The sequence below is a fragment of the Bufo bufo genome, chromosome 6 (assembly GCF_905171765.1).
Source record: "Bufo bufo chromosome 6, aBufBuf1.1, whole genome shotgun sequence".
Classification (NCBI taxonomy): domain Eukaryota; kingdom Metazoa; phylum Chordata; class Amphibia; order Anura; family Bufonidae; genus Bufo; species Bufo bufo.
In genome coordinates, this window is record NC_053394.1 from 264,891,632 (window position 1) to 265,141,162 (window position 249,531).

The 249,531-nt window shown below is 44.2% G+C and overlaps 1 protein-coding gene across 5 annotated transcripts; it reads left to right on the forward strand.

The window, feature by feature from the left end:
* Positions 1-29,118: 29,118 nt before the first annotated feature.
* GBF1 (golgi brefeldin A resistant guanine nucleotide exchange factor 1) lies at positions 29,119-220,829 on the forward strand. 5 transcript variants are annotated; one of them, XM_040438681.1, is made up of 41 exons: positions 29,119-29,366; positions 40,662-40,767; positions 43,520-43,586; positions 133,128-133,259; positions 134,003-134,121; positions 134,629-134,737; positions 136,097-136,157; positions 140,199-140,253; positions 142,349-142,423; positions 153,496-153,634; positions 153,759-153,997; positions 154,206-154,374; positions 156,104-156,315; positions 157,125-157,223; positions 157,673-157,867; positions 160,403-160,592; positions 160,783-160,920; positions 169,502-169,590; positions 169,671-169,873; positions 172,000-172,123; positions 173,250-173,375; positions 173,850-173,932; positions 185,211-185,447; positions 185,734-185,827; positions 186,936-187,112; positions 187,867-187,931; positions 188,354-188,477; positions 188,681-188,752; positions 197,205-197,299; positions 198,739-198,892; positions 199,758-199,980; positions 201,884-202,044; positions 202,424-202,670; positions 203,652-203,845; positions 205,653-205,803; positions 207,558-207,688; positions 208,900-209,001; positions 212,809-212,922; positions 216,667-216,844; positions 218,477-218,614; positions 219,562-220,829. In XM_040438681.1, exons 2-41 carry the CDS (start codon positions 40,672-40,674, stop codon positions 219,831-219,833), a joined length of 5,649 nt encoding a protein of 1,882 aa, XP_040294615.1. In that variant the 5' UTR covers positions 29,119-29,366; positions 40,662-40,671; the 3' UTR covers positions 219,834-220,829. The 5 variants fall into 5 exon arrangements, with proteins under 5 accessions (XP_040294615.1, XP_040294611.1, XP_040294613.1 ...); XM_040438677.1 differs by lacking the exon at positions 142,349-142,423 and having other exon boundaries at positions 202,424-202,676; positions 203,652-203,857; XM_040438679.1 differs by lacking the exon at positions 142,349-142,423 and having other exon boundaries at positions 202,424-202,676.
* Positions 220,830-249,531: the final 28,702 nt, after the last annotated feature.

Sequence of the window (249,531 nt, forward strand, 5' to 3'; positions counted from 1 at the left end):
CAAGCAGAACACTTACCTGGTGCCCTCCATTGGTATCCCAAAACCCTTCCTACTTGTCCAGCCCTGCTGTTGGATTGGCCGGCACTGTTCACATGAGCAGTGAACAGCAGCAGGATGTGTCTTGGGCTACCAAATACATAGTTTACATTAGGCGGTCTGAGAAGCAGCGCAGCCATCTTGGATGGCAGAAAAAGAGTCGGGAAATTGATGGATCTGCAGCTAAAAAGATGAAAAGGAGAGTACCAGGTATAAGTGTTCTGTTTGTTCCCTAGTTATTCTTAGTGCCATACAAAAATACAACTCATGCTGTAAAAAAATTAAAGCCTTCATAATTCTATGTTGACAGAAAAATAAAAAAGTTATAACTCTTGGAAGGCAAAAAATGAAAACATTACAGCTAAAATTGACTTGGTCCTGAGAAGCCTAAAGAGGTCCAAAGGATAGGGGATTAGTGTCTGATCATCAGGGGTCTGATTTCTGGGACGCCAACGGATCATGAGAATGGGGGTCCGTATTCCCTTGTTTGTATGGAGCAGCAGACATGAGTGTGTCCACTGCTTCATTCGAAAGGGGGAACATGAGCCCCCATTCTACTGATCTGTGAAAGCCACAGCAGTCGGACCCCAACTGATCAGATACTTATCCCATATTCTGTGGATAGGGGATAAATTGTTTTTGGACAACCCCTTTAAGGGCCAAGCCATTCTTGGCCTTAAGGATCAAGAGATGAATGCGGTACTCGGCCGAATACCTGTTCGGCTTGAGCATCGCTATGCTCGGCACATTGCGGTACTTGGCTGAGTACCGCATGTGCTCGAGCGCCATGCTCGAGTCTCCTCCTAAGCAGCCAATAAACGTGCAGGTAAGTACTGCCATCACTGTAATTCCAGTAGCCATGTTGGCTGCTGGCATTACAGTGATTGGCTGGCCGGAACGCATCATCGGGTGCTATATAGCACCCGATGACGCGGGTTCGGCTCATTGTGAGTCAGGGAGAGCTGCGCTTAGGAAGTGACAGATAGTTTCGGGAGTGTGATCGCAATATATTCGATAGAAAAACATTTCAAAGACCCAAAAGTCCTTTTAAGGACTATTGTGTGTGGTGGCAGGCTGGCAGCAATATAATTTAGGCAGCACATTTTTTTCCCAATACTTTACAATCCTTTTTCGATAGAGGGTGTCTGCAGGGAATTGTCACATCTGTGCTGCAATACCTTCTGTGTGTCAGGGTCAGATATTGGGAAAAATATTAGCGAAAACAATTATATTTTTTCTATAATTTATCCACACTTTGCCTATAAAGGGTGTCTGCAGTGAATTGTCACATCTACGCTGCAATACCGTGTGTTTGTCAGGGCCAGATATTGGGGAAAATATTAGCTAAAACAATTATATTTTTTCCATAATTTATCCACATTTTTCCTATAAACGGTGTCTGCAGTGAATTGTCACATCTGCGCTGCAATAGCGTGTGTCGGGGCCAGATATTGGGCAAAATATTAGCGAAAACAATTCTATTTTTTCCATAATTTATCCACACTTTGCCTATAAACGGTGTCTGCAGTGAATTGTCACATCTGCGCTGCAATAGCATGTGTGTGTGTTAGGGCCAGATATTGTGAAAAATATTTGCAAAAACAATATTATTTTTCCATTAATTATTCAAATTTTTCCTATAAACGGTGTCTTCAGTGAATTGTCACATCTGCGCTGCAATAGCGTGTGTCACGGCCAGATATTGGGAAAAATATTAGTGAAAACAATTATATATTTTTCCATTAATTATTCACATTTTTCCTATAAACGGTGTCTGCAGTAAATTGTCACATCTGCGCTGCAATAGCGTGTGTGTGTCAGGGACAGATATTGGGAAAAATATTAGCGAAAACAAGTATATTTTTTCCATAATTTATACCCACTTTGCCTATAAACGGTGTCTGCAGTGAATTGTCACAGCTGCACTGCAATAGCGTGTGTCAGGGCCAGATATTGGGAAAAATATTAGCGAAAACAATTCTATTTTTTCCATAATTAACCGCACTTTGCCTATAAATGGTGTCTGCAGTGAATTGTCACATCTGCGCTGCAATAGCGTGTGTAAGGGCCAGATATTGTGAAAAATATTAGCGAAAACAATTATATTTTTTCCATCATTTACCTTCACTTTGCCTATAAACGGTGTCTGCAGTGAATTATCACATCTGCGCTGCAATAGCGTGTGTCAGGGTCAGATATTGGGAAAAATATTAGCGAAAACAATTATATTTTTTCTATAATTTATCCACACTTTGCCTATAAACGGTGTCTGCAGTGAATTGTCACATCTGCGCTGCAATAGCGTGTGTCAGGGTCAGATATTGGGAAAAATATTAGCGAAAACAATTGAATTTTTTCCATAATTTATCCACACTTTGCCTATAAACTGTGTCTGCAGTGAATTGTCACATCTGTGCTGCAATAGCGTGTGTAAGGGCCAGATATTGGGAAAAATATTTGCAAAAACAATATTATTTTTCGCATTAATTATTCAAATTTTTCCTATAAATGGTGTCTGCAGTGAATTGTCACATCTGCGCTGCAATAGCGTGTGTCAGGGCCAGATATTGAGAAAAATATTAGCGAAAACAATTCTATTTTTTCCATAATTAACCGCACTTTGCCTATAAATGGTGTCTGCAGTGAATTGTCACATCTGCGCTGCAATAGCGGGTGTAAGGGCCAGATATTGAGAAAGATATTAGCGAAAACAATTATATTTTTTCCTTAATTTATCCACACTTTGCCTATAAACGGTGTCTGCAGTGAATTGTCACATCTGCGCTGCAATAGCGTGTGTGTGTCAGGGTCAGATATTGGGAAAAATATTAGCAAAAACAATTATATTTTTTCCATAATTTATCCACACTTTGCCTATAAACGGTGTCTGCCGTGAATTGTCACATCTGCGTTGCAATAGCATGTGTGTGTGTCAGGGCCAGATATTGGGAAAAATATTAGCGAAAACAATTATATTTTTTCCATCATTTACCTTCACTTTGCCTATAAACGGTGTCTGCAGTGAATTGTCACATCTGCGCTGCAATATCGTGTGTCAAGGCCAGATATTGGAAAAAATATTAGCAAAAACAATTATATTTTTTCCATAATTTATCCACACTTTGCCTATAAACGGTGTCTGCAGTGAATTGTCACATCTGTGCTGCAATAGCATGTGTGTGTGTTAGGGCCAGATATTGGGAAAAATATTTGCGAAAACAATATTTTTTTTCCCATTAATTATTCAAATTTTTCCTATAAACGGTGTCTGCAGTGAATTGTCACATCTGCGCTGCAATAGCGTGTGTCAGGGCCAGATATTGGGAAAAATATTAGCGAAAACAATTATATTTTTTCCATAATTTATCCGCACTTTGCCTATAAACGGTGTCTGCAGTGAATTGTCACATCTGCGCTGCAATAGCGTGTGTCAGGGCCAGATATTGGGAAATATATTAGCAAAAACAATTGTCAGCTCACCGGCTGTTGTGCGACGTGAGCACGCGCTGGAACTCCACATTCCACATGTTGGCCAGGCTTTGTGAGCAGCAGAGGGCAGTTGTGGAATACCAGCTGCAACATGGTCGTCGCCTTTCCAGTCAGCTTCCTCTATTCACAAGCGAGGAGTGGGCATGGATGTCTGACCTCTGTGAGGTTTTAAGAAACTTTGAGGCATCAACACAGATGGTGAGCGGCGATAACGCTATTATCAGCGTCACCATCCCACTTCTGTGTCTTCTCAAACTCTCGCTGCTCACAATTAAGGACGACGCTGTGCATGTGGAAGAGGAGGAAATGGGGGAAGACATTACACAGGTTGAAGATATCCAGACCACCCTCAGTTCGTCTTCTCAGCGCGAATTGGAGGCTGAAGAGGAGGAGCAGGAGACGGTTACCTCAGCTACAGAGGGTAGTACCCATGGAAGTTTAATTCCATCTGTTCTGTGTGGGTGGGCAGAAGAGGAGGAAGAGGATGAGGAGATTGGGAGTGATCCTCCTGATGACGACAGCGAAGTCTCGCCTGTTAGTACTCTGGCACACATGGCTGACTTTATCTTAGGCTGCCTTTCCCACGACCTGCGCGTTATACACATTTTAAACAACACAGGTTACTGGTTGTTCACCCTTCTCGACCCCTGCTACAAAGAGAACCTCTCATCTCTCATTCCTCTGGTGGATAGGACAAGCAAAATGGTGCAATACCAGAAGATCCTGGTGGCAGAGTCCGTACTTCCTTGGGCAATCGATGAGGGGAGACAAGGGGAACACACAGCAGTTCCAACAGAGGCAGGGCAACACTCTCCAAGGCCTGGGACAGTTTCATGACACCCTGCCAGAACCCTCACCCTGATGCACGGCCTAGTGCCACAAGGAGAGAAAATTTTTGAAAGATGGTGAATGTCACCGCCACTTCTGTGAGAAGGTCTGACAGATGTCCTTTTCTACCTCTTGCATGATGTGCTTTGTTTTGGTTTCACTTTGTCATCTCATTTCCTTCTCCCAGGTGTCACCTATTTAGACTAATCCTCTTTCCTTTATATTCCCTCCCATTCTGCCTCACTTCCTGGATTGTGTTCACTGCTAGATGCTGCTGCCGCTGATTCCTCAAGATAAGGCCTCATGCACACGACCGTGGTGTGCATCCGCGGCCGTTGTTCTGTTTTCCGTTTTTTTTCGCGGACCCATTGACTTTCAATGGGTCCGTGGAAAAATCTGAAAATGCACCGTTTTGCAGCCACATCCGTGATCCGTGTTTCCTGTCCGTCAAATAAATATGACCTGTCCTATTTTTTTGACGGACAACGGTTCACGGACCCATTCAAGTCAATGGGGTCGTGAAAAAACACGGATGCACACAAGATTGCCATCCGCGTCCGTCATCCTTGTCCATAGGCTACTTTCACACAGACGGATCCGCTGATCCGTCTGCATAAAAGCTTTTTAGATCTGATTTTTCACTTCGTGAAAACTCAGATCCGACAGTATATTCTAACACAGAGCCGTTCCCATGGTGATGGGGACGCTTCAGGTTAGAATATACTAAAATAACTGTGTACATGACTGCCCCCTGCTGCCTGGCAGGTGCTGCCAGGCAGCAGGGGGCAGACCCCCCCCTCCTTCCCCCCCCTGTATTTAACTCATTGGTGGCCAGTGCGGCCCCCCCTCCCTCCCCTGTATTTAACTAATTGGTGGCCAGTGCGGCCGGTCCCCCCTCCATCCCTCCCTTGTATTTAACACATTGGTGGCCAGTGCGGCCGGCCCCCCCTCCCTCCCTTGTATTTAACACATTGGTGGCCAGTGCGGCCGGCCCCCCCTCCCTCCGTCCCTTGTATTTAACACATTGGTGGCCAGTGCGGCCGGTCCCCCCCTCCCTCCCCCCCCTAATTAAAATGACCGACCCTCCATCATTGGTGGCAGCGGAGAGTTCCGATCGGAGTCACAGTTTACTCGCTGGGACTCCGATCGGTAACCATGGCAACCAGGACGCTACTGCAGTCCTGGCTGCCATGGTTACTTAGCAATTTTAGAAGCATTATACTTACCTGCGATGTCTGTGACCGGCCGGGCGCTCCTCCTACTGGTAAGTCAAAGGTCTGTGCGGCGCATTGCTTATAGCACAGACCTTTCACTTACCAGTAGGAGGAGCGCCCGGCCGCACTGGCCACCAATGTGTTAAATACAAGTGAGGGAGGGGGGGCCGGCCGCACTGGCCACCAATGTGTTAAATACAAGGGAGGGAGGGGGGGCGGCCGCACTGGCCACCAATGTGTTAAATACAAGGGAGGGAGGGGGGGCCGGCCGCACTGGCCACCAATGAGTTAAATACAGGGGGGGAGGGGTGGGTCTGCCCCCTGCTGCCTGGCAGCACCTGCCAGGCAGCAGGGGGAAGTCATGTACACAGTTCTTTTAGTATATTCAGTACGCCTCTGTGTTAGAATATACTGTCGGATCTGAGTTTCATGATCTAACTCAAATCCGATGGTATAGTCTAACATAGAGGCGTTCCCATGGTGATGGGGACGCTTCAAGTTAAAATATACCATCGGATTGGAGAAAACTCAGATCTGATGGTATATTAATAGGGACTCCTGACTATACATTGAAAGTCAATGGGGGACGGATCCGTTTGCAATTGCACCATATTGTGTCAACGTCAAACGGATCCGTCCCCATTGATTTGCATTGAAAGTCAGGACGGATCCGTTTGGCTCCGCACGGCCAGGCGGACACCAAAACGACTTTTTTTCATGTCCGTGGATCCTCCAAAAATCAAGTAAGACCCACGGAAGAAAAAACGGTCACGGATCACGGAACAACGGAAATCCGTTTTGCGGACCGCAAAAAAAAACGGTCGTGTGCATGAGGCCTAAGTCTTTTTCCTTTATTTGTGTTTCCTTGCTGGCTTGATTCTAGGTGACCCTGACTCCGTCCGTATTAAGTGCAGGGAGCCGGTGGTCGTGTCCCCTCACTATTATAGGGTTTTCAGGTGTCACATAGTATAAGGTACGTGAGCATGCAATCGTCTACCATAAAGATCTTTGCATGGGCATAGCAGTCAGGGAGAGCTCTAGGGGTTTTATAGGGCTCACCCATATGCTCCTTAGTTTGGGATCAAGCCAGTCGGATGTTTATTTATAAGTTCCAGCTTTCTGCAACACCATCCGTGACATTATAAACCGTCTTAAGCATGGATCCGGTTTCAGCCTTGATTGACCGCATGCAAGGTCTTTCCCTGGAGATAGCAGATCTCCGTAAAACTGTGTCTCAGTTTCAGGTGACAGGTTCTGCTGGCTTTCTTGGAGTTTGTTCCGAGCCTAAGATCTCGCTTCCGGATACGTTCTCCGGGGGTAGTGAGAATTTTGTTCGCTTTAGAGAGGCTTGCAAACTCTATTTTCGCCTACTTCCCCATTCCTCTGGTGATGAGGCGCAGAGGGTGGGGATCATCACGCTCAGTCTTGGGCCTTTTTGTTGCCGGTGGGGGCACGGCCCCTCCGATCGGTGGATGAATTTTTTGTAGCCCTGGGGCAGATATATGATGACCCGGATCATATTGCTCTGGCTGAATCTAAACTGCGTCTTTTATGCCAGGGTAAACAGTCCGCAGAGATATATTGTTCTGAATTTCAGAGATGGGCAGCTGATACTGGTTGGAACGATGCTGCACTCCGAAGTCAATTTTGCCATGGTCTTTCGGAGGGATTGAAAGATGCATTTGCTTTTCATGAGAGACCTGCCTCGTTGGAGTCTGCCATGTCTCTGTCACGGATGGTGTACAGGAAACAAGACAATACCATATAAACAATGTCTCTCTGGATCCACAACTAAGGAACAAAGGGGGACCCCTGCAATAGACCTGCCGCTCTCCCTCACTGCTCAGCCTATGCGAACACCCCAAAGGTGGATGGCCGCATATCCACGTTCCTCGGCTATCTATTACCTGAAGACCCTACAATAGTGAAGGGACACGACCACCGGCTCCCTACACTGACACGGAGGGAGTCAGGGTCACCTGGATCCAGAAAAGACAAAATCATAAATACATAAACAGCACTTATCTTGCAGACGAATGACGACTGACGACTGGGAACAGGGAACTGGGAACAGCATGCACACACACTCCAGGAAGTTGTATCAGCCGCACACTACTGCATTATGGGGAGGAACTTAAAGGGTAGCGATCAGTCTAACTGCATGACAGCTGAGATAGACTAACGAGATGAGAAACTAAACCAAAACAAAGAAATTCAAGGAGGAGGATCTGAGAAGCTCCTGTGAGCGCTTCTCAGCTGTCTGGCTGTGACAGTACCCCTCCCTCTAGGAGTGGACTCCGGACACTCAGGGCCCACCTTCTCAGGATGGGACCTATGGAAAGCCCTGATGAGACGAGAGGCCTTAATGTCCGTCACTGAGACCCATATCCTCTCCTCAGGACCATAACCCTCCCAATGAACGAGGTACTGGAGGGAACCGCGGACAAGACGAGAATCCACAATCCTAGAGACCTGAAATTCAAGATTTCCATCAACCATAATCGGAGGAGGAGGCAAAGGCGAGGGTACAATAGGTTGAACATAAGGTTTCAATAAGGACTTATGAAAAACATTATGGATCTTCCAAGTCTGAGGAAGATCAAGACGGTAGGCAACAGGATTGATGACAGACAGGATCTTGTAAGGCCCAATAAACCTAGGACCCAACTTCCAGGAGGGAACCTTCAATTTGATATTCTTGGTAGACAACCACACCAGATCACCAACATTCAGGTCCGGACCAGGCACACGTCTCTTATCCGCCACACGCTTATATCTCTCACTCATGCTCTTTAGATTATCCTGAATCTTTTGCCAAATAGATGACAAAGACGAGGAGAATCTGTCCTCATCAGGCAAACCAGAAGAGCCCTCTCCCGAGAAAGTCCCAAACTGCAGATGGAACCCATATGCACCAAAAAATGGTGACTTATCAGAGGACTCCTGACGACGGTTATTTAAAGCAAACTCAGCAAGGGACAAAAAAGAACACCAATCCTCCTGATTCTCCGCCACAAAACAGCGCAGATATGTCTCCAGATTCTGATTGACGCGCTCCGTCTGGCCATTCGACTGCGGATGGAAAGCAGAAGAGAATGACAACCGAACCCCCAAGCGAGAACAGAAAGCCTTCCAGAATCTGGAAACAAACTGCGTGCCCCTATCAGAGACTATGTCTGAAGGAATCCCATGCAATTTGACAATGTGGTCAATAAATGCCTGCGCCAGCGTCTTAGCATTGGGCAAACCAGGAAAAGGGATAAAATGCACCATTTTGCTAAAACGGTTCACCACCACCAGAATCACAGACTTCCCCGAGGAACGAGGCAAGTCCGTTATGAAGTCCATGGACAGATGTGTCCAAGGACGGGAAGGAATGGGCAAAGGAAGGAGAGGACCTGATGGCCGTGAATGAGGGACCTTGGCACGAGCGCAAGTCTCGCAAGCTGCCACAAAACCCTCAACCGACTTACGAAGCGCAGGCCACCAGAATCTCCGAGCGATGAGATCCAGTGTGGCACTTGCCCCCAGGTGCCCAGCAAGGACCGTGTCGTGGTGTTCTTTAAAAATCTTGTGTCTCAAAGCGAGAGGCACAAACAACCTCCCAGGAGGACAAAGACCAGGAGCTTCTGACTGGGCTGCCTGCACCTCTGCCTCCAATTCAGGAAAAAGAGCAGAGACCACCACACCTTCAGCCAAAATGGGACCCGGGTCTTCAAAATTCCCACCTCCCGGAAAACAACGTGACAGGGCATCTGCCTTCACATTCTTAACCCCAGGGCGGAACGTAACAACAAAATTAAACCTTGAAAAGAACAAAGACCATCTGGCCTGTCTCGGGTTCAGACGCTTGGCTGACTCCAAGTAGGCCAGATTTTTATGGTCAGTAAACACGGTAATAGGGTGTCTGGCTCCCTCTAGCCAATGGCGCCATTCCTCAAAAGCCAACTTGATGGCCAACAATTCCCTATCTCCCACATCATAATTTCTCTCTGCGGAGGAGAGTTTCTTTGAGAAAAAGGCACACGGTTGCCATTTGGCAGGAGAGGAACCCTGAGACAAGACCGCACCCACCCCTACCTCAGAAGCATCAACCTCAACTATGAAGGGTAACGAAATATCAGGTTGTACTAGGATGGGAGCGGAAGCAAAACTCTCCTTGATATTAGAAAAGGCCTTACGCGCCTCTACCGACCAGGAAGAAAAATCTACCCCCTTTCTGGTCATATCAGTGAGTGGTTTAACAACAGAGAAATAATTCAAAATAAATTTCCTGTAATAATTGGCAAAGCCCAAAAAACGCATCAGCGCCTTCTGATTCTCAGGAAGCTCCCACTCAAGCACAGCGCGGACCTTCTCGGGGTCCATGCGAAAACCAGAAGCGGAGACAAGAAACCCCAGAAATTGGATTTCTGGAACCGCAAACACACATTTTTCCAGTTTCGCGTATAATTTATTCTCCCGCAGGATGAGCAAGACCTGACGTAAGTGTTCCTTATGAGTCTTGAAATCAGGAGAAAAAATCAAAATGTCATCCAAATACACTAATACAAATTTTCCCATTAAATGATAAAAAATGCTGTTGACGAAATGCTGAAAAACGGCTGGGGCATTCATCAAACCAAAAGGCATAACCAAATTCTCAAAATGGCCCTCAGGGGTATTGAAAGCCGTCTTCCATTCGTCTCCTTCTCTGACCCTAACCAGGTTGTATGCCCCTCTTAGGTCTAATTTGGAAAAGACTTTAGCCCCAACAACCTGGTTAAACAGGTCCGGGATCAGAGGAAGCGGATAAGGATCACGAATAGTGATACTGTTCAGCTCCCTGAAATCCAGACAAGGTCTTAAAGAACCATCTTTTTTCTTAACAAAGAAAAAACCAGCGGCAACAGGTGACTTCGAGGGTCGTATGTGTCCTTTTCTCAGACTCTCAGAGATATAAGCCCGCATAGCGACCCTCTCAGGTTGGGAGAGATTGTATAAACGAGATTTAGGCAGCTTGGCGCCTGGGATGAGATTAATAGGGCAATCGTACTCTCTGTGCGGGGGCAAATCCTGAACTCCACTCTCAGAGAAGACATCCGAAAATTCAGAGAGGAAAGGTGGTACAGTCTTAGTAGAAACCTCAGAAACAGATGTTATGAGGCAATTCTCTCTGCAAAAGTTACTCCAACCATTTATTTGCCTCGCTTGCCAATCAATGGTGGGGTTATGTTTAGTGAGCCAGGGTAGCCCCAACACTAGAGGAGTAGGCAAACCGCTAAGGACGAAACATGACACATCCTCAACATGAGCATCACTCACAATTAAACGGATATTGTGAACTATGACCTTTAATGATTTCTGAGAAAGTGGAGCTGAATCAATAGCAAAAACAGGAATATCCTTTCCCAAAGTGCATACCTGGAAACCATGAGTTATTGCAAATTGATTATCAATGAGGTTGACAGCTGCTCCACTATCCACAAAAATCTCACAAAAAATGCTCTTGCTCTCTAGCGCCACCCTAGCAGGCAGGACAAAACGGGAACTACAAGCAAACGGAAAACCTTCAATTTCCGCCTCAACCCTGCCAATAGTAACAGACGGAACATTTTTAAAAGATTTTTTCCTTTTTGTCTCTTTATTACTCCCAGAAAACTGCCTGAATCTCCTAGAGGGACAAACATTTGCCAGATGATTTATACCTCCACAACAAAAACAAACCCTCCCCTGCGGGCTGAATCTTCTATTGTCAGAGGCAATCAACCCCATCTGCATGGACTCCTGCTCAGAAGGGGCTGACAGCGACTGAGACCCCTGTGCACAGAATGAGACCGCTGCACTGTCCCGGGACTGAGTATGACAGGAAGGAGAGATCTCTCCTCTCTCTCTAAGACGCCTGTCAATACGAACAGCCTGAGACATAGCAGAATCCAAGGAGGTAGGTCTTTCATGAAAGGCAAATGCATCTTTCAATCCCTCTGAAAGACCATAGCAAAATTGACTTAGGAGTGCAGCATCATTCCAACCCGTATCTGCTGCCCATCTCCGAAATTCTGAACAGTATATCTCTGCGGATTGTTTACCCTGGCATAACAGACGTAGTCTAGACTCAGCCAGAGCAATACGATCCGGATCATCATATATCTGACCCAGGGCTAAAAAGAATTCATCCACTGAACGAAGGGGCCGTGCCCCCTCCGGCAGCGAAAAGGCCCAGGACTGAGCGTTACCCCTGAGCAGCGATATAATGATCCCCACCCTCCGTTCTTCATCACCAGAAGAATGGGGAAGAAGGCGAAAATGGAGTTTGCAAGCCTCTCCAAAACGCACAAAATTCTCACTACCCCCGGAGAACGTATCCGGGAGCGAGATCTTAGGCTCAGCACAAACTCCATTAACGCAAGCTGAACCGGTCACTTGAAACTGAGAAAAAGTCTTACGGAGATCAGCTACCTCCAAAGAAAGACCCTGAAAGCGTTCAGCCAAAAGTGAAACCGGATCCATGCTTGAGACGGTTTTGGCGGCTGATAATGTCACGGATGGTGTACAGGAAACAAGACAATACCATATAAACAATGTCTCTCTGGATCCACAACTAAGGAACAAAGGGGGACCCCTGCAATAGACCTGCCGCTCTCCCTCACTGCTCAGCCTATGCGAACACCCCAAAGGTGGATGGCCGCATATCCACGTTCCTCGGCTATCTATTACCTGAAGACCCTACAATAGTGAAGGGACACGACCACCGGCTCCCTACACTGACACGGAGGGAGTCAGGGTCACCTGGATCCAGAAAAGACAAAATCATAAATACATAAACAGCACTTATCTTGCAGACGACTGGGAACTGGGAACTGGGAACTGGGAACTGGATGCACACACACTCCAGGAAGTTGTATCAGCCACACACTACTGCATTATGGGGAGGAACTTAAAGGGTAGCGATCAGTCTAACTGCATGACAGCTGAGATAGACTAACGAGATGAGAAACGAAACCAAAACAAAGAAATTCAAAGAGGAGGATCTGAGAAGCTCCTGTGAGCGCTTCTCAGCTGTCTGGCTGTGACAGTCTCTAGCTGTTCGTATTGACAGGCGTCTTAGAGAGAGAGGAGAGACCACTCCTTCCTGTCATATTCAGTCCAAGGACAGTGGGGCGGTCTCATTCAGTGCGCAGGGGCCTCAGTCTCTCTTAATCCCCTCTGAGCAGGAGGCCATGCAGCTGGGTTTGCTTGCCTCTGATAGTAGAGGATTCAGCTCTCAGAGGAGGGCTTGTTTCTGTTGTGGGGGTATAAATCATTTGGCTAATGTTTGCCCCTCTAGGAGATTCAGGGAGTTTTCTGAGGGTAATAAAGAAACAAAAAGAAAAAAAAAACTCAAAAAACTTTCCATTTGCTACTACTGGCAAGGTGGATGCTGAAATTGAAGGTTTGCCGTTTGCTTGCAGTTCCCGTTTTCTCCTACCTGCCAGGGTGGAGCTAGATAGCAAGAACATTGTTTGTGAGATTTTTGTAGATAGTGAAGCAGCTGTCAATCTCATTGATAATTTGCTAGAATGCATGGTTTCCAGGTATTCACTTTGGAAAAGTATATACCTGTTTTTGCTTTCGAATCCGCTCCACTTTTTCAAAAATCGTTAAAGGGCATAGTTCACAATATCCGTTTGACTGTGGGTGATGCTCATGTTGAGGATATGTCATGTTTCGTCATAAGCGGATTACCTACTCCTCTAGTGTTGGGGCTACCCTGTCTCACTAAACATAACCCCACCATTGATTGGCAAGCAATCAAAATGGTTGGAGTGACTTTTGCAGAGAGAATTGCCTCACGGCGTCTCTTTCAGAGGTTTCTACCAAGACTGTACCATCTTTTCTCTCTGAATTTTCGGATGTGTTTTCCGAGAGTGGTGTCCAGGAGCTGCCCCCTCACCGGGAGTACGATTGCCCTATTAATCTCATCCCAGGCGCCAAGCTGCCAAAATCACGTTTTACAGTCTCTCCCAACCTGAAAGAGTCGCTATGCGTACTTATATCTCTGAGAGCCTGAGAAAGGGACACATCCGACCCTCGAAGTCACCTGTTGCCGCTGTTTTTTTTTTTTGTTAAGAAAAAAGATGGTTCTTTAAGACCTTGTCTGGATTTCAGGGAGCTGAACTGTATCACAATTCGTGACCCATATCCGCTTCCAGGGGCGTAACTAGAAGTGACCGGGCCCCACAGCAAATATTTGTAAGGGCCCCTCCCAGCGCGCTTCGCACCTGCCTCCTCCTGTGTAAACCCCACTCCTTTGGCACAGTGTAGCGGTATACTGTATATTGTGGGGCACAGTGGATGCAATATGTGTATAACATAAACATATTTCACATGAAAACTTACAGTTACTTGACCCTTGGGGATCTCGGACACCACTTCCTCACTTTGGCCGGGGGCTCGGCGGAGCTGATGTTGTGCTTTATCCTAATGAGAAAGATTTCATAATAAGGATTTGGAGAAGGGGCAGTGGGGTCGCAGGGCAGGGAGAGGCTGGTGCTGCTACTAGGGGGTCATACCATGGGGGAGTAATAAAGCCCACCATAATGCCCCCCCAGTAGTAATAATTCTCCTTATAATGTGACATTGCAAAAATACCCCCTTGTAATGCCCCCAGTTGAGCTAATGTCCCCATAGTGCCCCCATAATGTCCCAGTATAAAATACCCCTATATAGAGCCCCCAGTAAATGCCTCCATAGTGCTCCTCTCCCCCCTTCCTGCTAGTGCCCCCCATAATGTACCAGTATAAAATGCCCCATATATAGTGCCCCAGTAGATTCCCCTCAGTGTCCGGCCTCTGATAGGCTGCCGGCCTAGTGTCCCCCATAATGCCCCCCCATCATGTGCCAGTATCAAGTGCCTCTCCCCCCCCCCCACATGCACCAGTTCCATAGTGCCATCTCCCCCCCCCACAAAAAAAGTGCCAGTATCAAGTGCCTCTCTCTCCCCCCGCCATGTGCCAGTATCAGGTGCCAACCCCCCCTCCCCCTCTCCAGGTGCCAGTATCAGGTGCCAACCCCTCTCCCCCCCCATGTGCCAGTATCAGGTGCCAACCCCCCCTCCCCCCAGGTGCTAGTATCAGGTGCCTCCTCCCATGTGCCAGTATCAGGTGCCTCCCCCCCCCATGTGCCAGTATCAGGTGCCAACCCCCCCAGGTGCCAGTATCAGGTGCCAACCCCTCTCCCCCCCATGTGCCAGTATCAGGTGCCTCTCTCTCCCCCCCCAGGTGCCAGTATCAGGTGCCTCCCCCCATGTGCCAGTATCAGGTGCCTCTCTCCCCCCCAGGTGCCAGTATCAGATGCCAACCCCCCCCAGGTGCCAGTATCAGGTGCCAACCCCTCTCCCCCCCAGGTGCCAGTATCAGGTGCCTCTCTCCCCCCCCCATGTGCCAGTATCAGGTGCCAACCCCCCCTCCCCCCAGGTACCAGTATCAGGTGCCAACCCCTCTCCCCCCCCCATGTGCCAGTATCAGGTGCCTCTCTCCCCCCCATGTGCCAGTATCAGGTGCCAACCCCCCCTCCCCCCCAGGTGCCAGTATCAGGTGCCAACCCCTCTCCCCCCCCCATGTGCCAGTATCAGGTGCCTCCCCCCATGTGCCAGTATCTGGTGCCTCTCTCCCCCCCCATGTGCCAGTATCAGGTGCCAACCCCCCTCCCCCCCAGGTGCCAGTATAAGGTGCCAACCCCTCCCCCCCATGTGCCAGTATCAGGTGCCTCTTTCCCCCCCCCCCTTACCCATGTGCCAGTATCAAGTGCCCCCCGCTTCCCCCATGGCAGTAACAGTCGGGTATTAAAAAAAATAAAATAAACACTTCTACTTACCTCCATGTCAGCCTCTTCCTGTGTCTCGCACTGTATTGTGTCCCGCCCTGTATGTCCATATATGGAGTCAGTGCTTGTATTTCAGAAAAGGTTTCTGCTGGGATTCGAACCCACAACCTTCTGTATTAGAGGCAAAGCATCTAACCACAAGACCATAAGAGAAGCCTTGTTGCTGATTGAAAAAATCTGAGACTTCTACTGTTATAGCTGGCTAAGTGTACATCTATACACATGACAGCTGCTCATATATAGAGATATAGCAGAGCTGAGTGTGCTGGGACAGCTGTCATATAGAGATATAGCAGTGCTGGGTGTGTTGGGGCAGCTGCCATGTGTATAGATGTACACTTAGCCAGCTATAACAGTAGAAGTCTCTTTTTTTTTCAATCAGTTGTAATGCAGCCTTTATGGTTGTCAGGGTAAATGCTTTGCCACTGATACTTTGGAGGTTGTGGGTTCGAATCCCAGACACATCAGAAGACTTTAGGAGACAGTAAGATTAGATCACATTAGCGAGGGGGCCTGGTCAGCTGCTGTGAAGGGGCCCTGAACAGTAAGCCATCGATATTTAACGAACTTGAAAATAAACTGTCACACACGCTGCCGGGACGCCGGGCCCCCTTGGCAGCCCGGGCTCCGAAGCAGCTGCTTCCCCTGCTTCCCTGGTAGTTACGCCACTGTCCGCTTCCTCTGATCCCGGACCTGTTTAACCAGATTGTTGGGGCTAAAGTTTTTTCTAAGTTGGATTTAAGAGGGGCATACAACCTAGTCAGGGTCAGGGAAGGGGACGAATGGAAGACGGCCTTCAATACCCCTGAGGGTCATTTCGAGAATTTGGTTATGCCCTTTGGTTTGATGAATGCTCCGGCTGTCTTCCAACATTTTGTGGACAGCATTTTTTATCATTTAATGGGGAAATTTGTACTGGTGTATATAGATGACATTAAGATTTTTTTCTCCCGATTTCAAAACTCATAGGGACCACCTACGTCAGGTCTTTCTCATTCTGCGGGAGAATAAATTGTACGCAAAACCGGAAAAATGTGTGTTTGCGATTCCGGAGATTCAATTTCTTGGTTTTCTTCTCTCCGCTTCTGGTTTTCGCATGGACCCTGAGAAGGTCCACGCTGTGCTTGATTGGGAGCTTCCTGAGAATCAGAAGGCGCTGATGCGGTTTTTGGGTTTTGCCAATTATTACAGAAAGCTAATTTTGAATTATTCCTCTGTTGTTAAGCCACTCACTGATATGACTAAAAAGGGGGTAGATTTTTCCTCCTGGTCGGTAGATGCGCTTAAGGCCTTTTCTAGTATCAAAGAGAGTTTTGCTTCCGCTCCCATTTTGGTACAACCTGATGTCTCTCTACCTTTTATTGTTGAGGTGGACACTTCTGAGGTGGGTGTGGGTGCGGTCTTTTCTCAGGGTTCCTCTCCTGCCAAATGGCGACTGTGTGCCTTTTTCTCAAGGAAACTCTCCTCCGCAGAGAAAAATTACGATGTGGGAGATAGTGAGTTGTTGGCCATCAAATTTGCTTTTGAGGAATGGCGCTATTGGCTAGAGGGAGCCAGACACCCTATTACCGTGTTTACCGACCATAAGAATCTGGCCTACTTGGAATCAGCCAAGCGTCTGAACCCGAGACAGGCCAGATGGTCTTTATTCTTTTCTAGGTTTAATTTTGTTGTCACATTCCGCCCTGGGGTTAAAAATGTGAAGGTGGATGCCCTGTCACGTTGTTTTCCGGGAGGGGGGAAATTTGAAGACCCGGGTCCCATTTTGGCTGAAGGGGTGGTCCTCTCTGCTCTTTATCCTGATTTGGAGGCAGAGGTTCAGGCAGCCCAGGCAGAGGCTCCTGATCTTTGTCCTCCTGGGAGGTTGTTTGTGCCTCTCGCTTTACGACACAAGGTTTTTAAAGAGCACCACGATACTGTCCTTGCTGGGCACCTGGGGAGTAGAGCCACAGTAGATCTCATTGCTCTGAGATTCTGGTGGCCGGCTCTTCGTAAGACGGTTGAGGGTTTTGTGGCAGCCTGCGAGACCTGCGCTCGTGCCAAGATCCCTCATTCACGGTTATCGGGTTCTTTCCTCCCGTTACCCATTCCTTCCCGTCCTTGGACGCATCTGTCCATGGACTTCATTACGGACCTACCTCGTTCCTCGGGGAAGACTGTGATTCTGGTGGTAGTCGACCGTTTTAGCAAAATGGCGCATTTCATTCCCTTTCCTGGGTTACCCAATGCTAAGACGTTGACGCAAGTGTTTGTTGATCACATTGTTAAATTGCATGGCATTCCTTCAGACATTGTTTCTGATAGGGGCACACAATTTGTTTCCAGATTCTGTAAGGCCTTATGTTCTCGCTTGGGGATTCAGTTGTCATTTTCTTCTGCTTTTCACCCGCAGTCGAATGGTCAGACCGAACGCGTCAATCAGAATCTGGAGACATATCTGCGCTGTTTTGTGGCTGAGAATCAGGAGGATTGGTATTCTTTTTTGTCCCTTGCTGAGTTTGCTTTAAATAACCGTCGCCAGGAGTCCTCTGATAAGTCACCATTTTTTGGTGCATATGGGTTTCATCCACAGTTTGGGACATTCTCTGGAGAGGGGTCTTCTGGTTTACCTGATGAGGAGAGATTTTCCTCGTCTTTGTCATTTATTTGGCAAAAGATTCAGGGTAATCTGAAGAGGATGAGTGAGAGATATAAGCGTGTGGTGGATAAGAGACGTGTGCCTGGTCCGGACCTGAATGTGGGTGATCTGGTGTGGTTGTCTACAAAGAATATCAAACTGAAGGTTCCCTCCTGGAAGTTGGGTCCTAAGTTTATTGGGCCTTACAAGATCTTGTCCGTCATCAATCCCGTTGCCTTCCGTCTTGATAGGTCCCTATTAAAACCTTATGTCCAACCCACTGTACCCTCCTCTTTGCCTCCTCCTCCGATTTTTGTTGATGGTAATCTTGAATTCCAGGTCTCTAGGATTGTGGATTCTCGCATTATCCGCGGTTCTCTCCAATACCTTGTTCATTGGGAGGGTTTTAGTCCTGAGGAGAGGATGTGGGTCCCAGTGGCGGACATTAAGGCCACTCGTCTCATCAAGGCTTTCCATAGGTCTCATCCTGAGAAGGTGGGTTCTTAGTGTCCGGAGTCCACCCGTAGAGGGAGGGGTACTGTCACCGCCACTTCTGTGAGAAGGTCTGACAGACGTCCTTTTCTACCTCTTGCATGATGTGCTTTGTTTTGGTTTCACTTTGTCATCTCATTTCCTTCTCCCAGGTGTCACCTATTTAGACTAATCCTCTTTCCTTAATATTCCCTCCCATACTGCCTCACTTTGCGGTTTATACTAATTCCTGGATTGTGTTCACTGCTAGAGGCTGCTGCCGCTGACTCCTCAAGATAAGTCTTTTTCCTTTATTTGTGTTTCCTTGCTGGCTTGATTCTAGGTGACCCTGACTTTGTCCGTATTAAGTGCAAGGAGCCGGTGGTCGTGTCCGCTCACTATTATAGGGTTTTCAGGTGTCACATAGTATAAGGTACGTGGGCATGCAATCGTCTACCATAAAGATCTTTGCATGGGCATAGCAGTCTGGGAGAGCTCTAGGGGTTTTATAGGGCTCACCCATATTCTCCTTAGTTTGGGATCAAGCCAGTCGGATGTTTATTTATAAGTTCCAGCTTTCTGCAACACCATCCGTGACAGTGAAGGAGTACATAGTGGACCGTGTCAGCGTCCTCAATGATCTCTCAGTGCCTTACAACTACTGGGTGTCCAAGATAGACACGTGGCACGAACTGGCGCTCTACGCCTTGGAGGTGCTGGCCTGCCCTGCCGCCAGCGTTTTGTCTGAGCGTGTATTTAGTGCTGCTGGTGGCATTATAACAGATAAGGGTATCCGCCTGTCAACTGAAAATGCTGACAGGTTAACTCATATAAAAATGAACAAGGCCTGGATTGACCATGACTTCTCGACTCCACCAGAGGAATGCTGATGAACATAAAGGCAGTTTACATGTGTTGTTTTTAATGTAGTTAATAGACTGTATTCCCATGCACCCCTTCCACCACAAACAAGAGTATATGGTTGAATCTTCCTTTTCTCATCCTCCTCCTCCTCTTCCATCTTATCAACATGCATTGCTTATTCATCACATATAATGCCCTCGCATATATGGCCTTCGAATATAATTTTTTACAGGGTCAGCTCACCAGCAGGCCCTCATATATAATTTTTTAGCGGGTCCGCTCACCAGCAGGCCCTCACATCAAATTTTTTATAGGGTCCGCTCACCAGCAGGCCCTCACATCTAATTTTTTACAGGGTCCGCTCACCAGCAGGCCCTCACATCAAATTTTTTACAGGGTCCGCTCACCAGCAGGCCCTCACATCTAATTTTTTACAGGGTCCGCTCACAGGCAGACCCTCACATCTAATTTTTTACAGGGTCCACTCACCAGCAGGCCCTCACATCAAATTTTTTACTGGGTCCGCTCACCAGCAGGCCCGTAACTCAAATATTTTACAGGGTCAGCTCACCTGCAGGCCTGCAACTCAAATATTTTACAGGGTCAGCTCACCTGCAGGCCCGCAACTCAAATCTTTTACAGGGTCAGCTCAGCTGCAGGCCCGCAACTCTAATTTTTTACAGGGTCAGGTCACCTGCAGGCCCGCAACTCAAATCTTTTACAGGGTCAGCTCACCTGCAGGCTCATACAGGTTGTATCGGAATGCCTCTTCCTTGTAATTTTTGGCAGCACTTGCACTTTATATACAAGTAAATATACAGGAAAGAACGTTTTCAATCAATTTTTTCCTATAAAATCGATTTTTTACTTTGGTTTTGTGTGTAAAACCTTAATTACATTGTGGGCCTGGTGATCATTTTAAGGCCTTTTAAGCAGCATCAGCAGCAGCATGGTGATAAAAAAGAGTGGCAAGGTGACATCGTGGGGAGATGGCAGCATGAGGAGGCCACAAAGTGGCACAATGAGTCTGGATAAAAGACTAAGGCCACAGATTGTTTAGAAAGATGCAGATGGAAAGAATCTGTGGAGCTGTATCACGGTCACCTACAGATTAATGCAGACCAGGGGCGTAGCTATAGGGGAACCAGTGGAAGCTGCAGCTTTGGGGCCCTGACCTAGAAGGGGCCCATTCAGGAGGTGGAGGACTAAAGGATTTGGTCAGGGCCCCCTCAACAGTATTACACAATGAAATTATATACAGTGACAGTATAGACAGTGTATCAAACGGATGGAACAGCTGACGGCACTGGTCTGAGAGAGCTTTACTAGCCACAGGACTGGGGGTGGCATGAAAGGAAGGGGTCGCTAATAAATAACTGTGGGATGGAGCTCCATTCAAAAATTTGTTGTGAGGCCCAGTTATTTCTAGCTACACCACTAATGCAGCCCACAAAAGCAAGTTGGGTTTATCAATTCCAAAACCTTAATTAAATTGTGGGCCTGGTGATCACTTTAAGGCCTTTTAAGCAGCATCAGCAAAAGCATGGTGATAAAAATGAGTGGCAAGGTGAAATGGTGTGGAGATGGCAGCATTAGGAGGCCACATAGTGGCACAATGACAGAGTCTGGATAAAAGACTGAGGCCACAGATTGTTGAGAAAGATGCAGGTGGAAACAAATCTGTAGAGCTGTATGACGGTCACCTGCAGATTAATGCAGCCATCAAAATCAAGTTGGGTTTGTCGGTTCCACCTTAGCTCACCAGCAGGCCCGCACCTAAAATCTTTTACTGGGTCAGCTCACCTGCAGGCCCGCAACTCAAATCTTTTACAGGGTCAGCTCACATGCAGGCCCTCGCATAGAATTTTTTAGAGGGTCAGCTCAGCTGCAGGCCCTCGCATATAATGTTTTACAGGGTCAGCTCACCCGCAGGCACTCGCATATAATGTTTTACAGGGTCAGCTCACCAGCCAGCCCGCACCTATAATCTTTTACAGGGTCAGCTCACCTGCAGGCCCGCAACTCATCCTGCCTTCCTTTAAGGTAGTAGCCGTTTATCAGGCTCCCTCTCCAAAATCGAACAATAATTCCCTGTTACCGGTGGTCACCATGTTAGGCGCATAAAAGAACAGCAAAGCGGCAGCAGGGCCTCTCCTGTATAACGTTTCCTCATCCAAAATACCGCAGTGACATTCCCTGTAATTTTTTATTACTCATACCAATAACAGGGCATCTTAAGAGTCCTGTATTGTCATTTATCGTCACTACCTCCACGAGTCAGGAGGGTGTAATTTGCGTGACACCCGCTTGCCTTCCTTGGATGTGTTAGCTGTTTCTCAGGTTCCCTCTCCGGAATCAAACACTGATTCCCCTATACTCGTAGTTTACAATGGTTTTGAGCTGACAATTACATTGAAAGTTGATAGGCCAGACATCTGAATGGATCGTCGCCGTCACGGGGACGTGCCATCGGCCCCAGGCTAACTAGAGTCACCAAAGCGGCAGCAGGCCACCGCCCATAATGTTTTAGATGGTCAGATCAGCAGGCCCTTGCTTCTAATGTTTTTGAGGGTCACCAGCAGGCCATCAATCATAATTTTTAAAGGGTGTGTATGATGCCCTCCTTTATGTGTAACTAAGGGTGTATCTTCCTTGTAATTTCTGGCAGCACTTGCACGTTATATACAATTAAATATTCAGGAAAGAATGTTTTCTATCAATTTTTCCTCTAAAATCTTTTTTTCCCTTGGTTTTGGCGTATTATTAGCATTATGTAAAAGTGGCGTACTATTTGGACAACATAGTTCTCCATTTTGTTACAGAACCATTTTGGTTGTGTTACCAACAATTTCTGACATTTTCTTATGAACCAGGCACCCTACCCTCTTCAGAGCAGGGGGTACCTGGTTTAATACTCGGGCTCTCCCATTGACTTCCATGATACTCAGGTGCTCGGTCGAGCACCCGAATATCACGATGTATTCGGCCCGAGCCCCTGAGCACTACAGTGCTCGATTAACACTACAAGTTACCTTGCTGGCAGTTCTGCCTCCAGTAGTCCACAGCAGGCTTGTTTCCCCAGCATGCGGCTCTCAGTCCTCTAGCACAGCACCAAGCCTCAGATCCCAAAACAGAGACATCTCTGCTGAGCCCAGCTGCCTATTTAAGGACAGCCAGGTTCTGCCAATACCGGAATGGTGTTTGACCTCACCTGGCTGTAAACCAGCCCAGCTGCACATGCTGGGAGGAAAATACCTGCCTTGCCAGACACAACCCCTCACTGTGTCACACTTCCTATATACTTTTACATAGCAATATTAGGCATTAATATACTAACCACAAGTGCAGGTTTGGGACTGCTGGCCAGTATTAACAGTTGTCAGCAGGCACACTGAGCCAATGAGGAGCAAGCTCAACATGTGTGCCTGCTGATGTCTTTTGATGCTGTCCAGCTGTCCCGTCCGTGCAATTAGTATGAAGAAGTCTGTAAAACACTGCTGTGAGCCCCCACAGTGTATATTCCACTCCCCTTATTCCTCCCTTCCCGCCAGTGCCCCCCACTGCATACACAGGGTGGTCCAAAAGTATGGAGACACCTAAATAAAAGGAAACAGTGGTTGGAAACTCTATCCTGTGTGTGGCATGTTGGTAAGGGGAAAGGTACAAATCTATGAGGGGCGGTGTCCAACACGGTGACCATTTTAAAAGCCGCCATCTTGGAACCAAGTGGGTATTTTCAAATGGGAAGGGGTGCATGTGGCATATGTATCAGATAGAGAATTTGATGAGTACTTCATGTCCGTGCTTAAGTGTCAATTTTCTCTTTGTTACAGACACAGATGTGGCTGCAAGGAGAGGACAGTGATTGTTCCGATCTCTGGGGAGTGCAGTACCAGAGTCATTGCAGTGGATTTCAACACTTGGCACCCTAACAGACCACTCATCCGCCATGACAGTTGGCAAACTGCTTGCCAAATTTCACCAATGAGGTTCTGTGCTGGACCTGCCAAAAAGTGGACATAACAAAACTGTGACATAGGAAGCAACAACAAGGGCTGTACTGACGTCCTTCAGCAAGAGCCCACATCGTAGCACCCGGCGTCTGTCACAGGAGAGCTGGGTGAGTCGAATCACCATCCGGCGGATACTGGCTATGCACAAATGGCACCCGATGCTTCATCTTCTCAATGAGGAGGCTCCCAATCGCTGTGTTGAAATTGCAGAATGGGTGTCACAGCAATTGCTGTCCAATACAGCAACTGGCGAAAATTGGCAAGCAATTTGCCTACTGTGCCATGGTGAATTGGTGGTCAATTAGGGTGCAGAGCGTTAAAATCTGCTGCAATGAATTTTTCTTATTCGTTTAGGAACTTTGAGACAAGGGTATGATAACCTTTGTGAACCTTATGACAACACTGGTTCTATGACCATTTGTATTTAGATTTATTTATCTGGTGGAGGAAGGTGTTTAATAGAGCATTATAGGAGGTTTCAGTGTTTTCTAGGGCTTGAGGAAATAATTTACCATACTTTTGAAGATCTCAAGCGCATGTAAATTTTGGATTGGCTTTTGCACTAATTGGTTTTGAATACTGGACCGTAGAGGAAATTACTCGTTTTTTACTGATTTGAATAAAAGTTATGTTTTAAACAAGTTTGATGGTCAGTGATAGTTTGCATTTTAATGCAAATGTTATTTTTGTTTATTCTGTGATATGGCGCACATTGCCGGCGGTGCACAGGGAAAAAAACGGTGCCAGGGTGCATCAGGCTGTATAGGACAGATTGCAGTAATCCTGCCTTAGCACTGGCAGGCTACTGAAAAAAATAATACAACTTCATAAATGGAGTCTAATCCATATTACATTGCATAGACATTGTAGAAAAAGTAATTTGGTGGAAAACAATATAAAATCTAAGTATAATATTTATATATTGTAAAAAGGTACTAGGAATCATCGTGGATGATAGGTACGTGTCACCGAGGTTCCTGGCCTCAGTGGAGTAAGAGCCATTTTTTATGTGTCAGCAGCAGTTGCTGTTTGACACCTTGGTACTTAGCATGGCTGTAATAGCTGACGGCTCTTACTGGGAGTAGTCAAAGTGCTGGGTGGGTGACTACTCCCCACGTTCCAGGACGGGTTTTGCCAGGCATAAAAAACAGCCAGCACTGCCAGGTGGAGAGGATTACCTCTGTCAGTGGACAGTGGAGCTCAGGAGGTCTGTGTGCTGGGCTGGAGAGCGGAGATCCGTGTGTCAGGGGAGCAGAACTGCAACCAAGGTGACTTTTGTTTTATTAACTTGCCATTGTGTGTGAAGTAACACCAACAATGCAAAAATGATGTTTTGTTTTTGGCATCATGTGTGAATAAACACTGAAGTTTGAATTACGAACTTGTATTTTGCCTCTGTCCTGCGCCCGCTTATCCTAACTACCAGAGCGAATCCCCACAATTGGTGGAGGATGCGTGCATAAGCATTGAGGCTGGTATGAATGCAGAAATGTTTTTTGGTTTGCATTTTTGGGCACAGTGGTATGTCATGCATCAAACCAGCGGTATTACAACCCGTGTCCCAAAATGGAGACTGTTGTGATGGCTCTCATGGAGGCTAATTTGCAGGAGCAAGAGACAAACCTGCAACAACGGGAGGCTAACAAGCAGCAGCAAGAGACCAACCAGTTGCTGCTACAACACGTGATGGCTTTGCAGACAGCAGGAGCAACACCGAGCGTCCACGATGCCCAGAAGGCAGTCCTTGCAGCGATTCCTAAAATGACTCACGCAGACGACATGGAAACCTACCTGGCGATGTACGAGAAAGTGGGCACAAGGGAGAAGATACCCCGAGACCAGTGGGTTGTCACTCCGTTCCTGGCATCCGATTCCCAGTGGGTGTATTTCGACTTGCCGTACGATCAAGCGGCCAACTACCAAAAAGTGAAGGGTGAGATTTTGGCAAGATTGGGGGTGAATGTGTTGGTCTGGGCCCAGCGGGTACATCAGTGGGGGTTAAGGCCGGCTGAGCCCTCGAGACCCCAGTATTATGACTTACTCCACCTTTTGCAAAAGTGGCTATAGCCTGAGGTGCTGAGTCCCATGGCTATGCTGGATAGACTATTGGCTGATATGTTCTGGAGGGCTTTGCCACCTCCTATCCAGCAATGGATCGGCCAGGTCTCTCCAGGTAATGCCCTTGAGATGGTTGACCTGGTGGAATGCTATGAGGCTACCCGGAATCTACAGGGAGGTTATTTTGGGAGGGGGGCAGTTAAATCCCGTAAATCTCCACCCCTGCCTTCATCAAACCTGAAGGGATGTATCAGTACAAGGTGCTACCCTTCGGTCTGCATGGTGCCCCCGCCACTTTTCAACGGCTTATGGACATTGTGCTGCGTCCACATTGTCGGTACGCTTCAGCTTACCTGGACAATATTGTCATCCACAGTACTGACTGGGAAAGTCACCTACCCAAAGTGCAGGCTGTAGTGGACTCCCTTCAGAAGGCGGGACTAACCGCTAACCCCCAAAAATGTGCGATAGGGTTAGAGGAGACTAAGTACCTGGGGTATGTCATTGGGCACGAAGTCAACAAAACCCAAGTGAACAAAATAGAGGCAATACGAAATTGGCCCAAACCTGTCACCACTAGGCAAGTAAAGTCATTTCTACGGTGGCCGCGCCATTGACAGGGCTCTTGAAGGGACACAAGTCAGTGATGGTTCGCTGGGATGATCGAGCGGAAGAGGCTTTCTCCGCTTTGAAGTCAGCCCTGTGAGGGTCCCCAGTTTTGGTGATGCCTGACTTCAAAAGGGAGTTCATAGTACAGACCGATGCCTCCGAAGTAGGCCTCGGTGCTGTACTATCTCAGGAAGTCAACGGGGAGGAGCATTCCGTTGTCTTCCTCAGCCGTAAGCTCACACCAGCCGAGACTTGGTATAGTATAGCCGAGAGAGAGTGCCTGGCTATCAAGTGGGCACTTGAGTCTCTCCACTATTATTTGTTGGGGAGAACATTCCGCCTGGTGTCCGACCACTCCCCTCTCAAGTGGATGAGCCAGGCCAAAAAGAGAAATACCCGAGTCACCAGGTGGTTTTTGTCCTTACAAAACTTTAAGTTCTCCGTAGAACACAGGGCAGGCCGGTTGCAGGGAAACGCGGATGCCCTGTCCCGAGTATACTGTATGGCATGTGTTCACCCCCTCAAGGTTGAACAAAGAGGGGAGGTATGTAAGAATCATCGTGGATGATAGGTACGTGTCACCAAGGTTCCTGGCCTTGATGGAGTAAGAGCTGTTTTATGTGTCAGCAGCAGTTGCTGTTTGACACCTTGGTACTTAGCATGGCTGTAATAGCTAATCCGGGACGGCTCTTACTGGGAGTAGTCAAAGTGCTGGGTGGGTGACTACTCCCCACGTTCCAGGCCGGGTTTTGCCAGGCATAAAAACCAGCCAGCACTGCCAGGTGGAGAGGATTACCTCCGTCTGACAGTGGAGCTCATGACGTCTGTGTGCTGAGATCTGGGGCCTGTGCTGGGCTGGAAAGCGGAGACCCGTGTGTCAGGGGAACAGGCCGCCTAAAGCCTGTATTTGAACTTTCTGAGGCAGAACTGCCACCAAGGTGACTTTTGTTTTATTAACTTGGGTGTGAAGTAACACCAACAATGCAAAAGTGATGTTTTGTTTATGGCATCATGTGTGAATAAACACTGAAGTTTGAATTACGAACTTGTATTTTGCCTCTGTACTTCGCCTGCTTATCCTAACTACCAGAGCGAATCCCCACAATATATATATAAAGTATATATATATATATTGTATTAAATTTGTATTGGTAATTATTATGCAAGAGCCATTTATCAAGGAGTCGAAGCTAAGGGTGGAGATTGAGTGTGGAAATATAAAGGAGTTGGAATTAGAAGTTTGTAACAGCTCTGAGGTTATGATGTTGTGAATTAGTTCATGTTAAGATGTTCTGCAACAGCAGAGGCGTGTATTATCAGGTTCTTTAGCAGCTGAGGTGTGTATTATCAGGTTCTGCAGCAGCTGAGGTATGTATTATCAGGTTCTGCAGCAGCTGATGTGTGTATGATGGGGTTCTGCAGCAGCTGAGTATACTTACCAACCTCTAGGTTGGTAAAATCGGGGCATCCGAAACCCTGCCCACATGAATGCCCCAACTCGGCCCAGAAACAACCGATTATTAATCACCTTACCGTTTTTTGGCCCGGGACAGCCTGAATTTGCCAGGACCCTCTCTGAAAATCAGGGACAATGCGCCAATGCCCCAATGCAAAATCTGTAATAGGCTCCAGCTACCCTGTGCCATTTATAATACTGGTGACTTTTCATGGGCACAGGGGTCTTTGGGCCCCCTCAGGTTCCAGATCCAGGAGTGACTCCCTACAGATATGCCACTGGCTGAAGATGTCTGTGCAGCAAGGAGTAAAATGGTACAGCTCACCACAGACGGTAAAGTACAGAATAAGTGTTCAAATGTTTAGGAATGCACAAAGGCCTTTTGACACGTAGTTTATTTCTTTGAGCACAGAATATGATTACATAACATAAAGGGATTCTGTCAGCTAGGTTTAGCCTATAGAGCTTAGGATATGCGCTGCTAGATCGCCACTAGCACGTCCACAATATACATTTCCCATAGCTCTGAGTGCTTTTATTCAATAAAAAATTATTTTATATATATGCAAATGAGGCAAGTAAGGAGCCCAAGGGGCCATTACCAACGTTTCAGGAGCCCAGCACCGCCCGCATCTCCTCCTTGCTCCCCTGATGTCACATAGTTGAAGTGCCGTAATCTCGTGCATTGCAGCTAGCGCATGCGCAGTTCATTCCCTGAAGCTGATGTCAGCACAGGGAAGGAACACCATGCTAGCACTCACATACAGGCATACTCGCTCATGCGCGAGATTACAGCGCTTAGGCTCTGTTCACACCACGTTCTGCTCTCTGCTGGACTTTCCATAGGGGTATAGGTTTAACTATCAGAGAATGGTACCGCTTCTAGAGATGAGCGAATTTCACATTTTGAAATTCATTTGCTCTTCGTTTGGTGGTAAAAGCAGAATTGCATTATGGAATCTGTTACCACAGACCATAAGGCAATTCCACGACGACATTCCGTTATTCATTCTGCCATAATAGAAGTCTATGGGCCGCAAAACGGATCTGTCCTGTTTGCGTTATGCCGGAGAGGACTCCCCTATCCATAACGCAATCCTGCTTTTACCACCAAATGAAGCGCAAAACGAATTTTATAACATGAAATTCGCTCCTCCCTAACCTCTTCCAAAGGATTCATTTTTTTCTCCATTTCTCTTGCTTTCCATTGTTTTTTTGCTCCTGTAGTCACACATAATAATAGTGAACCCCATTATCTGGTGTAATAGATTACTATGACATGTGGCTGTGTAGCCCTGGAACTATTGTCAGGTTTCATGTTCTTCTCCTCACAGGGCAGTTAGACGTCGCCTCATTACAAGTGCAGGCCAACCAACCTTCAGTACCTGCTCAGTCAGCGTCCTAACCTTTGACATCGCTATCTATCCATTCACTCAACCACTGGTTGGAAGTTCTTAGCGAAAGCCACGCCCCCGATACACCCTCCCTCCCAACACTGCCAGCGTCGCTCCTGCATCCACTTGTTCCGCCTTTCCGTCAGCTGATTGGGCATAGCGTCCGCCTGTCATCTGTTAGCCGTCAGTGATTGGTGGAGCGCTGTGGTTTCCAGGTGTCGCGGTAGGCTGCGTTACCACGTCAGTGAAGTTTACAGGGAAGACTGGAGCCGGCTTCTAGCCGGGCCTGTGCTGTGGACGTGCCCCTTGTCACTGGCTTGTAGGTGCTTGTGCCCAAGATTTGGTGGCAACTCACTATCCTGGAGCCCATGGTGATTTGTTCATGTATGCTGCCAACCATAGCTGAATGTGAAGCCAACGTCAGCGCCGCTGCCTAGGCCGCCATTTTGGATCCAGGGTCAATCCCACTGACAGGTAATACTGAGGCAGCTGACTGCAGTGATCATTGGGCTGGGAGGTGAAGCATGCTGTGTATTCTCTGTAGTAGGCACAGAGCAGATGGAGGGTACCAGCATCTGTGTATCCCTATAACATTCTGCCCTAAGTGCCATTGTATGTAATGCCCAGTTCCTTAAAGCGGTTGTCTCACTTCAGCAAATAGCATTTATCATGTGGAGAAAGTTAATACAAGGCACTTACTAATGTATTGTGTTTGTCCATATTGTCTCCCTTGCTGGCTGGATTCCTTTTTCCATTGCATTATATGCCGCTCGTTTCCATGGTTACGACAACCCTATAATCCAGCAGCGGTGGCCGTACTCGCACACTATAGGAATAAGCGCAGGCCTCTCTGGTGACCAGGAGTGCGCATAAGCCAGCTCTTTTTCCTATAGTGTGCAAGCACGTCCACTGCTGCTGGATTGCAGGGCGGTCGTAACCATGGAAACGTGCAGTGTATAATGTGATGGAAAAATGAATCCAGCCATCAAAGGAAGCAATATGGATAGTGTTGAGCGAACTTGTGTTTTAAGTTCGGCGTCTAAAGTTTGAGTTATCGAACAATCGCGTTATGGATTCCGCTACCACGGACCATAACGGAATTTAGAATCCATAACGCGATTCTTCGATAACCCGAACTTTAGACGCCGAACTTAAAACACAAATTCGCGTAACATTAAATACGGACAATCACAATAAATTAGTAAGTGCCTTGTATTAACTTTCTCTACATGATAAACGCCATTTAGTGAAGCGCGTCAACCCCTTATAAGGTAAAATCTGTATTGCCCCCTCCAAGAATGAAGTGGGAGTGCGCCGTATTGGCTGAAGGTTTTCAGATAACTGCTTCATCATAGGAACAGAAAAATGGAACGTAAGCAAAAACCGGACCCCACTGACTGTAATGGGGTTCATCAGGTTGACAGTGGTGCCTGTCATTTTACTGGATAAGATCATGTTCAGCTTTTTTGGTGGAATTTGTGACTGAGGCCCAAAGGGTGTATTCCCACATCAGATTTTCAGCACAGGTTCCGGCACGGATTCCGCGCCGAAAACTATGCAGCATCTGCGCTAAAACCTTCCATTCTTTTCATGCAGCTGAGGTCTCTTCGCGCGCGGTTTTCCAGACTGCGCCGAGAATGGATGTGCCTATTCTTAGCATGATACCTCAGAAAGCCGCGGCTCGAGTCTGCTCGCGGCTTAGCCCCATTCAGTAGAGCTACACTGATAGTGGGACATTCAAAATGAAGAACCACGGCACCAACCGCAGCTGTTTCTGCCATGAGGTACGTGGCAGGTGTTGACACGCTGAAAATTCGATGTGTGAACATACCCTTAGGCTATCTGCATACGGCTGCAGGTTTACAAAAAGAATTTCCGCACATATTGCCATGCAGGTTTCTCTCACTTTCCGCATTAAATCCACACCAAATTCCGCATGTGATACTTGTGGATTTTTGGAGTGGTTTTGCCCCGATCTCCCCCCTTTGCATTGCTCTAAACCTCCGCAGAAACAAGTGACCTGCTGCAGGTTTGGAAATCCCCATGGGCCGGACAATTTCCACATAGAAAAAAAATATGCAAAGTGTAAATGAGAATTGTCATATCGTTTACTTTTCCGGTACTGCAATACGCACGGCAGAACCACGTGTAATCCACAACATGTGCAGGTAGTCATAGGCTAACTTCACACATCTGACAGCCTGCTGGTGTTCTCCAGATCCAGCATAGCCGGATTGTGCCCCCATTGACTATAATGGGATCTGGAAGGGATCCTACGCTCCCCGGCATAAACACCAGGATTCGGCAAACCAAAAATTACTGCGCGGTACTGTTTTTTTTTACTGGCCGAATCCCAGCATTTATGCCGGGAAGTGGCTGGATCCCATTATAGTCAATGAGATCCGTTGTACAAGTGTCACTATCCGGCTATGCAAGCTGTTCTCTGCTGGGATAGCTTTGCAGCAAGTGGGTAATTAGCCTTAGGGTCCATTCACGCATCCGTGTGTGTTATGCGGATCCGCAAAACACGAACACCGGCAATGTGCGTTCCACATTTTGCGGACCGCACATTGCCGGCACTAATAGAATATGCCTATTTTTGTCCGCAATTGCGGACAAGAATAGGGCATGTTCTATTTTTTTCGGGAACGGAAATGCGGACCCGGAAGTGCGGGTCCGCATTTCCAGATCGGGGCCGCACATCGTGCTGCCCCATAGAAATGAATGGGTCCGCAATTCCGTTCCACAAAATGCGGAACGGAATTGCAGATGTGTGAATGGAGCCTAAGGCAGGTTTCTGTGCTGATTACATCCACTAATGAACTGGTTGGAGACATTTTACTTTAGAAAAACCGCAACACCTCATTATTTAGGCTACTTTCACACTTGTGGCAGAGTGATCCGGCAAGCAGTTCCGGCGACGGATCCGGCAATCTGCATGCAAACGGACAGCATTTGTAGACTGTTTTGGATCCGTCTTACAAATTCATTGCAAGAATAGATCCGTCTCTCTGGATGTCATCCGGAGAAACGGATCCATTATATACATTTCAATGTAAATTAATGTCTGGTCCGGCATTCCGACAACTGTTCCAGAATTTTGGACGTAGATAATACCTCAGCATGCTGCAGTATTTCCTCCGTCCAAAACGCAGTTCAGTGACTGAACTAAAGAACCTGATGCATCCTGAATGGATTTCTCTCCATTCAGAATGCATTAGGATAAAACTGAATAGTTCTTTTGCGGTATAGAGCCCCTAGGACGGAACTCAATACCGGAAAAGAATAAAAAGCTAGTGTGAAAGTACCCTCACGCAGCAGAATGTTATTCCGCAGCAGAACGCAGGGCAGGGGTTGACACTTTTCATCCCTATAGGATAACATCAGGGAAGTCTTAACATTGCCTATTTTCTGGCAGATTTTTCTGCCACATGTGAAGGAACCCTCAGGGAATGTTCACACAACGGCTTTTACAGCGGAATTGTGACGCGGACAGCGGCGCCGAAAAAACACACGGAATCTACATTTTTTTTGCAGGCATCCTAAGGGGATGGTCACACAATGGCTTTTACAGCAGAATTTTTGTGTGGACAGCCACGCCGAAATTTTGTCGAAAGCCTGCCAGCGGCCGATTCCCATTGTGACCATCCCCTCAGGATGCCTGCAAAACGTCACATTTCCGCTATAAAAGCTGTTGTATGAACGTTCCCTAAGGGAACCTTCACACGTGGCAGAAAAATCAGCCAGAAAATATGACCTCCTTAGGATGCCTGCACACAATGTAGATTACGTGCGTGTTTTTTTTTTCTGCTCCGATTTTCATGCGGAAAAACGACAGCATAAATCGGTATCGGCAAAGTGTAGATTAGACAAATCTCATGCACACTTAGTTTTTTTTCTTAGGTGCAGAAATTGACCTGATGTGAGGATTTTGAAATCTGCAACATGTCACTTGTTGGGGGATTTCATACTTTTCAATGGACGGCTGAGATGTGCCGAAAATCTGCATCAAATCCACACCAAAAACTGCATAAAAGCGTACCACAAATGCAATAGTGCGGATTTAAGTGCGTTTTTTTTTGTCCAGTTTTGGTGCAGGTTTTCTGCACATGAATGTGCACCATGTACAGCTCACATTGCAGGTTTTACCGCAGAATTTTGGCACAAACAGGCTCGCCGAAATCCCGCCGACAGCCACATGGTTTCTGCTTCTTATTCATTTCAATGGGAGGCAGCGCTGAGGGTCGTGGGGCGCTTGCCTATATCTGTGGCCGTGCTAAGAACGGACTTGTCGGCGCCAAAGTTCCACTGCAAAAGATCCCATGAGAGCATTCCCTTATGGACCCTCCAGCACTTATCAGATGTTTGGAGATGTTGCGGGTTCCAAGCCCATTCACTTGAACTGATGTGACCAATGAATGTGACGTCAGTGGCCAACGTAGAGGCCTCAGCGCTTACCTGAGTGCCACGACCTCTTCAAACAGTTGGTCAACAGGGGTGCAAGGAGTTGGACCTCCTCCTCTGTTTTCCTGAATGAGACGAGGCTGCCACCTATTTGTTCCTATGGAGCCCCTGCCTGTGGCAGCGCTCCATAGGAACATAGAAAAATCCTCATAGACTACAATGCTAATGCATTGGAGTCCATGAAAGAAGCAATCTGATGATTTGTAGGAACTATAAAAAAGTATAAGAAAAAAAAAAGTTTTAAAAAATTCAAATCACCCCTCTCTCCCCAAAATCAAAATATATAACAATAAAAAATACACATTATGGGCATCATCTCATGTGAAAACGTCCATACTATTAAAATATTTATTTTATATGGCGAAACTGAAAAAAGTCAGTATGAGGCTGGTTTCACACGGGCGTTGCGGGAACATGTGCAATTTTTCCCCCGCGAGTGCAAAGCGTTTTAATGCGTTTTGCACGTGCGTGAGAAAAATCAACATGTTTGGTACCCAGACCCGAACCCGGACTTCTTCACAGAAGTTCAGTGTTCTGTAAATCTTATTATTTTCCATTATAACATGGTTTTAAGGGAAAATAATAGCATTCTTAATACAGAATGCTTAGTAAAAGGTCAATTGAGGGTTAAAAAAATTAATAAAATTAAATTAAATTCGCCTCCTCCAATTGTCAGTCTCCTGTTCTTTCTTCAGGACCTGTCAAAGGACCTGTGGTGACGGCACTGTGCTCATCACGTGGTCCATCACCATGGTGATGGATCATTTGATGAGCACAGTGATGTCAGCACAGGTCCTGAAGAAAGAGCAGGAGACTGGCAGCTACGCAATCAATTGGAGAAGGTAAGTTTAATTTTTATTTTTTAACCCTCAATTGACCTTCTACTAAGCATTCTGTATTAAAGAATGCTATTATTTTCCCTTATAACCATGTTATAAGGGAAAATAACACAGTGAATAGACTTTCATCCTAGCAACCATGCGTGAAAATCGCACCGCATCCGCACTTGCTTGCGGATGCTTGCGATTTTCACGCATCCTAATTCACTTCTATGGGGCCTGCGTTGCGTGAAAAATGCACAATATAGAGCTTTCTGCGATTTTCAGGCAACGCACAAGTGATGCGTGAAAATCACCTAAATCATAGACATGAATGGGTCTGGATTTAGTGCGGGTGCAATGCGTTCACCTCAGGCATTGCACCCGCGCGGAAAACTTGCCTGTGTGAAAGGGGCCTAACAGATTCACAGATTTTTTTGGTCCGTTCACCTCCTACAGAAAAACTAAAAAGTGATCGAAAAGTCATACACCCCCCCCCCCCCCTGCATGGTATCAATGAAAAGTACAGATCACCCTGCAAAAAACTATCCCTCAAACAGCTCTGTACACAACTACAAAAAGGTTTTGGCGGTATCGCCATAAGGGCTCTCTCACACGAGCGGATGCTGTGTGGGTAATCCGCTACGTGAAAGAGTGCTCTGGACAGCAGAGACACGGAGCATTAGGGTCCATTCACATGTCCGTAGAAAGGGTCCGGATCCGTTCTGCAACGTTGCGGAACAAATCCGGACCCATTCATTCTCTATGGGGTCGTAAGAGATGCGGACAGCACACAGTGTGCTGTCCGCATCTGCATTTCTGGATCGCGGCCCCGATCTTCCGGTCCGCGGCTCCCCAAAAAAATAGAACATGTTCTATTCTTGTCCGCAATTGCGGACAAGAATAGGCAGTTCTTTCGGTGCTGGCCGGGTGTATTGCGGATCCGCAATACACTACGGATGTGTGAATGGACCCTAAACATGATTGATAATGCTCCGTGCCTCTCTGTGACCTTTTTACTACAAAATCACAGTGAGATAAAGTTGTCACCGTGATTTTGTAGTAAAAAGGTCACAGAGAAGCACGGAGCATTATCAATCATGTTAATGCTCCGTGTCTCTGCTGTCCGGAGCGGGGCTTGGCTCTCTTTCATCAGATTTTACCGCACAGGATCCGCTCGTGTGAAACAGCCCTAATTGTACTGACCTGGAGAATGAAAGTAACAGATTAGTTTTACCACATAGTGAACGCCGTAAAAACAAAATCAATAAAACTGTTGCAGAATTAATTTTTTTTTCCAATTTCACCCCATTTACAATTTTTTTCAACTCCTGAAACATCGTATGCAATATTAAATGGTGGAATTAGAAAAGTGCAACTTGTTCTGCCAAAAACAAGCCCTCATACTGCTATGTGAATAGAAAAATAAAAAAGTTATGACCCCCATAAAGGCAGGGAGTGAAAAAGGGGAAAAAAAAACAAAAAAAAAACACCGCTGGGGCTGATTGCACCTTTCATTTTCCAAAGGAGCTGTGAAAAATGAAAGGTGGAATCTAATTGGTTGCTATATGGGCATCTAAGCCAGTTCTACTTTACAGCAGTTTGATAAACCTCACCCAATGTTCTTTTCTTTGCATGCTTCATTTTTGAACATAGAGCTGATATGACTTGCCAGAACGCTCCAGTTTTGTCTCCTCTTGCGGCTTGTCAGTATGCATTTTGACAAATAACAGTCTTGCTTTTTTATGATTTGCTTTCAACAGTGGTTTCCTTCTTGGTCGTCTTCCATTAAGTCCACTTTAGCTAAGACAGTGACGGATGGTGCAATCTAACCCTGATGTACCTTGACCTTGGAGTTCACCTCTAATCTCTTTGGAAGTTGTTCTGAGCTCTTTGGTTACCATTTGTAGTATCCATCTCTTCAATTTGTCATCAATTTTCCTCTCGCGGCTACGTTCCGGGAGGTTGGCTATAGTCCCGTAAACCTTAAACTTCAGAATAATATGTGCAACATCAGTAACAGGAACATCAAGCTGTTTGGAGAAGGTCTTATAGACGTTACCTTTAACATGTTTGTCTATAATGTTCTTTCTAATCTCCTGAGACCACTCTCTCCTTAGCTTTCTTTGGTCCATGTTCAGTGTTGTACCCACCATGATACCTAATGGCACTGTGACTACTTTTCACCCTGTAAATAGTTAGTGGACACCTTTGATGGTAATTACAGGACCCAACCTTAGGCTACTTTCACACTTGCGGCAGAGTGATCCGGCAAGCAGATCCAGCAAAACGTATGCCAGTTGATGGCATTTGTTAGACTGATCAGTCTTAAAACTGCCTTATCAGTCAGAAAAATGCATTGAAATGCCGGATCCATCTTCCGGTATTATCCGTCATTTATTTTTTTTTCACCTTTTTTTCGGTCTGCGCATGCACAGACCGTAAGGACGGATCCAGCATTCTGGTATTTTGAATGCCAGATCCGGCACTAATACATTTCCTATACAAAAAAAATGCCGGATCCGGCATTCAGGCAAGTCTTCCGTTTTTTTTTTGGGCCGGAGATAAAACAGTAGCATGCTGCGGTTTTATCTTTGTCCTGATCAGTCAAAAAGACTGAACTGAAGACATCCTGATGCATCCTGAACAGATCGCTCTCCATTCAGAATGCATGGGGACAGGCTCGGACTGGCCCACAGGGGTACAGGGGAATCCCCCGGTGGGCCCCTGAGCGAGATGGGCCCCTAGTTTTCCACCCCCTGCACAAGTGGCACATAACACATTAGATTTACTGCACTATATACACATATTCAATGTACAGCACCTCAGCCAGCCTATGTTCATATAAAAAACTTGTTAGATTATTTATTATACTTGAATGTATACGTATGGTGGGCCCCCAAAATTAATTTTACTGGTGGGCCCTAAGTACTCCAGTCCGACACTGCATGGGGATATACCTGATCAGTTCCTTTCTGGTATAGAGTCCCTGTGACGGAACTCAGTGCTGGAAAAGAAAAACGCGTGAAAGTACCGCAAGTTTAACATGTCCATGTGGTCAAATTATTTTCATTCTTTCTAGGGTCCTATCATTTATATCCAGGCTAGTTTCATTAGATCAATGTGTGATTTTCATTAGCTGATTTTCAGTAAATTATATTTATTTATTACATTTGTCAGTTTCAAGTTATTTCAGTGACCAATGTTTTCCACCAATTTTGTCCACGTGTGAACATGCAATAAACTATAATGTGATAAAGTAGCAGCCAGGGCAGATGTATGCAGTTCTGCCAGTTTACTGTTTTCTAATGTCATGGTGACCAAACCCATCCCAGTGACTGTACACTGGAAGCCGGAGTCCCCTAATGTCCCTTTAAGTAGGGACTTGGGAGAACAGGACAAACTCGTACCTTTTGTGGAACTTTTATTATCAGGAGTAGTGGGAGTTTTATTCTGACAGGTTCTGCTGCTTAAAGGATAACTGTCATATTTTTACTCAAAATTCAATTTTCATATATGTTGTTGTTGCTGTGGTGATAATCCATAATCACTAATTATTGTGTTCACATACCACTTGTTTAATAAGATTCCGTCCATAGCAACCGCTCCTCACAAGACTTCTTTCTGACTATCTTCTCAAGATGACCGTCGATGTGCTTACCCTGAGGCTAAGACTGCCCTCTCTAACTACCCAGAATTCATTCAGCTCATCTCGGGAACTCGCAGCCTCACCCCAACCAACCTTCTTCCTCTTGAGTAGCGTTGATCGCGATTTTTTTATTGCGAATATCGGCACTATCCCGGCCCGATAGGAGTGTGCATGCAGCGTTCGAGACTGCCCACTACTACGTCCTCCGTCTTCTGTATATAGGAGATGGAGGACACCTAGCAATGCTGTTTTAGCCGCACCACTGAAATGCCTGGGGGAGGAAAGAACATGATGCAATTACCAGGTAATTCAATACCTATACAAAAGTATTAACTAGGGAACTAAGGTAAACTTAGTCAGACCAATCCAATTACATAAAAAAAAGACAGTTACCCTTTAAGGTGTCCAGGAGTGGAGCTTTACTGTTACAGGGGGTTAGCTGGGATTTTGTATTGATGTCCTATTCTCAGGACCCTGACGATCAGCTGTTTGAGGAAACCCCTGTGCTCACTGGAGCTACAGCGCTGTACATTGTATAGTGGCTGTGCTTGGTATTGCTGCTTGGCCCCATTCACTTTACTGGAACTGAGCTCACGGGCGGTGGTTCTGGGAGTCTGACCACTGCCGATCTGATATTGAGGACCAATCCTGAGGATAGCTCATCAGTTTAAAATTCCCAGATAACCCCTTTAAAGGGAACCTGTCACGTGGATTTTGTGTATAGAGCTGAGGACATGGGCTGCTAGATGGCCGCTAGCACATCCACAATACCCAGTCCCCATAGCTCTGTGCTTTTATTGTGTAAAAAAAACAATATTTTTAGATATGTAAATGAACCTTAGATGAGTCCTGTCTCATCCATGCTTCAGAGAGTCCACTGTGAAGGAGCCCAGCACCGCCCCGCATCCTCCGAATTTCCTCCTTGCTCCCCGACGTCACAAAGCTAGGTGTCACTACCAGAGCTTTGAGACGTTCTCACAGCTCTGTTTCTCCACCCCTGTGATGATGTCACTACTAGAGCTTGGAGGAGTTCTCTCTGCTATGTTTCTCCACCCCTGTGTTGAGGTCTTTACTTTCTGTTTCCTTCCTCCCAGCTGTCCCTCCTGTGTTTGATTTCTCTGCCTTTAAATCACCCCTCCTCCTTTGTAGGGTGCGGATTATACTTTTCATTTGAGCTGTATCTCTCGCTTGAGTATCTTCACTTGTGTGATATCTTTCTATGGACCTGAGTTCTGCTGAAGCAAGTACTTCGGATATTGTCTGCTGACTTTGGATCTGTTTTCACTGCTGCTGCAGCTCCTTCAGTTAAGTGTGCAGACATTGTGTGTTTCTGTTTGTTTGCTGACTGGATCCGAGGCGACCCCGGTTCCGTCCATATTCTGAGCAGGGCACCGGTGGCCGTGCCCCTTCCACTATTGTAGGGGTTACAGTGGTCATCAGCCTTAGGTACGCGGGCATGTCTCGATCCACCATCTGGATCTGGACATGTGCTTAGCAGCATAGGGAGAGCTTTTAGGGTCTGACAGGGGTCACCCTTTATCCTCCTTAGTTTGGGTCCGGTCAGTAGCTATATTCACTGTGTATGCTCTTGTTGCTCACATACAGCCGTGACACTAGGGCACTGTAATCTCGCGTTGCCAGCACAGGGAAGGAACACTATGCCGACAATGCGCATGCGCTAGCTCGTGCATCGCAAGATTACGACGCTCTAGCTTTGTGACGTTGGGGAGCAAGGAGGAGATTCGGAGGATGCGGGGCGCTGCTGGGCTCCTTCACAGTGGGTGTGGCTGGGATCTGGAAACGTTAGTAGCCTCATTTACAATATATATATATATATATATATATATATATATATATATATATATCACACAGAGCTATGGGGTATTGCGGATGTGCTAGCCCCCATCTAGCAGCCACATATCCTCAGCTCTATGCACAAAATCCCGGTGACAGGTTCCCTTTAAGTGCTCTCTGCATTGAGCTGCTTCACAGCCGCTGCTTTCTGAGTGTTAGGCTCCATTCACACGTCCGCAATTTCGTTCCGCAATTTGCGGAACGGAATTGCGGACCCATTCATTTCTATGGGGCCGCATGATGTGCGGCCCGGCTCCGCACTTCCGGGTCCCCATTTCCGTTCCTGAAAAAAATAGAACATGTCCTATTCTTGTCCGAAATTGCAAGCAACTCAATGCAGAGAGCACTTAACATAGTGAAGCTCCTCCTCCAGTGCACTTGCATGAGTAGAACCTGGCAGACAAGTAAAACTTTTTATATTACACTACCCATGATGATAAAAGCTCCACAAAAGGTATGTTTGTGTTGCCCTTGCTAGCACTTGCCTAATGCTGGTCTAACACGTTCTGCAGTTTTCTCCCCACATAGGGGTGACAGGACCGAGCTGTCCCCGTGCGCGTACGTATCTCATCTAGTGAATGGTAACTCGGTGTCCAGAGTTTGACCCTATAGTTATAAATGTGTTCACTGTTTTCTTCCCTCTCGGTTCTGACAGATTTGTTCTAGTTTTCTTCCCTTAGCGAATTCTGTGATTTCTCGTGTTTGTCCTGCTATGAAAGTAGGTATGGGCAGATGGTTTTCTCATGTGGATGCCACCTGCGCTGTATAACTGAAATCCATGTCTTATTGTTTATTCCTTTTTTGCCACAATTTTAATGGTTTTCTGTGTTTTCTCATGGCTAGACAAATATTGGCATGGAATTATTGAGCATCAGGTGTAGCCCAATGCTGGCACTGGGTGTGATTACTCTAGCATCTGCTTGTGTGTGAATGGAAGATCTCAGGTTATTGATGTTTCTTCCCATTATCCCGTTTTTATTGTAGGACTGTTAAAATGGTGGACAAGAATATCTATATCGTCCAAGGGGAAATCGGCATCATTGTTGGAGCTATAAAACGCAACGCACGATGGAGCATCCACACTCCTTTGGTAAGGATCCGGCTACTGATAATTTTTTCCCCCTGTAACATAGTTATGCAAGAATAAGGGTACATTCACACTAGGGATCGACCGATATAGATTTTTTAGGACCGATACCGATAATTTGTGAACTTTCAGGCCGATAGCCGATAATTTATACCGATATTCTAGGAATTTTCATTTTTGAAAAAAATAATAAAATTCCTACACAAATCTGCTGAAAATTAATATGTTTATTGTTAGCGTTTAGTTTTTTTTTTTTTTTTTGTAAATCTTTCTTTTTCATTTATACTTAATATTTTGGTGTTGTTGTTGTTGTGGTGTTTTTTTTTTTTTTACTAACTTTTAGCCCCCTTAGGGACTAGAACCTTTGTCCTATTGGTGAATAGGAGCTCACGCTGTCCCTGCTTCTCTGTGCTTTGTGCACTCAGCAGCATGGAGCTTATCATGGCAGCCAGAGCTTCAATAGCGTCCTGGCTGCCATGGTAACCGATCGGAGCCCCAGGATTACACTGCTGGGGCTCCGATCGGAGGAGCAGGGGAGAGGGGACCCTGTGGCCACTGCCACCAATGATTAATACTGGGGGGGGCGCACTGTGCCACCAATGATTAATACTGGGGGGCTTGGAGGGGCGCACTGCACCACCAATGAAGAGAAATCTCTCATTTATTCATATACAGGAGGCGGGAGCTGGCTGCAGAATCGCATAGCCAGCTCCCGACCTCTATGAGCGGTAGCTGCGATCCGCGGCACCTGAGGGGTTAACTACCGCAGATCGCAGCTATTGTTCATAGAGGTCGGAGCCGGCTATGTGATTCTGCAGCCAGCTCCCGCCTCCTGTATATGAATTAATGAGAGATTTCTCTTCATTGGTGGCGCAGCGGCCATAGCCCCTCCCCTTCTCTTGTCCTCCTTCCTCTCATTGGTGGCAGCGGCACAGGGGGGAGGGAGACACGGCTTCCTTCTCCCCTGTGCTGCTGAGGGAACACAGAGAGCGTTGTCAGCAGCGCGATCCTTGTTCCCCATACGTTATCGGTATATCGGCAAAATAGATGCCGATACCGATAACGGTCAAAATACTGTATATCGGCCGATATCTGTAAAACCGATAATCGGTCGATCCCTAATTCACATGATTTTTGTGTAACACACATGGCCAGCCCTATGATAGTAATTGCGGACAAGAATAGGACATGTTCTAACCTTTTGTGGGGCCGCAGAATGGAAGTACGGATGTGGACAGCACGTGGCGTGCTGTCCGCATCTTTTACTGCCCCATTGAAATGAATAGATCTGCAAAATTGCGGAATAGATTCAGACCTGTAAATATGGTCGTGTGAATGTACCCTAAGGCCTCTTACACACGAACGTATTTTCTTTCCGTATCCGTTCAGTTGTTTTTTTTTTCGGACTGTATGTGGAACCATTCACTTCAATGGGTCCGCAAAAAAACAAAAAAAATGGAAGTTACTCCGTCTGCATTCCGTTTCCGTATGTCCGTTCCGCAAAAAAAGAGAACATGTCCTATTATTGTCCGCATTACGGACAAGGATAGTACTGTTCTTTGAAGGGCCAGCTGTTCCGTTCCGCAAAATACGGAATGCACACGGATGTCATCTGTAATTTTTGCGGACCGCAAAATGCATACGGTGGTGTGCAAGAGGCCTAAGCCTTATTGTCCATGGTATATGTCTATCAAGTGGTTCTGGGACGGCCATTCAAAGTGGAAAATATTGTTACTTGAGTTCATAACGTTATGTAAAACTAGTAAGGTTTTGTCACACATGTTGACTTTTGTCAGAGATTAGCAGCGAAATCCATGTGAAATCTGCATCCCCTGAATAAGGCCCAACTAGAACACAATGACGCATGTGTGGGATTTCAGAGACCCCTGCCATGAGCTATGGGGTGGAAGCTTTTGGCTGTTTCTCAAGTGTTTTTCATTCCCTTCTCTATGAGAGGAAAAATTGCCCGAACAAAAAAAAACCGCCATCCACACATCTGCTTCCCAGAATACGCCACCAAAAAAAAAAAAAAGCCATAAAAACCACATGCCATATGAAAAAAAACACAAGAACAAATACATGTGTATAGGGGTCCTAAGAGTTCTTACACACGTAAAGTTTCCTTTTGTTTTTTTTTTACCTGTTCAAAACATACTAGAATATGCTCATGTTTATGTAGGGCACCTGCGTTTAATTTTTTTTGTTTCCTAAATGTTTCTGCATGTTGAATTTTATTTCTGGCATTCTCCCTTTTTGAAAAGAAAACAGAGAGACAAAATAACCCCCACCTAATTAACAAAAACGCCAGCACCTTCAGCTAACCTCTGGAGCTGGCTTTTTTACTGCTAAAAGTGCCGAAAAATAACACCAAAATGTGTGAAAGCACCCTAATGGTGTCGTATGTATTACTTTGACTTGTACATGACTGCTTTGTCCCGTGACAGCAACTTATCCCTTCTCCACAGGACTGCCGGAGATAGCTGAGCGCTTGTACTTGGCTGCCTTCTGCACTCCCATAGAGTTGACTGGAGCATTGGACATGCTGTCTGCCTGCAGCTCCATTCCAATGGATGAACAGGGGCCCCTGTTATAGTGATTGGCAGGACCCCGACGATCAGTCACTTGTGGATAGGGGATAAGTTGGTGTCATGGGACAACCCTTGAACCTCTTCAGACTTCTGTATGGTGTTGAAGCTGTTTTGTAGGGTAATGCTTGTTTAAATTTGACTTTATTCTTTTCAATCTTTCACTTCAGGATGAAGAGCAGGACCCCTTGCTGCACAGTTTTAGTCAGCTTAAGGACATACTGAATAATATAAAACGTGAGTATTCCAGGCAGCTATCGGTTATCTCATTTTAGGGTCCATTCACATGTCCGTAGGTGTTTTGCAGTCTGCAAAACACGGACACCAGCAATGTGCGTTCCGCATTTTACAGACCGCACATCGCCGGCACTATAAGGCCTCTTTCAGACAGGCGTTGCGGGAAAATGCGCGGGTGCGGTACGGGAACACCCGCGATTTTTCCGAGCGAGTGCAAAACATTGTAATGCATTTTGCACTCGCGTAAGAAAAATCACGCATGTTTGGTACCCAAAACTTCTTCACAGAAGCGCGGGCTTGGGATCGGTGTTATGTAGATTGTATTATTTCCCCTTATAACATGGCTATTTTACTATGCATTCTGTATTCAGAATGCTATTATTTTCCCTTTATAACCATGTTATAAGGGAAAATAATAATGATCGGGTCTCCATCCCGATCGTCTCCTAGCAACCGTGCGTGAAAATCGCATCCGCACTTGCTTGCGGATGCTTGCGATTTTCACGCAACCCCATTCACTTCTATGGGGCCTGCGTTACGTGAAAAACACAGAATATAGAGCATGCTGCGATTTTCACGCAACGCACAAGTGATGCATGAAAATCACCGCTCATGTGAACAGCCCCATAGAAATGAATGGGTCGGTATTCAGTGCGGGTGCCATGCGTTCAACTCATGCATGGCATCCGCGCGGAATACTCGCCCGTGTGAAAGGGGCCAAATTGAAAATGCCTTTTCTTGTCTGCAGTTGCGGACAAATTTTTTTTTTAACCCCTCCAGCGCTATTTTACTATGCATTCTGTATTCAGAATGCTATTATTTTCCCTTTATAACCATGTTATAAGGGAAAATAATAATGATCGGGTCTCCATCCCGATCGTCTCCTAGCAACCGTGCGTGAAAATCGCACTGCATCCGCACTTGCTTGCGGATGCTTGCGATTTTCACGCAACCCCATTCACTTCTATGGGGCCTGCGTTACGTGAAAAACACAGAATATAGAGCATGCTGCGATTTTCACGCAACGCACAAGTGATGCGTGAAAATCACCGCTCATGTGAACAGCCCCATAGAAATGAATGGGTCGGTATTCAGTGCGGGTGCCATGCGTTCAACTCATGCATGGCATCCGCGCGGAATACTCGCCCGTGTGAAAGGGGCCAAATAGAAAATGCCTTTTCTTGTCTGCAGTTGCGGACAAAAATGGGACATGTTCTATGTTTTTTTCGGGAACGGAAGTGCGGATCCGGAAATGCGGATGCGGACAGCACAGGGTGTGCTGTCCGCATCTTTTCCGGCCCCATTGAAAATGAATGGGTCCGTATCCATTCTGCATTCATACAGACGTGTGAATGGACCCTAACAGTTTATTTAGTAAAATGAGTAATCTTATTGCTACAGGATATGCCATAAATGTCTTATAGATGCAGGTCTCCCCTCAGGGAAAGAAGGTCCCCGACTCCATCCAAATGGCCAGTGGTCACTGTATCCAGCCTATGATTGAATACAGTGGTGGCCAGGATTATGGGAACAGCTGAGCTGTCTGTGCCATGCTATACTCCCAGAGAATTGAAGTTTGAAGGGTACACCCAATAGGGAGTCTGAAGGACTCCATGATGAATAAATATAATAGACAGACGTGGTGGTGTTTCTGGGAAAGATTTTTCTGATCCTAGACCATACTTTCATATTAGGGCATGCCTTATGTGGTGATGGTCTCAGCAATGGTTGTTCCTGTTTCTTTTAAATGTACTAAGGACAATGCAGATTTCTGGTAGCAGATGGGCTTAGAAAGGTCAGATATTCCTTATGGCATTTGCACCTGCCTTACTGCATTGCGCACGCAAGACCTGGACTTTAACAATGTTGCTGCGTAAATTTAGTATTTTTTGCCCCATGCAGTGTCAGGGTTAGGGATCGACCAATTATCTGTTTTACCGATATTATCGGACGTTATTCAGGATTTTCAAAGTTATCGGTATCTGCATCTGACCTTGCCGATATGCTGATAACGAATCTCGAACATGGATCGCGCTGCTGTCAGCGCGATCCATGTTCCCTCAGCAGCACAAGGGAGAAGGAAGCAGTGTCTCCCTCCCCACCCGGGCCGCTGCTGCCACCAATGAGAGGAGAAGAGGAGGCACCTGAGGGGTTAACTGCCGCGGATCGCAGCTACCTCTCATAGAGGTCGGGTGACGGCTATATGATTCTGCAGCCAGCACCCGCCTCCTGTATTTGAATTAATGGGCGAGTTATCTTCATTGGTGGCGCAGTGAGCCCCCCAGTATAAGTCATTGGTGGCAGTGGCCACAGGGTCCCCTCTCCCCTCCTCATTGGTGGTGCAGTGGCAGCTTCTGATCGGAGCCCCAGCAGTGTAATCCTGGGGCTCCGATCGGTTACCATGGAAGCCAGGATATGCTACTGAAGCCCTGGCTGCCATGGTAAGCTCCCTGCTGCTGTGTGCACTATACACAGGGCAGCAGGGAGAGTGTGAGATTCTATTCACCCTAATAGAGCTCTATTAGGGTGAATAGGACAAGGGTTCTAGCTCCTAAGGGGGCTAATAGTTAGTAAAAAAAAAGTAAAAAAACCCCACAAAAAACGAAATATTAAGTATAAATGTAAAAAAAGAAAAATTTGCAAAATGAAAATGCACAGAATATCGGTATAAATTATCGGCCTGAAAGTTCACAGATTATCGGTATCGGCTCTAAAAAAAAAATAAAATCAATATCGAACGATCCCTAGTCAGGATGTATAAACAGGTTACTTTTTTTTTCCGCTGCTCTATATACAAAGCTACTCTGAACAGGATTTTTTACACTGGCCAGTGGTATTCCTTTTATTGCTCTCTAGATCTGATATGTATTTGAAAGGGCTCATGCACACGACCGTATGTATTTTGCGGTCCACAAAAAACCCACTGAAGTCCGTGTGCATTCTGTATTTTTGCATAGCCGCTTAACGGAACAGTTTGCCCCTAATAGAACAGTACTATCCTTGTTCGTAATGTGGACAATAATAGGACATGTTCTATTTTTTGGTGTAACGGCCATACGGAAACGGAATGTACACGGATTAACTTCCGTTAATTTTTTTTTTTGTTTTTTTTTGCGGCCTCATTAAAATTAACTCTTCTGTATACGGTCCGCAAAAAAAACGGAACGGACACGGAAAGAAAATACATTAGTGTGCATGAGCCCTTGGTAGCATGTTTTACACTGAGACTCTGTGCTGTAGGTACCAGTACTTTAAGGGTATCTGCACAAGGGATGGATTTGGAGGCGTATTTTGCGTTGACGTTCTGCCATTTTTAAATCCACACTGCATGCCAGTTTATGCATGGACAATTTCTGCAGTGTGTGGATGAGATTTGGTTGTCCTCTACTTTGCTGGCACTGAAATATGCCCTGGATTTTACATCCATAAACCTGTGTGGAAAATCTGCACATAATGCACTACAGACAGCCGTAAAGGGGTATTCCATGGTTTTAATATTAATGCCCTGTCCTCTGGTTGTGGGGGTATAGGCTGTTCACTACTACACAGTGGACGGAGCTGTGTACTTCCAGCCATTGGAGCTGCTGTGAAACATCTGATCGGTGTGGGTGGAGGGTGTCCAACTCCTGCCGATCAGATATTGAAGGCTTTTCTTAAGGATAGTCCATTTATATTGAAATACCCCTTTAACAATAACTTCTTAGAGTTTGAGTTTTTTAAATCTAGCTTTTTAGGTTGCTCAGCCATTCATGCTTAGATCCTGCAGACTGTGGGTTGTCTAGTTAAGGGTGGGTTCACACTAGCCTTAGGGATTCCATAAGACTGAAGGACGGATCCATTCTTCTGCCCATAGACTTGTATTATGACGGAATGCAAAACTGAATCCTTTAAAAGGCTTTCCGTTTGCTCTCCGTCCTAATAGAAGTCTATGGGAATCAAAATGGATCCGTCTAATTCCCGTTATGCAAGACTGAAAACAAAGTCCTGTTGACAGGACTTTGGGTCCCGTTATGCAAGACGGAAAACAGACGGATCCGTTATGCTTTCCCATAGACTTCTATTAGGACGGAGAGCAAACGGAAAGCCTTTTAAAGGCTTCAGTTTTGCATTCTGTCTGGGCTTTCCGTTCTTTTCCGTTATAACCATGTTACAACGGAAAGCCATAACGGAATCCCTAACGCTAGTGTGAACCCACCCTAATCAGTCTGTCTGCTGACTGCTCTGCAGGGCAACTGTAGAGAATTGCAAATACTCAGTATAGTAGTCTTAGAAGAGGCCATGTGTGCGTGGAGCAATTCCAGTCATGGAAGGGAATTGCTATTTACAGTATATATTGTGGAGCAGAATTTCCTTGAGCTGAACATGTCTCACTGCAATGTGTGGTTTTTAAGGGTAAGTAAACTTTTATAAAATTTGGACATCATAGTGAATGTGATGTTCAGATCAGTGGTGGTCCAAGTGCTGAGAACCCAACCGATCACGAAAATGAAAGGGCAGAAGCACTGTTGAGTTCTGTGCCCCTTCGGTTTTCATCAGCTTTCTGGTGAAAGCACAACCTGTGGTATTTAAATCCATAGAAAGTAGAAGCTTGTACAACGCACACTCCGATTTCAGAGGAGAGATCAGCAGATCCAGTGAAAGCCAGAGGGACACAGAGCCTCAGATGAGCTTGTCTGCTTCTAGTGTCTTGGACCCCCTGATCAGAACTTTGACGTGTAAGGAGTCATTCACATCTGTGTTAGGCCGAATGCACACGGCCGTGTTCCGCAGCCAAGAGCGTTCAGTGGTATGCCGGGCTGGATTCCTGTTCAGAGCAGGAGCGCACGGTGTCATTGGTTGCTATGACGCCGTGCGCTTCATGACGCAGCTGCACTACAGTAATACACTATACGAGTGTATTACTGTAGTGCGGCGGCATGAAGCGCACGGCGTCATAGCAACCAATGACGCAGTGCGCTCCTGCTCTGAACAGGAATCCAGTCCGGCATACCACGGACCGCTCTCGGCCGCGGAACACGGCCGTGTGCATTCGGCCTTAAAGGCTCTTTTGAGGACCTCATTCAAAAGTTTTATCAAAAGGTCGCAGCAGCATCTCTATTTTGTTCAGTAAACTGACAGACACCATGGCAGAAACCCGATGGACCCCATTAGAGGCATTATGAGCTCTGTTGGTGTCTGCCATGTGACAGATTGCATTTTGCTTGACCAGTACCTGGACGTTTATAGTCTATGGGTGGTCGGGATATATCTCTGATTGGACATTTTAAGACATCTGTTCAGAGTTGGCAGCTGCACGATTAGCATCAGTGACAGCAGGGCTCACCAAAAAGTGGTAGAGAAGACTAGGATGGTTTTTCGCCGTCCCTGCCTTTCCTATGACTGAATACAATAACGTTCAACCAAGCGCTGTGGTATACAGATCAGCAAGCGCAATGCCGCTTCCTGGATCCATTCCCAGCGGTCATGTGACCACCAGGGGCCGGTAGTCTGCATGAGCTCAGGGGTCTTAGCAAACCCAGATCAGCTCTGCAGTGAGGCTGTACAGTGCTAAGTCCTCTTCACTTCATCAAGCCATTTCTTACTGTAAAAAATATAAAAAGACATATTGGTATAGCCACGTCCCTAACAACCAGCTCTATAAAAATATTAATGATCTACGTCAGTTGAACTCCATAAAATGGGGGGGTTATAAATGGCCGAATCTGTAATTTTTCTTTTCTTTTGATGAAACAGAAGAAGGGAATGCCCCACAGTGATGTGTATGAAGCCTAGCTACAATATCAGGACTGAATACCAGTTACCCTTCTAAGGCCTCTTTCACACAGTGATATGGATTGTATCAGGATCTGTTTAGAGAAAAAACTGTGGTTTAGCATGCAAGTTCAATCAGTATTTTCTGCAATTATGTTCCGTGTGTGCGTTTTTTTTCCGTCCAGGTTGCACGCGGGTAAGTTCACACATGACAATCTCAGAATCCTGCTGAGGCCGAAAACTGCCGTTGTTGCCTTTTTGCCATTTCTAAACCACATGTAAAATTAGTTTTCCATAGTAGCAGCCACGTGTCTGATACGCAGCCATTCATGACTGCATTTTCCCACCAGATTTTTCTCTGGGATTACTATGACAACTGGTTATTACAGTTATAAAAAGATTTCATCAATTAGAATAGCGGCTTGCCGCGTTTTCTTCCTTCTAGTGGTCTGCTCCCTAAAGATACCATTATATTCTGTATGGATGCGATTCGCGGTCCCTCTCCCACCCCTCGCATGGTGCATATTTGATCAGGTGTAGCAGTCAAACTGTGCCCTTTAGGTTTGTCAATATTATCCTTCTTTCTGCTTTCTCTCCTCAGGGCTTCTCGGGTTGTTTTATAATTTTGGGATTCTCTTCAGCGTCTGTAATACATTTTGTTCATTATTTAACCAAAAGCCTGCATAATGAGTACGGAGCAGCAATGTAAATGTTAGGTGTTGTTCCAGTGGATTACTTCCCTGTTCCATTAGCGCTCCCTATTGTGTTAACTCTTCGTGTGCTCCCGGTTTTGCCAATAGAATTTTTTTCACGCCGCAAAGCTCTGATTGGTTGTTTTTATCCTCTGTTTAAGCATATGTAGAATTCAGTACAGTTAAAGGGAATGTGTCGCCTATGCTTTTCTTTCTGCCTGGTAAAACCAGATAGCGACACGTGTCCTTTAGTCTAGTCTAATGTTTTTATTTTTCTGATTGTAGATTTGTTTTGCATTCTATTTCCTATTCCTATTTCCTCTAAATGCTGTTAACAGCATTTAGGCCTCTTTCACACGACAGTATGTCTTTTTCAGTGTTTTGCGGTCCGTTTTAAACGGATCCGTTGTTCCGTTTTTTGTTTCCGTTGTGTTTCTGTTTCCGTTCCGTTTTTCCGTTCCGTTTTTCCGTATGGCATATACAGTGTACAGTAATTTCATAGAAAAAATTGGGCTGGGCATAACATTTTCAATAGATGGTTCCGCAAAAAACGGAACGGATACGGAAGACATACGGATGCATTTCCGTATGCATTCCGTTTTTTTGCGGACCCATAGACTTTAATGGAGCAACGGAACGTGATTTGCGGCCAAATATAGGACATGTTCTATCTTTAAACGGAACGGAAAAACGGAAATACGGAAACGGAATGCATACGGAACACATTCCGTTTTTTTTGCGGAACCATTGAAATGAATAGCTCCGTATACGGACCGCAAAAAACGGACCGCAAAACGGAAAAAAAAAAACGGCCGTGTGAAAGAGGCCTTAGAGAGATGCTTTACAGCAGCCACCTTGGGCCATGAACACAATGGACAGGAGGGGCTCTCATTGACTTCTGTGGGAGAGTTTTCTAGACCTGCTCTGTGACCTGTGCAGAGGTCAGAAGGGAGTAGATGAGCTGTGTTATCGCCTATTGTGAATGGTGGATCCTGTGTTATCTGTCTGGCTATCGGTCTATTATCATTCTGTCTAATCCTGCCTGTGATAAGGAGATAACTGCACATAAGTGATCTGTAGAGACCAAGAAGTGGCATCTATTCGGTCTTATTGGCCAGTGTGAAAACTGTAGGATTTTAGAAATAAAAAAAATAAAAAAAATATAGATGACATGAAACATTGAATAGAACATCAATTATTTTAAAATTTGTTTCACATAACATGTTTGGTTAAAATAATACCGGCAGTTAATTTTCTGACGACACAAGCAGACGTTGGCTCCAGTGGCCCTTACAGCAAGTTTCATGTTGGTCTTTGGTTATAAAATAGCTGCCAAGCGAATATCATTTCCCCTGCAGTTAGCACCTGTGACACCCTCTTATAATGCGGTTAATTAGTATGGATCGGAGAGGGGGATTGGTGCCAACCACTTCTAGTGCTGCTTCTCTAGCTGAAAAACTCTGACATAGCAGATCCCAAATCAGCCTGGTATTTGTCATACACATTAAAGGGAGTCTGTCACCACATTTGAGCATATTAGACTGATCAAATAGCGTTATATGTGCCACCCAGAACTTAAAAACGGTACCTTTGTTGTATGTAACAGAGTTTTCTTTTAGCCGAAAATAAACTTTTACGATTATGTAAATGAGCCCTTTCAAGTGCCCAGGGCGGCGTCTCAATCCTCCGAGCCCCAGGCAGCACCTCCTCAACGGCTCATAACCCCGCCCTCCGTGTGCCTCTGCCCGCCTGTTTACTCTCCTCCTCTCTCCTTTTCCACTGCGCTACGAATTTGACCGCGCAGCCGCAGTGGAAAAGGAGGAGAGTAAACGGGCGGGCAGAGGCACACGGAGGGCGGGGTTATGAGCCGTTGAGGAGGTGCAGCCTGGGGCTCGGAGGATTGAGACGCCGCCCTGGGCACTTGAGAGGGCTCATTTACATAATCTTAAAAGTTCATTTTCGGCTAAAAGAAAACTCCATTAGATACAACAGGTACCGTTTTTAAGTTCTGGGTGGCACATATAACGCTATTTGATCAGTCTAATATGCTCAAATGTGGTGACAGACTCCCTTTAAAGGGTATATCCAACCGCAAATACATTTTAGATAAGTATTTAACATGGAAAAAAAAAAGCACTCGTCCATTCAACATTGTTCCAGTACCAAGGCTCCCATCTCTTGCCACAACACACTCAATAGTGCCGTCTGCTTCTGGCTCCGTCCACGGTTTTCTTGGGGTGCTGGGTGTTGGACCCCCATCAGTTTGATATGGATGACCTTTCCTGAGGCCATCAAATATGTACAGGCTGCAGAAGCCCTTTAAACCATTAAAAATCAGTTAATTACAGGGTTTTTAAAGACTTTTTAATTTGATGGCCTGTCCTAAATATTGGAAGAGCCATTGATATATCTATTGGTTCCACTTTTGGCACCCCCAGTAATCAACTATTTGAAGGAGTGAAGGTGTTCAGGTGAGCCCTGCGGCCTCTTTATTATTTGCAGGGGGTGCTAGTAGGTCCTCTGGTGGTGCATCTTCTTAACTTTCACTTGAATGGGACAGAGCTGAAATACCCTGCATGGCTCTTACTAGCAGTATGATGATGTGAGTATGAACAGTGTCCGACTCTGTGGTGCTTGCTTCAGACAAAGTCTAGCCCCCCTTAATCCTTGGGATAGCTCATCAATTTTATAATAACATTTATGTTCTAGAGCAGGAGAAGCTGTACTTGTACCTACTTGTATCTACAGTATAACTTGTAACTCTCTGATCTAATCCTGAGCTTAGGAGTCCAGTGGGCGGTCCTACTCACTGGCAGTTATTTCCTTCTGTACGTTCATAAAAGGAAAGCTCAGCCATGGACTAGGACTCCCACTGGACTCGGCTCAGAATCCGCTCAGGTTTAGGCGAGTACGTTACAAGTTATAATGTGTGGTTGGCTTTAAGAATCTGTCTTGGACCTCGGGTGAAATGTGCATGTAAATCAGTTGGATATGTCTCTGCACCCAGTGTTCTCCAGCCATTCATGTGAAAGGCGAAGTCTCGGCATTTAGAATTCCTGTATCTTGGCAAACAGTGTTATGGTAAACGGCATAGTTGCCTTTCAACACTGGAAATGACAGCTGTTTTCTGACTGTAGCTGGTCATATCAGCAACAGTCATTTGAGAGGGATGACATGAACGGGTATGAATAGCAGGTAAGTGTATTTCTGGTTCATGGAGTCAAGGAATCCTTCTTTACATATGACAGCGTAGACTTGTGTATTTCACAAATGGTCAAATCTCCTTAACAAGAGGATCACTGCCATTACAGAACTCCCTAAGTATATCTTAGAAATGTCAGGTTTTTAATGTATGTTATTTGCCCCCTTTCAGTTGTCCCCTGATGAATATTGGTCACATTAAGGGTCCATTGACACGTCCGTATGTGTTTTGCGGATTCGCAAAACACGGACACCATCAATGTGCGTTTCGCATTTTGTGGACCGCTCATTGCTGACACTCTCATAGAAAATGCCTTTTCTTGTCCACAGTTGCGGACAAGAATAGGACATGTTCTATTTTTTTGCGGGAACGGAACTGCGGATCCGCAAATGCGGATGCAGACAGCACATTCCGGCCCCAAAATTGCGAAACGGATGGGGCCCATTTTGCAGACGTGTGAATGGACCCTAAATGGTTTCTTATCTTTAGAGAAGATGTAATATTACCCAAAGTGACACATAACAGTAAGAGGCCAGTCTGCACATGCTTAGAGCTTCCTCTCCTTGACTTTATAGAGGATTGTTACTGAAACCATCAAGAGTCAGTATAGTCCAATGACTAGTGTGTGTGTGTGTAGCTGTAGATGAAGGTATATACTGTATGTTCTGCCAAAAAATGCAGTGTAATCTGACTGCAAATGTTATAGAGCAGGAGAAGCCGAGCAGATTGGTGTATGTTTTTGTTGAATAAGATTTAGCAAAACCTGTAATTAATGCGTTTATGGCTTTCCTTTCTCACTTCCTATGAACAGCTATTGGTACAGGGGAAGAGGTTATCAGTGTGCATGCAGAGGTAGCTGTCAGTCACTGATAACTCCTCCCACCTGTACCAATAGCTGTTCACAGGGCTGCGGATGTAAATGTACCGTAAAAATGAAAAGTTTTGCAGAATGTATATAAATGTGTATAAATGTGCTCAGCTCTTACTTTATAAAATGTTGCCTGCAGATTTTTTTTTATTTTTTTATTTATTTTTTTTTGTTTTAAGGAAGTACTGGCAGTTTGATAAAATAATGAAAAACTCAACTTCTCTTTCTGTGCCTACTTCGATCCAGGGCAACCATTCTGTCATCTATCCTGGGCTGCAGCTAGTGACATATTGTTTGGCTGCAGCCACGATGTTCCATATACCACTGCAGCCAGTCACTGGCCTCGGAGGTGTATGGAGTGAGACCACTGAGGCTAGTGATTGGCTGCACCACGGAACATCACTGCTTGACTGAGGACTGGGAAAGAAGACCAAGTGGTGGCCTGGATTGAAGTGGACAAGGGAAAGGAAGAGAAGGTATTTTTTTATTTTTTTTTTATAACAGACTCCTGGGAATTTAATACAATATAAACACAGACATCACCTTGAATCTGGCCATACAAATTAGATTATAGTTGGTCAAAATGGCCAATTTCGTCCATCTGGGCTGACCACCATTTGAAAAGCTAGTGCAAGCGATCATTCATGTAATTGGCCGGGTTGGAAAATGTCCTAATTGGCCTTTGTTGAGTGAAACTAAGTGTATGGAATGGTTGGCTGAATTTGGCTGATCATTTGCCATTGTGTTCAAGGGCCAGGGAGTCGGTTTTTAGTATGTTACCGGTGGGATTGTTCATACAAGCCATCCTATAGACAACTGATAAGCTGCAATGTGGCCGATCATTGCCCCTTGCGTGTTGCTGGATTTATTCTCAGAATAGCTGAAAAGTGGAAGATAATGGATAAGATGGCATAAATCACTAACACACTATGATCTGCCTTGTGCATGACGCAGGGATTCATAATACACCAAAAAGAGAATCCCTCTGTCATGCAATGCACTAGACATAACGTGGTGTTTGTTTTGCCAAAGTAACCTCATGTACCCGCTGGCTGAAGAGGCCATGGAGTTCCTGTAAGTACAGTGTCCCCTTCATTGTTTAGTAGGCACGACACTGTAGATTTGATAGCCCCTATGTATGCTACCGCAGCTCAGTCCAATTCCCCTGATTAGGAATGAAACTGCACAGAGCCACAGTACCAGACCCAGGCCCTACAAGATGCACCATGCTGCGCCTAGTAAACACCAAAGGGCTTGGGGTGCTTGCCAGGGCGCAGCAGTCCCTTGCCTTCAGCTAGTAGATTGGTTTAGGTGTCAGGAGTCCAACACCCACCGATCTAATATTGCTGGCCTATGCTAAAATAGACCAACAAAGTTCCAGAAAACCCCTTTAAGGGACCATTCACTCTTCTGTTTTGGACAGTCAAAACTGAGTGGAGTCTGGAAGTGTACAAATCATTCATACCTGATTTGGGCTTGCAAGGATGCAAAATGCATATCAAATTTGCAAGTGTGAATGAAGACTATGGTGTAGGAGAAATACTGGCCATGCTTCATTATGAAGAAGACCATGCAGTATATCTCAGGCTAGGGCTTGATGGCAGTCTCTTGATGTAGGATCTCAGTGTCATGCTACTATATCACATCTGTTGTAGTGGATGTGGTTGCTTCGCAAGGCACAGGTTCCCATGCCAGTGCCTACTAAACCTGTTCTATTTCTGTGCAATTACATTCTCTATCATTAGGTAGGACTTGCAGCGCCATATTTTAGGTCATGTTGCTTTCAGCAGAAGTCCAAACCTGTTGGATTTCTGTGTGACCACAATTGCTATCATTCAGTATTACTGGCAATGTGATATTTGGGGTCTGAATGTCGTGTAGCCCCAGCCTTACAGACAGACTGCCACATGTGTTACTTACTGTGCACTTTAAACAGCCATTACTTTTACACATCACTTAAGCACTCCATGACTTCCTCTTACATTCTGGGTGTGGGAACTCGGAAGAAATATTATAATGTAAACTATGGTCAACGTAATAGATTGCAGTTTTGACAATGCCCAGTGCCAGATGTTGACCTCACCATGTTTCACTATCCTATTTTCCCTTCACCGCCATTATGCTGTAGCAGTTTACCAGAACCTCATTAGACCTTTATTTTATGCTGTTTTACACTATGTAGATTGTTACTTTTATAATATCTATGCCAACTTAGCTGAATAAAGCTGCTTATAGAAATGACCATAGAAATAGGCCATCTGTTTCCTGCTTTCAGTAATGCACGACATATCACAAAATGCAGGCCGTCCTTATTCAGTACCTTTCTGCCTGTTACCAAGTGCCAAGCACTAAAATCCAATCTAGTTGTATAATGTTTGTAATCTTCTGCACATTTAGAAGGTAAAGATGACTTGGGATCTTCTTGCTTTCAGATTAATTTTTTTTGTACTGATGAGTTATGACCTATCCTCTGGATAGACCTTCAATATCTGACTGGTAAGGCTCCGTCAATGAGACCCTCAATGATCAGCGGTTTAAGGAGGCCGCGGTGCTCACAGCTTACCCCAGGCCGGTGACGTCACATTCATCGGTCACGTGGCATAAGCGCAGCTTAGTACCATTCAAGTGAATGGGGCTGAGCGGTGATACCAAGCACAGCCACTTTACAATGTACGGCGCTGTTCTTGGTAAGCTGTGAGTAGGCCGCAGAGCGTGTGGCCTTCTCAAACAGCGGATCGGTGAGGGAGCCGCTTTTCAGAGCCCCCCGATCAGATACTACTGATAGGTCATCAGTATAAAAAAAAAACTGGGAAAACCTTTAATGACCATAAACATAAATTTCATATACAGAAAGGTAAAGAAGTTTTCAAACTTCTAGAAAAATATATATAATTTTAAAAGGCTGCAAATGCAAAGGCTCTTTTATATAGACCGATATATCAGTCCATTATCTGGAGCGAACTTAAATGTTCCCAGTAATTGCCTGATTGTTAGCGGAGATAAGAGCTGCATTTCTGCATTTACCTGCAGTAATCACCTCCACTTTATGGGGACAAGCAATCGGTACAGAGATCACCTGTGCCCATAGAGAATCATTGTTCCTGGGCAGAGGTTTTTTAGACGGCGCAATCTGCTGCACATAAAAAGATGATTTTTGGTGCTAGCAGAACGACAGAATAACCTGATCAGGTTACCTCTGGCATCTTTTACACAGGCCAGTTATCACAAGCGAGCATTTCTACAAGTACTCATGTTTGTGTAAAAGACCATAAAAAAAAAGCTTCTTTCATCAGTTCAGTCCTGGCGGCCTATCTGGTCTTTGTGCTGTACCTTACCCCTAGCATCATGGCGGGGCACTGAGCGGAGAAGCCAGTAAAGTTCATGGACAATGTAACAGATTTTTTGTTTTTCTAATCTCATACCACCCATTTTTTAAGGGACCTGCCAGACTGCATGTTAAGATGTTGGACGTACGCTTCAGATCCTCGGGTCTTTTTATCTCTCTAGTTTAGTTAAGGCCTCTTGCACACGACTGTATGGCTTTTTCAATATTTTGCTGTCCTTTTTTTAACGGATCCATTGTTCCGTTTTTTGTTTCCGTCCCGTAGATCCGCAAAAAATCTCCATATGGTTTGAAACATAACATTTTTTTATCGTTAATTTAATGGGTTTTAACAGTATACACATGGGCAAAGTGGCCATGAATCCGCAAAAAACGGATGACATACGAATGTGTTCCGTATGCATTCCATATGTTTTGCGGACTCATTGACTTGAATGGAGCCACTGATCGTTATTTGCGGGCAATAATAGGACAAGTTCTATCTTTCAGCGGAACGGATATACGGAAATACAGAAACGGAATGCATACAGAGTACATTCCGTTTTATTTGCGGAACAATTGAAATGAACGGTTCTGCCTACAGACCGCAAACTGAATCCGCAAAAACATAACGGAAACGAAAGACTAACCCTTTCACTGCCAAGGGCATATGTAGTACACCATGACTTGTTTGACATCCATAAACAGCATGAAAAGTTTTACTTTCTTGTCCTGTGTGTGGAAAGGAGGGGGAAGAAGCGGCGTGTGACATCAGGAATTGAGATTACGGTCTAGTGCTGTCACCTCTCCCCTTGTACAGCCTCCAGTGCTTGTGCGAGGTCATTACAGAAATAATTAGAATGATATGGTGGCTAATTATTGCTCTTGGGTGTGAATTTGTCTAGGTTATTATACGTGTGAAATTTCTGTGCTCTCCCCGTGTCCACATGGCTTTCTTTTTCTTTTGGGCTCTCCGGTTTCCTCCCACAAGTCACTTTGGTATGTTGATTGGCTTCCAGTTGAATTTTCCATACTACGTATGTTTGCTTGTGCAGAGAAATTAGGTTGTAATATGTACGGGACGCGGATTAATAAACATTCTCGGTAAGGGCGTTAGACTAATAGTAATGCTTCTGTCCTAATTACTTCCCTCTTTATTACAGATGTATCCGAGTGCAAATGTGGCTGTATAAGCTATGAGACCCCGGTTCTCTCTATCTGGGAGAAATGATGACCCTTATGGCAACGATCAAAATTATATATAGAATAAAGGGGCATTTATACCCCCATATGTATTTTGCAGTCTGCAAAACGAGGATCCACAAAATACAGATGATGTCTGTGTTGCATCAGTTTTTTTGGGTGGGACCCTTTGACATCAAGTTAGGCCGTGGTCCACATTTTGGGGCAAGAGTATGAATGTAGCCTTAGGTTGAATTCCCACCACTAGTAATTAATTTGTTCTGCTCTGTTATAGGAACAGAACAATGAAAATAATGGAGGTGCCATAACTTACACGAACAGAGCTGAACAGGCCCATTGGAGTCTGACTGGCCTCTACCAGACTTTGTCATATCCTGTGGAGACATGTGAATGACCCTTTTCCATGATTTTTTTATATTGATGGCCTATCCTTAGGATATAACAGTACTGGAAAAGCCCTTTAAGTCAGAATCCTTCGTACATGCTCTTGTGAAACAATTCTAAGCACACATAAACTGAATTGGCGTTTTTCGCTGCCTTAACTCCTTAGTGACCACCCATGTGCCTTTTTACTGCGGTCACAAAGGGGCCTTAGACCGGGCCGCCGCTTTTTCACAACAGCCCAGTCTAAGCACTGCACGGGCGGTCCCGCAAAAATCATGCCCTCACAAAACTCCATAGACAGAAAAATAAAAAAAGTTATGGGTCTTGGGAAGCAGCGATGTAAAAAGACTTTCTTCCTTTATTTTTTTTAAAAATTGGGTTTTATTGCACAAAAGTAGTAAAACAAAACTATTTGTATTTGGTATCGCAGTAATCGTCCTGACCCAGAGAATAAAGATATTATGTTATTTATACCAAACAAGGAACGCTGTAAAATATATAACTTCTAAACTCAGTGGCGGTATTGCTGTTCCATCTCCCTCCCAGAAAGAGTTAATGAAAGTTATGTGTATCCCAAAAAGGTGCCATTAAAAACTACAACTTGTCCCCCAAATAGACAAAAAAAAATTTAAGTTATAGCTCTTGGAAGCCGACAATGAAAAAAGGAAGAAAAACGCTTGTTCCGTAAAGCCCAAAACAGGCGGGTCACTAAGGGGTTAATAGTTGCTATATATTTTGTGTCACAGAAATCATTTAATTGCAGAGATGTGTTCTCTCTGAGCTGCACTTTGTTGGAATTCTTGCCTCTCTAAGATGATTGACAGGGACATGTGCGGAGTAGCCTTTGCAGCTGGAGATCTGTCAGGGCAGGGATGTGATGTGTAAATATAGCAGGAGCCGGTAGATAGAGGAGGAGATGGATTGTCCTGGGAAAGGAAGCATTGGCTTTTATTTGAGGAATATTTTGTTGCACTTCTGGGGTTGCCCCTCTGCTACCCCATCCCCCATAGGTAGCACAGTACTCCTTTACATTTGTATATGTCTATCCCTGATTTATGACTGTTCTGCAGGATTTTTCTAGTCATTAGTGTGGAAGAAAAGGCCATGAAAGTCATATTGGTGCTACATTATGGTCAGTTTAACCCTATAATGTATTACCGTTTGTTTTTTTATTTTTAGTATCTTTTATTTCAAACTTTTGCTCATTTCTGAATAATATCCGAATGTGCTGATTTTCTAGGACCAGCTAAGACCCACACCTATCTGCTTTTTATGGCATATCCTAGTAATATGCTATCAAAGACTGAGCTGACGCCTTTAACATTAGCTAACCTGAGAAAGGCCTTTAGTTGCTTAGAGGTTACATGTGGTTCCTTTGTGACCTTGTGAACTATTACATGCCTTGCTCTTGCCATGATCTTTTGGTCGACCATTAATGGGGAATGGTCTTGAATTTCCTCTAATTGTTCAAACTCTTTAGCAATGGTTTTGGAACCCTTTCCAGCCTGATGAGCATCAACAACTCTTCTTCTGAGGTCCTAATAAATTTTGTTGTTTGTCCCATGATACACTTCAACAAACCTTTTGCGAAGTTCAGACTTTGATAGATTTCCGTTCTTTAAATAAAATCGGTTGCACGCTCATGCCAGATTGTCATCCCATTGTTTTGAAAACGCCTAATTTTAAATTCACCTTCAAATTATCTGCTGATCCATAAGGTTCACATAATTTTGCCACTCACTGACATGATATCAAATCATTTTCCTCAATAAATAAATGAACAGGTCTAATATTTTTTGGACTCACTTGTGTGATTTGGTTATCTTTATTTACTTTTAGGAAAATTTAATGCAGTTGTAGGTTAAATGTATTCAGAAACCGGAAATTCTGAAGGGTTCACTAAGTTTTAAGCACCACTGTGTCCAATATCTAAGGCCTTTATTTCAGACCACAACTTTTTGCAAGCACTTTCACTGCGCTTGGGGTTACAGTCCTGGAGATGAGTGCCCACATTTTCCATTAAGACTGGTCAGGCATTCATTATGTGGTAGCTATGGTGTGCAGCTAGTGTGATCTCCTTCCATTTTTATTTTCAGTGACTGTCTCCAATGTTCAATCTGAAGAACTTGACTCTCTGATTTTAAAAAAGATGCCTGTTGAGATGGCCCCACTGGATTTGAGGAATAGTAATCCTTCCTAGATAACAGCTTTGTTTTGGGAAATTTATATACCACAGGACTGTACTGGACGTATGGTGGTCCCGGCGTAATACCAGTTGCAGACGTCTTTGGGAATTCAGATTTTTCTTACTGTCACGTTTTCCCTCTCTTTATTAAGTGCAGTTTACTCTTAGCACGCTTGCATACATGCATGTGTGTGTGTAGAAGAGCAAAAGAATCTTCTAAATCCCTTCATTTACATTCACTGCTATAAAGATAACCCTTGGGAATCGGGAGGGGGGGGCGAGGGAAGTCTAGCGGGAACTGAGACATAGACTTTTTATCTTAACGTGGGAAATGCTGACTGATTTTAAATTTTGTTCCAAGGTCTTATATGTATATATTTTTACATAGTTTTCATGTGTGTAATGGATGCCTATAACTAGAGTTTACACACACATACTTGACTGATGAAGAGATAGGAGGTAGAGAATTCCAGGACATCGCTTCATTTCTGTGTCACCATTTAATTTTGTAATTATTTAGTAATGTTTTTAAAGGGATTGTCCAGGACTCAAATATTGATGACCTATCCTTTGGGATAGGCCATCAATATCTGATTTTGGGGGACGAACAGTTCCTCCGCCAATCAGCTGTAGTGGTACTTGTTTGAGCACTGCAGCCTGTGGTGTCCATTGGTCACATGGCCTTTCTTCAGCTCAGTTCCATTCAAGTGAATAGGATCGAGTTGCCATACCAAGCACCACTGCTATGCGATGGGCAGCACTGGTGACAAGGCCACAACACTTAGATCAGCCCTTCAAACAGCACATAGGCGGAGTTGCCTGGAGTGGGACCTCTACCGATCTGATGTGGGTGACCTATCCTGAGAATAGGTCATCAATATTTGAGGACAACTTCTTAGTGTTTTTGCGGTCTAAAAATTGCGGATCTGAAAAACACTGATACCGGCTGAGTGTGCATTTTGTTCTATTTTTTGCGGGGCCGTGGAACAGACATGCAGATGTGGACAGAACACGGCCTCATTAAAGTCAATGGGTCTGTTTCCAATCTGCAAAAAATGCAGATCAGACGCATAAAAAATACGTTCATGTGCATGAGCCCTAAAGCATATATCGCGCACACAGTTATCAATGTCTCGTGTACTTCATTCCTACCCGTCATTAGATTTCTTATTTTATTCCCGTTTATACACACGAAGAAGAATCTCTGATCTGCCTAATTGTGCCAAGAAAGGCCGCACAGGACTGATTTGGCACATTACTGAGCCAAGCGGAACCTAAGGACCCTATAGCCTATAATGGGATGATTTTGGAGCGGAGACAAAAGTAGTGCATGCAGGACTTTTTGTCTCCGCTTCAAAAACCTTCTTCTGAGCGGAAACCTAACGGACCGGACCCCATTATAGTCTATAGGGTCCTTGGGTTCCGTTTGGCTCAGTTATGTGCTGAATAAGTCCTTTCCGTTTTCCTGCTCCTAAACGGAAACGCTGAACGGTGATGTGAACGAAGCCAAAACGCTGTTCCCATTAAACTGACATTGGGGTTAGATTTATCAAAACTGGTGTAAAGGAAAACTGGCCTAGTTGCCCACAGTAACCAATCAAATTCCACCTTTTCATTTGTCAGAGCTCCATTTTAAAATAAAAGGTGCAAGTTGATTGGTTGCTGTTGGCGACTAAGCCAGTTTACCCTTACACCACGTTTGATAAATCTCCCCCTTGATGTGTTTGATATCTGTCGCGTGATGACGCGTAATGATTTCAGACATTTCATCTCCTGCTTACACCGTCCATGCAGCACTAAATGGGCTTTAGGTTTCATTCCTCCCAAGTACTGCGGGATGGTTCATCTTCTAAGAAACCTGGTTATCTCTTAGCAAATTTGATATTCCCAAAGTGGAGCCAGTAAATTATATTTAGGTCTTGCACTGAGAAGTCTTGGTGAAAACACATAATATCACTACGGCGAACACTTGGGCTCAAGCATTACTCAACACCTTCCTCTTGAGCTTGGACTGGAATCAGTTTGGATGGGTGGATTGGGGAGAATCTATATCACACAGTTCTATTTGTAGAGCTGGTCTCAGAAGTTTAAATATACTGGAGCTTAACATCATGCATTTGTTATTATTAATGTCGTTTTTAGCAGTTTTTAGCATTTTATTATTTCAGTCATTTGCAGAGTGGAGTTAGATTTAATAAAAAATGTTAAATTTGGAGAGGATGATAAAAGAAATAAGACCAAGGAGCTCCCGAACATGTGGAAGCTTCATATCTTATTGCATCCTTGTTAAACATGTTTAAAGTATTAGACAGGGTGCTGATTTAGCAGCCCTTCCCCTAAGCCTTTTATTGCTGCTGGTCACTAGGGCAGTGCTGAGGAGGTTAAGTTAGACGGATGTTATGAGAACGTTACACACTTCCCCTAAGACTCTCAAAAAGAGCTGGTATAAGTTTACTTTGTGTATTTGAGGGTATCCTGTTGATTCTTTAGAGTTGGAATTTTAGAGACACCTGATCATAATCCTGTTCTGAATAATTAAACTAGTGACCAAGTTTGGCCATTTTATGTATTTCATTCACTACTAAAAGGTTTTCCAAGTTAAATGTTTAATGGGTCAGGAACGTTGTAAAACAAGGGAAAAAAATATATATTGTTCCCAAACCCTCTGATTCAGTGGTGCTGCTTTTTTGATGTCCTGTATACCACTGCAGCCAGTCGGAGGCCTCATAAGACTGCTGCAGCCATGGGGAGGGGACTGAGTGGCAGCGCTGGATAGGAGGGTGCTAGGAAGGTTTTTGCTATTTATTATTTTGCAGGCTTCTGCTCACCCACAAGTGTGTGACTTTAAAGGGGTTAGGCTACTTTCACACTAGCGTTCGGGGCTCCGCTTGTGAGTTCCGTTTGAAGGCTCTCACAAGCGGCCCCGAACGCATCCGTCCAGCCCTAATGCATTCTGAGTGGATGCGGATCCGCTCAGAATGCATCAGTCTGGCAGCGTTCAGCCTCCGCTCCGCTCAGCAAGCGGACACCTGAACGCTGCTTGCAGCGTTCGAGTGTCCGCCTGGCCGGGCGGAGGCAAGCGGATCCGTCCAGACTTACAATGTAAGTCAATGGGGACGGATCCGTTTGAAGTTGACACAATATGGCTCAATTTTCAAACGGATCCGTCCCCCATTGACTTTCAATGTAAAGTCTGAACGGATCAGTTTGCATTATCATGAACAAAAAAAATAAATTTTTTTGTTCATGGTAATGCAAACGGATCCGTTCTGAACGGATCTAAGCGTTTGCATTATAGGAGCGGATCCGTCTGTGCAGATACCAGACGGATCCGCACCTAACGCAGGTGTGAAAGTAGCCTTATCCAGTCGTTTTTAAGTGGTGACCTATCCTCCTAGCACCGTCAGCAAAAGCACTCTCAGCATTGTAGTGGACAGCGCTCATCAGTGCCTCACAGGAGCTGTGCAGTGTAGTGCCACCGCTAACTTCCATTGATGGAGCTACACAGAACAGCTGATCAGCAGGGTTGCCAATGCTTAAAAATTGCTGGCCAACTTCTTTAACCGCTAGGCTGTTCCTTTTCATTGTTTTAGCAACATTCCTGTTGTTGGGCCCCTTTAAAGTGTCCCTGTACATTTTTTATGTTAAGTGTACCTGTATTTAAAAAACAAACAAACATGGGTATATCATAGCGACGTATTAATAGTTCTGATCGGTGGGGGTGTGGGGAGTGTTGAGACCCCAACTGGTCACCAGAACGAGGAGAAAGAAGCGCCAACACAGTGCACCCTCTACTTGCTGCAGGAGATGAGCTCAGTAGAAAGTCTGAGTCTGCCTCCTCCAGCATGAGGGCTGCTTTTCCACATTCTGGTGATCGTGGGGGGTCTCATCACTTGGATCCCTAATCGTCAAAACATTTTATATCTCGCTATAAAATACCTAAAGTGTTCTTTTTATTTATTTATTTTTCATATTTTTTTTTTGTACAGTTACACTTTTTAGGTCTTATTCATATAGTCAGTTTTTTCCATCCAATGGTTATGAGGCAAAATCAGGTGCGGGTCAAAAACGCAGAACAGGTGCAAATCTTCCCATTACACCTAATCTCTGTGTAGGATCCAATCCTGGTTTTGGCTCACAATACCTGTCTTTATGAATAAGAGCTTAAAGCGAACCTTTCACCTGCATTTCACTTAATAAACTATCAAAAGTACCTTATAGATCATCCTCATTGTGTTAGCACACGGTCTTGTGCCGCTTTTCTGCCATGTATAAGCATGAAAAAAATCGCCTTATAAAGTACTCTTCTCCAGCTCAACAAGTCACGATAGAAGTCAAGGGGGTAGCCCTTCCCTCACTCCAGGCTGTAACTCCCCTGCCCTAACCCCGCCTCTATGCAGTCTAATTGACACCCGGCTCAGTCGCCGGGACCGCGCTTGTACAGGCGGCGCATGCGCCGTCGGACTCGAGCGCGATCCTGTAACTGAATCGCACATGCGCCGTCCCCGCGCGCGTGAGGAAGAGAAGACTGGCAGGCATCGGGGACGGCGCATGCGCGATTCAATTACAGGATCGCGCTTGAGTCAGACGGCGCATGCGCCGCCTGCACAAGCGCGGTCCCGGCGACTGAGCCGGGTGTCAATTAGACTGCATAGAGGCGGTGTTAGGGCAGGGGAGTTACAGCCTGGAGTGAGGGAAGGGCTACCCCCTTGACTTCTATCGCGACTTGTGGAGCTGGAGAAGAGTACTTTATAAGGCGATTTTTTTTCATGCATATACATGACAGAAAAGCGGGACAAGACTGTATGGAAACACAATGAGGATGATCTATAAGGTACTTTTGATAGTTTATTAAGTGAAATGCAGGTGAAAGGTTCGCTTTAAAAAATTAACTTGGAAATCACTTTTAACCCCTTAAGGACCTAGGACGTACCGGTACGCCCTATTTCCCGAGTCCTTAAGGACCTAGGACGTACCGGTACGCCCTATTTCCCGAGTCCTTAAGGACCGAGGACGTACCGGTACGTCCTGACTTAAAATCGGAACTCCGGCGCCGCAGGGGTTAATCGGAACGGGATTTCGGCTGAAATCATTCAGCCGGCATCCCGTAACAATGCAGGGGGGGGTCATTTGACCCCCCCGTATCGGCGATCGCAGAAAACCGCAGGTCAATTCAGACCTGCGGTTTTCTGCGTTTCCGGTCCATTCGGGTGTCCTGTGACCCGATGAACCGGAAAAAGACTGCGATCGGTGGCGTAATTATACACCACCTATCGCAGTCCGAGGATTTGGAGAGGCGGTGCTGGCCCTGGTGCTGAATGCCGCTGTCCAGGGTGCTGATTGGTGCAGGGGAGAGAGGCGCGAGATTCAAACTTCCTGCGCTCCTCTCTCCCCTCCTCTTCCTGTCCAGCACCCTGACCGTGCAGCACCGTCCAGAACGAGCTCCTGTGTCCCCCTAATCGGCATCCATCACCCTCCTGCACCCATCGCCACCCAGGTAGGTTAGGGTCAGTGAGGGAGAGGCACCGTTAGGCAGGGAAAGAAGGGAAAAGTAAGTTAGAAAAAAAAAAAAAAAAGTACTTTTATTCCAAACTTCCAAACTTCCATCTAACCCTAACCCAGACCCCTCCTGCCACTTGCCCCCCCACCCACCCCCCACCAGCCACTTCCCCCCCCCCCACCTGCCTCCCCCCCCCACCCACCCCCCACCAGCACCCCCCACCCCCCACTCACCACCACTTTTTTTTTTCTGCGTGCGCTGACTGGCCGGCACTTTTTAGCGTCCGTCCACTGTTAGCGCATCGCCCGCCCCACCACCCCACCGACCGCTGATCAGCGTTGTACCGCTGATCAGCAAGTTTTAACTTTTTTTTTTTCTAACACTTGCCCATTTTTTTGCCTGGACTTTTTAGTACGCGAACACCCGTTGCCCCCACACACACGCACATATAATAAAGTTTGCCACACACGCACACCTACACGCACACACACCCATGGCCCACCGGATGTTCTCGGCCGAGGAGGCATACGCCCAGATTGCCTCCGACTCTGAGAGCCCCAGTGAGGATGAGGATGACCCCACATTCCTTTTGTCATCCGCATCCTCCTCATCATCATCTGATGACGATGAGCCACCAAGGCGGCGGAGACGCCGCCAGGCGGAGCCAGGGGCCCCACATGCTAGGGATCCTGTGGCCCACCCTAGTACGAGCCGCCCTGGGGTTCGTACTGGTTTCCCGGCCCACCAAATAAGTCCACCGGAGCCCCCTGCCGATGAACTTAGCTGGTGTCCCCCAGTGGACTTTGAGCCTGAGATTCCGGATTTTGCTGGCAATCCTGGAATCCAGATTCCCACAGTGGGGTTTACTGAAATAGACTATTTTAGTTTTTTTTTCAGTAACTCACTGGTGAATTTGATGGTGGAGCAGACGAATCTGTACGCCCAACAGTTCGTCGCTCAAAACCCAGGCTCAGTTTTGGCTAGACCCGGTGGCTGGACGCCGGTCAGTGCAGCCGAAATGAGGACATTTTGGGGCCTCGTGCTGCATATGGGTCTAGTCCAAAAACCCAGTGTCAGGCAATACTGGAGTGGGGACATACTCTACCAGACCCCACTGTACAGTATGGTCATGATACGTCACCGGTTTGAGGCCATCCGGAAATGTCTGCATTATTCCGATAATGCAGCATGTCCCCCCCGAAGTGATCCTGCCTATGACCGGCTGTATAAGATACGGCCGGTCATCGATCACTTTGGGGCCACATTTCAGCAGGCCTACGTACCTGGAAGGGAGGTCGCGGTTGATGAGTCTCTCGTTGCGTTCAAGGGGAGACTCAGTTTCCGCCAATACATTCCCACAAAGCGGGCGAGGTATGGCGTGAAGCTATACAAAATTTGTGAGAGTGCCTCAGGGTACACTTACAAATTTCGTGTGTACGAGGGGCGAGATTCCCGTATTGAACCCCCAGAATGTCCCCCCACTCTGGGTGTTAGCGGGAAACTCGTGTGGGACCTTATGTACCCACTGCTGGATAATGGTTACCACTTGTACGTGGATAACTTTTATACCAGCATTCCCTTGTTCAGGTCCCTTGCCGCCAGATCCACGTTCGCTTGTGGGACCGTGCGGAAAAATCAACGCGGCCTCCCTGCCTACCCCCTCCAGGTACCTATCCCCAGGGGTGAGACCCGTGCCCTTACCAGTGGAAACCTGTTGCTGGTCAGGTATAAGGACAAGAGGGATGTCCTTATGCTGTCCACAATCCACGGTAACGGCACCACCCCTGTCCCTGTGCGAGGTACCGCGGCAACGGTCCTCAAGCCCGATTGTATCGTCGACTACAATCGGTATATGGGAGGAGTTGATCTCTCTGATCAAGTCCTCACGCCATATAACGCCATGCGCAAAACCCGGGCATGGTACAAAAAAGTTGCGGTCTACTTGGTACAGGTTGCCATGTACAACTCTTTTGTACTATCCCGAAGCGCTGGCAGCACAGGGACATTCCTCCAGTTCTATGAGGCAGTCCTCAAAGACCTGATCTTTTCGGACCGGGAAAGAGCAGGCCGGAGTACCTCGGGAATTGGAGGCGCCCGGATCGTCCCTGGCCAACACTTTCCAGGTGTGGTCCCCCATACTGGAAAGAAGGGACGAACCCAAAAAAAGTGCAGAGTGTGTCACAAGAGGGGGATACGGAAGGACACCACTACTCAATGTGACACTTGCCCCGATCATCCGGGCCTCTGCATTATCAATTGCTTCAGGGAGTATCACACTTCCATGGAGTACTAAATTTTTATAATCCTCAACAGTCCACTAGAGAACATAAAACACTATGGCTCTCAGACTTTGGAGACACGGAAACAATTTTTCTTTCCCCAAAAAATATTAGTTTTAGAGCAGGCATCCTCAAACTGCGGCCCTCCAGATGTTGTAAAACTATAACTCCCAGCATGCCCAGACAACCTACAGCCATCAGCAGGGCATGGTGGGAATTGTAGTTTTACAATATCTGGAGGGCCGCAGTTTTAGGATGCCTGCTTAGTGTCTCCAAAGTCTGAGAGCCATACATATTGGGCATCGTCGCGTGCGTAAAAGTCGTCGCTATAAAAATAACTTTTGACCAAACGCCTCGGATGAACGGTGTTAAAAATATAAAATAAAAACTGTGCCAAAACACCAATTTTTGGGCAAAATTTCAATTTGAATCCATTTTGCCGGTAATAAAGCAAGGGTTAACAGCCAAACAAAACTAAATATTTATTGCCCCGATTCTGTAGTTTGCAGAAACACCCCATATGTGGTCGTAAATGGCTATATAGCCGCACGGCAGGGCATAGAACGAAGGGAACTCCATATGGTTTCTGGAAGGCAGATTTTGATGGACAGTTTTTTTTTTGACACCATGTCCCATTAGAAGCCCCCCCTGATGTAGCCTAGACTAGAAACTCCAAAAAAGTGACCCCATCTAAGAAACTACACCCCTCAAGGTATTCAAAAGTTACTTTACAAACTATGTTAACCCTTTAGGTGTTCCACAAAACCAAATAGTGAATGTAGAAACAATTTTAGAATTACATTTTTTTGTTACATTGCCTCAAAAAAGACTAATATAGAGCAACCAAAAATCAAATTTACCCCAAAAATAGTCCCAAAACAACAACCACCTTATCCCGTAGTTTCCTAGATGGGGTCACTTTTATGGAGTTTCTACTCTAGGGGTGCATCAGGGGGCTTGAAAGGGTACATGGTGTCAATAAACCAGTCCAGCAAAATCTGCCTTCCAAAAATGACGTTCCCCTTCTTCTATGTCCTGCCGTTTAGCCAAATAGTAGTTTACGACCACATATGGGGTGTTTTTGCAAACTACAGAATCAGGGCAACCCATTTTGAGTGTTGTTTGGCAGTTAACCCTTGTTTTACTCCTGGAAAAAATTGATTATATTGGAAAATTTTCCAAAAAATAGAAATTTCAAAATTGTTTCTCCATCTGCCATTAACTCTTGTGGAACACCTAAAGGGTTAACAAAGTTTGTAAACCCAGTTTTGAATACCTTGAGGGGTGTACTTTCTTAGATGGAGTCACTTTTTTGAAATTTCTATTCTAGGGGTGCAACAGGGGGCTTCAAATGGGACATGGTATAAACAAAACCAGTCCTACCAAATCTGCCTTCCAAAACCCATATGGTGTTCCCCTCCTTCTATGTGCTACCGTTCGGCCAAACAGTAGTTTACGACCACATATGGGGTGTTTTTGCAAACTACAGAATCAGGGCAACCCATTTTGAGTGTTGTTTGGCAGTTAACCCTTGTTTTACTCCTGGAAAAAATTGATTATATTGGAAAATTTTCCAAAAAATAGAAATTTCAAAATTGTTTCTCCATCTGCCATTAACTCTTGTGGAACACCTAAAGGGTTAACAAAGTTTGTAAACCCAGTTTTGAATACCTTGAGGGGTGTACTTTCTTAGATGGAGTCACTTTTTTGAAATTTCTATTCTAGGGGTGCAACAGGGGGCTTCAAATGGGACATGGTATAAACAAAACCAGTCCTGCCAAATCTGCCTTCCAAAACCCATATGGTGTTCCCCTCCTTCTATGTGCTACCGTTCGGCCAAACAGTAGTTTACGACCACATATGGGGTGTTTTTGCAAACTACAGAATCAGGGCAACCCATTTTGAGTGTTGTTTGGCAGTTAACCCTTGTTTTACTCCTGGAAAAAATTGATTATATTGGAAAATTTTCCAAAAAATAGAAATTTCAAAATTGTTTCTCCATCTGCCATTAACTCTTGTGGAACACCTAAAGGGTTAACAAAGTTTGTAAACCCAGTTTTGAATACCTTGAGGGGTGTACTTTCTTAGATGGAGTCACTTTTTTGAAATTTCTATTCTAGGGGTGCAACAGGGGGCTTCAAATGGGACATGGTATAAACAAAACCAGTCCTGCCAAATCTGCCTTCCAAAACCCATATGGTGTTCCCCTCCTTCTATGTGCTACCGTTCGGCCAAACAGTAGTTTACGACCACATATGGGGTGTTTTTGCAAACTACAGAATCAGGGCAACCCATTTTGAGTGTTGTTTGGCAGTTAACCCTTGTTTTACTCCTGGAAAAAATTGATTATATTGGAAAATTTTCCAAAAAATAGAAATTTCAAAATTGTTTCTCCATCTGCCATTAACTCTTGTGGAACACCTAAAGGGTTAACAAAGTTTGTAAACCCAGTTTTGAATACCTTGAGGGGTGTACTTTCTTAGATGGAGTCACTTTTTTGAAATTTCTATTCTAGGGGTGCAACAGGGGGCTTCAAATGGGACATGGTATAAACAAAACCAGTCCTGCCAAATCTGCCTTCCAAAACCCATATGGTGTTCCCCTCCTTCTATGTGCTACCGTTCGGCCAAACAGTAGTTTACGACCACATATGGGGTGTTTTTGCAAACTACAGAATCAGGGCAACCCATTTTGAGTGTTGTTTGGCAGTTAACCCTTGTTTTACTCCTGGAAAAAATTGATTATATTGGAAAATTTTCCAAAAAATAGAAATTTCAAAATTGTTTCTCCATCTGCCATTAACTCTTGTGGAACACCTAAAGGGTTAACAAAGTTTGTAAACCCAGTTTTGAATACCTTGAGGGGTGTACTTTCTTAGATGGAGTCACTTTTTTGAAATTTCTATTCTAGGGGTGCAACAGGGGGCTTCAAATGGGACATGGTATAAACAAAACCAGTCCTGCCAAATCTGCCTTCCAAAACCCATATGGTGTTCCCCTCCTTCTATGTGCTACCGTTCGGCCAAACAGTAGTTTACGACCACATATGGGGTGTTTTTGCAAACTACAGAATCAGGGCAACCCATTTTGAGTGTTGTTTGGCAGTTAACCCTTGTTTTACTCCTGGAAAAAATTGATTATATTGGAAAATTTTCCAAAAAATATAAATTTCAAAATTGTTTCTCCATCTGCCATTAACTCTTGTGGAACACCTAAAGGGTTAACAAAGTTTGAAAAAACAGTTTTGAATACCTTGAGGGGTGTAGTTTCTAGAATGGGGTCATTTTTGGGAGGTTTCTATTATCTAAGCCTCACAATATGACTTCAAACCTGAACTGGTCCATAAAAAGTGGGATTTTGAAGATTTCTGAAAATTTCAAAATTTGCTTCTAAACTTCTAAGCCTTGTAACATCCCCAAAAAATAAAATATCATTCCCAAAACAATTCAAGCATGAAGTAGACATATGGGGAATGTAAAGTCATCACAATTTTTGGGGGTATTACTATGTATTACAGAGGTAGAGAAACTGAAAATTTGAAATTTGCTAATTTTTCAAAATTTACGGTAAAAATTGTATTTTTTTATGCAAAAAAATTAACTTTTTTGACCCAATTTTAGCAGTGTCATGAAGTACAATATGTGACGAAAAAACAATCTCAGAACGGCCTGGGTAAGTCAAAGCGTTTTAAAGTTATGAGCACTTAAAGTGACACTGGTCAGATTTGCAAAAAATGGCCTGGTCCTTAAGGTGAAAATGAGCCTGGTCCTTAAGGTGAAAATGAGCCCGGTCCTTAAGGGGTTAAAGGGATCTCTGGGAATAAGGAGGTTTTAGCAAGTGCCAGCAGCCTTCCTCACTAAGCTGAGCAGCATGGTCACTAACTGGCTTCAACAGTGTTGTGCCAGTAAGTCTCCATACAGGGCTGATGTCTTTAAAGAGGGCCAGTAAGATTTTTCTTCGAAGAAAAAACATAAGAAAAATACAAATGACAGATATATAGAAGCAGACATGCACACCACAAATACATAGGAAATAAAAAAAAATTTTTTTTAGGCCTCATACAAACGACCGTAGTTTTGGTCCACGTCCAATCCACGTTTTTTGCGGATTGCACACTGACCCATTCATTTCTGTGGGTCCACATCTGTGTGGCCGTTGCGCAAATTGTAGAACTCTTTCTATTCTTGTACATTTTTCAGACAAGATGGTAGTGAGAAAACGGCTGGTATCTGTATTTTGCGGATATGCAGTTTGCAGACCACAATGGATACAGTCATGGATATGAGGCCTTGAAGGGGTTTTCTTTTTACAGAAATGTATCCCCTATCCAAGCAAATAAGAACGCCATGAGACTGAACTCCAGTCGTATCGCCATGACCAGCAGCTTTGGGATACTAACAAAAAGTTGTGTTAACTAAAATCCCATCCCACTGTATGCTTGTTTGAAAAAAGAAAATAAAGCCGTACCGTAACTTTTTTTAATTTTTATTTTTTTTATATACAAGCCACTCCCCCCACCCCCCTAAAAAACAAAACAAAAAAAACACCAAGTAAGACAGTGTGAAGCCACCCTTACAGAATGACACTTATATAATGTTTCCTTTATTTTTTAACCTATGTGCCCCCTTAACCCCTTAAGGACCTAGGACGTACCGGTACGCCCTATTTCCCGAGTCCTTAAGGACCCAGGACGTACCGGTACGTCCTGACTTAAAATCTGTATTCCGGCGCCCCAGGGGTTAATTGGAACGGGATTTCGGCTGAAATCCTTCAGCCGGCATCCTGTGACAACGCCAGGGGGGGTCATTTGACCCCCCCGTATCGGCGATCGCAGCAAACCGCAGGTCAATTCAGACCTGCGGTTTGCTGCGCTTTTTGCAGTTTCTGATCGCCGCGGTCCCTGACCGCGGCGATCAGAAACTTTAGCGTGGCTAAAATAAATATTTTTCACCCCCCCCTGCACCCCTGCACGATTTTATGCCGGAGGGTGGTGCGGGGGGGGTGTCGCATGCGGTGGGGGCGGTGCGGGAGGCGGGCGGTGCGGCAGGCGGGATCGCGATCCCCCGCCCGCCTCCCCATGAACGATCGTTGGCTTCTAGTGGTTGTACCAGGGTGCCAGCACATTGCTGGCACCCTGGTATAAACGGCTGACATCTGTGAAGATGTCAGCCGTTTAACCCTTTCCATACCGCGGTCCGTACGGACCGCTGTATGGAAAAAGTTATCTGTCATCGGTCAGGGAGCTCCCTCCCTCTCCATCGGGGGGCTGCTGTGCCTTTGCAGCCCCCCGATGGAGAGGGAGGGAGCCCCCAGAGAGCCCCCCTCAGCCCCGTGCTTACCCTTCCCCGTCTGCGAAGTTCTGAGCAGACGGGGAGGGTTCCCATGGCAACAGGACGCCTGCTCAGGCGTCCTGCTGTCCATGGTGCTGAACAGATCTGTGCTGAAAGCATAGATCTGTTCAGTGTAAGTAAAATACAGTACAGAACAATATATATTGTTCTGTACTGTATTATACAGACACCAGACCCACTGGATCTTCAAGAACCAAGTGGGTCTGGGTCACAAAAATGTAAAAAAAAGTGAAAAAAGTTAAGATAAAAAAAAAACCATTTATCACTGAATAAAAATTAAAAAAATAAAATAAACTACACATATTAGGTATCGCCGCGTCCGTAACGACCTGATCTATAAAATGGTCATGTTACTTTCCCAGCACGGTGAACGCCATAAAAATAAAAAAATAAAAACTATGAGAAAATTGAAATTTTGCCCACCTTACTTCCCAAAAAAGGTAATAAAAGTGATCAAAAAAGTCGCATGTACGCCAAAATAGTACCAATCAAACCGTCATCTCATCCCGCAAAAAATGAGACCCTACTCAAGATAATCGCCCAAAAGCTGAAAAAACTATGGCTCTTAGACTATGGAGACACTAAAACATGATTTTTTTTTTTTTTAAAATGAAATCATTCTGTAAAACTTACATAAATAAAAAAAAAGTATACATATTAGGTATCGCCGCGTCCGTATCGACCGGCTCTATAAAAATATCACATGACCTAACCCCTCAGATGACCACCGTAAAAAAATAAAAATAAAAACAGTGTAAAAAAAGCCATTTTTTGCCATCTTACGTCACAAAAAGTGTAATAGCAAGCGATCAAAAAGTCATATGCACCCCAAAATAGTGCTAATCAAACCGTCATCTCATCCCGCAAAAAATGAGACCCTACTCAAGATAATCGCCCAAAAACTGAAAAAACTATGGCTCTTAGACTATGGAGACACTAAAACATTTTTTTGGTTTTAAAAATGAAGTTATTGTATAAAACTTACATAAATAAAAAAAAATGTATACATATTAGGTATCGCCGCGTCCGTGACAACCTGCTCTATAAAATTACCCCATGATCTAACCTGTCAGATGAATGTTGTAAATAACAAAAAAAAAAAACGTGCCAAAAAAGCTATTTCTTGTTACCTTGCTGCACAAAAAGTGTAATATAGAGCAACCAAAAATCATATGTACCCTAAACTAGTACCAACAAAACTGCCACCCTATCCCGTAGTTTCTAAAATGGAGTCACTTTTTTGGAGTTTCTACTCTAGGGGTGCATCAGGGGGGCTTCAAATGGGACATGGTGTCAAAAAAAACAGTCCAGCAAAACCTGCCTTCCAAAAACCATATGGTGTTCCTTTCCTTCTGCGCCCTGCCGTGTGCCCGTACAGCGGTTTACGACCACATATGGGGTGTTTCTGTAAACTACAGAATAAGGGCCATAAATATTGAGTTTTGTTTGGCTGTTAACTCTTGCTTTGTAACTGGAAAAAAAATATTAAAATGGAAAATCTGCCAAAAATGAGAAATTTTGAAATTGTGTCTCTATTTTCCATTAAATCTTGTGCAACACCTAAAGGGTTAACAAAGTTTGTAAAATCAGTTTTGAATAGCTTGAGGGGTGTAGTTTCTTAGATGGCGTCACTTTTATGGAGTTTCTACTCTAGGGGTGCATCAGGGGGGCTTCAAATGGGACATGGTGTCAAAAAACCAGTCCAGCAAAATCTGGCTTCCAAAAACCAAACCGCGCACCTTTCACTCTACGCCCCGCTGTGTGGCCGTACAGTAGTTTACAGCCACATATGGGGTGTTTCTGTAAACGGCAGAGTCAGGGCAATAAAGATACAATCTTGTTTGGCTGTTAACCCTTGCTTTGTAACTGGAAAAAAAATATTAAAATGGAAAATCTGCCAAAAATGTGAAATTTTGAAATTGTGTCTCTATTTTCCATTAAATCTTGTGCAACACCTAAAGGGTTAACAAAGTTTGTAAAATCAGTTTTGAATAGCTTGAGGGGTGTAGTTTCTTAGATGGGGTCACTTTTATGGAATTTCTAATCTAGGGGTGCATCAGGGGGGCTTCAAATGGGACATGGTGTCAAAAAACCAGTCCAGCAAAATCTGGCTTCCAAAAACCAAACCGCGCACCTTTCACTCTACGCCCTACTGTGTGCCCGTACAGTAGTTTACGGCCACATATGGGGTGTTTCTGTAAACGGCAGAGTCAGGGCAATAAAGATACAATCTTGTTTGGCTGTTAACCCTTGCTTTGTTAGTGGAAAAAATGGGTTAAAATTGAAAATTAGGCAAAAAAATGAAATTCTCAAATTTCATCCCCATTTGCCAATAACTCTTGTGCAACACCTAAAGGGTTAACGACGTATGTAAAATCAGTTTTGAATACCTTGAGGGGTGTAGTTTCTTAGATGGGGTCACTTTTAGGGAGTTTCTCCCCTAGGGGTGCATCAGGGGGCTTCAAATGGGACATGGTGTCAAAAAACCAGTCCATAAAAATCAGCCTTCCAAAAACCAAACGGCGCACCTTTCACTCTACGCCCCGCTGTGTGGCCGTACAGTAGTTTATGGCCACATATTGGGTGTTTCTGTAAACGGCAGAGTCAGGGCAATAAAGATACAATCTTGTTTGGCTGTTAACCCTTGGTTTGTTAGTGGAAAAAATGGGTTAAAATGAAAAATTTGACAAAAATATGAAATTCTCAAATTTCCTCCCCATTTGCCAATAACTCTTGTGCAACACCTAAAGGGTTAACAATGTATGCAAAATCAGTTTTGAATACCTTGAGGGGTGTAGTTTCTTAGATGGGGTCATTTTTGGTTGGTTTCTATTATGTAAGCCTCGCAAAGTGACTTCAGACCTGAACTGGTCGCTAAAAATTGAGTTTTTGTAAAATTATGAAAAATTTCAAGATTTGCTTCTAAACTTCTAAGCCTTATAACATCCCCAAAAAATAAAATATCATTCCCAAAACAATTCAAACATGAAGTAGACATATGGGGAATGTAAAGTCATCACAATTTTTTGGGGTATTACTATGTATTACAGAAGTAGAGAAACTGAAACTTTGAAATTTGCTAATTTTTTTCAAATTTTTGGTAAATTAGGTATTTTTTTGTGCAAAAAAAATAATTTTTTTTACTTCATTTTACCAGTGTCATGAAGTACAATATGTGACGAAAAAACAATCTCAGAATGGCCTGGATAAGTCAAAGCGTTTTAAAGTTATGAGCACTTAAAGTGACACTGGTCAGATTTGCAAAAAATGGCCTGGTCCTTAAGGTGAAAATGAGCCCGGTCCTTAAGGGGTTAAGATATTATCCCGCTGGACATACCTTGTAAAAATTCTGTTTGACTGCAGTATACAGACTGTTAAAGGCAGAAAGCATGTGCGAGTGGTAGAGCGGGCCTATATACATTTTATGTGTGCGCATTATTTGGATGCTTGAAGTTTTTATCTAGACTGCCATGTGCGCTCGCTCTGTGCAGATATAAACCTATCCATGTGCTTCTTCATTCGGATACGGCACAGTCACCGGCGACTCCTATCTTGGTAAGTCTTGATCATTTTGTTTTTGGGTTTTTTCAAGACTCTGTCAAACTGCAAACCAGAGTGTAGATAAGAAAAACCCACTGTTTGATGCTTGGTGGTCAGAGGTTGTAAATCTGGTAATTTAATGGCACTTAAAAAAGGAACTGACAGTTCGGGCTTAGGCCTGGTTTGAAGAGGAGAGGGTGCAACTGTTGTTCTGCTTCAGTAGGTTTCAATGTGCTGAGTGGCTGGAGGGTCCCAGACGAGTGTCATTAATCAGCTCGGGGGCCTGTGAAGTGCTGACAGAAACATTGTGTAAGACATCTACAAAATAAATACAGCCACCACATCAGTACAATAAAGCAACCCCTGCAGGAAAGAATCACAGGTCATACCATGAACAAGTCACTTTCTTCCTAGTGGAGTAATTGGTAGCCATACATATGTGCCTGAGGGGCCGCAGCTAAGTGCCTAAATCTACAGGGGGTCCCGTATTACTATTGAGCTCTACACTCACCTGTATTTTACTTATGGTCACTTCATGATCAGATGATGAGCTGACAGACCGCCTTTCTGTCACACTCTACCAAAACTTAGTTTATGTACCTTCTTCTTAGTGACGATCGGTGGGGTTCCAACACCCGGGACCCCTGCCAATCAGCTATTCGGGAAGGCAGCGGCTTTCTTGCTGCTTCCTGCAGGCCAGTGACATCACGACTATATCACGTGGCCTGGGCGCAGCTCAGCCACGTTCACTTCAATGGGGCTTAGCTGCCCCCACACCACTTGACATAGTCGTGATGTCACTGGCCTACGGCTTAGCTGCGCCCAGACCGCGTGACATAGTCGTGACGTCACTGGTCTTTTTGCAGCTAGTTACATAGGGTAGTGGCTGTCACCACCGCTCCTGTTGCTGCTTTGACATGACATCACAGGAAATAAGAGAGCGACATGGGCATGAGGTCACAGCCCAAAACAGAAGATGGGAGCAATAACGGTAAAAGAAATACATAACAAGTGACTGCTATCCTCATAAATGATTGTTAGAGGATGTAAACTGGAAAACCCAGTGCGCAGAATACAGTTTATTCTGTAGAACTGACTAAGGTACCGCCGATCACCAGGTTGCCGACCCCTGTTCTAACCCAGGGTCGATTTTTGGACATAATTTAGAGAGCACTGAAAGACGTGCTCTCATAAAGGAATTTCCATTAGCAATCAGCTTTTTGTAATATAAATATAGTGAAGTCTTAAATTCCATTAACAAACTCTCTCCTTTGAATTTTTTTTTTTTTTTATCCAATCCGGTTACGAGATACGATGCAAATGTTTAGCACGTCCTCCTGATTTTATTACAATCTGTGGCTTTTAGGGTGCTTAACATCCGGATAACGCCAGGGTAAGTGTCCCGCTTGATGTAAGTGATCCATCTCGCATGTGCCTCCTCTGGCATAGTGTACATAATCCACACTTTAATATAATATTTCTTGGCCTTAGCCCGAGACCTGAGAACTGTTATCATTTCCTTCACAAAGAAATATTGCACTCCGACACATTACATTAGTGCTAAAAAGTCCCGGGCCGCTGTTGAAATGAGCCGAATGCTTATATTTGTGCCTAAATATAGAAGGCAGTATGCAGTGTGTTTTTATTACTTGCAATTTCCTCAAGATAAAGTAGTTTGATTGGAGCAAGCGCCGTCCCTCTGCACTCTGCAGTTATGTCTGAGGTCGCCGCTCTCATCAGCTTCGCCCGGGCCTGTTCTGCCTTTGTTTAGCTTTCTCACAACTGTTGCTGCAGACTGAAGGTCTCTTTACCGGAGCAATGTTATAGATGGTGCACTCAACACTTGTGGACGGCCAACAGCCGGGTTTCCTTTGGCTGACCCTGATATGTCACTCTCAAGTTCAGGGTCTTAAATCCCTTTCTAGACTTGAGGTCAGCGTCGCGTCACATTTCTACACCTTGTCACCGGACCATTTGACAGACCATGTGCTGGGAGAGGAGGGCAGCAGGTAAGTGGTGACATTTTGATTGGGTCAGCGGGATTTCAGAGGTGGACAACAATGCCTGCAATGCTTTCCTGCTCCAGGCCAAGAATTTACTTGGACAAATGGAATCGGCCACTAAATTTAGCTGACTGTAAACCGAGAATGACCTGAAAAGTGATTTAGAGGTTCCCGTCGCGGTCCACATATGCTTTAATCCTCAGAAGCTTGCCGAAATCCAAATGAGAAAGAAAACAATTAAGATTGCTCATTGCTCCAAGCTTTGCATTACACTTTGCAGTGCCAGGGTATGGAAGGCTGAATAGTCTACTTTACAATGCTGCAGGTAGTAGTACACAGATAGTATTCGGAAGGCTGTCAGAGGTGGCATGATTAAAGGGACACTTTTGTTTTAAGCAACCCTTAAAGGGAACCTGCAGTGCAATCTGTAAGCAGCATGTTATAGACCAGGAGGAGCTGAGCAGATTAATATATAGTAAATCGGGTCATTTGCTCATTGAAATCTCTGCTCTTTCTGGGCGGTCCTATCAGTGATTGACAGCTGTATGCCCAGTCTGTGTCCACTGATTGGCTGAGCGGTCACTTCCTGTGTGGTGAGATCAGAAAGGAGTGATCGTGGGGGGGAAATAGGTGGACAGACGCACCTGGGAAGTGGTGAAATGGGAGCAGCGGGATTTCCTTGGCAGGTTTAACCCTTTGCAATGTATGGGCTGAAATTCAAAGCAAATCCTCAGCAAAATCCATGTGAGATCTTCACGTAACATCTGCTGAAAATCTGCCCCGTGCGGACGTACTTGCTTAGATTCTCATTTTTAGACGTGCCATTTTTATCCTTGGCATTGTACAGTAATATGAGGAGTACATTTGAGTTTTTAAGGGCTCGTTTCACACAACCGTATGGCCGTGATTCCCGTATTGCGGACTGCAAACAGCGGCCCCGCGATACACGGGCTGAAGCCGTGTGAGCTCCCATGCTGCGGATGCCGACCCATTGTCTTGAATGGGTTCGCCATCTGCACGATACAACCAAAAATAGGACATGTCCTATCTTTTGCTGATTGAAGGCACGGATCAGAAGTCCATGGAAACACTCGGAAGCCCTTCCTTGGACTTTCGGGTCTGTGCCACCACACCTCAAAAGATAGGACATGTCTTATCATTTGCTGTATTTTGCAGATTGCGGACCCATTCAAGCCAATGGGTCTGCATCGCAGCACGGAGTTCACATGGCCAGTGCCCGTGCATTTCGGACCCCTATTTGTCACTTTTCTTTACCCATGTACTGGTGTACACCAAGTTCCCCCCATTGTAACTTATAATCAAACCGTTTTTGACTGTGCGCCTGCACATTCTTTACTACAGTGTCTTATCCTTTATCTGTCATTCTAAATGTAGCTTTGTTTCTACATCTTCATCCAAGATATTAATAACTGATGAACCTACCTTGGAGGAAAGATATATTGTCGAGTGGAGTTGGCATTTACTTTTATATCGGAATAGATTGGTCAGCCCTAGCAGTCCAGATAGTTGGCGGCACACGCAGCTGTGGTATCCCTCATGATTCCTCTTTTTCCCTATTGCTGTGCGGCATTTCTGAGATATTTCATTGTAACATCATAGATCGCAGTAACTAGATCAAAAGTTGGTGTGGAGACAGATATGTTCCACTGCAGAAAGCTAGCGGGGGTATGGGAACTTAATCTAAATGGAAAGGTTATCTATTTGCGGGAGACCTCTGTTTGCATGCTGGAATGCTGCTCTGTCTGCTTGTACTCGCTACCTTTTAGTTTGGTTGAATGAGTCATTTCTGTTGTGGTTGCTCATGAATTAGTATCTAAGAAACAATTTTCTCATAGTTTAAAATGAAACTAAATCCAAAATGTATTGTTAAACTGGCAAATATTTTCTTAATTCTCTTGTAGCATTGCATGAGCAACCTAGCTATGGATACTTAAAGGGGGTGTCTTACTTCATCAAAAGGCATTCATCACGTAGAGAAAGTTAATACAAGGCACTTACTAATGTATTGTGATTGTCCATGTTGCTTCCTTTGCTGGCTGGATTCAGTTTTCCATCACATTATACGCTGCTCGTTTCCATGGCTACGACCACCTTGCATTCCTTCAGTGGTGGTCGTGCTTGCAAACTATTGGAAAAAACATCGGCCTCTCTGGTGGCCGGGACCATGGGAGCGCACACAGGCTAGTGCTTTTTCCTGTAGTGTGCAAACTCGGACACCGCTGCTGGATTGTAGGGTGGTCGTAACCATGGAAACGAGCAGCGTACAATGTGATGGAAAAATTATTTAAGTCAGCAAAGGAGGCAGTATGGACAATCACAAGACATTAGTAAGTGTCTTGTATTAACTTTCTCTATATGATAAATGCTATTTGTTGAAGTGAGACAACCCCTTTAAGGTAGACAATATACAGTTAGACTCGCTGTTTGTCAGTTTGAAGCGCTTTCTTTTACATGATCCTGATGCAAACATTCTTGTAGAAATCTTGAAGAGAACAGACTTTGGCTGGAAACCAACTGAAGAGGTGGTGCCTACAATTTTTTCAGTCCTTCCCAAGATGGAGCACAGCAGGGAGGCTCCTGCTCCAGCCAGCTTGTCCAAGATGGTGAGGAGGAGGAGGAGGGGTGACATGGATGATCTCCTGGGACCTCTCAGACAAAATAGGAAGGAAGTTCTGGGATATTTTTGTGCATTTTTCTGTGTTTAGGGTTCCTTTAAGGTTGTTAGTTTGGATTGAGCGGCCAGGACACATTACTAGTCCTATGCCGTCAGCCATCAAGGAAGGTTATCCAGTGTTAATAAGCCATTTCATTATAAAATGCCTTCTTCAGAAAATACCTTCTTCAGAACTTTAAACATGTAGCCTTTTATTGATGGAAACTCTTCACTTTAATAAGCTAAGTATTGACTTCACTTTCAGTGACTGTCTACAGATGATGTTTAAAGTACTTTAAATTTGGAAAAATTCCATTTCTGAAGTTGAGAAAGGAATTCTTTAGTTTTATATGTTTCATAAAGCAATTAGAGATGAGCAACTCTCTAAGTTTACATTTTCTTGCGGAGATGGACGTGTCCAAATCAACTGGAGAGAAAGCTCTTTGTCCAGATGTTTTATATAAACAGTGCTGCTCATGGATTGTATGACTGGTCCTCTCCCTCTTTCATGGTGTCACAGGTCCTGTCCTCTGTTAAGTCATGAGCAGCCATAAATTCATGTTGGTCACCTACCTTTTGGGAGGAGAGAAGAATGTATTGTGTTCCCTTTGCTGCAGCATTTTACACAAAAGGGTTTTCCGTGATTTGAATATTGACCTATCCACAGGATAGATCATCAATATCTTATCAATGGGAAATCTGACTCTAAATGCTCACCAGTCAGCTGTTTGAAGAGGCTGTGGCACTAGGGTGAAGATCCTACACACCACACTATCACTCAACAGTTTGAAGAGGGTCCTTGTAGCATACCAAGCACAGCGCCACACATGGTATAGAAGCTGGGCTTGCTATTGCAGCCCATTCACTTGAATGGGACTGAGTTCCACATAGGCTATGTGACCACTAAATGTGACCTCACTGGCCGAGGAAGAGGCCGTGGCATTCACCTGAGGCCTCTCTTAAACATCAGATTGGGGAGTGCAGGGAGTCGGACCCCCATGGATCAAAAATTGATGACTTGTTCTAAAGATAGGTAATCAATATTGTACTCTTGGAAACCCCTTTTAACTAGGGATGAGCGAACTTGTGTTTTACAAGTTCGAGTTTGGGTTTTATTACAGTTCCGATACCATGGGCCATAACGAAATTCTATGGCGGAACGCCTTTAAGAGACTATGGGCCACATAACAGATCTGTCTGGTTTACATTATGCAGGAGAGGACTCCTGTCCTGCATAACGGAAACCAGACTGATCCGTTATGCGGCCATAGAGTTCTATTATGACGGAATGCCTCTTAAAGCCATTCCATTATGCATTCCTTCATAGAATTTCATTATGGCCCATGGTATCGGAATTGTAATAAAACCTGAACTTGTAAAACACAAGTTCTCTCATCCCTACTTTTAACCCCTTCCCGACCAGCACTGGTCAAATCTAAAGATGGCTCTCGCTGCAGAGTGAGAGCGATAGCTGCCAGGTTTCTGCTGTTTCACACAGCAGAGACCTAGGGCTAATGTCTGTAATCGGCAATAACGCCGATCACAGACATATACCCCTCAGATGCGGTGGTCAAGTGCAGTGGTGGAGCAGTGTTATTACAGTGGCTCCATCCCTTTCAAATGAACAGGACGGATTAGCTATAGTAACACTGCATGTCCACTGCAATGAACTGTGAAGAGCACACAACGCTTGTATGAGCACTGCTGTCTCTTCAAATAGCTGATCGTGAGGGTGCCAGGAGTCAGACCCCCGCCAATCTGATAGTGATAACCTATCCTGAGGATAGGTCATCCATACTGGAAACCGGACAACCCCTGTAAGTTAGATGGATTTAGTGATTGTTCGTTTATAAACCTATGTTCTCTGTGTGGCAGTATATCGAATAGCATCTGTCGGTATTATTTGTTTTGCCAGGTATTGTAGTGATCAGAAAATATGACCCAGCATAGGTAAGAAGATGCAATGTTTGATAGTTGGTCTGCGCTTATGTTTTCCACATATTCCCTGCTATGGGCCCACAGTGTAGCATACGTTCAGGGTTATGTGTGGCGTTTACTACTGTAAACCATCTTTAATCAGCTAAATATAGAGCTCCTGTTGTTTAACCGGCACCAATAACTTTTTTTATGCTTCTTATAGATTAATGAGAACTAACGTGCCATTTCTTTATAAATAGTCTCTAGGATAGTTTTATGAAAACTCATGATGGCTCCACGGTTCCTACTCCCTGTATTACTATTGCTCCCTGCATCCTCCCCAGGTAAAATACCAATACTAAGCAGTACTGCTCCCTCCTGGGTAGTTCAGTGCAAATAATTGGGTGGCATCAACCCAAGGTCCTGGTCCCACAGACAATACATCTCATGGAAAAATCCATCTAAGTAACAGTTCTTTATTAACGTGAATGTGATACAACGTTTGAACCCTACGGGGTCTTTCTCAAGGTTTTAGAAAGACTCAGTAGGGTGGAAACCTTGCTGTATATTTTCATGTGAATAAGACCAATCTTCCCTGGGTAATCCCATTTTTCTTCAAAAGGTCCCTTTTCAATTCCTAGAGCAGGTTTTAGATTTGGTAAGTAGTCAAATCAATACTTGGTTGAACTTGATGGACATGTCTCTTTTTTTTTCCCAACTGTACTATCTGTTCAAGAGTTGTTACTTGGGCCATGTTCACACTCTGAACTGTCTATATGGCCTGAAACCAGCGGCAAAATCTGCTTGTGCTAGGCAGAACCAGTTAGGATTTTGGCAGAGTTTGTGTTCATATTCAGCTTTGGCGCTACTTTCACATTGGCGTTTTGGCTTTCCGTTTGGGAGATCCAATCAGGGCTCTCACAAGCGGTCCAAAACGGATCAGTTTTGCCCTAATGCATTCTATATGGAAAAGGATCCGCTTAGAATACATCAGTTTGCCTCCGATCAGTCACCATTCCGCTCTGGAGGCGGACACCAAAACGCTGCCTGCAGCGTTTTTCTGTCCACGATGTGGTGCAGAGCAAGACGGATCCGTCCTGACACACAATGTAAGTCAATTGGGACGGATCCGTTTTCTCTGACACAATAGAAAACGGATCTGTCCCCCATTGACTTTCAATGGTCGGACGTTCATGGCTATAGAAGACCTAATGCAACCGGATGCAGGCGGTTGTATTATTGTAACGGAAGCGTTTTTACAGATCCATGACTGATCCGCAAAAAACGCTAATGTGAAAGTAGCCTTAGAAGGTGTATGTGCCATACCAACTATGTATTTTATATCTGCTCCAATTCCTCTGTTTTGCAACTTTACAAATAATTTTTATTAAAAAGACCCAATGTTTTGCGCCTTCAGCTCTTCTGCAGAGAGATGCATCCATGGCTACCTCAAGCCTATCCTTCAACCCTGACCCCTTCTGTCTGTCCTCTACTTGCCTTTTTTCTAGCATGGCAAATTCATTTCATCAGGAAGCAGAGGAAAGATGGGTGTGATATATGGTTATCGGCAAGTGTCTAAACCAGTAGTCCAGATATCTGCGAATTGGACTATTGTTTTTTGCCCCCTCCAGGTCTCAGTCTGATCATTTCCTGAGTTGTTTGCCATTATTTGTAGTTCTTTTTTATGTCATTGCTTGCAGAATTCCACACTATTTCCATTGCACCATTGGAGATGTCTATGTCCTAGTATTTACATAGCAACGTCATGTCCCTCAGAGCTGTGCACAGAGTGCGCTGACATCCATCTCTGTCCCATGTGGGACTGAGTAGAACTTCCCTTTCTAGCTGTGATACAGTGAAGTAAAATTCACGTAGGCATGTAATATATAGGAGCTTTATTATTTTTAATATTCCGTTGGAGCTCGGACCGTGGCTATCAGGGGTAACTGGCCAGCCCTGGGATTGCCGTTCTGTTTGATTGGAGGTGACATGGGCAGTGGTGCAGCTGTAAAGAGGCCATGTTGCTATTGCTAAATATACATCCCTGACAGCCTGATAATAGGTTCCAGGAAGTTCAGTGGAAAATTAAAACAAAGCAACATTTATAGCTGATTGAACTTGAAAAGCGGTTTTCGTATTGAATGGCAAATATGTGTAGTTCAGCATTCCCTGACACTGATGCAGTCAGATTGGATGGGCTTGACCTTGTGTGTGCAGAATGGAGTGTGGACACAGCAGCATGCTGAATGTTTTCATCCACAGAATACTTCACCCGGGGAGAGATTTTCTGCCATCGTCTGCAAAAGTGTACCGTATGACTATATTTATGCGAACCGGTCCGGGGCTGGGACATTTCTGCGGCATGCCTGCGCTGTACGTTGAGTAAGAATGCCGTCCACAAAGGCAGCGTTAAAAATAAATCCACTTAGCCGTAGCCTAAACCTTCCAGCTGCCTCTGCTGTTTTGTATATACATGATTTCAGCAGGGTCCCATGTCTGATTAATGCGGATGTAATGCACATAAAGGAATCCGCCGCTCATTCAAGGGATTAAAACTGTTGTTTCAACAGAGAGGGGTGACAGCTATTAGTGCTGTCCACGAGAGGCCAAATACTGCTCATCACTATGTTAAAGTGTTTCCCTTACACATAAAGAAAAACTATGTCTGTCTATGAGGTCATATGGGTCAACTTTTCAGAAACGTGCAAAAAAAAAAAAAAAAGCCCCAAACTCACTGTAGTAGGGGGTGGTTGAGAAAATCTGAGTAACATTTCTAGACAAAAGTGTTGGGTCGAAAGATGAGCCAGATTTAAAAACCACGTGCGCCCTTTGGTTCTGCATTGGTGTACTTTGTGGCAAATTTATCAAAGAACACTGACTTCAAATATGACCCTCGTGATAAATTTACCCCCACAGAGTTTAAAATAGTTATACCCATCCTGTTAGTGGGGGACCTTCAAATACATTTTAATAGTTAAAAATTCTGTTCTGGTGTCTTAGCAGTAAGGCAGTGCTACAAGTCAGAAATTCACTATCTCACCCATTTGCTTGCAGTTTACTATTTTAAGGCCCTATACACATGACCGTATTTTTGGTCTACATCCGATTAGTTAGTTAGTTTATTTTTTGTGCGGATCGGATGTGGACCCATTCATTTCAAAGGCGCCGCAAAAAATTCGGACCACACACCATGTGCTGTCTGCATCCATATATCCATTCGGCAAGAAAAAAAAATAAATGTTGAAATTGGACCTACTCGTGTCCATTTTTCGGACAAAGAATAGGCATTTTTTAACATAGGTTGGAATAGGAAATTGCACAACGCGCATGGCCATTTTCCATGTTTTGCGGATCCACGCTTTGTGGACTGCAAAACGGATACTGTTCTGTGCATGAGGCCTTAGTTTTGTGTTAAAGGCACACCTTTTGCAGTGATTTTATATAAAAAAAAAAAAAATTTTTATAGTTCACATGCTTCCTAAATGCAAAATTAAAGGGGGTTGTCTCAATTAAGCAAGTGACATTTATCATGTAGAGAAAGTTAATACAAGCCACTTACTAATGTATTGTGATTGTCCATATTGCCTCCTTTGCTGGCTTGATTAATTTTTTCATCATATTATGCACTGCTCGTTTCCATGGTTACGACCACCCTGCAATCCATCAGTGGTGATCGTGCTTGCACACTATAGGAAAAAAGTGTTAGCCTCTCTGGTGGCCGGGACTGCGGGAACGCGCCATAGGCTAGTGCTTTTTCCTACAGTGTGCAAGCACGGCCACCGCTGCTGGAATACAGGGTGGTCATAACCATGGAAACGAGCAGTGTATAATGTGATGAAAAAATGAATCCAGCCAGCAAAGGAGGCAATATGGACAATCACAGTACATTAGTAAGTGCCTTGTATTAACTTCCTCTACATGATAAATGCTATTTGCTGAAGTGAGACAACCCCTTTAAGCAGCTTCTCTGAGTAGTCTTCATTAAACATTTTATACAATTTCTGTTGCTGCAGAGAGCATGTAAGTCTTCCTCCTAGCTGCTGGTGGTGCTGTTTCTGATGTTAATCCTTCAGAGCTCTGTTCATGATTTTGGCTGTTCTCTCTGCTCTTCCTCATTTCTCTAATTGCTAGACATAGCAGCAAGAGATTCTCCATGACTGATATGTGTAAAAAGAGGGGAGAGCATCCAAGGATTACAACTCAGACAGACTGTAGATAGGGAGGAAATGACACACAAAACAGTTTGTAGGGGAAGAAGGCAGCATCCTGGACACACAGATCAGGCATGTATTACTGATAGGGACACCCCCCACAAGGGAAAAGTCTGAAACTCGGAGCAGGTTGTAAGGCCTCGTTCACATCACTGTTTCTCCTTTCCGTTCTCCGGCTCCGTTGAGGAGCAGGAGAATGTAAAGGACGGATTCTGCAGATAACTGAGACCTAACTGAGCGTAACTGAGCCTAAAGACCCCATAGACTATAATGGGGTCCGTTCGGTGTCCGCTCAGAACATGATTTTTGAGCGGAGACGAAAGTCCTGCATGAAAATGAAGGAATGAAAACTCCAAACTGATACTTTGTGCAACATTTGTTTTAAACTGAAAGTATCCACTAAGGGTCCATTCACACGTCAGTATTTTTACCTTTCCAGATAAACGTTCCTTTTTTTTGCGGATTCGTTTTTTAGTACAACCTTCAGTTTTTTTTTTTTTTACTAAAGTGCTTCCGAATCCGTTCTGTGTTTCCGTTATTCCGTTTTTTTTTTCATCCATTTTCCTGTCAACGGATCCGCAAAATCGGATGACATTCAGATGGTTTTGTGCATGTCATCCGCATTTATGCGGATCCATTGACTTGAATGGACAACGGACCCGAAAAACGGACAGAAAGTAGGACAAGCTTAATTTTTTTTCAGGATCCGCATACTCGAAAATAGAAAAACGGAACGGATTCCGTGATTCGGACAGCGCTATGATTGGTGTCCGCATTTTTGCAGAGGCAATTGAAATTAATGGATCCGAAAAAACGTTCCAATTTAAATCGGAACGGAAACGGAGTGTTATAACGGACGTGTGAATGGACCCTTACACATCTAAAAATATATTTTGCTCCATGTCCATAGTCTTTTAAAGAAGTAAGGGTACTTTCACACTTGCGGCAGGATGGATCCGACATGCTGTTCACCATGTCGGATTCGTCCTTCTGCTATTTCGCCGTGCCACCGGACCGCCGATCCGTCCCCATTGACTATAATGGGGACGGGGGCGGAGCTCCGGCGCAGCACGGCGGTGTACGGCGAAAGCCGCCGGACTAAAAAGTCGGACATGCAGGACTTTTTAGTCCGGCGGCTTTCGCCGTGCACCGCTGTGCTGCGCTGGAACTCCGCCCCCGTCCGCATTATAGTCAATGGGGACGGAGCGGCGGCACGGTGAAATAGCGGAAGGACGGATCCGACATGGTGAACAGCATGTCGGATCCGTCCTGCCGCAAGTGTGAAAGTACTCTAAGAGTTGTATTTAAAATGATTTTGCAGGTCCTGCTATACAATCCTTAATGAAAGCTGTGGCAGTTACAGTACTAACATAGTACTAATTGCTAGAATAACCTAGTAGATAAGTACTAAAAAGGTTAAAGGGATTCTGTCACCAGGATTTCACTTACTGAGCTGTTAACATGACCACATCAGTCTCCATGATTTATATTACAATATACTAGTATTACTGCCCTGTGTCTTGTAATTTGTCTATAAAATCACTTTTATTAATATGCAAATTACCTAAATAAGGAGCTCAAGGGGCTGTTCCTCTGTTCGTTGGAGTCCAGCCGCAACCCTTCTCCTTGAGTAATCTCGTGCATGCGCTGTGGATAGACCTGTCAGCGCCCGCGCAGTGTCCTGGCATCGGCCTCACAGAACACATTGCGCATGCGCTGACCAGGCATATGAGGTTGGCGATGAGGAGTGAATAAATTAGCAGTGGGGCGGTGCTGGGCTCAAGGAGAAGGGTTGCGGCTGGACTCCAACGGACAGAGGGACAGCCCCTTGGGCTTCTTATTTAGGTAATTTGCATATTAATAAAAGCGATTTTATAGACAAATTACAAGACACATGGCAGTAATACTAGTATACTGTAATATAAATCATGGAGACTGATGTGGTCATGTTAACAGCTCAGTAAGTGAAATCCTGGTGACAGAATCCCTTTAATAACTGTAAAAGACATGCAAGTTTGCCCTGGGCTCCTATCACTTCTTATGTACTACTTCTCACTCTGCTGCTGCTTCTCTAGTTAAAGCGGCGACTGGCCTTTCATAAAAACGGCCAAGATTAATATTAATCCCCTTAATGCTGCTGCTCATGATATAGTCATTAGGTGACTTGAAACTAATCCTGCCCACCTAACTGGTGTGATTTATTAAATACACATGGAGGATTTAGTCTGAATGCAGCTTGGTACAGCGGGCATCAAATAAATACCGCTCTGTGTCTGTGCTAATGCTGACAGATTGGGACACAATGGCTGACAAATAGGATGTGGAAGTTTTCACCAAGACCACAATGAAACCATTACAAAACAAAGTTTCTAAAATGTTCGACAAATGAAATTGCCCGCTGGCTCATCTTGCATATTACATTCCAAATGTCTCTTTGGTCCTTGTTGCTGTCAGGCAGTATGAGTCACTGATCCATAATTATCTGCTGCTGCAAACTATAATTGAATTCCATAACTTCACTCCAGGATCCCTTTGCCTCTCACATATCCATTTCCAAGCCCCCCTACTCTTTTATCCCTTGTGATGAAGTAAAGCTAATGAGACTGTGATCAGTCTTGTCTTACGTGTTGCTTTTGATCTTTTAGCAGCCAGTGATGGTTATTATTTTAATGCAGGGGGTTTGTTCTGATGAGGTTGTCTTTGTATGTAACAAGTGACCATGCACACAATACCTTAATGGAGTATTTAACTTTGCCATACAAAAGACGTGTATTTACCCCATGGTTTTTATGACCGCTAAGGCCAAGTCTTATATCTGCCTACTACCTAAATAAAAAAAGGTACCTTTTTTTATGGAAGACTGTGCTGTTTTTGGATCCTGTTACTGAAACCTAGGGATCCATGATGCTGAGGTCTCCTCGCCTGTTTTTTTCCGTAGTAGGATCATCGCATCATCTAAGGCTAGATGAAAAACCATGTTAAACATTGAAGTTTGAGACTTTCCTGCTGAATTTATAATCAGACATATGCATCTTACATTTAGGTCCCATAGACTTACTAGTAATAAAAGGAACCTGTCATCTGGTTTGGGGCCACTAAACCAATAACATGCTGTTACATAGCTAGGGTTTAGGTTCCTAAACATGCCCATGTCAATCCTATCTAGGCCTACAAGGTTCAGTAAATGAAGAAGTACCGGGTGATGAGTCCGGGACTCCTCTCCAGAGGCATTGGGTGCATGTGCATTGCGCCGATGAAGCCAAGTATATCTGGCTTCCCTGTGTATTCCCTACAAATCGGGGCACAGACAGAGGCGCAAGATGTACCATCCTCCGTTTCATCAAATCACTGCTGCTGGAGATGAGTTCAGGACTTTCTTTACGACCCTTTGCAAGGACGGATGGTTTTGCTGTGGGCAGGTTTGGAACTCTAAACCCGAGCTGCATAATGACATACTTTAAAATAGCACCATTGTACGTCACTGGTTTAGGCCCGATTGCTTGTCATGTGCCCAGCCCCTGAGGGGTAGACTGGTGTTTTTCACTGCTTCTGTTTTCTATTTTCTTGCATACACAACACTCGGTGCAAAAGCCATAGGTCATCATCATCAAAATAATAAAAGTAAAAAAAAAAAAAAACACGTAGAAAATACTACTCCCTTGGAATCATTGTCGTTATGCTAGCCCATCCAAGATAACTTATAATAGTCATAAAATTTATAGTAAGTGTTGGCAAACTCAAATACATAGGTTTTAAGGTTACACTATGATTAACAGAAAAATGTACTATAATGTAAAAAAAATATATATTCTTTTCAAACTATAAGCCTAAAAATTCTAAAGAAAAGGAAAAATTATTAAAATGTGTTACAGAAAAAGCTGCAAAATTCACATTGACAGCGCATCATAGTAACAAAATAATAAATTACATAGCTACTTTGTCCCAAAATACCCTGAGCTGGTTAAAGTCTGTGGTTATTTGGGTAGGCTAAGCTTCACTAACTCAATTAAATGGGCAATTTTCAGGGTTTATTTAAATATTAAAGGGGGTCTCCCGGGCTTTACCTCAATTCTCTCTTTCTGTGGGAGGAAGAGATTTTCAACAGTGCTTACTCTTCCGTCACGCTGCCGGTTCCGCGATCACAGTTGGGATCATGTGACTGGTTGCAGTCTCTTCCACTGATGTCCTGACTGGATGTGCTCCTGTTCAGCTCAATCTGCATTATGCTGCTGAACAGGAACAAACAGGAGCACAACCGGTCAGAACTTCAGTGGATGAGTCCAGAGCTGAGATTGCAGAGTTGGTGGCACGAGGGAAGGATAAGTAGGGCTGAAACTTTCTACCAGAGCTTCTCTGGAAGAGAATTTAGGTATAAAGCCCTGGAGAATCCCTTTAACGCCTTACATGCACAAGTGAGCTTTTAATATTTCAGTTTTCATAGTTCTATTCCCAGTATTCTTCTAAAAGAAGACTTTATGTACAAATAGAATCTGAAATGACAGCAGCAATATTTGACTGTATAGTATAGGCGTACATGTGTAATCACTGTACATAATCACATTATCACTCTTTAAGAAATGACAACTGCCTGGCACAGCCCAACGTGGAATTAATCTCCTATCCCTTTGTCTGTGTAATTTGCTTTGCCTACTGCCCGATATAGGAGTAGTTGGAGTGACAAAGCGAGAATTTGTTAAGTAAGCCCACACTGAACAGAAGTGTCTTGTCAACAGTGTGCCTTCCAACCAGTTACTTGAGCGCTGCTAAGACCATAAGGACACAAGCTAGTGGACCAAAGCACAGAGGATACATGAGAATTTAGCTGGCAGTCCAGGAGTGCAAATCCTCCTGGCTTCTAGTCATTGTGCTGTAAGATGTGGTTGATCTCCTAAGGAGACAACTTCCCGAACTCAGAGGCAGCCAAGACCCTCTAAGCGAGCTGCTCAAGATGCCTAGAATAAGCATTTTCAACATGGTGTTCCCAAAATGGTTTGTTTCAAGATAAGTTTAGCATTTTTCCCGACACTTATGGCTGTCCTCCACTATTATTATGCTATGGATGGTAATCTAACAAAAGGAATAAAAAAAAAATGTTTGATGCTTTAGGCCCCTTTCACACGAGCGAGTATTCCGCGCGGATGCGATGCGGGAGGTGAACGCATTGCACCCGCACTGAATACCGACCCATTCATTTCTATGGGGCTGTGCACACGAGCGGTGATTTTCACGCATCACTTTTGCGTTGCATGAAAATCGCAGCATGCTCCTCTTTGTGCGTTTTTCACGTAACGCAGGCCCCATAGAAATGAATGGGGTTGCGTGAAAATCGCAAGCAAGTGCGGATGCGGTGTGATTTTCACGCACGGTTGCTAGGAGACGATCGGGATGGAGACCCGATCATTATTATTTTCCCTTATAACATGGTTATAAGGGAAAATAATAGCATTCTGAATACAGAATGCATAGTAAAACAGCGCTGGAGGGGTTAAAAAATAAATAAAAAATCATTTAACTCACCTTAATCCATTTGCTCGCGTAGCCGGCATCTCCGTTTGTCTCTTTTACTGTATAGGACCTGTGGTGAGCATTAACTATAGTTCAAGGACCTGGGATGACGTCACTCCGGTCATCACATGGTACGTCAGATGATCTTTTACCATGGTGACCATGGTAAAAGATCATGTGACGTACCATGTGATGACCAGAGTGACGTCATCCCAGGTCCTTGAACTATAGTTAATGCTCACCACAGGTCCTATACAGTAAAAGAGACAAATGGAGATGCCGGCTACGCGAGCAAATGGATTAAGGTGAGTTAAATGATTATTTATTTATTTTTTTAACCCCTCCAGCGCTGTTTTACTATGCATTCTGTATTCAGAATGCTATTATTTTCCCTTATAACCATGTTATAAGGGAAAATAATACTATTTACAGAACACCGATCCCAAGCCCGAACTTCTGTGAAGAAGTTCGGGTTTGGGTACCAAACACGCACAATTTTTCTCACGCGAGTGCAAAACGCATTACAATGTTTTGCACTCGCGCGGAAAAATCGCGGGTGTTCCCGCAACGCACCCGCACATTTTTCCGCAACGCCCGTGTGAAAGAGGCCTTAGTGTCTAATGTTGTCAGCTTGACTAAAATCTGGAATGTCTTTGAATCATGAATTTAAGAAACTTCCAACCATTTTCTGGTCGCATACACCTCCATCTGTGGCCTATGATAGACTGGATCAGACTTTGGTTGGAAGATATGGCTGTAAAGGTGAAAATGGCGCATGACTTCTGATAAAGACTTATTAGAGAGCCTATTAAATTCACGTTTTCTAAAACATTTCTTAAGATTTCCTTTAGCACCCAACCCTTTTACCCTGTCCAAGGCAAGGGGCCTCAGTAGAATTATTTTTATTTGTGTCTCAAAATCAGGACAAATGGATTAGTAGGGCAGTGAGCATGTAGTCGCAGGCAGCGCTTAAATTGCGGCAGAACGCAGCATTTTTGCAATAGCCATATAACGAAAAGGTAAAAAAAACTAAAAATCTTACAGCACACTTCTCATTTTATTTACTGCATCTGTATTCATGGAATCGCACATTAAAGGGTAGTGCCACCTTTAGGTGTTATTTTAATACAGTGTAGCATGAAAAACTAGTTTTTGTTTTGTTTACTTTGTTGCAAAGATGCTCCAGTTGTGAGATGTTATAGTAATCTGTATGGTAATGTGCATTTACACCTAACTGAGGTGGGTCCCACATGCTCGGTTCATCCTTCAACTGTCACCAGCCATATCTAATCAGACGTCCGTAGGTGTTTTGTGGATCCGCAAAACACAGACACCGGCAATGTGTGTTCTGCATTTTGTGGACCGCACATCACCGGCACCATAATAGAAAATGCCTTTTCTTGTCCGCAGTTAGGACATGTTCTATTTTTTTGTCTGCATCAGTTCCGGCCCCATTGAAAATGAATGGGTCCAGACCCAAGTTGCGGACGTGTGAATCGACCCTAAAGCTGTGACAGATAATGGAAGCTACAGCAAAAAGGTCATGCTCTCTGAGGTGAAACGCCCCCCGATCTGCCAACCATATCTACTGTTTGAAGCTGTTACCGTTACAGAAAAAGAGCTGCAGCAGAAAGTTCATGCCCCCAGAGAAAATATATATATAAATTTTTGCAGATTCAAGTGCTTTTTACCCCATTTTAGAGGATGAGTTTTCTGCTGATCGCCTGTTCTGCTTGGGAGCCTTATATATATTTTCTTTTCCCCTTCTCCTCTCCCTTTATCCTCCTTCCTTCCTTCTCTGGATTTTCTTTTTACTTTTAAGTTCCTTCTTTATTTTATAATTTTGAACATCTCCCCCTTATTAAGGCCAACTATCAACCAACTCCCAGCAGTCTTTTTTTTATAATGAGGGAGAAAACTGAAAAAAAAAACCTCAAAAGTTCATCCACAACAGTCAACATAAAGCCAATGTTAAATTCAAGAAGGCAGGGGGAGCTGCGTATTATTTAGGCTACTTGCACACCTGCGTTCGGTGCGGATCCGTCTTGTATCTGCACAGACTGACCCGCACCGATAATGCAAACGCTTGTATCCGTTCAGAACAGATCCGTTTGCATTAGTCTTTAAAAAAAAAAAGTCTAAGTGAAAACGGGTCCGTCCCCATTGACTTACATTGTAAGCCAGGACGGATCCATTTGGCTCCGCATCGTCAGGTGGGCACCAAAACACTGCAAGCAGCGTTTTGGTGTCCGCCTTCAGAGCAGAATAGAGGCTGAATGGAGCCTAACTGATGCATTGTGAACTGATCCTTATCCATTCAGATGCATTGGGGCTGAACTGATCCGTTTTAGGCCGCTTTTGAGAGCCTTGAAACGGATCTCACAAGCGGACCCAGAAACGGCAGTGTGAAAGTAGCCTAAGGCGACAGTATTGATCTCAGACAGTCAGGGGAATGAATAGGCAAAGCGGGGAGATCGAGGAGATGATTACACTGAGTAAAGGGAAGGAGGGGTCAAACATGGAGGCAGAGGAGGACACGACGCAACATACACCTGATACTTCAAACCTGCAACCAGGTTCCAGCCGAAACCGAAGATCCAAGGAGGGGGCAGCAGAAAGCAGCTGAGACCGGAACATCGGGAGGAGGGCGACCACCCAGTCCGCCAGCGAGGCAGCAGGCAAACGCCACCAGACAAGGTGGACAAGCGCAAAAGATCCACCGAGAGACCGGCCCAGCAGAACGCAGAGGGGCCCTCAGGTGAGCACTTCCTGCGGTTCAAATAGAGAGGCTTGTGTCTTGTATAGTGCGGTGGGGTAGAACTGTCGGAGGGAGGAGCGATGTAGCAAACCTACGTCATCACGTCTTCCTACTTCAAGAGGTTCTAGCTTTGTTAGAAAGAGACTGGCATATACTATACAATAAATTTTTTTTACATTATTCATGGCATAACCCCATTTACGTTTTTGTTGTTTGAGCCAAGTACTAGAGAAGGGAGAAGTATCAATCTTCCCTTTGTATTCTTTCTTCTTTTGGATACTTCCTTGCAGGGAATATATACTGTGGATAGAGAATGAGCAGCATTTTACAGTAGAAGCAAAGTGGGTGAGATGTAAATGGGTCTCATCCATGCGCTGTACATCTGCGGCATGTCAGTTTATGCAGCACGCTTCCACTGCCAATTTTATTATTTTCAATGCATTGGATATAATCTGTGGCAACTTGGCAGCAAAATATGCATGTAATTCATGGGGTTTTGCCCAGATTCATAATGGAGATTTTTCTCTGCTCTTTAAGTATTAATGTGTTTGGCTCGGTAAACTGCTCCAAAATCTACATGTGTGATTTCAGCCTTTGGCCTTTTTCTTGATTTCTGTGTATTTCATGCATTTTTAGTGTTATTTAGACTTTTGCATGTTATTGAAGTCCTATAGAAAAATGTGGTGTGTGGGGGGGGGGACACCATACCATTAACATGCTGCATTTTGGGACAAAGAAAAAACACCAATGACCCCAAGAACGCTAATTCCAGAACACTGTTTATATAGACTCTACAATATGCGGCACAATGATTTTTGGAGAAAAAAAGGTTAAAAATGTGTTGTGCGAGTGCAGCTGTAAATGGTTTGTCTCACCGTTAAAGTTTTTTTTTTGCTACAGAAAGTTTTCACCTCGCCAATCCCCAGCTGCTGCTGGTCTGATGGTGCCGAGGTCCCTGCTGTGGGCACTTCCTGCCCCTGTTTTGACATGGCAGGAAATGGCTGGGAATGCTGCTCAGCCAATAACTGGCTGTGGTGATCACCTTCCTCAGACGGTGATTGGCTGAGCGATATTCCCAGCCATTTCCTGCCGTTGAGACAGGAGCAGGAGGGCCCCACAGCAGGGACTGGGCACTATCAGAACAGTGAGTATAATCTGGTTTATTTTGACAATTTTATGACCATGGAAGGAATTTATTATTATTATTTTTTAGTATCAGGCTAACACTTAGAATATCATCTACTTTATGTAGCTGATAAAAAATGAAAGATAATACTGTTAAGAGTTATGACATTTACTTGTATAGTATGGCGCCACCTGGTGTTCATACTGGTCTCTGTACAGTGATCCACTGTTCACTGCAGAACAGCCAATAGAAATGACTTATTGCTCTCATCAGGGAAGGGGCTGAGCTTGTGCAGTAGCATGGCAGTAGATTTACATAAATACATAGTTAATAAGAATACTTCCACAGGGGTAGTAAGAAAGGTTATGTTGTCAGATGCCAGAGGGGGGAAGGAGACTGATTCTGTCAAGAGCTCACCTCCAGGAGCACCAGAGAGGACACATGTGGGGGAACTTTGCATATTGAAAACAATTATATATATTTTTTTAATGCTGGAACAGTGCAAATAGCTTTGAAATGGCTATTAACAGTCTTTCATGACTTTTGGTCTGAACATGATTTATTGGATAACCCATTTTAAGAGGTTTGTCAGAGTTTAGCGGCACCACTCGTGTCTAAAGGATATCTCTGATATTACTGCTGCAATTATTTTTTTTCTAATCTCAAATGGGCTGAGATTAGAGGTCTGAGAGATCAGTTGTACATGGCAGGAAAAAGACTGTAGGGCGTATGTTGCTGATGTGTTTTCACAGTTTATTATACAGTGTGTGTGTATGTATATGTATGTGTGTGTGTATATACATATATATATATGTGTGTATACACACACACACACACACACACACACTAGTCATATGTCCATGTGCTCGCAGACTTGTATAAGTGGTGCAGTGACTTCAGATTTCTGAGCCTTGCTTTCCCACCAAATCATACAAAGCCCATTGTGTGCCATTGTTGTGTTCACTGGTATCAGCAGGCCTTTTATTTTAGCATGTGCAATAGATATTCCTATTCCCTAGGGCTTGTCGCTCGCTGTCTGAAGGAATACAGCAGGTGAGAAAACAAGCGGAGGGAATGATCGTTTTATTTCTGTATTGCGTATCCTTGGTCCACGCTGCCGAAGAACAGTGGTGTGAAATTTTAGTCAGAGCTAAAGCATGTGTTGTAATTTTCCAGGACTACTTTCTTCCAGCTGTGAATTAACCTGTCCCTTCCCAGGCTCACACAGTTGAATATTCAAGACGGGCTTGAAAATGATATATTTTCGGTGAATACATTCATAGGCTGTTCCCATACCTTACTTCCAGTGGCATTTGCAAACCCTATCAACACTCCTATTTCTTGATAACTTGATGACTGCATGGCAGTGTCATGTTGCCCTGTGTTGATATTTCATTTTATGCAGCTGATGCCAGTACATGCCTCTGTACGGCATCTTCTTCTAAAGTTTAGTCATGGGTTTTGGGGATATTGTAGATGCTGTCTTCTATATTCATGTTATTTATTCTGTCTTGATCATGATCTTGTATATAGATCTGCAAAGTAGGCCTATGTTATCGTGGAGGCACACATGAGCGCTTCTTTATTGTTTGCCCATTATAATTACTTTCAATAAACTTTGATATCAAATAAGAAACTTTGTAATATAGCTCATCAGAGAAATATAGCTCATCAGAGAAAAATCTTCTCCCCTTTTCAACCACCCCTTCTTGTCCTCCCTGCCTCCTAAAGTGATCATGCAGCCTCAATTCACATCTACACTTCTCAGTACTGTTATATAATGTCCTTTTATGCTGCTACTTCTCAGGGTGTGGTGCAAAGAGATAAGGGGACAGGATCTCCTCTTCTGTGGGCGCTGTGTATGGGAGACATCATAGCAGCTAGCCTCTGCCCACTAGCCCAGAGAAAATGTCTGCATGCGGCAAGTGGAGGCACAGCATCTGTGACCAGCTTTCCTTCATGTTTTGCCCTGCACATTAGGTGCTCCTAGCCCGCCCAGCTGTGAATGGAACTGCAACATAGCCCAGTTCAAGTGAATGAGACTCTGATAGGTTATGTCTGCACAGATCAGATACATTTTCTCCCCAGAACTGCGCGTGGAAAAGCTGTAACATTTGCATTAATTGTGAAGGCCCACATTGCAGAAAAAAATGCAGGCTCTATTTGGGAGTTTATCCGTGGTGTGTATGTTTTATCCACATGTAAAACACGTATTTTCAGTTCCAAATTCCAGTATATTCTGTATGTCCGTCCCCTTACAGTTCCCTGCACATTTCTTTGCTGGGAAACAAAAATTGAGTAGTGAAGCGAAGTATACTTTCCTTAGCTTTATCTGGGCAATGCACATGTTGCTGAGGTCCTGGACTCATCTATGGCAATTTCTGATGCTGCAATGGCCAGTTTTGACAAGAGCATGTTTCGAAAGCTAAACCTCCAGCTACACAACAACGTGCTGGTGGGTTAGTAGCACCAAACCAAGTGACAGGGGTATTCCGGTTGTGTAGCAAGTTATTCCCTATCCATAAGATAACTATTGGATCGGTATTTAGATCTGCCAAGTAGGCCTATATGTTATCAGGTAGGCACACATGAACGCTCTGTTATTGTCTGGCCATTATATTATAATTACTTTCAATATACTTTGCCTATATCAAATAAGACATTTTGTAATATATCTCATCAGAGAAAACTCATCTCTGGCAATTTATAATGCTGCAGTGGCCAGTTTTGACAAAAGCATGTTTAGAAAGCTAAACTCCAACTAGACAACAACATGCTGGTGGGTTAGTTGCCCCAAACCAAGTTATCCCCTATACACAAGATAACGATTGGATCCTACCACTGGGAGCATACACACTGCCACTCCATTCATCATTGAAAGTTCCAGAGAGATTTGATCGCTGTACTCGGCTAACCCCAGAACTCCCATAGAGATGAATGTAGCGGGAGTGAGCATGCTTCCCGTAAATCGGGACTCCACCGATCTAATAGTTATCCCCTCTCCTATGAATAGGAGATAACTTTCTTCAACCAGAAATACCCCATTTAGTTTCTTAGAATTGACAACCCAGCTCCTGTGGAGGTCACCTCCTTATTATATACCCTTGAATGACTTATCTGAGATTAAAGGGGTTCTGCAGTTTGTTTAAACTGATGATCTATTCTCTGGATAGATCATCAGCATCTTATCGGCGGGGGTCCGACACCCCGTGACCCCGCCGATAAGCTGTTTGAGAAGGCAGCGCCGCGACCTTCTCACTGTTTACCGCTGGCCCAGTGACGTCGCGACTAGTATCAACTGGCCTCTGCAGGGCTAAGCGGACCCCCGCCAATCAGATGCTGATTATCTATCCAGAGGATAGATCATCAGTTTAAACAAACTGCGAAACCCCTTTTAAGCTCAAGAATATTTAAAGGGTTTGTCCGGCTTGCTTGAAAATCTTCAGAAAGCCCCTAAATGTGTAATAATGAAAAAAAGGTCCTATTGTCATCACTCATCTCAACGCTTTACTGTAGGCTGTAAACATAGATTGGAGGTGTGGATTTGAGCGGCAGTGCTTGAAACGGCGGGGAATTAAGTGAGGGTACTTTCACACTAGCGTTTTTATTTTCCGGCGCGGAGTTCCGTCCTAGGGGCTCAAATACGGAAAAGAACTGATCAGTTTTATCCCCATGCATTCCGAATGGAGAGCCATCCGTTCAGGATGCATCCAGTTCAGTCTTTTTTACTGATCGGGCTTTTCAGAAAACCGTAGCATGTTGTATTTTTACCTCCGGCCAAAAATCCTGAACACTGATTGAACGCCGGATCCAGCATTATTCCCATTGACTTGCATTAATGCCGTATCCGGCGCCGTGTGTTCCGTCAAACCGGATCCGGCTTTTGCATATTAAACCCGAAAAATGTGAAAAAAAGTTAGTCCATAAATGGCGGATGCGTTTTTTCCAATGCATTTTTTCATTGTGATCAGAATCCTGATCAGGATTCAAATGTAATCCGTTTTCACACGTTTTTACGGATCCGGCTGGCAGTTTCGGCGACTGAATTGCCCGCCGTATTCAAACAACGCTAGTGTGAAAGTACCCTTAAACGTATGTTTTATTTCTTTTTTTTTTTTTTTTTTTTAAACGCATTTAGGGAGATATTCAAAAAAAGTCAGACAACCTGACTTGTTGAAAAACCCAAAACTCTATTTCTATTTACTGGTGGAAATGATCTTTCACTTTCCATAGTACAACATGTGACAACTTGAACAGGATGGAGCCAATGTATTTTATTGTTTAGGGACAAAAGTGATCCATTATTTGGCATCTGCCTTTTCTTGAAAACATCTCACAATGCACTTTAGACTGGTATGCCGCAGCACAAGAATAATGCAGCTTCTGTGTAAAGGATCTTAAAAAACAAATTGCCTGTTCAAGGAAAACAGGTGCTGAACTGGCAAATACATCCATGGCCATGAGACGTAGCAAAAGCTGGAAGCTTAGAAACGTTGTTTTCTTAGGAAATGGCAATAAATTGAGTGCATTTTTTAAAAGGGCTTTTTACCCAAAGCTTAGGCCTTGTTCACATCCGCTTCATTGACTCCGTGTGGGGCCTCCGTCAGATTCTATCAAAAACAGTAGAGAGAAAAGTCCTGCATGCAGGACTTTTTTCCCCACTAAATAAAGAGGACTCCCCGACAGAAACCAAATGGATCCCATTATAGTCAGTGGGATCTGTTTGGCTCAGTTCATGCCAGTTATGTGCTGAATCCGGCACTTTCATTCTTTTCATTGTTCTGCTCCTATAAAGGAACAGAACAATGGAAATCAACAACGTTGATGTGAAAAGAGGCCTTAGAGAAGTAGCCAAAGTTTGGTAATTGTGTCCTCTCTACTTACAGACCTATTATCTTTTGTGTTTCATTGTGGCAGCCATTTTTGCATCATCATTATACCAGTTTTGCCCAAGCTCTGCTCGGGATTTGAGAAAAGTACCTAACAGTTCAGCTCGAGTGGAACTGGGGTTTTGGGGATGCTGCTTTAACCTTTCATATCTTGGGCTTTGTAACAGGTCTGTTTGAAAGTTGACAATCAAGGCCAGGATCACAGCGTTATCTTCTGTACATCAGGAGATATAGCTTTTAGAAATCAGATTGGGAGTAATAGCAGCTGAATGTGAAAGCAGGTTTCTGAAGGCTATATTCTCCCACCTTTAGCAGCTTATGCCTCAACCTTGGTCTTGTTTTAAATCTTAGATTATCAGCTATCAAACATATTTTTTTATAGCACACAGTAAAAGCTTTAAAAAAAAATCTGCACAATAGTGTTAACATTTTTATCCCCCACTCCAAAAAAAATTAAAGAAAGTTCTTTTAATACACTATATGTACCCCTTAATAGTTCGAAAAAAATTCAAGATCTCATATAGCTAAATTGAAATAAAAATAAAGTCTATGACCACTGAAACACACAGGAGGAAAAATGTTACAGATTGTTAAAGCTAAAATTTATGTCACTAAGGGGTTAAAATCAGATAAAAATTCAAAAACTACAATAGAGATTTTTGGGAGGATTTTTCCAATTTTTTAATGTGAATGTTGTGAGAATAAAATGAACCTGTCATATGAATTTGCCACGCAAAATCGCCACCACGTTATGCTTCTCTTTTTTTAATCGTTACATACCGGTAAATTGTTTTATGTAAAATTTCTAAAAAGGCAAAGTATAAAGAAATAAATGTATATGCTAATTACCAGCAGCTAGTAATTTGTGTGGGCCATTCCTGCCCATTATGGCCTCACCAGAATAGTTCCTTTTAGGGATGTACTTGCCTTGGCCTTATCTGTGCACTGCGCATGCGCCGGAAGAGCTTTGCTGTAGCTGTCTGCATCCTTTTCTATTCTTTCTTTGAACGATTTTAAATCACGGATGTCGAACTTGTGGCTCTCCAGCTGCTGCAAAACTAAATCTCCCAGCATGCTCTGATAGCTGGAGGATGTCCAGGTATGATAGGAGTTGTAGTTTTGCAACAGCTGGAGGGCCACAAGTTTGACATCCCGTTATTTAACAGCCTTTATGTCCAGCTAACCTGGGTCACGTAATACACGGGTGACACCTCACTGCTGTGGCCACGTTACCCCCTTCAAACTGGATGTTGATGCAGGAGACACGAGACCTCTGGCGCCACTCGGAGTCCAATGGAGCCAGGACCTAGAGAGTGGGGATCAGGTATGCAAGATTCCCACCGCAGCTCTGGCCATGCACAGAAGGTCCCCAGAGGTGAATAACCCCTTTAAAAAGAAAGCCAGAAAATGGAGCAACTTTTAGCACAAATCTACGTCTGCTCATAGCCAGCGTAGATTTCATTTTATGACTTTTAAGTTTTTCTGAGTGTGCCAAATTTATTAATAGGCAATGCACCTTTTTATAAATTTGCTACAGATCATTTCAACTTTCTTTTTTCAAAGTCTGATGGTATACATGTTGTCCTTGGTAAATGTGGGCCATAATTATGGATATATAATAAATGCAGCTTACACATTTACATTGCTTGCGCGAGGAGGGTCATTTCAGAATAAAAATACGTGGAAATATACCTTGCAGATGACATAGACCTCTATAATAACATTCTCGTGCTTTTACTGAAATCTACTGACCTGAAAGGTCACACTGCAGAAAGCATATTAACAGAGGTCACAGGTTAGACATAGGAGGAGGATTGTGTACGTTTGGCAGTGTTTTGGGTGTTTTCCTACGTTTCATACAGCGTCCAGCATCCATGCGTCCTCGGGGACAGGCAGGCTGATTGAACAAGTCCACGTAAGAGCATGTGTATTGAGGAAAGTCCTTGGCAAACAGGTCTTGTTTATCTGGGTGAATTAAAGTCTGTGTGCTCCTGTCATTTTGAGGTCATTTTGATTGCGTTTCGTCCACTCCGTAAAAGCAGTAATAAACCGACTGGGGCACGCTTCCAGAAGGTACTTTCAGTAATATGGCCGAGTCAAATGTAGATGCAGATTTGCAATGCTGCCATGAACAGGGTACTTGGTGGAGCGAAAAAAATATCTTGATCTGATTCCTTGAGATGCCCATTAAGAAGGATCCAACTTTTTCCCCCAAATTTTTATTAGATGCATCAATTTCTTGTCTGTAGTGCAAAAATCCCAACAGTAATGTCTGATTTCATTGGATATATTTATGGTCTGTCCTTAATGTGATATGCACCTAGATATTGGCGCTATATAAGCCATAGGAAATAAATATATTGTGGCCTCGTGGACCCGAAATGCAGATTTAATGTTTTTTTCTTCTCCTCGATGGATGGTTCTAAAGCAGCAGCTGTCGTGCAGTATAAAAGAGCAGGAGGCAGATCACTTTGTATCTACTGTCCCCATATCTGAACAGCTGTACCCTTTGTGTTTCGCCTGAACTTGAAATGGAAGCAGCTGAAATTTGACACAGATCTCCTGTCCCCATTTTTAATGGAAGTTTCTTTCCCCCCCCTCACATTGATACTCCTCTTGTGTGCCTTTTTTTATGTGTTGCAGTTGGTAAAATAGCAAGGGATCACGGAGTGTAACAAAACGCGCCCGCCAACATTTGGTCTCTAACATAAATTAGTTTCCTATTTTAGGAAATAAGAGTCGCTATTGAAATTGCTTTATTGTAGTTGCACAGTTTGGTACAATGTTAGCCAGTTGGTATAGGCACATCAAGGTGGAATTATGAAAAGCTCTACTTCATGGTGGATGTGGTCACTGGGGGCAGTTTAGAGATGTGAGTAAGGTGAACTCCTGCAAAAAAAATGTATTCTCTGACCTGCTAGAAAGGTACATGATGTAATATGTAGTGAATGTAATCTTTTTACCAGTATCTGTGGACAGGAAGTCAGTTTCTCTATGTATTCCTATGGGAGCCTCACTCTCAGTCTTATAGAAATGAATAGAGAAGTAACTGACTTCCTGTCCTGTGTCAGTTGGGGATCAGAGAGTTGGTCACATGACACAGCTGAGAATCAGAAGAGAGGAGATAACTCACAAATACAGTCACTAATGAGAAGATTACATTCACTACATATTAAATCATGTACCTTTGTAGCAGGTCAAAGAATTAAAATGGTTTATTTCAGGAAAGCACCCAATGTATAATGAAATATAATGTATCCATAGGACTCCATTCATCAGAAAATGATCTGTTTAAATCAAGTTTTTCTTGGCTGCCCTTTTTAAGGAGCCACTTCTTGGTCTGTACAGATCACTTTACTGCAGTTATCTGCTTATTACAGGCAAGATTGCAATGACAGATATCACCTCTGTATAGATAACACAGGATCCACCATCCACAATAGGAGATATCACAGCTTATCAGTTCCCTCCTGACCTCTGAACAGAGCACGCTTAGAAAAAACTCTCATAGAAGTCAAAGAAGCCCCCCTATATCTGGTGTGTCTATGACTCCTGGTGGCTGCTGTAAAGCTTATTTTAAATGCTGTTAAGAACAGGCAAGATGGTCGCCCCATAATCATGTTCAGAAATTTAAAAAAAATCTGTAATCAAAAAAATAAAAACATTAGAAAAAAAAAATATTTGTCCCTATCTGGTTTTTACTGGCAGCAAAAAATATAGGTGGCACATAAAGTTGAGGTATAGAATAACAGGCACAATGTTTTAGAGCCTGTGTTTTTGGGGCATGATAAAAAAAAATATATGTACAGTACAGACCAAAAGTTTGGACACACCTTCTCATTCAAAGAGTTTTCTTTATTTTCATGACTATGAAAATTGTAGATTCACACTGAAGGCATCAAAACTATGAATTAACACATGTGGAATTATACACATAACAAACAAGTGTGAAACAACTGAAAATATGTCATATTCTAGGTTCTTCAAAGTAGCCACCTTTTGCTTTGATTACTGCTTTGCACACTCTTGGCATTCTCTTGATGAGCTTCAAGAGGTAGTCACCTGAAATGGTTTTCACTTCACAGGTGTGCCCTGTCAGGTTTAATAAGTGGGATTTCTTGCATTATAAATGGGGTTGGGACCATCAGTTGTGTTGAGGAGAAGTCAGGTGGATACACAGCTGATAGTCCTACTGAATAGACTGTTAGAATTTGTATTATGGCAAGAAAAAAGCAGCTAAGTAAAGAAAAACGAGTGGCCATCATTACTTTAAGAAATGAAGGTCAGTCAGTCAGCCGAAAAATTGGGAAAACTTTGAAAGTAAGGGCTATTTGACCATGAAGAAGAGTGATGGGGTGCTGCGCCAGATGACCTGGCCTCTACAGTCACGGGACCTGAACCCAATCGAGACGGTTTGGGGTGAGCTGGACCGCAGAGTGAAGGCAAAAGGGCCAACAAGTGCAAATCATCTCTTGGAACTCCTTCAAGACTGTTGGAAGACCATTTCAGGGGACTACCTCTTGAAGCTCATCAAGACAATGCCAAGAGTGTGCAAAGCAGTAATCAAAGTAAAAGGTGGCTACTTTGAAGAACCTAGAATATTTCAGTTGTTTCACACTTGTTTGTTATGTATAGAATTCCAAACCTGTTAATTAATAGTTTTGATGCCTTCATAGTCATGAAAATAAAGAAAACTCTTTGAATGAAAAGGTGTGTCCAAACTTTTGGTCTGTACTGTATATGATTTTGTAAAATATCTTTTCATAACTTTTCCATAACCATGGAGAGTGTACATAAATATATTTCTGCAGATACCGTATTTTTCTTCCTGCTGGTTGACTCTTTTTCTCACCATCTACATGAAGCGTTGATCTAATGATGCTCCGTGTCTAGTGACCGAGAGAGAAGCACATGACATGGCAGGTTGACAAATGAAACTATTTGTTCTATTGTCCTTAAATTAGGCAAATAGAAAGGACATGACAGCGTTGGTTGCCCCCTGTCAAAATGTGTTTGCGTACAGTTGAATACTGCCCACTTTCAGATCAGTAAGACTGGTCAGGAGTGGCCTGGCCTCTGGAATAAAATTCTGCCCTACCTAACAATTGAGAGGTCTATGACTATTGACTACTCAACAGTTCAGGTACTGGTAAAACCGGGTCTCCATACATGAGTGGGTCTGTTAGAAATGATATAATTTAATACATTTTTAGCAGACGTCCATGTTTCTTCATAACTTGTGAACTGTAGAAGGACCATGAAGACACAAGTTGGGCACACTAGCTGCTCTTGAAGATATAAGGGATGCTTAAAGGTGAATTCCCATCTCAGACATTGAGGTATATCGCTAGTATATGCCCCCATTGTCTGATAGGTACGGGTCCCACCTCTGAGAGCTGCACCTGTCTCTAAAACGAAGCCGGCAAATTGTTCCTATTGCCCCCACCCCCAAAAATAGACAAGTTGCGCACGCGTCTATTTTCAGAATCCCCATAGAAATAAATGGGAACAAACCTCGTTTGCGCGGCCACAGCTTCCAACTTCTATGGGGCAGACGGAAATAGTTAAGCCAGCAGTCGGCTATTTTTGGCAGCCCCATAGAAATGAATAGAGGGCAGCTGTGCATCCGCGGTGCGCCCTCCTTCACTTTGCCGACTAGGTTTCCGAGATAGGTGCAGATCCCAGCGGTGGGAACCGCACCTCTCAGACAATGGGGGCATATCCTAGCAATATACCCCATTGTCTGAGATTGGAATACCCCTTTAAAGAGGACCTTTCATCAGAAAATAGTGTGTTCAATTATTATACGACCTTTTGGGGCTGCTGCCACTGATGTCCGGACACTCGCGAGAACTTGAGCTCCTTCACCCTGGCTAAGAGCGGGGCGCTGCGATTGGATGCGCTCGCTGCCAAGGAGAGGATAACCGCGCCCACCAGAACTAAAAGAACAACGCCTACTATTACTTCGTCGCCTCATTTGCATATGAGGCGACAAAACTAACGGGGAGCGTAGCGGCCGAACGGGGGGTCCATTTGAAAAAATAAATGTCCAGACATCAGTGGCAGCAGCCCCATAAGGTCGTATAATAATTTAACACACTATTTTCAGATGAAAGGTCCTCTTTAAATACAGTGATGCTTTATGGCCGCTTGTTCTGTGAAGATTTAGCGTATTAGACTATATTGTGGTGCAGCACTGCATGGCATGTACTAGCGTCGCTCCATTCTTATATCCTTCCATTCTGTCAGACAGTTGTGAATACTGTTTCTATCCTCTCTGCCTTCTATAGTTAGGTACATAGATTTGTCATTTTAATATACAGCCATTGCAGTACATTGCATAGTTAGGACCCAGTGATGACTTTTATTCGTTTTCTTGGAAACGTGGGGTGTTCATCTGTTTATATGTGCAATCCTGACAAAGCTGCTGTCCACGCAGTCTGTATCGCTACAGATCCTCAGCAAAACCATTAAAGTCAATGGTATCTGTCAGTGACCTTTTGGATCCATGTTTCATTAGAATGTCTTTATTGATTTTCTTTTTGTACTGCTATACTGTGATGTTTGCATTTGCCAGTATAACATCATTACTTTTGTTGGTAGAGGTCATATTTAAAGAGGACACAGCAGGTTGTATAGGGTCGGGGGAGCTGAGCAGACCGATACCTGGGAAAAGATTCAGTATAACCTGTAATTTACTCCTTGGCTTTCCTGCTCATTCTGTCCTACCTAGTGACTGGCAGCCCATTGATACTTGTTAGTATAGGACCACCCACTGGACTCTTAAAGGGGTTGGCCGCTTTCTGGTTACTGTTCACCAGTATGTTTGTGAGATGATTATATGGCACTTACTAATATATGCTTTTGTTAAAATTCTGCACCATTTTCTATATTTTATAAACCATGATCCCTTATTTACCAAGTCTTTTCTACTGTCCACTTAGAGGTCCTGTCCATAAGATGGTCGCTGATTGAGGGTCATTTGACTAGGCAAATCATCTTGGTGCGATGTAGGGGTGGGCGATATAGGCGATATGCGATATAAATTTGTGCCACGATATGGATTTTGAGCATATCGCCTATATCGCCGGACCGCTCTCTGCGCGCACCATCTTCTCCTGAGCCGGCACAGTGGAGAAGGAGAGAGTCCCTCCCTCCCCACTGTGCGCGGCTGCCGCTGACCACCAATGACAAGAGGAGGAGGGGAGGGACTGACAGTAAATCATTGAGTTTTCACGATCTCAGTGAGCGCGTGAAAACTCAAATCCGATGGTATATTCTAACCCCCAGGCGTTCCCATGGTGACAGGGACGCTTGCCTGTGGGTTAGTTAGAATATACAGGGCCACGCCGCTGACAGTAGAACATTTAAAAACTAATCAGTAACTTTAACTTTATTCATTGGTGATCTCTTTACTGTATACCTTACTAGGTCTTAGCTCCGATAACAGCAGGCAGTGCTGGCGGGCGGCGCTCACTCACTGACGTCACGCGCCTGCTCCTCCCACTAGGCGGCGCAGGCACGTGACGTCAGTGAGTGAGCGCCGCCCCCCGCACTGCCTGCTGTTATCGGAGCTAAGACCTAGTAAGGTATACAGTAAAGAGATCACCAATGAATAAAGTTACTGATTAGTTTTTAAATGTATTCCTGTGAGCGTCGGGGTAGGGGGGGCGGGGGAATCTGTGGATGGCACCGTTTGGGGGGGGTGGGAAATCTGTGGATGGCACCGTTTGGGGGGGGGGGATCTGTGTGGATGGCACCGTTTAGGGGGGGGGGGGAATCTGTGGATGGCACCGTTTAGGGGGGGGGGGGAATCTGTGGATGGCACCGTTTAGGGGGGGATCTGTGGATGGCACCGTTTAGGGGGGGGGGGGATCTGTGGATGGCACCGTTTAGGGGGGGGGGGGATCTGTGGATGGCACCGTTTAGGGGAGGGGGGGATCTGTGGATGGCACCGTTTAGGGGAGGGGGGGGGATCTGTGGATGGCACCGTTTAGGGGAGGGGGGGGGATCTGTGGATGGCACCGTTTAGGGGAGGGGGGGGGGGGATCTGTGGATGGCACCGTTTAGGGGAGGGGGGGATCTGTGGATGGCACCGTTTAGGGGAGGGGGGGATCTGTGGATGGCACCGTTTAGGGGGGGGATCTGTGGATGGCACCGTTTGGGGGGGGATCTGTGGATGGCACCGTTAAGGGGGGGGGATCTGTGGATGGCACCGTTTAGGGGAGGGGGGGGGGGGGATCTGTGGATGGCACCGTTTAGGGGAGGGGGGGGGGATCTGTGGATGGCACCGTTTAGGGGAGGGGGGGGGAGATCTGTGGATGGCACCGTTTAGGGGAGGGGGGGAATCTGTGGATGGCACCGTTTAGGGGAGGGGGATCAGCTCCCTGCTGTTGTGTGCACAAAGCACAGGGCAGCAGGGAGAGTGTAAAGTCCTATTCACCCTAATAGAGCTCTATTAGGGTCGAATATGACAAGGGTTCTACGTTCTAGCCCTTAAGGAGACTAATAGTTATTAAATAAAAAGTAAAAAAAAGTTTAAACACGCCCCCCCCAAATATAGAAAACAATATATCGCAATATATATCGCACATGCTTAAAATTATATCGCAATATAGATTTTAGGCCATATCGCCCACCCCTAGTGCGATGTCTCCTCCATTAAAACACACTGCACCTGCACTAAACTCCCAACAGAACAAGTGCAGTGGCCATCTTATGGACAGAACCCCTGTGTGGACAGCACAAAAGACTTTCTAAACAAGGGGGCAAATATGGAAAATGGTGCACAGTTTCAACAAAGGTTGTATTAGTAATTGCCATATACAGTCAGGTCCATAAATATTGGGACATCGACACAATTCTAACATTTTTGGCTCTATACACCACTAGAATGGATTTGAAATGAAACGAACAAGATGTGCTTTAACTGCAGACTGTCAGCTTTAATTTGAGGATATTTACATCCAAATCAGGTGAACGGTGTAGGAATTACAACAGTTTGCATATGTGTCTCCTACTTGTTAAGGGACCAAAAGTAATGGGACAATTGGCTTCTCAGCTGTTCCATGGCCAGGTGTGTGTTATTCCCTCATTATCCCAATTACAATGAGCAGATAAAAGGTCCAGAGTTCATTTCAAGTGTGCTATTTGCATTTGGAATCTGTTGCTGTCAACTCTCAAGAGGAGATCCAAAGAGCTGTCACTATCAGTGAAGCAAGCCATCATTCGGCTGAAAAAACAAAACAAACCCATCAGAAAGATAGCAAAAACATTAGGCGTGGCCAAAACAACTATTTGGAACATTCTTAAAAAGAAGGAACGCATCGGTGAGCTCAACAACACCAAAAGACCCGGAAGACCACGGAAAACAACTATGGTGGATGACTGAATAATTCTTTCCCTGGTGAAGAAAACACCCTTCACAACAGTTGGCCAGATCAAGAACACTCTCCAGGAGGTAGGTGTATGTGTGTCAAAGTCAACAATCAAGAGAAGACTTCACCAGAGTGAATACAGAGGGTTCACCACAAGATGTAAACCATTGGTGAGCCTCAAAAACAGGAAGGCCCGATTAGAGTTTGCCAAACAACATCTAAAAAAACCTTCACAGTTCTGGAACAACATCCTATGGCCAGATGAGACCAAGATCAACTTGTACCAGAGTGATGGGAAGAGAAGAGTATGGAGAAGGAAAGGAACTGCTCATGATCCTAAGCATACCACCTCATCAGTGAAGCATGGTGGTGGTAGTGTCATGGCGTGGGCATGTAAGGCTGCCAATGGAACTGGTTCTCTTGTATTTATTGATGATGTGACTGCTGACAAAAGCAGCAGGATGAATTCTGAAGTGTTTCGGGCAATATTATCTGCTCATATTCAGCCAAATGCTTCAGAACTCATTGGACGGCGCTTCACAGTGCAGATGGACAATGACCCAAAGCATACTGCAAAAGCAACCAAAGAGTTTTTTAAGGGAAAGAAGTGGAATGTTATGCAATGGCCAAGTCAATCACCTGACCTGAATCCGATTGAGCATGCATTTCACTTGCTGAAGACAGAACTGAAGGGAAAATGCCCCAAGAACAAGCAGGAACTGAAGACAGTTGCAGTAGAGGCCTGGCAGAGCCTCACCAGGGATGAAAACCAGCGTCTGGTGATGTCTATGCGTTCCAGACTTCAGGCTGTCATTGACTGAAAAGGATTTGCAACCAAGTATTAAAAAGTGAAAGTTTGATTTATGATTATTATTCTGTCCCATTACTTTTGGTCCCTTAACAAGTAGGAGACACATATGCAAACTATTGTAATTCCTACACCGTTCACCTGATTTGGATGTAAATACCCTCAAATTAAAGCTGACAGTCTGCAGTTAAAGCACATCGTGTTCGTTTCATTTCAAATCCATTGTGGTGGTGTATAGAGCCAAAAATGTTAGAATTGTGTCAGTGTCCCAATATTCATGGACCTGACTGTGTAATCATCTCACAAGCACATTGATCAACAATAACCAGAAAGTAACCAACCCCTTTAAGTATCGGAAGAGCAAAGAGTAAAATGAAACATTACAGCTTGTACTCAATCTTTACCCACAAAACTATACGGTATATCAGTCTGTTCAGCTCCTCCTGCGCTATAACAAGCTGCCTGCAGATTGGATCAGTAAACACTGGCGGTATATATGTCCTCCCCTATTGTAGGGAAGCAAGTCTGCCCAGCTGTAATAGGCATGCCTAGGCAGTGGTGTATTTCAGTCCATGGTACTCTTGGGTAGAGATACTGTTATGTAATGCTATTACCGGCTAATATTGAACAATAAAGGGATTCTGGGTGCTAGTGCTAGGACTTAGTCCTGTTGTGGTCATGTGGTCTCTATATATTGTCAAAAATTGTTCCTATTGGTCGCTGAAATATACATTTTTGTTTGCTGGAAACATGGGTTTTGTAAAGGTGAGCTCAGAGAAAAGACTCTTCTAAATGAAGAATAATGCCTCATGCCCACGACCGTATCCATTTTGCAGTCTGCACACCGCACATCTGCAAAATACGGATACATCTGTCTGCCTTCTGCATTTTTTTTTTTTGTTGCAGACCCATTGACTTCAGTGGGTACATTTTGCAGACCAGAATAGGACATGTTCTATAATTTGTAGAATTGACATTCTGATGCAGACCGCACACTTGTATAATAAAATTGCTGAGCGCTTTCATTCGATTATAGCTCATTAGTAAGAAATTACTAATTAAAAATAATTTAGTAAGAAAAATAGGTTTTTCCATACAGAATCTCTTGATAAAAAGATGACTGCATTATTTACATGGCGGTCACGAGAGCTGCAGAAGCCAGAGACAAGTTATGTCTTTGAAGCTGGTGTTGGTTCTGGAATGACAGGCACGGGGCAAATGGTCGGTTGCAGCTTTGATTGCTATCCCAAGTTAAGTGTGTGAGCGCTCCAGCAGTGGTTGTCAACCAGATTGACATAGGTTCTAATATCTTAAAGTGGCACTGAACTTTGGGAAAACGTTTGATATGTCCTAGTGATAAATCAGAAGTTTTAATCAGTGGGTGTCCAAACGCTGAGACCCCTGCCGATCGCTAGAACAAAGAGAGGAGCTCTCACATAGCACACATGAAAACACAGCTGAGTCGCGTGTCTGGCCTGACTTGCATTAAAGCCTATAGAGTAAAAGTCGCGTCTGGATTTTTTTTTTAGGACTGTCGGGTCGCATTTGCAGTATGTCGCATGACGACACCATTGACTATCACTACATGAATTGTCACACGACTTACGTCACTGTGTAGACGTACCCTTACTATATTGTGACTGCTTGTGTGTTGATGCACTGAGGGTGCTGCCACAAGTTCAGTTTTTTTTATTCAGTTTTTGAAGCCAGAACCATAGTTGAAGTGAAAGTGGGGAAGAAGTATCTGTCCTTTTAGGCCCCTTTCACACGGCCGAGTTTTCCGAGCGGGTGCAATGCGTGAGGTGAACGCATTGCACCCGCACTGAATCCGGACCCATTAGTTTCTATGGGGCTGTGCACATGAGCGGTGATTTTCACACATCACTTGTGCATTGCGTGAAAATCGCAGCATGCTCTATTTTGTGCGTTTTTCACGCAACGCAGGCCCCATAGAAGTGAATGGGACTGCGTGAAAATCGCAAGCATCCGCAAGCAAGTGCGGATGCGGTGCGATTTTCAAGCACGGTTGCTAGGAGACGATCGGGATGGAGACCCGATCATTATTATTTTCCCTTATAACATGGTTATAAGGGAAAATAATAGCATTCTGAATACAGAATGCATAGTACAATAGGGCTGGAGGGGTTAAAAAAATAATTTAACTCGCCTTAATCCACTTGTTCGCGCAGCCCGGCTTCTCTTCTGTCTTCTTTCTTCAGGACCTGGGTAAAGGACCTGTGGTGACGTCACTGCGCTCATCACATGTTATAAGGGAAAATAATACAATTTACAGAACACCTAACCCAAACCCGAACTTCTGTGAGGAAGTTCGGGTTTGGGTACCAAACATGCCGATTTTTATCACGTGCGTGCAAAACGCATTACAATGTTTTTCACTCGCGCGGAAAAATCGTGCATTTTCCTGCAACGCACCCGCTTCTTATCCGGGCAAAAAACCTGACGCCCGTGTGAAAGAGGCCTTAGGCCGTTTTCACACGAGCGTGTCCGGATAAGGTCCGGATGCGTTAAGGCAAACCCGCCCGAGTAGGTACGCAATTGCAGTCAGTTTTGACTGCGATTGCGTTCCGCCGTTCAGTTTTTATCGCGCAGGTGCAATGCGTTTTGCACGCGTGTGATAAAAAACTGAATGTGGTACCCAGACCGAACTTCATTACAGAAGTTTAGGTTTGAGTTCAAGGTTGTGTCGATTGTATTATTTCCCCTTATAACATGGTTATAAGGGGAAATAATAGCATTCTGAATACAGAATGCATAGTACAATAAGGCTGGAGGGGTTAAAAAAAAATAAAAAATTATTTAACTCACCTTAATCCACTTGTTCGCTCAGCCGGCATCTCTTCTGTCTTCATCTGTGAGGAATAGGACCTTTGATGACGTCACTGCGTTCATCACATGGTCCATCACCATGGTGATGGATCATGTGACGGACCATGTGATGAACGTAGTGACGTCATCAAAGGTCCTATTCCTCACAGAACAAGACAGAAGAGATGCCGGCTGCGCGAACAAGTGGATTAAGGAGAGTTAAATTATTTTTTATTTTTTTTAACCCCTCCAGCCCTATTGTACTATGCATTCTGTATTCAGAATGTTATTATTTTCCCTTATAACCATGTTATAAGGGGAAATAATACAATCTACACAACCTTGAACCCAAACCTGAACTTCTGTAATGAAGTTCGGGTCTGGGTACCACATTCAGTTTTTTTATCACGCGCGTGCAAAACGCATTTCACCCGCGCAATAAAAACTGAACTGAACGCAATCGCAGTCAAAACTGACTGCAATTGGGTACCTACTCGTGCAAGTTTGCCGCAATGCATCCGGACCTTATCCGGACACGCTCGTGTGAAAGAGGCCTTATACTTTCTATCTTTTTATGATCCACACCTGATTTTAGGCTGCATCAAAAATCCTGAATATGTGGCAGCACCCTCCCTGCATCACAGCAGTATCCACACTACGCCATGTGGTAGCACCTTTGGGGTGCTTCCACACATTCGGTTTTTGTATGCAGTTTTGAAGTCAAGATCAGGAGTTGATTCAAAAATCTGACGTAGTATTTGTCCTTTATAGTTTCTCTCTTTTTATGATCCACATCTGATTTTGGCATAAAAACCCTGATCTCGTGTCAGCTCCTAATGTAAGCATGAGCTTTTGTGAATCAGTTTCACCAGCTTTAGTGCAAATGAAGTGACCACATGTACACTGGAGATGCAACAGCAAGACAACCCCCAAAAAGGGAATGGTTTTGCAAGTGGTGACTACAGACAATATCTCCTTATCCTTCCAGTGTGCCATCACAAGAAGTCTATCTGTGTCTCCGAGCTCAGTCTCAAGAGCATGGAGAGGACATGCCAGGACATGAGGAGAGCTGGACAGGACTATAGAAGGACCTCAGCTGAGAATCAGGACCAACATCTGCTCCTTTGTGCGAGGAGAAACAGCACGAGTACTGCCAGAGCCCTACAGAATAACCTACAGCGGGCTACTGGTCTGCATGTTTCTGACCGAATTTTCACTCTGTGAAGGTGGCATGAGGGCCTGACGTCTTATAGTGGGACTTGTGCTCAATATGCAGTTCGGTTGGCATTTGATAAAAAACACCAGAATTGGTAGGTCAACCACTGATGCCCTGTTGTCTTCACAGACAAAAACAGGTTCACAGTAAGCAGATGTGACAGACATGAGAGTCTGGAGACGCCATGGCGAGCGTTATGCTGCTTGCAACATCATCCAACATGGCCAGTTTGTTAGTGGGTCAGTGATACTTGGAGGTCGCACAAGCCTGCACATGATAGACTTCTGCACCAACTGCTGCTAAGTGTCAGGATGAAATCCTCAGAGCTGTTGTCAGATTTTCGGCTTGTGCAGAGTTTCCTGGTCCAGTTCTGTAGGAGATCCTCCAGGACACCATCTACCCGTCTCTTCAGGAGCATTCCCACACCTTGTTGAGAATGCATATACAGGCACATGAGGCCATACCCACTACTGAGTCACATTATGAGTTACTGTGATTTAAATTCATGCAAATTGGATCTGCCTAAGATTTAAATTTTTTTACTTTGATTCCCGGTGTGATTTGGAATCCAGCCCTCAATTGCTTGATGATTTGACCGTTTCTGTTCAACTTGAGTGGTTTGTGCATCAAGATCCAATTGTGTTCTTTTAACCCCTTCCCGACCAGCGCCATAATAGTACGACAGTGATAATTTTTGTAAATATATTTGATTAACCAATTCCCACCGTTTAGGAGAAAATTCATTCCCACTTACCTCATTGTTGTCATTCGGTCTCCCCTGGTTACGGCCACCGCTCTTATCCGGAATCCCGGTGGCCGTGCTTGCGCAATGGACTCCTTCTTTTCTCCCAGCCGGGCCGCTCGCTGTCCTGAACGCACACGCCGCCACGCATGCGCGATGGTGACTTCTTCCTGGCCAGAATAGTACAGAGCCGCGAACGCGCACGCCAGCTCTGTACTATACTGGCCAGGAATAAGTCATTCAGTCCAGCGTGCGGCCCAGCCGGGAGAAGACTTCAATCAAGATGAAGCTCGCCCCCAGCCAGAATCCAGGAAGTGAACGGCGCGCTGGCAGCAGGTAAGTATGAAAATGCAAAGTGGGATAACCCCTTTAAAGATGGCCCCCGCTCCTGAGAGCTGCGGGTACCAAAGCCGCAGGTGGCCGTCTGGTTCTTATGGCAAACACCCGCTGCTCATATCTGCAACCGGCAGTAATGCCAATCACGGACATTTAACCCCTCACGTGCCGTGGTCAATCCGGACCACGACATCTGAACGCGCTGAAAACCGAAAGTGCGCGCTTCTGGTGGTGCTCCGGCTTCCCCGTGCAGCGATTGGAGGAGCCGGAGCTTGTGTGCAGCTAGTGCATTGGAGTCTATGAGAATAGAACTCTAATGATTGCATGTTCTAGTTCCCTATGTGAACTATAAAAAAAAAAGTGTAAAAAAAAAAAAAATTTAAATAAAATAAACATACTGTATTTTTCGCCATATAAGACGCACTGGCCCATAAGAGGAAAATAAGAAAAACTATATTTTTAACCAAATGGTGTGCTTTTGGTGGGTTTTGAACTAATGGTGGTCTGTGCATGACACTATTATGGGGGATCTGTGGATGACGCACTGTTATGGAGGGGATCTGTGGATGGCAATGTTATGGGGGAATCTGTGGATGGCACTGTTATGGAGGGGGATCTGTGGATGGCACTGTTATGGAGGGGGATCTGTGGATGGCACTGTTATGGAGGGGGATCTGTGGATGGCACTGTTATGGGGGGTGGATCTGTGGATGGCACTGCTATATATGTGTCACCCACAGATCCCCCCACCCCATAACAGTGCCATCCACATATCCCCCACCCCATAATAGTGGCATCCACAGATGCCCTAATATACCATAGCTAAACCTGTGGGAGGGAGGAGGGGCCGGTGTCATGCAAATGGGGTGGTGCGGTCAATGTACTTCGGCCCCGCCGCTCACTCACTGCTTTATTGCTTAAACATTTTATAATAATAGCTTTAATTGACGTTCCGATCCCCAGCCCCAACTGTACTACCGTACTTACTAAATGTCCTGTAGCAGGCAGAGCAGGGCGGCCGGCCGGAACTCACTGACGTCACGTGCCTGCGCCGCCTAATTCATTCATAAAGTAGGCGGCGCAGGCCAGTCACGTGACATCAGCCGGCCGCCCACCCTGCTCTGCCTGCTACAGTACGGTAGTACAGATGGGGCTGGGGATCGGAACGTCAATTAAAGCTATTATTATAAAATGTTTAAGCAATAAAGCAGTGAGTGAGCGGCGGGGCCGGAGTACAGTGACCGCACCGCCCCGCCACATTTGCGTGACACTGGCCCCTCCTCCCTCCCCCTCCAGCTGATACATCGCAGTCTGTGATGCTAAATGGCAGCATTCGCCCAATAAGACGCAGGGGCATTTTCCCCCCACTTTTGGGGGGGGGGAAAGTGCGTCTTATGGGGGCGAAAAATACGGTAACTCAAATCACCCCCCTTTTCCCAAAATAAAAATGAAAGAACTAAAAAAATAAAAAGAAACACATCATGGGTGTCGTGATGTGCGAAAATGCCTATAGTATAAAAATATAAAAATATATTCCCCATACGGCAAACAGCAAAAGGGAAAAAAGCGTCCAAATTGCCGATTCGCCGTTTTTGGTCGCTTAATTTCTACAAAAAATTCAATAAAAAGTGATCAAAAGTCATACACACCCCAGAATGGTATCAATGAAAAGTTCATATCGCCCCGCAAAAAATGAGCCCCCATACAGCTCTGTACAATTACAAAAAAAGTTATAGGGGTAAAAATATGGCGACAAAAAAATAAAACTGATTTTCCATTTCAAAGAAATTTCTTTGCAGTTTGTACTGGAGGTGTGGCTGACACCTCAGTCGTGCACTCCTGACCAGCTCCATAGGCTGATTTTAATTAGTGTGAGTATATAGCTTAGCCTGCTCTCCCTCATTCACTGGAAGCCATTTGGCACCAGGAGAGATATAGTTATGGACTCTCATTGCATTTGTTGGTGGCCATTTGGCACCAGGAGAAGGTGTGGAGTGGGCTCGACATGCATGTTGGTACCTGCATTCCCTGGATATAATGGAGGCCATTTTGGCACCAAAGATGATAAAAATTAACCACCTCAGCCCCCAGTGCTTAAACACCCTGAAAGACCAGGCCACTTTTTACACTTCTGACCTACACTACTTTCACCGTTTATTGCTCGGTCATGCAACTTACCACCCAAATGAATTTTACCTCCTTTTCTTCTCACTAATAGAGCTTTCATTTGGTGGTATTTCATTGCTGCTGACATTTTTACTTTTTTTGTTATTAATCGAAATTTAACGATTTTTTTTGCAAAAAAATGAAATTTTTCACTTTCAGTTGTAAAATTTTGCAAAAAAAACGACATCCATATATAAATTTTGCTCTAAATTTATTGTTCTACATGTCTTTGATAAAAAAAAAATGTTTGGGTAAAAAAAAAAATGGTTTGGGTAAAAGTTATAGCGTTTACAAACTATGGTACAAAAATGTGAATTTCCGCTTTTTGCAGCAGCTCTTACTTTCTGAGCACCTGTCATGTTTCCTGAGGTTCTACAATGCCCAGACAGTACAAACACCCCACAAATGACCCCATTTCTGAAAGTAGACACCCTAAGGTATTCGCTGATGGGCATAGTGAGTTCATAGAACTTTTTATTTTTTGTCACAAGTTAGCGGAAAATGATGATGATTTTTTTTTTCTTACAAAGTCTCATATTCCACTAACTTGTGACAAAAAATAAAAACTTCCATGAACTCACTATGCCCATCAGCGAATACCTTGGGGTGTCTTCTTTCCAAAATGGGGTCACTTGTGGGGTAGTTATACTGCCCTGGCATTCTAGGGGCCCAAATGTGTGGTAAGGAGTTTGAAATCAAATTCTGTAAAAAATGACCAGTGAAATCCGAAAGGTGCTCTTTGGAATATGGGCCCCTTTGCCCACCTAGGCTGCAAAAAAGTGTCACACATCTGGTATCTCCGTATTCAGGAGAAGTTGGGGAATGTGTTTTGGGGTGTCATTTTACATATACCCATGCTGGGTGAGATAAATATCTTGGTCAAATGCCAACTTTGTATAAAAAAATTGGAAAAGTTGTCTTTTGCCAAGATATTTCTCTCACCCAGCATGGGTATATGTAAAATGACACCCCAAAACACATTCCCCAACTTCTCCTGAATACGGAGATACCAGATGTGTGACACTTTTTTTTGCAGCCTAGGTGGGCAAAGGGGCCCATATTCCAAAGAGCACCTTTCAGATTTCACTGGTCATTTTTTACAGAATTTGATTTCAAACTCCTTACCACACATTTGGGCCCCTAGAATGCCAGGGCAGTATAACTACCCCACAAGTGACCCCATTTTGGAAAGAAGACACCCCAAGGTATTCGCTGATGGGCATAGTGAGTTCATGGAAGTTGTTTTTATTTTTTGTCACAAGTTAGTGGAATATGAGACTTTGTAAGAAAAAAAAATAAATAAAATCATAATTTTCCACTAACTTGTGACAAAAAATAAAAAATTCTAGGAACTCGCCATGCCCCTCATGGAATACCTTGGGGTGTCTTCTTTCCAAAATGGGGTCACTTGTGGGGTAGTTATACTGCCCTGGCATTCTAGGGGCCCAAATGTGTGGTAAGGAGTTTGAAATCAAATTCTGTAAAAAATGACCAGTGAAATCCGAAAGGTGCTCTTTGGAATATGGGCCCCTTTGCCCACCTAGGCTGCAAAAAAGTGCCACACATGTGGTATCTCCGTATTCAGGAGAAGTTGGGGAATGTGTTTTGGGGTGTCATTTTACATATACCCATGCTGGGTGAGAGAAATATCTTGGCAAAAGACAACTTTTCCCATTTTTTTATACAAAGTTGGCATTTGACCAAGATATTTATCTCACCCAGCATGGGTATATGTAAAATGACACCCCAAAACACATTCCCCAACTTATCCTAAATACGGAGATACCACATGTGTGACACTTTTTTGCAGCCTAGGTGGGCAAAGGGGCCCATATTCCAAAGAGCACCTTTCGGATTTCACTGGTCATTTTTTACAGAATTTGATTTCAAACTCCTTACCACACATTTGGGCCCCTAGAATGCCAGGGCAGTATAACTACCCCACAAGTGACCCCATTTTGGAAAGAAGACACCCCAAGGTATTCGCTGATGGGCATAGTGAGTTCATGGAAGTTTTTATTTTTTGTCACAAGTTAGTGGAATATGAGACTTTGTAAGAAAAAAAAAAAAAAAAATAAAAAAAAATCATCATTTTCCACTAACTTGTGACAAAAAATAAAAAATTCTAGGAACTTGCCATGCCCCTCACGGAGTACCTTGGGGTGTCTTCTTTCCAAAATGGGGTCACTTGTGGGGTAGTTATACTGCCCTGGCATTTTCCAGGGGCCCTAATGTGTTGTAAGTAGGTAAATGACCTGTGAAATCCGAAAGGTGCTCTTTGGAATGTGGGCCCCTTTGCCCACCTAGGCTGCAAAAAAATGCCACACATGTGGTATCTCCGTACTCGGGAGAAGTTGGGGAATGTGTTTTGGGGTGTCATTTTACATATACCCATGCTGGGTGAGATAAATATCTTGGTCAAATGCCAACTTTGTATAAAAAAATGGGAAAAGTTGTCTTTTGCCAAGATATTTCTCTCACCCAGCATGGGTATATGTAAAATGACACCCCAAAACACATTCCCCAACTTCTCCTGAGTACGGAGATACCAGATGTGTGACACTTTTTTGCAGCCTAGATGCGCAAAGGGGCCCACATTCCTTTTATGAGGGCATTTTTAGACATTTGGATCCCAGACTTCTTCTCACGCTTTAGGGCCCCTAGAATGCCAGGGCAGTATAAATACCCCACATGTGACCCCATTTTGGAAAGAAGACACCCCAAGGTATTCAATGAGGGGCATGGCGAGTTCATAGAAATTTTTTTTTTTTGGCACAAGTTAGCGGAAATTGATTTTATTTATTTTTTTCTCACAAAGTCTCCCTTTCCGCTAACTTGGGACAAACATTTCAATCTTTCATGGACTCCATATGCCCCTCACGGAATACCTTGGGGTGTCTTCTTTCCGAAATGGGGTCACATGTGGGGTATTTATACTGCCCTGGCATTCTAGGGGCCCTAAAGCGTGAGAAGAAGTCTGGAATATAAATGTCTAAAAATTTTTACGCATTTGGATTCCGTGAGGGGTATGGTGAGTTCATGTGAGATTTTATTTTTTGACACAAGTTAGTGGAATATGAGACTTTGTAAGAAAAAAAAAAAAAAATCCGCTTACTTGGGCCAAAAAATGTCTGAATGAAGCCTTACAGGGGGGTGATCAATGACAGGGGGGTGATCAATGACAGAGGGGTGATCAGGGAGTCTATATGGGGTGATCACCCCCCTGTCATTGATCACCCCCCTATAAGGCTCCATTCAGATGTCCGTATGTGTTTTGCGGATCCGATCCATGTATCCGTGGATCCGTAAAAATCATACGGACATCTGAATGCAGCCTGACAGGGGGGGTGATCAATGACAGGGGGGGTAATCAATGACAGGGGGGGTAATCAGGGAGTCTATATGGGGTGATCACCACAGTCATTGATCACGCCCCTGTAAGGCTTTATTCAGACGTCCGTATGCGGTTTGCGGATCCGATCCATCTATCAGTGGATCCGTAAAAATCATGCGGACATCTGAATGGAGCTTTACAGGGGGGTGATCAATGACAGGGGGGTGATCAGGGAGTCTATATGGGGTGATCAGGGGTGATCAAGGGTGAATAAGGGGTTAATAAGTGACAGGGGGGGGGGGTGTAGTGTAGTGGTGCTTGGTGCAACATATTACTGAGCTGCCTGTGTCCTCTGGTGGTCGATCCAAACAAAAGGGACCACCAGAGGACCAGGTAGCAGGTATATTAGACGCTGTTATCAAAACAGCGTCTAATATACCTGTTAGGGGTTAAAAAAAATCACATCTCCAGCCTGCCAGCGAACGATCGCCGCTGGCAGGCTGGAGATCAACTCTTACCTTCCGTTCCTGTGAGCGCGCGCGCCTGTGTGCGCGCGTTCACAGGAAATCCCGGCTCACGCGAGATGACGCGTATATGCGTCGCTGAGCGCAGGGCTGCCACCTCCGGAACGCGAATCTGCGTTAGGCGGTCCGGAGGTGGTTAAAGTGGGCCCAGCATGCATGTGGAACCTACACTCCCTGAATTGTATGGTAGCCGTCATGGCACATAACAGGTAGAATTTAGTGTTAGGTTCCCGTCTTACAGATATCACCTTGACGTGCGGCAGACGGGCTCAAATATTTTGTACAAAATGATTTGCCAAGCATCTCTAATTTATAAACATAGCATAAGCAATATAATTCATTTTTGTACTTTATTTGGTTTGCAGAGAGCTGTTGCATTGTATGTTTTGATTTTCCATTTTATCCACCATGACTGCTACACATGAGATTGACTCTTTTAACCTCTATAGGGGCAGCAACACAGAGTTTAAAAGCCACCACCCACACTCATCCGTCAGCGTTTCCTGTCCCTATGGGGCATCACACAGAAAGACCTCCCTGGGGGAGGTGAAGAGTTTTTATTATTTTTCTTCCAAAGTCACCTTAAGGAACGGGGGTAATTCGTGCTTCCTTTTTTCCTCCTCTGCCTCCTGCGGCAGCTGCTAAAACTGGCAGAGTGAGTCCATACTGTCACGGATGATGTTGCAGATAGCTGGAAGTTATGAATAAACATCCGACTGGCTTGATCCCAAACTAAGGAGCATAAAGGTGACCCCTATAAAACCCTAAGAGCTCACCCTGACTGCTAAGCACATACAAGGGTCTCAGAGGTAGACGATTGCATGCCCTCGTACCTAGACTGTGTGACACCTGAAAACCCTATAATAGTGAGGGGACACGACCACCGACTCCCTGCACTTAATACGGAGGGAGTCAGGGTCACCTAGAATCAAGCCAGCAAGGAAACACAATACATGAAAGAACTTATGTGAACAAGCAGCAGCAGAAGACTCCAGCAGTGAAAACTTCAATCCAGGAAGTAGTATAAACCGCAAAGTGAGGCAGTATGGGAGGGAATATAAAGGGAGGCAATTATTGTAAATAGGTGACAGCTGGGAGAAGGAAAGGAGTGGACAAAGTGAAACCAAAACAAAGAACATCATGCAAGAGGTACAGAAGAACGTCTGCCAGACCTTCTCAGAGAGCTGGCGGTGACACATACAGGCTGAGTCTCGTCCCTGATAGCGGGGGCCTGTTTTCATGCTGGAAACGGGGGGGGGGGGGGGGTCGTCCTTCCCTACATTGGGAAGCCGACCGGAGAGCGCAGAGACGCTGCACGCCGCTCTGGGTGCTAGCAGCAGTCAGCTCTTAGTTCCAGGCATTGCCGGAGGGGGCGGAGCCAGGTCACGTGGGGAGGCGCAGGAGCGCCCTAATGACGTTAGATGCCGCTTTTTCGAATATAGAGCAGGATATTCGATTCATCCTGGTCTCCACTGATTCCTGCTCCAGCCAGCTACAGAATGTCAGCTCCTGAAGCCCCTGGAAGCCATATGGGAGGCGCAGACCCACCTTCGGTTGCTCCGGTCGTGAATTCCCCTGGGGGCGAAATATTTTTTCAGCATTTTATTTTCATGCTATTTCACTGATACCTGGTTGCTCTTCTTTTTAGGGAATAAAGGAGGCTAGAGTTAAACATAAGATTGCAAGATGTGCAACTTGTTCTATAAAGCTTCCTGAAAATTATAAAAAAAAGGCTTTGCAAGTCTTGCATTAGTGAACTTTTAAAGGAGGAGCAACCATCTATCCTTAATGAAATGAGATCTATGATCCAAAATAAAATTAGTACTCCCTGGTCTCCCTTGTGCCAGTCCCCCATACACCTCCGGCCAAAAAGGCCAAAATATTGATTCCATCCTCCTCTGAAGCAGAGGACATGGACGAGGGGGCCTCCACCTCTAGACTTAAAGTATAACTGTCATATATTTTTTTTTTCCTCCCATATTTTGATAAAGGTGATTAGTATCACATTAATGGCCATCTTCAAATTTTATATTAATTCTTCCTAAACCCTTAAAATCATTCAATTTGTCCCTCATAGCGCCTATTCTCACCTTACCCTAAAACTGCGTTGCTAGGAGAGGTCCGTCTATCTGTTGGCTGCGCTGGAGGACGGGAGACGCACGAGCAGGCTGCCCTGCTACGTGGGTTTATTGTGCGACGGCAGCTCCCTGTCAGAGGTCGGGTGCCTTCTACAATGTTTACATTGGTGGGCAGTGGGCCCCCCCTCCTCCCCAGTAAAGGGACACTGACAGGCCGTTAGAGCATATAAAGTGACATATATTCTTCTATTGGTCTTAATATGCTTAATTAAACTATACCATTATCACCCCTCGCTGCCTTTCCTTTACTTATAAAAAGTGTTTTTATCAATATGCACATTACCTTACTTTGTGCCCAAGACGCTGTCTCCTAGTGCCGCCCAGCTCATTAGTATTCACTGCACTGTGCGGCTTTTTTTTTCTCCCGACGCAGTGAAATCCCGCGCATGCCCAGTACTATCTTCTACTGGAGCTGGAAGGTGCCGGGAACCTTATCCGGCGCAGGCACGGAGCGACGAAATGAGGCTGATGCCAGGAAGATAATACTGGGCATGCACAGGATTTCACTGCGTCGGGAGAAAAAAAAAGCCGGACGTTCTTTTCTTGGGCAGAAAAGAATGTCCTCTCAATTACAGCAGTCCATCTGAAGGGTTTAGAAAATGTAGAAGCAGATTATCTGAGCAGAACAACACTGGACCCAGGGGAATGGTCCTTAAACCAAGAAATCTTCCAACAGATCTGCAAAAAATGGGGCTCACCGCAAATAGACTTGTCCGCCTCTCAGACAAATGCAAAAATAGGATGCTTTTGCTCCCTAAATCCCAGGGAAAAACGTGGGTGGTAGACACCTTTTCGATAAAATGGTAATTGGACCTGGCTTATGCTTTCCCACTATGCAAAAAATTCGAAAGGATCCGGTAACCATGATATTAATAGTTCCCTACTGGCCAAAGAGAGGCAGGTTCGCCATCCTGAAGAAACTAGCCCTAGAGGAACCGTTGGAAATACCGATGCTGGGGAACGTTCTGTCTAAGGGCCCAATTGTTCCCAGTTTTTTCAAGCTGTCAGCCTGGATCCTGAGAGCGAGATCTTGAGAGGCAAAGGCCTCTCGGACAAGGTTATTAGTACACTAAAAGCTAGTAGGAAAAATGTTACCTCAGCTATCTACCTTTAAAATCTGGAGAAGATACTGTAGTTGGTTAGAGGATACTTCCCCGGATATGTCATCCCCATGTATCCAGAATATCTTTGATTTCCTTCAGAGGGGATTAGATCTGGGCCTTAAACCAAGTACTCTCAAAGTCCAGGTCTCCGCCCTGGATGCATTCTTGGATTTTAATCTGGCTAATCATAGATGGATAAGAAGATTTATAAGAGCCGCTTCCAGATTGAGACCATCCTTAAGGGGTTTCTACCACCAGAAATACTATTATGTAGCTGACTGACATTAGCGATGTGATAATGTCAGCACTACATAACAGTATGTTTCTAACATTAGTCCCTGCAGCCGTTTTTGTAAAAAATGCACTTTTATTATATGCTAATGAGCCTCTAGGTGCTATGTGGGCGTAAAATCAGCACCTAGGGGCTCCGTCCACTCACCCATTATCCCGCCCAGGTCCCCTGTTCTGCCCCCCCCCCCCCCCCGCTCCCCTTGGTTGATGCCACGGTCCACCGCATCATTGACGAAATCCCGCGCCTGCGCCGTTCACTTCTGTCTTCGGCACAGGCGCAGTGAGTGAAGGCCGCTCTCCTGATGCCGGCTTCCTCACTGTGACGTAGTCGGCGCAGGCGCAGTGAGGAATCCGGCACCAGGAGCGCATCATTCACTCACTGCGCCGAAGACAGAAGTGAACGGCGCAGGCGCGGGATTTCGTCAATGATGCGGTGGACTGTGGCATCAATCAAGAGGAGCGGGGCGGGCAGAACAGGGGACCTGGGCAGGATAATGGGTGAGTGGACGGAGCCTCTAGGTGCTGATTTTACGCCCACATAGCACCTAGAGGCTCATTAGCATATAATAAAAGTGCTTTTTTTACAAAAACGGCTGCAGGGACTAATGTTAGAAACATACTGTTATGTAGTGCTGACATTAGCGCATCGCTAATGTCAGTCAGCTACATAACAGTATTTCTGGTGGTAGAAACCCTTTAACTCCTAGGACCCCTCTCTGGGACCTAAACTTGGTTCTGATAGTCATTCAGATAAACAGATTTCCAGCACAAAGGAGATAAAATCTTGCATGTTTTTTTATTGAATATTCCAAACGCACACACGGTGCAGTGAAAGAGGTCCCTCCATGTCCCTAGTCAGACCGACATGTTTTGAGCCAGCCGGCTCTTAGTCATGACTAAGAGCCGGCTGACTCGAAACATGTCGGTTTGACCAGGGACATGGAGGGACCTCTTTCACTGCACCGTGTGTGCGTTTGGAATATTCAATAAATAACATGGAAGATTTTATCTCCTTCGTGCTGGAAATCTGTTTATCTGAATGAAGTTTACGCTAAGCTGACCTGGCTTTTCCGTCGCACGACTGAACTGGTGAGCTGGATTTTCATTTATTTATACATTGGTTCTGAGGGGTCTGAAGAAGTCTCCTTTTACCCCTACATCTGATATTTCCATGAAACACCTTTCATTTAAAGCAGCCTTCCTTATAGCTATAACAACAGCTAGACGCCTGGGGGGAATTCAGGCCCTCCTGTAGGGAACCCTCTCTTACAATATGTCCTGATAGGATTGTGCTTAGATTAGATCCTGGCTTTCTTCCAAAAGTAGTCTCTGACTTCCATAGAGACCAGGAGATAATCTTACCTTTTTGCCCGTATTCTCAAAACCCAACAGAAGAACCTTTTCATCTCCTACATGTCAGGGAAACAGTTATGACCTCCTAATTCAGTTTTCAGGTCAAAACAAGGGGAAGGTGGTTTCCAAAGCCTCTATAGGATGTTGGATAAAGAACACAATATCTAGTTGTTACTCCCTAATGGGCCTTACGGGGCCTTCTAACATTAGAGCCCATTCCACCAGGGCAATGGCCTCTTCCTGGGCTGAAAAAGCTGATGTATCGCTTGACAAAATTTGTAATGCCGCTACTTGGTCAAGTATAAATACGTTCATTAAACATTATCGTTTAAATATCTCTGCTTCTACAGACCTGACCTTTGGCCAGACTGTTCTGCAAGCAGTAGCCCACCCTACCGTTTTATCTGGTAGTTCTCATGTGTAGCCGTCATGGTGGATGAAATGGAAAACTGGAGTTAGACTTACCGGTAATTCTGTTTCCTTGAATCCACCATGACGGCTCGTATATTCCCTCCCTAAAATGGAGTATGAAGTAATACTTAAAAAATTACAAAAATTAAAAATAAAAATTATTCTCACACCCACTTGCGTAATTTGTAAACACTGACGGGTGAGTGTGGGTGGTGGATTTTAAACTCTGTGTGTTCCTGCCCCTATAGAGGTCAAGGGGTCAATCTCATGTGTAGCTGTCATGGTGGATTCAAGGAAACAGAATTACTGGTAATTCTAATGCCGGTTTTTCCCCCCAATTTTTTTATCACTATCAAAACGCAAGAAAAACTATACATATAAGGTATCGCCAGATTTGTATTGACCTGTAGAATAAAAGTAACTGGTCAGTTTTATCGTACATCGAATGTCGTAAATAAAAAACCCGTAAAATTGTGGTGGAATTGCTTTTTTTTTTGCAATTTCACCCCATTTGGAATTTTTTCCCCGCTTCCCACTACATCATATGCAATATTAAATGGTGGCGTTGGAAAGTACAACTTGTCCCGCATAAATCAAGCCCTCATATGGCTATGTGAACAGACAAATAAAAAAGTTATGGCTCAGGGAAGGCAGGGATCGCAAAACGAAAACGCAAATAAAAAAAAAAAACTCCGGGGGTGAAAGCGTTAATGTTTTTTTGAGCAGTGTGTTTTATTTTTTTATTTTTATTTTTGTTTTTTTACTGGTAATAATTTAAAACCCATTCTGGTTTTCCCTCCAGTTCCAAATGTTGTGCTTGCTCTGGAGTAGCCATGGTGACATCTTATCAGGTGACTGTCACACTAATGAATGTCCATTCAGAGATGATGCTTTCATGGCAACCCCAGAACAAGCGGCAGTATAATTACTTCCAATTGTCCTAAATTCTTTAGAAGTACAGTAATGTATCAGCAAGCAAAAGGTTCGTCATGGTAATAGCCTTAAAAAAACGTAAGGGATTAGTCTGCCTTTACTCTGCTTTCTTCAAGCCTATGTATCACATGTGTTAGGTTAGCGTAGATATCAGTGTGATGACTTTCTTTTTTTACACTGGGGCAAAACCTAGAGGTAACAGTATTCAGGTTGTGCTCAGGGGGGAAATAAGAATGCATCCCAAAAATTGCAAGAAAAGGCCTCCTGTCATTATTTCTGTTGTATTTAAAACGTAATTTCTCTTTACTCCAGCAAAGTTTTTTTTTCTTTTTGTTATATATTAGTTATTTCTATAGTTTCTGGTGGAAAATGCTATTAGTTGGGTTCACTTAAGGCTGGATTCACACATCCACATTTTGCACCACAATTTTAACTGATCTGAACTCAGAGCATCTTGGGGATCTATGATGCCGTGAGTTCAGGTAAGTTAAAGGGCATCTGTCCACAGATTTGTACCTATAAACCTGGCTGACCTGTTGCGAGTGCGCTTGGCAGCTTCTTAGCAATGCGGGCACGTATGAACATGGGACCAACACAGATGCCTTCAGCTGCCATGCGCACATGTAACAGGTCAGCCAGGTACAAATGTGCTGACAGATTCCCTTTAAACCCTTGGTCGGCCCCTAACAGATCAGATTAATACAGATGTTTAATACATCAGGAAGACAGATGTGTGGATCCCAGTTACACAGGCAAACACGCTTTAAGAGGCTCTTTCCTCATCATTGCTGTGTGTAAGCACGTTCCCGTGATCGGCTGACAAATAAGCAGACGCTCCCTTGTCTTTGATAGCATCTTTTATGCAAGCAGAAAAATCCTTGGTTGTCAGCAACACATTTCGCCTTGTAAACAGAGATGTGCTGCCGGCAGTAAAACTGTATGTGCCCGTATGATGGGTAGTGCGATTGCTCCATGTAAATGTCGATAGTGACTGGGTCTTCAGTCTCTATCCCATCAGCATTCAGAATCCTGGTAACACACATCAAGTGCATAGATCTGTATGTTATGTGTACATTTATGAATACCCGTTTGTGCTTTTTGGTCTAAGTATTGTCATTTTGCTTTATAGGTCAGGTCATTTATTATTCGTCATTTTACTGTTGTCACTGATTGGTGCAATGGTCATGGGTCTCGGGCTGTTTTTTTTACACCTCTTTAATGTGTATCACTTTAGTTATATGGATAATAAGATAAAAAGGTCTAATACAGGCCAAGTTTTAGACAGCTGATTGGGATTGTGTTACAGAAATGAGACATGGCAGTGCTGCAAACATGCCTAGTAATGAAAACATTAGCGAAAGGTCATGTTTCATCCGTGTTTCACGGACCATTTATAGGAGAGGCTTTGAAAATTAACTTTCAGCTGTGCAGTGTCCGTTGAACATGGATGACGCACGGAGAGCAAAAAACGGACACGCGGACCAGACACACATTCTTCATGGCTGAACCCCTGACCATCTTATCATGGACTTCATCACGGACGTGTGAATAAGGCCTTCGTTGTATGTGTCTACAAAATCTGCACGTCTGCTACCCCAGCTTGGCCACGCTGTGCCCGGTCCCTTTTTCATTTGCATGTTTTGAACCTTAAAGGGGTTCTCCAGGAATTAAGAAAATGAAAATACTTAAATATTACTTTATTATAAATATTTTCCCAAATACCTTTCATTAGTTATAATGGCTAATTTTGTCTGGGGAGCAGTCATTAGGAGATATTAAATGGCTGCCGTCCTATTAGTACACACAAAACCTGTCCTAATCACAGAGCAGGACAAGTTACTTCACAACACTGAGGTAAAGAGCTGCCTCATCCTCCTCTCCTTGTTGGGGATTATGATCCTGAATACAGCTGATAAGATCTTCAACTGAATCTCTGTAGGAATGGAGATTATGAGGAGACATGACTGTGGTAATGTGGGTCTGTGGTATGGGAGACTGCATACAAGTGCTGCTGCTCATCAGCCATATCCCCACCCTCCTCTCTGTACTTCGTCTCCTCATGAACGCCATTCCCACAGAGATTCATTTTATCATCTGTATTCAGGATCATAATCCATGACAAAAAGAGCAGAGAGAAGGATGAGGCAGCTCTTTAGCTCAGTGTTGTGAAATAACGTGTCCTGTGTGATTAGGACAGGTTTTGTGTGTAATAATAGGACGGCGGACATTTTATTTCTCCTAATCATTGGTCCCTAGACAAAACGAGCCGTTATAACTAATGAATGGTATTTGAGAATATACCGGTATTTATAATAAAGTAATATGTAAGTATTTTCTTTTTTTTTAATTTCTGCAGAACCCCTTTTACCTGAAAAAGTCTTCCCATTTGAAGTAGTGCTTCACAGGGGTTAAAATGTCTACATCTGTTAGGGTGTCCTAAGGTAGTCTGATGCCCATCGTACAAACAGCATACCAAACTGGGCTCTCCAGGGAGTCGGCACCTTGCCCACTTACGTCTGTACAATCCTGATTTTCATTGTAGTTCAATGCCCTTGCCTGGGTGAGTTGTGAACCTTGTGATATCTTGTATCACAACCTAAATACCTGTTCTCTTTTTGTTACAGATCTATCGGAAATTGAGCCCAATGTATTTCTTCGTCCTTTCTTAGAGGTAATTCGTTCGGAGGACACCACTGGCCCCATTACAGGGCTTGCTCTGACCTCTGTGAACAAGTTTCTTTCCTATGCATTAATAGGTACGTATCTACACTATGAGGTTCAGGCTTTGTGGAAATTCATTGCTCATCATGTTCTTTCATCTAAAGACAGTTTGTTAATTTCAGTTTTACTTTTGATTTGCAGTACGTAAAGAGGAGATTCTAGTAAGCTGTCCATGTCATACACGTACTGCCCTCTGGTGGAATGCTTTATTAGGGCAGCATGCTAAGAATTCTGCCACAAGACTTTAACTTAGAGATGACAAATCATATGCAGAGTGACGACCAATCTTCTGATGTAATAATCATCTTTATATGGCGCCACCATATTCTGCAGCGCTTTACAATTCAGAGGGTTCATGTACAAAACAAAGGGCATCACAACGTAACTGGCTAATATATAGCTGAAACACTGGGAGTTAAGGACCTGCTCGCAAGAGCTTACAATCTATGTACCAGGTTGACATTTCTGAAAATGGTGTAGATAGGATAAGTTACTGTGATATATGGTCTTAAGTCACCATTATCGGCCACACTGCTGACTGAGAGTGATTGTTTCCTTACAGCTAGGCATTACCTATGGTTTAATGGGCTCCGCAACCTCCGGCACTACAAGCTGAAACTACAACGCCCAGCATGCGCACTTGTTTGGCTGTGAATGGAGCATGCTGGGAGTGGTAGTTTCCCAATAGCTGGAGGTTGCTGACCACAGGTGTAGAATGTGTTCGTCTTTAGATTAAATGGAAGACTTGTAGGTAACACTGATGTTTTCTGTTCTGTAGATCCAGTCCACGATGGTACAGCTGAAGGAATTGAGAACATGGCAGATGCAGTTACACACGCCCGCTTTGTTGGCACCGACCCAGCCAGCGATGAGGTTGTGCTGATGAAAATCCTACAGGTAACTCGAGAGAGGGGACTGCATCCCCCCTGTCCTTATTCACGGGGCAATTAGATGAATTACTTAAGCTCTTTGTATCCTGTTACACGGAGACACAGGCCATGTTTTGACTCTGGAAGAGATTTGCGCCTAATGTTATTTTTAAACAGGGGTCTCATGTACCTGAGGTAAAAGCTTTTTCAAATAAAAGATAATTAAACGCTTCAATTAATTGATTTCAAGCATTTGTCAAGCTGCAGCAGAAAAAGTCCTGGGAGGGAGGGCAGAGAATGCTGAAAATCATCAGTGTAATTGAAAAAGGAGTAAGCGCAGGTTATCTGCTTACTATAGGATGCACACTCACTTGTCTGGTCACGAAATAACCACCACGCTTTAGGCCCACTGGATTAGGACTCTGGCTTTTTACGCTTTTGGTAAATGACAACTTTTCAAAGTTTATAGGAAAATGAATGTAACCAATGGTAGATATTTATGCACCAACCTATATTATTCTTGAACTATTTTCAGGTTTTGCGCACCTTGCTACTCACCCCAGTAGGAGCTCATCTGACCAATGAGTCTGTGTGCGAGATTATGCAGTCCTGCTTCCGTATATGCTTTGAAATGAGACTGAGCGGTAAGTACTTTCTGAAAGGTAGGACACTGAAATGATGGCATGTATGACTGGGTTCTCTTTTAGAACGCAAACATTTAAAAGCATAGTTTCATCTAGACAATGGAAACCCCTGACATTGGGAGCGATCCTGTTACACCCTTTAAATTGAATGGGTGACCGTTTTCAGTGGGAATTCATTCAATAATGACCATGTACCCTAGAGGAATTGTCCTAATGGAGAGTAGCTTTAATAAAATTTAAAATAAATGCCGATAAGCAGAAGATTGTTGGGAAGGAAGCGTTACTTCCTGACAGTTGGCAGGTGAACGCATTTACATGCAACAATCACTTCCACAGTATGACGAGGGATCACTATTGTGATCGCTCGTCCTCATACAGCTGCATTGTTTGTTGGCAGCAGATCGCTGTTTAGACAGCACGATCTGCTGCCCAGAAATTATAATTTAGGTCCCTGCACGAACAACAGTTTTACCCGATGAACAGACAGATTGTCGGAAACTAACGTTCCTGTGAATATCTGAGCATCTAAAACCACCTTATGAGAGCCAAGCACGTTTGTTTCAATTCAGTCAGCGTCTGGATGCCATGTCTGTCTGGGGGATCTTTGTGTTGGGGTCTCAGAAGTGGATAAATATCTGAAATGGAAATACTCTTTTAAGGGATCCTTCTCACACATATATGCTCTAGTGGTTTTTGATCACAAAAAATACGCCATACAGTTTCTTCATTGTGTTATTTTATATCCTTTTGGGTTTTTTAAGCAATGTGTGGGGAGAATGAAAAAACACCAGAAAAAAATGTTGCTTCAATATGCTGCATTTTTTTTTTTTTACAAAAAACAACAAAATACCCATAGACTTGTAGCAAACATCTGGCGGAGCAAAAATTCAGGTGCAAAATGACACTAAAAGCGCAAAATTGCAGAAAAACACCTCAATGTGTGAATCCACCCTTACGTCACTTTCACACGCTCAATATTTGTACTTAATGGCTCTACAGTATTACTAAACTGGCAGAGCAAAGCACAGAAGGTCTGATTATAAGGGCACGGGAGGAAGCAAGCTTCAAGCATGGGATAAGTAGGAAGATACATTTCAGTAAACGGGCCTAAAGGTTTATGCACCCAACCAGTGTCTGTCTTCCAGCCCTTAGTGTCCGTGTTGCTACATCAGCTCCACAGCACCATCTGGTGTTCCACATGTGGCACTCGGCAAGTCAAGGGGTGAACGCTGGCCTGGTTTTAATAAATTTGCCGTAATCCTCTGTAAACAAAGACTGGAGGGGAGAGCGCTTGCAGAAGCCTCTTGATAATATCACACAACGTAATGACACCTGTGTTATTTGTTTTTGTCTTCGCAGAGTTATTGAGAAAATCTGCAGAGCACACTCTTGTCGACATGGTGCAGCTGCTCTTCTCAAGGTAAACCCTCTTGTGTTTGCCTGTGCCTTGCTGACACGGCCCCCTGAGGACTGGCATATTCTACACTTATATGGGGTCCACAGGCCAGGATGTGCTGATAGTCATCTATCTTGGAGTGTGGACAAAAGAAAATAAGAGTAGGACCTTGAGCTCATGCTGCTAAAACCCAAGTTCAAGGTTGGCTTGATGACCTGCAGATGAAAAAGTCATTTGCAGTGATCAGGTCTTGGTTTTATGGGCCGGCCTTCTAATCTTTGATGTGCATTTTCAAAATGGATCATTTTCTTCAAACATGTATGAATTTCCTCTGATGTTTTTGGCTGCCTTGGCTTTGTTTCCATTGTAAAATTTGAACTTATGATGAAAACTGAGCATGAAGAGTGGGTTTGGTGACTGTAATCAGATTTTTTTTTTTTTTTAGAATCGTGTAGCCTACACTGCTGTTCTTACCATCAAAAAATACAAGAACCCTGATCTTTCAGATCCATTGGGATTTGTTTAAATTGGATGGGTCATAGCTGTCATGACTCTTTTGAGAGCTGGAGCCATGATGCTAATTTTGAGCGGAGCCTTTTTCTTCAAACCTGGACTATCAAAGGGAACCTGTCAGCAGGATTTACACCTGTCAACTGCTCCCACCACCACCATTTGTGATCTGAAGATACCTTTCTAAAGTTGTATCCATTATAAGATTGCAATTCTGCATACTTTGTAGAAGGTACTCACATCCCCTTACAAAAGCAGACACTCTCTAAGCATGTACCAGTTTTCCACTGTACCACACAAGCACCATATATCATGCAGCCTGTGAGAGATGTCCTCCATGTCTGTCAGCAGACCTTGGGCTGACTTAGCGAAGATTGACTGGGACATTTAGTCCAAATCCACCAAGTGAAGCCTTCAGTTGTCATGGGAGATTTTCAAAGTATTTTTTGTATTGTATTATATTGTATTTTTATGCAGGGCCGCAGTTGACTTGTGGATACAACTTTTAGAAAGATCTTTTGAGGCCACAAATAATGGTGGGAACAGTTTATAGGGGTAAATTCTGCTGACAGATTTACTTTAAATAACGGAAGATAAAACAGCCGCAGAAGAATTTTATCTGTTCCATTGTTGGTTTTTTATGTTGTATGTTTTACCCCAAAATAAACTTCAGTACTAAAAACATCGTCAATAACTATTACTTACTTTGTGCTTTTATGCACAGATCCAATTTTGGGGTCACATAATGTACTGTATATAGGCCCCTTACAGAAATGCAGATAGTTTGTGCATCCCTCTTTACAAAATGGTAAAATTTCTTTCCTCTATTTGATTATTTTATCATGAAGAGATGCACATGTAACTTTAGAGGAGGAAACGAGGCGCATAGGTTCACCAGGCTGATATCCGTGATATACATAGAAAATTTGCGTGGCTGTCAACCGGTCACTAGAAATTTGTTAAGCAAAGTTTAAGTGGCATCTTGCGTGACCCTGCAAACTAAACAGTCACCAGCTGTGTCACCTTGGCCTTTTGTACTGTAGAGGTGAAAAGTCATATTTAGTCTGGATGTGATGAGACTGAGAAGGACGATACCACTCATGCTTCCATACATATAGTCATAGAGACCTACATTGCTAGCATTTAAGGGAACTAGCAACTTCTGCAGTAGACAAAACATTTAGAAGGGTCATCTTGGGGTAACCTGCTTAAAACGACTTATATAAAACAAAAGGCCTGATTGTACAATGATCGCTCGTACAAATGAGCTCAGCCATTGCCATGTGTAGTCATGGCAACAAATGATAACTGATTCATATGTTGATCACATAATATATGCTGACCTAAAAATCATCATTGCTTGGCAGCCCATCCCTCATGTAAATGAGCATCAATGTGGTTGGCAAGATATATTTATGGTATCTTCTTGGTTGAGCTGGTACCCAAACTGCAAAAACCCTGTACTGCCGTGCATGAATGGTGGATTTTCTGGAATCGGGCAAGGGAAATCTGGGGGTGGAAAGTGGGCATAAAAAAAAACATCAATAGGTCACAGAGAAGACCACTAAATGAGAAACCACCTATTGAATCAAGACAGGTATACAGAAACATCAGATAAGGAAGAGGTGAGAGACGGGATCTGGGAAAGCACACTAGGCAAATGTATCGGCGTCCTGTCTCTAATCTCTACCTAAAGGGGACAACTGCCCCAATAAGGGCGATCCCAGAACCTAGCCCTAATGTTTCGTGTTTCACCCTATGTAGATAAAGAGAAATACACCTTTTTATAAACGACAGGAAGAAACATTGTAGAGATACGAGAGACCATAATGACTGAAACATATAACAATAATAGATGTTCATCCAAAATGATAAGTCTCCACCTCTGACTCGTCTCCCTGTGGAGAGATGCCACCATTCATCAGGGAGCGACGGCACATGTGAAAAAATACCCAAATATAGAGTAACAGGTACAGAACCAGAGTAAAAAAAAAACATAAGTAGAATATAAACCTAAACATGCATGGTATAAATGCATATAGCATACTTGCATGTCTCAGAGATGGAGATGATTAGTTGAGCACAGAGTTTGATGCAGGAGATTATAATTTAACAGTACACCCCCTTACCCTGCTATAAATCCCTTTTTAGGGTACTTTCACACTAGCGGTTTTCTTTTCCAGCATAGAGTTCCGTCCTAGGGGCTCTATACCGGAAAAGAACTGATCAGGCATATCCCCATGCATTCTGAATGGAGAGCGATCTGTTCAGGATGCATCAGGATGTCTTCAGTTCAGTCTTTTTGACTGATCAGGACAGAGATAAAACCGCAGCATGCTGTTTTATTTCCGGCCAAAAATCCGGAAAACTTGCCGGAATGCCGGATCCGTCATTTTTTTCTATAGGAATGTATTAGTGCCGGATCCGGCATTCAAAATATGGCAATGCCAGATCAAAAAATGTGAAAAAAATTAATGCTGGATCCGTTTTTCCGGATGACGCCGGAAAGACGGGTCCGGCATTTCAATGCATTTGTAAGACGGATCAGAATCCTAATCAGTCTTACAAATGCCCTCAGTTGGCATACGTTTTGAAACTGCCTGCATTAATCCTCTGCTGTAAGTGTAAAAGTACCCTAAGGCCACATCTTTTTTTTAAAATTGTTTATTTTATTGATTTTTTTATCAATGAAAAAATAGTACAGGTACATTGTCTCATTGCTAAGGCCACATCTTGAATATGAGATTGGGTTTTGGGCCCCACATCAGGAACTGGATCAAAGGCGGGCGACCAGATTATCAAATAGGAAGAACTCTTATAACAAGAAGCTTGGAATTTTGGCTTGCTCATCTTGGGGAAAAAACACCGTAGAAGTGATCTCATTTACACATACCAGTACAAAGCACTGGCACATGATTTACTTGTTCCAAGGTCTTTACATGCAAGATGTGGTGATGGCAGACACTATGTCTACATGCCAAATGGCACTGAGGGTTATAATTAATGTATGATTGATTGGGGAAGATTAAACTTGATGGACGTGTGTGTTGTTTTTTTTGTTTGTTTTTTACTTGCTTTACTTGTATGGTTTTTACCCTTAAATTAGCTGTTTTCCACACTGTTCAAAACTAATTCTTTTATTTTGCCCAAAGGACAAAAATAAGTCTGACCTGGAATTTGCAATAGCAGGTTTTCCATTAATGATATGCCATTACAAATCAGGCAGGTGAAAAACTCGAAACTGCAACTGCAAAACACTGACCTTCAAAACTCAATTATCTCTGTGTGTCACGACCACAAGCTCCGGCTCATAATATAAGTGACGTTCTCACTGGTGCAAAATGCCAGCCTGATAGGGATAGAAGCTGATATTTCACTTTGTTTTCTTCCCTTTAATGGGTTTTTAATTAGCATTGAAGGACATCTCCAAACCCTATAGATGAAATTTCTGACTAATGTGTATTAACTATGCATTACTAGTATTTGAGGATTTTGCTTTATTTATGATGTATATGTATGTCAGATATATTCTAACATGCTAGTTTTCTCTTTCAGGTTACCTCAGTTTAAGGAAGAATCGAAAAGTTACATGGGAACGAATATGAAAAAGGTATTTAAACTTTGTTTTTCCTAGGTTTTTGGCCTGGTCGTCTACCATGGTGTAGCTCGTGGTACTGGGATTTGTATTTGTGTGACTGTTATTGCTGTATTTTCCTTTTTTTTTTTTTTTTTTTTTCTTCATTTTATATATTGTAGTTTTTAATTTTTCTTTATTTCTGTGATGCCCCCTGCGGATGACTGACTGCACAGTATAGGAAGAGAGCTGCCAATTGGCGGCAGACAGAGCCAGGAACGCTGCTTGCGCTGGATCTTCTCAATATTCATTAGATTCCCTTTAGAATTAAACTGTGTACCACCCTGAGAAGGAAATGATGCTTAATGGTTGTCCATTCCTTTACTATTGATGGCCAATCTTCAGGATAAGCCAATAATATCTGATCAGCCATCCTAATCAACTGTTTCAGATTGGCTGCGGCGCCGGTACTACACAGCTCCATCCATTGTGTAGTGGGCAGAGCTGCTTACTGCAGCACTGCCCCCAACAAAGTGACTCCAGCAGGCTCCCTCTGATCACATGTTGGTGGCCTATCCTGAGGATAGGCCATCAGTAGTAAATGAGTGGACTACCCCTTTAAAACTTGTCAGGATCCTCCGCTCAACATTACTAGTAAAGGTGAACTGAGCTGACCATTTATGTTCCAGGTAGAATTGTCCTTTTGAAGGGGTTGAAAAAAAAGACACCGCCCATGGACAAATGTGACTTGTTTCTATAATAAAAAGAGTCTCTAAGGCCCCTTTCACACGAGTGACGTGAACGCATAGCACCCGCACTAAATCCTGACCCATTCATTTCAATGGGTCTGTGTACACGAGCGTTTTTTTTTTCACACATCAGTTCTGCGTTGTGTGAAAAACGCAGCATGTTCTATATTCTGCATGTTCTTATATCCTGGCCCCATAGAAGTGAATGGGGCTTCAGTGAAAAACGCATTGCATCCGCAAGCAAGTCTGGGTGCAATGCGTTTTTCATTGATGGTTGCTAGGAGATCTTGTTTGTAAACCTTCAGTTTTTTATCACGTGTAAAAAAAAAACGCATCAAAACACATTGCACCCGCACAGAAAAAACTGAACACAATCGCAGACAAAACTGACTGAACTTGCTTGCAAAATGGTGCAAGTTTCACTGAACGCATCCGGAGCCAATCCGCCACGCTCGTGTGAAAGAGGCCTAACTCTTCTTAAGGGGTCGTTCACACGAATGCGTGATGCCTGTTGCCGCCACGAACAATAGCAATTGTTACGCCACGAATACTCTGCCACTGCCATTCTAAAGCTGCGCCATTTCCCACTGCCATCCACTCTTTGATTCCAGGCTCGACACACAGAAAATGAGTTGGACTACTCCCAGTGCAAGCCTTTTCCTGTGTGTTGAACCCAGGGCCAGTAAGTGGAGAGCAGTGGGGGATCAGTGGGGCAGAGGAATCATTATATATATTTTTTTTATCTTTAATTCCTCCTGAGCCTTTTTTTTCATTATTATTATTTTTTTTTAAAGGGGTATTCCCTGGAAAACCCCTTTACACACCCACATACTCTTCCTATCTTTAGGATCCATTCCTTCTTTTAGTGAGGAAAAAGGGGGAGGTTTATCAAACTGGTGTAAAGTAGAACTGGCATAGCAACCAATCAGAGTGCACCTTTCATTTTACAAAGGATCTGTGAAAAATGAAAGGTGGAATCTGATTGGTTGCTATGGGCAACTAAGCCAGTTCTACTTTGCACCAGTTTGATAAATCTCCCCCAATGAGTGTATAAAACACATGAAAACGATGGAATTATGCTTTATACTGTAATTCTACTGTGGTCCTCAAAATGTCATTAGTTTTTACTTCACTTTTGACAGGCAATTCCTTCTTTACATTTTTCTTGGCTTTCAGGTTATGTTAATCTCCTGGGATCATATATGCCTTGATCTGACACTGGCAGGACTACTGTGCATAATATGTTGTAGCGCTTTTATTACTCCGCCGTGTTTCTTGCGTTCTATCATGTGTGGGCCCTGTCCTTCTTAGACCTTTCTGTGTTTTCCTTTCTGTGTTTTTGATGTTTTGTTTTCATTCATACATTTACCTGTTTTCTGCAGATCTCTTCGTGTCTTCTCTGCAAACTGGACACTAATAGTGGTGAACAATCCAAAAACGTGAACCAGTTAGAGAGGGTACTACTTTTTAAGAGTTTAAAGGTCTCCCTTCCGTCCCCCCTTATCTGTACGGTGTGCAACAAAGACGCAGGAAGCAATTTCTTTCTTGTCGCCTGTTTGCTTTCCTTACATCCTCATTGTAACCCGTTAGCATGGCTTTTCTGGTGGATGCATGAGGCAAAAGGGCTTTGCTGTGTTTGGACTTACACACTTGAGATCTAGGTGGTCACTTTGTAGCTGTTACTATTGGATTGTAGTTGCTAATCTGGAATTGATGAATCCGTCCTGCTTCCATATGTATTGGATACTAGCTATTACAAAGGGGGCACCAGTGCCAGTCCTGTACAATGGGATCTTTCCTTGGCCAGATTTTGCAGAAAGAATGTTCTGGTTTGCAGGCACAAAAAGATTGAAAAAAGACCATGAAGAAAGTAGCTCCCCAATATAATGTCATTAATAAGAATAGGCAGAGAGGAGGGAGTTTAATGTTGATGAAATTGCCATCTTTTAGAGTGATCTGTAGATGATGGCAGTGTATAGTCTACAAATGGGACATGGGCTTCTTCAGTTTATCCTCCAGAAGAAGTAAACTATCTAGATTTTGTTTTCTATGTCAGCGTAAAGGGAATCTGGCAGTGTAAAGTGTTGGAAGAAACCCTGATTTGTCGATTTCCTAAAGTCAGTGTTTATCTGCTGAGTCCTCGTATTCCTGCCTCCACTGATTGACGGTTCTCTCGCTATATTGATAGCAGCGGGTGGGTTGGGGAGCCGGCAGCTCATTCCCAGCATCATAAGGACTCCAGCTTCTACTCTCGCTGCAGCAGATAAAAAATGACCCAGTGAATCGGGGTCTCTGTCACTAGTTTATGCTCCCCTCCAATAGGGCAGCATAAGCCTGGTGACATTCCCTTTAAGAAAAACTTTGATGTACCACATTGTGTCCTCTTCACCCTGTAAAGAAGAGTTGCTTGAATTTTTCTGCAGCCATATTTTAATATGCATAATATAATGAAGAAAAACTAAAAAAAAGTGAGTGGGTGTTTTTCACGGCAAATAGTTTTAAAGGGGTCTTTGCTAAACAGCCCCCTTTCAGATAATTGAATCAGCAATATCGGCTGATTGCCAGAGGTCTCTGCAGATGCGGCCTGTGAGTTCACCGTTTCAACATTTCATGGTGCCTTATCATTTTTCTGCATCAAGTCCCTCCGGGTGGGAGTCATTCTTTATAGCAGCTCTGGATAGTAGGGGTTGCTCCCCATCAGGGGAAATTATTCCCTTCTCTGATATCTATGCGCCCTAATTTAGGAATTTAGATAGGGATTGTCCTAACGGGAAATCCCCTTTAAAAGTGCTACATGCCTAGAAGCCCTCTCATTCTGCTATTGAAATGGGTTATCCCATGATTCATGTAAAAAAATGAAAATCATGCTTAATCTAGTACATGACAACCTCTTTCTAACAAAGCTGTCGGATTCCCCCTAAAAATAAAAATTTTTTTTTTTTTTTTTTTTAATAATAAAACCAGGCCGAGACATCTACTGTTATCATTGGTCAGTATTTAATTGAAATAGTACACTTAAGGCTACTTTCACATCTGCGTTTTTGCTGAATCCGTTATGGATCAGCAACCAACGCTTCCATCACGATAATACAACCGTCTGCATCCGTTATGAACGGATCCGGTTGTATTCTCTCTAATTCTGAGAAAACAGATCCGTCACTTACATTCTGAGTCATGACGGATCCGTCTTGCTCCACATCCCAGGACGCACTAAAAAACGCTGCTTGCAGCACTTTTGTGTGCGTCATGGCAACGCAACGGAACGGAATGCATTTTGGTGCATTCCGTTCCCTTCAGTTCAGTTTTGTCCCCATTGACTCTGAATGGGGACAAAACGGAAGCGTTTTCCACCACTATTGAGATTCTGTGACGGAACTCAATAGCGGAAAGGGAAAGCGTGAAAGTAGCCTAATTGTATTGGAAATCTCTCCCATGTTCTGTAAGCCCTTAGGCTGGGTATCCATGAGGCTGCTGAAAGTACCGTAATATCTCCGTAAACCAGCGATTTTGTGCTACTATTGGCCGTTGTGGGCGGGCGAGGTTACGCCCATCTTGTGGAAGCCTTTTTTTTTTTTCCTCGTTGGATAGAAACAACTGAACCTGCTGAAGCATATTTAAAGATTCCTCAGCCCACAATGCATATAAAAATATGTGCCATTTTGGGGACATCTGTTCATCCCCACAAAGCTCAGCGTCGGTGAGGATAGTAAATGGGAATGAGTGAAAGCTCTGGTATATGTGCATTAGGCAGGCTTAATGTATTGTGTTCTACACTACCATAAACTATTCCTTTTTGGTTTTTTTGTGGGAGGGTGGGGGGGGGGAGAGAGTTGAGATATAAAAATGTCCTATAGATAGATATCCTATGTAGCAGGGGGACCTGTTTGCCTGCAGAATGTAGAAGAACATTACAAGGAAGGCAGCATTGATTTTTGATTTTTTTTATTCCATGAAAAATTTGGGGCAGATCTTAAATTGTATCTTAATTTCTGAGTTTTCCTAGCGATTGAAATGAATACAATTATCACGCTATTAAATACATTTGGAACCATGGAGTACCCTTCGAAAGTGTGCATGTTGTTGTGCCCTAACCTTCACGTCTTGGTGTGTCCATTAGTCCCCTGTCTGCGATCCGAATGTTTAGCTATAGGCTCTTTACATGAATTACTAATCATGGCTCGTGCCATTTTTTCTTGAGGCTTACAATATCTTTTGGAAAAACAAACGAGTACAGGTAAGGAGGCTTATAAATTACTGTCTCCCCTCCCCATAACAGTATATTTCTGCACCTTCTGAGTTTCTGTGCATTTTTAAACACCTATATTACTGTATATAAAGTGCATTTAATGTTACCTTATCTTGGCCTCTGTATATTAAAATGCATATAAATAGAGGGATAGCAAAGGGGCCCATTTAACTGTGTAGGTCCTCAAACATAATGGACATCACATGGATGCTATCATTGTGCTGTCCACATCTTCATGTCTGTTCTGAAAATTATAGTACATGGGGACAGACTGGGAATGTAAAGTGGCACTGGAAAAAAACTAAAAATGGTCCCATATTGTAGGTGGGTCCAAATTGACAGAAGGTGGGGCAACACAAGTAGGCAGGACCAACAATACCATGGTGTAGAACCAAATACCACAGTGCAGGACAATATACTTCCCCAGCAGAACCAAATACCACAGTGCAGCACAAAATACTGCCCCAGCAGAACCAAATACCACAGTGCAGCACAAAATACTGCCCCAGCAGAACCAAATACCACAGTGCAGCACAAAATACTGCCCCAGCAGAACCAATTACCACAGTGCAGAACAAAATACTGCCCCAGCAGAACCAAATAACAGTGCAGAACAAAATACTGCCCCAGCAGAACCAAATACCACGGTGCAGAACAAAATACTGCCCCAGCAGAACCAAATACCACGGTGCAGAACAAAATACTGCCCCAGCAGAACCAAATACCACGGTGCAGCACAAAATACTGCCCCAGCAGAACCAAATACCACGGTGCAGCACAAAATACTGCCCCAGCAGAACCAAATACCACAGTGCAGCACAAAATACTGCCCCAGCAGAACCAAATAACAGTGCAGAACAAAATTCTCCCCCAGCAGAACCAAACACCACACCACAGTGCAGCACAAAATACTCCGCCAGCTGAACCAGTCCGAGGGAGACTGACAGTTGTCTTTATCCTCTTCCATTTTCTAACAATTGCTCCAACAGTTGATCTATTTTCACCAAGCTGCTTGGCAATTGCCCCGTAGCCCTTTCCAGCCTTGTGGAGGTCCACAATTTTGTCTTTGGTGTCTTTTGACAGCTCTTTGGTCTTGCCCATGGTAGTAGTTGGCGTCTGACTGTGGGGTGGACAGGTGTCTTTAAAGAGCTCAGACAGGTGCTACAAAGTTAGATTAATGTGTGGAATAGAGGTGGACTTTTTAAAGGCACAGTAATAGGTCTTTGAGAGCCAGAATCCTTACTGTTTCTCAGGTTTTCAAATACTTATGTTCAGCAGTGCAAGACAAATAAATTCTTAAAAAATCATACAATGTGATTTCCTGAACTAAACAAAAAAAAATTCTGTCTTTAACCCCTTAAGGACGCATGACGTACCGGTACGTCATGTGTTGTTCCGATCACTGCCGCCCGGCCGGCTGTGATCGGAACATGGTGCCTGCTCAAATCATTGAGCAGGCACCTAGGCTAAATGCGCGGGGGGGGTCCCGTGACCCCCCCATGTCGGCGATCGCAACAAACCGCAGGTCAATTCAGACCTGCGGTTTGTTGCGATTTCTGCAGTTTCTGATCCCCGCGGTCCCTGACCGCGAGGATCAGAAACTTTATAGTGCCCAAAATCTATCTGTATCCCCCCCCCTGCACCCCCGAGTGATTTTAGCCCGGTGGGAGGTGCAGGGGGAGGGTTGCGGGCGGTGCGGGAGGCGGGCGGTGCGGCAGGCGGGATCGCGATCCCCCGCCCGCCTCCCCTTGAAAATTCATTGGTGTTCAGTGGGTATACCAGGGTGCCAGCACATTGCTGGCACCCTGGTATAAACGGCTGACATCGACGATGCGATGTCAGCCGTTTAACCCTTTCCATACAGCGGTCCGTACGGACCGCTCTATGGAAAAGGTTAACAGCTCAGGGAGCTCCCTCCCTCTCCGATCGGGGGGCTGCTGTGCCTTTGCAGCCCCCCGATGGAGAGGGAGAGAGCTCCCAGACAGCCCCCCGACAGATCCCCTCCTTACCCTTCCCCGTCTGCGAAGTTCTGAGCAGACGGGGAAGGTTCCCATGGCAACAGGACGCCTCTCGGGCGTCCTGCTGTCCATGGTGCTGAACAGATCTGTGCTGAAGGCATAGATCTGTTCAGTGTAAGTAAAATACAGTGCAGTACAATATATATTGTTCTGTACTGTATTATACAGACATCAGACCCACTGGATCTTCAAGAACCAAGTGGGTCTGGGTCAAAAAAAAAGTAAAAAAAAGTGAAAAAAAAGTAAAAATCAAAAAACACATTTATCACTGATTAAAAATGAAAAAAATTAAATTCCCTACACATGTTTGGTATCGCCGCGTCCGTAACGACCTGATCTATAAAACGGTCATGTTACTTTACCCGAACGGTGAACGCCATAAAAATAAAAAATAAAAAACTATGATGAAATTGAAATTTTGCCCACCTTACTTCCCAAAAAAAGGTAATAAAAGTGATCAAAAAAGTCGCATGTACGCCAAAATTGTAACAATCAAACCGTCATCTCATCCCACAAAAAATGAGACCCTACTTAAGATAATCGCCCAAAAACTGAAAAAACTATGGCTCTTAGACTATGGAAACACTAAAACATCATTTTTTTTGTTTCAGAAATGAAATCATTGTGTAGAACTTACATAAATTAAAAAAATGTATACATATTAGGTATCGCCGCGTCCGTATCGACCGACTCTATAAAAATATCACATGACCTAACCCCTCAGGTGACCACCGTAAAAAAATAAAAATAAAAACGGTGTAAAAAAAGCAATTTTTTGTCATCTTACGTCACAAAAAGTGTAATAGCAAGCGATCAAAATGTCATGTGCACCTCAAAATAGTGCAAATCAAACCATCATCTCATCCCGCAAAAAATGAGACCCTACTTGAGATAATCGCCCAAAAACTGAAAAAACTATGGCTCTTAGACTATGGAGACACTAAAACTTTTTTTTTGTTTTAAAAATGAAATCATTGGGTAAAACTTACATAAATTAAAATAATTGTATACATATTAGGTATCGCCGTGTCCGTGACAACCTGCTCTATGAAATTACCACATGATCTAACCTGTCAGATGAATGTTGTAAATAACAAAAAAAAAAAAACTGCCAAAAAGCTATTTCTTGTTACCTTGCCTCACAAAAAGTGTAATATAGAGCAACCAAAAATCATATGTACCCTAAACTAGTACCAACAAAACTGCCACCCTATCCCGTAGTTTCTAAAATGGGGTCACTTTTTTGGAGTTTCTACTCTAGGGGTGCATCAGGGGGGCTTCAAATGGGACATGGTGTCAAAAAACCAGTCCAGCAAAATCTGCCTTCCAAAAACCGTATGGCATTCCTTTCCTTCTGCGCCCTGCCGTGTGCCCGTACAGCGGTTTACGACCACATATGGGGTGTTTCTGTAAACTACAGAATCAGGGCCATAAATTTAGAGTTTTGTTTGGCTGTTAACCCTTGCTTTGTAACTGGAAAAAAAATCTTAAAATGGAAAATCTGCCAAAAAAGTTAAATTTTTAAATTGTATCTCTATTTTCCATTAAATGTTGTGCAACACCTAAAGGGTTAACAAAGTTTGTAAAATCGGTTTTGAATACCTTGAGGGGTGTAGTTTCTTAGATGGGGTCACTTTTATGGAGTTTCTACTCTGGGGGTGCATCAGGGGGGCTTCAAATGGGACATGGTGTCAAAAAAACAGTCCAGCAAAATCTGCCTTCCAAAAACCGTATGGCATTCCTTTCCTTCTGCGCCCTGCCGTGTGCCCGTACAGCGGTTTACGACCACATATGGGGTGTTTCTGTAAACTACAGAATCAGGGCCATAAATTTAGAGTTTTGTTTGGCTGTTAACCCTTGCTTTGTAACTGGAAAAAAAATCTTAAAATGGAAAATCTGCCAAAAAAGTTAAATTTTGAAATTGTATCTCTATTTTCCATTAAATGTTGTGCAACACCTAAAGGGTTAACAAAGTTTGTAAAATCAGTTTTGAATACCTTGAGGGGTGTAGTTTCTTAGATGGGGTCACTTTTATGGAGTTTCCACTCTAGGGGTGCATCAGGGGGGCTTCAAATGGGACATAGTGTCAAAAAAACAGTCCAGCAAAATCTGCCTTCCAAAAACCATACGGCGCACCTTTCCCTCTACGCCCTACTGTGTGCCCGTACAGTAGTTTACGGCCACATATGGGGTGTTTCTGTAAACGGCAGAGTCAGGGCAATAAAGATATAGTCTTGTTTGGCTGTTAACCCTTGCTTTGTTAGTCGAAAAAATGGGGTAAAATGGAAAATTAGGCAAAAAAATGAAATTCTCAAATTTTATCCCCATTTGCCAATAACTCTTGTGCAACACCTAAAGGGTTAACGAAGTTTGTAAAATCAGTTTTGAATACCTTGAGGGGTGTAGTTTATAGAATGGGGTCATTTTTGGGCGGTTTCTATTATGTAAGCCTCGCAAAGTGACTTCAGACCTGTAGTGGTCCCTAAAAATTGGGTTTTTGTAAATTTCTGAAAAATTTCAATATTTGCTTCTAAACTTCTAAGCCTTGTAACATCCCCAAAAAATAAAATATCATTCCCAAAATGCTACAAACATGAAGTAGACATATGGGGAATGTAAAGTCATCACAATTTTTGGGGGTATTACTATGTATTACAGAAGTAGAGAAACTGAAACTTTGAAATTTGCTAATTTTTTAATTTTTTTTTGTAAATATGGTATTTTTTTATGCAAAAAAATTTGCTTTTTTGACCCAATTTTAGTAGTGTCATGAAGTACAATATGTGACGAAAAAACAATCTCAGAACGGCCTGGATAAGTCAAAGCGTTTTAAAGTTATCAGCACTTAAAGTGACACTGGTCAGATTTGCAAAAAATGGCCAAGTCCTTAAGGTGAAATAGGGCCGAGTCCCTAAGGGGTTAAGAGTGGGAATGCACCTACAATGTGAATTTCAGACCCTTCCATGATTTCTAAGTGGGAGAACTTGCAAAATTGCAGGATGTTTAAATACTTCTGTTCCTCACTGTATATATTTTTTTATTGGAATAGTATCTTAAGGCTTGCTAACCTTCTGGTCTCCTCCCAGAAGTTTGTATTGCAGTAAAAGTTGCCTAGCCAGCAAATCACCTGAAGCTTCTCGTGCATAGAAGTTTTGCAGAATTGGTCTTGGGTCTCTGCCAGCTGTGACTACCACCATGAGATTGAAACTTCTGGTTGGAGATAATTTGTGAAACCATTTGAGACTAAATTGGCAGTTAAGGACATTTTTTAGATTTCCCTACTGTTAAAGTGGTTGTCCTGCTTTTACTAAAGGCCCATTTACACTGCCCGATGGAGCAGACAATTGTTGAGAGGGAAGCGTTCCTTCCCGACAATCGCCTGCCCATACTGCGACCTCCTCCACAGTATGGGGAGCAGCAACAGCTAATGCCATCTCTCGTCCGTCTACAGAATCATTGTTTGCCAGCAGTAGAGTACTGTTTAGACAGCACAATCTGCTGCCAGCGCTGCCAAGAGATGATTTAGGTGACCGCACTAAAGATCCTTTAACTCGATGAAAAAGCATTTTGCTCGTTCATCAGGTAATCGGCGGCACCTTTACACCGGCAGATAATCATTGGCAGTGTAAAGATGCCTTAAGTGATGGCTTGTCATCAGGATAGGCGAGATCACTAGCTGACTTCAATGGGAGCAGCGCTGTAGTAGTGAGCTCCTTCCACTACAAGGGTGAAGGAACCCTCTCCGACTTCCAGCGACAGAACTACACCCAACCAGCTGATCAGCAGGGGTGCACAGTGTCAGACATCCCACTGATCAGCTAGTGATGGCCTATCCTGAGGATAGGCCATCACTTAGGCTGGATGGACTGCCCCTAATGCCAACCAGCTGAATAGCACAGTATGAAGGAAGCTGCTTCTATCATTTGACTGTAGTGAAAGTGCATACTTCCCTAGCTTGATCTCCCCAACCTGATGTTCTTTTCCACAGTGGGCTGACCCTGGTGAATAATGTCACTAGTGTTAAGCAAATCGATCCTGACAAAGTGGAATTCGATCACCTTGCCCCATAAAGTGTAATAATGAATGATCAAAAAATCATATGTACCAATAAAAACCTCAACTTTTTCTGCAAAAAAACGAGTCCCTGCACAAGACAATCGGCAGAAAAATCAAAAATATATGACATTCAGAAAATGGACACAAAAACGTAATTTATTTTTAAAAAATGCTTCATTATGTAAAACCGAAACAAAAAACTAACAAAGTAGACATATTTGATATCACTTCGTCAGTAACAACCTGCTCTATAAAAATAGCACATGATCTACCCTGTCAGATGAATCTTGTAAAATATTAAAAATAACAAAACTGTGCCATTTTTTGTTACCTTGCCTCACAAAAAACGTAAAATAGAGCAATTAAAAATCATATGTACCCCAAAATAGTACCAATAAAACTGGCACCTTATCCTGTAGTTTCCAAAATGGTCACTTTTTGGGAGTTTCTACTGTAAGGGTGCATCAGGGGGGCTTTAAATGGGACATGGCATCTAAAAACCAGTCCAGCAAAATCTGCTTTCCAAAAACCATATGGCTCTCCTTGCCTTCTGCGCCCTGCCGTGTGCCCTTACACCAGTTTAGGACCACATGTGGGGTGTTTCTGTAAACCGCAGAATCAGGGTAATAAATATTGAGTTTTGTTTGGCTGTTAACCCTCAATGTGTTAAAGAAAAAAATGTAATAAAATTGAAAATCTGGCAAAAAAGTGAAATTTTTAAATTTCATCTCCATTTTCCTTTAATCCTTGTGGAACACCTAAAGGGTTAACAAAGTTTGTAAAATCAGTTTTGAGTAACTTGAGGGGTGTAGTTTCTACAATGGGGTCATTTATGGGGGGTTTCCACTGTGTAAGCCCCCACAAAGTGACTTCAGACCTGAACTGGTCCTTAAAAAGTGGGTTTTGGAAATTTTCTTAAAAATGTTAAGAATTGCTTCTAAACTTCTAAGCCTTGTAACGTCCTAAAAAAATAAAATGACATTTCCAAAATGATGCCAACATAAAGTAGACATATGGGGAATGTTAAGTAATAAATATTTTATGAGGTATCGCTTTCTGTTTTAGAAGCAGAGAAATAGAAATTTTGAAAATTGTGAATTTTTCAAAATTTTTGATAAATTTGGGATTTTTTCATAAATGAAGGTGAAATATATTGACTCAAATTTATGACTGTCATAAAGTACAATGTGTCACGAGAAAACAATCTCAGAATGGCTTGGATAAATAAGTGTTCCAAAGCTATTACCACATAAAGTGACGCATGTCAGATTAGTAAATTTTGACCTGGACACTGGGGCATCAATGACCTTTGGTCATGAAAGGGTTAACCTGAAATAGTGCAAATAAAAAAAATCATACTTGCCTCCTCCCATTTGCTTGTTATGGTCCAGCCGCCGCCATCTTGCTTAAAGATCTCGGCCAAAATCCAGTGCGTGGTGATGTCATACAGTGACAGGGAACGGCGCGATCGCAGCTCCCTGTCATCGCACCCACTGCTTACAAAGAAATGTGCTTCGTGACGAAGTAATTCGTCACAGCAATTTTTTTTTGTCAAATTCGGCAAAGCCTCCTAATCGAATTTTCCAATACTTCGCACATCTCTAAATGTCACTTTCCCCTGCCTGCTCTGTTCCATAGAATGTTACTGTCTCTTCCTACATAATATGCCCAAAATGAGTTAGGTTCTTATCTTCCAGCGAGAGCCGTTTCTCAGTTCCTTGTAGTATCCACGTATATCACATAAAGACGTATACCATTCTGACGTCTCCTTCCAATTGGTACCTTTATGGCATCTTTTATTGGACCCAAAAGGACAGTGTGCAGCTTTTTATGCATTTATAAACTTTTCATCCTTTTAGAACAAACCTGACTGCTTTCTTCCTGAAACATCACCACGCCTGTCCATGGTTCTCTATTGAAGTGAATGGCGCTGAGCTGAAATATGGACCTTTTTGTAGCACTGTTTTTAGAAGAAAGCGGCAGTGAATTTGTAATCTTCTTCAACCCCTATGTTGCTGCTCAGTTTTTGGTTAACCTGTGCAATACAGTTCTTAAATCTAACAATGTTTTGTCACTTGCTACCCATGTCTTAGCTTGTACTTGCAGGTGGAAGGCGGCTGGAAAGCATGTCTGGAAAGCCTTGCAGTGGTTAATACAAAGCACATTGAAGTGCAGCAATGTTAACATTTATGTGGTGTCATCTTCACAGCTGAAAATGAGAGCTGGTGCTAGTGACGCCTCAAAATGGAAAAAGCAGAAGAGATCTCCGAGACCCCCACGTCACATGACCAAGGGCATCGCTGGCACAGAATCTTCACACCAGCCTTTATCAAATGGCTCTTCCGCAGGTAGTCTTTGCAGTGTAAATTATTGCCATTATTTTTACTTACTGTAGTATTAATATTATCTTCCTTTATGAATAGCATCCCATATATGACATTTCTTTTTAGCATATGTGTTTTCACTTTTTAGGGGGTATTCTTTTCATGGAGCCTCCCTCTCCAGATGCCACATCTCCCATCTCAGGTGGTAGTTCTGAGGTATCGTCCTCTGTAGTCACCCCAACAGCCGACAGTGGAGTCAGCTTGTCCTCACAAGCTACATCAAAAGAAGATCTTTCGGAAGTGGATATTGCAAGTCCTGTTGCTGCTGCTCTGCAGTCCCCTGGAGATCTGTATCCATCAGAACCTCAAAGCCAGGATGAACAGAAGGTAGGCATTTCTGATGGTTTTATATCTTTATTGTATCCCACAAGAACACCATACTTGCATAGCATTAAATGGGATGAGCAACGTTGTAGAATGTAACCCCAAAACCTTGTTCAAGGAAATATGTCACTTGATGAATTTTTTGTTTAGATTTCATAATTTGTGTACTGTTACTAATACATGGATCCATTATTCTGCATGCCATTTGAAGAATGAAGAAATCCTAGGAAGAAAAACACAATCTGCCTCAGTTGAATCCATCCCTGAAGTTTTAGAAGACAACTCTTCAATAGCTGACCACTCAGACTCTGCCTCTGTTCATGATATGGACTATGTCAATCCTCGGGGGGTTCGTTTCACACAATCTTCACAGAAAGAAGGTAAGAGGTAGAATGCTAGGGTCAAATTGCTCTACCTATGAGAATATGGTAGAGAACTGGAAGTACACAAGGAACAGACACGGCACTCCCTAGTTTAATACCTTCAGGTCAACAGTATTACAACCTTCTTCAAGTTGAGAGGTATTCACCTGATGTTGTGTGAGACATAATAACTATATTCACATATATGGCCATATATGCTGCACCCACTGGAATCGCCATTTAGCAGGTTTTCCACAAACGAAATTAAACCAGGTGAGAAGAAAAGGAAAGATTAAAGAGAGTAAAATTGCAATTAAAGACACCCTCTATGGTAAAAAAAAAAAAGATAGGGCATATTTATTAAAAAGATACAATGAATAAAATGCCGTACAGACAACACGTTTCAGGGTTTAATCTCCTTATTATTGTAAAAAAAAATGGTCATATTGCAATTTTTACCCTAGAAGGTATATTTACTTGCAATTTCAAAATCTTTGATCTCCTGGGAGGGCACCATCTCTTACCTTTTTCTTCTTGCCTATCAAAATAGACCATGCATTTCAGCCATCTAGCCACATTCAAGTACTATTTTCTATAGTATTTGAACAGAATCGGTACTCTGCTTCTGTGCTGATGAGGGGGCACAAAAAAAAACCAAATTGCTGTCTTTAGTTGGATCTGTGATTTTATGGTGATGGTTCTTGTCGCTTATATTGTCATGTTATAAGGCCTATTAAAGTGTTTTTTCCAAGACATTACTACTGATGATCTACCTGAAAGATACATAATCAAGATCTAAATATCTCAATATCTGCTGTTTTTCTAGCGGGCATGGCTGCCACACAGTATGTGAAGCTGTGCAGTTTCAGTCCCTGGTTCCAGCGCCACAGCTCCTAAAAACAGCTGATCACTGTGGGTGTTGGCAGTCAAACAGTCTAAGGGTCTATTCACATGTCCACCTAATGGGTCCGCATCCGTTCCGCAATTTTGCGGGACAGGTGCAGACCCATTCATTTTCAATGGGGCCGGAATGTGCTGTCCGCATCTGCATTTGCGGATCCGCACTTCCACATCTGTGCTTCCGTTTCCGCAAAAAAATTGCGGACAAGATTAGGCATTTTCTATTATAGTGCCGGCGATGTGCGGTCCGCAAATTGTGGAATGCACATTGCCAGTGTCCATGTTTTGCAGATCCGCAGAACACTTATGGACGTGTGAATGGACCCTAATATTGATAATCTGTCATAAGGATAAGTCATTAGTAGTAAAGTCCCAAAAACCTGCATGCACGCGACCATGTGCAGTCCAGGAAACATTGCCCGTGTGTTGGCCACATTAACTGGACCGACGGGGGCTTCTGTGACACAAACTCACTGCATTATAGTTCCTATCATATTGTGAGCCTATTGTACTGTATTCACATGATGATGTGAGTACATTACAATATACCCACAATCAGACAGGAGCTCGGTACATCGTACATCACTATGATGCTGAGAGTTTTTGTCAGAGGGGCTGTGTTCTCCGGACTGCACACAGTTGTGTGCATGAGCCCTGAACTGTTGGATATTTACTTATAGTGTAGCTACTCCCAATAGGTGCCACTAGTCAGTATTCCTACTTCCTGGAGGAGCTACTTTGTATACCTGCAGGGTGATTGAAAGGAAACACTTTCTGAAAGCTTAATTCTAAAATGTTGCTATAAATAATTTGAGATAAAAGATCTGACATTGTGATTCTTTTTTAGGTGCTGTCTTAGTTCCTTACGGCCTTCCTTGTATTCGGGAATTGTTCCGCTTTCTCATTTCACTTACCAATCCGCATGACCGCCATAATTCTGAAGTGATGATACACATGGGTTTACAACTTATCACAGTAGGCTTGGAGTGTGCACCCATTGCGAACTACATTTCCCTCCTGGGGCTTGTGAAGGATGAGCTTTGTCGTAACTTGTTTCAGGTAGTGAAGGAAACTTTTTGTATTAATCTGTAATTATTTTTTTATATTTCGATGTGTTTGCTAGGGACCTTAACAGATGGCCAGGGGGTCTCATTTATCAAAAGTGGGCTTAAAGGGGTGTTCCCATCACATACAATGGGGGCATATCGCTAAGATATGCACCTATTGTCTGATAGGTGCGGGTCCCAGAGGTGGAGAACGGTGTGCAAGGAGAACGGGAGAGCTGTGGCTGGAGGAACGCGGGTTTCCTGGGGTCCGTCCACCACCAAGCACTGCTCCCCGCCGCTTCCATACAAGTGAATGGGAGCGCACCACGTGCGTTGCCCCTGCTCCCATTCATTTTTATGGGGCAGACAGAAATAGCCGAGCCAGCACTCGACTATTTTTCGGCGGCCCCGTTGAAATGCATGGAGGACGGCTGCGCATGCGCAGTGCGCCCTCCATTAATTTCCCCGCTCCGTTCTCTTTGTAGGTGCGGGTCCCAGAGGTGGGACCCACACCTGTCAGACAATGGGGGTATATCCTAGCGATATGCCCCCATTGTATGTGATGGCAAAACCCCTTTAATACAAAAACTGGCCATCTCTTCCAGTTATGTTGCCATTTCAGAATGACTTGGAGAAATAAAAACTGCACCATACTTGCTGTGGGGAACAAATGTCCAGAATTTGGTGCTATATCATTTTACCATGAAGGTTTTAACTTTTATGCTCTGTCCTTTCTGGTAGTTCTCTTCCTTCTGTTTGGGAAATAGTTTGTTGTAGTTAATAATTTAGTAATTTTTGCAAATTTCTCCTTTGCATCTTCAGCTGTTAAGCGGAGAACGTTTAAATCTGTATGCAGCCTCTTTGCGGGCATGTTTCCTGCTGTTTGAAAGTATGAGAGAGCATCTGAAATTTCAACTGGAGGTAAGTAGTAGTAGTAGTAGTACACATGTAATACTACTAGTAATTTGTTTGTGTTGTAGCTTGGCATAGTCCATAAAGACAATACTTTTTTAGTGTGGATTCTTGATTTGTGGGTTTTTTCAAATACTTTTTTATGCTGTGATTTTATCATTGGATTTCAAAATCAGTGTTTAAAGGGGTTGTCCGATCAGTTCAGACCCCTTTCTTCTCGCAACTTTCCTCAATGCTGAGATGGTCTCTGGAGCTCTAGCTGTTGAAACCCCCAGCACATCCGCTATGAAGCTACTGGCTCTTGGATATTTTCTTGCGGGATAGTTTTCAGATCTTCGGGGCACAAACCACCTGAAATGGGTGCCAGAAGAACTCTATAAATATATGTGGTTTGAGTATGGACGTCCAAAGTTTAGGAAGATATAAACCATTTTACACTTTCTTCCCTATGTTTGTAGATGTACATAAAGAAGCTAATGGATATCATTACCATAGAAAATCCAAAGATGCTGTATGAGATGAAAGAAATGGCACTGGAAGCCATAGTACAGCTCTGGAGGATACCCAGCTTTGTAACGGAGATCTACATCAACTATGACTGTGATTACTATTGCTCTAACCTCTTTGAAGATCTCACCAAACTTCTCTCCAAGGTCTGTGGGTCAACGAGTCTTCCCCTGTATAAAGTTTTTGCTAGAAAAGAGAATTGAACTGTTTAAAGACTTGTGCATGGGGCTGTAGAAATCGGTGGGCCCTTACTGTATCCAATTTTATGTAGAGGCACTTATTGGTTTTCTTTCCCTTCGCGATCTTAGGATCCATGACTAAACAAAATTGTCATTCTCTGACACATGCCTTATTACACAGGTTCTTAAAGCATTGCTTCTAAAATAGAATAGCAAAATTACCCATAGGCACTATGTGCACCACCGTACAGGTCCATGTGTGTGTGTTATTGCAGATTGTGTGAAATCTAAAAGGACTGGTCAGGCCAATGACCGGTGCTATAAAAAAAGCGGTGTAAAATAATATTAGTCATCCCCCGCCAATCCTTTTCTGGTCCACTACTGATTTATCTACTTCCCAGTCCTTCTTGAGATGGACAGCCTCTTATTGGAACGCCAGTGGTAAGGTGAGTATTACTACTTTTATTATTGTACCTCATTTATTTTTTCATTCAGGTTGCTGGACAATCCCTTTTTATTATGGATCCACACACTTGACTCTCAGGCCCCTTTCACACGGGCGTTGCGGAAAAATGTGCGGGTGCGTTGCGGGAACACCCGCGATTTTTCCTCACGAGTGCAAAACATTGTAATGCGTTTTGCACTCGCGTGAGAAAAATCGTGCGTGTTTGGTACCCAAACCCGAACTTCTTCACAGAAGTTCGGGCTTGGGATCGGTGTTCTGTGGATTGTATTATTTTCCCTTATAACATGGTTATAAGGGAAAATAATAGCATTCTGAATACAGAATGCAAAGTAAAATAGCACTGGAGGGGTTAAAAAAAAAAAATAAATTTATTTAACTCACCTTAATCCACTTGCTCGCGTAACCCGGCATCTCCTTGTGTCTCCTTTGATGAAGGACCTGTGATGACGTCACTCCGGTCATCACAAGGTACATCACATGATCTTTTACCATGGTGAATCACCATGGTAAAAGATCATGTGACGTACCATGTGATGACCGGAGTGACATCATCACAGGTCCTTCATCAAAGGAGACACAAGGAGATGCCGGGCTACGCGAGCAAGTGGATTAAGGTGAGTTAAATAATTTTTTTTTTTTTTTTAACCCCTCCAGTGCTATTTTACTTTGCATTCTGTATTCAGAATGCTATTATTTTCCCTTATAACCATGTTATAAGGGAAAATAATACAATCCACAGAACACCGATCCCAAGCCCGAACTTCTGTGAAGAAGTTCGGGTTTGGGTACCACGCACGGTTGCGCACGTATTTTCACGCACGGTTGCAATCCACAGAACACCGCACGGTTGCAATCCACAGAACACCGATCCCAAGCCCGAACTTCTGTGAAGAAGTTCGGGTTTGGGTACCACGCACGGTTGCGCACGTATTTTCACGCACGGTTGCTAGGAGACGATCGGGATGGAGACCCGATCATTATTATTTTCCCTTATAACATGGTTATAAGGGAAGATAATAGCATTATTAATACAGAATACAAAGTAAAATCTCCATCCCGATCGTCTCCTAGCAACCGTGCGTGAAAATCGCACCGCATCCGCACTTGCATCACGCAACCCCATTCACTTCTATGGGGCCTGCGTTGCGTGAAAAACGCAGAATATAGAACATGCTGCGATTTTCACGCAACGCATAAGTGATGCGTGAAAATCACCGCTCATCTGAACAGCCCCATAGAAATGAATGGGTCCGGATTCAGTGCGGGTGCAATGCGTTCACCTCCCGCATTGCACCCGCGCGGAAAACTCGCCCGTGTGAAAGAGGCCTTAGAGGGCAGCCTAGCAGAGCCGATGAAAGCTGAAGGGTCATACTGCTCATGCTCAGAGGGACCCCCTTTTTTTTTCCTTTTTTTTTTTAAGCGATCGGTCAGGGTCTCACCACCTGAATCTGCACTAATAGAAACTTTGCTGTGTTACCTTTAGGATAACTAAAAACACACACACAAACTTGCACTATTTTGTCAGGTTTTGGTGTGGGTTTTTTTAATGCGGGTTTTGATGCTGATTTGTTGCAGACTTTTCGCTGATTCCACCCTTCCATTGAAGAAAAGCATGAAATCCACACAAGAAAAACGGAACTACAATTGACATACTGCAGTTTTTAAAATCCACACAGCAGGTCAATTTCCACACCTAAGAAAAAAACAAGCGAAGTCTGCATGAGATGTGTAATCTCATACACTTTGCTATAATTGTATCATACACAAAACTATCATGCACGTAATCCGCATCTTGTGCAAGCAGCCTAAAAGTTTCAGATACCACTGGATTGTTATAAACTAAATTATTATAGGTTTGACCAAGAAATCTTGCTTTGATTGTTTGTTGGAGGCCACTTAAAATTATTTATGGTTTAAAATCTGATTCTAAATGATGTGGGCAATGTTTTATCATTGTACATCTGATTTTTAGTAAGTATCACTAAGTATTTGCTTTAGAATTCTTGTCTTATGTTATGTGTTTATTGCCCCTCCAGAATGCGTTTCCAGTGTCAGGACAGCTGTACACCACACACTTGCTTTCCCTTGAAGCTCTGCTGACAGTTATTGACAGCACAGAAGCACACTGTCAGGCTAAGATTTTAAGCAACACATTACAACAGGACAAAAAAGAAGGTGTCAAAAATATTGCTGATGGCGTAGAAGTATCTGAAGATCCTGGGAATAGTAAGTTCTGCAGTTTGTTTTCATCTGCTTCTAAACGTGGCATCCTTGTTTGATGGTGATTTGAGAAGTGTTCCTTTGAAATGAAGTTTGTACAATTCTGAGATTTTCAGTGAATATTTTTTTTACCATCTGTGGTTTGAGTGTTCTTAGTAATGCAAACCTGTTTCAGCTGGAGAACTTTCTTTTTAAGGCCCTGAAAGCCCCATGGAAAATTCATCCCCAGCCATCAGCACAGAATCACTGGGAGCACGGCCTCCAACTAGTGGTCATCTTATGGCTGATAAGATGGCTCTAGGTGTCCAGGAGCCCGATGATGGCAGTGATAGAGGTAAGGAGTTAATATAAACAATGGGGGTCATTTATTAACATTTTTATGTCCGTTTTTGGTGTTAAAAAAAAAAAAAAGTTGCAAGAGAAACATATGTAAATGTTGGCGAAGCACTACTCCAGTCAGGTGCTGGAGTAGTTTTTATACCAAGCACACAGACTGTCGGAGGTGCGCTTAATTAATGACAAGGTGCACACCTCATGGTATGTTAGGCGCATCCTTCTGCAGAGCCTATCTAGTCTGCCCAAAGAGTTAAAGCCGGTCTTTGTAAATTACCTCCAATGTACGGTTTTTGACAGATAGTTTAGTTTGAAGAATTGAATTAGTACGTTGTGCAATGTTTTTCTATTCAGCAAACAACCTTTTCCCTTAGATATAATGCTATAAGCCTAAACTTTACCCATAATTTATTCCTGTATCAGTTTTTTAGAGGACATTTATTTTTCCTTTTTTTTATGCTATTAACGGCTTTATTTTCAGAGTTTGTTGCAGGTATGCATTTGTTTAATACATTTAAGGGGATGTTTCAGGAGGGACCCTACCTTGTAGTAGTTATTTTCTATACATGGCACTAAAGGGATATTTTTCGATTGAAGCCTGAAATTACCACATTTTTCGCTCCATAAGACGCACCAGACCTAGGATATAGAGGAGGAAAATAAAAATTATTACAAGACCTTAGAACAGACCCCCAAGGTTCATCAGACCTTAGATCAAACCCCCAACCTCCATCAATCCTCTATATCACACCCCCATTCCATCTTAGACTACAGATCAGACCCCTATTCCTCCTCAAGACTTCGATCAGATCTCTGTATCAGACCCCCATTCTTTCTCAGACCTCAGATTAGATCCCCATTCTGTCTCAGATCAGACCCCCAAACACCATCAGACAAAAAAAATAAACTTCTCCTACTTCGCTGCCACTCTCCAGATCCGGAGGTCTCTCCTGCACTCGATGTTTTCTGGTCTTCTCCCAGCCTAGCACTGCACTGTGACTTGACTTTGCACAGCGTCAGATCATAGTGTGCGTCTGTGCATTACGTCCTGATGCTGTGCACAGTTAGGACACGTGGTGTGCAGTGCCCGGAAGAAGGTGGTTACAACCAGAGCAGAGCTACACTCACCGCTCCCCGCACCTCCTGCATACCAATGACTGCTTCCATAATGGAAGCAGTAATTGTCATTCACACCATAAGATGCCCTCTCCCTTCCCCCCCTTTAGTACACACACACACACACACACACACACACTTTTGGAAGGAGGAAAAAGTATGGTACTAACCTGTTGTATTCATGTTTATGTGCAAACATAAGCATGTGTGCATTGTTTGTTTATTTGTGAAGAAACCCCAACATTACCGCATTACAAGCCCCCAGCGAAACTCCTGTCTTCCTCATCAGCATGCTTCCTTACACAAGCACTGCCAATAATACTACATTTCTAGCCCAGTTTCCTTGGGGGACACAGAAGACCTTGGGTATAGCTCATCTCCCTAGGAGGCGTGACACTAAGTGAAGACTGTTAAGCCCCTCCTCCACAGCTATACCCTGAGCCTGGAGAGAGAGACTGCCAGTTTTTGCTTAGTGTCCAAGGAGGCAAGACACTCCCTGCTCTGCAGGGCTGTTTTCTCCTTGTTTAAATTTTAGATTTTTACTTTTTTCTTTTCTTTTTGTTCCAGATCATCAGGGACAACAGAGACGCACTAGACCTCTCTGTTTCTCCCAGGGTTGAGCTGCGCCAGTGCCGGTCACCCGCACTGCTGCCTCCCCCACAGAAGGCAAGGTGGATCAGGGCAGCCCAGCTCCCCTACATCCCGCCAGCGCAAGGGTCGCCCGCACGCCAAGTCCCTCTTCCAGCGTCCTGCCACTACGGTGCCAGTAGCTGAAGGGGCGACCCTGCTGGAACGGACCGAGGGTGAAGATGGCTGTGGTAAGAGAGAGGCTTCTCCAGCCCTACGTCCCCGTCCCCCCCGGTCTCCTGCGTGCCTGACCCTATACTGGGCCTATGGACCCTTCTGTCCCTGCTAGACCTAGGCTGGCCCCTGGGCTGCCGCAGGGCGACATTCTGCTCCCTCTCTCCTGGCCTCCATAGGTCATTGGCACCCTTCTTCCTACAAGAAGAATGCCTGGGGAGCTGCAGAGGTCCGCACCTAGCTGCCCCTGACAGAGGCGTTATGCAGGCGTCCCACCCTCACAGGCACCCGGTCTCAGGGCAAGGTGGTTGTGGCTGTCGGCCACATGGTGCGCTGTTATAGCCAGGGCCCGCTCCATGGGTAAAATGGCTGCCGAGCGCAGGGTCCTCGCTTCCGGGCAGCGGGGTGGGCACCCGCGGCCTGCAATATGAGCGCTATGCTTCAACAGCCCCAGGCCGACCGTCGGAACATTCCGGTCGGCCGGGCACCGCAGGCTTTGCGGCCGCGATCCCGGCGCTCTTTTCGGGTCCCCGGCTCTTCCGGCCCGCGGGGTGGGCACCCGCGGCCGGCATGTGCATGCGCCGCTTCGTTCCCCGACCGGTACTTGAATACTGTGCGGCCCCGGTCAGCCGGGCGCCGCTAAAAATTTAGGCCCCGGCTTCACGGCCTACAGTTACTAGGCCGCAAAATTCCGGCCTCTGTTGGAGGGGGCTGGAACTTCTCCAGGCGGGAATTCTTCCCGCCGGGAGGTTCCCCCGCCCCCAGGGGATCGCAGTGCCGCCCTCCAGGCCGGATCCCTGTTAACCCTTTGGGTACAGGCCGGCTTCAGATGGGCCTGTATGGGTGCCCCCAGGGGATCGCAGCGCCGCGGTACAGGCCGGCTTCAGATGGGCCTGTATGGCTGCTCCCAGGGGATCGCAGCGCCGCCCTCCAGGCCGGATCCCTGTTTAACCCTTTGGGTACAGGCCGGCTTCAGATGGGCCTGTATGGCTGCCAACCCCCCCCCCCCCCCCCCCCCCCCCGTGCCCCTGTAGGTGGCTCCCCTTTCTGCCTCAGTGAGGCTGTTATATATATATATATATATATAAGGAAGAAAAAAAATAAAAAATAAAACATATTTTTTTTATATATATATATATATATATATATATATATATAACTTGTGGGCTGCGCAGGACGCTGCAGCCTCATGTCAGTACATGCCCCCCTTCCTTAGGCGGCATGTCGCGCTCCCCGGCTGCGGCGCTGCCAGGGTCATTTTACCCTTCTAGGCGGTTACTTGCCCTCTCTCACGATACGGCGCTGGTCAAGTGCATGCGGCCCTTTCTGTAGGCAGCATTCGTCACCCTCTCCAGTTATGGTGCCTGCCATGTGCAGGACCCCCCTCCTGGGCGGGATACTGTACTCTCCCTGGCTGCGGGTTGGCCTTGTGCATGATCCCCCTTTCATTGGCGGACTACTGAAGTTTCACCGGATACGGTGCTGGCCATGTGCACGACCTCCTTCCATAGGCGGAACGCTACACTCTCACTAGATTTGTTGCGATCTGTGCATGACCCCCTTTCTTAGGCGGAATACTGCACTCTCACCAGATACGGTGCTGGCCATGTGCACGATCCCCTTCCATTGGTGGAACGCTGCACTCTCACTGGATTCGTTGCCGATCATGTGCATGACCCCCTTCCATAGGCGGAACGCTGCACTCTCTGGATTCACTGACGCCCATAGGCATGACTCCCTTCCGTGGACGGCATTCGGCACTCTCACTGGATTCACTGCCAGCCATGTGCATGACCACTTTCCATAGGTGGTACGATGCACTCTCATTGGATTCGCTGCCGGCCTTGGGCATGCCTCCTTCCCTGTGGCGGCATACATACACTCCCTCGGTCGGTGATGTTCTCTCGCCGGTACGTTGTTGGCCATGTGCATGAACCCCATACATGGCGGGGTGCTTGCACTCTCACTGGATCCGCTGCCGGCCATATGCATGACCCCTCTTCCGTGGGCGGTGTACGCACTCTCACTGGATTCGCTGCCGGCCATGGGCATGCCTCCTTCAGGTGAGATACACACATTCTCACCGACTGATCGCACTCTCCCTGGATGCGATGCTGGCCATGTGCATGACCCCCCCCCCCCCCCTTTTCTGGGCGGCATACTACACTCTCACCGGATACGTTGCTGGCCTTGAGCATGGCCCTCTAACATGGGTGGAACGCTTGCGCTCCCATTGGATACCGTGCTGGCCTTGTGCGTGACCACCCCTCATTACATGGGCGGAATTTTGCACGCTCACGAGATTCAAGGCTGTCCTTGTATGTGCCGTATTGGACTTGCACATGTTCCCCTTCATTGGGAGTAGTTACACTCTCACGAAGTTTCGGTGTTGGGTGAATTGTTGCACACTCACTTAATGCTAGGATAGCCCTGTGCATGTCCCCCTTTCACTAGGTGGACCTCCTGCATTCCTGCTGGATACTGTGTGGCTATGTGCATGGCGCCCTTCGGGGCGAAGTATGGTATGCCCTACTTCTCTGATGTAGGTACGGCCTTGGGCATTCCCCCCTTTTTTGGGGCGGGCTTTTGCACCCTTGCCGACTGCAATTTGCCAGGTACATTTCCCCCCTTTCGGGGCGGTCAGTTTTGCGTTCCATCGCATACCATACTAGTCTTGTGCATAACTCCTTTTCAGTTTGCACTTTGCACTTCCGTAGATACTGTGGCACTCTGGCTGGCCTTCTTCGCTGAGTGATATTTTTGCAGTGAGCGGACGTTCTTGTGCGTTGTTTGGGCCGTGTATACCTTCTCGTCCCGTAGGTGGATTGGCCTTCTCACTGCTTACGGGGCTACTCGTACGTATGCCTCCTTTCCTCCTGCGACATATTTTTTTCTCTTGGGAGACGGTGTTTGCAGCAAGCCTTGCACTATTCTCTAAAGAGATCATTCTGTCCACCTGTGTAAGCCTAAGGTGTTGTCCAACAAACAATAAATGAATGCCTTATATATAAGTAGACGGCCTCTACCTGCAATCGCTACTGCTCCGAGCTGGGCGGTGCTCATTCATTTCGTTGGCCCTTCCGCAGGGGAGTGTTCGTGGTTCCTAGATACGTACCCATTCGTCTTCCCGCAGCATTGTTTCCCTGCGCTAGTGGTCACATGGTCGAGAGTGCCGTCTGCAGCGCCCTTCGCTTTCTATGTTGGCTCTGGCGGGACTACGGTCCCCTCGCCTACTACTATTTCCTCCTACCGGGTTCGGGCCGCTCTTCTTGGGAAGGTCACCCAAATTCTCTTGGGTGCTCGCTTACCCAGGTCCGGAGGACCTCCACCTTCAGTTCTTCAGGGTATTCGCCTTCTGCGAGGCGGTGAACCGGGCGTCTCAGTGTAGCGGGGTTCTGCTTTTGAGCTGTCCTATGGCTTCTCTGTTGCCCACTCCTCCTTTCTTTTGGAGGGTGTTATGCCGGCCTCTGTCTCGACTGCCTTTTCTCGCCGGTTCTGTTTGGCTCCCACTCGGTACGGATCTCTCCGATGTGGCTTCTGTTCCGGCCACGCTTCAGAGGATGTTCCTTCTCTGCCCTCCCCTCTGGGAAGAGCATGGTTGTTCATGTGGATAGTTCTGGTGTTCCTTTTGGCCTCGTACTGTCCCCCTTGTCCACACTGACTGTACTAGCTGTGTGCCTATCTAACGGGTCTACCGCGTTCTGTCCTCCCGCTGGGTGCAGATTGCGTTTCTTCCATTCTAGGCAATGTTTCTGCTATGGATTTGCCTTCTCGGTAACTTGGGAGGACTACCATTTAGTCCGTCTTCCTGTGGTGGCTACATCGGCTTGGGCTTTAGCCTGTCTTGTCCTGGCATCGGGCGGTTGCTGGGCGGACCCTTCGGTTCCTGTCCGTCTGCTCCCCCACTCCGGGTGGATACGGGACAACTTTGCTCGGGGCCGACGGGACCAGTTCTACCGACCGTTCTGCCCGTGTTACTGATCATTGGGTTTTCGCCCGCTTGCCCAGGCGACTCTAGTGGGCTCGCTAGTGTTCGCTTCTAGCCGAGTTTTCGTCCAGGATCTGTGGTAGGACTTAGGGCTTTACCTGGGGTTCTGTGGGAAGCTGGGCGTTCCCCCACTCTGCCTTTCTCTCTCCATGGTTCTGTCTTTCTCCAGTCCGGCCTGGACCTGGGGCTGGGACTCTGTTGCTTGAAGTATCAAGTGTCGTTCCTGTCCTTCCTCTTTCAGCGTTCCCCGACCCTCTGGGCCTGTCAGGAACTTCTTCCATGGAGCGGCTCTTGGGTTCCTTTGTACTGCCCTCCGGTACCGTCCTGGGAACTACATACTGGGCTCTTGGCGCTCCAATTTTTCCTTGGAGCCGTTACATAAGTTCTCTCTACTCCTTCTGTCCTGTACGGTTGGGTTTCTGTAGCCATCGTGTCTCTGACGGGTGCCTGAGTGGCGGCCCTTCTTGTTCCGAGCCTTCTGTCTTCCCCCAGGACAGGGCTGTTCTCCATTCCGTCTCTTCCTTCCTTCTGAAGGTGGTGTTTGTCCTTCATTTCATTGAGGCAGTCGTCCTCCCCTTCCCACCCCCGGGAACGGACACTTCACCGATTTGGACGTTGTTTGGGCCTTGCAGTTTTTACTTGGAGATCTCCGACTCTTGTCGACGTTCGGTCTCTTGTGTTTCCAGGAGGTCCGCGCAAAGGGTTGACGGCCTCCAGGGTGGCTTTCCTCCGCTTTCTCAGAGTGGCTCTTGCTGTGGTTGCCGCACCAAGGGCAGGGTTCTGCTTTTGGTGTCACCATTCATTTTGCCAGAGCTGTCGGTTTTTCCTGGGCCGGAGGCATTAGGCTTCGGCCATGCATTTGTGCAAGGCGGTCACTGGTCTTCCTTGCACACCTTACCGAGTTCTACAGGGTGCATACTCGGGCTTCGGTGTATGCTGCCTTGGGCCGCCTGGTCTGCAGGCGGCGGTTTTTTGATGCCTTCGGGTGCTTCGCCTTGGTGCTGTGGTCCCTCCCCTTTTGGACTGCTTTTGAACGTCCCAAGGTCTTCTGTGTCCCCCAAGGAAACCGGGCGAGAAAACGAGATTTTTGTATAACTTACCAGTAAAATCTCTTTCTCGCTCTTTCCTTGGGGGACACAGCACCCACCCATTCTTTGTTCTTCTCTGACTGTTTCCGAGTTTGTTTTACCCTTTGGGTAGTTGGCTTGTCGGTTCCACTTTTTGGACTTTGCCTTTTTCTCACTACTTGGACACGCAACTGGCAGTCTCTCTCTCCAGGCTCAGGGTATAGCTGTGGAGGAGGGGCTTAACAGTCTTCACTTAGTGTCACGCCTCCTAGGGAGATGAGCTATACCCAAGGTCTTCTGTGTCCCCCAAGGAAAGAGCGAGAAAGAGATTTTACTGGTAAGTTATACAAAAATCTCGTTTTACCTATTTCCCTTGCTCTTTGCGTCCCTATCTGTGTATTCAGACAAATTAGTTCACATTGCACTTGCACAACGCTGCTTGGATAACAGTACTGAGGCGGATCTAATCTGAAAGTAATTACTGTTAGCCTGCAAGACTATCTCAGGACAACCATTCATAAGCTTGGCTTTGTAGTGCCGATTTTGGTAGTTTCATAACTGCTGCATATTTAAAAATATGTATAAGAAAACTGTTAATTTGCAAGTCACTCCAAATTAGATATAGTTGTCACTGCTGTTGGAATACCCCTTTTAAGGTCCTAAATACAAAGGAAAAACAGGGCCTCTTTGGAAACACATTCCCTGGGAGAAGCTAGTGTGGCCACATTTCCCTCTCATCGCAGACAGAAGCAGGAAAACAATTGCCCTTGACTAAGTGTATATAATAGGCACCCTATCACTTCTTGAAACCATAAAACCATGTGTTTTAATGTGAATTTGACGATTTGAGAATAAATAGGCTTAACAGGCTAAGTGATAAAATATTTAGTAAGTGTGATTTAAATATAATGTAAAACAGACAAATCACATACAGAATAAATAATACAGAGAGTATAGAAAGTAATATAAAAAGTGACAGAATTGAAGGGAACAGAACCAATCAGCACTTAAAGGGAACCGGTCACCTCCCAAAACCATCCCAAGCCGCCAGCAGTACCTGCGTGTAGCCAGCAATGTGTTTCCGATGATGCCTTTCTTCCTGAAGGCAGATGCAGCAAAAGTACTGAAAACTTTGTTTTATCCCCTGCCCGGTGCGCTTCTCCACACATGCTTGAAGTCAAGGAGGCAGCGATAACCACGCCCTCTTCCCTGCCCCCTCACTGTGACTGACAGAACTTATGCAGAGAGTCCGGCAAAGCCAACCGAACTGCCGGGCAGGGGATAAAACGACGTTTTCAGTACTTTTGCTGCATCTGCCTTCAGGAAGAAAGGCATCATCAGAAACACACTGCTGGCTACACGCAGGTACTGCTGGCAGCTTGGGATGGTTTTGGGAGGTGACCGGTTCCCTTTAATTATGTATGTAAAATAGCCTTACAACAGTACACCATGTATACAAATGAAATGTGGCCGGGAACCTTTTAACAGCTTCCCTACAAACGATAGACCTAGATGCTTTTATTGTGTCCTGGAAATGGGTACTTCTAGCTTCTTTTTGTCTTTTCTCTCCAGTACGTAATGAATATTCTTAGCATCTGCTGTCATTTCAGCTGACCAGAAGACTCAGAAGATACCATCACGCTTTTCATCGTGCCTTCCTACAGTACAAGAGCTGAATGATATAAAGAACAAGAAAAAGGTACTATATCTAGCAGACCTTTCCATGCTGTGGACAATTGTAGCAATCATATAATATATGATTGCTTTGTGTTTCCTTAGCTCCTTATCACTGGAACTGAGCAATTTAATCAGAAATCTAAGAAAGGCATACAGTTTCTTCAAGAGAAGAATCTCCTGGCGACACCAATGGATAACACGGAGGTAGCGCAGTGGCTCAGAGAGAACCCAAGACTGGACAAAAAAATGATTGGGGAATTTATAAGTGATCGCAAAAGTCTTGATCTACTTGAGAGCTTTGTGGGGTGAGTCATAGGAGCTGGATTATCAGCTCTGTTACTATGTCTTTGTAGTTTTAGAGAACATTGCTGGATTATTATGATTGGATTTTAATATCCGATTGTGGGGGTGCGACTGTCAGCACTTCTACTAAGTAGACCGGATACAGGTAGGTAGATATAACCAATGAGGAGGCTGCAGCCCTTGACACGAGCTGCGTTCAAACAGTGCTGTGAGTCGCACTGATTTTGGTGGCCTACCCTAAAAATAGGCTCTTCATTTTTTGAATGCAGAAAACCTCTTTCTGTGATACATAAAACAGAATGCAAGTTAGAATAGCAAATGCATACAGAAGTTGAAACCCCATTCATAGGTAGTCCTGCTCTCAGCTGAGCTTTCTGTACAATGCATCCAGTCTGTGACGTCCTCTATGAGCTGAGTGCATCAGCTCTCCAGTCCTGTTAGTTTGTTACCCTCTATGGCTATGTCCACACTTGACAGCGGCAATTCCAGTGTGTGTTTTTCATAAGCCTGTGTCCGCAATCAGAGATTGAAACTTGGTTGTCGGCTAAAGATGTTCCAGTGGATCCACGCATGGATTAGTTCCATTGTTTTTCAGTGGAAATAGTTATTACTCTGCACTAATTTACCACATTCTCTCCGCACCTAAACCCTCACCAGCAGCAAGAGTTTTCCACTAGATCGTAAACAAAAATGCATTCACTGACTCTTATCAGAGATCTTGCTCTTGAAACACAATATTAAAGGCATTCTCTGGGATTTTCATATTGATGACCTATCCTCAGTATAGGTTGTCAATATCAGATCGGTGGGGGTCTGACTTCCGGGATCCCCGCCGATCAGCAGTTTTAAAGAGACTGCAGTGGTCTGTGAGCGCTTAGGCTTCTTCCTAAGCATTGTGCCTAGCCGGAGCTCATTCAAGTGAATGAGGTTGAGCTGCAATACCAAGCACGACCACTATACAGTAGGCCGTGGTGCTCACTGGACAAAGCAGTCTAGCTCACTGTTCATCTTCTGGATACTTCCAACGTGCACGGAAGGCTTTGGAGGAAAGGATCAAAGACGTAAAGAGAAATCCAGCACTGCATCGAGTAAGGACCTTTCGGTCTGGAACATGTACCCGTCTGTTGGATGCCATATGGATTAAAGAGATTTTATCTGAATCTCTGTGCAGTGTGGGATTTCTCTCTCCATAACTGTTGCTTATACAATAATTATTCTTTATTCATGGTTATTGATGAGCCTTTATTAATCCTCTTATAGACCATATGATCATCTGCAATAAGTCAGAGGTGTGCATTTCAGTGCCTGCCAAACACCCTTTACAACAAACGTATTATTTTATGTAAGGGGAGGTATTGACTGTCGGATACATTTTGTTGCTATCTTAGCACTTGTGTAAATGAACCCTTTTTTTTTTAAGTGCGGTTTACTGTAAATTTGGTTTGTTGCTCAAATAAAAAAAAATTGTATTTTTAATATGTACAGTACAGACCTCTTCCCATATATTTTAGGATTACTTTGCTACCAAGGTAGAATATTCGAGGCATATAAGGAGTCAGGTTCAGTTGAAGCTTACTCTACGTTGAAACTTTCTTTTGTGGTTTATATACCCTTGAAAAAAAAAGTAGACTTTTCTGTTTGTCCTAAAGGAAGTCTGTAATCAGCAATCTCCCGATCCAACGGTTTGTATAGACACATAGCTGTGGTACACCTGATTAAAACATTGTTTTTCTTTTGTTCTTTTGAGGCTCTGTTTCCGAAAGTTCTGTTATGATACATTTTCTTAATATGCGATTTAGGCCTTTGTTGCAACCAAATTCGCTCTTTTCTGTGGCCAGCCCCTCCTTCACTGCTTTGCCACTGCCTGGCCCTGTCAATCAAAGCAGCTAAGTTGTGCTGGCCACAGAAGGGAGTGGACCTGGATGCAACAAGAGCAGGTGTGACGCCCTCATTGCACCAAAGGCCTAATTTGCATATTAAAACGTATTAGAGCCTTCAGATCAACAAAAGAAAAACTGCAATTTATTCAGGTGAACTATAGCTATTTATCTCTGCAAACACTTGGATAAGGAGGTCGCTGGTGAGAGATTACCTTTAAGTATTATTTCATATACTTTATTCCATTCAGAACGTTTCAGTTCCAAGGCTTGAGACTTGATGAAGGATTAAGACTTTACCTTGAGGCCTTCCGTTTACCAGGAGAAGCACCTGTCATTCACCGGTTACTAGAGGCATTCACAGAGCATTGGCTGGTAAGGGAAAGATATTGGGGCAGATTTACCAATAGTGTTGTACTTTAGGCCTCATGCACACGACCGTTGTTGTGGTCCGCATCCGAGCTGCATTTTTTGCGGCTCGGGTGCGGACCCATTCCCTTCAGTGGGGCCGCAAAAGATGTGGACAGCACTCCGTGTGCTGTCCGCATCCGTTGCTCCGCAAAAAAAAAATAGCATGTCCTATTCTTGTCCGTCTTGCAGACAAGAATAGGCATTTCTACAATGGGCCGCCCATTCCGTTCCACAAGTTGCGGAAGGCACACAGGCGGCTTCTGTTTTTTGAGGATCCGTGGTTTGCTGACCGCAAAAAACGGAACAGTCGTGTGCATGAGGCCTTACACTGTCTAAGAATTTGAATCACAGTCTTAACGTTAGACAAATTTACTCTTCTGGTGCATGGACCTTTTGTAAATTTGTTGTATCGTAAATCCTGCACCAGATTTATGCCAGAATTTTGTCCATGCACCAAATAACTGTCTAGTCTAAATTTACACTACCTATAAGTTGGCATAGTTTTACTCCAAAAATGCACCAAACTTTGGCGTATTTTTGACACAGAGACTGCGTTTAAGGTATGCCCCCTTTCTAGTGGTCATGTCCACTTGTTGGCTGAAGCGGAAAAAGCTTAGAAAAGTGTGTCAAATGTTTAGTAAAAGTGACGGCAGTTTTTTTGGTGCAAATTGGTACATCTTAATCAATCTGCCCTACTGGGCACTATTGAGCTCATGTATATCAGTTTTATAACTGAGCTGGATAAAACGGATGTATGTCACTTTAGTGCACAGTCCAGGATATGTATCTTGAAAACGTCAGACAGAAAAACGCTGCAGACTACGTGTTTGTCTGGTACTAGGAGTCATCCGGTTTCAGAACTGATGCATCGGATGCCATGAACCTTCCCATAAAAAAACATCTGATCAGTTTTGGCAGCAGTTTCCCTTCAACATTTCTGTACTGTGGCAGAGGGAAACTGAAATGGATATCCGGTCTTATGGGTTACTTGTTAGAGGAGGGAAAAAATTACACAAGATTAGCATTTAGTGTTGTCTCTTTTATTATACAACAGTTTACAAGTGCCGCATATTCTCTTTCCCCTTCCCAGAGATCGAATGGGACACCTTTTGCAACTAGTGACGCCTGCTTTGCATTGGCATATGCAGTCATTATGCTTAATACTGACCAACACAATCACAATGTCCGCAAGCAGAGTGTGCCAATGACTCTAGAGGTGAGATCACACATTTATTTTTATTTTTTTAATGCTTTATACTAATGTCGACCTTTTATTTATTGCTGATCTGTAGTCAAAATGTTCTGTGGAGGCACAACCTTGTGGGACTGCAACAGAGAGTATATTGGAAATTGTATATAACTTTTCATCATACAATATATAATTATTTACTGAAACCGCAATTTTGGAGACTTTTCTTTTGTGTATGTTATTACCCTTGTCCCATAACTTCACTATATCAGAGATTGCTCAAATACTGGCTGGGCGTCTGGTCCCTTGGATGAAATCATCCTTGTGCCTGTTGTGTCATACCTCCATTTCAGTGGACGAGGTCCTCTCTTCTTTTGTCTCATTGCTTATTTGAATTGTCATTTTATTTGTTTGTGACTTCTATTGCTGAATATGTCGTCACTTTATCGAAAAAGTGATCATCCCTAGTAACTTTTTTAAAAAAAAATCTTTAATCCTCAGGAGTTCAGGAAAAATTTGAAAGGTGTCAATGGTGGGAAAGATTTTGACCAAGATATGCTTGAAGATATGTACCATGCTATCAAGTAAGTTGGCACTCATGTCTACCTGTTTAGTTATTCCTACAATTAATTTTATGGATGTCTTCTGCATAAATATCCATTACTGGACCTGTATGATATATTTTTACAGGTGTATTCTGTCACTGGTCCTAAATCGGCCTTTTTAGCATTAAAGGGGTTGTCTCACTTCAGCAATTTCCATTTATCATGTAGAGAAAGTTAACACAAGGCACTTTTTAATGTTTTGTGATCATCCATATTGCCTCCTTTGCTGGCTTGATTCGTTTTTCTATCGCATTTTACACTTCTCGTATCCAGGGGTTATGGCCACTACTGCAACCCAGATATAAGGTGACCAGGTTGGTATCTGCTGCGCATGTGTGTCTGAGTGCTCCCACGGTCCTGGCCACCAGAGAGGCTGATGCTTTTCCCTATAGTGTGCAAGCATGGCCACTACTGCTGGATTACCGGGTGGACCTAACTCCTGGACACAAGAAGTGTATAATGTGATGGAAAAATGAATGAAGGCAGCAAAGAAGGCAATATGGGCAATCACAATACATTAGTAAGTGCCTTGCATTAACTGTGTCTACATGATAAATTCCATTTGCTGAAGTGACTCAACCCCTTTAATGCTGTTTTCCGGGATTTTGAATTTAATGACCTATCCTCTGGAATCAGTCATCAGTATCTGATCGGTGGAGGTCTGCCACCCGGGACCCCTACCAATCAGCTGTTTGAGAAGGCATCGGTGCTCCTGTGAGCGCTGCTGCTTTTTCTGTGCTTACCCGGCACGGCGCTGTATATTCTATAGCAGCTGTGCTTGGTATCGCGTTCTGCCCCATTGAAGTGTATGGGTCTGAGCGTGATACCAAGCACAGCCGCTATACAATGTACGGCGCTGTGCTTGGTAAGCACAGAGAAGGCAGCAGCACACTCAAACAGCTGATGGGCGGGGGTTCTGGTTGTCGGACTCCCAACAATCAGATACTTATTACCTATCTTGAGGATAGGTCATCAGTATCAAAATTCCAGAAAACCCCTTTAAGGGTCTAATAACAAAACTGATTTTTGTGTGGCCTCTTGGAGCAGAGGATAAAAAACAGAATGATGGAAGTCAAAACACCAAAAGCTTTGTAAAATGGGATTCAGCAGAAAAGCACCTTTCTAGGCAAGATTGGAAAAGCCTGTTCTTTCATGTTACTTTGTTGTTACTAGCAAAGGGATTGTGCTGCGAAAAGCGAGGGAATGTAGGTCCAGGATATTACTTGCATATTGTAATATTTGAGATTGTGTTTATTTCCTTTCTCGTTTGGACTCCGTAGTCCACATAAGCAGTTGATCAGATTTCTGTTAGTTCTGTTCTGTCGTCACTGCACCTTGTCTAGCTGTTAAGAAGCCAGGCTCTTTCAATGCTCACAGCTGTTTATAGGCAGCCAGGGCTTAAGAAGTGCTCCGAAATCCAGTCTGCTCAGTAAATCCAACACCAGAGACTTCAAAGCCCAGGGGATTACCATGCTCAGGAGACAGGATGTGATCTCTGGCACTCCTCTGCTTTCATTTCTCTTTTTCATGCTAGAAGCTTTAAGGAGGTCAGTCTCGGAATGTCTTGGGCCATGCATGCACACACTTTTTTTACTTTAGTACAATGAGTGACCGCCTGTCCGTAGGTAGCGCTGGCTTCCAGAGCTCAGTGTGAAAAATGAATTCTTCTTGAGCAGCTAAAGCGACTGTGTTGCATGTGAAGGTATAATGCTAGTGAAGTAGCCACCTTCAAGTCAATGTCAATACCACAGTACGTACAAAACATACAGAGGATCGAAATTTCATATCTCTCTCAAACCCATGGTATAGCCTATACATAGTAACATAGTACATAAGGCCGAAAAAAGACATTTGTCCATCCAGTTCGGCCTGTCATCCTGCAAGTTGATCCAGAGGAAGGCAAAAAAACCCTGTGAGGTAGAAGCCAGTTTTCCTCACTTTAGGGGAATAAAAAATTCCTTCCTGACTCCAATCAGAATAACTCCCTGGATCAACGACCCCTCTCTAGTATCTATAGCCTGTAATATTACACTCCAGAAATACATCCAGGCCCCTCTTGAATTCCTTTATTGTTCTCACCATCACCACCTCCTCAGGCAGAGAGTTCCATAGTCTCACTGCTCTTACCGTAAAGAATCCTTTTCTATGTTTGTGTACAAACCTTCTTTCCTCCAGACGCAGAAGATGTCCCCTCGTCACAGTCCTGGGGATAAATAGATGATGGGATAGATCTCTGTACTGCCCGCTGATATATTTATACATAGTAATTAGATCTCCCCTCAGTCGTCTTTTTTTCTAACGTGAATAACCCTAATTTTGATAATCTTTCAGGGTACTGTAGTTGCCCCATTCCAGTTATTACTTTAGTTGCCCTCCTCTGGACCCTCTCCAGCTCTGCTATGTCTGCCTTGTTCACTGGAGCCCAGAACTGTACACAGTACTCCATGTGTGGTCTGACTAATGATTTGTAAAGTAGTAGGAATATGTTCTCATCACGGGCATCTATGCCCCTTTTGATGCAACCCATTATGTTATTGGCCTTGGCAGCAGCTGCCTGACACTGGTTTTTGCAGCTTAGTTTGCTGTTTATTAAAATTCCTAGATCCTTTTCCATGTCAGTGTTACCGAGTGTTTTACCATTTAGTATGTACGGGTGACTTGCATTATTCCTACCCATGTGTATAACTTTACATTTGTCAGTGTTAAACCTCATCTGCCACTTCTCTGTCCAAGCCTCCAATCTATCCAGATCCCTCTGTAGTAGTATACTGTCCTCTTCAGTGTAAATTACTTTACACAGTTTAGTGTCATCTGCGAAAATTGATATTTTACTATGCAAGCCTTCTACAAGATCATTAATAAATATATTGAAGAGAATAGGGCCCAATACTGACCCCTGAGGTACCCCACTAGTGACAGTGACCCAATCTGAGTGTGTACCGTTAATAACCACCCTCTGTTTTCTATCATTGAGCCAGTTACTTACCCACTTACAGACGTTTTCTCCCAGTCCGAGCATTCGCATTTTATATACTAACCTTTTATGCGGTACAGTGTCAAATGCTTTGGAGAAGTCCAGATATACGACATCCATTGATTCGCCGCTGTCAAGTCTAGAACTTACCTCCTCATAGAAACTGATTAAATTGTATACAATTTACAAAAACGTATAAATTTATATATACAATTTCTAAATACATTAAAAATGAAAAGAGAATCCGCAGCCTGTACAAGCGCCGCCTTGCCGGTTCTGGATTTGGCTGCTCCTTAGCCCAGAATCCCTTCACCTCTGTTTGGGGGAGAGGTAGGGACTGGGTTGGGAGGCTGAAAGCTTGGATGTCTCCCTGGAAGTTCAGAAATAAACTTCCTTTGTTCCTTGGAGACTACTTGAAATGTAGGGAATATTTTATAGATAGACCATTGATTTATTGTAGCTGAAAACTTAAAGAGGACCTTTCATGTTTTTTTTTTTTTTATTCTAGATAAATACCTTTACTTGCGGGGTACCCCCTGCTAATGCTGCCACCCTACCTGTTTTTTTAAAAAGATCGCTAGTACGCCCCGCTGTGCCCCCCGCTGTGCCCCCTGTAGTTTTCCCACTCAGTATGTGAATACTGAGCATCAGTACAGGGAGGAGGAGACGCCAGGGTTTCTAAATGGGCGTCTTTCTCCCTGGCTGTGCCGCGATCCAATCACAGTGGAGAGTGTCAAGGGAGAAAAAAAAAAGCTCATCTTCTCACCAGCGGGGCGTAGGAGCGATATTTAAAAAAAAACTGGCAGGGTGGCAGCATCGGGGGGGGGGGGGGGGGTTTCATACACAGTGGGTTTTGAAAGCTACATTCACATATAGTGTATTCCACTCTGCTGGGGGCTAAATCTGCTACAAATGGAACCTGAACATGGCCCAAGGCTGATTTCACCTCTTACTGAGGATGGGATGGTGCTCCAAACTATTGATGCACCCTAATCAAGAATAGTATTAAAGGAATTTGTAATGTAGATGGTCACTCATACACTTGGAATCACATAGAGATATTCTTTTTAAAATGTATTACATGCTGAATACAATAGTCAATAAATTGGTAAGAAAAATATAAAAAAAAATTGCAAAAATTAAAATACAAAACAGACATGAACACTAAGAATGGTGATCCAGTATAATCACTTCTGTGGCTATATGCAGCATGGTGCTGGAGGCTGATAACTTAGATGATGTAGTGTAATGATGTCAGTTGGCCACTCAGGTAGTATACGGGATCAGCATGTTATCCCTTATACGTTACACAATGGACCATCAAATAGTGATCAGAAGAATAGGTAAAGCCAAAAGGTGGATGTTAATGTCACTTGTTCCTCATCTCAAACCAAAATGTAGAAACAGATGAAGGTGATATCAATAAGATCTATAGGAAACACCCGCTTTAGAATCCGAATATCTGATGTTGCTGATTAGTATGTAAGTCATTTGATGTCCGCAATATAGTGTGGTTAATATTGGCAGTATGGCAGTTATCATATGCCCATATTCTAATAGCGTTATTATAATTATGTATTCCAGAGAAAGGATGTTGGTATTAATGTATATTCCAGAGAGGACTCTATTATATTTCAACAGTTTTGTTTATTTGCTCATGAGGGCTATTTGTAGTGCCCTATTGTTTTACATATATTATGCTCACTGTTTTCATTCATTTGTGGCATCCCACGTGGTGGTTAGGCTGCCAAGCTTACCTCCATTGATATAGTATAGATGTTAGAAACTAAGGATTTAACAGTTTCTTAAGGTACTGTCACACTTGCGGCAGAGTGATCTGGCAATCTGCATCCAAACAGAAAGCATTTGTAGACGGATGCAGATCTGTCTTACAAATGCATTGCAAGTTTGTCATCTGGAGAAACGGATTCATTATGTATTTGCTTCACATTTTTACCGGTCTGCGCATGCGCAGACTGGAATGACGGATCCGGCTTTGCGGTATTTTGAATGCCAGATCCGGCATTCAGGCAAGTGTTCAGTTTTTTTGGGCCGAAGATAAAACCGCAGCATGCTGCGGTATTATCTCCGTCCTGAACAGTCAAAAAGACTGAACTGAAGACATCCAGATGCATCCTGAACAGATTTCTCCCCAATTTAAAATGCATCAGGATTAAACTGATCAGTTCTTTTCCGCTATAGAGCCCCTAGGATGGAACTCTATGCCGGAAAAGAAAAAACGCTAGTGTGAAAGTACCCTAACGAAGTTAGTTGCAATGTGTACTCGGCGGCTCAACAGTCCCGATCAGTTGTAAGATGATACGGTATGCTGTTTCTGAGCAGTCTATGTTCCGTGCCTCCAGTGTCCTAACAGACAGAGCTATGAGTTCCGGAGTATAGGCAGCGTGTACTCGGCGTCCCACGTGTCCCAAGTCTTTCAGGCGCTAGTGGTGAAGAGCAAATGGTTATCGCCTCTTTCTGAATCCAATAAATATCGCCCGAAGCTGCATGCCTTATCTCATCTGTATTTTCAATGAAGCGCTTCACTGATCTTTAAGTGTAGGGTTATGTATCATATTAATTATCATCATCAATGATGTTCATAACTCCTGTATCGAATTTGCAAGTGTAAAACACGCCAGACACGTTCCGAGTATCTCCTTACTCCATCAATTGCTACACTTGCTACAGAATGGCTGCCGGATTTATACCTTTAGATCTCAGGATAGATGGAAGAATAGGGCCGGATTCAGAAGTACAAAAATCGCATATCAGAGTCCATTGTACAGCCCTCGGTTGGTGGACAGAGTTTGTGCATCTGTTGGCGGGGAAATCCTTCTTTCCGGTGATATTGACGATCATTACAACAGACACCAGCCTTCGCGGTTAGGGGGGAGTTCTCGCCACACGGACGGTCCAGGGTGTTTGGTCTCCATCGGAGTCCAAACTTCCCATCAACATACTGGAACTCTGGGCCATTTATCTCTCCCTTGTCCATTGGACTCCACTTCTGCAGGGTCGTCCGATCAGGGTGCAGTCGGACAATGCCACAGCTGTGGCCTACATCAACCACCAAGTTGGGACTCACAGCCTTCCGGTGAGCAGGAGTCTGCGCAGATTTTGCAGTGGGCGGAGTCCCATGTTCCGAGGATTTCGGCAGTCTTCATCCCGGGAGTGGACAACTGGACGGCAGACTTTCTCAGCCGGACAACAGTGGACCCGGGGGAGTGGTCCCTCCATCCGGAGGTGTTTGAGGCCATCTGTCTCAGGTGGGGACGTCCGGAAGTGGACTTGATGGCGTCCAGGTTCAATCACAAGCTCCCGTGCTTCCTCTCTCGCGCAAGGAATCCAACAGCACACGGCGTGGACGCTCTCGTGTCGCCTTGGGACAGCTTCGCGTTTCTTTACGTGTTACCACTTCTACCTCGGATCCTATGCAGAATCAGGAAGGAAGGCATCAAGACGATCCTGATCGCCCCCAGACTGGCCTCGACGAGCTTGGTACTCAGAACTCATTTTTCTGCTAGGAGATGCTCCGTGGCCTCTGCCAATCAGAACCGATCTACTCTCCCATCAGAGTTTATATACGCTACGTTTAACGGTGTGGCTGTTGAAACGCAGAGGTTTTTCTGATGCGGTCTTTCGAACCATGATTAAGGCCAGGAAACCTTCCTCTTCTAGGATTTACTACCGGACCTTGAAATCCTTTTTGCGTTTCTGCGAGGAATGAGCTCTTCCTCCCAGGCGTTTTTCCCTTCCGACGGTTCTAGCGTTCCTTCAGTCAGGATTGGACCTGGGCATGGCTCTCAGTTCCCTCAAAGGGCAGGTGTCGGCCCTGTCCATTTTTTTCCAACGTACTCTAGCCGTCCTAAGTCTGGTCAAGACTTTCTTGCAAGGAGTAGCTCACACCGTTCCCCCATATCGGCCCCCATTACATTCTTGGGACCTAAACCTGGTTCTCGGTGCACTCCAGACAGCGCCGTTCGAACCTCTGAGTGAAGTTTCCGTCTGTCTACTTTCCTGGAAAGTGGCCTTTTTAGTGGCCATTACCTCTATTCGACGGGTTTCGGAACTGGCAGCTCTCTCCTACAAGGAACCCTTTTTGGTGTTTCACCAAGGTATGGTTGTTCTTCGTCCAGTGCCATCTTTTTTACCAAAGGTTGTTTCTGCCTTTCACGTGAATGAGGACATTGTTTTGCCCTCAGCCTTCTCATCCGCGGGAGGTCTCCCTTCATCGTCTGGATGTAGTACGGGCCTTGAAGATCTATCTGTCGGTGGTGGCCCCCTTTAGACGCACTGACACTCTGTTCGTTATCTCGGAAGGCCCTCGTAAAGGTTTGGCGGCTTCAAAGGTGACTATTGCTCGGTGGATTCGCTCGGCCATTGCCGAGGCCTATCGTTCCAGGGACAAGGTTCCTCTACCCGGGATCACGGATCACTCTACTAGAGCGGTCGGGGCTTCTTGGGCACACCTCCATCACGCTTCTGCGTCTCAGTTGTGTAAAGCAGCGACTTGGTCCTCTCTACACACCTTTACTAAATTTTACCGGGTGCATTCATTGGCCTCGGCAGATGTTTCTCTTGGCCGCAGGGTTCTGCAGGCCGCAGTTCAGTGACTTCCATAGAGAGTTGGTTTGGGAGAATTTTGTTTCCCTCCCCGGGGACTGCTTTAGGACGTCCCACGGTCCTGTGTCCCCCAATGATATGAGCGAGAAAATGAGATTTTTGTGAACTCACCTGTAAAATCTCTTTCTCGCTTGATTCATTGGGGGACACAGCATCCACCCACATACTATTGTGAGGCAAGTGGGGTTCCTGTTTTGCCTGTTGGGACCTTGTGTTTGGTTCGGTCTCATGACAGTGTACAGTTTTCTGTTGATTTTCACTTTATTTTGGTCTCTCCTACTGCTGGAGCACAAACTGAAATGCTCTCTCCAGGCTGGAGGGGGTATAGCCTGCAGGGGAGGAGCTAACAGTTTTCAGCCTAGTGTCTCCTCCTTGTGGCAGCAGCAAGCTATACCCACGGTCCTGTGTCCCCCAATGAATCAAGCGAGAAAGAGATTTTACAGGTGAGTTAACAAAAATCTCATTTTTTGCAACAAATTTAGATATACTTAAAGGGAACCTGTCACCAGTTTTATGGTGTCCCAACATAAATAAGTGACTGATTCTCTTAGCAAAATGCTGGGTCACTTTCTTTAATTGACCCAGTCAATCTGCCAACATCTTGTATTGGAAAGCTCCAGCTGATAATGATGAGTCATGAATATTTATGAGCTCCTGACTCTCCCCGCCTACCGGCTGCAGATTGACAGTTTTTTTCCATATGAATCAGCAGCAGGTGGGCAGGGGAGTGGCTATAGCTCTGAATTAAATATACGCTGGACTCAATGACATCGCGCTGGACTCAAATCAGCTCATTAGCATGCGGCATGTGGCATCTTTGTGTGTATATTATAAGGTAACCATCTGTCACACCAGTAAGTGAATACATCTAATGCACTTTTTAGTAGTTAATGATTGTATATAATTAGTTAGATTATAATCAAATATCCACATGACAGGTTCCCTTTAAGAAGAAACAAGAAAAAGAGACACTTCGTATAATTTTGCCTTATAATGTGCAATTCAAGACCATTAAATGCATCATAAAAAAACATTGGCATTACATTCAAAAAGCCCAAATTAATAGGACCTACAATACCTGACTTACTGCAAATTGTGTACACGAAGGCCCCAAATTTGGGACTAAAGATGGCTCCCTCAATTAAACATCCTAAAAAGAATAACCAATCCATACAGACGTGTTTCTATAGATGTGAAAGCTGTAGAAACTGTTTAATTCGACACATAACTTTCACTTTCGAAATAAAAATTTTTTTAACATGTAATTCCTCCAACGTTATATATATCATTCAATGTCTGTGTTCCAAACAATATATTGGAAGGACCAAAAGATCCCTCAAAGTTAGAATAGCAGAGCATCTAACAAATATCAAGAATGGATATGAGAAACATGCCCTATCCAGACACTTTAAATTAGTTCATAATAAAGGAACCTGCAGGTACGATGTTAGGGAACTTGTGCATGTGAGATCTCCGCAATGCTACTGGTGCCTCCAAGGAACACAAAACCTTCAACGCGTTTCAGAACCTCCGGGTTCCTTTGTCAGGGAACCTAGAGGTTCTGAAACGCGTTGGAGGCTCCCGTAGCATTGCGGCGACGTCACACGCACAAGTTCCCTAACATCGTACCTGCAGGTTCCTTTACTCCAGCGTTCGCCGCCGGCCCGGGGTGTCGCACGCTTTTGAAGTTGAGCCAGAAGCATCGCGGACAGCAGCTTTCCCCCGGGTTGTCACCCTAGGGAGTGCGAGATTGAAATAACGGTAGCGCGGGTGTGAGATTTTGTATATCTAGTTCATAATAAAGATCCTAAGGGACTCACCTTTGCTGCATTAGAACAAATAGAATGGCATTGGAGGGGGGGGGGAGACCATATCGCAAGAATGTCAAGAGCGGAATCCAGACGGATCTTCGATTTTGGCAGTCTTTTTTACCTGATGGACTGAACGCTGAACTCGAAATTTTTGGTTTCCTTTGATCGATTGAGCGGGTGCCCCCTTACCGACGAGGGATCGGAGTCAGGCTGTTTACCAGCACTGTGATCCCTCCTTGGTGGAGGGCCCCCATTTCCTACACTTCTACCGAATATACGGAACGCTGTGAGGAAGAGCCATATCCCGAATACATCCAATTTTTCGGCCATATGTATATAGAACTCCCCTAGAAGAATGGAAATATAATACTATGAATATTTATCCTCTTTTTTTCAAAATTGATAAATTAGCTATATATTTTATATATCTCACTTCAGTTTTGTATATAGAAGGCATAAGTTTGAAATATATTTTTATATTGCCATATGTTTATATTTTTACTGTTGACATAACGTGTATCTTTTGATGGTTTTTTAAGTAAAGCAAAATATATTTTAGTGAATACATCTATCATTCTAATAATCTATTAGAATGATGCTATAGTTGGTCTAGAAACTACCAAAAAACGCATTAGTATCTAAAAAACCGCACAGGAACCGCAATGGACTCTGATATGCGATTTTTGTACTTCTGAATCCGGCCCTATTCTTCCATCTATCCTGAGATCTAAAGGTATAAATTTGGCAGCCATTCTGTAGCAAGTGTAGCCACTGATGGAGTAAGGAGATACTCGAAACGCATCTGGCATGTTTTACACTTGCAAATTCAATACAGGAGTTATGAACATCATTGATGATGATAATTAATATGATACATAACCCTACACTTAAAGATCAGTGAAGTGCTTCATTGAAAATACAGATGAGATAAGGCATTCAGCTTCGGGCGATATTTATTGGATCCAGAAAGAGGCAATAACCATTTGCTCTTCACCAGTAGCGCCTGAAAGACCCGGGACACATAGGACGCCGAGTACACGCTGCCTGTACTCCGGAACTCATAGCTCTGTCTATCAGGACACTGGAGACGCGGAACATAGACTGCTCAGAAACAGCATACCGTATCCTCTTACAACTGGCTTGACCTATACCTCTGATCACTATTTGATGATCCATTGTGTAATGTATGAGAGATAACATGCTGATCCCGTATTATTCCTGAGTGGCCAACTGACATCATCACACTACATCATCTAAGTTATCAGCCTCCAGCACCATGCTGCATATAGCCACAGAAGTGATTATACTGGATCACCATTCTTAGTTTTAAAAGAATATCCCAATGTGATTCCAAGTGTATGAGTGCCCATCTACATTACAAATTCCTTTAATATTTCCATCCGGGTGCCGTCAGTTTTGGATGGACATGACCCAGACTGAACGCTGACCTTTGGTCCCTGCCAGGAAAATCGCTGCATATTCTACCTTTTGTACGACCAGACCCATATGTTCAATTCAATGAAGAAGCGGTTAAGTAGCATATTAAGGCTTGACACAAGAGAATAACTGATACCCTATGTTTACAAGTGGTGTCTTCATATTAAAGGGGTTTTATAAGTGCACAATATTGATCGCTTATCCTCAGATAAACAGGTGGTGGGGGTCCACTCCTAGCACCCCCACTGTTTGATTGGGCCATGGCAGTGTAGTCGGACCCTCGCCAGTCTGATGTTGATGGCCTATCCTAAGGGTAAGCCAATCATATTGTAAAGCCAGAAAACCCTTTTAACCTGAATGCCAAGGTTTAAATGAATCCCTAAGCCTATATGTTGCCTTCTTTCTTCAGGAACGATGAAATAGTAATGCCTGAGGAGCAAACAGGTCTTGTCAAGGAAAATTATATGTGGAATGTGCTACTGCATAGAGGAGCAACACCAGAAGGCGTCTTCCTGCATGTAACACCTGGAAGCTATGACCATGATCTATTCACTATGACCTGGGGACCAACTATTGCTGCCTTGTCATATGTGTTTGACAAGAGCATGGAGGAGACCATCATTCAAAAAGCCATATCTGGATTCAGGTAATAACTTGGCAAAATGGCGGCATGTAACTGGGCTTAACAGCAAAAGTAGCCAAAACGATGCCCCTTCTGTAGCATCACTAAGAGCTTCACCTCTCATACATTTTCCTACTCCCTGCATTCACGCTTTAGCTCTCTCTCACAGAATGGTGCAGTTGGAGAAGGGTTTAGCTTGATTTGCTTACATTAGCCTAACATCTGACATGCGTGAGTTCTGAGGATTGGAAGCTGACTTTTTAAGTTTGCCTATGTTTTGTGCACTAAATTCCTTTCTCTAACCGTTTAGGAAATGTGCCATGATATCTGCACACTATGGGCTGAGTGATGTTTTTGACAATCTGATCATCTCTCTCTGCAAGTTTACAACTCTTAGTAGTGAGGTAAGATCTTAGTCTTTGAGATTTGTGATGAGATCACAAATGCACTTTACATCATCCTCTGTAACAACTGAAAAATAGCCAAAAAACAAAAAGATATTGGCATTTTTCTAATGTAAACATGATGTGTCGCCTTATTGATTGTCACTTCTACAGTATTTAGTCAATGACTGATTTTATTTATTTATTTTATGCACTTATATAGCGCTACTATATTCCGCAGCGCTTTACAGACATTTTCATCCAACTGTCCCCAATGGGGCTCACAATCTAAGGTCCCTATCAGTATGTCTTTGGAGTGTGGGAGGAAACCGGAGCACCCGGAGGAAACCCACGCAAACACGGGGAGAACATACAAACTCCATGCAGATGTTGTCCTTGGTCGGATCCGAACTGATGACTGATGTCATTAAGTTGATGTTAGACATGCTAAGAAAGTAAGATTTGGACGGCAGATGATGCAAAGCCACCACTGATCACAAGAATGGATGTCCTGTGCCCTTCTTTGAATGGAGTGGCAGGTTATGCATGTCCATCTGAGGAATGGAGTCTTCCAGAGATTGCCAGAAGTAGCCAAGTACAGTGCTTGGCTATTTCTAGCAGTATCATAGAGAATGAATAGAGCAGAAGCAGACATGCATGACCTGCTATTCCATTTATATCCAAGAACATAAGACCCCATTCTTGAAATCTGTGATACAACTGGACCCCCACCGGTCAGATACCTACCCCTTATACTTTGGGGAATATTTTAAAATATTTGCTCAAACCCTTTAGAAATTATGCAAAAATGTCAGGAGTAGTGCATTAAAGAAGAATATGGAAGATACTTGAGGTGGTTGTAACCAAGCCCTTGAGTTTTCAGGTCCTGTAAATAAATATTAGACGGTAAAAGGTAAGGCCTGGTTGGTTTGCAGAATGGCTCCCATGAACATTATATACAGGGGGGGGAGAGTATTTGTGTTTCTAAATATGGATCATATTAATAGTACCACAGTATATTGTTTTCTCAGCATTGCAGTACTATAGAACATGGTTGTTTTGTTCTGTACAATAGAACTTTATAATTAACTTTTCATTTATTTGACTCATTAGTCCTTTTTTTTTTCAGGCTGTAGAGAATCTTCCCACTGTTTTTGGTAGCAACCCTAAGGCTCAGATTGCGGCCAAGACTGTTTTTCACCTTGCCTATCGGCATGGAGATATTCTACGTGAGGGCTGGAAAAACATAATGGACTCAATGTTGCAGTTGTTCCGGGCTGAGCTGTTGCCTAAGGCCATGGTGGAGGTGAGCAGTTTGTATTCATGTGCTAGCGCAATTTTCACAGGAGTGTATCTTTACAGGAAATGTGTCGCCAAATTATTTTTCATGCCAGTTAAAACCAGATAGCAACACGTAACCTTTTTTTTTTTTTTTTTTTCATTTTTTTATTTTTTATTATTACATATTTTTTTATTTCATTTCCTTGACATGATTATTGGGGCTGCCATCTTGCTTGACCATTTAGAGATTTGCTTTACAGCAGCTAGATTGGCCACAGACGCAATGGTCAGGATGGGACCTCATTTACTTCTGTGACCTGTGCAGAAGTCAAGAGGGAGTAGATAAGCTGTGATATCTCCTATTGTGCACAGTGAATCCTGTGTTAGCTATACATAGAGGTGATATCTTTCTTTCTAATCCTGCTTGTAATGATAAGCAGGTAACTGCAGTAAAGTGATATGTACAGACCAAGTAAAAGTAAGTTAAAAATAACATCACCAAAAATTATTTAAAATGTTAACATGAAAACATTATTTAAACAATAGGTCATTTTTTGATGACACATTCCCTTTAACTAACTTTGGGATTGACAAAAGCCACTACAGTTCATGTGGAGTTGTGGTTGTGACAAAGGGAGAGGACAGTTTTATACTGTAAAATAATGACATTAATGATGCATAAAGCAATTTAAAAAAAATAAAAATTGAGAAATACACCATTTCTTTATATGATTTTATTACAATACTACTGTGTGCTCAATTTTCAACTTACATTTCAGGCTGAAGACTTTGTTGACCCCAATGGAAAGATTTCCCTTCAGCGGGAGGAAATTCCTGCAAACCGGTATGTGAAATTTCATAAAAACAATTGTGAAGGGCTCTTTGTATCATTTTGTACAAAACAAGATGTGGAATATTCTGTATATCATGTCTTTTTCTATATAGTGCAACTTTCTGTAAATCTTGCACACTTCCTAGTGCTGCTTCTGTAGGAAAACAGTGTACGATCCCTTGTCAAAATCAAGCTGCTAGACTGCTGCCTATACCCCTGCCAGATATTAGAGGGTGATGCTGCAGTCTGCCCCTCAAGTAAATACCTGACCGTGTAGAACATGGCCCGTCAACCAGAGTTACAGAGCAGTAGCTCTGAACTCTGGAAAATGTGTCTCCAGCCCTCTGTTAGGGCATATGTACAATGGTTGCCCAGTTTAGAAGCATAAGGCAGACCTTAATTACCTTTTTATTTTATTTTTTTCCCCCCTTAAGTGGGGAATCTACAGTCTTGAGTTTTGTCAGCTGGCTGACCCTCAGTGGCACAGAGCAGTCCAGTCTAAGAGGGCCTTCTACTGAAAACCAGGAAGCAAAGAAGATGGCTTTAGAGTGTATTAAGGTAAGTAGCGGTAATTGAGGGGGTTCTACCCCTACGTCATAGGTTTGCTTATTCATGCCCTTTTGGCAATACAGCCTTTCAATTTATAAAGAATTGGAAACTGTTGCCTTTTATTCCCCCCCCCCCCCCCCATATAATCTTCTTTTTTTTTTTTTTTATACTGTTGCTTACACAAATTGCTTTTTTTTTTTTTTTCATTGTAGCTGTGTGATCCAGAAAAACTGATCACTGAGAGCAAGTTCCTCCAATTAGAGTCTCTGCAGGAGCTTATGAAGGTAAATAAATTAAGATTCCCTACTTCTCAGCAGTGTTAATGACATGCTAGGTCTAGTTGCACATATTTTTGGGGCTTGTTTTATACCCAATTCTTTGCCGGGGCGTGTTTAACCCATAGGATACCAGATATCTGGGACATAAATCCCAGCGCCGTACAGCTACAGGGGTCCGGCAGTCACTGATATGCGCCGGCATCGGTGAAATGCTTTATTATGTAAAACTGAAACAAACAACCAAAAAAATTCATATTTGGTATTGTCACGTCCGTAACAACCTGCTCTATAAAAATACCACATGATCTAACCTGTCAGATGAACATTGTAAATAATAAAAAATGAAAACTGTGCCAAAACAACTATTTTTTGTTACCTTGCCTCAAAATAAGTGTCATATAGAGCAACCAAAAATCATATGTACCCTAAAATATTACCAACAAAACTGCCACCTTATCCCGTAGTTTCCAAAATGAGGTCATTTTTTTGGGAGTTTCTACTGTAGGGTGCATCAGGGGAGCTTCAAATGTGACATGGTGTCTAAAAACCAATCCAGCAAAATCTGCCTTTCAAGAACCACATGGCGTTCCTTTCCCTCTGCGCCCTGCCGTGTGCCCGTACAGCAGAAACTTCAAAAAAAAAACTTTTTGTAAGCATTTAAAAGTAAAGTGGAAAATCTAAATCTATTTTTCCACTTTACTTTTAAATGCTTACAAAAAGTTTTTTTTTTAGAAGTTTCTGTAAAGTACACATCAACTTATAGATTGCTAATGGAGTGCAATATTGCATTTTCTCGCCCAGTTTCCTTGGGGGACACAGAAGACCTTGGGTATAGCTCATCTCCATAGGAGGCGTGACACTAAGTGAAAGCTGTTAAGCCCCTCCTCCACAGCTATACCCTCAGCCTGGAGAGAGAGACTGCCAGTTTTTGCTTAGTGTCCAAGGAGGCAAGACACTCCCTGCTCTGCAGGGCTGTTTTCTCCTTTGTTTAAATTTAGATTTTTACTTTTTTCTTTTCTTTTTGTTCCAGACCATCAGGGACAACAGAGACGCACTAGACCTCTCTGTTTCTCCCGGGGTTGAGCTGCGCCAGTGCCGGTCACCCGCACTGCTGCCTCCCCCACAGAAGGCAAGGTGGATCAAGGCAGCCCAGCTCCCCTACATCCCGCCAGCGCAAGGGTCGCCCGCACGCCAAGTCCCTCTTCCAGCGTCCTGCCACTACGGTGCCAGTAGCTGAAGGGGCGACCCTGCTGGAACGGACCGAGGGTGAAGACGGCTGTGGTAAGAGAGAGGCTTCTCCAGCCCTACGTCCCCCCACGCCTCCCCCCACCCCGGTCTCCTGCGTGACTGACCCCCATACTGGGCCTCTGGACCCTTCTGTCACTGCTGGACCTAGGCTGGCCTATGGGGTGCTGCAGGGCGACAATCTACTCCCTGCTCCCTCTCCTCCCTTCCTGGCTTTCATAGGACATCGCAGCTCCCACGCTAGCTGCAGAATGCTGCGACATAGGTTCAGCCCCCTCCTGGGAACGCTGCACTCGCATCAGCGGGCACCCGGTCTCTGGGTCCCCCCATCCCCTTACCGATGCGCTGCTCTGGGCTGGGGGCCCGTTCCTGAAGGCAATGGCGTAAATTTTGCAGGCTTCCCGGCCTGCTGGGCGCACCTCCGGCGCTCCTTCCCGGCCTGCTGGGCCGCACCTCCGGCGCTCCTTCCCGGCCCCCGACTGTTTTGGCCTGTGGGGTGGACTCCCGTGGCCGGCATTTGGCGATCCCGGCCGGCCGTCGGCGAATTCCGGTCGGCCGGGCGCCGCAAATTTTGGCCGAGGCTTCGGGCCTACTGGGCCGCATTCCGGCGCTCCACCTGGGCCCCTGACTCTCCGGTCCGCGGGGTGGGCTCCCGCGGCCGGTATGTACAAGCAGTCCACTCCGGTACGCGATTCCTGGCGGCCCCGGTCAGCCGGATGCCGCAAAAAATTTAGGCCCCGGCTTCACGGCCTACTAGGCCGCAAAATTCCGGCCTCTGTTGGAGGGGGCGGGAACTTCTCCAGACGCGAATTCTTCCCGCCGGGGGGTTCCTCCGCCCCCAGGGGATCGCAGCGCCGCCCTCCAGCCGGGATCCCTGTTAACTCTTTAGGTACAGGCCGGCTCCCAATGGGCCTGTATGGTTGCCCCCCCCCCCCCCTTTTTTTCCTGTCAGAGAATCTGTGCTCTATATGGTGGCTCCCCTTTAGCCTCAGAGAGGCTGTGTTTTTAAATAAAATAAAAATTCTTCTGGGCTGCGCAGGACGCTGCAGCCTCATATCAGTAGTGCATGCCCTCTTTCCACAGGCGGCATGGTGTTGCGCTCCCAGCTTGCGTCGCTGCTAGGGCTTTTTCCCCTTTTAGGCGGTTTTCTTGCTGTCTTCCAGGATACGGCGCTGGCCAAGTGCATGCGGCCCTTCCGTAGGCAGCATTCATCACCCTCTCCAGTTAGGTGCCTGCCATGTGCATCCCCCCCCTCCTAGGCGGGATACTGCACTCTCCCTGGCTGCCGGCTGGCCATGTGCATAACCCCCTTCTTAGGCGGAATGCTGCACCTTCACCGGATACGGTGCTGGCCATGTGCACGACCCCCTTCCATAGGCGGAACACTGCACTCTCACTGGATTCGCTGCCGGCCATGTGCGTGACCCCCTTCAATGGGCGGAACGCTGCACCGTCACTGGATTCACTGCCGGCCACGTGCGTGACCCCCTTCAATGGGCGGAACGCAGCACTCTCACTGGATTCGCTGTCTGCCATGTGCGTGACCCCCTTCTCTAGGCAGAACGCTACACTCTCACTGGATCTGTTGCGATCATGTGCATGACCCCCTTTTTAGGCGGAATACTGCACTCTCACCGGATACGGTACTGGCCATGTGCACGACCCCCTTCCTTAGGCGGAATGCTGCACTCTCACGGATGTACTATGATGTACTTATGTACTATGTTATGTACTATGTTACTATGCTACACTCTCACTGGTTTTGCTGCCGGCCATAGGCATGACCCCCTTTCATAGGCGGTATGCTGCACTCTCATTGGATTCACTGCCGGCCTTGGCTATGCCTCCTTCCCTCAGGCGGCATACATACATCCCTCTGTCTGTGGTTGTTTTCTCGCAGGTACGTTGCAGGCCATGTGCATGAACCCCATACATGGCAGGGTGCTTGCACTCTCGCTGGATCCGCTGTCGGCCATATGCATGACCCCTCTTCCGTGGGCGGTGTACGCACTCTCGCTGGATTCGCTGCCAGCCATGGGCATGCCTCCTTTCCTCAGGCGACATACGCACATTCTCACTGACTGTGTTTGTCTCCGCCAGTACGTTGCTGGCCATGTGTATGACTCCCATACATGGCGGGGTGCTCGCACTATCCCTGGATGAGATGCTGGCCATGTGCATTACACCCCCCCCCTTTTTTTTCTGGGCAGCATGCTACACTCTCATCGGATACGTTGGCCCTCTAACATGGGGGGAACGCTTGCACTCCCATTGGATACGATGCTGGCCTTGTGCGTGACCACCCCTCATTCCATGGGCAGAATTTGGCACGCTCATGAGATTCATGGCTGTCCTTATATGTGCTGTACTGGACTTGTACATGTCCCCCTTCATTGGCAGAGTAGTTGCACTCTCGCAAGTTCAGTGTTGGGTGTATTATTGCACATTCACTTAATGCTAAGATAACCCTGTTCATGTCCCCCTTTCTCTAGGTGGACCTCCTGGTTTCCTGCTGGATTATATGGTATGTCCTGCTTCTCTGAAGTAGGTACGGCCTTAGGCATCACTCCCTTTTGGGACGGCCTTTGCACTCTTGCCGACTGCAGTTTGCCAGGTACATTCCCCCCTTTTGGGGCGGACTGCTTGCGTTCTATCGCATGCCATACTAGGCTTGTGCATAACTCCTTTTCAGGTTGCACTTTGCAATTCCATACATGCTGTGGCATTCTGTGGCTGGCCCTTTTCGCTGAGTAACCTTTTTGCAGTGAGCGGACGTTCTTGTGCGTCGTTTGGGCCGTATATGCCTTCTCCTCCTGTAGGTGGGTTGGCCTTTTCACTGCTTACGGGGCTGCTCGTACGTATGCCTCACCTCCTTCCTGCGACATACTTTTTCTTGGGATACGATGCTTGCCACAAGTCTTGCACTCGTCTCTAAGGAGTTCATTCTGTCCACCTGACCCGGACGGGCTCTACTTGCTCTCTGCTGCACGAGCTGGGTGGTACTCATTCATTTAGTTGGCCCTTCATCCCAAGGAATGTTCGTGGTTCCTAGATGTGTGCGTCCTTCCGCGACATTGCTTCCCTGCGCTAGGGGTCACATGATCGAGAGTGCTGTTGTCTGCAGCGCCCCTCGAATTCTTTGTTGGCTCTGGCGGGACTGCGGTTCCCTTGCCTACTGCAATTTCCTCCTCTTCGGATGCAGTGTGGTATGAGTCATTCCCTTGGTGCCTCTACGCTTCAGTCTGATCTGCTACCAGGTTCGGCCGCTCTTCTCGGGAAGGTCACCCAACTTCTCTTGGGTGCTCGATTACCCAGGTCCGGAGGACCTCCACCTTGGGTTCTTCAGGGTATTCGCCTTCTGCGAGGCGGTGAACCGGGCGTCTCTGTGTAGCGGGGTTCTGCTTTTGAGCTGTCCTATGGCTTCCCTGTTGCCCACTCTTCCTTTCGGTTGGAGGGTGTTATGCCGGCCTCTGTCTCGACTACCTTATCTCGCCGGCTCCGTTTGGCTCTCGCTCGGTACAGATCACTCCGATGTGGCTTCTGCCCCGCCAGACTTCAGAGGCTGTTCCTTCACTGTCCTCTCCTCTGGGGAGAGCATGGTTGTTCATGTGGATGGTTCCGGTGTTCCTTTTGGCCTCGTACTGTCTCCCTTGTTCACACTGGCCGTATTAGCTGTGTGCCTATTTACCGAGTCTACCGCATTCTGTCCTCCCGCTGGGTGCAGATTGCGTTTTTCCATTCTAAACAATGGTCCTGCTGTAGACTTTCCTTCTCGGTAACTAAGGGGGGACTACCTTTCGGTTCAGATTGTCCTTTGATCTCCCACACCGGGACTGTAGAACGTGGCTACATCAGCATGGACTTTAGCCTGTCTTGTCCTGGCATCTGGCGGATGCTGGGCGGACCCTTTGGTTCCTTTCAGTCTGTCCTTCTGCTCCCCCACTCGGGTGGATACGGGACAACGTTGCTCGGGTGCCGACGGGACCAGTTTTGTCGACCCTTCTGCCCGTGTTACTGGTCTGCGCCTGATCACATTGGGTTTTCGCCCGCTTGCCAGGCGACTCCAGCGGGCTCGCTACTGTTCGCTCCTGGCTGTGTTTCGTCCAGGATCTGTCGTAGGACTTGGTTTTTTTTGTCTGGGGTTCTGTGGGAAGCTGTGCATTCCCCACTCTGACTTTCTCTCCCCATGGTTCTGTCTTTTTCCAGTCCGGCCTGGGCCTGGGACTGGGACTCCTTTACTTGAGGTGTCAAGTGTCGGCGCTGTTTTTCCTCTTCCAGCGTTCCCCGGCCCTCTGGGCCTGTCAAGACCTTCTTCCTCGGAGTGGCTCTTTGGTTCCTCTGTACTGTCCTCCGGTACCGCCCTGGGAACTACATGCTGAGCTCTCGGCGCTCCAATCTTTTCCTTGGAGCAGTTACAGAAGTTCTCTCTACCCCTTCTGTCCTGTACGGTTGTGTTTCCGTAGCCGTCGTGTCTCTGATGGGTGCCTGAATGGCTGTCCTTCTTGTTCCAAGCCTTCTGTCTTTCCCCGGGACAGGGCTGTTTCTACATCCCGTTTTCTTCCTTCTGAAGGTGGTGTTTGCCTTTCGCTTCAACACTTCACCGTTTTGGACGTTGTTTGGGCCTTGCCGTTTTTACTTGGAGATCTCCGACTCTTGTCGACGTTCGGTCTCTTGGGTTTCCAGGAGGTCCGCGCATACGGTTGACGGACTCCAGGGGGGTTTTCCTCCGCTTTATCAGATTGGCTATTGCTGAGGTTACCGCACCAGGGGCAGGTTTCTGCTTTGGGTCACCGTTTATTTCACCAGAGCGGTCGGTGCCTCCTGGGCCGGAGGCATTGGGCTTCGGCCATGCATCTGGCCAAGGCGGCCACTGGTCTCCTTGCACGCCTTACCGTGTTCTACAGGGTGCATACTCTGGCTTCGGAGGATGCTGCCTCGGCCCGCCTGGGTCTGCAGGCGGCGATTCCTTGATGCCTTCGGGTGCTTCGCCTTGGTGCTGTGGTCCCTCCCCCTTTTGGACTGCTTTTGAACGTCCCAAGGTCTTCTGTGTCCCCCAAGGAAACTGGGCGAGAAAACAAGATTTTTGTATAACTTACCAGTAAAATCTCTTTCTCGCTCTTTCCTTGGGGGACACAGCACCCACCCATTCATTGTTTTTCTCTGTACGGTTTCCGAGTTTTTTGTTACCCATTGGGTAGTTGGCTTGTTGGTTCCTTGTTGGACTTTGCCTTTTCTCACTACTTGGACACGCGACTGGCAGTCTCTCTCTCCAGGCTGAGGGTATAGCTGTGGAGGAGGGGCTTAACAGCTTTCACTTAGTGTCACGCCTCCTATGGAGATGAGCTATACCCAAGGTCTTCTGTGACCCCCAAGGAAAGAGCGAGAAAGAGATTTTACTGGTAAGTTATACAAAAATCTCGTTTTCCCTATATTTATATATTATTTACTTTAATGTCTGTTTGTGTCTTTTTGTTTTTTCTGTTACATGTTGTAATTGAGCTTCTTTATTTCTCCTGAAGAAGAGGGCTTCAGACCCTCGAAACGTGTTGAGCCACATATTATTATCAATAAAGCGATTGACCAGAAGCCACTTGGTGTAGGCTGCGTTCAGTCACTTAGATTTCTACATGCGATCCTGGCCGGGGGGGTTAAATAGTCCCAGGTGTCTTGAGTTTATCCTGGTGACTACCCCCCTGTGAAGTGAGTGTATTTGATTTCATAATCTCCATTTCTAATATCCACCTTGGAGTATTTATGCACTAAGCTCTCATCTTTAAAAAGACCTGGGTGAGGGCCATTAATACTTGAATATAATCTTCATCACGATTAACGATTAAGGGATCTGGCGCCTATTACGTGTTTCTTTTTTCAACGGGTGCAAAAAGATATCTCCCCTTCTTTCCTCCCCCTTCTTCCACCTTTCCCTGCACCGCCTCCTTTTAACTTAAAATTATCCCAGTGAAATTTGCCCTCCAAAAACCATATGGCATTCCTTTCCTTCTGCGCCCTGCCGTGTGCCCGTACAGCAGTTTACGACCACATATGGGCTGTTTCTGTAAACTGCAGAATCGGGGTGTCTGGCTTTTAACCCTTGCTTGCTTCGAAAATTGCGAATTTTTCAAAATTTTTGGTAAATTTGGTATTTTTTTAATAAATAAAAATGAAATATTTTGACTCAAATTTGCCACTGTCATGAAGTACAATGTGTCACGAGAAAACTGTCTCAGAATGGCTTGGATAAGTAATAGCGTTCCAAAGTTATTACAACATAAAGTGACACATGTCAGATTTGCAAATATCGGCCTGGGATTTAAGGTGAAAAGTTGCCCCGGTACTGAAGGGGTTAATGGCTCAGCTACAAAAAGAGTTTCTCATTGTTGAAGATCCTCTGGACCCATTTGGAGACTAAACTTTTGTAATAAAGTAACTAGATATCTCGGATATGAATTGTCTCCGACCCCAGGCATTTGTACAGAACGGCAGCTTTCATTTGCAGCTGCACACCCGCTGGGGATCATGCAGCACAGCGGTAATTACCTCCTGCTTATCAGATATTTGTCCAACTTTACTAAACTGTACTAATACAGATAAATCATAAGCGCCAAAAGAATATTTTCCTGTGAGACAAGGAAAATTCCTACGACATTGACAGTGTTTCTTGTTGAAAAGTAGTTGTAACTGTTCCAGATTTAGTAGCTGGCTTGGAAATCTGTCATATTAACACGGCTTAGTGCTTCACACTAATTTGCCAGTAGAAGGTTGCTAGACAAACCACAATACTTTGATACCAATTCAGCTTCTGTATTAACACTGCTTGGAAATGTTCAGCATATGGTAAGTCTATCCTAGTCCATACCAAGTACTTTTGTTAATCTGGAGCACTCATTACAGCCAACTTCATTGACCACTGGTGTGATTGCTCCACTACTGGACGGAGCCTGTAAGAATAAATGATTGTGGGAATTTAAACTTTTATGATCATGAGATAAATGATAAAATTTCAAAAAGGAGAAGAATCTATGGCACTCACCAGTATAAAATTGTCCTTTTATTTCTTCATTTTTTAAAAGCAGCTACATAGGTAACAGGATGTGGGGCATACAGGCAACAGCCGTTTTGTCCACGTCAGCACTTCCTCTTGGCCCAGATAAATGATCAAATGATTACACTGGTTTCATGTCAGGTTCTTAAACGGAATTTCCTCTGTCTTTAGGCGCTAATATCTGTGACCCCTGATGAAGAGACATATGATGAAGAAGACGCTGCCTTCTGCCTCGAAATGCTGCTCAGAATTGTCCTTGAAAATAGGTGATAATAGCAGTGTATTTAAACAAGTGAATTTACAATTTCATTCTCCCAGACATCCATCAACGATGATTCTCAAGCACCCATACCTTAATACTGTTGCACCATAAAGACAGAAGATGGATCTGAACTGTTAGGAGAAATTCCTCATCTAACTGCAATTGGCTAGTCATAGATTTATATCCATTCTCATTTTACATTATCCAGCTTTGCACGGCTCCATTCACTGTGTTCAGCATGCATAATCGGCCTTTATCCTTCATTCCAGCTGAGAGTAAAACCTCATTCACACGTCCATGTCCGTGCTCTAATCCGTGAGCAGGTGGTCAGTGATGCATCCTTGAAGGATCGTGTTGGGTCAGTTTTTTGCTGTCCGTATTGCATCCGTGTTTCACTGACACTGAACAGCTGAAAAAAAATCTTCAAAGCATCTCTTAATGATCCGTGAGACACGGATGGCATCCGTGTTGCATCCATGGTTTTCCCGGACCCATAGACTATAGTGGACGTGATGGATCCGTGAACACAGACAAAATAAAGCATGCATCCGCGCTAAAAACACGGACCCACGGACCTTGCTAAAACACTGATGTCTGAATACACACATTAAAATGAATAGGGACGTGTGCTGTCCGTGGAGAACACGTACAGCACACGTTCGTAAAACACTGACGTGTGAATGAGGCTTTAGGACTAGAGGCCCTTCATTCTCGATAATGTTCGGAGTGCCAGTTTGTTGAACCCCCCCCCACACACACACACTGTCCCTTCTATAACTTTACTGATTCACAGGTTTGAAAAAGTTATAAAGGGTTTGTTGTAGGATAACCCCTTGGCTTATTTTAATGCATAATGCCCAATGCTCCGGAATATGCACAAATTCCAGATGATATGCCATCTAGATTGTCATCAGTATTGTTTCAGTAGTTCATCTGGATGTACATGCATATTCCTTCCTTCCTGCATTTTCCATGCACACTCATAGATTATAATAGGCATATTTGGAAGCAAATACACACAAGACTTGGACTTGCTGCATATTTAAAATACTGACGGAAATTAAATGCCCACGTGACTAGTCCTATTCATCAACATTGGCATCAGATTCTGGTTCACAAAATATGTGCCATATACGGATTTCAGTTACTTATAAGATGATGGACACATTGCTGGATTCCTCCAAAAAAGTATCCCACTGTGTAATTCGTTTCAGTGGACACAAGGGGTCCTAGATGGGTACCTTACAAGCAGTTATTTAACACAAACAACTAATTTTAATGGTTTCAGGTTTGTTTCATCTGAATGGCTTTTAAATGCATATACATAATATAATGTTGGAAATGTTTTATCTTATAGCTTTTTTCGTTTGAGAGCATTTTTTTTCGATTATTTTTTCATTTACTAAAATGTCATCCCCCCCTTCCCCCCTCTACTCAATGCAGAGACCGTGTTGGCTGTGTCTGGCAAGTAGTACGAGATCATCTCTACCATCTTAGTGCTCATGCTGTGGAATACTGTTTCCTTGTTGAGCGTGCAGTTGTGGGACTGCTGCGACTTGCTATTCGACTGTTGCGTCGTGAGGATATCAGTGCACAGGTATGTTAGTCAGGTCAGGACTTGGCTCTTTCTATTGTGGTGGCGATGCAGTTCGAGTCCTAACGTAATGACCAAGGTGATAACCTTGTCCTTTATGTCTGATGGATGAGGGTCTGACATCCCACCCTCCCACCAATATGCCGTTCCCTGCAGCCTCTGTTACTGGAACTAGCACTTTGAGTGGAATAGGAAGCAGAGCTGCATTCAAAGTGTAGTGGCCGTACTGGGTTATTGCAGCTCATCTCCCACTGAAGGGAATGGCCTCTGATTACTTCCAGCATCAGAGGCTGCAGTGAACAGCTGATTGGTAGGGCGTGGGATGTCAGATATTAATGACCTATTCTGAGGATAGGTCATCAATATCCAGAGCCTGGAAAACCTCTTTAGGACGGACTACCCTGTTATACAACCACCACTTGTTCACATTGCATTTCTGGACCTCAGAAATCGAAACATGATTTCTGGCTATGAAAAAAAAAAAAACGCACAAGGACTGGTCTCCAGGGTATATTTCTGCATTACTTTATTATTTGTGACTCAGCAGCCCACCGCTAATGTGTCACCCCAAATTATTCTTATGGGGAAAGTTACTCTATAGATAAATAGTTGATGTCTTTGTTTTTTGGGACACTATTTTGCAGCACAGTGATATTTAATAAAGTAATTAATAGGAAAAGAAGAAAAGTTTGTACTTTAAACCAATATGGTGAGACCAAGATGTATCAAATATGCAAAAAGAATGTTGCTGAAGAATTTAGATGCCTGTTAAGACTCAATTCATGTTAATACATACATGTTACATGCATCCAAAGTAGCTTTCAGTTGCCTTTTAGAGACCGTCACTATTTTAAAATCCTTTTCACAGGTTCTCCTCTCACTCCGTATTCTTTTAATGATGAAGCCAAGCGTCCTGTCCAGGGTGAGTCGACAAGTCGCTTTTGGCCTTCACGAACTGCTGAAGACCAACGCTGCCAACATCCATTCTAGTAATGACTGGTACACTCTGTTCTGCTTGCTGGAGTGCATTGGAGCAGGAGTGAAGCCGCCACCTGCTCTGCAGGTGACAACCAGAAGCGATAATGATGCAGGTACGTGGAGGATGTGCTTTAATGAAATTCAATGCTCCGAGAGATAAGCAGCTGTTTTATGCCAGCCCTGAATTAAGTGAAGGCTAAATGAAGAAAATAAATATGCTGCAAAGTCCATTAATAAAATTAAAAGGGTTCAGCTGTTCTCCATGTTTACTGCCTGAATTTTTCAGGCTCGCTTTTTAAATCATAGGTAGTGGTAGAGAGGCACTAAGTAGATATAAAGTGAATAATCCGCGCCTGTCTGTGCAGAGGCTCTAAGCCATCTCAGATGAGAGTCCTAATTACTGATGGAAATCTGCACAGTATCATGTATTAGGTCTGCAAAATGTTTTTGTTAATCACTATAATTTCTAGACTTCATAAATATAAGCAAGGAAACATTATGTACCTCAACAAGATGTCACAATTTAATGAATGCATTCTTGAGATCTCTTGACAAAAAAAATATGACATTAATATGAAAACTAGGGAATAACGTCTAGTTTTTTTTTTTTTTTTTGTCCCTACATCTTGCACTGAAAGTACTAATCATTAGATTGATTAGGGCAGGGTCCAACAACAAGGTGCAAGAAATATCAAAGAATTAAAAAAAAAAAAAAAAACATTATAATTGCCTGTTAAATACAGCCTAAGGCCTCATGCACACGACTGTTGTTTGGGTCCGCATCCGAGCTGCCGTTTTGGCGGCTCAGGTGCCGACCCATTCATTTCAATGGGGCCGCAAAAGATGCGGACAGCACTCCGTGTGCTGTCCGCATCCGTGGCTCCGTTCCGCGGCCCCACTAGAAAAATATAACATGTCCTATTCTTGTACGCGCTTTGCGGACTAGAATAGGCATTTATAGTGCCAGCTTCCGTTCCGCAAATTGCGAAAGGCAACACGGGCGCCTTCCGTTTTTTGCGGATCCGCGGTTTGCGGACCGCAAAAAAAGGAACGGTTGTGTGCATGAGGCCTAATGCTGATGCTCCAGCGGTCCCCGGTCTTTCTTTACTTTTGCTGCAGCGATGACGTGCCTCAGTGGTGACGTTAGCATGTATAATACATGACCGCTGAGGCCATTGATGGGCTGCAGAGATCACGAGGAGGTACAGCTCATAATTTTTGCAGGAAAATAAAGACCAGTGGGGGCCATGGGAGTATCAGGGTTAAACAGGATTTTTTTTTTTTATTACATTTCCTGCAGCGAATTAAATTTTTTTTAAGTCTTTGACATCCCCTTTAATTTGGAGAGATGGAGATATCATTAGCAGATAGTCCCCTGTATTTAGATTCCTCTTCAGCTGACAATCATTCTTTAGTACTTGTGAAGAAGGAATACAAGTTGATTCTTCATGATTGAGTACTTGGTGAGAATTTCTTTGCTAGACCCACTGATAAAACTTCTCATACATTACTACTCATATATTTTAAAGTTAATTTACAGCCATTTCTTAAGAAAAATCCATGTTGTTTACTCCGTGTTTTTTGTTATTTTCTAACTGAATGTTCTCGCCCATGTGATCTTTGTTCTGTACGTTACTTGTATATATTGCTGTTGCTGTAGGCAGTTTTAGAGAGTAGACTTCCTGTATCCTATTGGACAAGGACTGGACCCCTAGGAGCAATGTGAGTGTTACCACTTGCTCTTTTTTATGTATATAGACGACCAGGGAATGTAAACTTTAACGTCAAGGCCTTGAACAGACAGGGAATTCACAATTGACTGAAAAGGGAAAAAAAGGGGAAAACTTTATAGCCAGATAAGGTCCCAGGTAGACTGTTTCCGATCAGTCCATCTCCATTCTGTTCTGGTCATCGCTGGTGTTTAGGCCTCTGGCATTGAAGAACTGAAATGAAGCAGTGAGTCTTAGTAAGTTCCTCTGACAACAGTTCTAACCTCAAATGTATGTCCTTCGCTAGGTGCTCAGTCTGACAGTGAAGTCTCCTCTTATCACGCCACTGATGTTAGCTTGGATCGTGGGTACACCTCAGATTCAGAGGTATATGCAGAGCACAGCAAGCAGTCCAAGATGCACCGATCGGTCACTGACGTGGATGTGGTTAACAGTGGCTGGCTTGTGGTAAGCAGACTTATACCATTAGTGCACTTCCAAAATCAAATACTTTACAGGATTTCAGCAGTAAATTTCTTTTACCCCCACAGACAACTGCAACTTTCTGCTTTATCCTAATCCAATATACATCAACATTATATAGCTATTTGCTATAATGTGACCGGGAGTGTACATTTGTGACTTGTGTCCTGCCCTGCATCATATTGGTTGTCAGAACAATACGGTTACAACTGCTTTCGCTCTGGACTGCTCTATACACCCCCCTCCAATTTACTAAATTGTATTAGGATGTTCCTGCTGAAGCTGGGGACTAGAGAGCTCATGAAATGCTAACGTACCTCTTATTGTTTAACTTGAGAATGGTATGCCTTGTATTTCCATGCAGGTTGGAAAAGAAGATGTAGATTCTTCGAAAAGGACAACAGCTTTGAACAAGCCAGGAACGAACCCTCTAGTAAACCAGTACAGTTTAACGATTGGTCTGGACTTTGGCCCACATGATACCAAATCCCTCATGAAAAGTGTGGAATCTTTGTCTTTTATTGTCCGTGACGCTGCACACGTCACACCAGAGAACTTTGAGTTGTGCGTGAAGACAATTCGGGTCTTTGTAGAGGCGAGTCTTAACGGAGGTGTGTGTAAGTGTCGCTCAGACTTCTTCCTACTTTCAGACCAAATAGCTGTGATTTATTGGTGTGTGCTCAGTCCCACATGTAGAATTACAAACTATATGGTGAAGACATTGTTCATGCTGTCATCAAATGCTTGAACTTTTAAGAATTGTGAACTCAACAGTATGGCACCTGAGGACCTAAAAACATGATAACGTTTACATTCATGGCATACATATCATCCTAAAAAGGAGGATAAAATCAATTCAAAGTGGCAATTTTATAACCCATATGAACCCCTAATGCGCTTTGCATGTTGTCCTCACCGTGCTTGATGTATAAATGGGTTGTACTAATGAGCGTTTTATAGGTAGTGGTCTAACCGCTGGGACCTCCACCGATCACATGAAGGGTCATGTTTCCATCATGTAAATGGAGCGGCAGTTGAGCATGCACACTCACTTATTTCAGTCTCTAAAGTCCAGCCCCCAGTGATGAGCTTCAATCTTGGTGCAGCCCCATTGAGCATCTGGCCAGATAAACATTTTAAAGGATAGGAAAAGGAGCTGCGGGGGAAGGAGAGTATTAATTTTTTTACTTTAACTCATTCTGACCTTTTTATAAATGCGTGACCAGCCAGACAACCCCTTTTACATGAAATTAACGCATTAACTAACTTAAAGAGGTTTTCCAGGCTCCTGATTTTGATGACGTATTCTCAGGATAGATCATCAATATGTGATCGGTTATGGTCTGACACCCCACACCCCCACAGATCAGCTGTTCCCTACTGGGACTAGTACTCGGAATGGAACAGCCAGCAGAGCGCTGTTCAAGATCTAGTGGCCGTGCTGTGTTACTGCAGCTCAGCTCCTATTCACTTCAACGTCTATGCCTAGATTGATAGATTATGTATTTTCTATATGAATGTTGTCGCGTCCACTTGTTTCCAGTCATTTAGTTATTGTCTGTGATTGAAAACTGTTCTTACCACTTTCAAAGGGTGTAAATCACAAGAGAAGAGAGCGAAGAGTCACAAGTATGATAGCAAAGCTAATCGCTTCAAGAAGAAAAGTAAAGAGAAGGAAAATCTTGTGCGTCGCACCAGAGTCTCCAATCAACGCCAGTACCGTTCACATAGTGATGACGAGGAGGACGAGACCGTGCCTGCAAGTTACCACACTGTGTCATTACAGGTTAGTCCCGACGTAAGTATGGCAGGCCTTTCCTCCTCCTTCATATCTTCCCGTTTGTTCTGAATTACTAAGAAGAGGGCTACTTGATTTCTTCAGGAAAGGATTTCCATTTTCTTGTGTCAAATCTTGGCATTCAAAACCCAAATATGATAGCTTCATGATTTACATGAATGATCATTATTAGAAACAAGCTTGTAGCACAAATCCATTTTGTCTCCTTCTGTGATCTGAAATAGTGTTTTCAGAGCAACCCGAGTTTTAGCCTTACAACTTTCACTGCCCTAGACCACCAGGGAACGTCTGTATAATAAGGTATCCACCAGAATGTCTGACTGCAGACATGCACTAGGTGAGGACAGCAAATCTCCACCACCCTGTGTGACCTGGTTATCAGCCCATCATCTTATCTCTCCAGACAGGAGAGAGCTTCTCCCTCCTATATGTAACTAGGTCCCAGATACTAATGCTGCTGTGAAAGACCAGCGTTATTCATGCACTGTAATTCAGAAGCTTAGTACACTATTCCCATAAACCAGTTAGATTTGTGCTTTGGTGGGAGGGAGAAGAGTACCGTTATCATGAGTGTTTGGTTAAGGGAGCTTTCCCCATCTCATAACGTCATGGCATATCTCTAGGATATTCCATCACGGTCTGACCCTTGGGACCCCCATCAGCTGTGCTGGGTTAGTGCAGCACAGCCACATTCAAGTGACTTAATCCGACCTCCAGCTAGGGGCTGCTGTGTGGGGGGAAATTGTGAAGGGGCTGCAATATGAAATCCTAGCAATATGTCCTCACTTTATGTAATGCGTCGGAGTAAAATTTAATTGTTCCTTTTACATAAATTTAAAAAAATCTTCTATGTGCTCACTGTATAGGATGATGGCACATTTATCTGGCATTTTAGATCATACCATTGGCGTAAAAGAAGACCCCTCATCTTGGCTCTTTTTGTTAGGCTGCAGGTAGAAGGTAGCACTCGATATAATCTCTGTTTACAGCATGTGATTCTTCTCTTTACCTGCGGGTCCCGGTGATAGATACCTGTTTTCTTGGCTTCTAACCAGTATCCCTGCCATTGCATGGTGTTCCATCATTTCTCTACTTTGGGACGAGTTTTGTACTTAAATGGAAGCGGGCTTTGCTCTTCAGGCGTTTGTTCTGTGATCCTTTTTCTTCCTTCACCCAGAGGAGGACATGGCCTGCATTAGAGAGGAGGGGGTGACTGTTCATATTCTGTCCTGTACACTACAGTAACGTCTTGCAGATAGTAGGGATATTTCTGGAAGCAGTGTCTGTATTGTATGTACTCATTAGCTGTAAAACGTGTCAAAATGCTTGTGTATCTAATAGCCTGAATGAGACAGTGGACATCTTGGCAGCCTCACTTGTAGCCTGAACAAGGCCGTAAGTAAGATTTTACACATGGCAAGTGTATTTTGGACTGCGCACATGTGGAAAAGTACAACTTTATTCTATCATATTAAAAGAATGGCCATAGCAAAGTCTAAAACCATGCTCGCACGTTTCGATCTAGTCTGCGATCAAAATGTGTAAGCTTTAGTGGTTTACAATTTGCTATGGACATTCTTTTGATATTATACAATACATTTTAATTGGTTTAACATTTCTCTTTCTGGACTGCAATCTCTGTGCATCTATTTGTGGACTGCACGACAGTTGCAACGTCCTGTCCAGCTAGTTAGTGGGAGTCTTGAGAACATGCTATACAATATATAACAGTGTATTCATGACTTCCTTTCCATATCCACTCACTGATTGCATCACATTGTTTCATCTGTTTTAGCTTCTCGATCTGATGCACACACTTCACACCAGGGCAGCCACAATTTACAGTTCTTGGGCAGAGGAACAGCGCCACCTAGAGACTGCAGGAGAGAAGATCACAGCAGACTCAAGGACGCTGTGGTCAAACTGCTGGTGTCCATTGCTACAAGGTATCTCCCTCCTGATCACCTCCAGCTTTCCAAAGTAAACTTTAGGGCAATCTTGCCCAGATTGCACAGTGTTGCAGCATCTGTAGCCTCTCTTCATTCACAGTGTTTTAAAAGATAATACCTGGTGCTTACATGAATGGTGATAAAATGAAACTGCTGAAGTATACCTCACACTGTTGAAGGGGTTATCTGCAATTTTAAAAAATTTCTTAATTGTCCCACCTTCATGTGATTAAGCACTTTAACAGTGGTAATGCTGAAAATATTCCTATGAGGCCAGCGCTGCGCTCCCTGATGTAATTAGGTTGCGGCCACTTCCTGGAACACATGGCGTACAATTAGCACACGATCCTAGTCCGGTTACAACCCGCACTGTACCTGGTTTGGTAGCCTCAGGCTGAGTAGTCAGTGCCCAGGGTTGCAGACGCAAACCACGTATTTCGCGGATTGTGACCGGACTGTGATCACGTGCCAATTGTATGGCATGTGTTCCAGGAAGTGGCCGCAACCTAATTACATTACGGAGCGCATCGCTGGCCTCATAGGAATATTATCATCACTGTTAAAGTGCTTGAGTATTTGCTGATAGAAACTGGTTTAACAGTTTTATTTCTTCAGTCCTAGGCCATTATGTTTTCTCAGGAGTTTTTGTGTATGCTTTAGCTAATTAATCTCATAGGGCACTTATGTCACACACAAGGCCTGCGGCCGTAATGTGTGAGTAGTTAGTGTCGCTCACGGCAATAACAGTGACATACTTGTCTTCCACAAGTCTTCTGCCTACCCCATATTACCGCGCTGCTACCTCCTCCTCCTTTTTCCAGCCGGAAAAGACTTCAGCAGTGTGGTAACAACAGGGAGGCGACGGCATCATCTGAGAGCGTGACTAAAGTTGGTATGCTGCTTCTTCTTGTATAGACTGATATGGACCACGCTGGTATAACCTTGCCATCTCCTGTATATTATTATATATGTACAGATGGAATAAGTTATACATCTTCTTGTCGTCCATATGATATATGCAAGAAGATGTATAACTTATACCAGCTGTACATATATAATGATATATTTTAGGCAGTAAGTAAGGAAGAAGGACATGGTTTAAGCATCCTTCCCCCCCTAGTCTACCCTTAGTTTTGTAGCAGTTCTCCATTGAGCTCAAGACCTCCGTAATCTGCTGCCTGACAACACATTTAAAAGACCAGTCACTATGAAGTAAGCGCCTGAAAACATTAGTGTCTGACATGGCTTACCAGCTTAATTCCAAGTCGGATTGGCACTATGTTGGTAGCAGAGAAGTAGAAAAACAGCTAGGAAGACTATGCCACTACCATCTCCACCTTTAGTGTTAAATTAAAAATATGTCCCTTGGCCTTCAAAGGTTAAAATAATAAAATGGCTTATGCTCATCTTGCTGATCCACTGCTTGGGTCACCACCGCACTAGGCTTCCTGCTGAGAATACAGCTCAGACACCGATGACCTGCCTTAGCCAGTGATTGACTGGTAGGAAGTGGAGCACAAAGAGGACCGTGGGCAGTCGGAAGGTATAAGCATTAAAAAAAAAAAAAATTAACATTTGCAGGCCATTTTTTATTGGGCTATACCCCTTTAATCATTTTTAGGGTGGAACCTCTTCAAGTCGGACACAATTTGTGTGTTTTATTAGTGTTTTTTATTCTGTTTCAGATTAAGATTGTGTTTTGTTGTTCAGTCTTTAGTGAAATTCTGTTTTAATTTTACTTTTCTTCATAGGAATTGCATGGCTCTGTTGTGATGCCCGCCGCCAGGTCAGAATGCAAGCTCTCACTTACTTGCAGAGAGCACTTTTAGTCCATGATCTGCAGACTTTAGATGCACTTGAGTGGGAAGCGTGCTTTAACAAGGTGAGAAGAAAGCTGAAATGTGACCCCCTAATTGTCTACAGCAGGGGGTCAACAAACTCAGCCGCTCCAGCTGTTGTGAAACTACAACTGCCAGCAGGCTCCATCCACATCTATGGTAGTACTGAGAACCGACAAGCAAGTGTGCACGCTGCGAACTGTAGTTTCACGACAGCTGCCAGAGGTTGCTGATCCCTGTTCCACAATTTTGGGATTTGTCTGGAATGAAAATTATCACACTTTATTTTGCATTAATCATTGGCTTCATCCCATATGCAGAGTAATGTACTTAATGTAGTAATTACACTGCACTGCCAGGACTTGTGAGATGAGGGCAGTGTAATGAAGAGAAAGTCAATCAATATATCTTATCTGCACAACCCCTTTTAAATGACTATATAGCAAACAATAGGATTTTTTGTTAGGACTATTTGCGAAGTTGATTAGTTTTGAATTGTATACTGTATGTATTGGAACAAAAAAAAAAATTGGCTGAGAAGCTGGACATTGTCTTTATTTTTCCTTTATACTTAAATGTATCCCAGCTTCTTAAAGGGGTTGTCCGAGATCTTGATACTAATGGCTTATCCTCAGGATAGGTCATCGATATCTTATGGGTGGGGGCTAGACATCTGGAATCCCCGACGACCAGCTGTTTGAAGAGGCGCTGGTGCTCCAGTGAGTGCTGTGACTTCTTCTTAGCCCAGTGACATCACCTTCATTGACCTATGTGCAGCTCATTCCCATTCAAGTAAATGGGGCTGAGCTGCAGTATCAAGCACAGCTGCCATATGATGTATATAGCTGCACCGCTCACTGGAGCCCCACAGCCTCTTCAAACGGCTTATTGTGGAGTGTCTGGAGTCGGACCCCCACCAATCTGATATTGATGCCATGTCCTGAGGATAGGCCACCTGTATCAAAATCTCAGAAACCCAACATAATGGCAGTGAGCAGTGTAATACCTTATCTTTGTAAGTTATTACTTAGCAGATTGCATGATTAAATAGGAGCCTTTTACTTCCAATCTATCTGTATAGGTCTCCGAAAAAGACTGGGACTAACAGGCATGTGTTACATGTGGTACCCTACTATCACTTGTTTCACTTCTTGCAAATGCAGAAAGGGGGAAAAAAAAGCTATTGTAATATCTCTGCGCAGCTAATACAAGTTTGTTAATGGTTCTCATCCATTTCTCCCTTTGTCTTAAATAGGTGCTGTTTCCACTGTTAACAAAGCTTTTAGAGAATATTAGCCCCGCAGATGTAGGAGGCATGGAGGAGACAAGAATGAGAGCTTCCACCTTGCTTTCTAAAGTATGTAAGAATGTAAAAGACTATATGCACCCCCAGTCTTCATTAGACTCTCCGGATCAGACCACTGTGCAGTGCCTCGTCCTGCACTCGCCATTCCCTGGTCTTCTCTGGGCCGGCGCTGCATTGTGACCTGACGTCACATAGCATCAGGTCATAGTGCGCGCAATACATACTGACACTGTTCGCAGCCAGGACAGTGCAGCGTGGTCCCAGAGAAGACCATGAAGTGGTGAGTACAGCCAGCGCTTGAACCCCTACACTCAGTGCTCCCCACGACTCCTGCATGCAAGTGAGCACTTCCATAATGGAAGGATTCATTAGTATTCTCTTTACAAGACGCACTGCCATTTCCCCCCCTGTCTTATATAGTGAAAAATATGGTATTTCACAGTTCTACAGTCAAATACACTGCCGGTCCCAAAAGAAAGTCGCCACCTGGATTTAACTAAGCAAATAGTTATGCGCCTCCTATTGGATAATTACTGTATGGGCGATTATCTTTCAGCTGACAATAAGTTATTTTACCCCAACTGGTGCAATGAGTTGCTTCTCATTTCCTAAACAACCATGTTGAAAGACACATCTCGTGGTCGTGGAAAAGATGTTAGTCTGTTTGAGAAGGGTCAAATCATTGGCATGCATCAAGCAGAGAAAACATCTAAGGATATTGCAGAAACTACTAAAATTGGGTTAAGAACTGTCCAACGCATTATTAAAAACTGGAAGAATAGTGGGGACCCATCGTATTCGAGGAAAAAATGTGGCAGGGAAAAAATCGTGAATGATCGTGATCGGCGATCACTTAAACGTTTGGGGAAATCAAATCGAAGAAAAATAACAGTAGAACTCAGGGCTATGTTTAATAGTGAAAGTAAGAGCATTTCCACACGCACAATGCGAAGGGAACTCAAGGGATTGGGACTAAAAAGCTGTGTAGCCGTAAAAAAACCACTAATCAGTGAGGCAAACCAGAAAAAAGGCTTCAATTTGCTAGGGAGCATAAAGATTGGACTCTGGAGCAATGGAAGAAGGTCATGTGGTCTGATGAGTCCAGATTTACCCTGCTACAGACTAATGGGCGCATCAGGGTAAGAAGAGAGGCAGATGAAGTGATGCACCCATCATGCCTAGTGCCTACTGTACAAGCCTGTGGGGGCAGTGCTATGATCTGGGGTTGCTGCAGGTGGTCAGGTCTAGGTTCAGCAGCAGTATGTGCTCCAAGAATGAGGTCAGCTGACTACCTGAACATACTGAAGGACCAGGTTATTCCATCAATGGATTTGTTCTTCCTGATTGCACGGGCATATTCCAAGATGACAATGCCAGGATTCATCGGGCTCAAATTGTGGAAGAGTGGTTCAGGGAGCATGAGCCATCATTTTCACACATGGATTGGCCACCACAGAGTCCAGACCTTAACCCCATTGAAAATCTTTGGGATGTGCTGGAGAAGGCTTTGCGCAGCGGTCAGACTCTACCATCATCAATGCAAGATCTTGGTGAAAAATTAATGCAACACTGGATGGAAATAAATCTTGTGACATTGCAGAAGCTTATCGAAACAATGCCACAGCGAATGTGTGCCGTAATCAAAGCTAAAGGCGGTCCATCAAAATATTTTTGGTGGTGACTTTTTTTTTTGGGGACGGGCAGTGTATTACATTTTTGTCCTTAAAGGTGTACAGATTAATTGCCCGAACAAGCACCAGTCGACTATATAGGGCAGTCATTTGTCGCTCGTATATCCTTCATTTTCACCTTGCAGTTATTAGGAGGATGGGTTTGAAGGAATGGTTGGTCTGGGAATGGTTCATTCAAACCCTGCCTCTCACAGAATTACATTTTCAGCACTTTATCCCCTGTGCGATGCATTGGTGACAAACAATGATTTCAATGGCCGCAAACAAATGCAATCAGTGACACAGGTTCATTTACTTGTTTGTTGGCTGATCACTGGGCATGTTTAAATGGGGCAATGATTGGGAATGAACATTGGTTTGGCCGATCATCTGCCCATGTAAAAGGGCCTTTACTCCATGTGAGCAAATGAAGTGCTCATACTTCGTGATTTAACCTCAATAAAATAATATACTTTGTTAGTGAATACTCAGCATCTATCTTGTGTCTAATCTTGTGGTTCTAAGGACGGCTTCTTACATGGAAATCAATTAAAAGGGGTATTCCTTTTGACAAGGGTCACAGTGTCCCCTGGCTGGGGTCCTATAAATGAGCGGTTATCTGTGGGAAATCTGGCAGCACGACCACAGGAGAAACTATGCCTTAGGCTCCATTCACATGTCCGCAATTTCGTTCCGCATTTTGTGGAACAGAATTGCGGACCCATTCATTTCTATGGGGCAGCACATCGTGTTCGGACGTGTGAATGGAGCCTTACACAATGCCCATTCAAGTCACTGGTTGTAGGACAAGACCTTCAGAGTGAGAGATGCTCTTCGTAACTGCTCTCCATTCTGGCCAATGCATTAGGATACAGTTAACTCCCCCCTCCCCAATTATTTCAGGAGTCTGTGTAGGATATATGGAAATCTTTCTTGGAGCCAAATTTACATTATACCGGCTCCATTTAAATCCCTGTTCCTGCCACTATATAACGCTGTTTAATTTAATATAGAGCCCCTTTAATCCAGCAGGCTAAGTAAGTGTATATGTATTACTGCTATATAATGAGCTTTCTGTCATTGATCTTAAAAGGATTCAAGTAACACCGAGCTACTTGTTTCTTATCTGTGACGTATTTGTGGTTAGAACAGTATGTTCCATTGGTAGGTAATTGCCTGGGAAATGCAGGATATCTGTAATTCCATCCTCCTGTGCATGGTGCCATCCTGCCCTTAGTAAATCATGTACTATAGATTTGTGTCCACTGATTGCTGGGTTTATTTGTATGATAAGAATATTTTACGTTGCTTATCCAAATGCTTTCTTTGTATGTCTGGACCCACCGATTAAGAATAGTCTAATAAATGCGTTCTGCACAATGGTTATTTTCCTTATAGAATTTTCTTCAGTGTATTCTGTTGTGCTATATTCTGTATCCTGCGTTATGTTTGAGATTTTCACCAGGATGACTGCTCAGTAATATTCATTAGGTACTACCCCGTGCGACCCTCTTAGAATACACAATTAGCAGCCCGACCTGTCGTGTGTCCAAAATTTTATTCATGACTTATTTTTCTCTGGACAAGTCTTCAAGTTCCACCTCAACAAATCATTTGTAAAACTCCTTAAAGGGGGTTCAAGTACCAACAGTCTGCCTTCGTAAATAGAAGATTTATACTTACCTGCTCCCCGCCACTCTGATCTTCTGCGCTGCCTCCCACATGTCCATATTCCGGTCTTGCTCCAATCCTCCAATGGTAATGTGGATACAAGCAGCATGTCATCGCTGGAGCAGAGCATGGATGTGACCATGCTGCACCGAATGTAAACACTTCGAGGACAGGAACATGGACATGCAGGAGGCAGCTCAGTTGACTGGAGTAGCAGGGAGCATCTTCTGTTTATGGCGGTAGGCTGGGGGCACTTAAATTTAAAAAAAAATATATAATCCTAATTCGCAGAGAACCCCTTTTAAGCTTCATGCACACTATATTAAATTATCACTGCAGTCCACCTATTGTATAGCGCTTGGGGAATTGGGAGTAGCTGTGCAGTTGGTGCCATATGAATGCCACAATACACTTGTACATGAGTCTTTCGATTTTCTTAGACGTTATGGTTTGTACCCTTATTATTGTGCATTTTTTCCCTCCACATATCAATCTTCATTGTTCTCCTCTTTCCTAGGTCTTCCTGCAGCATTTGTCTCCTTTGCTGTCTCTCTCTACATTTGCAGCACTGTGGTTAACAATATTAGAATTTATGGACAAGTATATGCATGCTGGCTCAAGTGACTTACTGGTATGTGTATAAACCTTGTTTCATATAGTCTATGGTAAAGCTGATGTGCACTTCATAAGGTAGTAACTTTTACAGCCGTGTTCTAGCAAAGAACAGGGGCGTACTGGCCATATGCCCTACAGGGAAATTTCCCGGTGGGCCGATGCCATGGGGGCCGCCCCAAGCCCTCTTCATGGCTGCCAGTCAGATACATAAAGATCTGGCGCTCTCAGCGGTAATTAATGTATCGGTAAAGCATCAGCACTAATGCACCTGGCCAGTGGCTGCAAGTGCCCTCCTGGATTCAACTGTATTGCCATCCTCAGGTCAACGATACAGTTTGATACTGTGACGCGGGTGGCAGTAATTTGTGCTGCACTGTGTTATTTGATTCCGCTGAGACAGCAGTATTTTGTGCTGCACTGTGGTGTTTGGTTCCGCAGGGGCGGTACTTTGTTCTGCACTATGCTATTGCTGGCCCCACCTACTTCTGTTGGCCCTGCCTTCTGTCACTTTGGACCCACCTACAACATCGGGCCACTTTTACAGGGTTTTTTTTTTTGTTGTTTTTTTTTTTTATCCAGGGCCACTATAAGTTCCCAGCCCACTCCTGGCAAAGAAAATAATCTTACTGTACAGCTTAAAGTGGATCATTGAGTAGATAGGAGAGATGCATTGACATGCAGCAGTCATCCCCTCTGTATGGTGACTAGGGATCGACCGATTATCGGTTTTACCGATATTATCGGCCGATATTGAGGATTTTGAACGTTATCGGCATCTATTTTGCCGATATACCGATAACGTATGGGGAACACAGATCGCGCTGCTGTCAGCGCTCTCTGTGTTCCCTCAGCAGCACAGGGGAGAAGGAAGCAGTGTCTCCCTCCCCCTGTGCTGCTGCTGCCGCTGCAGCCAGTGAGAGGAAGAAGTACAAGAGGAGGGGAGGGGCTGTGGCCGCTGCGCCACCAATGAAGATAAGTCTTTCATTAATTCATATACAGGAGGCGGGAGCTGCAGAATCACATAGCCGGCTCACGACCTCTATGAGCTGTAGCTGCGATCTGCGGTAGTTAACCCCTTAGGTGCCGCGGATCGCAGCTACCGCTGATAGAGGTCGGGAGCCGGCTATGTGATTCTGCAGCCAGCTCCCGCCTCCTGTATATGAATGATTTAGAGACTTATCTTCATTGGTGGCGCAGTGGGCCCCCCAGTATTAATCATTGGTGGCGCAGTGCGCCCCCCATCCCAATAGTAAAAACATTGGTGGCGCAGTGCGCCCCCCCCCCCCCAAGCCCCCCAGTATTAATCATTGGTGGCGCAGTGCGCCCCCCATCCCAATAGTAAAAACATTGGTGGCGCAGTGCGCCTTCCCCCCCAGTATTAATCATTGGTGGCAGTGGCCACAGGATCCCCTCTCCCCTCCTCCTCCGATCGGAGCCCCAGCTGTGTAAACCTGGGGCTCTGATCGGTTACCATGGCAGCCAGGATGCTATTGAAGCCCTGGCTGCCATGTTCAGCTCCATGCTGCTGTGTGCACAGAGCACAGGGCAGCAGGGACAGTGTGATGTCCTATTCACCCTGATAGATCTATATTAGGGTGAATAGGACAAGGGTTCTAGTCCCTAAGGGGGCTAAAAGTTAGTAAAAAAAAAAAAAAAACACACAAAAATATTAAGTATAAATGAAAAAGATTTACAAAAAAAAAATAAACATTAATTTTCAGCAGATTTGTGTAGGAAATTTTTTTTTTTATCAAAAATGAAAATTCCCAGAATATCTGTATAAATTATCGGCTATCGGCCTGAAAGTTCACAAATTATCGGTATCGGCCCTAAAAAAATCAATATCGGTCGATCCCTAATGGTGACACTCTATATTGTTTGCCAGCAGTAGATCCTTGTTTATATAGGACAATGTGCTGCCATCATATGATGATTATATGTGGTGCATAAAAAATGGCATTGTTGTATGAATGAACATTGCTTGTTCATTGGGCGATAATTGCCCAGATTCCCATGTTTTTATTCACTGTAAGAATAAAAACTTATGGGATTTTATTATATTATATAAGTTTTAAGTCGTATAGCAGAAGTACACACTGGTGCCACCTTCCACTGCTGTGCCAATGAGGGAATATACGCCAGGTGGTGTGCCAGTCTACCGAAAACATCAGAGATTTGCACATGCCCTCAAGGTTTCATGCTTGGCTGCCACACAACATACATGAATGGTAAAAATGACCTTTGAAAGCCGTTCCAGAGAAAAAAAAGCACTGAGTGACTTTTACAAGGCTGTTTTCCAGCAAATAGCGGAGGAGGCAGACTATGACAACATTGAAATGTGAAATATGCTACCAACTAGAAATTACTATAACATAATGTCAGCCATAGACTCCTAGCATTGCCCACATAGTAATTAACACTATAAATGCCTAAGACAAAGGAAAAAATGTAAAATATGCTTGATGAACAGGCCCAAGTAGCCTCAAAACTTCAATCTTCTAAGCCATAGAAAGAATTTGATGGCTACCACATCATTGCAAGTAACATCATGTGCGCAAGGACAGACTGGGAACTTAAAGGGGTTTTCCAGGATTTTAATATTGGTGACCTATCCTCAGGACCAAATACCACAGCCTGTCCTGTGGCCGCTGGCCAGGTGCATAAGTGCCTGATACTCCTACATGAATTAATGCTCGGAGCATCAGACTGTTATGTACCTGACTGGGGGCTTGGATGGCCATATGGGCATTGGCCCACCAGGAAATTTCTTAGTAGGGTCTATGGCCAATCCGCCCTTGTGTTTGGCCCAGTCCTTACAGTTAGAGAACAGCCCTGAAGAGGCTGGTCTTAAAGCATTCCCAATAGTTTTGTGTTCCAGGACAACGCCAGGAATATGTAGCACTGTCTTAAAGGGAACCTGTCACCGGGATTTTGTGTATGGAGCTGAGGACATGGGTTGCTAGATCGCCGCTAGCACATCCGCAATACCCAGTCCCCATAGCTCTGTGTGCTTTTATTGTGTAAACAAAAACGATTTGATACATATGCAAATTACCCAGAGATGAGTCAGAGCTTGAAAATATGACTCTTCTCTGGTCACACAAGTAACATATGGCTCTCTTATGTTAATTTGCATATCTATCAAATCGTTTTTTTTTCCACAATAAAAGCACACAGAGCTATGGGGACTGGGTATTGCGGATGTGCTAGCGGCCATCTAGCAACCCATGTCCTCAGCTCTATACACAAAATCCCGGTGACAGGTTCCCTTTAAGGTAAGTTCACACACAGATTTTTGGACAAGATTTTGCGGCAGATTTTACTGCAGGTTTTTTCAGCCAAGGCCAGTAGTGGATACCACTTGAAGGTGTTGTATATTTCCTTAATTTATATTTCCGATTCCTTTCAAATTCACTTCCATATTTGACCGAAACCCAGGAAAATCTGCCTTAAAGCCTTCCAAAAAAACTCAGTGTGAATCTACCCTTACTGACTCCTGGACTATTCTTTAGTTATGAGGCTGGACAGCCAGTAGGCTCCTAATTTATATGTATACACACACCAAATGTTAATAGATCAGTTTTATAGGCTGTTGCCAGTAGCAGATTTTCTCCATCTGCAAACAGCAGTGATATGACAATGACGTCATGAAACTGCACAAGAGGGAGGGGGCTCCCATATGTTTTTCCAAAGAATATTTAGGATTATAAAGAACATCCATAATGTATTGGGTGCTAACTGTACTGTACAACATTTTCAGCTGGAGGCCATCCCTGAATCCTTGAAGAATATGCTGCTAGTAATGGACACGGCTGGAATTTTTCACAGCGCGGATTCTCGAACTGGATATTCAGATCTGTGGGAGATCACATGGGAGAGGATAGACTGCTTCCTACCTCGGCTACGAGAAGAGCTTTTCAAACAGACAGTAATACAAGGTATATGGCTTGTCTTTATATGACTGTATAGATATGTCTGTGAATGGTCTTCTTAATGCACATTCCATCAAGGGAAGCAAAACCAAAGATGCAACTACTCATCTTTACTGCATTAGTTGCACTGATGGATCCTCAGCAGGGTGTCGGTTTTTTAGATGCTTTGTGGTGTGTGTAATATGCTATGAGTCATCTCCCATAGCACCATCTCGCTTCCTATGAGTCAAAACCCTACTTTTTAGCAAGCCTTGGGACATAAGGGAATATAGCCAAGCCTAAAATCTATTCAGGGTGCTTGCCTCTCATCAGTATGGAGTAGGATGCTGACTGACTGAGGGTGATGCCTTGGAAGCTGCTTATACAAGGAAAGCATCCCGAAACGGCTGTCTACGTATGGATATTTGGCTTGGCAAAATTCAGTTGTCATATCTGAAGGCTTGTTAAAAAGATGGATTTTGACTCCTAGGGATCCACTTCCACCAGATGCTTCTCTTTCCCATGGAGCACTTCTAGTAAGGCTGGCTGCACACGATGCAGATTTGTGTGCAGAAAATCTGTAAGAAATCTGCACCAAAACAGTACAAAACAATCTACACAGCACATAAATCTACACTGTTTATTGGTGCGTTGGCACGTTTTTGTGAGGTTCTTGGTGCAGTTTTTTTGCTGTTTTGCTGCAAATCTTGCCCATCCATTGGAAAGGGTGAAATCCGCACACACAAAAAAAAAAATGCAATAACAATTGACATGCTGTGGGTTTCAAAATCCGCACGGCAGGTCAATTTCCACACCTAAAAAAAAAAAAGCAAAGTGTACATGAGATTTGTCTTTTCTTTATACACTTTGCTGGTGCTGTATTATGCTGCAGTTTTTCCACTCAAAATCCCCAGGAAAAACCTCCTAATCCGCATTTTGTGCAGGTGGCCTAAGTCTATACTCAGCTGTTTTTTAAGAAGATCCAGCACCCTGAATAAATTATGTGTAGTACAATTGCTGGACTAGAGGAAAGTTGGCAAATCTCCAAAAGGAAGACACCATCTCGCCGCTGGTAACTTTCAGGTGCAGGGACTCCCATACTCTGAGCTTTATTGGTGTTTTGCCTTTTGAGCGGACAGTCGACGTTCATTATAATCCGCAATACTTACATACTGTACCTTGGATTCATTTGATCTCATTTGATCTAGCACAGTTAAATTTACCCAGCATAGACAAGAGTCATCCAAAGTCAGGTAATCCCATGTGTAAAAGGGGTATTCCATTTATTTCAAGTTATCTCCATCCTCATTACCCCACTGATCATGACAACAGGGGTCTCGCCCCCCCCAGAGTCCCTCTGTATGAACAGAGAAGCAGGTTAAGCATACACTTTGCTGCTGTATTCATCCTGTAGGACAGCCAGAGATAGCAGGGCACAGGACTTGGCTAGTTCCAGCAGTAGATGAATGGAAGACAAGTGCGCATGCTCAACCTGCTGCTCCATTCTCATGATCGCTGGGTGTCCCAGGGGTTGGACCTTTCCAAACTAATAGTTATTTCCCTTTGTTTAGACAGATCATAACTCCGGAATGCTCCTTTAATGTGCGTTATTTCTTTATACTGTTACCTTCATATAATTGTTCGTTTTTCCTTCTTTAGATCCACCCCATTTAGCTGCAACTGAACTGCATCCTCAGAAAAATCTAACAGCATCCACTATAGTTCCTGCTGCCTCCGAGTCCAAACCTGTAACCCAGACAGTGCAGCTAGAGAGGCCAACAGAGCAAGCGCATACTGGTAATGTTCCCGAACACATCTGGCCTTAGCTGCCTGCTCCCATATGTATACCAGTGTTAAATGTCTCAGTCCACAAGACCGAAATCCCTCTGCACAGCTGGAAGAAGCCCCCGAGTTTTGTACAGGTGACCTAAGCCATCTTCCACACCAAAAACAGGCGTGGAAAATGATAAATGGGCCAGACTTCTCCTACACCTCCTTTTCTCACCACTTTGGAAAAGTGACATAAAGGGGGAAATGTTGCAAATTTTGCCCCCTGCAACCTTTTTATGCCACAAAAGTGGCATAAATAGGTTAGTACACGTCACCCTGTGTATTATTTGCCAGTATATTGGAGTATCAGATGAAACCATGTATGTAGGTGTATAAATCTATAGTCAAGAGCTACATTACACCTAGTTACAGCAAGTCTTCCATCTCCATACTATATACTTAAGGATGTGGGTGCAGTAATGTAAACTGTGAAAAATAGCATCCATTGACATCGGTCTTGCAGCATGAAGAAATATGGAAATAACATGATTTAATCTTGGAAGGTTTTGCAGACATAGTCTGGCAAGAAGGTATTTCAATCTATCAAGTCATTTTCATACGTAAAGTAAAGCTAGTGTGTGGAACTAGGATATGTGTATGAGTTTTCCCACTAATAACTCTTGTCCCCTAGCCACAGGCTAGGTGATAAGTGATGACCAATGTGGGACCACCCGCTAGGACTGCCAACGTTCACAAATATGGAGGTCCCCTATGAGAAGGGAGTGGTGCTCATTTGTGACCACCCTCTCCATTGTATGGGACCGCCAGAAATAGAGCTGAACTGAGCAGTCTCATAAGTAAAGAAGTCAGCGGTCACACGTGCATCCTTGAACACATTCCCCTGTGTGATACATTTATTCTTACAGTATAAAGCCATCAATATGGTAACAATATTCCTTGTTTTTCTCTCCCAGATTCAGACACTTCAAGCCCAGCACGATCTACAGTACCGGCACCCAGTCCTTCCTGTACTCCAATGAGGATGAGCCCTGTGACAGATGTACCGCCCCCTATAGTTCAGTCTACTCTCATTTTGCACACCTTGACTTCCCCATTGCAGATGGGCGTTCCACAAATGTCGCTGCCAATCATCCTTAATCCTGCTTTAATAGAAGCTACCTCCCCTGTTCCCCTCCTGTCCACTCCTCGGCCCGCTGAAACCTCCCCAGTCTCAGAAGTCAACTGATCCCCGCAGTGATAAACTATGCTTGATTTACACGTGGACTTGCGGTGGCACTGGCATGGAAACCCGCTTCCATTTTTATTTAAGAGACCTAATAATTCTTCTGCAATAGACATTGATAGAACGCAATCACAGAGGATGAAATCTAGAATAAGCAGCCTCTCCCTAGTTCCTCCTGATTGACTGTCCAGCCGTCGAGCAATTCTAATGAGCTCTGTACACTGTAAAGACATGTTATAACGCCAAGAAAAGAATGGCTCGATATCCCATGTAATGCGTTGCCACATTGTAGGGATGTATCTGCCGAGTCCCCCATTATTTCAGATGAATGTGTGAGAGCTGCTGTTTGTGCTTAGACATTCCTTGTATAAAACATGTTCAATTTTCTTAGAATAAAATGTGTCCTCCTATTGTCTAGGGGCATGGCCCTTTGTTGCCAGTGCTCTATCCTTCAGCGGGTTTAGACCAGGACTGGACAGATCTTAGGGCCCCAGGTAGTTTGCTAGTGGTGCCTAACATTTGGGGTGATTTTCGACTTTATAAAACATCTTTAAAAGAAAAGATTAGTTCCTGGCGTTTTGTCAAGCCTTGGCTTAGGACTGTCCTTTTTAGCATGTTTAGCTTTTACAAACATTTCTACACCACCAAAGAATGAAGAATGATCGATCTGCAATGTTATTACCGGATTCAAACGTCAGCTGTTGGGGGTTGTAGTATAGCGACTGTGTTAACCATTATTAGCTGACTGAGAGGACTACAAGTGGTTTACATGCAGTAAACATTGCGAGAGCGATTGATCAAAACTAGCGTGAAGGAAAACATGCTTAGTTGCCCCAAGCAACCAATAAGATTCTAAAAAATGAAAGGTGGACTCTGATTGGTTGCTATGGGCAACTAAGCCAGTTTACCTTTACGTCAGTTTTGATAAATCTCCCCCTGCGCCAGAAAGCTGCAATTAAAAAAAGCTCTTGGCGAACCAGTAAATTATTCACAATGTTTAGACAGACATTTAACTTTTTTTTTAAAGGTTGTCACTGTATTTTAAACTGTTTGTAATAGATGTCCCCCTATTGCATACAATTATCCCCCCATTTGTTTCTTTTTAGCCCATTTTATTGGTAGCGACCTGTGTAATCACTTACCAATTATTATGCATCTACAAATAGAAAAAGTTTACATTGCGTTCGGCTGTGTATTGGTGTGATGTCATTTTAGATTTTGCCATGCCACTGGTTTTGCCATTGTCTTGTCATCTTCCTTGGGGAGAGTTCCTCTTATTTGCGCAATTAAAAAAAAAAAAAAAAAGTTCCATTTCTCCCATTTTTTTTTTTTTTTTTTTTTGCTTTTTCTCCATGTCACCTTGCTAGATTCAAAATGACAAAAGTTGCACGGAATTTCCCCATCCTTCATGTATTTTGTGTTCTGTGGCTGCTCATACTGGTCTAAGGCTGACAAGCATTGTAATCAATGGCTATAGAACGGCCAATAAGTAAATATATACAGGAACCTAAATGATGTATATAACAAATACAGGATGAACTTGTACTTTTTATGATGTAATAAAGTCATGGGATGTTTAATGTCATGTTCTCATATATTGCAAAGATGGTGATACCACTCTTTTCACTTTCTCGTATATAGGGGACAGTTATCAAAACTGGTTTAAAGGAAAACTGCCTTTGTTTACCACAACAGCCAATCAGATTCCACCTTTCATTTTTCAGAGCTCCTTTGGAAAATGAATGGTGGAATCTGATTGGTTTCTATGGGCAACTAAGCCAGCTTTTCTTAAAGGGGGTTATTAGGTTGTCTTTAGGATAGGTCATCATTATGACATCGGTGGGTGTCCAAGTAATGGCACCCCTGCCGATCAGCTGTTTCAGGGAGCTACAGCTCAGCTCATTAACTTGAAAGGGGCTGGGCTGCATCTAGGCCTTGTGACGAATGTACAGTGACGTCTCATGGCCTGGGAATATGCTGCGACGCTCATCAATGTAACGTAAATTCCCGCATAACCCCTCAACACCAGTTTAGATAAATCTCCCCCATACTGTATACAGTGCTCACAATGTATCGCTAAACACAAAATATCTGTTACAAGCCTTTCAGTTGTTCTGTTAAAGGGCGTCTGTCAGCAGACTTTTGCCTATGAAACTGCCTGACCTGTTACATGTGCGCTTGGCAGCTGAAGACATCTATGTTGGTCCAATGTTCATAAGTGCCCACATTGCTGGGAAAAATTATGTTTTAATATATGCAAATGAGCCTATAGGAGCAAGGGGGTGTTGCCGTTGCACCTAGAGGCTCAGCTCTCTCTGCAACTGCCACGCCCTCTGCAGTGTAATTGTAATCATGCCTGGCTCTGTCAATTAAAGTAGAGAGGGACTGCCAATTGTAGAGAGAAGAGATCCTCTAGATGTAACAAACCACGAAAATGCACAACTGTTCAAAAACAGTCCATAAACGATCAACGACAAAAAGCGCATCGTAAATGCATGTGGTAACCTCATACATTCCCTAACCGCAGCATGACTGTACTGTGTGATCATACCCTAATGCTTCATGTTCCCTGTGGTTGGAAACCGTTTTCTACCAAGTTTACCCACAGTCTAGATAAGCAGTAATCGGGGGTTCCATTAGGGGGACATTTTGATCTACTTATTGACAAGGAGCCTTCATAACAAACATGTGGTCCAAAGTGGCAAATATAGCTTATAATGCCACAAAATTGGAGCAAAGGATGTTCCCAGAGGTGGTAACCATGTGTATTGGGTATATATGACACATCAGAGTATATCCTGTAAATGTTTGAGATGGAATACTCCTTTAAGGGAAGAGTGTATGAGGGGACATCTTGAATGAGCAGAAGTAGCTTTTAAGCTGCGTAGATTAAAAGGACCAGTGCTCTATACCCGTCTATTGACATAACTGACGCTGTAACGGTATTCCATACGAATGCACCATACAACAGCAGACCGAGCCATGTGCTTCTGTATGGGTGACTGAGCCGTAGAGGTCAAGGCACGTCACAAAGCCATGCAACCATAAGTAGATTACCGCCATGACATGTATATATGTGTGTATAGATTACACTAATTTTCTAAAAACTGGTCTAGATTTTCTAGATTTATTTGTTTACCAAAACCTCTTTTTAATTGGACAACCCTACGGGGTTACTTTCATCTCAAAGTATTTGTCTGGCCGCCTCTCTGCATATTTGCCGTGCTGAAGCCAGATCTCCGCCTAGTCCCCATTATAGTTATTGGGGCTGGGCGGACTTTCGGTAGCACACGTGTGCACACTTTAGTACGGATCCTGTAGGCTGTTTCCCTGCCGGAAAAGATAAATGCCAGTGTGAAACTGGCCTAAGTTGAGAGATTGCTACAATTGCATCTAGTTTAACCCCTTAAGTACCCCCGCCATACATGTACGGCGCTGTATTTACCTCTGGTATGCCGCGGTCAAAGCTGACCACGGCATGCAGAGGGTTTGTGGAGGGTACAGGTGCCCTCCGCATCTCCATTGGGTCCCCGCGCTGCAGTGGCGGGGACCCGATGGCAGAGAAGGCAAGCCAGATGCCTTCCATAGGCATCGGGGCTTGCCTTCTACGGAAGCCTGTGCGATCCAGCCCTTAGGCTGAGTCTAACACGCAGGCTGTCAGTATACAAGCTGACATGCAATGTATTACAATACAGGTTGTATTGTAATACATTGCAGAGGGGATAAGACCCCAGAAGTTGAAGTCCCAGAGTGGGACAAAAATAAAAAATGTAAAAAATAAAATAAATGTTTTTTGTAATAAATATATATATATATATATATATATATAAAGTCTCAAGTAAAAAAAATAATTTTATTACCCCAAATAAAACACACAAAATTGTAAATAGAAAAAAAAAAAAAAACAGACATATTGGGTATTGCCGCGTCTGTAACGACCGGCTCTATTAAAGATATCACATGATCCACCTTCTCCCCTGAACGATGTAGAAGAAATAAAATAAAAACTGTGCTAAAATAATTTTTTGGTCACCTTATATCATAAAATGTGCAACACCAAATGATCAAAAATAGCGTATGCCCCCCAAAATAGTACCAATCAAACCATCACCTCATCCCGCAAAAAATTAGCCCCCACATAAAGCAATCGGGCAAAAACAAAACAAAAACTATGGCTCTCAGAATATGGAGACAATAAAATATGATTTCTTTGGTTTCAAAATGCTTTTTATTGTGTTAAAAGAGAAAAAAATTAAAAGTATACATATTAGGTATTGCCACGTCCGTAACGACCTGCTGTATAAAAATATCACAACCCCTTAGGTGAACACCGTAAAAAAAAAAAAAGTGTAAAAAAAAAAAAAAACATTCTTGGTCACCTTACATCTCAAAAAGGGTAATACCAAGCGAACAAAAAGTCATACGCACCCCAAAATAGTAACAATCAAACCATCATCTCATACCGAAAAAAATAAGACCCTACCACAATCGCTCAAAATAAAAAATAAACTATGGCTCTCAGAATATGGAGACACTATAATATAATTTTTTTTTGTTTCAAAAATGCTTTATTGTGTAAAACTTGAATGAATACAAAAAGTATATATATTGAGTATTGCCGCGTCCGTAACAACCTGCTCTATAAAAATAGCACATGATCAAACCTGTCAGATGAACACTGTAAAAAACTAAAAAAAAAAACGGTGCCAAAACAGCTATTTTTTGTTACCTTAACTCACAAAAAGTGTAATATAGAGCAACCAAAAATCATATGTACCCTAAAATAGTACCAACAAAACTGCCACCTTATCCCGTAGTTTCCAAAATGGGGTCACTTTTTTGGAGTTTCTACTCTAGGGCTGCATCAGGGGGTCTTCAAATGTGACTTAAAATAGCAACTTAAAATTTATCCCAGTGAAATCTGCCCTCCAAAAACCATATGGATTTTTCCTTCTGCGCCCTGCCGTGTGCTCATACAGCAGTTTACGACCACATATGGGGTTTTTCTGTAAACTACAGAATCAGGGCAATAACTATTGAGTTTTGTTTGGCTGTTAACCCTTGCTTTGTTACTGGAAAAAATTTATTAAAATGGAAAATCTGCCAAAAAAGTGAAATTCTAAAATTTCACCTACATGTTCCTTTAAAGGGAACCTGTCACCGGGATTTTGGGTATAGAGCTGAGGACATGGGTTGCTAGATGGCCGCTAGCACATCCACAATACCCAGTCCCCATAGCTCTGTGTGCTTTTATTGTGTAAAAAAAAACGATTTGATACATATGCAAATTAACATAAGAGTCTTATCTTACTTGTGTGACCAGAGAAGAGTCATATTTTCAAGCTCTGACTCATCTCAGGTTAATTTGCATATGTATCAAATCGGTTTTTATACACAATAAAAGCACACAGAGCTATGGGGACTGGGTATTGCGGATATGCTAGCTGCCATCTAGCAACCCATGTCCTCAGCTCTATACCCAAAATCCCGGTGACAGGTTCCCTTTAAAGGAGTTCTACAGTTTGTTTTAACTGATCATCATCAGCATCTGACCGGCCGGGGTTTACCGCTGGCCCAGTGACGTCACGACTAGTATTAACTGGCCTGGGCGGGGCTAATCTCCATTCAAGTGGTAAACAGTGAGAAGGCTGCAGGACTGCTGGAGCGCCACTGCCTTCTCAAACAGCTGATCAGTGGGGGTCCCGGGTGTCCAGAGGATAGATCATCAGCTAAAACAAACTGCAGAACCCCTTTAATTCTTGTGGAACAGCTAAAGGTTGAACAAAGTTTGTAAAATCAGTTTTGAATACCTTGAGGGGTGTAGTTTCTAAAATGGGGCCATTTATGGGTGGTTTCTATTATGTAAGCCCCACAAAGTGACTCCAACCGAACTGGTCCTTAAAAATTGGGTTTTGGAAATTTTCTTAAAAATTTTGAGATTTGCTTCTAAATTTCTAAGCCTTCTAACGTCCCAAAAAAAGAAAATGTCATTTACAAAAGGATCCAAACATGAAGTAGACATATGGGAAATGTAAAGTAATAACTATTTTAGGAGGTATTACTATCTGTTTTAAAAGCGGAGAAATATACATTTTGAAAATTGCCAATTGCAAATTTTTCCAACTTTTTGGTAAATTTGGCACTTTTTTTATATATATACAAATGAACTATTTTGACTTAAATTTACCACTGTCATGAAGTACAATATGTTACGAGAAAACAATCTCAGAATGGCTTGGATAAGTAAGAGTTTTAAAGTTATCACCACATAAAGTGACACATGTCAGATTTGCAAAAAATGACCTGGTCCTTAAAGGGTTTCTACCACTTCGTTTCACATATTTAGCTGTCAGACACTAGCGATCCGCTAGTGTCTGCTCTAACAAACCATCCTAATATAATTGCTTTTGGGGCAGCCGTTTCGCTAAAAAAAGAACTTATATCGATATGCTAATGAGCCTCTAGGTGCTATGGGGGCATCATTAGCACCTAGAGGCTCGGTCTACCTTCACAAACTGCCGCCGCCCACCGCGTTCCTCCAGCCCGCCCATCTCCTGCTGAATGCGATCCTCCCCGTGCGTGTCTGTATTCGGCGCATGCGCAGTGAATGTCTGACCGCTTCCCTGCTTAGACATCTCCACTGCGCCTGCGCCGATGACGTCATAGTGCTCCGAGGAACAGGCGCAGTGGAGATGTCTGTGCAGGGAAGCGGTCAGACATTCACTGCGCATGCGCCGAATACATACGCTCACAGGGAGGATCGCATTCCGGAGGAGATGGGCGGGCTGGAGGGACGCGCTGGGCGGCAGCAGTTTGTGAAGGTAGACCGAGCCTCTAGGTGCTAATGACGCCCCCATAGCACCTAGAGGCTCATTAGCATATCGATATAAGTTCTTTTTTTTGCGAAACGGCTGCCCCAAAACCTATTATATTAGGATGGTTTGTTAGAGCAGACACTAGCGGATCGCTAGTGTCTGACAGCTAAATATGTGAAACGAAGTGGTAGAAACCCTTTAAAGAGGACCTTTCATTGGTTTGTAGTAAGTGAGATAAATACCTGTACCTGCGGGCTACCCCCCGCTGTGCTGCCACCCTGCCTCTTTCTTTAAAATAGTGCTCCTGCGCCCCGTTTTGGCCCCCGCAAATTTTGCGCTCAGTATGCTAATACGGAGCAATGGGGAGGAGATGCAGTCTTTCTCTGTGGGCTTCTCCTTCTTCCCAAAAAAAACCCCCTGAGACGCCCACAGAGACTGCGTCTACTAAGCGAAATTTGCTGGGGCCATAACGGGGCGCACGAGCGCTATTTTAAAAAAAACAGGCATGGTGGCAGCATCAGCAGAGGGTACCTCGCAGGTACAGATATTTATCCTACTTACTACAAACCAATGAAAGGTTTGGTGAAAAATGGCAGGGTCCTGAATCTTTTGTAACCCAAACAGCGTTGACCTTAAAGGGCATCTGTCAGCAGATTTGTACAGATAAAACTGGCTGACCTGTTACATGTGCGCTTGGCAGCTGAAGACATCTGTGTTGGTCCCATGTTCATATGTGCCCGCATTGCTGGGAAAGATGATGTTTTAATATATGCAAATGGGACTCTAGGAGCAGTGGGGCCATTGCTGTTACTGCTAGAGGCTCTGTTCTCTTTGCAACTGCCGCCCCCTCTGCACTTTGACAGACAGGCAGTGTAAACATCATCACACCTGGTGCTGTCAATCAAAGTGAAGAGGACGCGGCAGTTGGAGAGAGAGCAGAGCCTCTAGTAGTAATGGCAAGGCCCTTGTTGCTCCTAGAGGCTCATTTGCATATATTAAAAACATATTTTTTCTGAGCAATGTCAGCACGTATGAACATGGGACCAACACAGATGTCTTCAGCTGCCAAGCGCACATGTTACAGGTCAGCCAGTTTCATAGATACAAATCTGCTGACAGATGCCCTTTTAAGGGCTGATGCACACAAGCATATTTTTTTTCCGTGTCCGGGTTTTTTTTGCGGCCCATATGTGGAACAATTCACTTCGGTGGCGCCGCAAAAAAAAACTAAATGACTCCATGTGCATTCCGTGTCCTCATATCCGTTCCGCAAACTCATAGAACATGTCTCATTATTGTCCACATTACAGACAAGGATAGGACTGTTCCTTTTGGTGTTGGTCCTTCCGTTCTGCAAAATGTGTAAGGCACCCGGCCAGTATCTGTGTTTTGCGGACCGCAAAACACCTGGCAGTCGTATGCACATATGTATCGTCCCTAAGTCTGAGATTCCATGACAGCCACTTCCACCTGTGGCTCTAATGGATGCATGAATTTTGAAGGTAAAACATCCATTAGGCCCCATTCACCAGACCGTATGTCTGCTCCACTTCTGATCCGCAATTTTCTTAAAGGGAACCTGTCACCGGTTTTATGGTGTCCTAACTAAGGGCAACATAAATAAGTGACTGATTCTCTTAACAAAATGCTGCCTCACTTTCTTTAATTGACCCAGTCAATCTGCCAACATCTTGTATTTAAAAGCTCCAGGTGGGCAGGGGAGTGGCTATAGCTCTGAATTTTTAAAAACGCTGGACTCAATGACATCACGCTGGACTCCAATCAGCTCATTAGCATGCGGCATGTGGCATCTTTGTGTGTGTATATTATGAGATAACCATCTGTCACACCAGTAAGTGAATACATCTAAGGCACTTTTTAGTAGTTAATGATTGTATGTAATTAGTTAGATTATAATCAAATATCCACATGACGGGTTCTCTTTAAGTGCCAACAGCATGCCTCTCTGATCAGAATATTCATTCATACTTTCTCCCTGCTGCACCAGTCCTCTGCGCTGCCTCCAGTGTCTCCATGTTCCTTTCCCCACGGTGTTGTCATCCGGTTCAGCATGATCACATGCTCCTCTGCAGCCACTGACTGGCTTCAGTGGTGACATGGCTGAATCTTCTTGTCAGAGATTTAGGCCTCTTTCACACGGGCGTGTCCGGATGCGTCCCGGTGCATTGCGGCAAACCCGCGCGAGTAGGTACCCAGACCCGAACTTCTTTACAGAAGTTCAGGTTTGGGTTAGTTGTAGTGTAGATTGTATTATTTCCCCTTATAACATGGTTATAAGGGAAAATAATAGCATTCTGAATACAGAATGCATAGTACAATAGGGCTGGAGGGGATAAAAAAAATGTTTAACTCACCTTAATCCACTTGTTCGCGCAGCCGGCATCTCTTCTGTCTTTAACTGTGAGCAATAGGACTTTTGATGACGTCACTACGCTCATCACATGGTCCATCACATGATCCATCACCATGGTGATGGATCATGTGATGAGCATAGTGACGTCATCAAAGGTCCTATTGCTCACAGTTAAAGACTGAAGAGATGCCGGCTGCACGAACAAGTGGATTAAGGTGAGTTAAAAAAAAAAATTATTTTTTTTAACCCCTCCAGCCCTATTTTACATAGCATTCTGTATTCAGAATGCTATTATTTTCCCTTATAACCATGTTATAAGGGGAAATAATAATGATCGGGTCCCCATCCCGATCGTCACCTAGCAACCGTGCGTGAAAATCGCACCGCATCCGCACTTGCTTGCGGATGCTTGCGATTTTCACGCAACCCCATTCATTTCTATGGGGCCTGCGTTGCGTGAAAAACGCACAAAGAGGAGCATGCAGACCTCAAAATACATACAGGTGTGTGTATGAGTCCCAGGTTCCATCAAAAAAGTCTGAAAAAAAGCATTTTTTCCATTTCTTCCAACACGACGGCTACACATGAGATTGACCCCTTGACCTCTGTAGGGGCAGAAGCACACAGAGTTTAAAGGGCCACCACCCACTCTCACCCTCAGTGTTTCCTGTCCCTTCAGGGCACCTCACAGAGAGACCTCCCTATGGGAGGTGAAGATTTTTATGCAATTTTATATTTTTAGGTACCTTTAAGAAACAGGGGTTGGTTTTTAGCCCTCCTTTACTTCTGCCCTCCTGCGGGGGCTACTAAAGCTGGGCAGAGGAAAATATAGGAGTAGATTCTCGTCCCTGAGAGCGGGGGCCTTTTTTCACTCCACGACGCTGGGTCTTCCTTCAATTCTGTGAGGAAGCAGACCAGAGGAAAAGCGCACGCTGCACGCCGTTCAGCTGGTACGAGCCGCAGTCTGTGCTCTGTTCCCGACATTGCCGGAGGTGGCGGGGCTTGGGAGCGCGTGCACATGGGTGATGTCAGACGCTGCGCTGGGCGAAAAGAGCAGGCGATTCAACCTGCTGCTGCCTCCACTGTGTTCCTGCTCTCTGAGTTACAATGTCAGCTCCTGATGCCCCTGCAAGCCAGATGGAAACTGCAGACCGACCTTCGGCTACTCCTACAGTGAGTTCCCCTGTGGGGAAAATATCTGCTCTTTTTGTGTTTTTCATATGCTTCTAAAATACTGATACCTATTTGCTCTTTTTATAGGGAGTGAAAGAGCCCAAAGTTAAATCCAAATACGCAAGATGCGCAACTTGTGCAAAAAGACTACCTGAAAGTCACAAAAAGAAACTTTGCCAAACTTTCATTAATGAAGCTTGTAAAGGACGAGCAACCATCTATCATTATGGAGGTTAAATCAATTATTCAAAATGAGATTAAATCCTCCCTGGCCTCCTTTAAGTCAGTCCCTCCTACGCCTCCTGTCAAAAAATCCAGGTTGTCGGTTCCATCCTCCTCTGATGCAGAGGACATGGACGAGGAGGCTTCCACCTCTAGACAAGTTATTGAAGATGATGTATTGTCAGAGGGGGAAATTGTGGAAGAGTAAAAGAAATATTACTTTTCCTCTGAGGATATGGAGGCGCTACTATGGGCATTGAAGATGTTCAAAAACCCCGGTCAGTACAAGATGAGATGTTTGGGGGACTACGGGCAAAAAAAATCCAAAGTTTTCCCTGTAAACGAAAATGTTTAAAAAAAAAAAGAGATGATTCTGGAGTGGACAGATCCAGAAAGAAGCCTGGGAGTCTCTAAGGAGTTTAATAATAGGCTATTATTTGACCAGGCTGAAGTAAAAATCTTTAATGAGACCCCAAAGATTGATGTTCAGGTCGCAAAAGTTGTCAAAAAAACTTACCTGCCATTTGAGGATTTGTCGCAATTAAAGATCCCAATGGAGAGGAAGGCAGATGCTCTACTGAAGAAATGCTGGGAAGCCTCCATGTTTGGAGTTAGAACAAACATACGGCAACCTCTGTGGCCAGTGCCATGTATTTTTGGCTTAATGAATTAGAGAACCACTTAAAGAACATAACTCCTAGAGAAGAAATCCTAAACTCCATCCCCCTTCTTAGGTCTGCCACAGCTTTTCTGGCCGATGCTTCCTCAGAAACGGTCAGATTTGCTGCTAAGGATGCGGCACTATCAAATTCGGCAAGAAGGGCACTTTGGATGAAGTCTTGGGGATGTGACTACCTCCAAAGCTAAATTGTGCTCTATTGCGTTTTCCTGGAGAATACGTTTTTGGGCCTGTACTAGATTCAATCCTAGAAAAGGCGGCCGACAAAAATAAAGGGTTTCCAGAGGAGAGCAAGAGAAAACACTTTCGTCCCTTTAGCTCGCAATCAAAATACTACAGAGGAAAGTGAAAAACGGGACGATGGAGCTATCAGAAAGGGGGGAAAAGGCAGGGGGTTCCTCCTTAATCCCCAAAACAAACAACCTGAAAAACAATGATGCCAGGGTAGGAGGAAGGTTGAGGAATTTTCTATCTCTGTGGGAAACCGTAACCCAGAATCCCTGGTTCTTAGGCATCGTGAAAAATGGTTACAGGATAGAATTTTCCTCAACCCCTCCAAGAAGATTTTAGATCACATCCCACAGTCAGAACGTGTTAGCAAAAATTTGGCAGGGAGTTCTGGACTTAAAAAAATCAGGAGTGGTATTAGAAGTTCCCGTATCAGAAAGAGGAATGGGCTTTTATTCAAAGTTATTTTTAGTCCAGAAAGACGGCTCTTTTCATACTATTATAAATTTAAAAGGACTAAACAAATCAAAAACCTACAGAAAATTCTAAATGGAGTCACTCTCATCAATAATTCCCCTAATCAAAAAGGGAGCCTATATGACATCCATCGACCTAAAAGATGCCTACTATGATGATCCAATCCATCAAAAGTCACAAAGATACCTCAGATTTGCGCTGAAGAGGGCATAGTCAATAATTTCCAGTTCATCGCTCTACCATTCAGTATATCATCTGCCCCAATAGTCTTCATAAAGCTGCTAGTAGAAATGATTTCCCCTTTCAGACTAGAGGGGCTTCAAATTTTTCCATACTTAGACAATTTCCTCATAGTAGGGAATTCAGAACTAGAAATGATCAGACAGACCAAATACGTGATACAGAAAATCTCGGAATTGGGTTGGTTGATAAATATAAATAGTACCAGCGACAGAAATGAAGTTCTTAGGGGTAATGCTAAATTCAATTACCCAGACATCATCTCTCCCACAGGGAAAGATGGAGTCTTTCAGGGAGAGAATAAGGAACTTCCAATCTCTGAAACAGTGCTCTATCAGAGGGGCCATGAGCATCCTGGGAATGATGACATCATGCATTACAGCAGTAGCATGGTGTCGGGCTCACACCAGAGTAACACAATCCTGGATTGTAGGAAAATGGGACAAAAAACAGTCCTCCCTAGACAAAAAGATAAACGTCCCTTACCACATAAAGTTAGATTTTAACTGGGGGAAGGGAAGGGAGAATCTGTCAAAAGGTGTAGCCTGGCTGACCGTTTCAGAAATTTAAATTATGACAGACATATGGGGGGCAAAAGTGGCCTCCTCAAGCTGGCAGGGCAAGTGGTCAGACGAAGTAAAGAACAGATCATCAAACTACAGAGAACTGCGAGCGGTCTGGGAGACCCTAAAATTATCTCAAGACATGTTACACCAAAAGCATCTAAAGATATTTTCTGACAATACCACGACTGTGGCCTGTTTAAAACCCCAGCAAGGCACAAGATCTCCAAGCTTGAGAGGGCTAGCAGAATTTTTTTTCACTTGGGCAGAAAAAAAATCTCCTTTCGGTTACAGCAATCCATCTCAAAGGTTCAGAAAACATAGAAGTAGATTATCTGAGCAGAAAAACATTAGACCCAGGGGAGTCGTCATTAAGCCAAGAAATCTTTCAGAAGATCTCCGAAAGATGGGGAGTACCACAAATAAACTTGTTCGCTTCAAAAACAAATGCGAAAGTAAGGCATTTCTATTCCTTAAATCGCAGAGAAGAGCCGTGGGCTGTAGACGCCTTCTCAGTCAAGTGGACTTGGGACCTAGCATACGCTTTTCCTTCCTGGACCCTAATCCCTCGGGTCCTGCAGAAGATATTAACGGACCCAGTAACAGTGATACTAATAGTCCCCTACTGGCCGAAGAGACGCTGGTTCTCCATCCTAAAAGAGATGGCTCTGGAAGAACCTTGAAAAATACCATTGCAAAAGGACATTCTGTCACAGGGCCTAATTCTTCATCAGGACCCCAGCCTGTTCAAGCTATCAGTCTGGATCCTGAAAGCAAAGTCTTGTAAAGCAAGGAGCTCTCGGATAAAGTCATTAATACTTTGAAAGCTAGTAGGAAAAAAGTCACCTTGGCTATATATCTCAAAATCTGGAAGAGATACTGTAGTTGGCTGGGGGAAGTCTCCCCGATTATGTCACCCCATGTATCCAGAAAATTTAAGATATTCTACAAAGGTCCAAATTTCCGCCTTAGGGGCCTTCTACGATATGGACTTAGCCAACCATAGATGGATAAAAAGATTTATAAGAGCCGCTTCCAGACTGAGACTATCCCAAACCCCAAAGGTTCCTCAATGGGATTTAAACCTGGTTTTCAGAGGAGTAATGAAGCCTCCATTTACTCCTATATCGGACATTTCAATTAAACACCTTTCATTTAAAACAGCGTTTTTAATAGCTATAACTTCAGCTAGACGCCTGGGGGAAATTCAGGCCCTCTCCTGCTGAGAACCCTACCTTTCAATATTTCCTGACAGAATAGTACTGAGATTAGATCCGGGTTTTCTTCCAAAAGTGGTTTACAATTTCCATAGAAACCAGGAAATACTCTTACATTCTTGTTGTACAGACCCACAAAATTCTAAAGAAGAACAATTCCATCTCCTGGATGTAAGGGAGACAATTATCCAGTACCTGGCAGCCACTAAAGAAGTTAGGAAGGACAACAATCTCCTTATTCTGTTCGAAGGTCAAAATAAAGGGAAAAAGGCTTCCACAGGCCGTTGGATAAAGACCACGATATCCTGCTGTTACTCTATTGTGGGTCCCTTACTAGTCCCACTAACATTACAGCCCCTTCCACCAGGGCAATGGCATCTTCTTGGGCAAAAAAAGCTGGAGTTTCCCTTGACTGGATTTGTAGAGCAGCTACCTGGTCAAGTATAAATACGTTCATAAAGCATTATCGTCTACGTGTCTCTGCTTCTACAGATCTGACCTTTTGGCCAGAAAGTCCTGCAAGCAGTAGCCCCCCTACCACGTAATCTGGTAGTTCTCATGTGTAGCCGTCATGGTGGATGAAATGGAAAACCGTAATTAGACTTACCGGTAATTCTGTTTCCTTGAATCCACCATGACAGCTCATATATTCCCTCCCTTAGTTTATCAAATTTCGAGTATGAAGTAATACTCAAAAAAAAGGTTTTGAACCCACTTTGGTAATTTGTAAACACTGAGGGTGAGAGTGAGTGGTGGCCTTTTAAACTCTGTATGTTCCTGCCCCTACAGAGGTCAAGGAGTCAATCTCATGTGTAGCCGTCATGGTGGATTCAAAGAAACAGAATTACCGATAAGTCTAATTACGTTTTTTTTGTTCAGTGTTACAGTCCATGGTGTACGTCATATCAAGGATTCAGCATTTCTGTTATTTTTGTTCTGCTCCCAGAGTGGAAGCTGATGGAGCATAACAAATGGAATAAAAATCCATTTGGATTTCTGTCCTTTTCCATACCTAACCCTCACCAAAAACCGCATGTGTTACTTGTGGTTTTTGGTGTAAATTTCATGCAGTTTTGCCACAAATCTAACTCTTGCATTGAAAAGGGTGAAATCCGCACAAAAGAACCACACATAGAATTGACATGCTGCAAATTTCAAAATCCTCACAGCAGGTCAATTTCTGCACGGCACTAAAGAGCAAAGTGTACGTGAGATTTGTGAAATCTCATAAACTATGCTGGTTCTGTATTATACTGCAATTTTTCCGTGGGTAATTCACAACATGTGCAGGTAACGTTAGGCTTCGCACCTATTTTGTGTCCTCTCCATCCCTATTCTCAGTATTGGATAACATACTTACAGACTGTCCAGCAGGGGGTGCTCTCCACTTTTGCATTTTATACAAAGTTTTTGAGAAGATATGTTCTGACTGATTTCAAGTGGCTGAAAGGTGGAGCCTTCACAAAGTGATACAAGCTGTCCAAGAAACCTGATAATGTGGTTACATTAATTACTATGCACACCGCAGAAGTGAAGCTTATATTAGACAAGTTCATGTGAACGCTAACGCGTAAGTGGATAAAAAAAAAAAATGAAAAGCTGCATTTGTGCTTAAAGCCTCATGCACACGCATGCTGGCCTTCTGTAAAAATGCTTGTTCTTGTCTGCAAAACGGACAAGAATAGGTCATGTTCTTATTTTATAATTTTTTTGGGGACATTTGGCCACAAGGCCTAATATTTTCTTAATTTTTTTGGATCAACTCCTGATTTTGGCTTAAAAAAATACATTAAAAAAACCTGAACGCGTGGCAGCACCCCAATGGTATGTTTACACACGACGTTTAACAAGCAATTATCAGCAATGACCCAAACGTTGCTAATAATTGCCTGTTATTATTTGGGGAGCTGCATTTACATGCCACAGTCATCTCCTTTGTGTGGAGACAAGTGATTGATACGGATTCATTGGGGGTTCATTGGGATTCATTTACAAAGACTGGTTTTTAACGCCAGTATTTGTTTCCCCCCGCTCTGCTGCAGGGTTTGCTTAATTTATAACGAGGCATACGGCTCATCATAACTTAGGCGCACCTCGGGTAGTCCGTGTGCCTGGAGTAAAATCTACTCCAGTTCATGATTGGATTCGTTCTTACTCCTCTTTTACGTCTTTTCTGGCCGTTTGCACATTTTCAGGTGTCAAATATTGTAAATTTACCAGAGCAGAAGCCCCGGCCCCCTCCACTATTTTCTTTTCCTTTCTTCTGATCCGTCCGAAGAACAAAAAGAAAAAACAGTTATTTTGAGCATCAGTCGTGCCCAGCATCAGTTTGCACTAAAAATAACTGATCCGTCTTTTTTTGAACATCAGATATGATCAGTTTGTATCAGTTCTGTCAGAGATTCATTATTCTAGGCTAGTTGCATACTAGCGTTAAGAAATTCAGCCGGCTGTTCCGTCCAGCAATGCCGGATCCAGAGAGCCTGCTGGATCTCTTAACGCTAGTGTTATATTAACCTTAGCCAGGAGAAAAAGTCCTACAAAAAGTAATTTTTCGCCCGTCAAAAATAACTGATTGGCCATAGACCCTACAGGGAAACTTCCTGGTGGGCCGATGCCCAGGGGGCCAGCCAAGCCCTCCTCTCTGCTGCTGGCCGGGTATATAATGAGCTCTCAATGGTTTTAATACTGTGAGAATCCAGAGACCGCACATGCCCTCCTGAATTCAACTGCTGTGGCCGCATCTCACCTCCTAAGCCCCCTGCTCCATATCTTAATTAGAGACAACTGGAGGAGAAGGACAGAAAATGGCATCTATTAATGACCACCACAAAGACTGCTTTTGAGGCAATATATATTGTGCTGCACTGTGGTGTACGGTTCTAAAGGGAAGGTATTTTGCGTTATGGTATTGCAGACCTCGCATACTTGTATTTCACCACCTTCTGTCAATTTGGACCTGCCTACAACATAGGGCCACTTTTATTATTTTTTTTTAATTTTTTTTCCAGGGCCATTTTACTCTCCCCGTCCGCCCCTGCTGATCTCTGACAGAATTGACAAAAATAGATGCAAAATGAGCAACAAATGCTCAAAATAAAGTATGTTTTTTTTTTTCATTCTTCTGACTGATCAGAAGAACGAAAAACAACTGTGATGTGAACCCAGCCCTTATGAGTGTTTTAATTTTTTGCCATGTTTTTCGGTTCTTTTTTTCACACATGTATTATTTTTTTTTCTAGTGGCTTTTTTGTGAAAATGTAAAATAGTTTCCCTCTAAACATTGAATATGTCTCAGCATTGATTATGATCATTGTATCATTGCTCTGATCATTGACATGCTAACTATATGTGTCGTCAGAGTGCATGTGGAAGATAACCATACACCCAGTCTTCTGACCACAAATAAGCGTTATTTATCGACCATCATAATCCGAGGAACAGATTTGATCCTTCTTACTGGAAGGACATGCAGTATATCAATTAGCTGCAAAGCACTCTTCCAACACAGATATAAAATATTCAGTAACGCTTGAACTAACAAATGTAATTGACTTCAGAATTTCAAGAGGCCTTTTTGGAGAGTACCTATATCATACAGCCTCAGTTCTCATATGGTGGTTTTCACCCCAAAAAAGCTTAGGGTGGAATGTGCTTATAGAATAAGATATGTGTCATGCACATACAGCTATTTTACAGATTTGTCATTTGGGACGATGGGCGAAATCTGTACCTGGTCACTGTTTTCATACAGGGACTTTGTCTAATAGCATAGTTGATAGTATGCAGTATTATAGAAGTAGTATACATCATACAAATGCACCATATAAAGTGTCTGCTGATATACAAAGGTACCTTAACGATTTCACACGTGTAAACAGTAATCGTTCACTGCAGGCACAATTACACACGATTACACCGTGGGTGTGTTTAAGCACGCCACACAACTTATCGCTCTGTGTAAATGCAACTGTCTGGTTTACAAACGGAATATGTGATCGAAATGACGACTTTGGGAATGAGAATCGGTGCGTCTAAAGGGTCATAGTTGAAACGTTCACTACATCAAGAAACAAGTCATTCGTCGCTCAAATGTACCAATCCTCTTCTCATGTAAAGGTACCTTACATGGTACCGCTTTCACACATTCAGTGTTTAATCAACGATTTCCATCAGAAATTGTGAGCCAAAAACACAGAATATCTTTCAATTATACCTTTTGGCCTCATGCACACGACTGTGGTGTGTTTTGCGGTCCGCAAATCGCAGATCCGCAAAACACGGATGGCGTCCGTGCGCGTTCCAGCAATTTGCGGAACGGCACGGACAGCATTTAATATAAACGCAAAGCGCGGACAAGAATAGGACAGGTTATATTTTTTTAGCGGGACCACGGAACGGAGCAACGGATGCGGACAGCACACGGAGTGCTGTCCGCATCTTTTGCGGCCCCATTGAAGTGAATGGGTCCACATCTGATGCGGACCAAAACACCGGCCGTGTGCATGAGGCCTTTCTCTGTGAAGCCTCCACTCCTGGTTTTGCCTCACAATCATTGATGGTAATCACTGGTCAAACACTGAATGTGTGAAAGTGGCCTAATAGTGAACTGTAGGGATTTCATGTGCTAATGTGTAGGCACTAGCCACATGACTGTACATGAGTCCTAAGAACGTAAGTTGTGCTCCTTCTTAAAGGGCATCTGTCAGCAGATTTGTACCTATGAAACTGGCTGACCTGTTACACAAGCACTTGGCAGCTGAAAACATCTGTGTTGGTCCCATGTTCGTATGTACCCACATTGCTGAGAAAAATGATCTTTTAATATATGCAAATGAGCCTCTAAGAGCAACGGTTAAGGGGGGCGTTCCCATCACACCTAGAGGCTTTGCGTACTCGGCAACTGCTGCGGCCTCTGCCGTTTGATTGACAGGGGCAGGCAGTGTAAATATAATGTCTGACCCTGTCAAAGTGGAGAGCGAGCAGCAGTTTTAAAGCGAGCTGAGCCTCTAGGTGTAATGGTAACGCCCCCATTGCTCCTAGAGGCTCATTTACATATATTAAAACATCATTTTTCTCAGCAATGCAGGCACATATGATCATGTGAATGGAGAATAGTTCGAGAGATCCGCTCACCTCTGTTACCCTCAGGGTAGGTGCACCAACCAAAGCTTGAGATCACCCCTCAAAAATTGTTAAAATGTAGAATAGGTATGGATGGGCACTCGTATATGGAGGTATAGGACACAATTTATTGATAAAACTTACAATAAAAACACAATGTGAGATGACAATATAAACATAAATGAAATAAAACACTATGTTAAAATACAATAGGAAACATTTGGTCTTATTTGTATGTCGTTTTAGACCGAGATTGGCGGCCTAAATACCCTCAAATTGATGCTTGGTACAAGTCCTGGTTACAGGAAGAGGATAAATAAAGCAGCCAGCCTCTGTTCAATTCAGCAATACTTTCCTATAATTAGGTGCATAGGATTATCACACATTTGTCTATATATCCTATAATAATATATTTGGTCCTATTAGAACGTACAAATGTCACTGGGTATTCAATATTGATTTGACCTATGTCCAGAAATGGCGTTCCACATATAAATTGTTTCTTCTATGTTTAGCGAACTCTGCAGGATAAGTATGATCTCTTTTGTATCTATAAGATACTTCTACATTTGTATCAAAGTTCGATCGTTGAAGGGAAGTCCTTAGTATAATTTGTTATCTCTCCTTATGATGTCTTGATGTTACAACTTCACAAGTTTTGACCCACTGTGTGGGCTTACCTTTGCCGGTGTTTCTTTGCTTGCTAAATGGGTTCACACTCCGCGATGTGTGCCTCACACTCCGCGATGTGTGCCGGCGTCCCGGCTATGGAGTTAATCGCGTCCCACGTGTCTCTCAGCTGATTGCAAAGTATGACTCAGTAGAAGGATTGCGTACCTCTCAGGCGCGGGTTAGTGACGTCTTAAGGTCTTTTTCTCACAAAGTAGAGGAATTCCTTTTTCTTTACAGTGCACTTGTATCCATAGACGATGGGGTATTTATCCAAGGTATTACGCCAGACGTGTTTCGGGGAGACGCTGTCCCCTTCCTCAGTGGCATACCCCAATTCTTTCAGTAGTTGTAATTTATACTAGTCATCGGTCTATCTCAAGAACCGATCTGGATTTCAATTGTGTCTCAAAAACCGGTCTGGATCTGGTTTTTGTATGTCATTGTATATCCCTACGGTTTATTTGCAATTCTGATGCGGCATTTTTTGCAGAGATGCGTTTTGTTTTGTTTTTTTCTTTCCATGTTGGTAACATGATCCACTTAACGTTATTTCAAATTATTTTCCCACAAATCTCATTATTTTATCTTCTTATGTATGGGATCTTTTTTCTTCCCATTCCATTCCATATATATTATTTTTACCATTTTAAAAGATACTATGTATACAATAAATATATATAAAACATAAACGTTACTGAATAAAAGCATACGATTAAAACATATAAATAAATACAGATTTTCACAACTTCACAAGTTTTGACCCACTGTGTGGGCTTACCTTTGCCAGTGTTTCTTTGCTTGCTAAATGGGTTCACACTCCGCGATGTGTGCCGGCGTCCCGGCTATGGAGTTAATCGCGTCCCACGTGTCTCTCAGCTGATTGCAAAGTATGACTCAGTAGGAGGATTGCGTACCTCTCAGGCGCGGGTTAGTGACGTCTTAAGGTCTTTTTCTCACAAAGTAGAAAAAACAAAACGCATCTCTGCAAAAAATGCCGCATCAAAATCGCAAATAAACCGTTGGGATATACAATGACATACAAAAACCAGATCCAGACCGGTTGTAATTGTAACATCAAGACATCATAAGGAGAGATAACAAATTATACTAAGGACTTCCCTTCAACGATCAAACTTTGATACAAATGTAGCAGTATCTTATAGATACAAAAGAGATCATACTTATCCTGCAGAGATCGCTAAACATAGAAGAAACAATTTATATGTGGAACGCCATTTCTGGACATAGGTCAAATCAATATTGAATACCCAGTGACATTTGTACGTTCTAATAGGACCAAATATATTATTATAGGATATATAGACAAATGTGTGATAATCCTATGCACCTAATTATAGGAAAGTATTGCTGAATTGAACAGAGGCTGGCTGCTTTATTTATCCTCTTCCTGTAACCAGGACTTGTACCAAGCATCAATTTGAGGATATTTAGGCCGCCAATCTCGGTCTAAAACGACATACAAATAAGACCAAATGTTTCCTATTGTATTTTAACATAGTGTTTTATTTCATTTATTATGTTTATATTGTCATCTCACATTGTGTTTTTATTAAGTTTTATCAATAAATTGTGTCCTATACCTCCATATACGAGTGCCCATCCATACCTATTCTACACATATGAACATGTGACCAACACAGATGTCTTCAGCTCCACACATGTAACAGGTCAGCCAGTTTCATAGGTACAAATCTGCTGACAGATGCCCTTTAGGTGGCTGTACGCTCGGCTGAGCATTTATGTGCTCTCAGTGTGGAAAGGGGAGTGAGCCGCTGCCGCACACATTTGGTGACTGCTTATCTCCCATGATAACTAAACTAGACTTAGGCTACTTTCACACTAGCGTTTTTTGCGGATCCGTCATGGATCTGCAAAAACGCTTCCGTTACAATAATACAACCGCCTGCATCCGTCATCAACGGATCCGGTTGTATTAGGTCTTCTATAGCCATGACGAATTCATTGGGATTCATTTACAAAGACTGGCTTTTTACGCCAGTATTTGTTTCCCCCCGCTCTGATGCAGGGTTTGCTTAATTTATAACGAGGCATACGGCTCATCATAACTTAGGCGCACCTCGGGTAGTCCGTGTGCCTGGAGTAAAATCTACTCCAGTTCATGATTGGATTCGTTCTTACTCCTCTTTTACGTCTTTTCAGGCTGTTTGCACATTTTCAGGTGTCAAATATTGTAAATTTACCAGAGCAGAAGCCCCGGCCCCCTCCACTATTTTCTTTTCCTTTCTTCTGATCCGTCTGAAGAACAAAAAGAAAAAACTGTTCCGTTATTCTGAGCATCAGTCGTGCCCAGCATCAGTTTGCTCTAAAAATAACTGATTCGTCTTTTTTTGAACATCAGCTATGATCAGATATGAACACCATTGAAAGTCAATGGGGGACGGATCCGTTTTCTATTGTCAGTGAAAACAGATCCATCCCCATTGACTTACATTGTGTGCCAGGACGGATCTGTTTTCTATTGTCAGTGAAAACAGATCCATCCCCATTGACTTACATTGTGTGCCAGGACGGATCCGTTTTCTATTGTCAGTAAAAACAGATCATCCCCATTTACTTACAGTACATTGTGTGCCAGGACGGATCCGTTTGGCTCCACTTCATCAGGCGAACATCAAAACGCTGCAGGCAGCGTTTTGGTGTTCGCCTGCACAGCGGAATGGTGACTGAACGGAGGCAAACTGATGCATTCTGAATAGAAAAGGATCCGCTCAGAATGCATTAGGGCAAAACTGATCCGTTTTGGACCGCTTGTAAGAGCCCTGAACGGTTCTCACAAACGGAAAGCCAAAACGCCAGTGTGAAAGTAGCCTTACATCTAATGTGCATGGACACCGAAAGGGTATATCAAGACTGATCTGCAAGAATGCCACAGTACAAAAATACATGCTAAATGACGCAAATTTTATTGTGGAACTTATAGTATAGTGTAAATGTTGCAGATTTGCCACAGATTTCACCCCCTCTGTTGTGAAATGTAAAATTAGTATTTTTATAAAACATCATCTACTTTGGGGCTACTGTATTGCACTGTGGAAAATCTGCCCCGTATGAAGTTAAGTGCTCATGCACACAACCGTGTGCCGGCCAGGTCCATATTACGGCCTGCAAACTTGAATGGGTCCGCAATCCAGAAGGTCTGGTGTGGAACGGAGGCACAGTACCCCACAGAAGCACTACAGTTTCCCTCTGTGGGTTTTCTCTCCGTGCCTCCGCACCGTAAAAAAGTAGTGCATGCAAGTTGAATGGATCTGGGTCCGTCTGCGGAATCTGCACGGATGTTGCCTGTGCATTGGGGACTGCGAAGTGCGGTCCCCAATGCACGGAATTGCCGTGTGCAATGAGCCCTAAAGGGGGCTTCTGAGACTTAAGTACTGATAACTTATCCTCTGGATAGGCATGATACCAAGCACAGCCACTATACAATGTAAAGCAGAGACAAGGCTGCGGCTCTTACAGGAGCACCAATGCCTTCTCAAATAGCTGATCAGCGGGAATCCCGAGTGTCAGACCCCCACCAATCAGATACTGATGAACTATCCAGAGGAGCGGTCATCCGTATTTAAAGGGTTTTCCAGGGAATTAAGAAAATGAAAATAGTTAAATATTACGTTATAATAAATATATTTACAACTACCTTTCATTAGTTATAATGGCTAGCTTTGTTGGGGAAGCAATCATAAGGGAAACAAATTGGCCGCTGTCCTACCAGTACACACAGAACCTGTCCTAATCACACAGAAAGACAAGTTACTTCACAACACTGAGGTCAGTGATTATGATCCTGAATACAGCTGATAACAACTTTAGCTGAATCTCTGGGGAATTTAGTTCAAAGGAGACATGAAGTACAGGGTGGGCCATTTATATGGATACACCTTAATAAAATGGGAATGGTTGGTGATATTAACTTCCTGTTTGTGGCACATTAGTATATGTGAGGGGGGAAACTTTTCAAGATGGGTGGTGACCATGGCGGCCATTTTGAATCCAACTTTTGTTTTTTCAATAGGAAGAGAATTTCACAAGAAAAACAATGGTGTGCTTGGTTTTAACGTAACTTTATTCTTTCATGAGTTATTTACAAGTTTCTGACCACTTATAAAATGTGTTCAATGTGCTGCCCATTGTGTTGGATTGTCAATGCAACCCTCTTCTCCCACTCTTCACACACTGATAGCAACACTGCAGGAGAAATGCTAGCACAGGCTTCCAGTATCCGTAGTTTCAGGTGCTGCACATCTCGTATCTTCACAGCATAGACAATTGCCTTCAGATGACCCCAAAGATAAAAGTCTAAGGGGGTCAGATCGGGAGACCTTGGGGGCCATTCAACTGGCCCACGACGACCAATCCACGTTCCAGGAAACTGTTCATCTAGGAATACTCGGACCTGACACCCATAATGTGGTGGTGCACCATCTTGCTGGAAAAACTCAGGGAACGTGCCAGCTTCAGTGCATAAAGAGGGAAACACATCATCATGTAGCAATTTCGCATATCCAGTGGCCTTGAGGTTTCCATTGATGAAGAATGGCCCCACTATCTTTGTACCCCATATACCACACCATACCATCAATTTTTTTGTTCCAACAGTCTTGGAGGGATCTATCCAATGTGGGTTAGTGTCAGACCAATAGCGGTGGTTTTGTTTGTTAACTTCACCATTCACATTAAAGTTTGCCTCATCACTGAACAAAATCTTCTGCGTAAACTGAGGGTCCTGTTCCAATTTTCGTTTTGCCCATTCTGCAAATTCAGTGCGCCGATCTGGGTCATCCTCGTTGAGATGCTGCAGTAGCTGGAGTTTGTAAGGGTGCCATTTGTGAGTAGCTAATATCCGCCGAAGGGATGTTCGACTAATGCCAGTCTCCAGTGACATGCGGCGAGTGCTACGCTGTGGGCTCTTGCTGAATAAAGCTAGGACAGCCACTGATGTTTCTTCATTAGAGACAGATTTCATGCGTCCACATTTTGGCAAATCCAACACTGAATCAGTTTCACGAAACTTAGCAAGCAGTTTGCTAACTGTAGCATGGGAGATGGGTGGTCTCGTAGAGTGTCTTGCATTGAAATCTGCTGCAATGACACGGTTACTGCGTTCACCAGACATCAACACAATTTCTATCCGCTCCTCACGTGTTAACCTCGGCGACATGTCAATGGCTGTAAACAAAGAGAAACTTGTAAATAACTCATGAAAGAATAAAGTTACGTTAAAACCAAGCACACCGGGGGCGTGGCTTGTGAGTGCATGGAGTAAGACGCATGTTTCACTGCTCCTGCCAAGATCCTGCTCATTTACAGTGAAAGCGCACTCAAAACTGCCTGAAACTACTTACCTAAGGAGAGGAAGGTGTCCGGTGACTGCAGTGACAAAATCGGAGCCTGAAAATGCTGAGGAAATCGTCCAAACTGGCGCAACAAGACCGCATGGAGAAAATCCAAGATGGCGCCGGAAGTGGAGAGGGGTCCGCGCGGCAGGAGTTGGTGAGCCAGAGTGCGGCTGCTAAACTTAGTAGATATGCCAGATTGGATGGTGGAGTGGGCGATTCGGCCAGTGATAAAGGGACTGATATTCCTACCTCCTCTGACCAGGAGGACGGATCCATGGACGGCGATGACCCGGTTTTCTCCGGTCAGCCGGTGCCCAATTTTGCGGTCCCTGAAACAGTTCCAGCAGGCCTGCGGGCTGATTCTACAAGGGAGCCCACACTGAAAGATATAATGGTGGCGGTGGCAAGCTGCAACAGTACCCTTAAAGTGCTTGCAGTACAAGTTGGCAGCCTGAGATCAGATGTGTCCATAATCAGGCATGACCTGCATAAGATTTCTGAGCGTACTTCAGATCTGGAAAAGAGGGTGTCCTCACTGGAAGATGTTATTCAGCCCCTGCAAATGGTGTCAAAAATGAAGGGGAAAGATATAGCTGCCTTATACGCCAAAGCGGATGATTTAGAGAACAGATCGCGGAGGAATAATTTGAGAATTGTTGGAATGCCAGAAAAAACAGAAGGGGCCAATGCTACAGAGTTTGTGGAGAAATGGCTGCACCAGTTATTCCATGAGAAGGGCCTATCCTCCCTGTACGCGGTTGAGCGGGCGCACAGAGTCCCATCGCGGCCGCTCCCGCCAGGCAGGCCTCCTCGCCCCATACTGGTGAAGATTTTACACTTTAAAGATCGGGACACTATCCTACGCCAGTCAAGGGATAATGATGAGATGGTCATGAATGGGGTCAGAGTGTCCATTTATCCGGATTATTCCAATGAGGTGCAGCGGAGGAGGAGCAGATTTATAGATATAAAGAAAAGGCTCAGAGTGCTACAAGTTCCGTACGCCATGTTGTTCCCGGCCAGATTGCGAGTGGTGGCGTTGGGATCCACCAGATTTTTTGAGGACCCTGATGAAGCGACACAGTGGCTGGACGTCCACGAGAGGCAATTGAGAAGTGGGGCCCTGGACACTTGAAGGAAACAGTTTGCAGTTTGTGTTCACTTTATTTATGCATAGGATTGCACCTTAATGTCATTTGAATGTTATACCTGTTATAAAGTGTATTGAGTGTTGCTACCACATGGTAGATCCTGATGCAGGAGTAGGAGGTTGGGATAAGAAATGTATTTCCCAGTTGTGGAGAGGATTCTCTACCTGAGGGAGAGTGTTGGAATCAGAAATGATTTTTGTTCAGCATTGGGCATGGTGCTTACAGATTGCCCTGCGTTAGAGTTGGATGTTTGGGAGGGGGGGGTTGGGGTTACTGTTCAATGTAGTCTAATCACTGGGAGGGGGAGGGTAGGGGGGGGGAGGGGGACGGGTCAGAGATGGGTGAGGGGCGTGAAGTATGCGAGAGTTACTTTAGTATGGAGTGTGAGATTCAAACATGATGTAACCTTTCATTATGACACAGGTGATTAAAGTGTTGAGCTGGAATGTGAGGGGAATGGCTGATGCACGAAAACGACAATGTATATTTCAATATTTGAGTCGATTTCAGCCGGCTATCTGCTGCCTGCAGGAAACGCATTTGTCCAATGAGTGCAGTGGCTGAACAAAAATTGGGTAGGACATGTGGTACATGCAATCCATTCCTCTCACTCCAGGGGTGTAAGTGTGATTGTGCATAAAAGTATAAGGTATGAACATCTGAAACAATGTGTGGATGCTGAGGGCAGGTATGTGTGTGTAGTGTGCAAGATTGATGGGATTCAGGTGGTGTTGGTGTCAGTGTATGTGCCTCCACCGTTTGCTTCCCCTTTAATAAGGGATATTATGACCTTTGTGGCGGACTTCCCTCGACTGCCGTGGCTGCTAGTGGGGGACTACAATTGTACATTGGATGACTCCATAGATAGATGTCGGGTAGAAGGTGCCAGTGGATCACCGGGGAGTGTGGCTCTTAAGAATATTATGAGGGAAACTGGCTTACTTGATGTTTGGAGGCTGCGTAACCCGGATAAGCGGGTGTTTTCATGTAGATCTGCTACGCATCATTCACTATCACGCATAGATCTGGCTTTGGTTAATGATGTTATGCTGCCATTGATAAGAGATGTTATTTATCACCCTCGGTCGTTGTCTGACCATTCCCTGGTGCAGGTTGATTTGTGCCTGGGCGTGCTCAGGCAGGGACCGAGGTTGTGGAAATGCAACCCGCATTGGCTGAATGTACTGGGGGATCTGTCTGAGATTACTAGGGAGATCAGGGAGTACTTTTCTATTAATGGAGGGACGGCTTCAATTCACGGTGTATGGGATGCCATGAAAGCGTTTCTGAGAGGGGTATTGATCAAAGAAATAAGTAAGCATAAATCTAAATCCAGAGAGGCGGATGTTAAAGCGCATGTACAAGTGATTGAGGCTGAAAGGGAGTTTGGTAGAACCCCCACCATGGATAATAGTGAGGCGCTGGAGGTAGCTCAGGAACAACTGAGGTGTCACCTACTACAGGCTGCGGATAGGAAGCGTAGTTTCTACCACCAAAGATCCTTTGAGGAGGGAGAGAAAGTTGGGCATTTGCTCTCAGTGGTTTCTCAGGCACAGAGGGGTTCTTCTTGTATACAAGAGCTAATGGATGGTAACGGAAATAGTAGCCAAGATACAAAAGGGATATTAGATATTCTAAAAGGGTTTTATGTCTCTCTCTATGCTTCCAAGGCGTCTAGCTCGGAGGAGGCCTTGTCCGCCTTTCTGGCTGAGGCTCAGCTATCAGTGTTATCAGAGGAGGATAGAGAGAGACTGGAAGAGCCGATTACGCTGGAGGAGTTGGAGGCAGCTCTTGGGGGGATGGCGAATGGTAAGGCGCCGGGGGCAGACGGTATACCAGTGGAGGTATATAAAAAATTGCAAGGGATACTTCTCCCTGAATTACTAAAGGTTCTTGAATATTCTCTGGAGACGGGTTCGCTACCACATTCTATGCAGGAGGATATCATAGTAGTTATTCCTAAGCCTGGGAAGGATCCCAAAGTTCCTGATTCTTATAGACCAATTTCGCTATTAACAGCAGATGTGAAGCTCCTGGCAAAGGTGTTGGCAAACAGGTTGTCCAGAGTAATACTTACTATAGTGCACCCATATCAAACTGGCTTTATGCCCGGGAAATCGACTGCTATAAATATCCGTAGAGTATATACTTGTCACGAGGGTATCAAGAGCCACGTCTGACTCCGTTATACCCGGGGTCAGGAAGTCGCAGCGGGTGGCTGCGCGCTCTATAGCTAAAGATCATGGTGTTTCTTAGTTATTGTTTTCTGTGTTTGCCTTGCTATCCTTTTTGTCTCTCTCAGGGATCCGTAGCTTCTCCTCCTCAGCTGTTTCGTGTCTGCCACTCCCTACCTCCTTATATTCTCCCCTCACACTTCTCTAGTTGCCAGTTATAGAGCTTCCTGCCTGGACATCTATACTGACCCACTGGAGTGGTTAATCCTGGTTGTTGTTCCTGTGTGCTACCCTCCGGATCCCTGTTGGGCTTATTGTTGTCTCCTGTTGTCACCCATTTGGGATTATATGTTGAGTCTGTGTTGTCTGTCCTTCCCTTGGTGTTTTCCCTTAGAGCTAGTGGTGCGGACTAGTGTTCCCATCGCCCTGTTCACTACCTAGGGCTCAGCTCAGGGAAAGCCAGGGCTTTAGGCACGTGATCGGCGTACGGGTGAGGAACCCGTCTAGGGACGTCAGGGCAGCCAGGTGCCAGCCGCCAGGTGAGTCAGGGGTCACCATCTTCCCTCTCACTTGGGCAGGGCCTTCCTTGTTCCCTCCCTCTGTGTCATGTATGTGATAGCCACGCCGACCGTGATATTATAACTGGCCATTACTTTTTGAGAAAAAAAAAAAAAATAATTATATAATTTTTTATTTGTTGTTTTTTTTTCTCTACTTAGAATCCAATATGGATCCTATTGATGCCTTGGCAGAACAGCTTCAAAGCCTGTCTTTGGAGGTGGCAGGATTGAAGGCGTCTGTTCTCCAACAACAGCAGCAAATGCAGCAGACCGCACCCCCAGCGGTTGCTATGGGTAACCAGGTTGTCACTGAACCCAAGGTTGCTCTTCCCGACAGATTTTCTGGGGGAAGGGACAAATTTGCAACGTTCCGTGAGGCCTGCAAATTATATTTTAAGTTGCGCCCTTACTCCTCAGGTCATGAAGAACAGCGGGTTGGGATTGTCATTTCCCTGCTTCAGGGGGATCCGCAATCCTGGGCGTTCTCGTTACCCCCTGGTTCTCAGGCTCTTCGGTCAGTGGAGGGATTTTTTGGGGCTTTGGGTCTCATATATGATGACCCTGACCGAGTCGCCCTGGCTGAGTCAAAGTTACGGAGACTCCTACAGGGAGATCGGTCAGCAGAGGAATATTGCTCAGAGTTCCGTAGGTGGGCTA

Bases quoted from the DNA above. Each gene is read 5' to 3' on its own strand.
- GBF1 (XM_040438681.1), top strand. From the start codon at position 40,672: ATGGTGGACAAGAATATCTATATCGTCCAAGGGGAAATCGGCATCATT. The intron at 173,933-185,210 runs GTAAGTTGGCAC...TTCTTTCTTCAG, and splicing joins GATATGTACCATGCTATCAA to GAACGATGAAATAGTAATGC. The intron at 216,845-218,476 runs GTATATGGCTTG...TTCCTTCTTTAG, and splicing joins CAAACAGACAGTAATACAAG to ATCCACCCCATTTAGCTGCA.